This window comes from Phyllopteryx taeniolatus, chromosome 10, assembly GCF_024500385.1.
Source record: "Phyllopteryx taeniolatus isolate TA_2022b chromosome 10, UOR_Ptae_1.2, whole genome shotgun sequence".
NCBI lineage: Eukaryota > Metazoa > Chordata > Actinopteri > Syngnathiformes > Syngnathidae > Phyllopteryx > Phyllopteryx taeniolatus.
Window position 1 is genome coordinate 13755307 of NC_084511.1, and position 288358 is coordinate 14043664.

General features: G+C 40.8%; 10 protein-coding genes and 2 long non-coding RNA genes across 21 annotated transcripts in view; 4 read left to right on the forward strand and 8 right to left on the reverse strand.

The window, feature by feature from the left end:
- kctd12b (potassium channel tetramerisation domain containing 12b) overlaps positions 1 to 7327 on the reverse strand; it is a 21724-nt gene extending 14397 nt beyond the window's left edge. Inside the window, exon 1 of the mRNA XM_061788260.1 lies at positions 5962 to 7327. Coding sequence (XP_061644244.1) covers positions 5962 to 6802 — 841 coding nt within the window. The 5' untranslated portion in view covers positions 6803 to 7327. The remainder of the gene's footprint in view (positions 1 to 5961) is intronic.
- Positions 7328 to 16889: 9562 nt separating this feature from the next.
- znf711 (zinc finger protein 711) lies at positions 16890 to 34209 on the reverse strand. 4 transcript variants are annotated; one of them, XM_061788254.1, is made up of 9 exons: positions 33979 to 34206; positions 32899 to 32977; positions 32697 to 32808; positions 22139 to 22567; positions 20230 to 21033; positions 20004 to 20150; positions 19764 to 19931; positions 19499 to 19633; positions 16890 to 19412 (listed from the first exon to the last, which is right to left on the reverse strand). In XM_061788254.1, the coding sequence occupies exons 3-9, from the start codon at positions 32773 to 32775 to the stop codon at positions 18232 to 18234; spliced, it is 2943 nt and encodes a 980-aa protein (XP_061644238.1). In that variant the 5' UTR covers positions 32776 to 32808; positions 32899 to 32977; positions 33979 to 34206; the 3' UTR covers positions 16890 to 18231. The 4 variants fall into 4 exon arrangements, with proteins under 4 accessions (XP_061644238.1, XP_061644237.1, XP_061644240.1 ...); XM_061788253.1 differs by having other exon boundaries at positions 19764 to 20150; positions 33979 to 34209; XM_061788256.1 differs by lacking the exon at positions 22139 to 22567 and having other exon boundaries at positions 33979 to 34189.
- A 295-nt stretch (positions 34210 to 34504) lies between these two features.
- Positions 34505 to 53157, reverse strand: zgc:66447 (SLAIN motif-containing protein-like). 2 transcript variants are annotated; one of them, XM_061788258.1, is made up of 9 exons: positions 52878 to 53157; positions 51835 to 52468; positions 47773 to 47909; positions 42756 to 42878; positions 40308 to 40448; positions 39011 to 39340; positions 38720 to 38860; positions 36468 to 36753; positions 34505 to 35319 (listed from the first exon to the last, which is right to left on the reverse strand). In XM_061788258.1, exons 2-9 carry the CDS (start codon positions 52461 to 52463, stop codon positions 35265 to 35267), a joined length of 1842 nt encoding a protein of 613 aa, XP_061644242.1. In that variant the 5' UTR covers positions 52464 to 52468; positions 52878 to 53157; the 3' UTR covers positions 34505 to 35264. The 2 variants fall into 2 exon arrangements, with proteins under 2 accessions (XP_061644242.1, XP_061644241.1); XM_061788257.1 differs by having other exon boundaries at positions 38720 to 38863; positions 52878 to 53154.
- A 1976-nt stretch (positions 53158 to 55133) lies between these two features.
- Positions 55134 to 63315, reverse strand: tmsb1 (thymosin beta 1). The gene is made up of 7 exons (XM_061786996.1): positions 63162 to 63315; positions 62465 to 62565; positions 58814 to 58846; positions 58561 to 58668; positions 56424 to 56456; positions 56171 to 56278; positions 55134 to 55703 (listed from the first exon to the last, which is right to left on the reverse strand). The coding sequence occupies exons 2-7, from the start codon at positions 62562 to 62564 to the stop codon at positions 55672 to 55674; spliced, it is 414 nt and encodes a 137-aa protein (XP_061642980.1). The 5' UTR covers position 62565; positions 63162 to 63315; the 3' UTR covers positions 55134 to 55671.
- Positions 63316 to 63622: 307 nt separating this feature from the next.
- LOC133484444 (solute carrier family 25 member 53-like) lies at positions 63623 to 67129 on the reverse strand. The gene is made up of 2 exons (XM_061786994.1): positions 66743 to 67129; positions 63623 to 66581 (listed from the first exon to the last, which is right to left on the reverse strand). Exon 2 carries the CDS (start codon positions 66572 to 66574, stop codon positions 65702 to 65704), a length of 873 nt encoding a protein of 290 aa, XP_061642978.1. The 5' UTR covers positions 66575 to 66581; positions 66743 to 67129; the 3' UTR covers positions 63623 to 65701.
- A 167-nt stretch (positions 67130 to 67296) lies between these two features.
- Positions 67297 to 82043, reverse strand: LOC133484443 (ribose-phosphate pyrophosphokinase 1). 2 transcript variants are annotated; one of them, XM_061786992.1, is made up of 8 exons: positions 81889 to 82043; positions 81650 to 81819; positions 80215 to 80404; positions 77548 to 77646; positions 74696 to 74820; positions 73259 to 73432; positions 72752 to 72911; positions 67297 to 70144 (listed from the first exon to the last, which is right to left on the reverse strand). In XM_061786992.1, exons 2-8 carry the CDS (start codon positions 81769 to 81771, stop codon positions 70052 to 70054), a joined length of 963 nt encoding a protein of 320 aa, XP_061642976.1. In that variant the 5' UTR covers positions 81772 to 81819; positions 81889 to 82043; the 3' UTR covers positions 67297 to 70051. The 2 variants fall into 2 exon arrangements, with proteins under 2 accessions (XP_061642976.1, XP_061642977.1); XM_061786993.1 differs by having other exon boundaries at positions 80221 to 80404; positions 81650 to 81993.
- A 6788-nt stretch (positions 82044 to 88831) lies between these two features.
- frmpd3 (FERM and PDZ domain containing 3) lies at positions 88832 to 193377 on the reverse strand. Of its 3 annotated transcripts, none has more exons than XM_061788283.1 (15): positions 192894 to 193377; positions 155373 to 155456; positions 116002 to 116113; positions 114369 to 114414; positions 110063 to 110167; positions 105220 to 105327; positions 103617 to 103748; positions 101340 to 101459; positions 100582 to 100718; positions 98107 to 98233; positions 96455 to 96544; positions 96144 to 96323; positions 95905 to 96040; positions 94442 to 95326; positions 88832 to 93858 (listed from the first exon to the last, which is right to left on the reverse strand). In XM_061788283.1, the coding sequence occupies exons 3-15, from the start codon at positions 116040 to 116042 to the stop codon at positions 91061 to 91063; spliced, it is 4905 nt and encodes a 1634-aa protein (XP_061644267.1). In that variant the 5' UTR covers positions 116043 to 116113; positions 155373 to 155456; positions 192894 to 193377; the 3' UTR covers positions 88832 to 91060. The 3 variants fall into 3 exon arrangements, with proteins under 3 accessions (XP_061644267.1, XP_061644268.1, XP_061644269.1); XM_061788284.1 differs by having other exon boundaries at positions 155373 to 155459; XM_061788285.1 differs by lacking the exon at positions 94442 to 95326.
- Positions 99344 to 134819, forward strand: LOC133485001 (uncharacterized). Its single transcript, XR_009790574.1, has 4 exons — positions 99344 to 99414; positions 99579 to 99605; positions 117251 to 117435; positions 134019 to 134819. It is a non-coding gene; the product is annotated as an uncharacterized LOC133485001 (long non-coding RNA).
- LOC133485002 (uncharacterized) lies at positions 160339 to 229127 on the forward strand. Its single transcript, XR_009790575.1, has 3 exons — positions 160339 to 160477; positions 221519 to 221624; positions 229044 to 229127. It is a non-coding gene; the product is annotated as an uncharacterized LOC133485002 (long non-coding RNA).
- A 34569-nt stretch (positions 229128 to 263696) lies between these two features.
- Positions 263697 to 273698, forward strand: si:ch211-153b23.7 (uncharacterized). Of its 2 annotated transcripts, none has more exons than XM_061788432.1 (7): positions 263697 to 263924; positions 266674 to 266815; positions 267584 to 267727; positions 271189 to 271302; positions 271371 to 271544; positions 271738 to 271863; positions 272369 to 273698. In XM_061788432.1, exons 1-7 carry the CDS (start codon positions 263797 to 263799, stop codon positions 272585 to 272587), a joined length of 1047 nt encoding a protein of 348 aa, XP_061644416.1. In that variant the 5' UTR covers positions 263697 to 263796; the 3' UTR covers positions 272588 to 273698. The 2 variants fall into 2 exon arrangements, with proteins under 2 accessions (XP_061644416.1, XP_061644418.1); XM_061788434.1 differs by having other exon boundaries at positions 271374 to 271544; positions 272369 to 273697.
- Positions 273699 to 275892: 2194 nt separating this feature from the next.
- Positions 275893 to 280534, reverse strand: si:ch211-153b23.5 (uncharacterized protein LOC321177 homolog). Of its 2 annotated transcripts, none has more exons than XM_061788496.1 (5): positions 280398 to 280534; positions 279519 to 279633; positions 276940 to 277111; positions 276242 to 276443; positions 275893 to 276162 (listed from the first exon to the last, which is right to left on the reverse strand). In XM_061788496.1, the coding sequence occupies exons 2-5, from the start codon at positions 279624 to 279626 to the stop codon at positions 275970 to 275972; spliced, it is 675 nt and encodes a 224-aa protein (XP_061644480.1). In that variant the 5' UTR covers positions 279627 to 279633; positions 280398 to 280534; the 3' UTR covers positions 275893 to 275969. The 2 variants fall into 2 exon arrangements, with proteins under 2 accessions (XP_061644480.1, XP_061644481.1); XM_061788497.1 differs by having other exon boundaries at positions 279519 to 279630; positions 280398 to 280453.
- Positions 280535 to 281121: 587 nt separating this feature from the next.
- Positions 281122 to 288358, forward strand: part of si:ch211-153b23.4 (uncharacterized protein LOC335392 homolog) — a 7691-nt gene continuing 454 nt past the window's right edge. The window contains exons 1-8 of the mRNA XM_061788495.1: positions 281122 to 281189; positions 282320 to 282433; positions 282522 to 284198; positions 284717 to 284816; positions 286217 to 286365; positions 286865 to 286977; positions 288112 to 288201; positions 288291 to 288358. The exon at positions 288291 to 288358 is cut by the window's right edge and continues 55 nt beyond it. Of these exons, the coding sequence (XP_061644479.1) occupies positions 281144 to 281189; positions 282320 to 282433; positions 282522 to 284198; positions 284717 to 284816; positions 286217 to 286365; positions 286865 to 286977; positions 288112 to 288201; positions 288291 to 288358 (2357 nt within the window). The 5' untranslated portion in view covers positions 281122 to 281143. The remainder of the gene's footprint in view (positions 281190 to 282319; positions 282434 to 282521; positions 284199 to 284716; positions 284817 to 286216; positions 286366 to 286864; positions 286978 to 288111; positions 288202 to 288290) is intronic.

The following is a 288358-nucleotide window of genomic DNA, read 5'->3' on the forward strand; positions in this document are numbered from 1 at the left end:
CTATTCATAATCACATTCACGCCTATGGACAACTCAGTCTTCGTTGAACCTACCATGCATGTTTTCGGACTGTGGGAGGAAACTGGAGTACCCAGAGAAAATCCACACAGCATGAGGAGAACATGCAAATTCCACACAGAAAGGCAGAAGCCTGGATTTGAACCCCCAACCCCAGAACTATTAGGTGGGTGTGCTGACCAATATACAACCGTGCCGGCTGCTTGAATTTACTTTACATAAATTTCTATGGGATTTCTTTCTTTTTTTTTTTTCAAACAAAGTTTAATAACAAGCAGGGTTTAGTCCATAGGTGAGAATGTCAATGTGAGCGGAATGGTTGTTTGTCTGTGTGTGCCCTGTGATTTGTTGGTGACTAGTCCAGGTTGTACCCCAACTCTTACCTAAAGTCAGTCAGGATCAACTCCTGCTCGCCCACAAACGCTGCAGAACATGCATATACTGTATGGTAAGAAGAATCAGTGTCACGGGATATATTGTGTTCAGCTGTGAAGTTCCTGTCTGTCATTTCGTCGAATAAGCGGCATCAGTATATGCAGGCTAATCTCATCAATCAATGTCTGTTTGGTGTAACACAATCACGGGGTAGTCAGTTTGAGTCCACTTCCTCTCTGAAGAACATCCAGTCGTGCTTCATCTAGACATAGCTCAGGGAGAGAAGAGACAGAAGCACCAAATTCTTTGCAAAACGCTCCCCCATCCCTAGCTCGCTTTTCTTTTTTATCTCCTTCCACCTCCTCCTCCTCCTCCTCCTCGCCCCACTTTGCAGCCCCCTTTTCCCTTTTGATGTACATCCCTTCCTGGTCTCTCCTCTTCTATCCAAATAGGGAAAGCGCTGACCCAGCTGGCTGAGAGACAAGGCGATCGTACGAAAGGCGCGCTGCCATGTGGATGACAATGACAGCAGGGGGAACATGACGAGGGGCAAATCGCCGCTGGGAGTTAGCGAGAACAGACTGGCGCTCTGAGGGCGCTCCGCTTTTTTTTCTTTTTTTTTTTTGCCTAGCAGTTTTACAGCTGAATCATGAAGTGCGATGCCTCCCCGTGATGCCGTTTTAATGGAACATGCAAATGTAGCTGTTATGCAGTCGGCAATCAGTGAATCTGTGGGGTGGGCCCAGGTTGAAATGTTGCCAGGCGTCGACGCCGTTGAATGTCGAGTCCCGCCACGACTCGAGATGGAGGGGGGCTAAGACGCCAGTGGCTAAAATTTCACACCTTAGACATGACTCAGCATATTTGTGCTAATGACTTACTCAAAGTAGCTTCACACATATTTAGTAGGAAATCGTACAAAAAGGTCAGCACTGTGCTATGCTCAGGCTGCACTGCAAATACATGGCAGACATCCATGCATCTATCCATTTTGTATAGCGCTTGTTCTCATTCGGTTTACGGGTGTGCTGGAGCCTATACCAGCCGACTTTGGGCAAAAGGTAGGATACCCCTGGGACAGCTAGCCACAGGGCACAAATTGACAAACAACCATTCACACTCACATTCACATCAAGGGGACAATTTAGAGTCTTCGATCAACCTACCATACATGTTTTTGGGATGTGGGAGGAAACCCATGCGGGCACAGGGAGAACATGCAAAGCCCACACAGGCGAGGCCGGGATTTGAACACCGCTCCTCAGAACTGTGAGGCAGATGTGCTAACCAATTTTCACCGTGCCGCCTGCAATCTACAACCCCAATTCCAATGAAGTTGGGACGTCGTAATAAACTGCATTTCCAAATCATGTTCAACCAATATTTAATTGAATACACTACAAAGACAAGATACTTAATGTTCAAACTGATAAAAATCGATTATTTGGATAAAATATATTTTTGCTTGGTTAAAGAGCAATTATGTATACAGAAACAGGGCTCTACACTAATTTTTACACTAATAGCACTGGTGTGACCAACTTTTTCAGTTTTCATGATTTGGTCGCACCCTTTTATGAGGAGCATGACCATGGCATACCACTGTTTTCGTATGAAGTGAAGATTGTCAGTGAAAACAACAACCATTTGCACTCAGATTCACACCTACGTGCAAGTTAGAGTCTGCAATTAACCTCCCATGCATGTTTTTGGGATGTGGGAGGAAACTGGAGCACACGGGTAAAACCCGTGCAGGCACGGGGAGAACATGCAAACTCCACACAAATAAAACGAAAAACAAAACAAAACAAAGGCTTCACTTATATTTGATCATTTGTTCGACTCAGAGGCCAGCAGTCAGGTCTTATACGTACCAATGGATCTAAAATCAATCAAAGAACAAAATGGTCACCAGGCAGACATGCTAACCACTCTTTCACCATGCTCTTGGCTAATGCTATATTGTACCACAAATTCACCACTGTGGGATTTTAGGGGGAAAATGAACAAAACCCTCGACAGGACGTCAGCATACATCGCGATAGCATCAAAAGGATTGAATTTATCCATTTAACTTTTTCTTCAACGTTTGTTTCAAAAAAATGGCCCGCTCTCTCATTGTCATGCAAGATCTCAGCATTGTGCACGAGACTTCAGAACTCAGTTCAATGAGGAGCAGTTGGTTGTTTTTTTTTGGGGGGGGGGGGGGGGGGGGGGGCAGGTCAATAGAATGAGCAGCCTCAATAAGGGGTAATAAGAGTACAATCGTTCGACTCGTCACTTATTAATGTTCAAATTTAGTTTTTACATCTTACATCTTATCATACTTGTATGACAGTTGAGGATGTTAGAAATGTGTCATATCTCAACTTTGCATTACCCCTTGCTTGTTATATTGTTTTTATATTTTACTGTTAGTGGTTAGCTTAGTTCTACACTTCTATGATTGTTACTTAAAATACTGCTGTTAAATAATAATAATAATAATAATAATGACTTACATATAAGGTCATTCAAGGGACCCAAGGATCCTATAAATTTAAAAACGTATTTTATATAATAATAATAATAATTTACATTCATATATGGCCATTCAAGGCACCCAATGATGCTTTTAATTCAAAAACGTATTTGAATTTGAACGTTCTGTACCACTGACTTGGGACTTGCAGAGCAGTGTCTTGCCTCTGGTCAGCAGTGAGCTGGGGCCTATCCCAGCTGACTTTGGGGGTACACCCTGGGGACTGGTTTCCAGTCAATTGCAGGGCATATATAGACAAACAACCATTCACACTCACATTCACAACAGCACAATGTAGAGTCTTCAATGAACCTAATATGCACGCTTTTGGAATGTGGGAGGAAGCCGGAGTACCTGGAGAAAATCAATAATATTATTACATACACAAACGAATTAATAATAAAACTCAATAGGGCTTTTATAACGGCAACAGTTTGACCCTGGGACATATTTTTCCCCTCATGATTTTATTTTTTCTAAATCACACCTTTGACCGTAGACATCGCACCGTTTAATTTACAATCAAAGCTGTTCGGGTCCTTCATAAAAATCAATAATAATTAAAACAAAAATTTTTTTTTTTTGCTAGTAATTCTACTATTTATGATGTTAATATTGGTATGAAACACTCCTCCTAAATTGTGGTGCAGCATGCTGCTAAACCAGGTTTTCCCCATTGCAGTGTGCGCCCGAGCAGAATGACAGAGGAATGCTGCCTGTTTGCTTTAGGCTTTGGAGACACTGCAGGCATAATATAATCTCATTCCCGGAGGAATCTTAGTTTTCCAGGAAGGGAGCCATATGAATTTTGCAGCCGTTTTTTTGTTTTGTTTTCTCATTTGTTTGTTTGCGGAGCTGATGAACGTTTTCATCTCAGCCATAGAGGATCAGACTTAGTGTGGAGAACTGCTCATGCGTGATAATCGTGTGTTACATGAGTCAGAGGTTACGAAAGGATTTGTCGCACCTCATACACGACCACGTAACTTGTTGTTCAAATGGAATATAATAGCCACTGTTTCACCTGCTGCCGTGTTTATTGACAGCAGACCACATCTGCACATACTTAGGAATTATATGAATGGAATTTATCCGACCAACAACTGATTAAATTAGGGTTATATAATCTGTTTTTAACCCACGGCTTCTCTGTACTTATTATATCTCTGTTGACCAGTAATTGACAATCTGTTGGAAGTTTTATTGCACCCTGCCGACATTTTTATGCATTTATTTCTGTGTCATTAAACATTTGATGCATGCTGTAATTATCCTGTATATCCTTCTGTGATAATTGTTTATGGAAAGTGCTGTACAGTATCAGGAAACCATACTTTGCTTCGTATGAAATAGCTTTTTATATAAATGTTTCCAAATTTGGATCATAGACTAGATGAGACAAACAAATAAGATGGCATCCAAAGGCATGTTAGGTTAGTTCAAGACTTTAACTTGTCTGGAGGCGTGAAACTGAGCAAGATTGGTTGTTTGTCTAAAAGTGCTCTGCATTTAGCTGTCGACCAGTCCAGGGTGCACCCCGCCTGTCGCCCAAAGTCACACGGGATCAGCCCCAGGACAAGCAGTCAAGAAAATGGATGGATTTCATGGCTATTTGAATTGGTTTACTTTGCGACTAAGTTGGACTGATAACCAAAACACGAAATGTCCTCCCGCTTGAGCTGGATGTAGGTCAGTGCTGACTACAAGAGAACGCGTAGGATCCAAAGTACAGATGAAATAGAAAGAACATCCTTTATTGGACAAATATTAGATAAACACTTCATTTCAGCAGCGTCTTTGCCGGCGGGTGTAACATTTCGACGCGGATGTTTCGTCACACATTTCACAACAAATGTCAGACAAAAACCCTGAAGACTCCCAGTTAAAAAGTTCTCATACCAAATGTTAATGTTATACCAGCATATGTGCTTGAACTATTTTCCGAATTGTGTGTTTTCAAATGTTGCTGCAGCTACTCTATCATAGTCTGAGGTATGTTTTCGATGTGCAGACCTTTCTTGAGCAGTGGTGTAGCTACAGCGGAGAGAAATCATCAGATGTGGGTCGACTATACAGCTTAATTTAACTGTTTCGGTTTGGCTATTCACTTTAACTGTGAAACAGCTTCAAACAATACTGACATGAAACCACAACGACATTCACTGAGATGAGGGCCAAACACGCAGTCTAGGTTGTTATCGAGCGCCAGAATGTCAACAAAACAGCAAATATTAAGCAGCGCAACGTAAGTGGCGCAACACCCCTTTCCCCCTCGTGTCCGGTGGCCGCCCAGCGCGGGTGATTAAACTACTAAAAGCTTCGTTGCACAATCAATGCACACCACAGCGAGACCTTTTTGTTTTGTCCAAAAGGTCTCTTGGTGTTGTGCCTTTCATTACTTTCTCGCGGTGAAAAGGAAACCCCAACAATCCTTCTCATGTGACTACAATGTCTCTGAAAGTAACGACTGACAGGGCCGCAAAGGCACGATCCCAGTCGTGCGATACAGGACATAAAATCGCAGGACACGTTGCTTCTTTTAGCGCTCACGTCCCCCTGGAGGCTCATAACAAAGTCCAATTACGGCGGTGATTTATTTCGGAGGAGCGGGACCTATATTGAGCCAGGAGAAGGAAAGCTACACAGTACATAATGGCCACTCTTTTAAAGCCCTTTTTCTTAGCGCCCCTACAAGGCTTGCGGTTGAACAAAGTCAGATCATAGAAACAGTTGTGCTTCACTGAGGGAGATGAAATATGAAAAGAGGTTGGATACAGAAGGTCAATTTCCTGCAGTGAAAGCTGTGGTTTGGTGGACACAACAACTAGATGAGACGGGGACGGGGACGGGGACGGGGGGGGTAGTAAAGCTGGTGGTCGGGGGGGTGGGTGGGGGGGGGGGGGGTGCAAAGAGTCACTAGTGGGTTCTGTTCATGGAAGGAATTGCGTGGAGCCTGGGGCTGATCATCTACAGGACATCTACTAGAGAGAAGGCTTGAGGCTGGTAGGGGACAAGGTGGTGGGGGGGAGATCGATAGCGTCACTCACGGTGGAACACATATTCAGTGTAGCTGGTCCAGATCTTGTCGTCCGTCTGCTCGTGGGCAAAGGCGCAGGTTCCCGTGGAGTTACAGGCCACCATGTGGAAGCCGGCGTCGGCCAGCTTGTCGAAGGCCTGCTCCAGGAAGGTGAACTTGAGATAGTAGCGGGACGTGTAGCGCTCCGGCGGGCGATCGGGGTCGCGGCTCTCGTTCAGGGTCTCCCCGAAGACCTCTTTGGCCAGGGACGTCTTCCCGCAGACCATGATCCGGGCCACCCGACGGAATTTGGCATCGGTGTGGCTGTCGCGGCCAAGGGTGTACGAGCCGCGGTAGCCAATGGTGACGAAGCCGGATTTCTTCCCATCCATCGAGTGGGGTGCGAGGCCGGCGCAGGCCGCCGCCGCGCCGAGCGACCCCAGATTCCGGGCGGCGTCCGCCCCGGGCGAGGAGTCCTCCGGGTCGCTCTGACACCCGTCGTCTCCCAACGAGTTCTGCTTGCTTATTTTGGGCGCCAGTTGCTTGACGAGCTCGGGCAGATTGAAGAACTCGGCCTCCCGCTGCAGACGCCCGCGCTCGGGAAAGTGGTCGGGAAGGACCAGATGCTGGTCCCGCATGTAGTCCAGGATGTAGCGGAAAAGGAAGCCATCCCGGTCCACGAAGAAACGCCCTTTGGTGTCCCTGGCCAGTCCTTTGGCCGACTTGCGGCTGAACATCTCGTACAAAAGGGAGTCTGGCACACTTGTGAGCGTGGAGTAGCGGGTTATGTACACCTGACCGCCGACATTCAGCTCTACGATCTCCGGGAAGGGAACTTCCTCTGCGGATATGCCGCTGTCTGGTAAAGCCATGGCGGACTTGTGCGCAAAGTTCACTTGGCAAGACTGGACCTTATCGATTGACTACCGAGTCCCAAAAAAGTAAGCATGCGCAAGCAAAAAAATAAATAAATAAATAAAAATAATAATAATAATAATAATAATGCGTTTACGCACGCACTATTCAAACAAAACCTTCCGCCGTGATTACCAAAACTTGATGCATTTCAGGCTCGAGCGTTATGTGAAATAGATATCCTGCGGAAATCCTGCTTGGGCTCGCAGAAGAGGAAGCGCAGGAATTTCACAAGAGTCCATAACGATTCGGACGCGAGTCTCCGCGCTCGTGCTCGCCAACTTCAATGAGGTAAGCCATAGTTGCTGAGCTCCGTGGGCGTCCCGCTCACGGAGAGCCACAAGATGAAGACGACGCTCCACAAGTAGTGAGACACGAGGAAGGTGTACAGGAAGAGGTGAATGCTTTCCATCGTCTGCTTGGCTCTCTTCAGTCCCCCTTGCGCGTGTCACACTGGAGCTCTTGTGCGGCTTAGCGGCGCATTATTACACCCGCTAAGCCACGCCCACACGTGACGCGCCAGCATCCCCAACCCCCACGATCACTTTCTTTCAAATAAGGTTTTTTTTTATTTTATTATTATTATTATTATTTTACAGGTGCATCTCAATACATTTATTTTAGTAGTCCAGTTGAAAAAGTGAAATTCATGTCCTGCATTATGATTGCAGGCGTTCAGTACCTGCATTGGGCCTACGGTGGCGACTTGCCAACTAATTAATCGATCTCCTAATCGCCACTGTAACCTCGCGATTATAGGAACCCCTCCCCCCGACCACCCACAAAAAAAATAAAATAAATAAATACATACCTTATTCAACAGCATTCAGCTGTACCACCTAAACATGTCACCCAGACCAGTTGAGGAACCACATTTTTTTTCCTGATAACACGACAAAAACCTAAAATCCATCATTCTCACCAGAGATGCTGATGTGTGCCGATCGCTACAGGTGTGTTTTGCTTCTTGAAGTTGGCTATAACTGACCAACCAATCACAGGGCAGAAAATTGGAACTATGATTGGCTAAATAAGCAGTACCGTTGTTTATAGTTACATTGGCCAGCATGAGGCCTCTGGATGATTAGATATACAAAAAAAAATGTAATGGAAGTAGTGCAGCCAAGAGAAATGCCGGGAAATGAAGAGACTAGACGGGTTGGAATCAAGCAATACAATTTCATGGACCAAATATTTGAATTTTGGTTGTAAATAGAGCTTCGGGTACTGTTTAGACATCATTTTGATGATTTTATCTTATTGCTAACAAAAATAAAATAAAATAGGCCATCTGAGGAAGCAATCAAAATATCAATCAAAATAATAAATACATAAATAATACTGAAATAAATGACATTTTCTATGATATTCCAATTTATTGAAGTGCACCCGGATATTTGGCTTTAGTTAAATGAAATACAGTTCAATCAAACATAAATTATGGCACCGCTGACAACAACCCATCACTAGACTTTCCTCATGTACAGTATACAGTTTCATCTTCATTATTTAACTACCAAAAAAACCCAATGTATATTACCCGAAATCTCTTTAAAATAATCCTTAAAATCTATACTTTTATTACGGCTCAGTAGATAATTATGGTACATCGTTATCATTACATTGCACCGAGGCTACCAATATAAAACTAGTAAACATTCTTTATAAAGAAACTTAATTGTCAACAAAAATCCAATTGTAATGAATAAATTCAATTCAAAAGGAGTTGATGACGTGCGGCTTAAACATGGGTGTGTATTTGTTACGAGCAAGATGTGATTACAGTGACATCTAGCGAACATTATGCAGTGTTGTCCCCATGTGTTGTTGAATTTGTGACCATAAAATGGCTCATTGTTGTTGTATTACTATAACATAAGTTCTCTGCAAAAAAATATAACACATGATTTATTTACTAAACAATATTTTACACTAAATACACAATAAAACATATTTAGCAATGAATTAACTTTTTCCATGATAAAGATATAGATAACATAACATATATACAAATTCAAATGTTTGTTTTGGAATGCCTTAATTGACAAACCTTTGGTGAATTATCACAATAACATTATTTGTGTAGTGAATATATATATAGACTTTAAGGACACAAAACCTAAAAATGTGGCGTGAAAAGATGCAATTAAAGCCACCATAAGTGTCACACAGGCAGACCGATGCCCTCCCAGTCAATAGTTGTCTTTTGCGAGTAATCAGCAGCTCATTTTTTTGCTGACTCTGTCACCGGCTCCAAGCGTTTGTTAGCATTGTGATTTCCCACAGGGCTCATCGATCGCCGACTACTTGAAAGTAGTGTGGCCTTGTCTGAGAAAATCTGGTTAGGCCCGCGCTTGCTAAGTGGGCCAGCACATGCAGGGTATGGAATGTGTCAAGATCGTCTGCCAAAAAAAGGATTTGATGGCTAAAGTCCCAGCTCCCTGCTATTCACAGTAATATGCAAAAACATATGCTGCTCCATGACCCTGAATCACATGCAGGCTTAACTAATCCAAATAGTTCGGTTTAGGGACGGTTGTTTGTGGATTTAAAATGATTAAATTACTCTTTGATTTGACAATGGCTGATCACTTCTCCTTGCACGCCAGCCCGTGTTCCTGGATTTTCTCCTGGCAGGTGCATCATTATAATCGACACCACTGATACGTGTAAAATGCATCAAGCAAATGGCAACGACCTTTCGCATACACGTGGATTATCTCCGTACGGCCTCATCGGTGATGGCCTTCTGAGGCAGTGGTGTCTAACTGACGGCAATTTTTGGGGGGGCCTGCGGCATATACAGTACTAAAGATAACATTTAAATAGGTGTGCGGGGAGACAAAATGAAAAGTGTGGGTGTTGAAACAGTGGGAGAGTTGTGACACCCACATCCTACATGAGTGCGACACCCCTGACAACTACTACCAGTACAGTGGTGCCTTGAGATAGGAGTGAACCAACTTATGAGGTTTTTTTTTTTTTTAGATATGAGCAGTCATTCAGTTGTTGTTTTTTTTTTTTTTTTGCTTTGACTGGCGAACAAAAGCTTGAGATATGTATGGTGGTAGTGAACTCAAGTCATCTCACTTCACAAAAAGCAGCAGTTTGGCAGATAGTAAGCAATTCTTCAAAAAAGGCTTCAAGCCGTTTATTGCCACTCCCAGTTGAAGTTTAACTATACATAAATAAAACCGAATTACAAAATGTCTTGATAGCAACCGCATGACTTTGCCTTAAAATCGTAGTAGCTTAATGCTAACACATAATAAACACACAAACGCCTTAGCTGAGGTAACAAATAGCATTGCTGTTGTAGTGTAATAACCCTTTAAGCAACGGATATTTCAACACAAACAGTGGCACAATACGTAACAGATAATACAAACCCCAATTCCAATGAATTTTGGACGTTGGCTCGGTGGACACGACGTACATTAGTTCCCAAAACAATATGAAATGTGCACTCGTCATACCACAGCCCCACTTTTCCACTTTGAGTCCGTTAATCTCAGATGAGCCGAGAGAACCTGGCGCCATATCTGGGTGTTGTTGATATATGGCTTTTGCTTTACATGGGAGAGTTTTAACTTGCATTTTGTACAGTAGATGTAGGGAAGAACCGTGTTGACTGACAATGGTTTTCTGAAGTGTTCCTGAGCTCACATAACAATATCCTTTACACAACGACGGTTTTTAATGCAGTGCCACCTGAGGGATCGAAGGTCACAGGTATTCAATGTTGGTTGTCCGCCTTGCCGCTTACGTGGAGAGATTTCTCCAGATTCTCTGATCCAGACCTGTCTCCCACTGAAAATGTGTGGCGCATTATTAAGTGCAAAATATGAAAATGGAGACCCCGTACTGTCGAGCAACTGAAATTGTTTATCAAGCAAGAACCACCTACAAAACTTCAACATTGAGTGTCCTGAAGTTCCCATCCCCTATTTGAGTTGTTAAAAGGAAATGTGATGTAACACAGTCGTAAACATGCCTGTCCCAGATGTTTTTGGGAATGCGTTGCAGGCATCAAATTCAAAATGAGTTAATACTTGCAAAATCAATAAAGTTGATCAGTTTGAACATTAAATATATTGCCTTTGTAGTGTATTCAATTGAACATTGGTTGTAAATGATTTGCATATCATTGTATTCTGTTCCCAACTTCACTGGAATTGGGGTTTGTATTTGCTTTGTCAACAGTAATAGAAAGTTGTGATGGAGCAGTTAAAGCAAAACTATAATATGTAAACAATATGTAATTGCTTGATGGATTGATTTTAGCATCTTAGTGAGGATAAACGGAACGTAAGATAAATGAATGAATAATAAGTTAAAGTCAAAGAATTTAAAAGCCGCCCTTGTATCCTTTGATTTTTCTGTATGCGGCTCTCCGCAGAAAATATTGGAGGTGGGCGCGTGTTTGGTGCTCTGCTGACTCCAAACAAGCAGATAATTGAGTTGCGACGGCCGCTCATCACACGGAGTTGTGCTTCCTTACAAGACAGCCTCTCATGCTTAACTCTGAGATAATGCTGTGAAATAAAGGGAAGATTTATGACTGGCATTTTGACCAGTGCAACATTGGCGGTTGCCAATGGCAACCGTGTCAGAATGCAAGAGATGTTCTCAGAAAGTAAACAGGCAGTTACATCTCTGCGCGCGGTGCTGGAGTGAACACATTTGTCTCCGGGTACTTTGCATTACACATTACAGCTTTTAAGACCTTTGTACATGCATCTGTCCATTTTCCCGTAAAGCTTATCCTTTCAGATTCACAGGGAGCTGGAGTCTATCCTAGCGGATTTCAGGCAAAAGGCAGACTGTACTGTACTGTAGATTTTTCAAGCGTCTGTACTTTGAGTATTTATTTTTTGGACGACGTTTTACTTTTACGCTAATCCTTTTAACTGTGAAAAGGACCTTAGAGTTTGAACTATCCCAAACAGCTGTGATGGCCGATGGGCAGCAGAGCCAGAGGTCATCACAAAGGTGGAGCTACTGTGAGGCTGACTATAGATCGATTTGCTGCTCAAGGCGGTTGATGTCTTTTTTGAAGAAGAGGTTTTATTATAAACGCAAGCCTCATTTGGTAAAGAAAAAGAGGCTATCACAGGCTTTGTAAGCAATAGCTGGTTTGTTCAACTACAGTTACACCCTGGCCTAAAGCTCTCTCAAACCGTTGCATCGTTTGTTCCTGATACTTGCTAGCAGAGGTGAGACCAAGTCACTGCTTTGCAAGTCACAAGCAAGTCTCAAGTCTTTGCCCTTAAGTGCAGAGGCGAGTCCCAAGTCGAGACAGGCTTGACTCGGGACTTGCCTGTCTCGACTTGGGACTCAACTCGGGACTTGAGGGCACAGACTTGAGACTGACTTGTGACTTGCAAAGACTTGGTCCCACCTCTGCTTGCTAGCTGTCAATAAACATCTTTATTCAGCAAAGCTGGAAACAGCAAATCTTTCTTCAGCATTACAGGCGTATTCCTTTCATGACTCGGGAAGGGAGATAATTCTGATACACCACACAGATATCTGTACTAACCACTCCTTACTTTGCCAAAACAAACCTCCGCAGAGACAGGTAAAGTCAACTGCAGATGACATTTTGATTGATATAAGGTGGAAGGTGAACCAGGGAGCATTAACAATTGCACAAAAGAGTCAAAAAAGCAAACTATTCTCCTCGTCTTATTTAAGAGAATGGTTTGATGTTGAATAATTGGTGGTGAATTGCGTTGTGTTTTCTCTGTCTAGACTGGAAATAAACAAATACAGGTATCGTATTTTTTAATGCCATCATTAGCTAATTTAGCATTGTTTGGGGGGTTACGCAGTTCTCAGTGTTAGCAATGTCATACAAGTGTAAAAAGAACTTAGGCATGAATAATAAGTAAAAGTAAAAGCTGTAGTGACAATAATAAAAAGAAATGACTCCACACCCTTTGAAAATGCCCAGAGACATGAACTGGAGTGGGAACAGGAAGTTTGAAAAGCAATACTGGCACCTAGTGACGTTTTATAGGTATTATATTACTTGAATTATGACTTTTGGCATGTAGTATACAAACACATCTTCAGCTTTGTTAGCATGTGAAAATATCGGTTGCAATTTCCAGGTTGTGTGGTTTACATCACACTTACATCACTAGTACCCATCTGCAGTGGCATAATAAAAAAACAAAAAAGGTGGTAATGCTTTCCAGCAATGTTTCTCAACCAGAGGTCTAAGGACACTTCGTGGTCCGTTGCGTAATTGCAAGGGGTCCGTGAAAATAAAATTTTCCCAACCGCTTATCCTCACTCGGGTCACGGGCGAGCTGGACCCTATCCTAGCTGACTGTGGGCGGGAGGCAGGGTATACCCTGAACTGGTCACCAGCCAATCGCCGGGCACATAAACAAACAACCATTTGCGCTCACATTCACACCCATGGGCAATTGGGAGTTTTCAATTAACCTACTATGCTACGACATTTATTGAAATAGGATTATTTTACTCAAATGTCAGACCTTTATCTACCTTAACTACAAAGGGCAACAGGACTTTTTTCACCCTCTAATATTATTTTTTTCACAAGTTTAATTCATTGTATTTTAGAGATCTCGCTTCCATTCGCATTAAGTTACTTAATACAATCTTAACTTGATCTGTATGCTTGTGAAATTATGTGGACATACACCATTTATTGTGAAACATCTGTAAGAAAGTGTTGTAGGAACGTCATTAATTTTAAAGGTTCAGGTTAAAGGTTCAAGTTAAAAAAATAAATATAAATTCTGTTTTGTATCACATTTTGGAAATCTACTGCATAACAATTCTGTTTTTTTACACATTTCTGAAAGCTACTGCATAAAATCCTTTTTGTGACATAGTTCTGGAAACATTGCAAAAATATGCTGTTGAGTTATGCCAAGAAGCTACTGCTTAAGTATGCTGTTTTGTTCTGGAAGTTACAACTGAACGTTCACATTTGCCCCAAAGAGTAATTAAAGCCAAAAATGCAATTTAAAGAGCAGTTTCTGCTGTTTCTATCAAATTGCACCCCTACTGGGGAGTGGGGGGTCCTCAGGGTCAATCAGAAATATGCAGGGTGTCCTGGGCCCCAAAAAGGTTAAGAACCACTGCTTTACAGTACATGATACCTGAGCGTATGCTAATGGTTTGAACTCCCATGTTTTGTTAGACTTTTGAGGCATTTTCCGGCAAAATGTGATTTGAACTCCAAATTGTAGTATAGTCACAGTAAAGAACATGACTTCCAGTTGTTGTGGAAGCCTCCATTGGTAATTCTAATTGGGGATTAACCAATCACATTACACAGATGGACGAAATTGTTGATACACCTGTGTTAATTTAAAAAAAAAATAAAAAAGTGGTCACAGAAATAACTCAAATCTGATAAACGTAATATCAAATAAAAGTGTTATCAAAAAAATATTAAAATTAACCAATGAAAATCAGGCATTGCTTTTGAATTGTGGTTCAACAGAATTATTTTAAAAACAAACTCATGAAACAGACCAGGACCAAAAGGATGGTACCCTTAAGTTAATATTTGGTTGCACAAACCTTTGACGTAATCACTGCAAACTAATTTTGTAACTTTCATTGAGACTTCTTCACCTCTCAGGAGGTATTTTGGTCTACTCTTTATAAGCAAACTGCTCCAGTTGTCTCAGGTTTGAAGGATGCTTTCTCCAGATGCCATGTTTCGAGTCCTTATGCAGATGTTCAATAGGATTTAGATCAGGACTCATAGAAGGCCACTTCAGAATAGTCCAATGTTTTGCTCTTAGCCATTCATGTGTTTTTAACTGTTTGTTTTGTCTCGTTATCCTGTTGCAAGACTCATGACTGAGAACAAGCTTTCTGACACTGGGCAGCACATTTCTCTCTAGAATACCTTGATATTCTTGCGAGATCATTGTATCCCGCACAGATTCAAGACACCCTGTGCCAGATGTAACAAAGCAGCCTCAGAACATAACAGAGCCTCCTCCATGTTTCACAGTAGGGACAGTGTTCTTTTCTTGGTATGCTTCACTTTTGCATCTGTGAACATAGAGCTGATGTGCCTTGCCAAAAAGTTCCAGTTTTGTTTCGTCCGTCTATAGGACATTCTCCCAGAAGCTTTGTGGCTTGTCAACACGCAGTGTGGCAAATTCCAGTCTCGCTTTTGTATGATTTATTTTCAAGAGTGGTGTACTCCTTGGTCGACTCCCATGAAGCCCACTTTGGCTAAAACAACGACAGATGGTGAGATCTGACACTGATGTATCTTGACCTTGGAGCTCACCTTTAAATTCTTTGGAGATTGTTCTGGGCACTTTTGTTACCATTCGTATTATCTGTCTCCTCAATTTTTCATCAATTTTCCTCCTGCGGCCATGTCCGGGGAGGTTGGCTCGTCCCATATATCTTAAATTTCTGAATATGCGCAACTGTAGTCACAGGAACATCAAGCTGCTTGGAGATGGTCTTATAGCCTTTACCTTTAACGTGCTTGTCTATAATTTTCTCTCTCCTGAGACAACTCTCTCTTTTGCTTCTTCTGGTCTGTGTTTAGTGTGGTACACACCATGTCACCAGACAGCACAGTGGTTACTTGTCACTAGTGATGTTACAGATGTGCCGAGTCTTCAAGGCGTGTGTCGGGTAATGGAAGGGGCGTTTCCGCAAAGCGCGTGTCGAGACTTGCTTCATTTAGGGGAGGAGCCGAAAGCGATGACGTTAGAAGCCTCGCTGCACCACGTAACCGATTCAGTTTTTTTTCCATAAATATTGTCGCGGTCAGCTCAAAGTTTGGATAAAGATTGTGTAGTTTGTACAGGCTACTGGAGTTTGGATAGTGTTTAGAGTATAGAGTTTGGACATAGCTTGGACAGGAGCGAGCGAGCGCTTACGTCACTCCTTGGAACCAGACTTGTGGCCACTCAGCCAGCACAATAGCCCAGCGGTTGGTTCACTCCACTCTCAACTTGGGGTGTCGTTGTCGCCTCAATTTCAACCTCAAGCAGGATCGCGCCGCATAACTAACTATCATTGAGGTTTATCAATTACGCTTGTTTATCAAAAAATGCATTTTCCACCGTTTCTTATTTTTTTCCAAAGGGAGGGCATTTATTTTGTTCCAAGAAAGTAAGGTACATTAAAACCTCACGAGGAGAGGAAATATACTGTCCCGCAATTTACATAATCTTGCGCTTGAATGAATCACTTAAAAAAAAAAAAAGGTATAAACTGTTATTTATAATCACTTTCAAAGTCCTTTCCATTTTCTGAAAGAGACAGAAAAACATTATACAACCTGCCATACCAGTGATGAGGAACATTTTAGGCACAGATTACGTTAAAAAATAATACATTTGACACTTTTATGTCGGGAAATTACTTGGTGAAACATTGTTCTGTAATAGTCAGCCATAGTCCTTCACAAGAGCCAAAAAGACGCAAAAATGCACCGCATCACGTGTGGTTAAGATACAGCTGCCTGGGATTATGCACATGGCCACAAAGTGGTTTCGCGTGTACGTGAAGCATCAAGAAATGAACCATTACTCGAACCTACGAAGTGTTACGATGAAGCTTCATCTCGCCATCACTACTTGCCATCATCACCTGTTAATAGGCCGACTGATTACTACTTTTAAGACACCTGTGAGGCTAATGAGAGGACACACCTTGTTTGAACAAGTCCCTATGGTCATATCTTTTCTAGGGGTACCATTTTTGTCCAGACCTGTTTCATGACTTTTTTTTTTTTTAAATAACTCTGTTGAATCAATGCCTGGTTTTCATTGTTAATAAAAAAATGTTGGTACTTTTGTCAGGTTAAAGTTATTTCTGTGATCACTGTGTGGTTTTCTTTCATTAAAAGAATTTTACCCACGTGTCCATGTTAATACAAAACTTCAGACTGATTAAAGTTGAGCTGTCATATCAGAAAAAAACAAGGCAAAAAAAAAAAAAAGTTTTCTTTTTGGTTTGTTCCCCACCAGTAGTTTATCCACAATCAGGCTGAAAGGAAATATAGACTAAGATATATGAAATGCAGGGATTTTAATATATACCACAATTTTATGGAGACAGCATATGTGCATACTTTATAGACTAATGCCAATATGATGACAACCGACAAGAGTATAATCCCAAGTGTGGGATTTGGGCTAGGTTTACGTATAGGACTGCAGGATGAGGGTTGGGAAACTTGTAAGCACAAACCAAACACAAAACCCAAACATTTTGCCATGGACCAGAACAATAAATGGTTTAACCCACCACTTTCCACAACAACTGTATTGTGCCCACTTGGTATAGATAACATTTACCCACTCACAAGGCTGTGTAATCATTTTATCCAGGGTTTATATTTTATGTATATACATCCATATACATATATAAACCCCATACATGTAGTTAAAATACAAAAAATACAAGTTATTAAAGTGCCTTCTACTGACTCAAACACAATCTCTGAGAGAATGGTATTGATACAGTATGTTTGAGGGAAAAAAAAGATAAGATTTGCTGAGTTAATCAGTGCTTAAGGGAGAAAGACCAGCAGATGTAAGGCATGATTGCAACTGTACTGTTAGGTGAGCACATCTCTGTCATAGGTAACGGCATGCATGATGTAACTTAGTCGCATGTAACCACCAAGTGGTTAGCGAACACAAAGCCAACCACTTATCCAATTCTTAAAAACCCATCTCAATGTAGCACCAACTAAATCAGATTTCTGTTAGACCTGACTGATCTGATCAGTCTCAAAACCCTGACTTAACTTTTCATAGATTTTTAGCGGATTGTGGTCATATCACAGATTATCAATTTAAGGGAAATTCAAAAGGTGGGAATAAAATTGTGTGCTAAGGTGCGTCATGAACGTCAACATCACTAAAACGCCTTAATGGAGCTTGAGAACGGTGCAACACATGGCTGTGAAAACAAAAATCAAGCTAAAAACTGGTTAATAAAGGTACTAGTTGGTAGTATGGAAGAAAACTAACATGATGCTCATGAACCGCCGTTTTCCATTTTCCAGGACACAGTAATTCTCCTGCAGCATTTCAGCTGAGTGGGTATAAAAATATAGACATTTGAAACCCTGAATATGTTCTTACGTGATTTTCTGCAACAAAAAACCCAACACAATTTACGCTTGTCCCACTCAGTACGCACTGTTATTATTATTTTTTTTTAAAGATTTCACCCATCTAAAATGTGTCCAGGCATTAGGAGTTTTACACCCATTACAATACAGTAACAGCAAATATAATGTTGTTGCCTTCAACAGCCTATACCATTTAATTTTTGATACACTAAAATGACCTCCGAGTGTGTGACACAGATTTACCGGGGAGGATTGAGCGCAAGTGTGATGACGTTACATAAGCATGTCTTTGTGGTGTCTGGCTATGTGCTGGCTCTTCTCCGAAGGCCTCCTGAAGCCCTTGGTGCAGTAGTCGCAGCGGTGGGGGTAGTCCTTGGTGTGAATGGAGATGACATGGCGCTTGAAGCCAGAAGCGTCCGTACTGTTGTACTCACAATACTGGCACTGATAAACTTTCCTACCACTGTGCGTCTTCATGTGCTTCTTCAGCTCCGCCGGTTGTCGGAAGCCTCGCCGGCAGCGCTTGCACTTAAATGGAAGTTCCTTGGTGTGAAGGGATAGAATATGGCGACTCAGGGTGAACGTGTCAGGAGCGTTGAAGTTACAGTGTCGGCACTGGTGCAGCTTGCTGCCCTTGTGCGTCTCGGCGTGCTTCTTCAACTCCGAGGGCCTGTGAAAGCCTTTCTCGCACACGTCACACTGGTGAGGAAAATCCTTGGTGTGCACTGAGATGATGTGTCGTTTTAGGTCACTGGAGTTGGTGCTCTTGTGCTCACAGTGTGGACACTGGTGCGTCTTGTGGCCTTGCACCATCTCTATGTGACGCTGGAGTTCCCGCGCGTCGGCGTACGCTTGTGGGCAGTGGCTGCACTTGAAGGGCAGATCTGCGCCATGCTTGCTTTTGATGTGAGTCTTTAAGTTGGACTGATCCGCGCAGCGGAACTCGCAGTGCGGACAGTGATAGGGTTTCTCACCTGTGTGGGTCCGCATATGCTTCTTCAGCTCGGACGGGTGGCGAAAGCCTTTGGCGCACTCGACGCACACGTGTGCAAAGTTCTTACTGTGCACGGCCAGCAGGTGACGATTGAGCAGGCCTTGCTCTGCAGTCTCGTAGTCGCAGTACTTGCAGTGATGCAGCTTGGGCTCGCGGTCCTTGACGATGAGTTTATCAGAACCCAGGGGGCTGGACTCATGATAGCGCCGTGTGTACTCTGTGTATTCTGGGGAGCGCTCGCTGTTGTGGCTCAGCAGCTTGTGACTCTCCAAATGGTTGTGGAAGCTGATCTTCTTGTTTGTGGTGAAGTCACAGTCTGTACACTGGTACTTCTTCTTTAGGAGGTGGTCCGGGTGGTTTTTCATATGGCATTTGAGGAAGCCTCGTGAGCGGAACTTCTTTCCACAAATGTGGCACGGGTAGACTGTCAGGGGCATGCCATCAGGCCCAATGATGACAGCTGCAAGAGGAAGTTGAGTAACAGCTGATTTATCTAGCCCGTCATCAAAGTGTTATCATACCAAAAGAATTGTATACAGCTCCTACCAGTTTGACATTGCCGAATGTCCCCTTTCTTCTTTTTCTTGGCTTTGGGTTTGAGGACACGGTTTGTGGCCAAACCTTCTCGGATTTGAAGAAAGGGTGTCGCTGAGCCATTTTTCACCTGATTTATAGAATTACCTGCATAAAACCAGTGTAGCCTATCATTAACACAGTCATACTATGTCTGCAACTATTTGATGTTTACAGCCCTCCAACCAAATTCATGAAAATGCACAAAAGCTTTTGAGACAGTGACGCAAAAACATACTGATGTCATCATCACTGTCATCCTCATCGTCCTCTTCTATTTTGGGCTGCTTCTTGACTGCCATGTAGACCATCTTGTCACGCCCAACTCCGAGTCTTCCTGATGATGCAGCTTCACGGTCAGGGTGGCCATTTTGGTAATCATCCTCAGTTATCACCTCTGTCCCACCTAGAGAAAAGAGAGGGGGTTCATTCCAAATACACACATACAACAATCCATAATACTGATTTAGCAACTTGCCCAAATCATCATCTGCCTCAGCTTTGAAAATGTAGACTTTGATGACATCTGCGCCGTCCTCCTCCTTGCACTCCTTGTCTTCCATCACCTCAGTGCTAATCTCTAGAGGAGTGTCTCCTATGTCCAGCTTCTCTCCAACCTCATCCACTAAATAGCAAAAAGACTGAACCTCAAAAAACAGACAGGCACAATTAGAAAGAGTACCGTAGATGGAAGCCTATCTTACAGGAGATCATGAGGTAATCTTCAGAGCTGCTTCTCCCGTCATCATCCTCATCCATCTGCAGAGGAACAGCCTCAGATGGAAGTTGTTGGTGGATGATGGTCTCCGCATTACCCTCTGTCACCATCAAGCCCTCTGCGACAAGTTGGTGGTCGAGAGTGTTATCCTGGTGGTCCGAAAGAAGCTCTGCTACAAACACCTGGTCTGACATGTCATCATGGTGGTTGGCATCCTGGATAAGGTCCGAGGTTAGCACATGGTGGTGTTCCAAAGCTTCCTCTATTGCAACCTCTGTTCCCAGGATGTTTTCCGGCATGATCACACTGTGTTCTGAATGCACCATGTCCTCCCCACCTATTTCATGGCCATCTACATCCTGAGACTGCAGGCTTTCTACGTCCACCTCCAGACCCTCCACAACCTCTGCTTCCAAGCCCTCCACTTCCACTTCCTCCTCAAGGCCCTCAACAACATGAGCTTCCAGGTCCTCCACATCAACTTCAGTTTCCAGACCCTCCACCTCGACTTCTCCTTCTAGGCCTTCCACAACCTGAGCCTCCAGCTCTACCACATGTGTCTGTAGCCCTTCAACCACCTCCGCCTCCAGTCCCTCGACATCTGCGTGTAAACCTTCGACTACTTCGGTTTCCAGGCCTTCGACGACGTGAGTTTCCAGGCCCTCCACCTCAAGCTCGTGCTCCAGGAGGATGCCCTCGTCAGTCATCACGTCAGAGAGGAGCATGCCCTCGGGCACAGACACCACAATGTGATCTCCGTCAATGTGTGCCAAGCCACCCATCCCTGCAACTGTGAAATTAAGAGTCATTACTTGAAAAACAGGTCACACTTAAGACAGAGCAAATACAGGGGCACCGCAACTCTTAAACTAACGGACGTCAACATGTCATTTTGTATTTGTGTGACAGGTAATGTTAAAAATAGTGTATTGTGAAGTGCAGCAACGACACAATGATTATTACCTGTCGTAATCCATAGTTAAAGTGTTTTAAGAGTTTTTAACATAATAGAATGGTTAACTTCAGTTTACAGTTGTATGGCAATTATCAAGCTAACCATTGTCCTCATTAGGGTCATTAATAAGATGGAGCCTATCCCAGTTGACTTTGGGCGAGAGGCAGGTTACACCCTGGACTGGTCGCCAACCAATTGCAGGGCACACATACAGTCCCCTCCAAATGTATTGGAACGGCAAGGTCAAGTCTTTTATTTTTGTTGAATACTGAAGACATTTGGGGTTCAGATCAAAAGATGAAAATGAGACAAAGGTTCAGAATTCTAGCTTTCATTTCATGGTATTTACATCTAGATGTTTTAACTTAGGAAAGAGCACTTTTTTGTTTGAAGCCACCCAATTTTCAAATGAGCAGAAGTATTGGAACAGACATTAAATTATTGTAAATTGAATAACATTTAATATTTGGTGGCATAACCCTTACTTGCAATAACTGCATAAAGCCTGCGACCCACTGACTTCACAAGACTGTTGCATTCTTCATTTGAAATGCTTTTCCAGGCTTTTACTGCAGCCTCTTTAAGTTATTGTTTGTTTCTGGGGGTTTCTCCTTTCAGTGTCCTCTTCAGGAGGTAAAATGCATGCTCTATTTGGCTTGACTTGGCCAGTCTAAAACCTTCCACTTTTTCCCTTGATGAAGTCCTTTGTTGTGTTGGCAGCAGGGTTGGGCATCGAGAATCGATTGGAAACGGGACTAACATGCCGATTCTCCCGGAATTCTTCAAATTAAAAAAATTTGGTTCCCAGTTTTGATGCCTACAATCCGCCGACCACGAAGAAGCGGCGAAAATCAACATGCATTCGTGTTAGCTTGAGGAGGAATGTAAACACCGGCGAGAATGAAAGATGCAAACTCATGCGGTGAGTAGAATGGCTTACTGTTCAAAAACAGCGACTCCAAGTCCGGGCTGCAGTGTGTGCTGAGCTCAGTGACGTCGGTACACCATTTTTCGTTGATATAGAAGCATATTCTGCCACCTTTTGTTTTCTCCGATAACTCCGTGACGCGGGCTGGACGCAGTTGGAAGCCCGGAAGCATTACGACACCATCGGGGACGCGTTCACAAAGCCATGTCTCCATAAAGCACAGGGCGGCGGAACGTCCGAAGTCTTTACTGGTCTTTGTCAGACGATGAAGCTCTTCCATTTTGTTGGTTAGGGAGCGTAGATTCGCCAGGTGGATCGACGGGAGCGGCAACCTGTATCCTCTCTTGCGGAGCTTTACTTGGATGCCAGTGGACTTCCCCCTTCGTCGCCCTTCGCCTCCTTGCGGCAGCCACCCAACCGGTGAGTAACTCGGTGAAAAAACTGAGCGGATTTGCGAAGGTTTGTGAAAGAAAGTCTGGGGTAGACTCCCTAATGTCTAGCAAGTCTTCCCTTGTGTAAGTGAGTCATGTAATGTCTCCAAAGAACGAAAAACACAAAAACACAGACAATACTAGAGAGTACGTAACCGAGGCGGGAACACGGCTAGGCGCCATCTTTACTCACGCTCACCGAGAGAGTGCTGTCTCGATCATTGTTAGAAATTTCATTTGAGTTGAAAGCGACCCGCTGCAATATGATTGGCTGCCTGATGCAACATAATTGACTGCTTCTTCCAGGTAGGACACACCCTATTACCCACAGCACCGTTGCATACATGCGGCCCACATACAGTGGGTATCGAAAGTATTCAGCTCCCCAAGTTTTCACTTGCAGCCATTTGCTAAAATCATTTAAGTTCTTTTTTTGCTCATTAATGTACACACAGCACCCCATATTGACAGAAAACAGAATTGTTGAAATTTTTGCAGCTTTATTAAAAAAGAAAAACTGAAATATCACACAGCCATAAGTATTCAGACCCTTTCCTCAATATTTAGTAGAAGCACCCTTTTGAGCTAATACAGCCATGAGTCTTTTTGGGAATGATGCAACAGCTTTTTCACACCTGGATTTGGGGATCCTCTGCCATTCCTCTTTGCAGATCCTCTCCAGTTCTGTCAGGTTGGATGGTGAACGTTGGTGGAATGCCATTTTCAGGTTTCTCCAGAGATGCTCAATTGGGTTTAAGTCAGGGCTCTGGGTGGGCCATTCAAGAACAGTCACAGAGTTGTTATTTTAGCTATGTGCTTACGGTCATTATCTTGTTGGAAGGTGAACCTTCGGCCCAGTCTGAGATCCTGAGCACTCTGGAGAAGGTTTTCGTCCATTATATCCCTGTACTTCGCCACATTCATCTTCCCTTCGATTGCAACCAGTTGTCCTGTCCCTGTAGCTGAAACACACACCCACAGCATGATGCTGCCACCACGCTTAACTGTTGGGACTGTCTTGGACAGGTGATGAGCAGTGTCTGGTTTTCTCCACACATACCACTTAGAATTAAGGCCCAAAAGTTCTATCTTTGTCTCATCAGGCCAGAGAATCGGAGTCCTTCAGGTGTTCTTTTTTTTTTTTTGCAAACTCCATGGGGGCTTTTATGTGTCTTGCACTGAGGAGAGGCTTCCGTCGGGCCCTGACTGGTGGAGGGCTGCAGTGATGGTTGACTTTCTAGAACTGTCTCCCATCTCCCGACTGCATCTGTGGAGCTCAGCCACAGTGATTATTGGGTTCTTCTTTACCTCTCGCAACAAGGCTCTTATCCCGATTGCTCAGTTTGGCTGAACGGACAGCTCTAGGAAGGATTTTGGTCGTTCCAAACGTCTTCCATTTAAGGATTATGGAGGGCACTGTGCTCTTAGGAACCTTAAGTGCAGCAGAAATGTTTTTTCTAACGTTGGCCAGATCTGTGCCTTGCCACAATTCTGTCTCTGAGCTCTTCAGGCAGATCATTTGACCTCATGATTCTCATTTGCTCTGACATGCACTACGTTGTAAGGGCTTATATAGACAGGTGTGTGGCTTTCCTAATCAAGTCCAAACAGTATAATCAAACACAGCTTAACTCCAATGAAGGTATAGAACCATCTCAAGGATGATCAGAAGAAATGGACAGGACCCGAGTTAAATATATGAGTGTCACAGCAAAGGGTCTGAATACTTATGGCTGTGTGATATTTCACTTATTTTTTAATAGATCTGCAAAAATTTCAATAATTCTGTTTTTTCTGTCAATATGGGGTGCTGTGTCTACAGTAATGAGGAAAGAAATTAACAATGATTTTAGCAAATGGCTGCAATATAATAAAGAGTGAAAAATTTAAGGGGGTCTGAATACTTTCCGTAGCCACTGTATGTGCGTCACAGACAGGCCAGTACGCTGTTGCGTCTGGCCAGTGGCCACCATGCACTTACATTGACACTGGCCCGACCGCTACTTATTCATTATAAATGAAAAGTGTGAGCTATCTACGCATCTGGACTGCTGGTGACAAGCTAGCTACCCCACACCTACCTTGTAAAGTCCAGAAACCCGGTAAACACCTGCCGCCACCAGTCACCCACAGCTTTTCTTTTTACACGTATTATCAATCCTGCTACATTTGTAAAGCAAACCAAAGTTGTTTCCCCCAGTGACGTCACAGATGATCGTCTCAAAATTATGACGGTGTGTGCATGTGTATTGTGGGGCTTTACCGCTATCTGCAACCACTGCCTGCTTAATTTGTCTCTCGTTTTAATTGCACTTGTTATAACACAGTCACGTGCAAATGTTAGCGAGCAAATCTACCTATCTTTAAAGTAACACTCACAACCCTGTTTAGAGCATAGACATATAAATATATGTGCTTACTTAAAAAGCCCAGACTCCTTTAAAGACGTTTGTATCGGAGAAAAAAACTATCACGAAAAAGTGCAATAATTGCAGTAATACTGATTTATCAATGCTCTGTTTGGGACTATTAAAGGTAAATTGTTTTGCTAGTACATACATTGCAAAATAGTGTGAATAATCATAAAAAATACTTTTATATGGTGATGGTACACTTATGTAATCGTTTTTTTAAATGTATGTCAATCATATAGTTGTGGTAATGCTCAAAATGAAGTGGTTTCCCAGGGGAAGAGGGTTAGGAGCCCTCATTACACCCCAATTCCAATCTAGTTGGGACGTTGTGTTAAACATAAATAAAAACAGAATACAATGATTTGCAAATCATGTTCAACCCATATTTAATTGAATACACAACAAAGACAAAATATTTCATGTTCAAACTGATAAACTTTATTGCTTTTAGCCAATAATCTGAGTTTTATGGCTGCAGCACGTTCCAAAAAAAGCTGGGACAGGGTCATGTTTACCACTGTGTTACATCATCTTTTCTTTTAACAACATTCAATAAATGTTTGGTAACACTAAGGACACTAATTGTTGAAGCTTTGTTGGTGGAATTCTTTCCCATTCTTGCTTGATGTAAAGCTTCAGCTGTTCAACAGTCCGGGGTCGCCGCTGTCGTATTTTACGCTTCATAATGCGCCACACATTTTCAATGGGAGACAGGTCTGGACTGCCAGCAGGCCATCCTAGTACCCGCACTCTTTTACTACAAAGCCACGTTGTAACACGTGGCTTGGCATTGTCGTTCTGAAATAAGCAGGGACGTCCATGAAAAATAAGTTGCTTGGATGGCAGCATATGTTTCTCCAAAACCTGCATGTACCTTTCAGCATTAATGGTGCCTTCACAAATGTGTAAGTTACCCATGCCATTGGCACTAACACAGCCCCATACCATCACAGATGCTGGCTTTTGAACTTTACGTCCATTAGAGTCCGGATGGTTCTTGAAATGTGGACTCGTCGGACCACAGAACACTTTTCCACTTTGCATCAGTCCATCTTAGATGAGCTCGGGCCCAAAGAAGCCGGCGGCGTTTCTGGGTGTTGTTGATAAATGGCTTTTGCTTTTCATAGTAGTTTCAAGTTGCACTTACGGATGTAGCGCCGAACTGTATTTACTGACATTGGTTTTCTGAAATGTTCCTGAGCACATGTGGTGATATCCTTTACACATTGATGTTGGTTTTTGATGCAGTGCCGCCTGAGGGATCGAAGGTCATGGGCATTCAATGTTGGTTTTTGGCCTTGCCGCTTACATGCAGTGATTTCTCCAGATTCTCTGAACCTTTTGATGATATTATGGACCGTAGATGATGAAATTTATAAATTCCTTGCAATTGTACGTTGAGGAACATTGTCCTTAAAGTGTTCGACTATTTTCTCACACACTTGTTCAAAAAAAGAGGTGAGCCTCGCTACAGCTTTGCTTGTGAATGACTGAGCAATTCAGGGTATCTCCTTTTATACTCAATCATGGCACCCACCTGTTCTCAATTAGCCTGTTCACCTTTGGGATGTTTGATGAGCATTCCTTTCTCAGTCTTTTTTGCCACCTGTTCCAGCTTTTTTGGAACGTGTTGCAGCCATAAAATTCTAAGTTCATGATTATTTGCTAAAAACAATCAAGTTTATCAGTTTGAACATTAAATATCTTGTCTTTGTAGTGTATTAAATTAAATAAAGGGTGAACATGATTTGCAAATCATTGTATTCTGTTTTATTTATGTTTAACACAATGTCCTAACTTCATTGGAATTGGGGTTGCATAAGAGCTGGCTGCTGGCCTCTGAGTTGAACAAATGATCAAATATAAGTGAAGCCTTTGTTTTTTTTTTTTATTTGTGTGAAGTTTGCATGTTATCCCCATGGCTGCATGGGTTTTACCCGGGTGCTCCAGTTTCCTCCCACATCCCTAAAACATGCATGGGAGGTTAATTAAAGACTCTAACTTGCCCGTAGGTGTAAATCTGAGTGCAAATGGTTGTTGTTTCACTGAGAATCTTCACGTCATACGAAACTGTGGTATGCCATGGTCATGCTCCTCATAAAAGGGTGCGACCAAATCATGTGCTGGTGTGACCAACCTTTTCAGTTGGTCGCACCAGTGCTACTAGTGTAAAAAGTTAGTGGAGCCCTGTTTGTGTATACATAATTGCTCTTTAACCAAGCAAAATATATTTTATCTGAATACTCGATTTTTCAATAGAATTCTCAGTAGGATACTCGATTACTAAAATATTTCATAGCTGCAGCCAGTCATTGCAGCACTACTGGATGCATTTCTCATTTGTCACAGGTCTGTTTGTCACTTCCAAAGTGAGAAAAATTAAGTCATAGTATGTTGTACAATTTTTCAGAGAATAGCTCAAAATGTACTATATCGTGGTACATCGTTATCATGATACGAAATGGCCCATATCGTGATGGAAGATTTTTTTACCATATTGCCCAGCAGTACTAAAAAGACACTATATTGCCAAAAGTATTCACTCACCTGCCTTGACTCAGATATGAATTTAAGTGACATGCCATTGTTAAACCTTAGGGTTAATATGACATCGGTAACCTGCTGCAGTTATAACAGCTTGAACTCTTTTGGAAAGGTTTACCACAAGGTTTAGGAGTGCGTTTATGGGAATTTGTGACAATATTTCCATAAGTGCATTCGTGAGTTAGCCCAGTGATTGATGGTGGACAACAGACGTACAAACAGCAAAGGCATGAAAAAGGTGACCCCCCCCCCCCCCAAAAAAAACCTTGTAGGGGGGGATCCCCCGGGCTCCCGCAAAGATTTTTGCTTCAAGCTGTGCCACATGAATAGCATCCTCCTCTTTAAACACTCTCATTCTAGAAAAGAATTGACTAAAATCATTGTCTGTTTCACTTCATTTTTCACTATTACCAACTTCAAAGGCTAATCCCAAATGAATCTTCCAGGAAAATATTATGTACAATATTTTTCTGTTTTTATTGTCCATTTCTGAATTTGAAGTTAGTTCATTCTGTGTTGTAACATAATATCTAACATCGCGTAATGCATTTAACATTAATATCCGTGAACTAATTAAATAATTGTAGCTGCGTTTCCTAATACAAGATGAACGAGTTAATCAACTCTTGTCGCCAATGTTACGTGTGCTTCGCTGTTCCGCTGGGACCACAACCAAGGCCATGAGCTGCAGCACCTCAACGCAAAAATACAAAAGACCAGTGCAATAAATACAACACTGCCTGATCTGATGTGAAAATGTTTTGCTTTAACGTAACAGTAACAAGAGAGGATATCCGCTGCAGAGGTAGGTAGAGTAGCCAAACATTGTAATCAAGTAAGAGTAGTGTTACTTGACAATAATGTGACTCAAGTAAAAAGTAGTCCGCAAAAAATTACTTGAGTAAGAGTAAAATGTACACAGTGAAATAATTACTCAAAGTACTGAGTAAATAGTAATTTCAGATTTTTTTAACCACAGCATGAACATCAATAAAAAAAAGAATTACAAAATAAAATGTGAATGTGCAATTTCTGATATTGCTACGTGTGTGTGTGTGTATACACAGTCATAACTACAACAAAACCTCTGCAATTTATTGCACGGTTTTTTCTCAAGTTAGAAGTGTGCCGTAATATCCACGTTTGGGCAGAAAGTGCCAGACAAATACTACAATACATGAAAGCTGTTGTTTTTGTTCGTCTAAATGTAAACAAGAGTAGCTCGCTGTTGCCTTCATAGTAACCCCAAACTTCCCAACATGCCCGCCACGTATGCATGACAATCAGCCGGGCTGGCTTATCTAGTGTTAATACCTATGGCTGGGAAGCCCAATGGAAGACGTTGTGTGAGGTCATGTGACTTTCTTGTGTCGTTTGATTGGTGAACTAGACTTAAAATCTCACTAGCGCTTAAATTGGATTGATGTAAACAGCGGCCATTGCGGAAGTTGTAGTCTTGCGCACGAAATAGTTGAGAAATAAGCAATAATTGATCAATCAAAGTAGCGAGCGATATTTAGACCATTGTAGCGGAGTAAAAGTACTGTTACTTCTTAACAGCAGCAGCTCCTTTTATACCCAATCATGGCACCTACCTGTGCCCAGTTAGCCTGTTCACCTGTGGGATGTTCCAAACAGGTGTTTGATGAGCATTCCTCAAATTTCTTTTTTGCTGCCTGTCCCAGCTTTTTTAAAACCTATTGCAGCCATAAAATTCTAAGTTAATGATTATTTGCTAAAAACAATAAAGGTTTGTCAGTTTTAACATTAAATATCTTGTCTTTGTAGTGTATTCAATTAAATATAGGTTGAACATGATTTTAAAATCATCGTATTCTGTTTTATTTATGTTTAACACAACGTCCCAACTTAATTGGAATTGGGGTTATATTTCGTGCGCCAGACTATGACTTTGACTTCTTCATTGGGCGCTGTTTGCTCCAATCCAATTTAAGCGGTAGTGACGTTTCAGTCTAGTTCACCAATCAAACGACACAAGAAAGTCACATGACCTCACACGTCTTCTATTGGGCTTCCCGGGCATAAGTATTAACACTAGATAAGCCAGCCCGGCTGATCGTCGTGCCTGCGTGGCCACCATGTTGGGAAGGTTGTCGTTACCATGAAGGCAACGGTGCACTACTCGTGTGTGCATTTAGATGAACAAAAACAACACCTTTCATGTATTGTATTTGCTGATGTTTTGTTGTTTTGGCTGTGCACACGCACAGCAATATCAGAATTTGGACGTTCACATTTTTTTTGTTTTTATTGATCATGCAGAGGTTAAAAAATTTGAAGTTACTCACTATTTACTCAGTACTTGAGTAATTATTACAGTGTACTTTTTACTCTTAAGTAATTTTTTGGAGGACTACTTTTTACTTGAGTCACAGTGGAACCGCGAAGCACACATAACCATACATGCAAATGGCGAAATTCGCCATTTTGAACTGAAAATAGGCCATTTATGTGAATCGTATAGATCCGATGAGTTTTTCTTGGGGGGGGTCGCCGTCACTGATGTCATAGGCTGTTTTGTACTCCTGGAACGCTGGCAGCGAGCTCCAGTCCACACATCCACCAGCCACACAGATGTAATTTCTGAATATTACTCCGTGGCGGACTACTATGCACGCGCATCAGCCTGAGGTTCCTCCTGTGCACTCGGGACCTGTTTTGTTTGGATAAGTCACAGGAGTTGACGAGACCAGAAAAAACATCACTAAAATCTCACTAGCGCTTAAATTGGATTGATGTAAACAGCGGCCATTGCGGAAGTTGTAGTCTTGCGCACGAAATAGTTGATAAATAAGCAATAATTGATCAATCAAAGTAGCGAGCGATATTTAGACCATTGTAGCGGAGTAAAAGTACTGTTACTTCTTAACAGCAGCAGCTGTTTTTTCTGGTCTCGTCAACTCCTGTGACTTATCCAAACAAAATGTTAAAACTGACAAACCTTTATTGTTTTTAGCAAATAATCATTACCTTAGAATTTTATGGCTGCAATAGGTTTTAAAAAAGCTGGGACAGGCAGCAAAAAAGAAATTTGAGGAATGCTCATCAAACACCTGTTTGGAACATCCCACAGGTGAACAGGCTAACTGGGCACAGGTAGGTGCCATGATTGAGTATAAAAGGAGCTTCCCTGAATTGCTCAGTCATTCACAAGCAAAGATGGAGCGAGGTTCACCTCTTTGTGAACAAGTGCGTGAGAAATTAGTCGAACAGTTTAAGGACAGTGTTCCTCAACGTACAATTGCAAGGAATTTAGGGATTTCATCATCTACGGTCCATAATATCATCAAAAGGTTCAGAGAATCTGGAGAAATCACTGCATGTAAGCGGCAAGGCCGAAAACCAACATTGCATGCCCGTGACTTACAAGCCCTCAGGTGGCACTGCATCAAAAAACGACATCAATGTGTAAAGGATATCACCACATGGGCCCAGGAACACTTCAGAAAACCAATGTCAGTAAATACAGTTCGGCGCTACATCCGTAAGTACAACCTAAAACTCTACTATGCAAAGCAAAAGCCATTTATCAACAACACCCAGAAACGCCGCCGGCTTCTTTGGGCCCGAGCTCATCTAAGATGGACTGATGCAAAGTGGAAAAGTGTTCTGTGGTCCGACGAGTCCACATTTTAAATAGTTTTTGGAAATTGTGGACGTCGTGTCCTACGGGCTAAAGAGGAAAACAACTACAAGAAGAAAATAACCATCCGGACTGTTATGGACACAAAGTTCAAAAGCCAGCATCTGTGATGGTATGGGGCTGTGTTCGGGCATGGGTAACTTACACATCTGTGAAGGCACCATTAATGCTGAAAGGTACATACAGGTTTTGGAGAAACATATGCTGCCATCCAAACAACATCTTTTTCATGGACGCCCCTGCTTATTTCAGCAAGACAATGCCAAAACATGTTCTGCACGTGTTACAACAGCGTGGCTTTGTAGTAAAAGAGTGCGGGTACTAGACTGGCCTGCCTGCAGTCCAGACCGGCCTCCCATTGAAAATGTGTGGCACATTATGAAGCGTAAAATACGACAACGGAGACTCCGGACTGTTGAACAGCTGAAGCTCAATATCAAGCAAGAATGGGGAAGAATTCCACCTATAAAACTTCAACAATTAGTGTCCTCATTTCACAAACGTTTATTGAATGTTGTTAAAAGAAAAGGTGATGTAACACAGTAGTAAACATGACCCTGTCCCATCTTTTTTGGAACGTGTTGCAGCCATAAAATGCAAAGTTAATGATTATTTGCTAAAAACAATAAAGTTGATCAGTTTGAACATTACATATATTGTCTTTGTAGTGTATTCAATTAAATATAGGTTGACCATGATTTGCAAATCATTGTATTGTTTTTATTTATGTTTAACACAACCTCCCAACTTCATTGGAATCAGTGTTGTAGTTGATCAATAAGCAATAATTGATAAATAAAAGTTGCAAACGACATTTAGATCCCTGTAACGGAGCAAAAGTACCGTTACATCTTAACAGCAGAAGCGACAGAAGTGTTTTTTCTGATCTCGTCAACTCCTGTGACTTATCCAAAGCAGCTCCCGAGCGCATCGGCCTGAGGTTCCACCTGTGCGCTCGGGACCTGCATATTAGTCCGCCGCGGAGTAACCTTCAGAAATGAGATCTGCGTGTAGATAGTGGATGTGTGGAATGGATCTAGCTGCCAGCGTTCAAGGAGTACGAAACAGCCTATGACGACAGCGAAAGTGACGAGATAGGGATATCACTTAAAATCATATGTGATTCAAAGCAGGTGAGCAAATACATTTGGCAGTATTGTGTACTTTGAAGGCAAGGTACCGTGGTGCATCGCAGGAAATGCGATGTGACTATTGCGCACATGTACATTGCAATGACGTTGCTCAAACGATAGATTGTGCAGCTGAAGTATCTGGCGAAAACTGAGGAGAACATGCAAATGCCAAAAAGGAAGGCCAAAGTCGAGATTTGAACCCAAAACCTCATAACTGTGAGACAGATGTTTGAGACACTCATCCAAAATTGATAATTAATAAGGTTAAGATGTTACTTAATACATTAGCTAGACAGTCAATAAAGGTTTTATGCCAATTTTCACACCACAATTATTTGTTAGAAATTTAACTCACACTTCAAAAAATGCTCACTAACCACCCACCAAAGTCTTGCATGATCATAGCATGGGGCATCTTCAGCTCCTGTGTGTGTAACTCCAACACACCGCCTCCTTGATCCATGTTTAACCCCGGCAGAACGAAATAGCCCCAAAACTATAAGGATACACATCATGAACAGTATAAGAGTGTGTATACAATAAGTACCAGTGTCGTGCATACAAATAAAAATACTATTAAAAATACCTTCACATTTGATGTGCAGACCCTTAAAATAAAAACAGCTTATTCGTCGTTGTTCTTCCCATCAATGTGATTGATCCCTCTGGTAAAAAAAAAGAAAAGAAAAAAAAAGAAAGAAAAAAAAAAAAAGAAAAGCCCAGCCATTAGTTTCCATAATAACAGTACAACGTGTTGAGATCAATATTAATAATACTGTCTTTTCAAATTCGGTATCAGTGAAAGACCATGTCTGCTGCAGTGTTGATAACTGTAAATGAAGCACACTGAAGTACATTAGGAAGGGGAATGACATGTTGTTGAAAACTGGCTCCGTCCTCTGCCAACCAATAGTACTACAGGCGCCTTTAACCTGGGTCCATTTAACCGTACACCTGGAGCTAGTTGAGCCTGATGGCGAGCTCTCAGTTGGGAGAAGCGAGCTGTCCTGCTAAGTGGGCAGGACAAGCCCGCCAGTCTTGCAACTGTGGAGTCCTGCATGTTAACAGTGGGAGGAAATGCACTGTCGTCACGTCACTGCTCAATGCAAAAAGTACGCTTTATCTGAAGTGCATTTAATGGACATACTTTCCGTTGCTATTCATTTAACTGTGTAGCCACATTTCTATTACTGCCTGTAGATGTTGCAGTAGATCGGCCACGCGTAATGTACTACAGATGTTCTGCAACGTTTTTCTTAAGGCTGGCTACCGCAATCCATCCACCGGTTTGCTAATTAGCAACAAGCTACAACTGATCCGCCCAGCGCCATTTTGTTTTAGCATAACGGCTAGACGTATACGCTTGTTAGTCGCTTTAAAACCACATAGTACGACATTTATCACTCACAGCGGTATAAGGATAACAGCGGCACCGGAAGGCGACGAACTAACGTGTCCCAAATGTAGCAATTCGATGTTTGCTCGAACCAAGGCGCCCAACACCGTTCGTACGTGTGGCTAGCTAGCCTGCTAAGCTAGGTGGAGCCGCCTGAGCCGCATTATGTCCAGGTTGTTTTTCGACAAGGCTCAAAGAGGCCCGCTGCGGCCGACTGGGCCCTTGCGAATTAAACCACATCCCATTCGTATTGGTCCAAAGCAAAGTTACCTGATAACGTCGTCTTCGGACTCTTTTGGTGTTTCCTCCCCCTCCTCCGTTTTGTCTATTATTGTTTGTGGTTTATTTTTGACGGTAAGCTAAGTGCGGCCTGCAGTTTTGGATCCCCGGGCACTCTTTGCTAGGCCTCGGCCAATCAGCTTGCTTCCTGACAAGCCGAGGGAGGGCGGGGGGCAGACAATGCGTGGCCTCGTTTACCGCTGATCCCTTACTATTTGCGTCATGCATAAGAGAGCAGTTACACTAACAGGCATTCTATTAATGGGAACACATTATGCGCACTATGCTTGCGAACGAAACGTAGGTATTACCACACGAACGATTCGGAATATTTTCCTCAAAATTTGAGTTTACACAGATGAGGCCTGTAGGCCATTTTGTGACGATGGGTGGGGTAGCAATTTTGGTCACCCATCCAGGAAACGACAACATCCTGCTGCCGCAGCTACTCCAGAATGGAACTTAAGTTTGATGCAAATAGACAAGGACTCACAAACACACATTGTTTTAGTCCAAGTATAGTTATATATTTTTATTCTCATTTCTTTTCAGAAGTTCTCAACAAGAGAGTGAAAGCTGACCTAAGGCAGGAGGCCTGAATTGCATAAACATACTTTTTATTTCAATAGATTCCAAAACACAAACATCCCAATCTGCCAATGGATATGCAATAATGCATCCGAATAATGGTAACTTTGATAATTAGGTATCATTTATAAAAAGTGTTGCAGTTCAAATGCACCTTGGCACAAACCATATTTTTTTTAAATCTTAAATATCCATGAGGGCAGTGTGATACAATGCTGCAGTTTACAATGTAAACAAAATTCTGACCATGATTTCAATGTGAACAATGCCAGCATTCTGAAACTCTCACAGATTGTGCAACAGACACAGAATTGTCATATTAAAGTTACATACCAATGGGAGAGGAAAACAACAAAAAAATATCAAGCATGCAGTACTTCATTTAAATCTTAACATCACAAAGCAATTACAACTAATGAATATGACAGCAGTTTCTCACAATTAACATTTCAACTTAAAATGGACCCAAACAAATCTTATGGAAGCTCTTGAGAGTGTCCAGATAACATTTGTTGGAGTGTGCCTCTGTGTTTGCCAATGCATCCATGCTGGGTATTGTTGACAATGCTTCATGCAAGATAAAGAGATGAGTCTCGACTAAATCTAGTCCACACTTGCTTGGCAAGATGCCACTGAGAAAAGTAAAGCAAGGATTGCAGCAGTGAACACCCACTGTCGGGCATCCAACGTCAGTAGCAGCCATCTTTCCAGGATTCATCTGAGATTTTAGCCATGCCCAACGACCTGTTAATAAAATCCAGTCTTTATTCCCTTTGCTCACAGTATTTGGAGGGTCAGCAAACTACATTTTATGATAACTGTCAACAATATGATGAAATCATAGGCAAAATATTAAACTTTGCAATTGAATTTAAACACTAAGTAGAGTTGAATGCTTGTTTAGAAGTATGGTAATTACTTTATTACATTCATATACGTATGTTACCGACCAACACCCAAAACAAAGAGGCGGAACTTTTAAAATCAAACACCACACAAGTTGTACAAGACGGAGTTCAACCAAAACATTCTGGAATTGGCACAGAAGTCAAACGGTCATCATGTAACAAGAATTCATCGAGAAACTTCAGCTCATGGAGCAACAGGTGTGTTTTGCGTTCTCTTTGGCTTTTTTGTTTTAATGCCACCTCAGAAGTTTACCAGTAATGACAAAGTTAATCAGTGTGATGACTACAGAACAAGAACAGATTTACTATAGCGTAATATGAGCAACGGTAATTAAATGTCAATTTTAATTAATTATTCATTAATTTTACCAAGCAGATGGCATGTTGAATATACAACTTAATAGATCAGAATCATCTTTATTTGCCAAGTATGTCCAAAAAACACACAAGGAATTTGTCTCCGGTAGTTGGAGCCGCTCTAGTACGACAACAGACAGTCAATTGACAGAGAACACTTTTGAGACATAAAGACATTGACAGAAAGAACAGTCACTGAGCAATAAAGGGTTGCTAGTTGTCTGGTAATGCCGGTACATTTTGGTACATGCCGGTAGATAAAACAATAGCTCAACCTCTATCGAAATGTGAAACAATTCCAGCAATGTCTGTAGAGTAGAATATAGGTGACAATATTACTCAAACACATTCCTGTTCTCTTACATGTCTGTCAGCTGCATTCAAAGGTTGTGTAGTTTTACTTTATTTGACTTTTATTTTACTATACAGAGGACAGCTTCTCTATATGTATGGCAGTTGGGGATGGTAAAATGTTACTTAAAACATTTTAGTGTCACAAAGGTTTTATGATGGCAACAGTTAGAGTCTGGAACAAATATATTTTAAAAAACTGGGAAACACTGTTTTGAAATTAGAGTATCATTATGAAACAGATTATATTGAATTTAAGTATTTCATAGCGCTTACCTCCTGGCCGGCTGTGATAGTTTACTTCTGGTAGGTGCAGACTGTCCTCGGTCTACAGCAGTCCGCCCAGCGCCAGTGGAGGCTCTCCCTGGTATGTAGGGTCCGCCACTAGCAGAGCCAATGGGCTGGACCCGGCGAGCCCCTGAAGCAGGAGGTGCTTGGATAACAGGCAGACCTCTGGAAGGCTGACGAGATGCCATGGACCCCACAGGGGTGACCGCTTTCACCGGAGCACGCAGAGAAAGAGGTGACTGGCCATTGCTGCGCAGTCGACTACTCACTATACCTTTTAGTAAACAAGAGACAGTGCTTGTCAGTGGTGTGTTTATGACACCTTGTAGAAGTGAATACTTAAGATCGAAAAAAACCTGACTGTGGCACATAAGAGTTTCTACATTGGGACAAGCAGGTTTGATGAGCAAGGAAGTGACATTGTTGGGTAAGGAATGTTACCAAAGGCATGTCACAGAAGAGGCAACATTACCTACACCTACAATACCTAATAAGTTTCAGTATAAGAGCTGGATCAAAGTTACACAGACAATGAGAGTCTGTTAGTCTGTCTTTTCTTTTTCTGACACCATCTATTGTGGTTGTACTTTGCGATGGCATTGAAATACTAAGAAGTTTCTATTATTTTATTTTTCTAAATTTGTTACTGGGCTAACAATAATAAATTTACTCTTAATTTAGTACCACCCTGACAGTTTTGAAAAAGGCAGAATATTGAAATTTAGTTGCTCTTGAAGTGTCCTGGATGATGAAGTGTATCAGAGATGGGCAAACTTGTGTGCTGAAGGGCCACATTTGATTTAAAAAAATGGCGGCACGGTGAACGACTGGTTAGGCCATCTGCCTCACAGTTCTGGGGACCGAGGTTGAAATCCGGCTTCACCCGTGTGGAGTTTGCATGTTCGCCCCGTGCCTGTGTGGGTTTTCTCCGGTTTACTCCCACATCCCAAAAACATGCGTGGTAGGTTAATTGAGGATTCTAAAGTGCCCGTAGGTGTGAATGTGTGTGCGAATGGTTGTTTGTTTATATGTGCCCTGCGATTGGCTGGCAACCAGTTCAGGGTATACCCCCTGCAAGCAGTTAGCTGGGATATGCTCCAGCATACCTGCGACCCTTGTGAGGATAAGCGGTGTAGAAAATGGACAGACGGGCCAGGTCATTTGTAGATGAGGCAAGAAGAGTTATGTAAAATATTTTGAATAATAAAATAATTCACTCACATTTTTAATGTTATTGAAAATGAAATTAGGAAGCAGGGTGGCCAACTGGTTAGCACATCCGCCTCACAGTTTCGGGCTTCGGTCTTCATGTGTGGAGTATTCGTGGGTTTTCTCCAGGGAACTCCAGTTTCCAGCCACATTCCAAAAACACACATGAAGACTCTTTGTCCTTAGGTGTGAATGCGAGTGCGAATGGTTGTTTGTTTATGTTTGTTTAGGTGTGCCCTACAATTGGTTGGCGACCAGTTCAGGGTGCACTCTGTCTTTCCCCAGAAGTCAGCTGGGATCGGCTCCAGGCCCCAAAGGAGGATAAGCGGGATAGAAAATGATTATTATTTAATGAAGTGACTACTCTTGTTATATGTATATGTAAGTTTATGTTATACTACTTCTAACTAAATCAATTAACCAATTATTTAACGAAGAATTTGTAAAAATAAATACAAAATGAATGAATGTATTAAGTAATTTTTGGAAGAAGAATAGCTAAATCAATGCAACAAATACCGTTTTTTCACGACCATAAGTCGCACTTAAAAGTCTTAAATTTTCTCCAAATTGGACGGGGCGCTTTATAATGCGGCGCACCATATGTGTGCACCAAGTTCCAAAATCTGTAAATGTTGTGTGACTTTAATGAGCGTTCCGCTTGAATGACTGGCAGCATTCAAGCAGAAATAATTTGCCCACCGCTCGTGTATATTCTTTAGATTAATGGATAACCTGACAGAACAATACCATTGTGAGGGAAGTGTGCTATCTAAGATGACCAAAGCAAACACACACTAAAGTCCAACATACTGCTTTCGCTTTCACAGATCACAGACATATTGCTTATCAATTTTTTTCCTGATAACAAAACACACGCATTGATGGAGTCGTCATTCTAATAATTGAAACAGAGCTGTAAGTGGCAGCATGGTGTTGAAACGGAAGAGGCATTGCCTAGGGAAACAGTATCCAACAGGTAGCTGTTGTTCTGTTAGAGGAGAGGCCCAGGGAAAGGAGGGTGGGGTTACCTGAGGAAGAGGAGGGAGTCAAGTGGGACATGCGGTTGCCAGAGCTCTGGAGGTTAGCCTCCATGCTGCGGCTGTTTCTGATTGCCTCCAGGGAACGGAGGCTGGTGCGGGGGGCCAGATTTGGCATGCTATGCCTCAACTCTTCTGGAACCACAGGTTAGACAAGACATTAAGCAACAAGGTTTGGATGTGATCACCTTAACTAAAATACTATCACAGTTTTGGTCATGCTTTGAGTTGGACCAATTACCCAAATTTAACATGCCAGAAACCGTAAAGCTTCTTGCATACCCTCACTCTTGGCAAATTTGAGAAGCTCGGCACTGGGACCTTGTAGAGATCGTCTGGGTGTTCTTGTGCGAGGGGCCCCAAATCTGCTACCATGCTCCTGACCGTGGTTGGAAGTGGAGGGTGACAGACACCGAGGTGAGCCCAAGGGCGAGGGAGTGAAGCGATGGTGTTGTTGGGGCACAGGGCTGAATTCATCATCTTCATCTTCCAGGCTGTAATTGTCAAATTCCTGGTCGCTGTAGGTGCCGCCACGACGAAGCGATTGCAGGGATGTTGTAGAGCTGCGGCGAGATGCAGACGCTGAACTGGAAGCGTAATCCTGCCTCAGACCTGACATTAAAAAGATTAATTAGAGAATAATCACACATTCATGACAATTTTCTTTATTTTCCATTTAGACAAATCCCACCTATAGAGCTGGAATTTTTTCGCCCTACTTTTATTTAGTAAATGAGAAAACACACAGTTGTGCTCATATGTTTGATTACCCAGGCAGAATTTGTAAGATGGGTACAATTCTTTAAAGAAAACATGAAGGGCCAGGCGAAAGACATTTAATTTTATTCAAATTGGGATTCAAATTAAACTGTCAAGCATTTCAGAAAAGCATTATGATTAAATAAAACACAACCATTAAGAAATTAATGATGGTTGTTCTTCAGTCAGTTGTATTTAAAAAAAAAATAATAATTTTCACAAATTCTGCCAGTGTATGTACATTTATGAGCACAACTGTACATACATGCAGTCATATATACCCCCGTCATATTGGAATGAAAGTGTAGGTTACACATTTTTCATAACCTCTAGGTGGCGGTGGCACATTAGAATGAACGTGTCCACCTCTCTCATAACCTCTAGATGGCGGCATACATTTATAAAATGTGGACGTTTTTTTCCCATTTTCCCCTATACCTATGTATAATGCGCACTATTGACTTTTGATAATTTTTGGGGGAAACAAATGCCCATTATACACGGGAAATTACGGTAGGTAAGTAGCGACGAAACAGTGTGTGTGTTGTCAAGTGTGCGCAAGTGAATTCCGCAATGCTGGGGGGCATGAGGTCTGAAGCTTAACACCTGACACTTCTGCTGTTGTGTGTTAAAAGCAATGTCACTGCATGTTGTTTCATATGACAGACGAAAGCGCACACTGTAGTGCCAGGGTGTTGAAAAAGTGTCAGTCTTTTTACACTTGTGCCCTATAAATGCCAGGTCTTCTGTTCTAGCTGATGTCGCAATTTTTTGCCATCTTTACATAAAAGTAGCATCGTCAGCTCAAGTCTCTACTTACTCTCTTCTTGTAGACGAGCCATTATCTGGACATCAGTGAGATCCTGTAGCTTATAACCCATCGAGACAGAGTCATCCGAAGTACTGAGCTCACTGTCTATAGAAGACTGAGAGCTCAGTGCTGAGGGTACACCTGAGACACCTGTCAGGAGGGATGATGTATTAAAATGTGTTAGATTTAGTCATGGAAATACATAGTAAAGTGCCCCAAGGTTGTATCAAATTCAGAAGAAAAATGCCACCATGAGTGGCTTCATATAATGCTGATATTATTTGGTGGTTTATTTTTGTTTTTCGACCCGGGAAATACCCCAGGGATAGCAAAGATAAGAACTGTGACAACAGTCATAAACGCATGAACGGAACTTACTGCAGCATAGAGGGAGCGTAGTGAAGTGGTACGCACATCTCTGTCCTATCTACTCAGTCCACAATGATAATAAAATATATAAACGCACACTAGAAATGGAGCTGTGTGTGACCTTTATGCAGAGTGATTTACATCTTGCCATCATACGTCGAAACCTTCAGTAAAATGCATTGGTGAGTATTTTATTGTTTTCAATTAATGGTGGATTTATAATCGCAACAGTATGACCCTGTCAATTTTCTTTTAGGACAAACGGATTCTAAACCCGAACAAAAAAAAGAGTTTGACAAGCTTACCGGAACAGAATGTGGATGACCTCAGGGATTCATGTCAATACAGTAATTCATACTAAGACAAAGTGCACATTTCAGCCATTAACGCCTTAATGCTCTCACTGATGGAATCGTTTCACACAGTAACAGGACAATGATGAATGTTAGATCACCAGCCTTGTGCTTGTGAATTGATCACAAAAGATTACGTGCCTTTAGAATTTGTCAGACTACTGTGCTCATGACAGAGACTGATTGATGAGGTTCATTTTACCATTCATAATTAAATACTGCTAAAACAAATCAGAATGTGCTGGAAGCCTGTGTTATAGTTAAAACAAACCAGAAAAAAACACTGATTTGATGCCTGTACCCTGATTAGCAAGAATCTAGGATGTTTAGATATATTTGTATACAAAACTATAGGTGTCCTATTTGACAGAAAGGACAAACCAGGAACAACAGGCTGTGTCACAAGTCTGGGATTATATTGTTTTACCACACCAAAAGCCATGCAAAAACTGTTACTTAAAGGCTTTGACGTCATTAGCAATGTGAGAAATGCCAGGAAAACCAGGAGAGCAAATGTAACACCCATCAAGTAAAGTCAGTTATGCACATTTCATTGATGTTAGCACTGCTTAAATACCACTGTTTACCCACCAAAGTACAAATCACACATACTTTAAACAATTACTAACCATCTTCCATAGCATCCTAGCTTTACATAAAACACAGATCATCATAGTGACATGTAAACCTACACTCTAGCTAAATTTACACTGTAGAGTGGAATTTTAAAAACTCTGCCAGCCACAAATATTGCTTCACTAAGTTATTGTACGTGTGAGTAAACACTGTTCTTACTTCAGTTTTTCTAGGTTTATTTCTTCAGATATTACTTTATTATGTTAACTTGTCTACTTCCTGTTTTCTTTGTTCCCCTTCCTGACAGAGTTGTTTGAGTACTCTCACCCAGTAGTCACTTTTTTTGGGGGGGCCAGTTTAAGGACTTTGTGTTTGATTGTTGTGCATTTTAATTTCATGTTTTTGTTGTTTGTCATGAAAGTGTGTGAGTGAAGATGTCAACTAATATTATGTGCTCTATGTGCTGTCACTTATCAGTATTTCATTTCTTTTAGCATTTTAGCTTTGGTTTTTGAGTATTTTATACATGTGGCAATTGTATGAGTTGCACCAGAGATATAATTTGTATTACCCAATGTTATTAAAGAGGGTTTAAAGTGTCTTTCACTGTATAATAGTGATTTACTTATACTAAGCTTAACAATGTTAAAATGTTACTTTAGAAACTGCCTGGATAGCTATAAACGATTTGTGATGGCAGCGGTTTTGCACCCCCCTACCTTTTTTTTTTTTTAAAATAAAAACAATTAGAACAAATTTGAATTCAATCAGCATTCAAACAGACTGACATCTGAGGTCCCACTCAGGACAACTTAATTTGCCAATTCCCTAACGTTATTAACATGAAACATTTTCTGTAAATGTTCTTCCATTAATTTTTTTCTGGGTTTACTTTGACAGAGTAATAAAAAGAGTAAAGTAACCACTGATTGACTGGACATTGTGACATTGACAAGGATGAGCAATAATTTCAAGTATATGTGATCTATATTTGAACCAGTAAAACATGCAAAAAGCTCTCAAGTGGACCAATTGTTGAGTGTTTGACACGTTAGTGCATACATGACAACTGACCTACATCCCAGAAAAAATGTATGTCCGTCCCGCTGTAGTGTTGTGTAGAACATGAAGAGCACAGCGTGTTAATGTCATGCCATACCTGAGCTGCCACAGGTTAGTAGAGATTTGTTAGTTGATTTGTGGTACCCAGGAGAGATCAGGCCTGAGCCTGCCGAGCCTGCCTCTGCCGACGGGCTGCTGTACATGTTCCTCCACCGGGATGCTGTTGGGAAACAGGAAGTGATAGATAGGATGACATTGTGGAGGACATAAACAATAGAAAAGTTAAGGTGGGACAGGTGTAATGGACAACCTGAGGTTACAGGAGGGTTTAAAGTAACAAAAGAAGCGGAATGAAAACAGTGTAGCGCTCCAATTTAACCACAGGGGAAGAGCTTCTGCAGTATGATACATTCTTACAATTTTGCAGTTTCAAACAACACTATGTAATTATATATGCTCATTCCAGGATTGGGGGCAGGTGGAAGGTATTTATTGCGGGCCATGGGCTTTATTTGTACGAATAAATACAGTCCCCTCCAAAATCATTAGAACGGCAAGGTCAATTCATTGTTTTTGTTGTATACGCAAGATCAAAAGATGAATATGAGACAAAAGTTCAGATTTCCAGCTTCTATTTCATGGTATTTATATCTAGATGTGTTAAACAACTTAGGACAGAGTACCATTTGTTTGAAGTCACCCACTTTTCAAGTGACCAAATTTATTGGAACAGACATTAAATTAACTTAAAGTGAATAACATTTAGTATTTGGTGGCATAACCCTTACTTGCAATAACTGCATCAAGCCTGCGATCCATTTACGACACCAGACTGTTGCATTCTTCATTTGAAATGCTTTTCCAGGCCTTTACTGCAGCCTCTTTCAGTTTGTGTTTGTTTCTGGGGGTTTCTCCCTTCAGTCTCTTCTTCAGGAGGTAAAATGCATGCTCTATAGGGTTAAGGTCCGGTGATTGACATGGCCAGTCTAAGACCTTCCACTTTTCCCCCCTGATGAAGTCCTTTGTTGTCTTGGCAGTGTGTTTTGAGTCATTGTCTTGTTGCATGCTTCTCTTGCTTAGTTTGGATGCATTTGATTGTAAATTGCCAGAAAAAAAGGTTTTGTAGACTTCAGAATTCATTCTGCTGCTACCATCATGAGTTACATCATCAATAAAGACTTGTGAGCCCGTTCCTGTAGCAGCCATCCAAGCCATGATATTACCTCCACCATGCTTCACAGATGAGCTTGTGTGTTTTGGATCATAAGCAGATCCTTTCTCCATACTTTGGCCTTTCCATCACTTTGGCAGAGGTTTATCTTGGTCTCATCAGTTCATTAAACTTTGTTCCAAAACCCTTTGGCTCATCTCTGTACGTCTTTGCAAAATACAATCTTGACTTCCTCAGATATGAAAACACCAAAGGCATGAAAAATAGGGGGAATCTCCCGAGCCCCCGCAGATAATTTCTTTGATTTTAACATAAATTAAGCAATCTGGAAGACTCCGAAGAGTACAAGGCAAAATAAACATTTTCTTCAAGCAGAAAAACAAAAAAAAGCGGACGTGGCTGAGGACAGTATGCGGCCGTTAAAGGGGGAAGGGTGCGCGTAAATGAGGACGCTAAAGGCACGCCCCCAGTAGGTATATAGCGATCGTATGTGCATTGTGCAAAACAACATCGGTTTGGCTAAGGACCCCTGAAAATGGCACCTACGAAGAGACACGCTTACGAAGCACAGTTTAAACTGTAAGCTATTAGTTACACGGAGGAACATGGGACTCGAGCAGCCGCGAGAGAATTCAAGATCAACGAATCCATGGTTTGCAAGTGGATGAAACAGGAAAACGAGCTTCGCCAAGTCAAGAAGACGAAGCTGAGTTTGCGCGGAAACAAGGCGAGGTGCCCCGAGTTGGAAGAGCAACTCGAGCAATGGATTAATGATCAAAGAACAGCCGGGAGAAGAGTCTCTACAGTCACCATTCGACTGAGTGCAATAACTCAGAGCTTGCCATCATTCCAGGAGGCTTGACGAAGGAACTCCAACTGCTGGACATTGGTGTAAACAGGACGTTCAAAGTGAAGTTGCGAGCGGCGTGGGAGCGATGGATGACAGATGGCGAACACAGCTTTACTAAGACTAGGAGGCAGCGCCGGGCAAGTTACGCCACAATTTGTGAATGGATTGTGGATGCTTGGGCTAACGTCTCTGCTTGCACTGTTGTTCGAGCTTTCGTAAAAGCCGGCATAATTTCTGAGGAGCCGCATGGCAACGAGACTGACTCTGACAATGACGAGAGGGAACCTGGCGTGTTGGATGCAGAACTTGCCCAGCTGTTGATTTCGGATACAGAAGATGAGCACTTTGATGGATTTGTGGATGAGGATTGACCAAAAAATAACATGAGTACATTGTTAAATACTTCAATAAAGTACAACCGAACTCAGTTTTGCTCCCGCTGCCTTTTTAAAAACATTGTTTTAGCGTGCATGCATGCTACCGTATGTTTTAAGATAGCGTATGTTTTACCATGCCTGCGCCCAATAATACGGTGCACCTTATGTATGTATTAAATACAGAAATTGACCCCGTAACTGAGACTGCGCCTTTTTATACGGTGCGCCTTATGGTCGTGAAAATATGGTAATCCCAAATGTATCCTCCAGGGAAATTAAGTACAATATTTTCTGATTTTATTGGCAATTTCTGAATTTGAAGTTAGTTCAGTCTGTGTTGTGACATAATCCTTAACATCGCTCCGTCGCTGAATACATTTAACATTTACATCCGTAAACTAATTAGATAATTGTAGCCGTGTTTCCTAATTAATACAAAATGTACTAGCGGATCAACTCTTGTCGCCGGTGTTACGTGTGCTTCGCGGTTCCGCTGGGACCACAACCCGCAGCACCTCAATGCGAAAATACAAAAGACCAGTACAACAAATACGGCACGGGCTGATCTGATGAGCAAAAATGTAAGAGTAAACGTAAGAGTAGCAATAGAGGATGTCCGCTCCAGAAGTGGGTAGAGAAGCCAAACATTGTCCTCAAGTAAGAGTACTGTTACTTGACAATGTGACTCAAGTAAAAAGTAGTCCTCCAAAAAAATTACTTCAGTAAGAGTAAAAAGTACACAGTGAAATTATTTCTCAAGTACTGAGTAAATAGTAACTTCTGATTTTTTTTTTTTACCACTGCATGATCAATTAAACATTTTTTATGTGCAAATTCTGATGTTGCTGTGTGTGTGTATGCACAGTCAAAACATCTGCAATTTACTGCAGTGTTTTATCAAGTTACAACCTCAATTCCAATGAAGTTGGAACGTTGTGTTAAACAAATAAAAACAGAATACTATGATTTGCAAATCATGTTCAAACTATATTTAATTGAATACACTGCAAAGATATTTAATGTTCAAACTGATAAACTTTGTTTTTACCAAATAATCATTAACTTAGAATTTTATGGCTGCAACACATTCCAAAAAGCTGGGACAAGGTCATGTTTACCACTGTGTTAAATCACCTTTTCTTTTCACAACATTCAATAAACGTTTGGGGAACTGAGGACACTAATTGTTGAAGCTTTGTTGGTGGAATTCTTTCCCATTCTTGCTTGATGTACAGCTTCAGCTGTTCAACAATCCAGGGTCTCCGTTGTCGTATTTTAAGTTTCATAATGCGCAACACATTTTCAATGGGAGACAGGTCTGGACTGCAGGCGACCCAGTCTAGTACCCGCACTCTTTTACTACGAAGCCACGCTGTTGTAACACGTGCAGAATGTGGTTTGGCATTGTCTTGCTGAAATAAGCAGGGGCGTCCATGAAAAAAACATTGCTTGGATGCCAGCATGTTTCTCCAAAACCTGTATGTACCTTTCAGGATTAATAGTCCCTTCACAGATGTTTAAATTACCCATGCCATTGACGCGAACACAGCCCCCATTACCATCACAGATGCTGGCTTTGCGTCCATAACAGTCCGGATGGTTCTTTTCCTCTTTGGCCCGGAGGACACGACGTCCCCAATTTCCAAAAACAATTTGAAATGTGCACTCGTCGGACCACAGAACACTTTTCCACTTATACACACACATATATACACACACACACATAAAGCATACGTAATGTATCATAGAATAGTATAATAGACTTTCCGATATGAAGCTGTTGAAAAAAACTTTTTTAAACACGCGAGAAAAAAAATGTAAAAATTGTCAAAGTTTTTGGACATCAGCCAGCTAATATATTGATATTTGATGCTCATGTATCCAGGTTTCAAGTTACGTGGGAGCCAATGAGCCAAGCTCAAACAAAACAATACAGGAAGTCCTCGAGTTACAACGCACTCGACCTACGACGTTTCGACTTTACGTCGCCCGTGCCTCGTCCGCCATTTTGTCCCAGCACCATAGTGTTTCTGCTTAGCTAGTGCATGTCTGTGTTTGTGCGCCGGGAGTATCTTTGCCTTTTTTGCCCTCCTTTTTTCACACTCTCAGCAGTAATGGTAAGTACAGCATCTTATTTTTTTATTTTAATGTATTTTAGTTCCTTTATACGAAGTGTTAACCTTTCCTGCTACGGTCACCTGACCGTGGTCGGGAGACGCAGGGGTTAACTCCCTTCTCTCGTTGCACAGCTGAGGTGGGTGGCGGCAACAATAAAGGCATGAAGCACCGATTTGCTGTTTTAATGGCTTAATTCGCTCCTCTGCACATTCAACGTCAACGTGTCCTCTGCTAATCGCTACTCTTCCCCGGTTGCCATCACTACACTTGCTAATGTACACACTCGAACCGGCGCGCAGTCCTTCCTCCTTCACAGTCCCGCCGGACGACGCCTGCGCAGTCCCGTCTCACTCACACATTGACGCACACGCCCACACACACACCGAGCTTGCTGTCACAATCACATGGGACAATACCCGTAACAGAAGTATTTCGCCGTAAATTTAACTTTAACGTTGAAATCCGACTTACGCGGAAATTCGTGTTACGTCGCCACCGTAGGAACGGAACTCGTTCGTAAATCAAGGACTTCCTGTATCAATATTTTGTTCCACCTCTAATAAATGGTATGTTAAAATGTATCGCGTGAAACACATACTCTGGTCCAAACGGTTGATTAGGGTCCGACATGCCTTCTCTGTCTCTGGGCTGCGGTGGTCCAAAACCTGCCGACACCACTTCAGGGGCGACTCGGGGCCTGCCTTTGATACTTCTTTTTTAGGCGACACATACAACCTGCAAAGAAAACCCATTTTTCAAACAAGTGCAAAAAGGGTGAAAGTGAGATGGATAATACCTAGAGCAACATTAGTGTGTAGGGCATTAAACTAAATGGATCTCTGTGGCTAGTGGCTTCTTAGGCACAAAACTGATACTATACCACACAGATTTTCATAGCTTGAGGAAAATGTCAGGGAGGAAAAAACGTTCAGAAAAATTAACATGTTCACGTTTCATCTGAATTACACTAGATAAGGCTGTCTAATTGAGGCCTGGGTATTAATTCAAGAAATCTGCTCAATCAAAAAGAAAAAGCCACAGTGTTGTTTTTTTTTCATTGCTGTCACAAGTGTGCAGTTTTTTCACAGTGAAGGAAAATAGCCAGGAGCTTGGAACTGACGGGTCACATGGGCTGAACGTTTGAGGTGTGTACACAAAAGACGCGGAACAACTGGTTCAGAACCAGAATCAACCACAAATTATCTTCCCACTGGACAAACACAAAGGCAAAAATATTCCTGGTAGAATGAGCAGCAACAGAAATATTCAGGTCGCACATCCCGCTGCTTCTCTCTGTAGTGATCTCTACATGCACACAGAGCAAGGTTTAAGTACCCTGCATCATGCTTGCAATTGATTCTGCTCACCATATTAACTGCATATAGTCACATCCCCTATGGCCTCATAAATATTTTAAATAAATAGTTTAGCTCTGGTTTTAGTTGTGGTTGAGTGACCACAACTCATAGTGAAATGTCACTCATCTGAGTGACATTTCACTATGAGCTAATGTTCAGTTTTGATTGACACTGTCAAAACGGTAATAATTTAACTATAGAATAACTAGGGTTGTAGTTTGCAATGGTGCAATAATACATCACAATCATTCAAACGTGCAGTTGAACCTTCAAAGCACCTGCATTGTAGTACATCTTGGAGGTCAACCAAAATTTTAAAGAAATATACACTTCAAAAGTCACACAAAAGCATCATCATTACAGAACATCCCAGCAAATGAGACTTCAGCTCACTGAGAAATTTGAGATTTTGATTAGAATTTAGAAGTCTACCAGGATCAACACATTGTGTTCAAAATCAGCACTTCCACAGGATTGTCCTATTAATACCTATGGGAGACTGTCAATCAAAAATTAGCATTACTATATTTGTCAAGGCATATACAGTATTTTGATACAGTTATTGGATCTCGGATTGTTCATGTATCTAATTTAATCACAATGTAATCCAACTCTAGTCTCTGCGCGAGCATATTGGTTTGCTTGGGAAGTACACGGTACATAAAGAACATGTAGCAATATTATCCATTATTTGAAAATAATAATATTGTTCTGCACTGCCAACCATGAGTTCAAGTACCTCGGTGTAATGATTGCCCCCCCGCATTCCCCAGAGCTTGGACGGCCTCCTTTCGCGCCAATGTTTCTGTCCCAGTTGCAGTCTGGTCACAGTAGGGGCTCTGCGTCACATGCTGCGCAATCCCACCCAAAGCAGTTTATCCATGCGGCAGCAGCCAGGCCAGCTCAGATTATGTTCCTACCAGGATTACTGGGTATTTTGGCTATGATGCACCTCTAAAGCACATATGGTATGGCTAATGATGAAATAAGAAATGAATGGACTGACTGGCTGGCTGTTAAGGAGCTAAACTGGCAGCTTTTAGCGGGTTTTTTTTTCCTTTCCCATTGCTACTTTGGGAAATATGATGTACGTTCAAACTGAACACCAGAAATTATCAAATAAAAATCTGACCTACAGTCAAAACAAAGTAAAGCACAAAGCCAAGCATTGGAAGTAATTAATATTGCATTAAGATATGATGCTTTAAAGGTCTCTTTCAAATACCTAACTTTTATTGAACCCTACAAATTTAATTTACAGTCGTATTTTACAAGATTCCTACTTTTATAAATGTTTTATTTTTCAAACTATACCTCAATATATCGTCACTGTTCAACAAAAAGCATAAATATTTTCAAAAACTATACCCATGGCTTTGAGAAAAACGTTTTCTCATATAATTTTTTTATGTGTGGGTGGGTGTGTGTGTGTCTATACCTGTATATAGGGTTGGGCATCGATAATAGAGAACAGATTGGAACCGGGACAAACATTCCGGTTCTCCCAGAATCATTCAAATTTTAAAATGTTGGTTCCCAGTTTCGATGCCTACAGTCCGCTGACCCCGAAGAAGAAAGTGGCGAAAGCCAACGAAGAAGAACGCACACAAAGACGTGCGTGTGCCCAATGGCGGTGGCGAACAAAAGTGTTTCTTAACTTTGTTAAAATAAATGACCAGGAATTGGAATTAGATTATATTGTGCAAAGGGGCCTTTCGCGAAGTGTAGAAGTCTGACGTGCTCCCTCCCGCTCCGAGCCTCAGCCGACACCGCGCAGAACTTTAGTGAGGTCGGATGGGTGAGCGTGAAACAATAAAATACTGTCTATGCCAACATTGAGGCCGCTAACAAGTTAAACGGCGGCGGTGCACTCTTGCACTAATTGTTTTTAAGCAACGTAAGAGCTGATGATAGACACAAAAATAAAATATTAATTATTTTACCATACTGGAAAGAAAGTAGAAACAGTTACATTACAAGCTTAACATTGAGCTAAAACTTCACCAAAGGCCAAATTTTACATCACAATGAATTGGGACAAAATTCACATCCACTAACCTTGTGCCTCATCAGTGGGTAGGTAAAGGAATCAACATTTTTGCATATCCTTCAAAATAAAAGGCTACATGCTTAAAACAGGAGGTTAAGTTAACACTTGCACATATAAACCATTTGACGTGATAAAACGGTCTTAAAAATAACTGATTTAACAATGCTGTATTTAACTTTTAGCTGAAATAATTAATGAATATTAAGTCAATTGGTTAAGTTACACACACATTGCCTTTTCGTTCATATGTTTGCTATTGACACTGGTTATAAAGAACCCTGAGTCAAATGTTCATTTTAGACTATGCTGTGGGCTGCTTAGCAAATTTGGACACCCCTTATTTAAACCACGCAAACTTTTTTGATGCAGCCCCCTAAAATAATCGAAATCGAGGATCGTTTGGAACCGGAATCAAAATGAGGAGCCAGAATTGGGACCGGAATCGCTCAAATTAAAACGAGATATATATCTATATATATATCTATATATCGATATATATATAGATATATAGATATACACACACACACACACACAGAGTACCTTGCCATTCAATTTCTACACAACTTGTTTTCATTGGGGTCACAGGTCACAGCACACCATATAGACAAACAAGTGGAGATTCAAATCCGGATGTTCTGGCTGAGAGAAATCCCAGTTCTACTGCCCTATAGTTAGGTGGTGTCTTATTTTGTCTTAGTTACCAAATATGGTCCCTGGCCTAAAAAGGGCAACATATAAATAATCCACTATTAATTTTTCATTCCTTTTAACTATGGGCTTAAAAACTCCATCAAAACCTGTCAGACAAGTACTAAGTCAGGGTATATCTGTTACATGTTTTCGTTATTGAGAGTTAAATTAAGTGACAGCTAACACAACAGCCTCTCGTATTTACATCTACTCAACTTACTGCTTCTGAAATCTCTCCCACCAGCTGGCTACATTTCCTTTGCTGATAAACGCCAAAGATGACTTGTGGTGTTGCTCAGCCTTATATATATATATATATATATATATATATATAACAAAGATGTTTATGTCTCAGAATTATGTAAAATACTAAATTGCCAATTTAAACATAGGTCACTTGCCCTATGGGGAGAAACTCAGTTGCAAGAGTTCAACTAAAAATGTTCATGTGACTCATCTTACTTGGATTAAGACAAACGATGAAATGTGACATTTAAGGTACTGTTTTATGTGTATGTTGAAAACATTGCTGCGATGTTGTAGTGCAGTTAATGAAACATACCAACTGTCCTCATCTTCGATTTCACCACACTCATCTTCCAAATCGAGAAGGTCCACCTCTTCCAGAGCAGATGGCTCCATCCCTGAATCGCTCTCTGCTAGTGTCTCTGACTCATAACTCCCTTGCGATGGGCTGTCCGGCGTCTGGCTTTGGCCCTGTATTGGCCCACCACTACAGGTCAATCTAAGAAAGCCGCTGCATGGACCGACATCCTCGGCTGCATCTTCGTCCTCATCCCCCTCCAACCTGTTGGTCCCCGGGAGTGGGGACATGTCGTCACTGCTGCTGAAGCTTTCCAGTGGGGGTGACAGCTCCAAGTCTCTGCTCCCCAGGTTGCCTGCTGTGCAATTTAGCCTCTTGTTGATACTGACTGCCAATGTGAGGTTGCTCTTGCTGCTGGCTCCTCGGCTGATGATGTTTTTGCTACCCCTGTTGCGCAGAGTCTCATTCTGCACCTCCAGTCGATGAACGAGTTCCTGCAACTTTCGGACCTCCTCCAGCTCCACCCCCGCTAGGTCTTGAGCTCCCTCCACTTCCTCCTCGCACCCAAGCTTGGAGCCCTCAATGAGGTCAGGGGGACTACCATTGTCAGGCCGGGGGACCAGGCTGGCGCTTTCTGGAACCACCATTTCCTCTGTTGGGAGTTACACTCTCATTAGCATTGCTACAATGAAGTCATGGTGGATTATTAACAAAACAAAGGAAACGTAAACTCGCTTTCACCTTTCTCTTGTCTGTCCCACACACAACAAATTAATCAGAACATAAATGTGTGACGAACCATCCCCAAACGAGCGACAAGTAACAAGCCAATTTCAGCGAAACGACGTTCATATTCACAAGCACGCTTACACCACATTTTGCTCGTTCAGACACTCGCAACCAAACGCGTAAAAATATAACTCTTAAAAATAATATAGCCGCATAAACCAGTATTATTGCTTTCGTCAATTAACAGAGTAGTGCAACACTAGGTGCTTAAACGTGCAAGTACTCTGGTTGATGTGAGGCAGGCTAGCATGCTATGAGCAAAACAAACGTACCGGTCAACGCTCCGTGTTGTCCTCGCGAGCCGTGACGACTGAACGTGGCCGCCACTCCGAGCTCAAACAACTCCCCCGAACAACACCAGCAGCGACCCCGTGAATCCTAACCCGGTAAATGTCCTCTTTAATGGCCGCGTAAACGCCTCGCTTGCTTTCAGTTCGTGTCCATGTTGTCGTAATGATCCCAATGGGAGTGCACCGTTTGCATTCATGTCGCTCGCGTATAACTAGCTTGTTGATGGACTTTAGTTAGCATACTGAGCAAGACCCGCAGAGCCCCTCCCCCCGAGGGTTCTCTCGCTGTTCCTGGGCGCCCCCTATTGGAGAGAAGCAATATTGGTGAATGGACAGTTATTGTGTTTTACAGCCACTTAGTGTCGCTGTTTGCTTACAGGCTTGGACCTTCCTGGAACAAGATCACAAAGAGAAATCGTGTATTGTACAGTGGTACCCTGCCTCACGTGACCACGAGCGAAATTTTACTCGTATATTAAATCAATATACCCCATTGAAATCATTTGGAATGCCATTCATTTGTTCCAGCCCCCCCCCTAAAAAAAACACCATATTATTTTTGTTCCGTGTTTAATTAAAGAAAAATAGCACTATGTTGTGTAAAAACATAAAATAAGAAAATGCAATCAAATAAATAGTTTTTTAAAGTGTACTTCCTGTACTTGGGGACAAGCTGAGTCACAACTACAACAACAACAGCAGCAGCAGCAGCAACTGTAGTGTTGTACGAGGTGTGTCAGGAAAATTGGAGGACTTGTATCTAAAGTTCCCATCAAAGGAATCCCCCTAGAGTCTATCACACTATCACAAGGAGTTTGTCATACCAATACACGTTTACATATGATATAGCACGAAATTTCATACCCAAGGTCCCAGATTAGCCCAATAAATCTCAAGACTTGTGAAATACATAATAGATTAAGAAAATAAGATACAATAAGACAAGATTTAAATAAAGATTTTTTTTAAATTTGCAGTTGTGAATGTGTGCAAAGGGGAGAAATTGCAGCAAAAAATTGGATGCAGCAAAAATACAAATGCCAGGACTTGAATTGCACATAATATTACATGTTGTCATGGTGAATGAAGCATGTAATCACTAGTCTTCCTGCCACAGCGCTTGCTGGCTCTTCTTGTGCAGCAAACACCACAGCACAGGTTGATCGTTTGGCCGACACTGAAGGGGAGAACTCATCATCTTGAATGTTTTATATCATACTGTATATTTCAAATTGGCAGCACGGTGGACGACTGGTTAGCACATCTGCCTCACAGTTCTGAGGACCTGGGTTCAAATCTGGCCTCGCCTGTCTGGAGTTTACATGTTCTACCTGTGCCTGCGTGTTTTTTTCCCCAGGTACTCCGGTTTCCTCCCACGTCCCGAAAACATGCATGGTAGGTTAATTGAAAACTCTAAATTGCCCGTAGGTGTGAATGTGAGTGTGACTGATTGTTTGTTTATATGTGCCCTGTGATTGGCTGGCGACCAGTTCATGGTGTACCCCACCTCTTGCCCGAACATAGCTGGGATAGGGTCCAGCATGCCCGCGGCTCTAGTGAGGATAAGCGGTACAGAAAATGGATGGATGGATGTTAATTTTTTTTAATTCAATAAGTAGTTGCTGCCCTGTGAACGTTTCACCAAGCTTGTTTTGGAAAATAACAGCTGGCACTATCTTAAGGGACTCGAGTTACATGAAACAAAACACGCTCAACCAGTTCATGCAATTTCCCTGACTGGCTCATCAGCCTTTTCAAAATGTGTTCACATTGCTTTGATCTTGCTGTTTCACTTAGGTGCATCTACTCTTGTTGTAAAAGAACACTGATTTCATCAATGCATTGATGGATGACACTCGTAGTAAATCCACCCTCTATGGCAGGCTTGGATCTGTTGTAAATCTGATAGTTGACTTCCAAACCTTATTCCATAACTCAACACACACTGATTGAAGTTAGCACATCGGTCTCAGTTCTGAAGTTTAGGGTTCAAATCTCAGCCACAGCGTTCATGCGTGGTGTTTGCATGTTCTCCACGTGCTTGCCCAACATGCATTTTAGGTTGATTGAAGACTCAAAATTGCCTATAGGCTACTGTAGGTGTGAATGTGAGTGATTGTTTGTTTCACCATTGTGTAGATGCCTGATTGGCTGGTGGCTCATCCAGGGTGTACTCTGCCTCTCTCCCAAAGTCAACTGGGATAAGGTGGTGTAGAAAATGGATGGATGGATGATATATTGAACTGTCATACATCTTTATTGTGTAATTAGGTGCATTGACAAACAAATATTTTTGCACAATTAGTCCTATAGAAATAAAGAAGGCTTGTTCTCAAAGGATAATTTCACAATTTCATTATTTTGCACTTTTTTCCTGTTGCTACATCTAAAATATAAGACTTTTCGTTACATTGTGGCAAATTAAATTCAAAACAAGTGTGCAAGTGTTGACATTGAGCTGGATTGTTATATAAAAAAAGCCACTCTCTGGACTATTTTCCACAGTAGTTTCTAAATGGCACTACTCAGAAAAAAAAGGTACATTTTCAGAGTTTCATTATTATTAATGTCAAAATCTTTCTTAAAAAGCAAACCAAAACTTCATTCTGTTCATTTCTAAATTACATTTAAAAAAGAGAGAAATATAAGATATGGCATGACTTTAAGGCAGTAATACATATTTTTTGATCAACTCATGTTGGCACATGGAGGCAGGAGATGGGACGGGATCATATGGAAGAAGGCGAGACGAAGCCATGCTTGAGCAAGGGGTGAGTCATTCTTTCATTTTCTTTTCAGCATCAATGTCTACAAAAATATCAAAAGGAAGACCAACAGAAAAAAAGAATTGATGATACAATACTGACAGGAGTAAAAAAAAAAGTCATGTATCTAAACTACAGTATTCTGTATAAACAGTATTCTCATGCAAGAGACAAAACCAGTGGTTCAAAATTATCATCCATAAAGAGTCAAGTCATTAATAATTACCAATGCATTTGATACAATTGTGAAAATGCTTATCTGTATGTTCATGTTATTTCTAAGCATTATGCAAATCAATGATAATTGTTGAGTATAATGAGGTTTTTGTTAAGGCACATCCTGTACTAAACTGCTTCACAATAATAAGTGAACTAGGAGTTATTCTTTTATTGGGTGTGTATTTACAGATGACCCTTGATCCAAAGTCTTCAGGTGCTATTGGCCGGGAGGTGTTGCACTGCCAAAGACTGGTGAATGGGATTGAATTGTCCTCAAAAGTTACCACCTACCGCTTTGAGTCGGAAGTTTGTTCTTCTCTTGTGTTGACGTCCTCCGCAGCGTTTTCATGTTAAAGGTCGTCACTTCGTCTTTGATGGGATTGTCGCTCATTCTGCAAGCTGTTTAAAAAGCAAATTATCATCTTATTGTGTAAATTGGTGCGTCGACAAAAAAGTGTTTTTGCGCAATTATAACAATAACAATAAAATATCCTTGTTCTCAAAGGATCATTTCACAACGCATTTATTTTCATTACATACTTACGTTCTTCCATCATTTTCTTTTCCTCATCAATCTCTAAAAAAATATCAAAAGGGAGAGAAATAGGAATAAAGAATTGATGATACAATACTGATGGGAGAAAAAGGTCATATACAGCTCATTCGGAAAGAATTCACAGTGCTTCACTTTTTCCACATCTTATGATAAAGCCTTATTTCAAAATAGAATTAAAAAAACAAAATTCCCCTCAAAATTCTACACAAAAACAACAACTAAAAAGCTAAGAAATCACAAATATTCATAGCCTTTCCCATAAAACTTAAAATTGAACTGAGGTGCATCCTGTGTCCATTGATCATCCTTGGCTGAGATGTTTCAACAGCTCTTTTGTGATACGCCCTGGACTGTTTGTCAGCCAATCAAGGACACATACAGTATAGACAAACAACCCTTCACGCTCAAATTCACACATGGCAATTTAGAGTCTTCTTTTGGAACCCATCCATCCATCCATTCTCTGTACCGCTTATCCTCACTAGGGTCGCAGGTGTCCTGGCGCCTATCCCGGCTGTGGTAAATTCAGTTGCTTGGGCATGATTTGGAAAGGGACAGACCTGTCTTATAAGGTTCCACAGTTGACAGTGCCTGTCAGAGCACAAACTAAGCATGAACTCAAAAGAATTGTCAGTAGACCTATAAGACAGAATGGTCTCGAGGCCAAGATCTGGAGAAGGACACTGAAAAATTTCTCCTGTATGAAGTTCTCACAGTGGCATCCATCATCCTTAAAATGTAAAAAGTTCTAAATCACCAGGAGCCTTCCTAGGGAGGCCGCCGATCTAAACTGGGAAATCAGGGGAGAAGGGCCTGAGTCAAGGAGATGGCCGAGAACCCGATAGTCACTCTGTCAGAGATACAGCATTCCTTTGTTTTAAAGAGTGTCCAGATAGAAGCCACTCCTTGGTAAAAAGGCACATGGCAGCCCGCCTGCAGTTTCCTCAACAACACTTGAAGGACTTTCAGACCATGAGAGGAAAAACTATCAGGTTGGATGAACCAAAGATAGAATTCCTAATCGGTGTGAATGCCAGACAACACGATGAGACAAAAACAAGCACCGCTCATCACCTGGCCATTTGCATTCCAAATTATTCCTCTTCAAAATGAAATCCCTACAGTGAAGCATGGTGGTTGCTTCATCATGTTGTGGAGATGTTTTCTCAGAAGCAGGAACTGTCAGGAGTCAGGAAATTATGAGTGCAGAAATGCACAGACATCCTGGATGAAAACCTCCTCCAGAGTCCTATTGACCTCACACTGACACAAGGGTAAATCTTCCATCAGAACAGACCCTACACAGCCAGGACAACTTTGTGACTGCACTATGTACTGTGGCTCAGTTAGTAGAGCCAGTCATCCAGTGATTGAAGGGTCGACAGTTTGAATCTCGGCTCTGAATGGGCGCTGTCGAAGTGTCCTTGGGCAAGCTACTGAACCACAAATTGCTCCCATTTTTCCTGGCACCGCATGGCAGTAGCTGTTCATTGATGTGTAAATGTGTGTGTCTGTGAATGGGGGAATATACAGTATGAGCATCTGTAAAGACTGTTAATACCAATGTACTTGTGATTTCTTATTTTTTATGTTTTTAATAAAGTTGCAAACATTTCATTGGGGTGATATGAGTAGAATTTTGAATTATTATTTTTTTTTTAATTATATGTTAAAATGATGTGGAAAAAGTGAATACTTTCCAGATGCACTTTTTTTTAATGTAAACTATTCAAGCTTGTGTTGAACTGTACTTTCATAGATTTATTTGCACTTATACACACAAGAGACAAAACCATTGGTTCAAAATGAACATCCATAAAGAGTCAAGTTATTAATAATTAAATGCATTTGATGCAATTGTGAAAATGCTTATCTGTATTATCATGTTTTTATAAGCATTATGCAAATCAGTGATAATTGTTGCGTATAATGAGGTTTTTATGAAGGCACATACTGAACTATACTTCTACACAATAGTAAGCGAACTAGGGGAGTTATTCTCTTTTTGGGTGTGTATTTACAGATGACCCTTGATCCAAAGTCTTCAGGTGCTATTGGCCGGGAGGTGTTGCACTGCCGAAGACTGGTGAATGGGATTGAATTGTCCTCAAAAGTTACCACCTACCCCTTTGAGTCGGAAGTTTGTTCTTCTCTTGTGTTGACGTCCTCCGCAGCTTTTTCATGTTAAAGGTCGTCACTTCGTCTTTGATGGGATTGTCGCCCATTTTACAAGCTGTTTGAAAAGCAAATTATCATCTTATTGTGTAAACTGGTGCATCGACAAAAAAGTGCTTTTGCGCAATTAGTCCTATAACAATAAAATATCCTTGTTCTCAAAGGATCACTTCACAACGCATTTATTTTCATTACATACTTACGTTCTTTCATCATTTTCTTTTCCTCATCAATCTCTAAAAAAAATTATCAAAAGGGAGAGAAACAGGAATAAAGAATTAATGATACAATAGTGACGGTAGAAAAACGTCATATACAGCTCATTGCGGCTTTTGATATGGTAGATCATAATATACTGCGGAACAGGTTGGAAATGTGGGTAGGGCTAAATGGAACAGTCCTTAAATGGTTCAGGTCCTACCTGAGGAAAGGAGTTATTTTGAAACCATTGGAAGTGTTCAGTCTCATCGAATGGCAATGACCTATGGGGTCCCTCAAGGGTCAGTTCTTCGACCCCTCCTGTTCAGCCTGTATATGCTACTCTTGTGTCAAATTCTTCATAACTTTAATTTTGACTATCATAGCTATGCAGATGACACACAGTTATACCAAGCAGATGACTACAGTTCAATTGAGGTTTTGTGTCACAGTCTAAAACAGATAAATATCTGAATGAGCCAAAATCGTCTTCAATTAAACCACAACAAAACTCAGATAATTGTTTTTGGCAATAAAGAAAAGAGAATTGGTGTTAGTAAATACCTGGAGTCACTCTCTCTAAAAACCAAAGCCCAAGTCCGAAACCTTGGTGTTCAGATTCCGACCTGACTTTCAACAGTCATATCAAATCAATTACTAAAACTGCCTTTTACAATCTGAAGAACATATCCAGAGTGAAGGTTTGCATGTCTCAAGCAGACCAGGAGAAGCTCATCCATGGTTTTATCTCAAGTAGACTTAGACTTGACTATTGTAATGGTCTTCTGACTGGACTCCCTAAAAAGAACAATAAACAGCTGCAGCTCAAACGGTTTAAATCCCAAATACATGAATGAAATGCTAATGGAATATAAACCCAGTAGGGCTCTGAGATCGACAGACTCAGGTCAAATAGTGGAGCACAGAGTCCAAAGCAAACGTGGTGCAGCAGCATTTAGCTATTATGCTGCACACAAATGGAATAAGTTGCCAACAGAAGTGACGTCAGCCCCAAGTGGGCATGATTTTAAGTCCAGGTTAACAACTCTTCTTTTCTCACGCACTTGTTCACAAAGAGGTGAGCCTCGCCCCATCTTTGCTTGTGAATGACTGAGCAATTCAGGGAAGCTCCTTTTGTACCCAATCATGGCACCCACCTGTACCCAATTAGCCTGTTCACCTGTGGGATGTTCATCCATCCATCCATTTTCTGAGCCGCTTCTCCTCACTAGGGTCGCGGGCGTGCTGGAGCCTATCCCAGCTGTCATCGGGCAGGAGGCGGGGTACACCCTGAACTGGTTGCCAGCCAATCGCAGGGCACATAGAAACTAACAACCATTCGCACTCCCAGTCATGCCTACGGGCAATTTAGAGTCTCCAATTAATGCATGTTTTTGGGATGTGGGAGGAAACCGGAGTGCCCGGAGAAAACCCACGCAGGCACGGGGAGAACATGCAAACTCCACACAGGCGGGGACGGGGATTGAACCCCGCACCTCAGAACTGTGCGGCTGACGCTCTAACCAGTCGGCCACCGTGCCCTGTGGGATGTTCCAAACAGGTATTTGATGAGCATTCCTCAACTTTCTCAGTCTTTTTTGCCACCTGTCCCATCTTTTTTGAAACGTGTTGCAGCCATAAAATTCTAAGTTAATGATTATTTGCTAAAAACAATAAAGTTTATCAGTTTGAACATTAAATATCTTGTCTTTGTAGTGTATTCAGTTAAATATAGGTTGAACATGATTTACAAATCATTGTATTCTGTTTTTATTTATGTTTAACACAAAGTCCCAACTTCATTGGAATTGGGGTTTTAGCTCATTCGGAAATATCTCACAGTGCTTCACCTTTTCCACATTTTGTTATCCATTCCATCCATTTTCTCTACCGCTTATCTTCACTAGGGTCGCGGGTTGCTGGAGCCTGTCCCAGTCATGGTCTGTGTTTTGGTTTGGGTTGTGTTTAGTTTTGTTCCATGTTTTCCTGTGTTCCATGCTTGTCGTGTGCTCATTTGGTTGTTGTGTCCACCTGTTCTCGTCTACCTTGTGTCAACCAATCAGCGCTCTCCAGCCACTCGTGTCTTGTCCAGGTGTTCCTCGTCTCGTCAATCTGTTTGTATTTAGTTCCCTGGTTTCTTTCAGTTCTTGTCGGTTCATTGTCGTTGTCATTGTCTCTGTCTGTGCCGTGTCATAGTTGCCAGTTGTCGCTCAGTCATGTCTTGTTTCTTGTTTTGGGTTTACTCAAGTGTTTGTGACTTTGTGTTTAGATTTTGGACTCTGTTAATTTAGTATTTAGACTTTTTCATGATCCTTGTTTTCCTTTGGGTTTTTTTCCCCTGCACTTGGGTCCTCCATGTTTTTGCCTTGCCTTCCTCGCCTTCGACCAAACGTGACAATCCCAGCTATCTTTGGGCGGGAGGCGTAGTACACCCTGAACCGTTCGCCAGCCAATCGCAGGGCACATTGAGACAAACAACCATTCGCACTCACATTCACACCTATGGGCAATTTAGAGTCTTCAATCAACCTAGCACACATGTTTTCGGGATGTGGGAGGAAACCGGAGTGCCTGGAGAAAACCCCCCCCAAGCACAGGGAGAACACCCAAACTCCACACAGGTGGGATTTGAACCCCAGTCCCCAGAACTGTGAGGCAGATGTGGTAACCAGTCGCCCACCGTGCCGGCACATTTTGTTATCATAAAGCCTTAGTTCAAAACGGAATAACTTAGTTTTTCCCCAAATTTCTACACACAACACCACATAATGACTTTTTCATTTTATTTTTGCTATTTAGTAGTAGCTGCCATTAAAACTTTTCTAAAAAATAGAACGCTGGACACTTCCATGTTAGCAAGCTAAAGACTCCTCTCAAATATCCCTTTCATAACCCAGATTGTTAAGAAAGTTATTTTCATTCAACTCAGCAATTTCTTGAACTTAAATGGACTTTTTGACAAATTTCAATCAGGTTTCCGAACTCATCACAGTACAGAATCTGGTCTTATCAAATTGCTAAATAATATACGATTGAATACTGACTTGGGAAAGGTGTCAATTCTGGTCTTGTTGGATCTCAGTGCGCCTTTTGATACGGTCGATCATAATATACTGTTGAACAGGTTGGAAACGTGGGTAGCATTAAATGGAACAGTCCTTAAATGGTTCAGGTCCTAAAGGAATTTATTCCATGTTGAAATAAGGCTGTAAAAACTTAATGTGGAAAAAGTGAATACTTTCCAGTTGCACCGTTTTTTTTTTGGGTTTAATGTAAACTATTCAAGTTTGTGTTGAACTATCATTTCATGGATTTATTTGCACTTACACACACGAGACAAATCCAGTGGTTCAAAGTGAACATTCATAGTCACATTATTAATATTTAAATGCAGTTGGAGAAGTTATCATTTTCTACTTCATAAACATCTTACAAATCAATGATCATTGCGGAGGACAATGAGGCTCTCGTTGAGTCACATACTGTACTACACTGCATCAAGTGAACTGAAAGAGTTATTGTTTGTCATTGGGTGTGTATCCACAGTTCACACCTGATCCAAAGTCGTGCAAGTGCGATTCACCGTTGGCCAGGAGGTGTTGCACAGCCGAAGGCCGTTGAATGGCATTTTATTGTCCTCAAAAGTTATTACCTACCGTTTTGAGATGGAAGTCTGCTTCTATCTGTTGTTGGCGTCTTCCGCAGATTTTCTTTATTGAATTTCGTTACTTCGTCATTGACGGCATTGTTGTCCATTCTGCAAGTTATTTATTTTATTTTTTTAAAGCAAAGATAATCAAAATCACAATTTTCAAGTGAAGTGTTGCTCAATCATAACTAAACACAACCTAATTATGTGTTCACCACTAAGGGCGCGGTCCGTGTTGCATGCCCCTACAGGTAGCCTACACAAGCCAAGCCCATTCAAATGCCTGTGCGTGGTTGAACCCTGAAGTTACGTAACTCTCCCGGGCACGAGAAACAATACACATTTCATAACACGCACTGTATTCATGTTCAAATGTTATATCATGGCATATTTAATGTCGGTCATTGTGATTCACTGAGACAAATAAAGCGACAAGAGAGCCAATGGTGCACGCAGGAGACATGTTTAGAAGAGGATTAAAGCATAACAAGCATATGTACAAAGTAAAGTGTGCACTGTTTAAATTAGAAATGGAGGTGCCCAAAGACAATGCATTGTGTCCCGCGAAAACACCAGTTCATTCAAAAAGTAATTTCAAGTTAGAATTCAATTATGGCAGAATGTGCTGCTACAACACATTACATACGCGTTTGCGCACCAACGTCGGATGCACATGCAGCTAAACATACAGCCAATAATTTTACCTGTTGTAGAGCTGTGTAGTGTTATAAAGGATCGGCAGGTAAGAGGAGTCTGACGGGAATCGAGCTAAACAAACAGCTTATTAACTCGACGCAACACGCCCAATGTGCTGTATGCCAACATCATACCTATGCCATTGGCTCTCAGCGTTCACAGGCACTTCGGTTGGACACAATTTAAATATTAAAGGCGGCCCCTTTGGCAACGGCCATGGTTATCCATTCCCGCATTGCAACAGCAAGGTACAATTCTTGGCTCCTGCCAGGGCATGCAAGTTATAGAGTGAACTGTCTTGAGTATTGCCAGGAAACTCAGTGCACTTCAATGGTTGCGGGGGGTTTGGGGTAAAGAGCTTGGTGGTTATTTGTGATATACCACCATCTAGAGGACTAAAAAGGGCATGGCATACTGATATGTAAAAAAAACAAAAAACAAACAAACAAACAAACAGAAACCACTAAAGTGCATGACAAATATTTGCTTTAATAGAAAAATAAGGCAAAACCATGACTAGTGTAACGTTAATTGCTTTTTTCTACAGCTATCTATTTACACTTCACAGGCTACAATTGCACAATCTAATACAATTAAATATGAGAACGTATGCAAAATTGTGGCTTCACAAACATATTAATGCTCAATTCTGATTGACACTGTCAAGAAAGACATTCTTTAAACAATACATTGTTGCAGTAACAACTTTTAGTATGATGCACTGCAGTTCTACACAACTGTCATCAATCACATTAACATGTATTTTTGTATTCTTACTTTAATACCACCTCTGACAGTTTCAATCAAAACTGAACATTATTGTTTTTGTAAAGGACACATATTTCCAACACAGGTCTTATATTATACAGTATAGAAGGAAATTGTGCAGGTGTGCCTAATGTTGTGAACGGTGAGAGTCCACGTGCACTTTGATAAATTAAAATGTTTCAAATTTCAATTCAAAAAGTGAAACCCGTTAAGTAAGTTAACCTTTACTAGACACAAAATAAAATATGTGATGGTAATAGTTTTATGATTTGATGATTATGGCTTACAGCTAACAAAAACCCACAACTCACAATCTCAACCTATTAGAATATTACACAAGAAACAACCAAACTGAATTTTAATAAAAATTAGGTAGAAATTGGCCTTCTGAAAAGCATTTTTCTGTGTATTTAATGAAGCTGTCCAATATAAGAGTTAAACTTTTTGAGCTAAGCTATTTATAAGATATTCTAATTGACTAAACTGTACTGTACTTGTATATATTGAGGTTTTTTTTGCGTGTTTTGAATTTGTTGAGTGATTTTATCTACATTCAAAGAATAATAGTGCTTGGTGGATTCACTTACCACTCTTTGAATCCATTAAAACATCCGCATTCCACCTCTAGACCCTTAACGTTACATATTGAACACAAATCCATCCCTTTTTAAATATTTCTCTCCAAAATACACAAAGGATATTATTCAGCTTCTTGAGTACTTTTATACAGTAGAAATGCAAGGCACATGAGAGTCACCAGCACCTTTATTTTTCAGTGCATTAATTCTTACCTGCAACATGGAAGTCGAAACAGGGAGTGAATGACTTTTTTTTTTCTAAATGAAGATGGCTTCTTGTTTTGTTATTTAAACAATTTCTTTTTATAGTCATGATTTATGGTTACATTATTGTATACACTACTCTCAAAAACTTCGGGATATTCAGCTTTTGGGTGAAATTTCAGGATGAACCTAAAATGCACTAAAACCTTTACAGATGAACTTAATTTGACCTTTAAACTTTTCAATGCACTTCCAACTGTGACATTTTCCGTACTTTTCAGACAACTTGCTGTTCTCTAACAAGTAGCTGAAGGGCACACAACAGGTGTTTAATCCAGCAATTGACCAACAACTTTCCCTGTTCAATTAAAATTGGTATTTAAACAGTCCTCTTCATTCTGTTCACATTTCGACATCATAAGACCAAGACGACACCCAACATTTGATCAACAGTATTTTACCATTGCGAGGTTTCAAACAGGATGTTTTCAACGGAAGTGGCCACTAAGCTTAGAGCGTCAGTGTCATCAGCTCAACAGGTTATAACAGAGATAGAGTATAGAGGGACTGGAAGAGTCACAGAATGGCATAGAAGCGGACATCCCTTTTTTTTTTTTAAACACATTCAAATCCTTGAGAATGGCAAGTTGTTGAAACATTGGACAGCTGGACATGTGTTTGCAAAAGTTTAGAGAAGGCCAACTAAAGTTCATCTTCATACTAAAATTTCATCTGAAAGTTGAGTATCCCTAACTGCTTGTGATTAGTGTTTGTTGAAATACCTTAACTAAAGGAGTCATACTACATTGATATAGAGTGGAGACTTTGTCTACATTAGCTATACACTTCTTTGAGCTTGTCAAATGTACTACTTTTTCTGTCAAAGGGTTGATGAAGCAGCAATTTACCAATTCTATTTTGCTTAAAGTTGAGAAAATCCAATAGATGCACAGTGGGATGTATTGAATTTCTGTTCGATTATTTCTAGAAACAGCTGCTCAGCTTGAGTGTTTTTGCTGCCTGTCATAGATGGCTGTGGTTATTCCCCAGGTGATACATGATCTCAGAATAACCAAGGCACCCCCGCGGTACAGTAATAGGACACTCCTCTGCCGGGAGTTCCACAGCATCCTCCAACAGGCCATCACGCCTTTCACCTCTGTCTGCACCTCCACCTGCATGTTGGCCACAAGCACAGACAGAGGGAACAGGGTCAGGCTGATCGCCATGGAAGCCACAGTCCCAGAAATGAAGGAGGACGCTAATGGGGAGAGCCCCTGCCCGGCCACAGCAGCACTCAAGGGTCCTTTCAAGCCAAAGTAAAGGGAGCTGCCCAAGGCATTACGAGCCACAATGGGCAGGAAGGCGCGGTAGTATCCAGAGGCCAGCTTTTGGGCTTTCAGCTTAACAAGAACACTCTTTAGTGTTGGTAAGCGGCGGTCGTTGTGTCCGCTCTGCAACACATTCTGAACACGCTCAAAAGGTGTAAATAGCACCGCTTCGATCATTCCTACACCGAGCCCCGCCGCAGCAGGAAGCACAGAGGACGGGATGACACTGAAGGAGGCCAGGGAGAGCAGGCGGAGGAAGGTATCTTGAAGTCCAAAGAGCAGTGTACCACTGAGTGTCCTCATCAGTAACGGTGGGGTCACCCCCCTGTAGAGCTTCACAAGACCTTCTTTGTGGAGCTGCGCTACTGCCCGGTAAACCTGAATGTTGTGGATTTGCTGGCGGAAAACAGTCTTGTAGACTGGGAAGACAATAAGTGTGGAGAACAAGCTTGAAGTCCCACCATGGAGGTAGCTATGGAAACGTGTCTTTGAGTGCCTCAGGACCTCTTCATCTTGTGTAGGCTTGGCACTTCCTGCCATCCTTGAGCTGAAAAATGACATCACTAATCAATTTCAACTGCCTCACCCTCATTCCAGACTGCCATACACATATAAATAACAAATAATCCTTGCAACAAAACAAAAAAACTTCCAACCATAAAAATCTAATTTTAACAAACATAAAAATGAAGCAAAATATGTACTTACTCTTTCAAATGTCACGATACAACAAAAGCCACAGCAGCAGCACCATTGACTTCTCGATGTCAACTCGAAAAGGGAGGACATCAACATTAATTAGCATGCCCCACGTGATGATAGCATGTTCTTCTATTTTACTCCACAATAAGAATTTACAAAAAAAAAGCGGTCAACCTTCATCAGTTCTAGCTGTAAGTAGCCGCGCACACATAACAGAATGCGGTGCGTTAAACAATTATAGTCCCGCCCCCTTTAGAATAACTATTGGTCAAGATTGTGACGTCATGTTGTCAGGGATTGGTCGTTTTTTTCTATCAATCAAACATCTTACATGGGCGTGCCGTACCTATTTATAAATGATCCAGGAAATTACAACTTGTCGTCCTGTGAGTTGGGGACTTTGACACGCGTTGTTTCAATAATACATCTTATAAAAGAAAATAATTGGTAGTTAGATTCCTGTCAGTAGTTTACTACAATTCTTTTACCAAAATTCAAGAGTTGTGACAGTTGTTTGGTATTTGAAGAGGTTTAATAAAAAATAAAACAAAATAGGATGCTCTACAAAGACAAATACCCATTATTGTTTCTCTTTAAAATGTAAATAAACATGTGGACATCAATTAATGCAGTAACGAACACGTTTTGTTACTGAAAATAAAACAAGGGGTGCAGAAAATCCCTTGGGGGGAAATAAGTTGGACTGCACTTAGTGTAACATTACAAAACGTTTAGTACAGGTATTAGAACACCAAAACAAAGAATGGCCAAATTGGACTATCTCCTTAGGTATTCTCTGTTGGTTTTATGTCCATTTGGCACAAATCTGTGCGCCATTAATTGGGGGGGGCGGAATAAAAATAATAATCATTCCAGTTTTATTATAAATCACCTGGGAAAATGGCACCTACTCAAAAAGTAAACTGTATAGTTTGGAATAGGGACTACGGGCAACCAACTTCTGCATACAGCAAAACAGGACGAAGCACTTCCCTTTGGTTCAGGTCACTGGCAGAGCCATATGGCAGAAGAGCGGGACAAAGCTCCCGTAGGAATATTAAATGTCTAAAGTGTCTTTTGTTTTACACAAGATGTCTTCAAGATGACCATAGCCGATGTTTAGGCTTCAATGGTGTTTACAAACATCATACATGTAGAAATAAATTATATACATGTGTCTAACTTCTGTTCAACAACACCAGTGATAAAGAAAACAATAATGTAGTAAGTTCAGGTCCAAACCATCATTTCTTTAGCCCATAGTTGTCGCTGTCCACACAGGAAGTCCACTAACCTGTTTTCCGGGTTTGGTCATGTGACGTTCCGCATTAAGTCCTGGTACACACAAAGATAATCTGTCTTTTTTTTGTCCTGATTTTTCCCTTTCCCTACCAAAGACAACAAATGCCATTTTATATCTTCTAAGATTCTTCTGTGGTTTGAGGTGTGTTAAGAGTGAATTTGTCCCAATAACAGGGTCCGACAATCTTTGATATTAAACGTGCAATGTTTACGATCAAAAATCTTCGTGTGTGTGGGAAAATCAGACTCATCGGGAGTGTCTTTCTGTGTGCACCAGGTGTGGTGCACGCAAGGATTCTTCAAATCTTAAAAGATTTTTTATCTGTTACCTACACCACACGAAGATTTAACAAAAAAAATTAAAAATCAGTTTTGGTTGTACTGTGGCTGGCACGGTGCTTGACTGGTTAGCACATCTGCCTCACATTTCTGGGGACCGGGGTCTTGGGAACCCACTTATACAAAATATGATTTTGAGTAGGACGTTTGTTTTTATTTAAGTCAGCTTATTCCTCAATCAGGTTGCTTCTTGATCGGCATTCTACATTGTTTTATGGCAGAAATCAGTGTCATGGGTCGGGAGTAGTCGGCTTTCCCCACACACATGGAGATTCTCGGTTGTAAATATTGAACATGTTTAATATTTTAGATTGTTGGACCCTATTATTGTGACAAATCCACTCTCGACACACCTCAGACTAAAATAATCTTATAAATCAAAAAATCTTCCGTTTGTCATCCTTTGTCGGGAAAGGGCAAAATCTGGTCAAAAACAGGCCGACCATCTTTATGTGTGTACCAGGTGGATTAAGATACAAAATCCCCAAAAAAGGAAGAGGGGAGAAAAAATAGGAGTACTTACTGTACAAGTATATTTCAATGAACAAGAATATCATAAATTCTCATTTATATAGTTCAATTCAAAAAGTGAAATACAGACTGATTTAACATTTTATAAGGGTAATTACCATCTATGTTATATATTTAAATCACTTGCAGACAGCGTGATGCAGAGGGTAAGTGCCTCTTCATTTATTTAAACTCCGCAACCAGAGGGGGTACGCATCCCCGCCCAAGCACAAATGTTTGTCGTATCCTTGGGCAAGACACTTAACCCACATTGCCTACGAATGAATGTGGTTGGATGTTTGGTGGTGGTCGGAGGTGGTGTAGGCGCAGAATGGCAGCCACACTTCCGTCTGTCACAAGTAGCTTACCATCACTGATGAGTGACTGTGGAGTAAATGAATAATTTGTGCAATTGTAAAGCATCTTTTGAGTACCTTGAAAACCGTTATATTATTATTATTATTATTATTATTATAGTATGGATTTTGTTGTTGTATAACCAAAATTTTAAATTAATTTGGGTTTTTCGGTCGCTATAATAAATATATATATATATATATATATATATATATTAATTGAAGTATTTCACTGTGTGGATTGAAACTATAGACAAATTTCATTTTTTTGAATTGAACTAAAATAAACTTCCAACAATATTGTAATATATTGATATGCACCTGTATACGTACCATCGCATGTGTGTGTACCTGCAAATCCCCAAGCTAGCGTAACATCTTAAAAATACAACCTCAGTGGGCAAACCCCATTCAATTGGTGTACCTCAAAAGATGAAAAGAAAAACACATAGCCCATACAGCCGGCTAAAGGCTTTGTTCTTCATTAAAACAAATTTAAAAATAAATTCCTTACCACCAAAAATTTAAGTTACAGAGGAAAGAAGGGGATGGATGGTCTTCTCTGTTCAACTGTTGAGGCACTCCAAATTAACCTGTGGTACAGCTGCACAATTCCCTGGTATATTTAAACTCAACTCAATAAATATGGCCTATTTGGTGTTCCATCTGTGAGAGACAATGTAGAAATGAGAGGGACGGATGTAACAGGCATGATAGTTCTTTTCATCCGCAGTTGAAGGGAACTCCTCTAATGGTTGTGTTTGGGGAATATGCCTCTTCATTTATTTTAGCCGGACAGTAGACTCAGTTACAAGGGTACGTGGCTAAATAGGTATGACACCGACTCGCCATTGTGGGTTCTCCGGATGGCCTCCGCAAGGATCATGGAGATGTCGATAACCTGGAAGATGAAAACATTTAATCTTTGTGAGAAGACTTTTTGGATAGATCTAATAATAGAAAATGAACAAGGAGTGGATCAGGAACAAATTAAATGTCATTACGCTAAAAACAAACAGGATTGCCTTCCATTAGATCAGTTGTTCTCAAACCGTGGGTGCACATTGTTCTCAATTTTTTTCCATCTTTTTTTTTGTAAGAAAACCTAGTGCACGAAGATAGTGTATGAGAAAACGTGTTTCTGGAGGAGCGTTTGAATAAAACTCTTTCACCAAGTCTGAAATAAAACAATCTCCAGGAGCGTTTGAATAAACCTCTTGCAAAAGTTTGAAATAAAACAATCTCACAGCAGCTACTACTACTACTGCTGCTGCTACTCCAGTGTCACTTGAGGCAGCACGGTGGGGTGCTGGTTAGCACATCTGCCTCATAGTCGAGATGTTCGGGGTTTGTTCCTATTGAAGGCTAAATTGTCCACAAGTGGGAATGTGAGTCTGAATGATTGTTAGTCAATATGTTCCCTGCAATTAACTGGCGACCAGTCAAAGTGTGCCCTGCCTCTCCCCAAAGTCAGCTGGCATTGGCTTCAGCTCCCCTGTGAATCTACCATAATTTCTCGTGTATAATGCGCACCCATGTATAATACACACCACCAAAGTTGACCTAAAAATTCTGGAAAACCCTTCTACCTATGTGTAATGTATTTTTACAATGCATGATTTTGCTTCTACGCATACGATCAAAACATGAAGCATTATCTGTATTTTGTTAGTTTTTTCAAAGAATTATTCTGAAGTTAAGCACTTTATTTGAACACAATACTTTATTTTTATTTACTTGCTCTTATTTTGAAATTCACAGCCCTACTTTTATTTGGTAAATGAGAAAACACAGTTGTGCTCATATATTTGATTACCCAGGCAGAATTTGTAAGATCGGTACAATTTGAAGAAAACATGAAGGGCCAGGCAAAAACGTTTCAATTTTATTTTAATGGGATTCAAATTAAACTACCAAGCATTTCAGAGAGGCATTAACATTAAACAAAACATAACCATAAAGAAATTAATGATGGTTGTTGTTCAGTCATCAGTCGTATTTAAAAAATAAAGAGAGGATGTCTGCTCCAGAGTTGGGTAGAGTAGCCAAACATTGTCCTCAAGTTAGAGTACTGTTACTTGACAATAATGTGACTCAGGTAAAAATAAATAGTAGTCCTACAAAAAAAGTACACAGTGAAATTATTACTCAAGTACTGAGTACTTCAGTTTTTTTTTTTTTTACTAGCGCATCAACATAAAAAAAAAAAAAAGTGAATGTACAAATTCTGATGTTGCTGTGTGTGTGTGTATGCAGTCAAAACTACAAAAAAAAATCTAAAATTTACTGCACTGTGGTTTCTCAAGTTATAAGTGAGCTGAAATATCCACGTCTGGGCAGACAGTGCCAGAAAAATACTACAATACATGCAAGCTGTTGTTTTTGTTCGTGAAAATGTAAACAAGAGTAACGCGCCGTTGCCTTCATGGTAACTACGACCTTCCCAACATGGCCGGCACATACACACGACAATCAGCAGGGTAGGCTTATCTAGTGTGAATACCTATGTCCGGGAAACACAATGGACGTTATGTGAGGTCACGTGACTTTCTTGTGTCATTTGATTGGTGAACTAGACTCAAACGTCACTAGCGCTTAAATTGGATTGGCGCAAACAGCGCCCGATGCGGAAGTCGGAGTCTCGCGCACCATATAGTTGATAAATAAGCAATAATTGAAAAATAAAAGTAGCGAGCGACATTTAGATCATTGCAACGGAGTAAAAGGTACTGTGACTTATTAACAGCAGAAGCGGCGTTTTTTTTTCTGGTCTCGTCAACTCCTGTGACATTGAGCGCACAGGTGGAACCTCAGGCCGCATATTAGTCCACCACAGAGTAATATTCACAATTACATCTGTGTGTTGATGGTGGATCTGTGGAATGGATCTAGCTGCCAGCGTTCAAGGAGTACGAAACACCGTATGACGTCAGCAACGGCGACCCCCTCCCCCCCCCCCGCCTCCAGGAAAAACTCATTGGATCTATACGATTTACGTAAATGGCCTATTTTGAGTTCAAAACAGCGAATTTCGATGAAAAGCCACTGATTTGCAAGTACGAGTCATACGTACCCCTGTCATATTAGAATAAAAGTTTAGGCTACACCTTTTTCATAACCACTAGGTGGCGGCGGCATACTAGAATGAAAGTGTACACCTTTCCGATAACCTCTAGGTGGCGGTGGCATATTGGAATGAAACTGTACAGCTTTTTCATATCCTTTTGATGGCGGCATACATTTATAAAATATGAAAGTGTTTTTTATTTTCCCCTATACCTATGTATAATGTATAGAATTTTTTAGGGGGGAAAATGCGTATTATACACGAGAAATTATGGTAATTAGGACAAGCACTATAGAAAATGGATGAACATCTGCACTTGCATTTTTGTGTCTAACTGTTTGCTTGGCTTTGTTTGGGGAAATTATTCCTCCAAAGGGTACATGACAGAAAAATTTGGACAACCACTGCATTAGACAGACCACAAGACAGAATAATGTTTACCTGTATTTTGGGACAATGCCTCATTTTCTCCTCCTGGGGAATCGTATTTGTGACTACAACTGCTTCAAAGCAGGCATTATTGATGCGAGAGATCGCAGGCCCAGAGAAGATGCCGTGGGTCAGGATGGCGTACACTTTTGTGGCACCGGCAGAAATCAGCCTAAAAAAAAATAAAAAAATAAAAAACAGACAGTTATCGAAAGCCAATTTGTGACTCAAGTCTCCCACCTCTGGCTTGTGGTCCTCACTAGTAAGACAACTCAGCACACCAATAGAACAACAAGGGTGTAATCGTAGAATTACTGTGTCTTACTTGTAAAGTATTTTGCCACTAATAGTACCCTAGTTGTTTGAACAACGCATTGAATTGTCTTACTAGTGAGGAGACAGAGCATACTAGTACATGGACTTCAAACTGAATATCACGGCTATCGAATAAATGCTCAAATGGCTTTTCACAGACGGTCAGACACTATCAGATGAATAGCTATCATGGATGGTGCTTACTTGTCGGCAGCGTGGCAGATGGTACCACAGGTGTCTGCCATGTCATCGACTAGGATAGCAACACGAGCAGTCACGTCCCCGACAAGAACCATGCGGTCAACCTCGTTTGCCTTTTTCCGCTCTTTATGAATGAGAGCAAAGTCCACATTTAACCTGTCAGCGATCGAGGTGACCCTGTAAAGAGATTAGAAAGTAGATGAAATACAGCTAATGTGCAGGGTAGGCCTGTCACGATAAATTTTTCAAGATATATTTTCCCAAAAACTATCATATTTGATGTATGTATTGTTGTTTTTAATGTCACTAATATGACATTAGAGCATAACACCAAAGCATAATAATTCAAGATAAATAAAAATATAAATAAAACTGACTCTGTTCACAAAAATTGCACATGAACAAATATAAAAAATTTGGCACAGAGGTATAGAGAGAAAGAGAGAGTCTTTAATACCCTAACAGGCAATATACTCACAATCAAGTTTCCAGTTGGTTAAGAAAATGCCAGGCAAAAACATTAATAACAGCACCACAAGCAAATCAAAGCAACCTGTTTTACATCAAGACTCGTACTGCCAATCAAAGGTCTGCAGGATTTCTTTACAAGCTGGTTTCTCAACATGTTGAATGGCTGCATCTCTTTCGCAAAAAGCGAGTAACTCTATACTGTATATGTGAGCGTGCGCCATATACGCTGTCACGTTTATATGTATGCGTTTGTTGGCAAAGCCTTCCTTAATTGCAAGCTGACGAAAAATGGAAAATGTCCGACTGTGTTTTTGTTCCGAGCTGAAGAAACTGGATCGAATGGTTGTTTTAAATTTATTTTGTCACTGTGAGATTTATGTTGTGTTGATGTTGTTGCGACTTCATACAAATTCAACATACCAGCTCGTTCTCGTTGATGTTAGCGGGATCGCCATTCGTCGCGTTCATCTGGCTTGAATCCAAAATGTTCCCACAACATCGCTGTGGCATTAGACTTTGGAAGTAATTGGATTTACATTGCTCAACTTTCTGTAATTGTGCAGTAACCGGCTAGCCATTGGAAAACTTAGCGTCAAGTAAGCCAATTCTTTCTTTCACTCTACTTCAACGGCGCCACACACCCGCCTGTGTGTGTGTGTGTGTGTCACCTTCCACAGCAGTGAGCATCTTAAATGACAGGAGAGGTGAACAAGTAGCGCGACTGAATGTCGATAACGTAAGTAAACAGACGCACATGTAAATGCCTATTTATCGAGTCCGGAAAAACCATCGTGTCCATTTTATTTATCGAACGACAAGGCGATAGAGTTATTAACCTGACAGGCCTAGTGCAGAGCAAAGAGAATATTATTGCTCAAATAAATTTGACCATCTCAGACAAAGTTTTAACTGAAGTAGAAATTATAGAGGTTAAATGACAAGATTGTAGTGCTAATGGCCTCAGTTGACCTCTTTGCTCCTCCAGCATCCGGTGAGACAATGGTACAGTTCTTCCACTCAGGTATGTTTTCTTTAATCCATTTTAACACAGCGGGCTCTGCGTAGAGGTTGTCAACTGGGATGTCAAAGAATCCCTGAAAAGACAATGGCAGTTCATTATCATACTGGGAATAGGTGAAAATTCTGTCTGGGGAACATTGATGTAAATCTTAGAGCCGGTAAGCACATGCAGACAATTGGCCTGTTTAGGTGTCGATTTTGCTCCTTCCCAACCAAGCACGCCAAATACCAGACAATCTTAAGTCTGATAAGATGATCCTAGAAGATTGTCCTCAGGTCTAATGTGTGTTAAGAGTGGATTCGTCCTGATTTTAAGGTCCATAACAGGTCGGGGCCGACAATCTTAAAAAATGAACGTGTTCAATATTTACTAGGCTTTACATGATCAGGATTTTTGGGGCCGATCACCGAGTGAAAAAAAATAACGACAACCAATCACCGATCCGATGACAAGATGGAGCAATGTGTCTATTTAAATGACTTGTTCATTAATGTATATACTTGTGTACTACGCATCTTCAAAAATATCTTGTCAGGTCATGTACTCTAATCAGTCAGGTCAAACCAACATTACAACATGACAGAAATAATGGGTGCTAACTTACTTTAATTAAATTACTTTATTGTAATTAAAGTACTTCACACGCACCGAAACTCTAGAGCATGATTCGACAGAACGCCGGTACAACCGTTAGTGTTAGCACTAGCTTGCTAGGCTACATTACGTTTTGTTGCCTGCTTGCGAGCCGTATCGTATTAAAAGTACATGAACATACCTCAAGCAAGCCTTGAATTAAAGTCCTCTCCCGAGCACCGGTGACCACTAGCACACATTTTTCCCTATTTTGTTCTTACAATACACACGACGCGATCGATTGTTGTTGTTGTGGCCCTGGTCATGAGTGTATCTGGTTGCGTTTGAGTTGACAAGATAAAGCCCAGTGATGGTAAAAGACGGGATGCGGTGGTATCGGAATACAAGATTTTATTGCAGTAGTCTGACATAGTGCAATCGTGAAAGACCAAATTTGTCTTGTATTCTGATCCATGCATTACGTGTTGTCTGTCTCACAATGCCGACATGATTTTTTTTTTTTTTTTTTTTTTTACAAATAAAAAATATTGGCTGTCAAATGTTTACAGTACTACATCAAAAGACACACGATAAGGCTAAAAATAAACTAGCCTTTGGATTCAAATATGCTGTATATGATGGCGACGCGGAGTAAATGTCTTTTGCAGAGCCGATCAACGATCGGCGAATTATGACAAAGCCGATCAGCAAAAAATGCTAATTATCAGCCGATATCGATCAGGCCGATCAGATCGGTGTAAAGTCTAATATTTACGACAAAAGTCTTCATGTGTGTGGGGAACGCCGACTTCTCCAGAGTCATGACGCATGAATTATGACGTGGAACGGAATATAGCCAATCAAGCAGCACCCTGACTCAACAAAAGGAAACGACTTTAAAATAAAAAAATAAGCATCTCTTAGCCGATGTCGTTTTGTTGTATAAATGTGGGTTCCCCAGAGAGCAAGAAGTATTTTCCAAAGCAAGCCATTTTTTGAGGACAACGCCATTTTATAAGGCTCCCGGATCCGACAACCTTCGGGAACGTTTGGGAAACATCAGCGCAAAGCCGGAAGTGTTTCGTCTTCTTCAGTCTTGTGAGATCATATGCGATCACGCGATATTTCGAGTTTAATGTTTGAACAGAATCTTTGTGTGTGGTGTTCTGTATTGACATTAGCAGAGAACACTAGACACAATATGACCAAAACTGTTAAATGCCATATTTTGTATCGTTATGTGTGAAGTCTGTCAAAGATAAAAAATCTTTTAAGATTTGAAAGGTCTTTGTGCTTATCTGGCCTACGAGGGCACTTACAATGGGAAGTCTGTATTGTGGTCAAGCAATGGTTGAAACCGAAAATCTGGATTGTTTGACTAGGATAGGGGTTTCTAAACCTTTTTTTCCAAGTGCCGCTTTGAGGAAAAACTGAAGGATACAAGGGCCACTTTCACATTCTTCACTTTAATTTAACACACTAAAACCAATCCATCAGTTTACGTAAAAATATTTTGTCCATTTTGTTTCAGATATCATTCAGATTCGTAACTCAAGTCTCCCACCTCTGGCTTGTTGTCCTCACTATCTGAATTTATCTGAATTTAATTGCTTAGGCTATATGTACTTTTTTTTCACCATATCATACCCTTGACCACGGCTCTCCAATTGACACTGGAGCAGCGTTGCAAAATTGCTGGCTTGCAAGAACCTTTTCTGTTCTTGACTGCAGTTCTGCTGCAGTTTGAGAAATTTCATGGCCATCACACAGCTCTGACGCATAGTTCAATTTATGCTATTCACCCAAGTTTCTCAAAACAGTATCTGTTTTTGAAAAACCACGCAACGGAAGGCCTGCTACTACCACCACTGAGGAATACTCCAAACTTCTAGAGCAGGCATTCATACAAAGCCAGGGAAAATCTATTTGGAGGGCTGCACAGGAAATCAGCTTTAAAAAAAGCTTGATTCGACAGATGCTTTGGAGAGTGATAAAGTTTTACCCGTAACGACTTTAGTTTGTTGAGCATCATAATATTGCGCTCCCGCCATTTGAAGCCCAGGTTGCTATAATTGGCCCAGTGTAAACGCGCCTGACAAAAGTCGGATATTTAACTATCAAGACTGTAATTCCACCTGTATTCTGAAGTGATTAAACCTAGAACGATGCACTCACTGGCATGATCATGGAAAGCTCCAAACCCTCATTGTGTTGTGCAAATGTTCACCTGTATTTGCGAGGCGTGCAAGTCCATAGTGATGATGTGGTCAGCACCTGACACGGACAGCATATTGGCAACCAACTTGGCAGAGATGGGAGCACGACTCTGCAATGAAAAGGGATCTGTTAAATCACGAGGAAAATGACAACTCCCAAGCATGACTTTAGGCTAAAAATAGCACTGAACTGAGAAGTTAGCATCTCGTTCTAAAAATTACAATTCCCCTTCCTAATAATGTGTGATACTTGTATTACATCGATTGAATAATCCAAAAGAAAAATTGGAAGCCACCATTAACATCAGTTAGGTGCAAACATTATGAGCATGTCAAATACGAGCAATCATAGCTTGTAAAACAAGAGAACCACAGGGCGTTCCAAAAAATCTGACAGCATTTGAAATATGAATATCTGAGTGACTACGCTGTAAGAATTAAATAGGCTCCCAGTTCAAAAATGAAATATATCTATCACAATTCCAATAACGGCGGCCGACTGGTTAGAGCGTCAGCCTCACAGTTCTGAGGACCCGGGTTCAATCCCCGGCCCCGCCTGTGTGGAGTTTGCATGTTCTCCCCGTGCCTGCGTGGGTTTTCTCCGGGCACTCCGGTTTCCTCCCACATCCCAAAAACATGCATTAATTGGAGACTCTAAATTGCCCGTAGGCATGACTGTGAGTGCGAATGGTTGTTGGTTTGTATGTGCCCTGCGATTGGCTGGCAACCAGTTCAGGGTGTACCCCGCCTCCTGCCCGATGACAGCTGGGATAGGCTCCAGCACGCCCGCGACCCTAGTGAGGAGAAGCGGCTCAGAAAATGGATGGATGGACAATTCCAATAACATTCAAACGGATATGGATTTAATAACCGATTTTGCAAAGCTTCACAAATGTTAAATATGCACACTGCCTGGGACAGACATTTTGCATTCTTCTCTGATTTTGTTTATGCCATATCAAAATCCTCCTTCCAGTCAGTGTATATTTCTTGAATTTCATCAAAAATACATGCTGCACACTTTTGTTTGACTTAGTTCAAGCATATTCCGATGCACAAAATGTCTTTTCATAGTTTCATAGCTAGTGAATGTCATTTACCACCCTGAAAAAAAACAAAAAACGTGACGTAAACCCACATAATTTTTTATTGCAAAAATACATTCTACTGTATGTGCCACCACGGATCAAAACACAGTATTCCAGTTAATATTGCCGTTCGTGGAATAAGAATTAAACAGAATAATTCCTCAATCTCTAGCAAACTCAGGGCGTGGCCATTTTAGGCAATATCACCCTCGGTCGGTGACCAAAATTTAACGTTGTGCCAACCTCTGCGAGGGTTACATACGTCATGTGAACAAAAAGTGAATATGCTACGGGTTCCTGACATGATCGTTTGAACCTGAACTTACTAAAATGTTGTTCAAACGATCATGTCAGCAACCACAACATACAAAGGGAGTCTGCTAACAACAGGTTTTCACACTCCCTGCGTATGCTTCAGGGTTTGGTCACATGAGGGGGTTGGTGTGACGTTAATTTCCCCGTGATGGTTGCGTATGTCATGTGACCAAACCCGTAAGCATAAGCGAGGAGTCTGCAAACCTCCCTGTGTATGTTGCGGTTCCTAACATGATCGTATGAACAACATTTAGCAAATTCAGGTTCAAATATCATGTCAGCAACCACAACATACACAGAGAGCCTAAAAATCTATTTTCTGGATTTGGTCATTTGAGGTACAGTCTTGGAAAAAATGATTAGACCACCCTTGTTTCTTCAATTTCTTATTTTAATTCATGACACTGGTAAAGGAATATTGAAGAATACAATGAACATGACAAAAATGCAGCTGATTCCATAATACTTGATGTTTTATTTGAGATGCTTAATTGTATTCCCAGTGATTTTGGATATTATCAAGAAAACCATAGAAAATAGCTAGATATCAGCTCTTATGAGCTGTTTTTGTTTTCATCATTATACTTTTCCAAACAAATGTATCTTTAGTTGTACCAAATGAACAAGAAACAAGGGCGGTCGAATAATTTTTTTTCATGACTGTACGTAACCATCGCGGGAGTAGGTGTGACGTTAATTTTGGTTGCCAGCAGAGGGTGATATTGCCTAAAATGGCCACGTCCTGCGCTTGCTGGAGATGAATGAATTATATTCTGTTCAATTCCTTTTCCACGAATGCAATATTAATCAGAATACAGTGTTCTGATTTGTGGTACAACGTATTCTTGGGGAGGGGGTAAAATAAATAAATACATAATTAAAAGTAAAATCTGTGGGTTTACGTCCCCTTAACTAGTTTTACACATCTCAATCAAATTTGAGTTAATTTGTGCGAGAATTGGCTGGATGTAATTAGACTTTGAAAAAAAATCTATGTTGTCAATTTTTTGGGGGACACCCTGTATGATGCTCATGTTGTTTATCATAATCAACATATAAAAACAGATCTTTAAACATGAAACTTGCAAGATCACTAGCAACGGGTTATGCAATATGGAATGGACTCACAACAAAAAAAGATGAGCGAGAAGATAGCACCAAAAAAAAAAAAAAAAAAAAAAGCAGAGTTGAGTGCATGGACATGGCCAGAGGCTTCTCGTCATGACGTCAGAGTGCAAACAGCATGACAGAGAAAATTAGACAGTTGTCCCTCACCCCCACCTTGTCCTTCTTGTCCTGGCGGGCGTATGGAAAGCAAGGGATGACGGCAGTAACTCTGGAGGCAGACGCAATCTTGCAGGCGTTGATCATGATGAGCAGCTCCATCAAGTTATCGTTGATCTCCCCACAGCCACTCTGGACGATGTACACATCCTCTCCTCGAACACTCTCTCCTATCTCCACGCTGTGGGTGGATTCACAGAGGTGACAAGACAAACATCACTTAGCAGCAGAGCACTAAGCAAACAGGAGACAGAATAAACAATAGGCAAATGTCACATGTACTGGGTTAAACTGGAGGGAGCCCAATTACCTTTATGGAAAGTCATTTGAGCATTTATTCAATAACCTTCCATATACTTTCTGCACACTAGCAGGACAACTTTGACATGCTAGTAGGGCAACTACATGCTACTAGTGAGGCAAAACTGTCAACTGGTTGACATCTGCATGGTACTATTATTACTAGTGCAGTGCTAGATATTAAATAGTCAAATTTTTAGGGTGGCAACTAACAATTATTTTAATAATCGATTATTCTGTTGATTTTTTTTCAATCAATCAGATAAAAACATTTAAATTTCCATCCCTTTGTTAAAAAACAGGACATTATTTCAAATTGACGGGGCAGAAAATGCACAAACAAATTGATTATGATTTACTGGTCTGGTCCGTAACATGTCACAAAATACACAAAAATGCTGACCATTGTTTTCCAAAGTAAAAGCAGATGTTTATAAAGGTCTCATTTTGCTTAAGCACAAAGATAATCAGTCTGCACTGTAGGAGGAGTAAAGAAATCTGATATTATTTACTGTTGAGAGGCTAAAATTCTGAGGATTCTGACCATTTTAAATTAAACAAGGTCTCTAAATGATTAATCGATCATCAAAATAGTTGCTGATTAATTTCTTAATCGAACAATTGTTGTACTAGTAGTAGCAGTAGGGCACAGTTGTCAACAAGTGCAGTTTTGCTTCACTTAAGTAGTAACATGTTGTTGTAGTTTGTAGTTGTATGACAAAGCTACCCTACTAGTGAGGACTAAAAGCGTACTCGTACATGGACCTCAAGATGTGTATCGAATCAGTTCAAGCATTCATTCATCCAGCTTAATGCCGTACTCGTAGGCCAAAAGTGGCCCTGGTTGTGGAAAACGGTTACTAGTAAGACACAATCGTTCTACTAGTTCACCCTAATGGTTCTATTGTTGCTGTGAATTATCTTACTTGTGAGGCCAAAACAGTGCAGTTGTACGTGGACCTAAAGCTAGGTATCAAGGATATCGAATACATGCTCAAACATACGCCGTTGCAGGAGACAGAATAAACAAAGCTCCTATCATCACGTTAGCAAGGCTACATTAGCGCAGTTAACGAGCAAGTAAATTTTATTTAATAAAATAAAAGAGCAGCGACGATAAACTCACCATGTTTCTTGGTTGCTAAATTTCTTGGTAACAACCTTCCCCAGCTCCAGACCGAGGCGGTCTGCGATCTTTTGAGACAGGTCTGGGTGTGAGCTACCGCTGAATATTTTGATATTTGGCATTTTGCTGCGGTCCAGTGCGTCGAGTGGTCAAGCAGGCGACGGCAACAGCTTGTATTAGTAATGGAAAAAAACAAGTCAGCGAAAGAAAATTATCAACAGCTGTCTGCCTACTCTTACCGAAGCACAATATCGACCACCTAGCCACCTCTACTCCGACACATCACGCGTGCGACCTTTTCCTCTCCGTGCCTCGCGCACGCTTTCACTTACGGCTGGTAGTGATGACGTCACACCGCACAGAGCGTCAACAATGCAATGCTGCATTCATGTATTATTGGAATTATGAGAGTTCCAGATACTTAAAGTCGTGCGGTACTGTATTTCCGATGTCAAAATTGTTAAATGACGCATTTATACGTATCAGTGGCGTCGCTAGGCCTATTTTTGGTGGGCTTAATTATTATTATTATCCATCCATCCATTTTCTGTACCGCTTTTCCTCACTAGGGTCGCCGACGTGCTGGAGCCTATCCCAGCTATTTTTGGTCGAGAGGCGGGGTACACCCTGAACTATACACATTATAATCTGAAACAGATCACGTTATAATGTGAAATTTATTATATTGTAGTGTGAAACTTATCATGTTATAACGTGAAACTTATTATGTTATAACGTGAAACTTATCACGTTAAAAGGTGATAGTGAAATTTTTTTTGTGTGTGTGGCAGCAATACGCTTCCGTAGCACCTGGCTGATTTCTTTTTAAAAAGTAGCGTGTGTCCATCTATTGAAAAGCAGACATTTGCAAACAATGTTTCATTGGGTGTCCTGTCGTAAACGAGCATTTAACTAGATTTAGCACATGTAGTCATGGGAATGAAAGCAACCTGATACGGCCAGCGAGAAAGACTCATCACCTTGTTTTCACTTGTTTAAATGTTTTTATTTTTACTTGAAATAAGTAGACAAAAGGTTTTCCAGGGGAGTAAGTTATTATATATATATATATATATATATATATATATATATATATAAAACGTAATTTTAATTAGTTTTGACTAGAGATAAAATACTCTTGGTAAGATTTCGAGTTTCTGCAGGGCATATAAAAATTTTTCTGCCCCATACTCTTAAAAACAAACAAACAACAACAACAATAACACGTATGAACACGCCATATCTTGTCTATTTACGGAGACATTTCATATCGTATCAGATACACTGGGCAAAAACTCTTTGCTATTCAATTAGCTAGCGATAGCTCCAAGTGCCTCATTAGCTTATTAGCTAATAGCTACAGAGAAGGCACCATTTCATTTTCCTATCTGTCAGTGGAAACACATAACATAGAGCATTTCAAAAGGAGGCATTGAAGTCAACTGTAATTTCATAGATTTTGTCACGGTTGTAAATCAAGCATTAACTGGTGATTAACATTAACACAGATGAAAATGTGTGTAGCGGTTCTGACCATACATATGAAGACTATACGCTAGCACTGTAGTAGCCCGGCGAACCGACATGGCTATGTTGGGAAGGTCGATGTTCCTTCAAGGGCAATGCATGGACATTAAAATTATAAGTCATAAAATGCTCATTTCTCAACCGATTTTCACGAGGTTTACTTTTTTTGTCATTGTCAAAACGTGTGCTGTGCTATCACCAACTATTTTTTTTTTCTAAAAAACAAAAATATATATCCATCCATCCATTTTCTGAGCCGCTTCTCCTCACTAGGGTCATGGGCGCGCTGGAGCCTATCCCAGCTATCATCGGGCAGGAGGCGGGGTACACCCTGAACTGGTTGCCAGCCAATCGCAGGGCACATAGAAACAAACAACCATTCACACTCACATTTACACCTACGGGCAATTTAGAGTTGTCAATCAACCTACCATGCATGTATTTGGGATGTGGGAGGAAACCGGAGTGCCCAGAGAAAACCCACGCAGGCGGGGCCGGTGATTGAACCCCGCCCCTCAGGACTGTGAGGCAGACGCTCGACCCAGTCGTCCACCGTGCCGCTGAAAATATATATATTTTTTCAAATTAATTTGAGGACGAATTCATAGGGTGGGCTAAGACAATGTTGGGTGGCCTCGCCACTTTCTTTATGGTTATGTTTTGTTTAATGATAATGCTTTTCGGAAATGTTTGACAGTTTAGTTTGAATCCCATTAAAATAAAATTAAATGTGTTTCGCCTGGTCCTCCATGTTTTCTTCAAAGAATTCTACACGTTTTAAAAATTCTGCCTGGGTAATCAAACATGAGCACAACTGTGTGTTTTCTCATTTACTAAATAAAAGTAGGGCTGTGAATTTAAAAATAAAAGCAAGTAAATGAAAAGAAAGTATTATGTGTTCAAATAAAGTGCGTAACTTCAGTATAATTCTTTGAAAAAACTAACAAAATACAGATAATACTTCATGTTTTGATCATATGGGTAGAATAAAAATCCATCCATCTGTTCATCCATCTGTCCATTTTCCTCACTAAGGCCGCGGGCGTGCTGGACCCTATCCCAGCTATCTTCAGGCGAGACGGGGTACGGGTTTCATGTAACTCGATTCCCTTAAGATAGTGCCAGCTGTTATTTTCCACAACAGGCTTGGTGAAACGTTCACAGGGCAGCAACTACTTATTGAATTTAAAAAAATTAACATCCATCCATCCATTTTCTGTACCGCTTATCCTCACTAGGGCCGCGGGGATGCTGGAGCCTATCCCAGCTCGGTTCGGCCAAGAGGCGGGGTACACCCTGAACTGGTCGCCAGCCAATTGCACGGCACATATAGACAAACAAACATTCGCACTCGCATTCACACCTACGGGCAATTTAGAGTCTTCAATTAACTTACCACGCATGTTTTTGGGACGTGGGAGGAAACCGGAGTACCCGGAGAAAACCCACGGATGCACGGGGCGAAAATGCAAACTCCACACAGGCGAAATCATGCATTGTAAAAATGCATTATACATAGGTTGAAGGGTTTTCCAGAATTTTGAGGTCAACTTTGGGGCTGCGTATTATACATGGGTGCGCATTATACACAAGAAATTACAGGTATATTCAGTTGAATACACTACAAATATAAGATACTTAATGCGCAAACAAATATTCACTCATTTAGAATTTCATGCAACACATTCCAAAAAAGCTGGGTTAGGGGGATGTTTACAACTGTTTTACATCACCTTTCCTTTTCAATAGACACAAGAAGTGTTTGGGAACTGAGGACACTAACTGTTGAAGCTTTGTAGGTGGAATTATCTTCCATTCTTGCTTGATGTACAACTTCAGTTGCTCAACTGTCTGGGGTCTCTGTTGTCGTATGTTGCGCTTCATAACGTGCCACACATTCTCAATGGGAGACAGGAAAGTCTAGTACTCCCACTCTTTTACTACAAAGCCATGCTGTTGTAACACGTGCAGAATGTGGCTTGGCATTGTCTTGCTGAAATAAGCAGGGACGTCCCTGAAAAAGACATTGGTTGGATGGCAGCATATGTTGCTCGAAAAACTGTGTGGACCTTTCAGCATTGTGGTGCTTTCACAGATGTGCAAGTTACCTCTGCCATGGGCACTAACACAGCCCCATACCATCACAGATGCTGGCTTTTGAACTTTGCGCTGATAACATTCCTTTTCCTCTTAGTCCCAGAGGACACCACCTCCATGATATTCAAAAATAATTTAAAATGTGGACTTGCCAGAACACAGTACACTTTTCCATTTTACATCAGTCCATCTCAAAGGAGCTTGGGCCAAGAGAAGCCAGCAGCATTTCTGGGTGTTGTTCATATATGGCTTTTGCTTTGCATGGTAGAGTTTCAACTTGATTTTCTAGATGTAGTGACAAACTGTGATTAATGACAATGATTTTCTGAAGTGTTCCTGAGACCACGTGGCAATATCCTTTACACAGTGATGCCGTTTTTTAATGCAGTGCCACCTGAGGCATCGAAGGTCACAGGCATTCAATGTTGGTGTTCGGTGTTATCGCTTACATGCAGAGATTTCTCCAGATTCTCTGAATCTTTTGATGATATTATGGACCATAGATAATGAATTCCCCAAATTCCTTGCAATTGTACATTGAGAAACGTTTTTATTCAACTGTTGGACTATTTGCTCAGGCAGTTGTTCACAAAGTGGTGAACCTCGCCCCATCCTTGCTTTTGAACAACTGAGCCTTGCTCCCTTTCTACCCAATCATGACACTTATCTGTTTCCAATTAACCTGTTCCCCTGTGGAATGTTCCAAACAGGTGTTTTTTGAGCATTCCTCAACTTTCCCAGTCTTTTGTTGCCCTTGTCCCAGCTTTTTTGGAATGCGTTGCAGGCATCAAATTCAAAATGAGAGAATATTTGCCAAAAAACAATAACTTTCATTAGTTTGAACAAATGAAATGTCTTGTCTTGATACTGTATTCAATTGAATATAGGCTGAAAAGGATTTGCAAATCATTGTACTGTATTTTGAATTGGGGTTTGTACATGCTGCTCTGAAAGTGCCCAAAAATATCTTTTGCAGTTTGACACAAGCCAGACTGCAAATATGTTGGTTAACCTACCCCTCACAAAGTCGATTTTGTTTCTTGAAAAGTCCACTTTGAAAATGAATTTTTTACCATGTCCGACATCGTCCTTCCCAGTAAATCAATGTTAGGTGAGCATATTCAGATCAATCAATCAGGGCCCGGTTGTTCAAAACTCGGTTATTTTTTAACTACTGGTTAAGTAGACTTAACTGACCGTTAACTTTAACAGCACCATTATCTTGTTGTCCAAAACCCGGTTAACTTTAACGGGCTGTTAACTTGACGTTAAAGTTAACACACCTCAGAACCGCCGCTTACATTTTAACAGTGTGGTTAACTCTCGAGATGCCGTTTGCGGCTAATGATTCGCTTCAAACTTGGTGTGTATCATCTCAAGACATGGGACATTAAAGGTTAGGAAAATAACATATATTTCATCGATTTATTCAATAAATAAGACATTTGAACGATCTTACATAATGAAGTCAAAATCAAATATTGGAAATAGATAAACATTGCGTCTGTATGAAGCACCCGTAAAATGTCTATATTTTCCTTGACCACGGTAACTTGAATAACAGTCTAAAATTGCATTCAATTAAATATAATAATATAGGTTAAAATAGATATAACAAGCCAAAAGAATTAGCTCACGGATTTATTAAGAATAGTTGATTATGTCCGCGGCACGGTGGCCGACTGGTTAGAGCGTCAGCCTCACAGTTCTGAGGTGCGGGGTTCAATCCCTGTCGCCTCCTGTGTGGAGTTTGCATGTTCTCCCCGTGCCTGCGTGGGTTTTCTCCGGGCACTCCGGTTTCCTCCCACATCCCAAAAACATGCATTAATTGGAGACTCTAAATTGCCCGTGGGCATGACTGTGAGTGCGAATGGTTGTTTGTTTCTATGTGCCCTGCGATTGGCTGGCAACCAGTTCAGGGTGTACCCCGCCTCCTGCCCGATGACAGCTGGGATAGGCTCCAGCACGCCCGCGACCCTAGTGAGGAGAAGCGGCTCAGAAAATGGATGGATGGATGATTATGTCCCACAATGAAGTCAGTTTTTCAGTAAGGTATATTGACAGAATCATATTACATCCATGTGAAGCACCTGGACAATATCTGCTGTAAAGTTTTGACTGATTTTCTCTGTTCACTGGATCATTGAATACCATTTAAAGATAGTTCAAAGTGACATTGCAATGATGATGCATTTAATTTAAATATATGTAAAAGTCATTGGTGTTTATATTGATTATTATATTTCAAAATATTATAAATAAATTAAAAAAAACAATAGAAAGTACAATGAAACCTAAACTGGCATTCATTATAATAATAATAAAAAAAATTAGTTAATTTTGTTTTCAAACCATTCAATGAATCATCTACAAAATCTCTAGTAATTGTAGGTGATTTCCCTTCTCTGTATCCAATCTTAAGTACAAAACAGAGAGCTGTACGTGTTTGGAACATTAATATTAACAATAAATAATTAATAAATTCAGTGAATTTCATTTCAATATGATACCTATTATCACGATAGACACGCCATAATTGTTCCTGTAGACTGTTACAGTTCCTGTAGAGTGTTACAGTGTACAAAGTTTATGGTTGTTTAATCTTACAGGAAAGTTCGCCAACATTTGTGCGAAATGGCCCGGGTCTGCTCATGACAGTTTATTCGCTAAACCGGAAGTCAACAAAATGAGGAATTGTGGGATATATTGGCGCTGACCAGTGACGTCAACCACACGGTTCACTTTAAATGTGCCGTTAACTAACGACGTGACTAACCATGTTTTGAACAACGCATATTTAACTGTCTGTTAGCTAACGGCGGGTTAAGAATTTAACCGGTGGTTAGGGGTTAACCAATGGTTAAAATAACCAAGTTTTGAACAACCAGGCCCAGAGCGTTAAACATAGCAGACCGATCGTCAACAGTAGGGATTGCCCCTGGAGAATGCCCTGGTCGCCCATATCAAAAATCGCAAGTTCTTGGGGGTAGTCAATAATAGGTTGTTTTTGTTGCCCAGTATACAGTAGTTGGTGGCTCCATACTAATCGCTCACATGCCTTGTTTCAAAAAATCTTGTTAGGGCCACTTTACCCGTTGAATGAGGTGACCTTTTCGTGTGACATCCCTTACGTCTGACTTCCTGAGATCTCTCCTTCCAGAGGTCACCTCATTCAATGGGAAGAGTGGCACATGTTTATTCACTTTGTGCAGGCTTAGCGATTGTTGCATTTATTATTATGATATCTGTTACTTAGACATTTGTACAGCTGGACTACATTGGGAAGTGATGAATCGGCACAGATTAAGAGGCGGGGGAATGTACCTTAGTAAGTATTAATACCGTATTGTATTTTTTGGGTGCATTTTTGTTCATATACTAATTATACCATTCCTACTACAACACACAAAACTGTTAATTATCATGGCATCATATTAGTTTAAGTGTGACATATGTTAAGCACTTTGTGGGTCAAAGTTTTGTGTTTGAACTGTGACACATCTTTGCCATGAAATGTAATTTCCAAATATCTGAAGGAGTTTATTGGATGTCCTTTATTTCTCTTAAAACATAACATGAGTTAACACAGACAGAAGACCACAGTGACTATCACGGATCGTAAACTAAGACAGGAATGAATAGGTGCATATAAAAACAACAACAAAGCAATGAATTTCACCACGGGGGCCTTTTTGAGTGAATGACAGTGACACACAGCAAAACAATGATGTTCATCATATTGCCAAGATCATTGACAGGTATGTTTGTATTTATAAAAATAAATGATTGAAAGTTTCATGCTTTTTAATTGACTATACTCTTTTAAATGTGGCTTTCTATTTTGACAGTATGGTACATTATTATTTGAAATTGGTACAAAATCTAAAAGCTAAATCTTATCCAGTGTTTGTCAAGCATTTCTTATCACTGTCTTAATATTTACATTTAGAATGTTGAGCAGTTCATCTCTATACAGAATCAAATTTTTACATATTGCCACAGTCTTTGTTGTTTTCCACTGTAGAATGCAAAAACCTCTAATAAAAAACAGTTCCCAAGGGGAAGAGAACTGACGAAGAGCAATGAAACAGGACAGTATATGTTTATGAAAAAATCCGCAACAACAATAATAGACACGCTGTGAAAAGAGCGCATGTCCAACATGATTTTGTCAAATTCTCAGTATATGCATTGTGAGCAATGGGTACATAGAAAAAAATATGCGGATATTTGGAGGCTGTTGAGTTTATAAAATAAATTTCTACGGTTACTGTAGTAATTTTCTGAACACTGTCATGAAAATAAAGGGAACACATAACACAAGTACAGATTGTAATTCTTTAAATTTTAATTTAATTAATTAATCTTTTAATTTTTTTTGTGTTTTTAATTTTTAATTTTTATATTTATGTATTTTTGTACCGATTAGAATTCGGAAGCGTGGCTGTCACAGTTCTGTTACACAGACCTTTGAACATTGTCCAATAAGTCAGCACAGCTTGTAAGAGTTTCTTTGATTCATTTGTGATAACAAGAGGGTGAGACACAAAGAAGATTTCAGACACTGGGGGGATGTGTTAGTTTTATTAAAATACATAGAAAACTACTTTGTGTGTTTCTTATATACTTCCTAGATTGCACAATGTAAAACAGCACACAGAAAGCAAGTTTATACGGCGCCTGACAACGTAACGTGACAAGGGATTCTATGAAAGCGCTAGATTTGAAAATAATGGAAAACTTGTGTAGATTCAAATGAATATTTAAGCAGAAGATGGGATAAAAAACAATGAATTACACAATAGTTCATCTTGAGTTCTAAATTCAGAAGCTGTGCAAAGTTATTGTATTCATCTTATTCCATTGCTTGTGGATGGGATTGTTTCAAACTATATAATATTTTACAGTATACAGTGATTTTGCACAATCTCTAAAAAGGTTGTATCCTTTAATTAAGCCTGGATAGCCATTTACATTGAACCGGCTTATTTTAGAAGTGAGTAGTAAGATGCAGGTAGCATATGAAGCAGAATGGTGTTAAATACACGTGTATTAAGTATCGTGAGGGTACCCCTTCTCAATAGGATGTTATTGTCCAGAGGAGATGTGTTTCCTGGATCTCTGCTACATATACCCATTGCAGGTGTGTGCATACCAACAAGGCCGGCATGACTAAGTGTTATATGTTGCGTTTGGCTCTGAGTGTTTTTCATTGTCCAGCAGTGTCACTTATGTCCTAACTACAGCATGTCCAACATAGCCAACAGCAATGTCAAATTTTCATTACAACATTTAGCTCCATACCGACATAGTACCATTTAACCAAACACTGCTTTAAACTATGCACTCTACAGCAGTCGCTACTTGACAAAATCTCAAATACTTTTGTCCAGAGCATATATATTTTTAAATTATATTTAGTTCTGTAAAATTATTACTTTTTAAATATATCCATCATCTTTTTTTCCACAAAATGTTATATTACGTACTTTCTAAGTAGACGCAACTCAAATTTACACTACATATAAAATATTATACTATATTGACTCATTTGTTTTGATAATATACTGATGGGGTGATTAGCCCTGTTTCACTATTCTATTCATTTGTGCATTAGTTTGGTGTATCTTTACATTTCAGAGCAATATCCACAAGGCTACCTTGGGGCCTGTAAACATGGGATGGAACAGCTGCATCCACAGTATCCATTGCACATTCAGTTAAAATGTAAACAATGAATATATAATGATCTTGTATTAGATTTGATCATAATCCCACCAGTTATCTTTACTTGGCAGGAAGAACTTTGATGGGTCGAGTGAGTGAGCTCATCTTATTGGTGTCGGAGGACACTTGAGGGTAAATTGTTTTTGTTGGCAGGCTGCTTGAATGTCCCATCGATTCTTCTGCTGCGCGAAGGAGCAAAGTATAGTTAATAGCTACTTCCTCAACTTTTCTCAACAGCTGCTGTCTTTGAGTCTCTGTGCGAACCCCTCTGACCAGTTTGATGAAGGTCTGGGTTAAATCGCACAGCACTTGAAAGCTGGATGTGACAACAGCAAGCATACAAGTTGGGCTTTTTTCCACGCTTGCCACTCGCCGACATGATGCTCGGAATTCTTTGAAGCGCACTGCCAGTTCCTGCTTGTACTCTGTAATCCGTGAGGGCTGAAGATGAACCTCACCCTCGGCTTTCGGGCTGTTAGCACACTGTCGCAGGATGGCCAGTAATTCATTAGCATCCAACTGGGCGTTTAGGAAGCCATCAGGTAAGCTGAAGGATTTCCCCTGTAGAGCCTTAACCCGCGCCAGGCTTCCCTCCAGTGTACCGCAAGCTCTTAAGTCAATCTCTTGTGCCTGTGACTCTTTCTCTGTGTCTTCCTCTCCATTGAAGTCTTCTGCATTAAGAACCTGCAGGGTTTTGCTGACAACAGGAAATGTACTCGAGTCCAGCTCCATGCCTGGAAGAACCTGAAGGGGTACTGAATATGAGAGCTCATCCTTCTCACTGCTCTCCTCTGTTGCCTCACATTTCCGGTAGCAGAAACAGAATGAACAGCATTTATCCTTGTCATCGCTGTCTTCACTGGGCAAGGTCAGCAGCACCTCCCCGCTCTCTTCTTTACTTTCACATAGTAACTCATTGCTCTGAATATAAAACACACCTTTTTTCCCCTTTCCGTCTGCCTGAAGAGACTGTGTATGAACTGGCTCCACCGGAGTCGGCAGTCTTAATCCTGTGGCTCTGACTCGCTCCATCTCTTTCTCAAGACTCTTGGTTTTGGGCTTTACCTCTGCATAAACGGGTGTGTTAGTACTGTTATCGAGCTCTCCAATGCTATATCGCCTCTGGAGCTTCTTGTTTTGTGGTGTTTCCACATAGTTTGTTTGTGAGGTACAGGTGGGCAAGCAGGTGCCATGCTCTGCCCTTGGCTCCCTCGACTCCAGGCTGATGGAACGTATCCGTGCGGTCTTGACCTCTAAGTTCTGAGATTGCCTTGTAGCACCTTCACTGTGAGGTGCTTTGGAGACTGTTGGAGGGGTATTTGCAGTAGTTATCTCCCTGCCTCTATTTTGTGTTTCTGCCGCAGAGCCAACTGGTGTATCAGGCAGTCTAATACCCCTACACATCCTCTTACAGTCACAGCTGCGTCGCTGTTCCCTGGAGATACCTGGTGCTTTTAGGACAGGGCTGGTACGTAGCTGACAGGCACAAGGAGTCCCTGAGGGTACAGGTGAGGATCCTTGGGGCAAAAATTCTCCCTTCGAGGACTTGGGTTTCAGAAGCTCTTCTAAGAACTCCAACTCATACTGACGAACCTTTTGCAGTTGAGCCCTTCGCTCATCTGTTTCCCTTCTCATTCTCGCTGGGAACGTCGCTGAAAGTAAATTTCTAATGCTCAAAAAAGGGGCACCGCGCTGGGATTTCCCCTTTACACTGCCCAATTTTTTTGATTCTTTAGTTGGTAGAGTAGATAATCTCTCTAAAGAGGGGCTCTGTGTTTTGTCTTCTAAATTAGGTAATGACTTTGTGGCGCATATCTGTGATTCAGAATGAGATTTGCCAAAGGCACCATCTAACTTTCTTTCAGCTCCTTCTTTTCTTTCTGATGTTAGAGGCAAATGAGGGGAGTACTTGGTTTGTACTGTAGGACTAGGTTTTGCCAAACTACATTCTATCCCCACTCTAACTGTATTTTCTTTGCTGTTAGCCATGAAGAGGCCTTTTGCTCGAAGACGCTCATCATCTGTAGGAGATGAGGTTTGAAACACCACTACTTTCTGAACCTGTGGATCTTTAATTCTTAACTGGGACCCAGGTTCCTGTTGCACTGGGCATGTGCAGAATAGATCATCGACTGGCAGAAATTCTGTCGAGCTTGAAGGCTTCATGGTCTCGCTAGAGGCAGTCTCGGCATCTTGGCACATATCATTGGTCTGGGGAATCTTGGCTGAGGCATTTCTGTCTACGGGTAAAAGAACAGATAAGGCTTTGTCTATATGAAGAGGTGGTGTTGACTTCTCCTTTACGCCATTGAGAAGATTTAGCCTCTCTGTCTCCCCTGAAGCACTGGATAACTTTGGATCTTTAGTGACTGGAACTGAAGGTGAAACATCAGACACTTTAAGTTCTTCAGGTGATTTAGATGGCGTATCAGGGATATTTGCTTTAGTAGAAGCAAAGTTTGCTTTCATTTCTAGTTTCTGTTCAATGGGAACGGTATCTTGATTGCCTCTCTGCTCTGTCACAACACCGACAATTCCAGACTCTTGACTGGGGCTGACTTTAAAGGGAACAGTCTTACTGAGGATTACTTGCTTGGGTGAACATCCAGCACGGATCTGACCCACAGAAAATGCCCCTGTCCCTATTGTCTTTGCTGTACAGCCAGGGATAGCCAAGGGGAAATCACGGCGGGAGAGGCGACTTTCCTTGCTAATATGGTGTGCTAGCAGGTAGGCTTGGTTTTGGTTTTGCTTCATTGCTGAGACCATCTCAGAAACATCTGTCAGTTCAGAGGAATTGGTCTCATGGCCCGAATCCAACGATGATTCTGGTGTAATGGCAGCCAGGACAATAAGCCCTGAGGAATAATACATAAAAGCACATTAGCAGGATGATCATCAAACATTGAAGAACATATATACTTAGATTAAGTAACTATTTAAAATACTATTACTAAAACATAAATTTGACAAACAACTTTTCCACAAAATCCCTCAAGGATTCAGTTTTTGCCCCTCTGAGTGATCACTGCATTATGGGAGTTTCTTGGCCCAGAGAGAGAATTGTACATTTGTCACGCAATGCATGTGTTTGTGTGATAGATGTGCCAAGATAAGCCAGTATCATATTCTTAGTAGAAAGTAATAATCGGTTGAATTTTGCATGGAGTTGTATTATCAGCTGTTGTGGCTTTTTAAGACTTTTGTCTCTTGTCTCACATTTGATCTAATTTTGATGAATTCTTGTAATTCACAAATTGGTCAAAGTACCAAGCTAAATTCGGTATTTCACATTTTGTGTGTTTTTGCTGCTTAAAGGAGATTTGTTTGCCATTACAGTGTAGCAAAAAAGAGGGGATTCTACACCGCAAATGTTTAGTAGTATGATAATCAGATTACTATTACTGAGGTGTGGACCATAGCATGACTGAGGTTGTTGACCTGCAGTCTGTGTTGGCTGGTGGTGGTGATGAGGGTAGTCCTCAGAAGCTGCCAAAGCCTCTAGAGCTTGTAAGGTGGATACCAAAGCATCGTCAAGTTCCTGTGCATGATCTCGGACTGTTCTCGTGGCCACGTTATCAATAAGTGTCACAGGTACATCCTCTTTTATATGGTGTTGTTTCATAGTAGTGACATCTGTCCTGACACCGGCTGGAGCCTTCCTCCCTCTCTTTGAGTCATCTTCATCTGAGCTGTTGTCTCTGAAGCCAGGTGGTGGGGCGGCAATCGCTGGTTGTGGTAGTTGCAGCTTTCCGCCTCCACTGGGCGGCTCCTCCTCATCGTCCTCTTCATTCCCGGGGGGCAGCAGGGCCATGAGATCAACGCCACCCCCTTTTCTGGAAGCGCAACCACTCGAGCAAGATTTTCCTGTGTTTCGACCACTGCTTACTGCTGTTGACAAATCCTCCATCCTGTGCCTATCTTTGCAGGAGTCACAGAAGTACTGTGGTGTTTTCTGAGTTTGGGCCATTGTTTGGGCACGGATTCTGAATCCGGCATTCTCCACTGGTGGGCTCACTGACACCACAGCTACATCCTCTGTACTTTGCTGCGTAGGGTCTGACTTGGTGCGGGGCCGCTCAGGGGCCTCCTGGGAAATAAAGTTCTCATTGATGTCAAGCTCAGCTTCAGGGTGTGTTTGGAGCTCCTGAAACTGCTCTTGAAGGTGGAAATGGCACAGACCTAGATGCTGAGACTCTGCAGGTGCTATGGCCCTTGAAGACCCTGACTCCCTGTGCAAGCTTTCTCTCTCGTCCCCTCTCCGCCCTCCACTTGGAAAGCCAGTTGTCCCAGAACGTGGGTGTGAATGGTGGGAGCTTCTGTAATCTGGGGATAGAATTGTCAGAGCAGTGAAGAGTTTGAGGCATTTACAAATGAGTTTGATTTAAGAAGATCCAGATGGGAAAGCAGAGGCGGACAGCTGGTGGTCTCATGGGGAATATTTGTTATTTCAGAGATGGATGTTAAAAGTTAGTTTTTTTTTTTTTCAGCTTTAGATGTGGGTGGAATGTAATGGTATGACAATCCTTCTTCTATGCAGACTACAGGTAGACACAGCATATGGCAGGGGATTTGTTCATGCTCCAACAAATGTTTGTGATCAAAGTGAAAGGTTGCACACTAGAATTCTGTAATATCATGGTTGGCTTGCAGTAAAAGGAATGAGTATATCATTCTGATGAGCCAAGATGATGACAGACAGAGTATGGTGCCATGGGATGTTAATTCAACTGTTGCCTGTTATTTCAATCCATCAAAATCCAAGCCAACAAATGTCATATTCATTTACTGTATTGTGACTTGTGCTTTACAATACTATGAATGTTTTAGACAATTACATATGTTCTGCGGTCAAATTTTAGTTTGCAATGAACTGCTATAAATCCAGAAGCCTTCCAACATACCTGTCTTGGTCAGATGAGACTGACCAGAGATCCTGAAGTAGATGTTCCTTTTGGGGTCGACAAACAGTTTGTAGTAGCCCGAAATGAGGCATGCAAAATTACTGGCATCTGGCCATTCCATGAGTAGCACCAGGGGCTGCAGAGGGTTGCAGGCAAAGAAATGTCAACCATTGACAAGGAGTGTGTCATGGTATTTAATATATTCTTGAACCGAAACTTGTATGAATGTGTCATAATACCTTGCCCTCGTGTATTGACACCTCCACACGAGCCACCCCTTGGCTTTCTCGATGAAGCTGGATCTTCGATATCCTACTAAACTCAGTCAAAACTGTTGTGAGGTTGTTTTTCAGGTCAATCACATGACTGATGCCATGTCGAGGACCCACCAGTAGTGTTGTGGCTGATTGTTTCTCATCCTGTAGATAAATCCAGGGTATTTACTATAGTCAGATATTTTAATTTACAAAATTCCAGTAGGTTGCAAATACTTCTGACTTAAATACTGCAGTTCTTCTGTTATTGTAGAAATAGACTCAAAATGTACTACCAGTCCAACCGTGTTGAACAGTATTCCTCCAAAAGGTGGGAGATCATTGAGGACACGTAAGTACTGCAGCTTTCCTTGTAGAGGAGGCACCTGCCAAGTGGTAAAAACACGATAGAACTTCATCCATCGACATGTCCTCATGGTGCCACTGTTGCGCCACACATGTTGTAATAAATGCTTATGCAACAATTCCATCCCAAACTACTTAGGCTTTTCAAAGCTGCAGGGCTGGCTTTTATGCAGACTTAGCAGGCAGGCCATAAACAACAATAGCTTTTTTTTTCTCCCTCTGTGGTGATTTGTTGTTACAGTGCTATATGCTTAGAAAATCGGCAAGACTTAGCAGTAAGAAAAATGGCCATAAAGTAACAGAACTGCCAAATATACAAATTACATTTAAAGGCTTATCGATTTTCCAAGCTTAATTAATCAACTATTTTTTTCCATTTTAAAAGCTACACAGTGCTCACATTTTTTGGTTCATTGCGTCTTAAAAATCATGCAATCGAGCAATATATACTATATATATAATATATATGATACTTTTCCAATCACTGAAAAATATTTCTGTAATTCTATAAGACCACACAGAGTTAAACATTTCCTTTTAAATTCCTCTAATGTATGACACAGGGGAGTCAAACTCATTTTGTTGTGTACCACATTATAGTTATGGTTTTCCTCAGAGTGCCATTATAACTGTGAAACCACAATTGTTTAATCACTTCATCATATGATTACATATACACTGTACACAACAAATGGATGGATAGCTAGTTTTCAAATCAGAAGTCAAGGTTGGATAATAGGTTGTTTGACTATTGTTCTACAGTTAGTTACTATAAAAAGGGATTTGGTAACCAAAACAAAAAAATGCTTGAAATATCCCAACATAATTATTTACTGTATGACAATTTGCAATTTTGGTAAATGTCAAGAATCATGGAAGTTGACGCAGATGATTTTCTTTCACAGGCCACATAAAATGATGAAACATTTGCACAATCAACATTGTCCCAGATTATCGCACTTGTCACTTTAAATTGCATACACTCCTTGAAGTCTCAGCGCCCTTTGCACAATGGTTATTGCACCGGACTATTGCAATATTAGTCATTCGAACTGCTCTAAGTGCTAGAGGACTCTGCATTTTTTTGCACAATTGTCAAAAAAATAATAATAATGTACCGGCATTACCAGATAACTAGCAACCCTTTACTGCTCAGCGACTGTTTTTTTTTGTCAATGTCTTTATGTCTCAAAAGTGTTCTCTGTCAATTGACTGTCTGTTGTCGTACTAGAGCGGCTCCAACTACCGGAGACAAATTCCTTGTGTGTTTTTTGGACTTGGCAAATAAAGATGATTCTGATTCTGATTCTGATTCTGATTCTGATCAGGCCCCCGGCCCTTGAGTTTGACACGTGTGCTAGGATGACACTTTGACGTGTCCATATGTCATTGTGTAGCCAAAGATTGATGTTCTTAACAAATACCACAGTTGTCAAGTCATTATTAAGGCCTCACTTACGGCATATACAGTATGTAGGAGAAAGTTTATGATTATTTATACAACATGGGTGTGGAGTGAGAACATAAATAAAGCCTTTAGTTGACTTAGGTGTAACAGGCTTAGTGTTATCAGTCGTAGTACCTTGCTGCCTGATGGTGGCGGATGCTGGTAGGTCTTCAACAACTGTGACAGAATCTTGCAAACATTCTTCTCCTTGACCGTTGGGAGCAGAGTGAGAGGAAGAAAAGGCTCGAGACCCCATTCCTTTCTGTGACAGAGAAAAAGTGTTAGTGGAATACAAGATAAATAACACAAATATTTAGTGAGGTTGAGGTTTTAAAGATAGTGATGGGTTTCTCAGCAAAATGAATGCAATCTGTTCTTTTATGCAGGTTGGCCTACAATTCCAATTTGAAATTACATATACATAATTTGGTCTCATGTCAAATTGTCGTCAGCATGAAACATTTATTAATGGTACAATAGGCTACATTTTTAGTAACATTTTAACATGCTGTAGTCATGCTACATTCAATGTGAGTTTGCTTACTAAATGAGTAAATTATTGTTTTTCATTCCTTTAATAAGGATGTTCCTACTTTAGATAGCTAGCTAGCTAGCTAGACTGATCGATAGATAGATATACTTTATCCCATGAAGAAAATCAAATAATTTTGGGATCAATCTAAAATATAAATGCACTTGCAGAATTACAATTCCTTTCTGAGTTGTTTTCCATGTGTTTCCTTGTGACTTTGAATTAAGATTTGTGTGTCTCTTTAGTGTGCGACTCCCACATTGCTGCTATGGTTTGTGTTTTTGTTTAATTACATTTAGTTTTTTTAAAAAATTCCATTCCATGTTTTTCCCTTGTCAATGTTTTACACCTGTTCTTGTCAGTCCTCCACCTTGTGTCACCCAATCAGCTCCCTCCAGCCACGCGTATCTTGTCCAGTTGTTCTTCGTTGTCTCGTCAATTTGTATTTATTCCCTGGTTTCTTTCAGTCCTTGTTGCTGCATTGTCTGTCTTCATAGCCCATGTTACTTAGTGCTCATTTTTTTGTTTCCATTTGTATGGGCTGAAATATGTGCCAGCAGGAACTGAATTTGAATCATTTATATTTGAAGTGGAATTTATACACTTGAATAATTGCATTCAAAAACTGGATTTGAAAAAACATAATTTTGGAATTGTATTGTTTAATTTGAAACAATGCATTGAAAAACTGAATCTGAATTTGAAATTGAATTTATTAGTTTAAGATTAGTTAAGATTATTTTTTTTTACCCGCAATGAAAATTCAAATTATATATTTTCACATTCAGTTTGATCATTTCAGATTTAGTTCGACAAATTACATTTCAAATTAGCTGTGACGGACATCCGGGGACTGTAAGGAATAGCAATCGATCATCATTTTAACATGCTGTAGTCATGCTACATTCAATGTGAGTTTGCTTAGTAAATGAGTAAATTACTGTTCTTCATTCCTTTAATAAGGATGTTCCTACTTTAGATAGCTAGCTAGCAAGCTAGATTGATCGATAGATAGATATACTTTGATTTCCTCTTCGGCTAATCAGCACCTTCTTTTTTTCATCACGTGATATAGGGACTCCGGAAAGTCGACTCAGCTACAGTATGTTAACCTTTTTCCACCTATCCTTAACCTTTGTTGAATACATCATATGGTCAGAAAGAGATAAAAATGTGCTGCCTTTTGAACATAGGAAAGAACATATCACACCGACGTGACTAAGTCGTCTTTCCGTTTTTTTTCCCCAGCATAACGTCACCCAGGCATTGAACTCCATGCCTTAGGTTATACTGACACCTTGGGGTAGAAACAGCACATAGCACTGACAGCAGACAGTGCCGTTTCAAATGAATTGAGGGAGTTTACATGAATTAATTGTAGTCCAGCCCTAATGCATCCGTTGTCCATTTTTTGGGGGGACATTTTTTTGGACTTTGATGTTTTCCACCAAAGACAAAACTGTTAAAGTCAAAGGTCAGAGGGCTGAAATTTGGCCATAGAATCAATGGTGCCATAGAATGGGATAATAGAGTATAGTCAATGTTTATCTCAGAAATTCAAATATAAATGATTCAAATTCAGTTCCTGCTGGCACATATTTCAGCCCATACACATTTTTCTTTGTTACTTTGAATTTATATAATTTTTTTGGGAGGGGGGGGGGGGGGGGGGGGGGGGGCTTCGTCTATTTAGTGTTTGATTCCATGAGGCTTGTTTGCATTTTTTTTTTTTTTTGGTTTTGAAATTAAATACATTTTTGAGAATCCCACACTCCTGCCTTGCCTCGCTGCTCCCCTGCACTTTGATCTTCTACGTTTTGCTTTGCCTCTAACACCACGAAAACCAGACAAATGTTTTGGCTCATAGTACGATGGTGGTTATAGCTCTGAGGTTTTGTGCGACTAGAGGCAAATTTTGTACAAATTCCAAACTGTACAACTTAACGGGTGTGCAACATAAGAGGTTTTATTGTATCAGTCAGCAGTTTCTCATGCCTGAATAGTTAGTGGGATTAAAAAAAAAAGATAATTCACATTTTGCTTATTTAATCATTTTTAAAAAAAATTCGTGGACTTACTCTACGTGCTTGAGGGAGATCTTCTGATTGGGCCTTGCTGAGGACACAGTGATGTAGATATGGAGAGCAGCCAATCGTAATGTGATGTCAGATTTCCAGTCCATGCCAAAGCGCTCCTTGATTACATCATTGCGATTCTGTGAGGACATGATATGTGATTCTTTGAACACTACTAATTGCAACCAGTGCTATTAAACACTGGGACCTTTGTCTAAGTCATGCCATTAGTTTAAATGCTACTGCTAATTGCTAAGACTTCCAAACTGCTAATCATGTTAGATATGTTGCGGTAAATGTGATTGTGATTGAATGAGGTTTCCTAGGTCTGACTCGTCAGTATCATTTTTAACGTGCATTTGGAATTAAAATCAGCCAAGATGACAAATCATTTAATGGAACAAGAAAATGTCAAAGATGACTGTGTAATGTCTGTGAATTGATGAGCACCAAGCACAATTTGTTCTGAACTAGAGCAATATTCCTACAACATTTGAGGAAGATCATCTGAAAAAGAGTCATCTTGTTTCAGAAATCATTCAAAATGAATAGCCCTCGCGTCAATCCCTCAAAATATGCGGAAAAAGATGCAGTTGACTGAAGATGAACCCTTTAAAACCATCCCTTCCTGGGTAACATAGCTGTCCAGGATATCATTTAACAGCCTGTGGTATAGCCTGCTCTTGGTAGGGACAGATTTCAAACAGTAGCATGATATTGAATGGCTGACTGTTTGATCCCTCTTTAATCCAATTCTTTACCTGAATGTAGAGGTATTCAAATGCAGCAGGGTCCCGTCTCAGCAGGTCTGCTGGATCCTTGGGGAAGAAGCAGATGCGAAACAGACACTTCATTCCTTGGAAATATGTTCTATGCACCACCTGTGGAAAGAGAGAACACATCTCTCACAATATTATTTTCATAATTGAACAGTGTTGAAAACATTTAAAATGCATCTTATGTAGTCTTTGTAGTCCTATAGTGGAACCTCTAAAGTTTAACACTCCAAAAGTATTAAAATTTGAAGTTCAAACCAAATATTTTGAGTCAAATATCCCTAAATAATCAAACAGCACAAACCATCATCGTGTGTGATGCCACATAAGATGTTCGCAAATCTTGTGAGACTTCTGCTCAGTGAGCATTTCAAGCAGAGGTGACGAACTTGTTTTCATCCTTGTTATGGTTTCCCTCAGTGGGCTCGTTTTAATGGCGAACCAACACCAATGTATAATTGCTAGGGTTATAACGGTGTGCCCAAAATCACTGTTCAGTACGAACTTAGATTTTTACTTCACGGTTAGGTTCACATTTGGTACAGTCAGGAAACAAAATGCAGCAACAGCTGAAATCTTTCCTTTTTAGGAAAGTGTGACAGACAAGTGGAACAGTAACATTTTGAACAGCTTGAATTATTATGCTATAAAAACACTAATCAGTAAAAAGCCGTAGAAAGTTGCGTTTGTACCACTCTAATTTTTGTAATCAACAAGCCAGAAGTTGAGCTGTTATGTCATTGTTGACAGACTAAATGTGTAGCTAGAGTGCACATGCTATGGACTGCTTTTCTTCATCTGGAACTAGGGCCTTGGTCAAGGTGGATGGAATTATAAATCATTCAACATTTAGTGTTGGCACAAAACCTTCAGGCTTCTTCTAAAACCCCCCCAAAAATGTCATGAAAAGCCCATTAGATAGCCCAACATTATTTGGAGTGCTTTAAATGGTGGCAGTTGTGTGCTGACTTTCATTTAACATGAGTTTGACTGTGATCGGTTCATTCTGAACGCAGCATCATCCCCAGCTACTGACAAACGCAATCCTGGGAGTGCCGAGTTAGTAGATTATCTTCCACATCTGTTTGCATTAACAATCAAGTTTGCTCCTGTTTTTGCATCCACAAACCTTTAGTAAATCAGACCCTATGGGTCTTATCAGCCATTGTCAAAGGGTGAGTCGTTTTACTTTGTTTTCGATGTATTTTACAGTATTTAACGGCTCTTGCCAAACAACTGGTGCTGTTGAATATTACCGTAATTTCCCGTGTACAATGCGCACCCATGTATAATACGCACCCCCAAAATTGACCTCAAAATTCTGGAAAACCCTTCTATCTATGTATAATGCATTTTTACAATGCATGATTTTGCTTCTACCCCTATGATCAAAACATGAAGTATTATCTATATTTTGTTAGGTTTTTTTTCAAAGAATTATTCTGAAGTTAAGCACTTTATTGAAAACGTAATACTTTTTTATAATTTATTTGTTCTCATTTTGAAATTCACAGCCCTGCTTTTATTTAGTAAATTAGAAAACACACAGTTGTGCTTATATATTTGATTACCCAGGCAGAATTTGTAAGATGGGTACAATTCTTTAAAGAAAACATGAAGGACCAGACGAAACACAGTTTATTTTATTTTAATGGGATTCAAATTAAACGGTAAAGCATTTAAGAAAAGCATTATCATTAAACAAAACATAAGAAATAAATGAATGATGGTTGCTGTTCAGTCAGTCAGTCATATTTAAAAAAAAACATACGATTGGAATGAAAGTGTAGGCTACACCTTTTTTATAACCACTAGGTGGCGGTGGAATATTAGAATGAAAGTGTACACCATTCTCATAACCTCTAGGTGGCAGTGGCATTTTGGAATGAAAGTGTACAACTTCTTCATAACCACTAGATGGCGGCATACATTTATAAAATGTGAAAGTTTTTTCCGTTTGCCCCTATACCTATGTATAATGCGTACAATTGACTTTGGACAATTTCTTTTGGGGAAAAAATGTGCATTATATTCATTATATTTATGTTCATGACAATAAAGATGATTCTTCTTCTGATTATACACGAGAAATTACAGTACTTTAAACATTGCCTGCGCAGTTAAGAAGTTTTATAAGAATTTCCTTTGCATGACCTTCGAAAGGAAAATTTGTTTCGGAACAACTTGGAAGTCAACGAACATCACGGACAAGTTTGTTTGACTTTAAAGGTTCCACTGTATTTTTACACATGTTGTATTTACGTGCGTCAGGGGTTGGTTTTCCTGCAGCAGAAGTAACTTTTGACTCTGTTCAAGACCGCCTGCCTCTAGCACCAAGGCAAAGTGCTCAATGTAGCGCAGTGAGAGGCGGTCCTGCAGGGAGGAGATCACATCCTGGATGGAGAGTGGTGGGAACCGATTAAACAGAAAAAAATATTCACCGTAGGAATACCGCAACAAATACTTTGATGTAAAGAGGCAATTTTCACCCTGGATTAACTGTATTTTTATTCAGACCACTTTGTCATAGTCATATCATAGTGATGGGTGCTTCCTTAACCTATACTTCAATGTCATATTTGTCATTTTGAGCAATGGAGACCTTCCTTTTATATTCTCCATGCTGCACAGTTAGTGCATGCTAAATATTTGAGGGTTGCAGTCAAACTTTTGCTCTTGGCCAGATGAGTTTCATTGGACAATGTTTAGTTTTATTAGACATGTGAGATATCTTGTAGCACTGACATGTTAATGGGGTTTGGCTCTTGCTTTTAGTTTGAGACGCTCTAATTGTGAGGAATTGTTATTTCTTAAAAGCAAGAGCAAGCAGTTTTACTGTAGAGGCTTCTAGGGTTTGCCGTGAATAGCGTAAAAGTTGTCCAATCAACTGGGCCACAAAAGTGTATGAACTGTAGCCAAGAATGCTACAGAAAAGCTTTGCTTGACAGACATGCTAATGTCTGTGCACTGTGCATTCTGATGCGCCATTGATTTAATCCGCAGTATTCTTGATTGATCCTCGCCTTCCTATTGTGATGAAATTCCATTTAGTGTAATTATGCTGACAAGGGACAGTTTCCATCTCTCCTTTAATGTAAATGCAGTTTCTCTTTTCTCCCTTTCTATAGGAGCTTATTCATGAAATCTAATAGAGTCGATTTAATGACTCAGTTAAGAGATGTCAGATTCTCTTGGCAAATTAAAAAGACTCTGACTGAATTCATTTGTTGCTTTAGGTTCTTAATCACATTTGTGAAAGTTTCAGTTATGGGAAACAAAGAAGACTCCAAACCAGAGAGTTTCCAAAGAGCCTGTCAGGTGGTCAGCACCTTAATGAGTCTAAATATACAAAATACTGTTAATTGAGTCTGTCCTGTTGTATAACTATTCAGTCACATTGCTGAAGTTTGTTACACTGTAGTAACACCAGAAGACTCGGACATACTTACAAGGGGATGGGTGCCCAATAGATGCCATTGCATCCTATGGACAAGTGCTTCAAGTAATTATTAAAATTTATGAATCTGTGGAGATCCAATCTCGTAAAGGATATTTGTGGCTTTTCTAACAATGAAACCCTGTGGATTAGATTTGCAGTCTAAATTATGTTCCATAGCTGTAGTGGTGCTTGAGGACTCTGCATCATTTGTACAACTGTCATTGTATCAGCATTACCATGTTACTGGAAACCCTTCATTGCAAAGTGACTCTCCGTAGTGTGTTCTTATGTCCAAAAAGTATGTTTTGTCACAATGTCTTTCTGTTGTCTTACTAGAGTGGCTCCAACTAAAGGAGACAAATTCCTTGTATATTTCTGACACACTTGCCAAATAAAGATTATTCCGATTCTGATTATGGTACTTACCCTCACAGTTGTACGGCTATCAAAGGTAAAGGACTTAATCTGTCCATTCTCTAAAAACACCTTCAGCACATTGGGTATGAGTAGCAAGGAGTCGTCCTTCAGCATTGTCTGAAAGCGATGGAAGGGGACAATGTTTGTTGTTGATGTTGTACTCACTTGCAATCTCTGTCAGTAAGGAATTCAGCATCTGTTATGGTCAGGATGTCTACCATGCAAAGAAAATTTTATGATAAGGTAGAAGACATTCACTGCATACTTGTGTGAGTGCCGCACAGAGGGGGAGTCAATTTTTCAGTTTTTACTCAAAGCACTTGTTTGAAAAGTGTGAATATAGATTATGAAACACAGTGCAGTTTAGTACATTGTTCCTGAAGATGATTGGCATCCTCTCTGGGTCTCTTTTTTTAATTTTTATTTTTTTATCTCGCTCGAGGTTTTCTAGGTATGACTCAGTTGTGGTTATTATGGGCAAATAACAGACATGCAAACACCAAAGGCATGAAAAAGGTAATGAAAAAAAAACATTGTTGGAGAGGTCTGGGGTTGTTCCCCGGTCCCCTGTAGAGATTTTTCATTTTTATTTTAACATAAATTCGGCAATCTGGAAAACTCTGAAGACTACAATAAGGCCAAAAAATTAAAATAAAAGAATTATTCATGCAGAAAACCTTATTTACTCAGCTCAAGTACAAGTTTAATTGAATTTTATATTAAAATAAAATTTTCCTAATTTCTTTGCTTTTTTGTTTTGGCCTCCAACTTGAGCCAGGCCCATCTCCACCCGCACCTGATGTCTGCTTCAAGCTGTGCCACATGAATGGCATCATCCTCTAAGCACTCATTCTGGAAAAGAATTGACTAAAATCATTGTCTGTTTCACTACGTTTTTCACTATTACCAACTTCAAATGCTAATCCAAAATGCATCCTCTAGGAAAATATTAAGTATAATATTGAGTCCGAGTGGACCATGTTCTGCGCCTCTATTGCCGAGGCGGCCGACCAGAGCTGTGGGCGTAAGGTTGTCGGTGCCTGTCATGGCGGCAATCCCCGAACCCATTGGTGGACGACTTCCGGACGGCTTCAAGGAAATTCTGGTCCACATCCGGCGTCTCGGGAGGGGGAAGCAGTGCGCCATCAACACTGTGTATAGTTGGGATGGGGCGCTGCTGACCTCGACTCGGGACGTTGTGAGTCGATGGGGAGAATACTTCGAAGACCTCCTCACTTCCACCGACACGCCTTCCCATGAGGAAGCAGAGTCTGGGTTCTCTGAGCCGGGCTCTCCTATCTCTGGGGTTGAGGTCACCGAGGTGGTTAAAAAGCTCCTCGGTGGCAAGGCCCCGGGGGTGGATGAGATTCGCCCGGAGTTCCTCAAGACTCTGGATGTTGTAGGGCTATCCTGGTTGACACGCCTATGCAACATCGCATGGACATCGGGGACAGTGCCTCTCGATTGGCAGACTGGGGTGGTAGTCCCTCTTTTTAAGGAGGGGCACCGGAGGGTGTGTTCCAACTACAGGGGGATCACACACCTCAGCCTCTCTGGTAAGGTCTATTCAGGCTAAACAGCCTTTGACGTCAGCGACGGTGACCACCCTCCAGGAAAAACTCATCGGATCTATACGATTCACGTAAATGACCTATTTTGAGTTAAAAACGGCGAATTTTGACGAAAGGCGACTGATTTGCATGTATGAGATAAAGTTTTTTAATGTGCGACAGACCTTGGGGTTTTTTAATGAGAGGAAACACTTATCTGGCGAAAGAAATCTCCTTAAATGTACATCAAAACAAGCCTTTTTTACATCTCATATTTTGGTTTGTTAGAACAAAATTCAAACTTAATGCATAACAGTTTTTAGATTTAATGCAACAATGCATCTGACAGGGAAATCTGTGTCCACAAAACATGCCCAACAGTCTGTTTGTTGGTAAATGTAATCATTCAGTTGGCTTTTACCAGCTCTTGTTCTGGGTATATTCTGTACAATTTTCTCAATTATTCAGCTCAGAGAATTGGGTGAAGAGTCCGTTTACAAACCTTTTCATAAGATTTCATGCTGGGGTTATTGAAAAGGATTAGCCAAACATGAATGGCATTTGGGCCAGGGAGTTCAATTTTAGTGCACATTTGGGATCTTTTTTTCCCCTTCTTTTTATACATTTCACTAGTTTCTCTGTGAATAATGAAGTATCATTCCAGTTCGTGATAAATTGGAGTTTGGCCTCATCTCTCCTTACTTGACAACACTGAGCTTTTAACCTGTCAATAGCAGCTTGTGTTTACATCAGTGGAGGCAGAGATTAATCTGCAAATGTCTTGTCTTAAATTGTTGCAATTATCATCGAAAGCTCCTTTCAAGGTTGTGTAGCTTCGAATCAAACCGGGTCGATTCCTAAGAGCAGCAGAAAATTAGTTTAAGTCAGACAAGAGATCCAGCAAATTTATTTTTTATCGACAATAATGATCTCAAGGTGTAATTAGGGAAACTGTGACATTTGCATGATGCTATCAGGCCGAACAAGCTTCTAAAAATCAGCTATAATTAAAGTTCAAGTCGCCTGTCCAACAAGCTTAGGAGAAATCTGTTGGGTCCAAGTGATGAGAAACTTAACGCTCTGTCCCCTATTTATAAAGTGTAACCAAGAAAGACATGCTGTGGATTTATTTCCTTTTTTTTTGGAAACATGGCAAGATAAGAATCATCCATGCTGTTTTCTGCAGTTACAAAAACTCAAACTTACACTTCCCTCAATGAATTAGTGTGAATGCTGTCAATTGAGTTACAATTAATTGAGGACTATATTGCTGGGTCGTTACAACATCCAAAACATTTGAATATCATGGAAAAATGTATTTATTTCCATAATTCCATTAAAAAAGTTAAACTTTCATAGATTATAGATTCAGGGCCCACAATTTAAACAATTTCAAGTATTTATTTGTTTATTTTTACATAATTTGGGTTTCCAGCTCATAAAACCCACGAAATTAGGAATTCAAAACTTGGTTGGGAATCCCTTTGCTTTGATCACTGCCTCGATGCGCTCTGGCATTGAGGCAATCAGCCTGCGGCATTGCCTGGGAGTTATGGAAGCCCAGATTTCCTTGATGCTTGCTGTCAGTTCTTTGTTTTTGGGTCTGGTGCCCTTCATTTTCCTCTTGATAATAATACCCCATAGATTCTCAATGGGGTTTAGATCCGGCGAGTGGGCTGGCCAGTCAAGCACTGTGATGGCATGGGCATCAAACAAGGTTTTGGTGCTTCTGGTAGTATGGGCAGGCAGCAGGTCCTGCAGATCCTCAGCAGAAGGAATCATGAAGTCCTCTAAAACATTCTGGTAGACTGTTGCGGTGACCTTGGATTTAAGAAAGCAGAGTTTACCAACACCTTCAGTGGACATTACACCCCAAATCATGACTGACTGAATATTTCACACTGGACCTCAAGCAGTTTGGGTTCTGTTCTTCACCCGTCTTCCTCCAAACCCTTGGACCTTGCATCCCGAATGAAAGGGAAAAGAGGACCTTGGACCACTGACCAACAGTCCAGTCTTTCTTCTCCTTGGCCCAGTTGAGACGCTTCCTACAGTGGCTTAGGCTCAGAAGTGGCTTGACCCGAGGAACCCGACAGTTATAGCCCGGATACGTCTGAATGTGGTGGTTTTTGAAACTGTGACTCCCACCTCATTCCACTCTTTCTGGATCTCTGCTCGATTCTTGAATCTTCTCTTTTTTGATAATCCGCTGAAGCCCACGGTCATCTCTTTTGCTGATGCATCTTCTCCGGCCACATTTGTCCTTCCACTAGACTTTCCATTGATATGCTTGGACACAGCACTCTGTGAACAGCCAGCCTCCTTAGCTATGAACGTTTGTGGCTTACCCATCCTATGGAGGGTATCAATGATGGTCTTCTCGCCAGGTGTCAAGTCTGCAGTCTTCCCCATATTGAACTCAACAGAGACAATTGAACCAAACTGAAGCAATGTAATGACACCTGGGGAAGCCTGTGCAGGTGCTTTGAGTTTAGGAGATGATTAGTGTGTGACACTCAGTTTAAAACATTTATGGCCTGCAAAATTTGGGCTGATTTCTTCACAATATTCACATTTTTTGAATTCCTGACTTTGTGGGTTTTAGGAGCTGGAAGCCCAAATTATGTAAAAATAAACAAAGAAATACTGTGCCCTGAATCTATAATCTATTAAAGTTGAACTTTTTGAATGGAATTATGGAAATAAATAAACCTTTTCATGGGTTTGTATAATAGCAATCCATAAATAACACCCAAATATGACCGCTGAATACATAAGTGCTTTCAAACGAAACTAGAACCAATAAGTCCTTCAAGTAATAGTAATAGTGCACCATCATTTTGGTATTTATGTTTAAATCTGTTGAGCGATTATGTGGTCATCAAGCACTGAACCAGCAAGGGAATAATCATAATAAGTTTTTATACACAATAGCATCAGTGTGAGAATGGTTGTCTCCCAGCATTCACACTGTGACAAATGACTACCAGGAGAAGTGAGGTCGAGTGACTTTGTGAAGTTCTGGTTGCTCATCCATCCATCCATCCATCCATTCTCTGTACCGCTTATCATCTGAGAATTTTGAACTGTCTGAAAAGCAGTTTATTCAAGGCTAAACTTCTCACCCAAAAGCTTTCTCTTTGATACACAGACATGTATGCACGCACACACTCACACATTTTGTGAAGAGTGGCTTGAGAGAGGATATTTGCAGATCAAACAAAATAAATGAGCTGTGGGAGATTGAGGAAAAGGGTAACAATAGGTGCTGGCATGCACAAGTCAGAGATGCAAAAACTTACTGAGTCTGGATCACTGATGGACACTTGCTCTGAAAAGCGCACTTTAGGTGGGTTAGTTCGTAGACGGGCCTTTTTGGCTGCACTTATGAAGGCAGATTTAGGTGACTGTGGATCAGTAAAGAGAGAAATCACAGTTACCCTAGCCATTAAAGGGATGAGAAAGTTATAGTGAAGGTCGCAGACAAAAAGGTTTGGCAAATTGTTGCTGACATACGAAAACTACAATTCCCATCAGGGTTTAAATTTTAAACTCTTAAAGGACCTCTCTAATGCTGTGAACATTTGCACTTATTCCACTTATTCACACAAATCGATAGTATTGGTCATTCCCCCCTTCATGTGTTATTTTTATGTTATTTTTACACAATATTATGGTAACCAATTTAAAGTGGTGAAAATAGCTTAAGATCAATTCTATAAACGCTCTTGAACTCTACACGTCTGAGGAAACTGTCACCTATGTTGAAGGCGTGGATGTTTTTTTTAGACAATAACGAGTGAACAAAGCAGAGTTTGGAAACGCAAACAAAATGTCGTTATGTTTTAAATTATTTTTAATTTCCTGAAAAATTGTTTTTGTGGAGGTGGGGGGATTCTGCCCCGACGATATATAAAATATGACTGAATACTGCTACTTTATAGGATAATACATTCCTTTGTCCACACCAGCTATGCAGCAAATTTGGTTTCTAGCTCCGTCGCTGACGTCACAACAAGACATGGCGGCATATTGATTTGGGCGATGAAAAAGGAACGTTCCCAATTAATTATTTACCCATTGCTCCAAAACAGATTGATATTATTGGAAATGACTGCGAGTTTCATTTTCTTTAGCGAAACATACATAAAAATAACTTATTAGTGAAATATAGGCTATCTGGATGCTATACCTGTAGGTCCTTTAGGATGGTTGGGCTGAGTACAAAAATGATGTAAGCCCTTTGAGCAACTAACACCAGTAGTGACTGCATTTTATGAAATACTACTAGAAAAAAAGGTTGTAACTAAAAGAACTCAGATAAATTTACAACAAAGTTTGATGTAATTGTAAAAAATATTTTCTATTATTTTGTTGGGTTTGTTCGATCATCAATCAGATTATATATTTAAACACATTCTACAAATAATAATAGACAATTAATATAAAAGGTCTCTAAAAGGAGACATTAGCTGCTGTTGAGTTTGTTTGTATGTTAATTTTGACATTCACTGATTTGAATTAATACTTTTTACAATATTATTTTGATATTTAGGAGAAAACAAATTCTTTTGGTAGGAGAATAAAGGTGCACTAGGTGTGTCAGAAATGTTCCAGGACTAGTCTCACAAAAGATATATTTCCAACCCTAACTACAAACTACAAGTTTTCTACTTCAACTCGCGGCATCCTCGCCATGACAAAGCGCTGAGCATCTGACTGTTCCTGGCCTAGAAAAACACACTGCGCGATGCTGTCGAACCCGATTGGACTGGACCATCGCATAAAAATGAGAGTTGTGACTGACCCTGCAAATTGAGTGATTGGATATATGACCGACCTGAACAGCGAGCCTGTATAGGCGTTTGATGCTGTATATACGGTATATTGTACTTTATCAGCGGCATGGTGGATGACTGGTGAGAGCGACTGCCTCACAGTTCTGAGGACCGGGCATCAATCCCCGGCCCCGCCTGTGTGGAGTTTGCATGTTCTCCCCGTGCCTGTGTGGGTTTTCTCCGGGCACTCTGGTTTCCTCCCACATTCCAAAAACATGCATGGTAGGTTAATTGAAGACTCTAAATTGCCCGTAGGTGTGAATGTGAGTGCAAATGGTTGTTTGTTTGTATGTGCCCTGCGATTGGCTGGCAACCAGTTCAGGGTGTACCCCGCCTCCTGCCCGATGATAGCTGGGATAGGCACCAGCACTCCCGCGACCCTTGTGAGGATGAGCGGCTCTGAAAATGGATGGATGGATGGATGTACTTTATTTATTTATTTATTTATTAAACTATATATATAAAAAAAGATAAATAGTTAAGGAAGAAGCGGGTTGCTAAAGAGAGTGGACATGGGTGAGAATAAAAGCGAGTCTGTGGATATTTTAAAGGAGTCTCGTTCATTTGTTTGAACTACCCAGCGCCGTACATTTGTCACTTTTTCGTCCACAGGCACATAAGAAATTACAAATATTGTTAAATATTGATGTAAAACAAAATTTGATGCTTTATAGCCTTTCAGTGTCTCGCTTGGCTTAAAATCCCCAAATTTGTTTTTAGCATGAGTGAAAGCTTATGTGCATTTTGATTGGCTGTAAGCTGCAATGGTGATTACAATTTTGAATCGTGGCAAAACAAGTGGCAGACTGATTGGCCATTCATGAAAACAATTACCAATCTACGCACTGTGTGACAATTCAGGCGAGTTGGGCCGCATCGCTCGGCGTGTGACAGCCTTTAGCCTCCAGGGTGATTACTTTGAAGGTTAAAATGAGAAGTTTACATTTTGGATTTGAAATATATCTTTCGTGACAATGCTCCTGGAACCTTCCTGACACACTTCGTATTGGTCCAAATGCTTTTATTCTTGTAGCATTACAAATTATTTTCCCTGAATTCATCAATCCATCCATTTTCTTTGGCTTATCCGGTGTCAGGTCGCAGGGGCAGCAGCTTAAGCAGTAATGCCCTGACTTCCCTGTCCTGGCCCATCTCTAGGCTGGATGTGCCTGAAACAGCTCACCAGAGAGACGTCCAGGAGGCATTCTAACGATGTCCGAGCAACTTCATCTGGCTCCTCTCAATGTGGAGGAGCAGCAGCTCGACTCTGAGCCCAATCTGGGATGACCAAGCTTCTCACCCTATCTCTAAGGGAGAGCCCAGACATACTGCGGAGGAAACTCATTTCAGCTACTTTTATCCACATTCTTGTTCTTTCGGTCACGACCCACAACTCATGACCATAGGTGAGGGTAGGACCGTAGGTCGACCCGTAAATCGAGAGCTTTGCCTTTTGGCTCAGCTCCTTCACTACCACAGACTGATACATAGTCCGGATTGCTGCAGACGCTGCACTGATCTGCCTGTCGATGTCCCGCTCCATTCTTCCTTCAATTGTGAACAAGACCCCAAGATAGTTGAACTCCTCCACTTGGGGCAGGATCTCATTCCTGACCTACAGAGGGCACTTCACCCTTTTCCAACTGAGTACCATGGTCTCAGATTTGGAGATGCTGATTTTCATCCCACCCGCTTCACACTCAGGTGAGTATCGCTCCACTGAGAGTTTGAGATGGCGGCTTGATGAAGCCAACAGAACCACATCATCTGCAGAGATGTAATATTGAGGAAACAAAACCGAGGCCACTCAAAGTCTTGACTGCGCCTAGAAATTCTGTCCACAAAGGTTATGAACAAAATCGGTGACAAAGGGCAGCCTTGGCAGAGTCCAGCCCTCATTTGAAAAAAATGTGACTTACTGTCGTCAATGCAAACCCATCTGATACGATTGTATAGGGACCAAACAGCCCATATTAGGGGGCCCGGTACCCCGTATTCCCGGAGCACCGCCCCACAGGACACCCGAGGTTACACGGTCTCTGAATTGTACTCTACATTTTCTCTTCTACAAAAGTTGGGCCTCCTTGTGTTAATGGAAGAACGCCACCAGACCCAGTAGTCGTGGCTGTGAGATTTGAACAACTAACCTCACAACTGTGAGACAGACATGCTACTTGTCCTCTGTGCTACCCGTTTTCCTTGTATGTATGTCATATTTTATACAGAGAAGTGATGTTTGAGTTGAGTTCATCCTCAAATTTGCCATTCGAGTAATGCGACCAGTCTAGGGTGTACGCCCTAAGTAAGATGGGATATGCTCCAGCCCATCTGCAACCCTAATGAGGTTAAGCGCTACAGAAAATGGATGGATGGGATTATGATTCTTTGTGACTGTGAAAAAGCACATTCGACAGTAAGGGAGCACTGTATAGTTTCCTTTGCAGTTTACCTACAGTACGTGGTAAACCATATTTCCACATATACTGTAAATGCAACAGTTTCCTGACATACTGTACAATAGCATGACACATTCTGCTTTAAAATGCAAACACACCCATCTGCATTTTGACCTCATCATTTTATGAGCTGAAAATGTGAAGTTTATTTAGTCAATTAAATTACGGATGGATGCTCTTAATGAATGACCTGGAGCTTTTCTGAGAGGTTTACAAGAAGATAAATTACTCTAATAACTAAGCACCTAATGTGTGGGTTTGCCCGTTAAGACATGCATGGAAAGAAATGATGAGAGCAAGCTACTTCTACGCACCTGATGAGGCTGCAGCACAGTGAGAACAATAGTGTCTTTGCAGCGTCTATGGGGAGCACAGCAGAGTGGAGTGGGTTAGGTAATGCCATGTGGAGCACAGTGTTTGGACAGCTTTGCCACTTTCTATCTGCCATTTCCTCTCTGTACTTCAGCGATGAAAGGATTGACTCAACCACCATTTTGTGGTCATGTATCAATCACGGAAAAGAACATTACGTTCCTTTCAAGCCACCCTCTATTTTTTTGTTTTTTTGTTTTATCTATGCTCTTTTTTACTTTTCACTTGGCCTGACAGTTGGTCCCCTGGCCCTAAACACCCCCACCCTCCCTCCTGGGACAGTAAAGGATGCTACCTTACAAGGTCTATGACTCTCTCTCGGGGAGCGTCGCTCACCGTCTCCTCGTTAATGGCCAAGATCTGATCTCCGGGGAGAAGCTTACCAAAGGAAGGTCCGTCTGCAGATAGATGGCAGCACACAACCAACATACAAAGTCATATACTTTAACTATATAACCGTCACTCCTTTTATTTCTGGCTTTAGTTTTCGCCCATTGGCACTGACTAACCAGCAGAGACAGAGCGTACAATGACGGGCCTTTGGCTGCCTGCAATGAAGCCGAAGCCTTGAGTAGGGTGCCGCTTGATGGTGACTTGTCTAGGTGTGGCAGGACTTAGGGTACCACTGTCCATACCATCTTGGCTCTCCTCTAACATTGCAGAGCTAAACACACATAACACATACAAAAATTACTTAGGGGAATACGACATTTTAAAGAATCTCTGCTAAATAATTTTAATGGTGTTGTCCAATCTTTACATTAGATATTCTTAAAAATTTATAGTGTTTGCTGTGAAGAATAACAAGTAGTTGTACATTGTCACAATTACAATGCTAGAAAGTACAAAGGAGTATTAAAGCCATATTGAAAAGTAAAAAAGGTATTACGAGAAAAAATGTTGTGTGAAAATGTCAATATATGTCTCGTAATAATATTTCGAGAATAAAGTTATGTTATGAGCCTACACGAAGATTACATCTGAGGTGATATTTGGATCTTGTCAAGTTGCACTTTAGTTTCACAAACAATGAAACCATCATCAATATTATCAATTTAATGCAAATATGCAAACGCTTGTGTCGGTTTGTTAGAAAGAGCTACAGACTAAAATGATAATACTTTATTCTCATGGCATTAGACTTTTTAGGTAGCATGACAACTTTGTTCTCATATATCATGGACTGAGTCAAACTCAGGCATCTTGTTTTAGTTTTCTTTGGGGCCCTCCTATCAGGGGTCACCACAAAGAGTCGCTCGCATGATTTATTTGGCCTTGGGGTTAGGGCTAACTGGGGTTAGGACCAGCACTGAGGTGCTCGAGCAGCCGGGTTTTGGGGCACTGACTGGAAATCGAAACTGCGCTAGCTGCAAGAAAGGCAGCAGCCTGTATCACTACGCTACCACTGACACCGTCTTGTGTTAATAATCACTAAAACGGAATGAGTTTTCATTTCTTGTCATTTAAAGAAGTTCTATTGATTAGTGGGCCTTCAAGAAATCCCTAGAGGCTTTACCATGCATTATGTTGTGGTTTTGCAGGGATAACAATAACAACTGAAGCAAACCTGAATACCTGTCAAATGTGTATGTGTGTCCATCCTGGACCTCGGCCATCCCCTGAGAGTAGGGAGCAGCATAGGACAGGTTTGCACTGCAAAGGCCACGCTCTTTTCAAAGTCATTCACCTGCACAATAGATGTAAGAGAACATAAAGACATGAAAAATTGCATTCCATCTCGTTCTTAAATTGAGGATTCCTCCTGTTTGTTAAATCTGCAGCTTATTGCATGATGAATACATCTAGTTAGAAAAATAAAAAAGATAAATGTGAACATGTGGTATGCAAATATATCTGTTAATCAGGATCTGCAAGACTGCACGAGGTTAGAGTAAAAATGTACAGTATAGATTTTCCTTTGATATACTTGATAAAACCATCGGACACGAGACCTGCCATAAAAACAGCTTTTATCAAGGACATAAGACGAGCGAATGCAAAGAAGTATTTAACACAGACTCAACCAATATCTGTACCACTATTGTGAACCACGCATTCTCTCTTAAAGATACCTGTGTGGGAGTAAGTAAGAGCGAGATTAGTTAGACAGGTGGGAGTGTGTACGCTGGCACATGGGTTGTCTATGGCAGGAAAATGTCACAAACAAAGTGACGGAAATGAGATGGAAATATATGAACATTTTAGCATCTGACCTGGTTAGACTTGAAACCGACTGTGACATTAAGGCTTTAAAATGGGGAGAACGAGAGGAGAAAAACCATGTCAAGACTGCTCAGTTATTATTATGCATGAATACAAGAGTAAATGCCACAGGCAGACAACAAACTGTCGGTAACTGGGGGCTGAGTCCTTCGGTCAATAGTTTATTGATTTAAATTCTTGTCACTTGTAGTTTGTGCTCACAGTGGCTTACAAGGGATATGGCTCATCTACTATTCCAGTGGTGCATGACTGATCTCTACCTTGTGTCGGATGAGAGACCATTTATCTTTGATTACTTTATTTTTAATCCATTACCCATTGTAGGATTTGCAAAAAAAAAAAAAGTGTAATTAGATAATAAACTATTCGACATTCATCTGTCAGTATCAGAGGTTAAGAGCAATGACAAATGACAAATCAGCTGGTACTGCTGCTGAAAAATTACAATTTAGTTTCACAATGATTACTGTCTCCTCATCTATTATCCATCATCTATTATCTTGTCCATAGGTACTTGACAGTCCAAGTCTACCTACATTTCTTTGCCCTTTTCTTTCTGCCCCTCTAATGACTTTTAATTGCCATCTGCTTCCCTCTCCAGGTGCTGGGAGGACACCCATCTGGCGGGTCTTCAAGGTGCCGAGGATGGCTCACTCATTAGCTGTATGTGATAAGTTAACTGCGTGTCACTCTGAACGTCAGTTGCATCCCGACTTGACTCTTGGAGAGAGAAGACTCAGGCTTCATCCATCCGTCCATTTTCTAGACCGGTTATTAGGGTCGCAGGTGAGCTGCAGCCTATTCCGGCTTACTTTGATTAAAAAGAGATACCTTGTATTAAATAATTGACATAATAGACACAATTGTTTATTAGTTATGTTTTAACTAATGTTAGCCAATAATGTACAGTAATGTTTTCTGATGTATTGTGGGAATGGGACAAACTGGCATCACTGTTTTTCTCATATAACAGATTCACATTCCCACTAACAACTACCACATTTTTGTTTTCATCCTCCTGCTTTTTTTCTTTTGGCATGTCCTGAGTGATGAATTCACTTAATTTTGTTGTCTCTGTGTTTGACAAGAATGCTAATAAGGGGCCCCATTAGGGACACTCCCAAATCTCGACGTGTCATTGCAGTGTCTATGGGGTTTCCAGCTTTGTCTTGATATGATATCGGCCCCTTACTAGCCACCAGCCAGCAACAGCTAGTAAGGGGCCCTATTCAGGGAGTTTCCTGACATGATGTTGTTTCAGTTTCTAAAGCAGTACCATTGTTTTGTCATTGATATGGGCCAATGCCAGTCGTCTCTTGGGGCCCCCCTTCAGCTCCTGGCCTTAGCAGATTGCCTGGGTTGCCTGCCCTGTTGCTGGATTTCTAGACGGGATACACCCTGGACTGGTCGCCAATCAATTGTAGGGCAGGCAACCATACACAACCATTAACGCTTACTTTCACACCTGTGGACATTTTAAAGTCAGTGACGGTAACATGCATGTTTTGGGGCTGTGCGAGAAAGTTGGAGTACCCAGAGGAACCCACATGGGAAGAAGAAGAATCATCTTTTATTGTCATGAACATGCATGCATGCACACGAAATTTGTTCTCTGCATTTAACCCATCACAGTGAACACATACGCATGTTAGTGGAACACACTGGAGCAGGGGGCAGCTGAAGCGCCCGGGCAGCATTTCGGGGTATCAGTGTATCAGCTCAAGGACATCACAGCTGTGAGTCCGGGGGATGTTGGCGCATGGTCCAGTCGGGGTCTTGAACCTAGGTCCCCCCAGTGGTATGCGATGATCTTAACCATTGCAAACTCCACACAGGAATTCCAGAGCTAAAATATTAATCCAAAACCTCAGAACAGTGAGGCAGATCTGCTAACCAATACGCTACCATGCTGCTGCTTCCAAATGATAGAAAATACAACGCCAGTTTTACATTTCAGTATGGTACAATGAGAAACTGCCAAAAAAAGGCTGCATTGAATGCATCAGTTGGAATGAGACAATAGAGGTAGAATGAGAGTCTTTCTATTGGCCACAGTGATAAGACTATTGGTGAGGAGACTAAGGGCAGCAATAAAATGGAGCGCTGCAGTGAACTGGAGACTGGAATAAAATGCTAAGGCACAGAGACAGTGTAAGATAGCGTGTTTTTTGTTGTTTCTGTCTGTGTATTCTAAAATGTTACAATGTTGCAGCAAATCTGCTCCCCCAATGAGCAATCAGCAGTGGTTTACAAGGTTACAAGGTACTTTTACATCATATTCTAGAAAATTGTACATGGTAGTGCAGTGTTGTCCCACATATTTGCGATTCGCTACATGCGGATTCACCTATTTCCAGAGTTTTTTTTGGGAACCTATCTTCCGTATTGATTGAAAAACACACCTATAGGCTATTTTTGTGCTAAGCCCAAAGACCTGTCTAATATAAAAGTATTGTTTTCATGCCATCTTGGAGAATCTTGGTGCCAAGGAACTATGTCGAACTGAGGGGTGATGGTTTATTTAGACAGGCCATCAACCTAGTGAAGAGAAAACTAGTGCTTTACTGACATCTTTTGGCATCTATAGGCAATTACAAACCTTTAGACGGTGGTGTCTCAATTACTTGCGGAGTTTCACTATTTCACTGTTCCTCACAAATAGTGGTGGAAAACTGTACATGGTTTTGCCAGTGGAAATATAGCAATATCGAGTAGAGCCATGCTGAGCCAATTAAGTATGGTGCTGTGGAAAAGAGGCATAAAGTGAGGATGATGTTTTGCTCAGCATCTAGACACCAGGATATAGAGCAAGTACCTTTGTAAATATAGTTTGCTGGGGGTATTTTTACAGAAGCAGAACTTAAGGACATTGCTTTGTGACTTTGTAAACATCTCACATGCATTAAAATTCCTGACTGACTTTTGAGAAGAATTGAGAGCGCAATGAAGGTTGCCAGGGGACACTGAAGCAAACACATCTACCTGGCGATAGCAGCATTGTGAAAATGCCAAGAGGGAGGACACCAAGGAACTCTGTCAAGAAATGATGCCCAAGGGCATTAGCAAATCTGCCCGTTGCTATGACTACAGCTCTCAATGTAGCTTGTTGAAGCCCGTGGGTGGATGAGAATAGCGATGTGGACCCTGCATCTTAGAGAGCGCTCGCCAGCTGCTCTGTGTTCCCACGTAGCAGCTGTGGCCAGATTTCAGCATCCTCTTGGGCGCAGAGGTCAGGGCACCTGTTACACACCTGTTTCCCCCTAGTGTGCCAGGCTGCAACTGCTCTCCATGGCCTCTGGGTAGGTGCAATAAATGACCCTCACTCACATTCCTTTAAGGACTGGTAGTTTTATCATAATTAGCTTGAGGGGGCATTGCATCACAAAAAACAACAGCAGTGCTGAATATGTGATCAGTGGTGACCATGACAAGGTGACTCTGGAGGCAAAACACACATTAATCAGTCTCTAATTTTGCGAATCCGTTAATCGATCTGTTTTACAAGGCAACAATAAACACATTAAGTGGTACATTATACTTTATTGGATTTTATGGTGAAGTTATTGGCTAAAAATAACATCCATCCATTCCTATAGCGCTTGACCTAATCAGGGTCGTGGGTGAGCTGAAGCCTATTGCCAGAGATGGGTAGGAACATGCTACATTTACATTTAATCACGTAACCATCCATCCATTTTCAATACTGCTTATCCCGTTCAGGGTCACGGGGCGCTGGAGCCTATGCCAGCAGACATCGGGCGAAAGGCGGACTATACCCTGAACTGGTCGCCAGTCAGTCGCAGGGCACATATAGACACAGACAACCATTCGCACTCACACCGTCACTGAGTGGGAACCGAACCCACGCTGCCTGCACCATAGTCAGGCGAGTGTACCACTACACCACCAGTACCTAATCAAGTAACACTGCTGCCTAACAGCAAAATCCCCACCCACCACGACCCACCGCCCACCAGAGATGGGTGTATGTGGTGCATTAAAACATGGGGAGTGTGTGTGATGCAGGGTGGAGGAGCAGGGCGCACTGACCGGGAAACAGCACAGACGTGCTGAAACCCGGTCCGACACCCACACCCTCCCGATGGTCAGTGATGACTTGCTCACAGAATCATTCACACACGTCATTTTAATAGAAAATGTGCACCTGAATTGAAGTGATATGACATTAATCATGTCAAATGTATTAAGGTGTAATTTGTGTCATTACAAACTGTAACCAATTATGGCAACAAGATTTTCCTTGATGTTGGTGAGGACAGGGTCAAGGTCTACAGATTTAATTTCCTGATCTGGAATACATCCAGTCAGACAGTAGCCTCAATTACGTTGGTAGACTGAGCTGCAATGGGGATATGCACAAACAATTCACAGTGGAGAGGCAATACTAAGGGGATTGTAATTTCCCCCAGGAGTGCGCTGAATTACATAACAAATGACGCAAATGTAAATGTGACAAAACAAATGAGATACAAAGTAATTGAATATATATCAGTTTGGAAATGGTTAAAAAGCCAGTTCCAAGACTGGGACTCCAGCGAACCACCAATGGTGAGGCAGACGCGTTAACCATTAGCACACTGTGCTGCACAATTTGAACTAAACAACAATAGTAACATAACGTAAATAATAACCATAATCTTGTAATGATTGAGCAATATAAATTCTATAATATTTTAGTATTGCGACTGGCAAATAAAATACAGTACTGTGCTTGATGAGTGTGTCTCATCAGGCAAACTGTCTTATGACACCCGTGTTGCATATCAATGTGTTCTATCCATTCACAGAAAAGTCCTCTGCAGGCAATGATGAAATGTTGCCAACATTTTGCATCATTGAGAAAATCCCTGAATCTGCTAAAATCCTTTCAACATGATGAAAGAGGAGACACGCTGATCCCCCTGATAAAATGAGCCTTTTTGGACTAAGACAATGCCTTTCACACATCAGGTCTCTTGGACCGCAACAGCGGGTATGTCACTCTGGCAAAATAATAACTATGGGCTTCAGTTTTCAATTTGCTGTAAACAAACCTTTGCGAATTGCACTTTTTTCACTTCTCTTTGCAAGGATTTGAGTTTTTGAGGTGATAGACTAAGAGAGGCGTTCAATAGAAACCATCTTGTCTAATCCTCTATTCCAGGCACGGCTGCCCGGCACACATTAGCATAAATTCTGTAGGGCAGTACAACCACTTCACTCTGTTGGGAACATGACAGCTATACATACTTACATATGTGTAAGGCTATGACATGTTGGCTACTTGTAGAATAGACACACGTCTCTTTTTTCATGGGAAGTAAACATTCAAACAGGAAGATTTGTGCGGATTTGTGTTCTTCTGTGTGACTCTGTGTTTATCTGCTGGATAACCTGTTGCCAAACATGCCTCTCTTGACACAAACGGCCTCCCCCACAAGGCCACATGGTATTTTGTTATGAGCTGCCTGCAACCTGACTGCTTTCTCTCATTCTTTTCGTCTTTATTTCTCGGATCCATCTTTTTCTCTCACCCCTGGTCAATCAGTTTGCCTCTGTCAAAGCAAAACTTACTGCCAAGAAGCAAATTGTGACAGTACTACAGAATTAGTCTGCGATGTAATGGGTAAATGTTTAGAGGGTTGATGAGCATCTATATCTCTCATGACATGTCAAACAATTAAGAGTTTATTTTTCCATTTTCCGGTCATAGTGTTGTTGTTGTGTACAAACAAGTTTCTGTATAAGATCACATTACCTGTGATCTGACAACATGCAAATGGTGAATAATTTTGTTTCCAAAGACACTCCGATTATGAGTTTGAATTTAAACAATACACTGTCATGTAAACAGTGTTTTGCTTTTATCAAAATGCAAATAATGGTGAGTCTATAAAAAGTTGACTTTGAGGCTATGTAACCCAAACACAGGGAAAAGACAATGAATATCTTTGGAATTTATTGTGCCAAAATAAGGTCTGGATTATGTGGTAAAAACATGTATGTGTTTTGCTTTCTGTTTTAAATTTTGTGCATCTATTAGGTGTTTTTTGTCTTGTATCAGTAGAGGATAAAAAGTTAAGAAGGATTTGAGAAAGCTAATAGGTTTTGGAGTTGATAGGAATTCTGCAGAATGGAGTTTACAAACTAGGGGAAAACACCAGCAATGGCATACAATTTCTTTTTTCTTGATTCCATTTGTTGTCCAATGCAAACAATGAAAACAATGCCCCTGTAATTCACTGGACGGTGAAGCTTTATTAACGCGCCGCTTCCTCTCGCCTTGACCTCAACTGACTTTCTTACAAAACCCCTTTTCCGTTTCTCTAAGTCGACTTGTTTTGTTAGTAATTTTACCAAGATGAATAAATAGGGGTGATAGTGGGCAGATTTTCTCATGCCACATTCTTAAGTAAAAATTGAAGCGTGAACAGATATAGATTATAGAGACAAAATTATGCACACCGACAGAATCGATTCATTTCTTTCATGTCCCCTTCCTGTAGGCGCAATGATCCCCTTGTCAAATAATTTTGTCAATATTATGTTTATTGTACTTATATGAAAACATTTATGGGACAACCATTCAGGCAGAATCCATACAAGAAATTCTGTTGTACTCTCTTACTCTCCAATGAGGTTTGGTTTCCCAGCCAACTGATTTAAATCCGACATACAACAAACATCTGAGTAAATTTAGCTAGTAGGTGCAGCAACACAGATTGCCAGAATTGTTTGGATTCTTTTTATTCTGCTTATGTCATGTTTGCTTGACAAAATTCAGAAGCGGGTATTTTTCACCCAAGCTACACTTCCCCGAATGGAAAGGAAAGGACGAGTCATACACACACTATGGAAATTGCTGCAGAAATGCACATGTGAACAGAAAATGTGTGGGCTGTACTGTAAAGAGCAAGCGTTTTCACCATAGTACCATGGATCTCGCAGGCTACCACCCATCTTGCCCCAGTTTCAGTATCACCACTTGAGATACATCTCACCTTGATGAGGTGCAAGTGATATAATCATATTTCTGATTGATCTAAAAGGAAGGTGATGGCACCATCTGCTTCTCGGCTATGACGAAAGGCCGGTCTACCTGACCAAAATGTCAATATGTTGCACTTGACTCAATGTCCCAGGTCTTTTCTTCCCTGCATTATTAATGTAAGCATTACATTACATGATCTTCAGCACAATACTAAGTGATTATCTGTCCCTCTATAGCAGCTTAACCTCACCAATAGAAGTGTGGTATCTTGGCACAAATCAAGTGGTAATTGTGGCAAGGGCAAAGATTTAGAGTGCCCCCTCCCTGCTCGGCCATTTCTCTCCACATATTGCGGCAATCTTGACATTAAATAACTGAATATGTTGTACACTCACTTGAATAATTGGATTAAAAAGCTAAATTTTAATTACCTACTTTGAATTTGTATTGTTTAATTAGAATCATTGCATTGAAAAACAGAATCTGAATAGTATAATTTGAAATTTAATTTATTAGGTTGGAGCTGAAGTCCAATAAACTTGAAACTGAAAGTAAGATTATTTGCTCCTCAATGAAAATTCCACACTGTAGGTTTTCACATTGTTTTCTCAATTCATATTCAGTACATTGCAAATGAGCTGTGACAGACATCCAGGTACTTTAGGAATAGCAATGGATCGCAGATACACAGATCTCTTCGGCCAATCAATACTTTTGTTTTTTAATGTGTAACATAGGGCCTCTCCGGAAAGTTAAAACTCCTAACCTCCTCTTAATCTTTTTCCCACCTTTTCTTAACCTTTGTTGAATACGTCATCGGGTCAGGGAGGCATGAAAAGGTGCAAAGGACAGTCAACAATGAATTGTTAGGAACCTTTCACACCAAAGTCATGTATTAGTATGTCTTGATTTCTGGGGTTTTCTCCAACATAATATCATCCAGGCATTGAACTCCATGCCCTACTGACACCTAGGGGTAGAAACAGCAAATTGCACACATTCTGCACTTTTGGTCATGTAACGGACACGCTACTAAAGATGACAACCAGCAACCCCCAGTCTCGTGCTGTTCCACATACCTGCCTCGGCTGCCTGCTGAATTAGTCTACGTACACAAGACATCTAAGGAAAACCTTGTCTGTTTATCAAAGCAGAAGCACGGGAGGTTTAAACTTGGCACACGGACACTGAATGAATTACAAGCCAGTCCCAAGTAGCTCCTCAAAACTGAGACATAGAAATCTGGTTTCTCACCCGGACACTAAATTAATTAACTTCGACCCCCTTGCCAGCCTTCTTTTTCCCGCTGTTTTCAGTGACATTTGTTCCTTCTGTCTGGGACAATGGATGGAGCACTAGCGACACCCACAGGTAGTCGAAAGCTACTGCAACCCCGGATTAAGTAATCATAATCTTCACTGGACTTGAATGGTATATAATATTTTTAAGAACTTTGCATGGACGCCACCAGTGGTACCATCGCAATAGCACCACGAGTGATTATATTTCTGCAAATTTGAATGTCTGATGTCAAATCTGTTTGTCAACTGAACCCCACACAACACAAATGCCACATTGCAAATATTACAGTGTTCTCAACAACCACATACAATTGAAACATTAGTTACAGGGATTAAAGAGGATGTGTGCGTGACAATGCAAGGCTGGAAAATGGTCTCGTTATCTTAAATCCATCCATCCATCCATCCATGAGCCGTTTATCCTCACAAGGGTCGCGGGAGTGCTGGAGCCTATCCCAGCTATCCTCTGGCAGGAGGCGGGGTACACCCTGGTTGCCAGCCAATCGCATGGCACATATAAACAAACAACCATTCGCACTCACATTCACACCTACGGGAAATTTAGAGTCAATTAACCTACCATGTATGTTTTTGGGATGTGGGAGGAAACTGGAGTGCCCGGAGAAAACCCACGCAGGCACAGGGAGAACATGGTTTTAAACAACAAAATAATCCTAAAATGGAAAAGTAACATTCAGAGGCGGTCCATCTTCCCTTTTGGTCCCGGAGGCGGGGGGAAAAGGGGGAGAACCACCCCCTTGGCGGCTGGCCATAAAGGGCGGAGCCTCTTTTGTTGCTCTCGTTTCGACCAACTTGGCGAAGACTGGCTCTGCCAGGACGCCCCACCTTGCACCACGAGGTGACGAGGACACATCAGACCCTTCCCTGCCGCAGGGCCTCATGCCAACGCTCCGAGCTACCCTTTTTGGGTGCCTGGCCAAACTCCTTGGGAAACGAAGCGGGCAGCACACGTCCGCTCTGACCATCTTGCGAACAGCGATGTACAGGCTTCAAACCTTCAAATTACGAGACTGATAAAACATTTGTCGTCACATTGTCCTGAAGTTTCATACATCTAAAAAGTGACGTGGTCCCCCTTTTACGAGACAAATTAGTTTGATTTTCACGTTAAAGCGTAAATCGGATTAACCCGTGTTTGACACACCTGGCATAGGCATGGAGTTCAATGCCAGGATGATGTTATGTTTGAAATTTTTTTTTCAGAAATCAAAATGTACTAGCGGCACGGTGGCCGACTGGTTAGAGCGTCAGCCTCACAGTTCTGAGGACCCGGGTTCAATCCCCGGCCCCGACTGTGTGGAGTTTGCATATTCTCCCCGTGCCTGCATGGGTTTTCTCCGGGCACTCCGGTTTCCTTCCACATCCCAAAAACATGCATAAATTGGAGACTCTAAATTGCCCGTAGGTGTGACTGTGAGTGCGAATGGTTGTCTGTTTGTATGTGCCCTGTGATTGGCTGGCAACCAGTTCAGGGTGTACCCCGCCTCCTGCCCGATGACAGCTGAGATAGGCTCCAGCACGCCCGCGACCCTAGTGAGGATAAGCGGCTCAGAAAATGGATGGATGGATCAAAATGTACTACTACGTGATATGTGACTAAGTTATAACACACTGTCCTTTCCTATATTCGAAAGAAAGCACGTTTTCATGTCTCCCTCACCATATGACGTATTCCACAAAGGTTAAGGAACGTTAGCAGTAAAGGTTAAGAGCTGGTAGGAGATTTGACTTTCCGGAGAGGCCGTATGCTACATGCTCGAAAATGCAGGTGCTGATTGGCCGAAGATCAGATCTGTGTATCTGTGATCAATTGCTATTCCTAAAGTATTTCAGCCCATAGATTAGCCAGAAAATAATAGTAGAGATTGTTTTGATCACTGTTTAATTTTATCATCAAGAAAATGCATTTTGTGTACCCTATTGATGTTCTCTGCAGTTTCATGCTTTACTGTTAAAGTGTGCTACAGTATATACAGATACAGCACGCTCCCTCAAACAAACGCATTCCTTTTTTAATCACGTATCTGGTATTAACAATGATAATAATTGATTCATGTGTAAATTACTCTCTTTTTACAGGAATCCTGGTGATTTATCACCAGATAAAAAAATGGGTGGTGACTTTAATATTATCAAGACTTAGTGATCTTTAATTATCAGTCATAAAGCAATCTGCAAAGTCAGCATATTTCTTAATCAAAAAAATGCATGCAGGGCAAAAATTTCAATAGCATATGTGCATCCTGCAACATTAGTCAAAAGTTTTGTCAGCGACTGTAATCTCTGCTGGTATTTTATTTACCATATTTAATTTAGTAAGTCTTGTGTTGAGTTGAGACCAGGGCAGCATGGAGGTCCAGTTGTTAGCACTGTTGCCTCAAGCAAAGAAATTCTGGGATCAATTTGTGTTGGCTCAGGCCTCTCTGGCTATGTCAAAAAAACAAGGATATAAAAATAAATCAATGAATGGATGGAGTTTATCCCACATATGCATTCATGAATTGTGATTTTTTTGTTTGTGTGTAGTCGAGTAGCATTAAGCACAGCCCGCATGCTGCACCATAAACATTCACAGAGTCCCCCATAGAGCTCCACTGACAAAATATTCTGAAAGTGCCGTTGAGATGCCCTAACATGCTGCTTTATCGCCAGTTTGTCAAGCAGCAAACGAAATTAATAAATAAGTTAAGACAAACACATGTTCAGCTCTGACACTGTCTTGCAGGTAATGAGTAGGATCTTTGTTGATGAGGTGTCTTGGGTGATGAAATGCAGCTCATCCATGTCATATAGAGTTCCCACTCATACAGAGCTATAAAGAAAACATTTATAGTGAGTCCAGGCTGTCCAGAGTTTGTGATACAATGCCTTCGAGGACATAAATACCACAAGTATAATGTGAGTGAGGAATGGTGCTCACATTTATTTGAATCTCATTTATCAACTTAATTTACAATATCATACAAAATGAAATGTTTAATCTGTGGTACACTTTGGGCGAAAGGTGAACTACGCCCTGAACTGGTCACCAGCCAGTCGCAGGGCACATATAGACACAGACAACCATCCGCACTCACATTCACACCACCACTGAGTGGGAACTGAACCCATGCTGCCCGCACCAAAGACAGGCAAGTGCACCACTACATCATCAGTGACTTGGATTAAATTAAATCACTTTATTGAACAGTTCAGTATTGAACTCCACTTTTTACCTTAGAAGAGACATATTATGCCATTTTTTTAATCCATTCATTCATCCGTTTCCATACCGCTTATCCTCAACAATTTTAAATAGTTCCCACGTCTTACTGAAAGGTCTCTGACATTCCTTGGTGAAAATAAAAAAAACAAAAAACAAACCATAAAATGAAAATAAACAAAGGATAACAAAAGAATAAAAGCACACTTAACATTAACTTAACATTGACTTAGTACACTGGTTAACATTGGGGGGCGGTGAGGTTCTCCTTGCAAATATTCAACTGCTGTTCTATAGGGCCAATGAGCTTTCGTTACCATGATGACCGGGGTAGGAGCTAGAGTGTCATGACTAGGCAAGCGGCCACAGAAGAAGAGAAAAGCCAGCCACTATAAACACAAATTAACTCGAAGGGGACCGGAGTACCAGGAGAAAACCCATGCAGGCACGGGGAGAACATGAAAACTCCACACAGGCGGGGCCAGGATTTGAACCCCATCCTCAGAACTGTGAGGCAGATTTGCTAACCTTGGAGCAACATGATTTCTGAAATGTCTATGGCAGAAGGCAGAGTAAAACTGGACGGGTAGGAGAGTGAGGTGGTGATGATGGACTAAGGCAGGAGGAAGGACAAAGTTGCTGGTGGATCCATTTGATTCATGCATTGAAAAATGACAAGAGAATTATAGAAAACAGATGAGTACAAGTGGGAGGGATGGAATCTGGTGGGGGTGAAATATTACCAAGCAGGGAGGATAGTACCTTGGAGTTCCCTTCCTTTTTATAGATTAAGGTTGTGTAGTAGGTAGATTTGTCTTGAAATAAACAGTCTTTGTTGTGGTTAAGATGATGACTGTACATGTCCTTGTGTATAGTGAGTCCGGTGTCACGATACGACACTGGACCCAGAAGCAAGCGGAGGCTGAGAGGTCTGTGGTGAAAGGTTTATTGAAGGGGATATGGAGATGGATCCTTGAGGCGTACTGGCAGGTTGTCGAGACAGGGAACGTGCGGCAGGCGGTGGCGTGAGCAGGTGGATGGCTTGGCGGCATGGTGGAAGAGGTCAACACGGTGTGCAAAATGGAAGGGGCACTGAGGACAAGAAAAACACGGATGTCAGAAGGATAGCGAGGACTGGCGTAGCTTACATGTTGGTTAGAGAGCCGGTGTACCACGGAAGAACGTTAATACTCTGGCGAGAGTTTCCGGGATCTGGCAGGCTTTTATGCAGGTGATGGTGAAGGCTGATTGATGAAAGGGTGGCCGAGGTGATTACTGGGAAGAGAGAAAGGGAGGGAGAGAGAGAGGGCGAGAGGGGCGCAAAGCGCCACCCAAGCTCCAACAAAAGAACTGCGGAGCACAGCTCATGACATCCGGTTTTCTAATGGAGACATTAGAGTACACGACCTTTGGATTTTAATTGTCACATACTTTAGCAGGGGTGAACCAGGGTGCAGAGGTGAAAACTACAGTTCTGGTTCTAAATGCAGCTAGAGTGTTGAGGAGATGATGGAGATTATTATTGTAGTGAATAACCAGTTCATGGGGGGTGGAGAGAGAGTCTGCGCTGGGGAGGCTGTTGATAAGAGTACAGAGAGTGTCTGGGCTAATGTTCTTGATTTGGCGAAAAGAGATGGCATGGGGAAGTTTGATTTTGGAAAAGGTTAGGTTAGTAAAAAAAATATTAGCATGTGTGCTGAAAAGGCAGCACGCCGACTGACTGGTTCGCACATCTGCCTCACAGTTCTGAGGACCGGAGTTCAAATCCAGGCCTCGCCTGTGTGGATTGCATGTTCTCCCTGTGCCTGCGTGGGTTTTTTCCAGTTTCCTCCCACATCCCAAAAACATGCGTGGTAGGTTGATTGAAGACTCTAAATTGCCCATAGGTGTGAATGTGAGTGCGAATGGTTGTTTGTTTCTATGTGCCCTGCGATTGTCTGGCAACGAGTTAAGGGTGTACCCTGCCGCTCGCCCACAGATAGCTGGGATAGGCTCCAGCACGCCCGCGACTCTCGTGAGGATAAGCGGTACAGAAAATGGATGGATGGGTGGATGGAAAGGGAAGTGAGTTGGAATTGAAGTCGCTTGTAATGAACAGGAACGGCGAAGCAGATCCAGGATGTGTTCTTTGCAGTTAGTGGGAAAGTTAATTAATTGTTGTAGACCAAAGTTATTGAGCTAAGATGAGAACTGCCTGGAAATTGTGTTATTGGAGATGTCCATGGAAGTATTGAAATCGCCAAGTAGTATAATGTTAGGAGATAGGGAAGACGACATAGGCAGCAGGTACTTAAGTCATTTGAGTACTGTGTCAGTTTTTTGTTTAATGACGCACAGTGAGATTTTTTTTTTATTTAAAAATGGTGCCTTAGCTCACTAAAGTATAGAAATCATTGTATTGTACTTTAGTATGCAAAGTCTCTCGGAAATTCTCTTTCTTCAGCTAAATGTACAAACCCAATTCTAGTGTATGAAACATAAATAGAACCAGAAAACAATGATTTGCAAATCATTTTCAACCTGCTGTATGTTCAATTGGAAACAATACAAAGACAAGATATTTAATGTTGAAACTGATAAACATTTTTTGAATATTCACTCCTTTTGAATTTGATGCCTGCAACACATTCCAAAAAGCTGGGACAGGCATGTTTGCCACTGTGTTACATCACCTTTCCTTTTAACAACACTCAATAAGCATTTGAAAACTGAAGACACTAATTGTTGAAGCTTTGTAGGTGGATTTTTTTTCATTCTTCCTTGATGTAGAACTTCAGATGCACGAGTCACCTCATCTGGCTCCTCTCGATGTGGTGGAGCAGCGGGTCGACTCTGAGCCCCTCCCGGATGACTGAGCTTCTCACCCTATCTCTAAGGGAGAGCCCTGACACCCTGCGGAGGAAACTCATTTCAACAGCTTGTATCCGCGATCTGGTTGTTTTGCTCACGACCATAGGTCGATCTCACGCTCCATTCATCCCTCACTCGTGAACTCCTCCACTTGCGGCAGGATCTCTTCCCTGATCTGGAGAAGGCACTCCACCCTTTCCGACTGAGGACCATGGCCTCAGATTTGGAGGGGCTGTTTTTGATCCCAATCGCTTCACACTCAGCTGCGAACCGCTTCAGCAAGAGTTGAAGATTACGGCTTGATGAAGCCATCAGAACCACATCATCTTCAAAAAGCAGACACGTAATAGTGACGTCACCAAACTGCACCCCCTCAACACCTCAGCTGTGCCAAGAAATTCTGTCCATAAAAGTTATGAAGAAAATCGGTGACAAAGGGCCACCTTGGCGGAGTCCAACTCTCACTGGAAACAAATCTGACTTACTGCCAGCAATGCGGACCAAACTCTGACACTGGTTGTACAGGGACTGAAAAGCCCATATCAGGGGTCTGGTATCCCATACTACCGGAATACCTCCCACAGGACTCCCCGAGGGACACGGTTGAACGCCTTCTCCAAGTCCACAAAACTCTTGTAGACTGGTTTGGCGAAAGGTAGTTAAGCTTTTTGGACTATTTGCTCATCCAGTTGTTCACAAAGGGGTGAAACTTGCACCATCCTTGCTTGTGAACAACTGAGCCTTTCGGGAACTTTTTATACACAATCACGACACTCACTTATTTCCACTTAACCTGTTCACCTGTGGAATGTTCGAAACAGGTTTTTATTTTTTTAAACAATCCTCTATCCCAACTTTTTTGGAATATTTGTGAAAAAGAACAATAATTTTCATCAATTTGACCTTTAAAAATATTGTCTTTGTATTGTATTCAACTGAATATAGGTGGAAAAATATTTACAAATCAATGTACGGTATTTTGTTTGTATTTATGTTTTACACAACATCCCACACATGTTGTAATGTACCTGAAAGGAGAAGCTTGTGTGGACTTTTATTTCTTATCTACTTGCCACATCTTCCAAACGTGTGTAACAAAAACCGAACCCCTGAAAAACCTAAAAATGTTTCTTGGTGCAAAATAGGAGCTTAAGTGGCACAAACGTAGCCAAGAGGTCTTGAACAGCTGCGCTCCTCAGACACACCATCCATATGTCAAAAAACCAGGAGAGGCAGAGTGTCCATGACAGCAGCAGAGTGGCTCTGTCTCTGTGCTGTCACCCTCCAGTGAAGCAGCTTCTCTCGTGACAGTCTAACGCCAGAGTGAAACTCATTCTTCACGCAACACTGCCCTTCCAAACAGCCCAAGCCCCAACTCTCCGCCGCCACCCACGAGACCCTCCCACTGAAGCACTCTAGTGACACCAAATAAAGTGGTCTTCTCCCTCCACATTTATACTGATGTATAAATTGGAATACCATGAAAAACCCAGGCGGCACGGTGGCTGACTGGTTAGAGCGTCAGCCTCACAGTTCTGAGGTGCGGGGTTGAATCCCGTGAGTGCGAATGGTTGTTTGTTTCTATGTGCCCTGCAATTGACTGGCAACCAGTTCAGGGTGTACCCCGCCTCCTGCCCGATGACAGCTGGGATAGGCTCCACCACACCCGCGACCCTAGTGAGGAGAAGCGGCTCAGAAAATGGATGGATGGATGGATAGATTTTTTTATACAGTGTATATTCTTTTATGATTACTGTATAGCTGACGGACACTGATGGTGTAGTGGTACATTCGCCTGACTTTGGTGCGGGCAGCGTGGGTTCAGTTCCCACTCAGTGACGGTGTGAATGTGAGTGCGAATGGTTGTCCGTGTCTATATGTGCCCTGTGACTGACTGGCGACCAGTTCAGGGTGTAGTCCGCCTTTCGCCCGAAGTCAGCTGGGATAGGCTCCAGCGTCCCGCGACCCTAACCAGGATAAGCGGTGTTGAAAATGGATGGATGGATGGATGGATGGAAATGGATGTATAGCTGACAGCTAACGAAAAAGAAAACTTTTTGTCCATCCATCCATCCATTTTCTGAGCCGCTTATCCTCACAAGGGTCACGACGGGAGTGCTGGAGCCTATCCCAGCTACCATCGGGCAGGAGCCGGGGTACACCCTGAACTGGTTGCTAGCCAATCGCAGGGCACATAGAAACAAACAACCACTCGCACTCACATTCACACCTATGGGCAAATTAGAGTCTTCAATTAACCTACCACGCATTTTTTTGGGATGTGGGAGGAAACCGGAGTGCCCGGAGAAAACCCACACAGGCACGGGGAGAACATGCAAACTCCACACAGGCGGGGCCGGGGATTGAATCCCGGTCCTCAGAACTGTGAGGCAGACGCTCTAACCAGTCGTCCACGTGTCCATATTTGGCTAAGTCCACCCCCTTTTGCTCTGATTGGTTGCCTCCGTGTAGAAGACCTACTTGTGAGCGCACACGTGTTTGTTATTGTGACAGCGCTGGCTCGGGAGCCGAGAGGTAGGCGGAGATCTTCGCTAGTGATGTGGATAAACTCGAGAAATTTGAATGACCTGATGTCACGCCTCTGGGCAGAAAAATGTCTGGAACTCAGGAATGGATGATTTTTAATTCATATTTCACATTTTTACTGAGGCACTGTAGAGACTATATTACTTCGCAAATGCTAATAAAAGTTGGTTTGGTAAAATATGGCACCTTTAATGTAGTTATAGTGTACACAAGAAATTAGGTTGTAATTGGCCTTCTGAATTTAATTGAGTTGAATTAATCTATATACCGTATTTTCACGACCATAAGGTGCACTTAAAAGTCTTAAATTTTCTCCAAAATGGATGGGGCGCCTTAAAATGTGGCACGCCTTATGTGTGCACCGAATTCCAACATCTATAAATGTTGTTGTGTGATGAGCGCTCCACTTGACTTTAAAACAAACAAACAAAAAAAAAATTCTTTTTTTTTTTTTTAGCATTTCCTGCCAACACGCAGCTTACACAGAGGAAAAGCGGACGTGGCTGAGGACAGGGGAAGGGTGCATGAAGTAGGACGCTAAAGCCACGCCCCCAGTAGGTAAATAGCGCCAGAGTGTTTTTTTTTTTTTTTTTTTTTTTACCGCTTGACTGACTGGGAGCATTTCCGGGGTGTGCATTGTGCAAAACAACATCGGTTTGGCTAAGGACTCCCGAAAATGTCACCTACGAAGAGACACGCTTACGAAGTGGTATTAATTTAAATGGTAAATGGAGTGCACTTATATAGCGCTTTATCTACACATCACAGTTCCCAAATCACTTTACATTCACACACACATTAATACAACAATGGGCCGCTGCCGCCATGCAAGGCACTGCCAGGCCCACTGGGAGCAATTTAGGGTTCAGTGTCTTGCCCTAGGACACTTTGACAGCAGACAGTATTCGAACCGGAGACCCTTAAGTCACTTGATGATCTGCTCTACTGAGCCACAACCGCACAACGGCAGACTATGTTTGTTTATTCTTGTGATTTAGATGAAGATCAGACCACATTATGTGACCAATTTATGCAAAAATTTAAGACATTCTAAAGGATTCACTTACTTTTTCCTCCATTGTACATGGAACTTGAATTGGATCAAGGATAGTGAATAAATGCTCAAATGGCTTTCCATAAATTTACATGGCATTAGTGTGGTAAATACAGTATGTATTTACCACTTACCACACACAGTATGTATTTACCACACATTATGTACAGCCATATTTGTGGAATGCATGTTTTCTCAATTGCTCACATGGTCCACAGTTACTGTAAATATTGATGGCAATGTGTGAACAAACCAGAAAAAAAACATCAATGTGCATTTATGCCTCTGTGGTTGGCAATGGTATCACCACAGATGGACATTGTGTCCTATTTTTTTTTTTTACTCATTTCTCTCTCGCTTGTCTTTTCTTCCCCAGCATTAATGTAGCTTTCTGGATGCCTTGCTTCCATTTAACTATAGGTCCTGGCGATTCCACTCCATCTAAAAACGACTTGTAACAGAGCAGTACACACTAAAAAAATGTTGGGTCAAACTTGTAACTCAACTGTTGGTTTGGCATAGTTGTGTCAGAGGTTTGGTCAATTTGATCCAACATTGGATCAGAATTAGAGCAAATTATTAACCCATCTGTTGGGTAAGAGATGCCCTGACCACAAAAAAAACAAAATGCATTGATTTCACAACCCAGCTATTGGTATAAACTGATCTTTTTGTTTTTTTGTCCTGTTCGGTTGTTAGGTCAAGCAGAAAGGAGGATCTGTATCCCTTATATGCCGGAACAGTTTTACTGTGTCACAGTAGACTTTTTAAGCTGCCGCTGTGGCTTCTTAGTACTTTGATGGATATTTATTGAGAATCAGAGTCGATTACTAGAACAGACAAAGGTGAGAAAAGAAGACGAAAAAGACAAAGCAAGATGAGGAAAGTAAATCATGAGATACCTAGAACAATGACACATTAAATAGGAGTGTTGTAACGCTAACCCGGTTCTGAGATTGATCAACTACATTAGGTTACAGGTACAGCACCATTGGTTTGAGAAAACCCGCCTACTTGAAGTCGCCATTTTTGTTTGATTCCACGTATTTCATTCAGCTGCAACTTGGAGCCACCTGCTTATTGCTTCCTATATGGTGAAGTGGTACAGTTAGTACAAGAGCCTAGTTACTCCATCCTTTACTATAATATAAGACATTTATTATTTGTGGAAAAGTTCAATGCGCATGTCTGACTACCAATTCAGGGTGTATTCTGCCTCTCGCCCAAAGTCAGCTGGGGTAGGCTCCAGCACCCCTGCAACCCTAGTGAGGATAAGCGGTTCAGAAGATGGATGGATGGCTGGATGTTAGTAATGCTAACTAGAAAATACTTTTCCAGAACAAACAGTTTAGGCTGGTTTGTATGATGCAGCAACATCAAACTGGGGCCAAAAAACAGTGGGATTAATTCTTTATTTTGTTATTATTATGTTTTAGACCACTTTTGTTTCACATTTGACCAATACAACAGTAAGATCACATTCAACCAATCCAACGGCAGGGTCACAGACGACCCAACAGCCCCAACCCAACACGTAGGGTCAAACCCCCTTACCCAGACCTGGTGGTCTAAAATAACCACTTGTTGGGTCGGTCCAACTTCAGGAATGCATTGGGTTACCCATATAACCCATTTTGGGTTGGTTTTGACCCAGCCGTTTTCAGAGTGTACTATCAGCTCAGATTATTTAGTACAGGGGTCCCCAATGTTTTTTTGCAGCAAGGACAGGTTTCACATAAAGCAATATTTTGATGGTCCCACGTAGAAACAAATAAAACACATGATTAAAAATACAACTCACCATTATGCTGAAAGTAGTTGTGGTAATTTGTGGGACTCCTGCACTTGTTTCTCTTCAATGAGCCGGTCTCATCTTGGGGTAATGGGAGACAGTAAAACCCGAAGTGTGTTACGCGTGTCCAGCCAACTCCATCATTTATTTTGGTAACCATCATTGCAGAAAGTCCTACTTCACAAATATTGTTGGAATTTAAGCAAGGTATTCAGTGCTCTTTTGGCAGCTTCTGAGACTTGACTGCCTCATTTGCATCCTGTCGCCGCATGTTAAGCCTGCCGCACACTGCGCGATGTGGTCGAACCCAACTGGAGCGGACCATTGCATAAAAATAAGAGTTACCGACGCGAGCGATTCGATATATGGACGCCCTGAATAGCGAGCCTAAGTAGGCGTTTGATGCTGCATCAACTATATTTTACTTTATTACTTTTCTTAAACCATAAAAAGATAGAATAATAGTTAAGGAAGAGGCAGGTTGCTAAAGATAGTGGACGAGGGTGGAAATAAAAGTGGGAGTGTGGATATTTTAAAGGAGTCTCCCTGACATTCATTTGACCGTACCCAGCAAGATACGCGCCATTCGCGTACATTTTGGTCACAAGCTTCGTTTTTTCATCCACAAGCAGATTATACACTATGAATATAGTTAAATATTGATGAAAACACAATATTTGATGCTTTGTATACGGCAATTATTTGGCTTGGGGTAGCGTTCGGTGTATCGCTTGCGTAAAAACCTGAAAATGTATTTTCAGCATGAGTGAAAGCTGATGTGCATTTTGATTGGCTGTAAAGTATGACGTTGCACCAGTGTGTGCCGTCGATTAAAATTTGAAATTGCGGCAAAAACATTGGCCGACTGGTTGGCTACTCATGAAAACCGTGCACACTGCGCGACATTTCAGTCGGGTTCATCCTCGTCGCTCGGTATGCGGTGCATAAGAATCAACTGTACCGATAAACCGTTTCTCGCCTGAAATCCTGACTATAGTGAGAGGGGAATTTTTCTGACTAACTAGATGGTGGCGCTGGAGCAGCATTTTCACCCTTTTTCTCTTCCTATTTTCCTTTGTTTCCACAAACTGATCTGCTCCTGGTATGCTTTAGCAGCTCTGTGGAGAATACAAAGTGGCTTCTCCATTCACGTGTAATCTGGTACGCTCAGCTATTAGGTTGCTGCTGCTGCATGTCTGCCTAGACCCAAGTGTAGTCTATAGTAGAGTTTCCCAACCTTTATTAAGACAAGGGACTCATTCCAGATAAGAAAAGTCTCACAGGACAAAACAAAAAGTATGAATATTGAAATAATAACAATATCATCTGAATTTAATCACAAAGTGACTAACTCAGTTTGAAATCTGGGCCTGTTTAATTGAACACATAGGTAACTGATATACTCACAGGAAGCCAAGACTTTTATGAGGTGAATACACAGGTTTATTGCACTGTCTGCAATCTAATGGAAGATAATTTAGTTGTTCTGCCTGTCACTATATGTCACTGGCATAGAGCGATAAACAAAGATTTATTTGTAATTCATGAATAATAATTTTGGGACATATTATATGTGATTGGCTAATTTACACCCCAGGGGCATCATTAATCAAGTTTGCGTATGCGCAGAAGTGTGCGTACGAACATTACCTTGCAAAGTATGGGAGTTATCAACTTGGACGTGCGTAGAAACGTGTGTAAATTTACGTAGAGCTCTGACCATGTTTACACACAAAACCTTGAGGTAGAACAGTGAAACTACAAATTCAATGGTTAGTGCAACAGGTTATAAAATGCAGCTGTGACAGGACAACCTGAAAAAAAAACTTGAAAAGCACATGACATGGCTCATCTTGCTCTATTGTAGGATTTGGAGAACCGTTTTCAAAGAGTATGCTGATGTGTTCAGTCAGAGCGCAGAGTGGCTTCTCAGCATGCAGGTACTGCTTTCCCCAAAATATATTGACAAATCCATGCTCTGATTTGGAACCCGTTGGAGTGGGAGACAAAATGCACCAGAGATCCAATGCACGTCCGGCTCCTGTCTACCCTGGGATTTAAAATTTTATATATATATATAACAAGCTTTTCACACCTGGATTTGGTGACTCAATTGGGTTTAAGTCAGGGCTCTGACTGGGCCATTCAAGAACAGTCACTGAGTTGTTCCGAAGCCACTCCTTATTCCGTTATTTTAGCTGTGTGCTTAGGGTCATCGTCATGTTGGAAGGTGAACCTTCGGCCCAGTCTGATATCCTGAGCACTCTGGAGAAGGTTTTCGTCCAGGATATCCCTGTACTTGGCCGCATTCATCTTTCCTTCGATTGCAACCAGTCTCCCTGCAGCTGAAAAACACCCCCACTGCATGATGCTGCCACCACCATGCTTCACTGTTGGGACTGTATTGGACTGGTGATGAGCAGTGCCTGGTTTTCTACATACATACCGCTTAGAATTAAGGCCAAAAAGTTCTCTCTTGGTCTTATCAGACCAGAGAATCTTATTCATCACCATCTTGGAGTGCTTCAGGTGATTTTTAGCAAACTCCATGCGGGCTTTCATGTGTCTTGCACTGAGGAAAGGCTTCCGTCGGGCCACTCTGCCATAAAGCCCCGACTGGTGGAGGGCTGCAGTGATTGTTGACTTTCTAGAACTTTCTCCCATCTCCCGACTGCATCTCTGGAGCTCAGCCACAGTGATCTTTGGGTTGTTCTTTACCTCTCTCACTTAGGCTCTTCTCCCCCGAATGCTCAGTTTGGCCGGACGGCCAGCTCTCGGAAGGGTTCTGGTCATCCCAAATATCTTCCATTTAAGGATTATAGAGGCCACTGTGTGTGTATATATATGCATACCATGTATATAAGTGCCAAAAATACATTATAAATATTAATATATCCAAGTATACATGCCCATTCATGTTTTTGTGGGTGATAAGTGCAGTGTAGATAAATGACTATGCAATTAATCCACAATGAATAAAAGAGAATGGTTATCATGTATAGTTCGTTTTATCCTCTGCACATCATTTATTCTTGGAAAATGCATTAAAGCAGAACATTCTATTTCCTTAATAAAGAATATTGTCTATCTGTCTTTGGTGGCATATTTCCAGCGTGTGTGTGTGACTCTGAAGTACAATATATCATCTGCTGAATTCTCCGTCAGTGTGTAGGAATTGAATATATGCTTGGCTGCTTGTTCAGCTTTAATCCATTCAGTCCTTGGGTGAAGGAGAGGGACAAGCAAGATGCATTCTGTTACTCTGTGCAGATCTAAGAAAATGTGACTGTTACAGTGAAGGAGATACCCAATTTGCATTGGTTCAGAGATCTCGTTTGATGTCCACCCTGCGTCTGAGATGTACATAAATGAGCAGGGTGCATGGTGAATCTGCATCCACAGATGCACAGCATTGCTTACCTACGTACAATACGTGCGTGTGTTGCTGAAGTGCTTCAGCAAATCATTATCAACTCAAAGTACGAGTCCTGTTTTGGTGCTACCCAGTACCCAATCAGAGGTAGAATAGGGCAGGTTATCTTTCCATAAATACAATGGCCAGCTAGGTTGCCGCTCAATGCCAAAACAAAGTATAAAACCGCGAGGGATGTTTGAAGTGTAGTGCAGCTAGCGGGCTAGCCTGCTGGCTAGCTGCCTTTTAAATTAAAGCACAAGCAAGTGATGCACCATGCTGTCACTGTTTGTGGGCTGGTCCGTTGCTGGCTCAGCACAGTGACGTGGCCCAAGGCAAACCCAGTCAAAGCGGGGTTGGGCATCTACAATCACTAGGGTTGGGCATCTACAATCGAGAACCGATTGGAACCAGGACTAACGTTACGGTTCTCCCAGAATCGTTCAAATAAAAAAATTTCGGTTCCCAGTTTTGATGCCTAGTTTGCTGAGCCCGAAGAAGAAGTGTCGAAAATCAATGAAGAAGCGTCAAAAACCAACAAAGAAGAATGAAGACGTGCTTGTACCCGACGGCGGCGGCGGACAAAAGTGTGTCTCAACTTTGTTAATGACCAGTCGCCTCAGTGAAACACTTGGAATAAGATTATATTCTGCAAAGGAGGCTTTTACGATGTGTAGAATTCTGACAGGTTCCGAGCCTCAGCCTATACCCTGCGGAGCTTCAGTGAAGTCAAATCTCAGTCAATTGAGTGAGTGAAACAATAAAATACATCTATGCCAGCATTGAGACAGCTAACAAGGTTAAACGGTTGCTTGCACTTTTGCACTGATGGTTTTTAGCATTTTATTTTAGTCCAAACCAACGTAAGAGCAGATAACAGAAAAAACTTAACACTTAGCTTAACATTGAGCTAAAATTTCACTGTAGCAACTTTAAATCACAATGTATTGGGACAAAATTCACATAAACGTTGTCTCACAGTGTCAAGAATACTAACCTTGTGCCTCATCGGTGGGTAAGGAAATGAATCAACATTTTATAGCATTTGGTTAAAGCCATTTAAAAAAAAAAAAAAAAACGGTGAAGTGACTTTTTGTGCCAAAATGTTGAGTTCTGGTGCGTACCCTTCAAAATAAAACACTACATGCTTAAAACAGGAAGTCAAGTTTAAATCTGCACATATAAACCATTTTACGCGATGAAACAGTTGCAAATAACAATTTTAACAATGCTATATTTAACTTTTAGCTGAAACATTAATGCATATTAAGTCAATTGTGTTAGTTCCACACACATTGCCTTTTAGTTCAGAGGTTTGATATTGAGTTATAAAGAATCTCAAGTCAAATGTTCATTTTAGTCTATGCTGCAGGCTGCTAAGAAAATGGATGTTCATAATTTGGACACCCTTTATTTAAACCATCCAAACTTTCTTGACCCAGCCCCCTACAATAATGGGAATCGAGAATCGTTTGGTACTGGAATCGAAATAAGGAACCGGAATCGCTCGAATTCAAACAATGCCCAACCCTACCTTACACATCCACATGAACTCAAGAATTGTACATCAATTCAGTTTTGACAAACAACTGGAATGTCATCCAGCCCAAATTTTTCCTGCTTTTTAAATCTGTTACAATTATCTGACAGCTTAAGTGACTGTACATAACCGTTTTTATATTCTCCCCCTGTCCAGTAAATACTTACCGCCCAAAATTTTCAATATTAATGTTGACTGTCAACTAAAAAGTGTGAATTTGAGAAAATTATTCTTTAATGTCCTTTTGTGTAAAAGTATAACTAACTAGGTCGTTTTTTCATCAGCTGGTTATCTGTTCAAAAAGTAGTTATTTATATAATAAAATTAATTATCAATTAATTAATTATCCATTCATAAACTGATTATCTGTATGCAGTAATCCCCTCCTCCATCAGATGAGGAGGGGGGTTTAATTTCAGTCCACCTCCGTAATAATTGAAATTCTTGATATAGAAATACCCTATTTAAATACACTCCAGGCATGTTTTTGTTGCAATTACAGCACTTAAATTTTATTGAAAGGCCTATAAAGACACCTAAAACAACACAAACACATTTAAACACATCATATATTGAGAGAGAGCAAGATCAATGTATAACACAAAAATAGTGTACAAACTATAAAAAATAGAGTAACAACTGTAATCAAAATCTGCAATATAGTGGGACCGCGAAGCAATAACTGTGGTATAGCGGAGGCTTATTGTATCTGTGTTCCGCGATGATTAGCTGCAGGGACTCATTGTTCCAGGGCTGGGACTCATTGTTTACATGACATGTGCATGACTCACGTTGTCTCAAGTGTAAAATGATCTACGTTTGTTACTGTTGTATGCAATTGTGAAATTTGCTCGCTGGCATTGGCCAAAGTCTTTTATACCTCGGAAAAAGGATCCTTTGTATCTTACAATGTGCTCACTCATTTGAAGGGATCAACTTGCTCTGCGGTATTGATTTGGTTGGAATTTTTAAATAGTTCACTGCTCTTGGCTGTGATGAATTGCTCAACAGAGGTACAGTACAATGGTCCAGTAAATCAATGCATTCAACCTTGATCCCTGCTTGGAGTAAATCGGAGCCTGCACTTTTATTTCACACATAACGGCTGTTACATTCTGTGCACCTGTGGTGAGATGCTTATTCCTCTTGCAAGTGGTGTTCCACTGAGCAATAGCTCAGTTAACAGTTGTGATGAATTATATTGCAACAGTGCACTTTTGTCCCAGTTAATGGGATGCAATCAATAACATTAGCAGCTTATCAGCAACCACTGCGTGATAACCCAGTATGAGGGCCCTAGGAAAACACATGATAATCAATGTGAATGCAGGGATAATAAAAAAAAAAAGATTCTCGGTAAGATTCTGGGAGACGTGATACCGAACAGTTTGCACATTGATTTGAAGCAATCATTGAGCAAAATTGTTTCAAGTGGACAAAAGCGGTGTGCCATTACTGCACTGGGGAATGTTTGAGACAGTGAAGACAGGAATAGGCTATTTATTTTTCTTTACTTTTATACATCTCTGTGTTTGGTTAGCTCATCCACTTTTGAAAAAAAGCAATGTGTGGAAAGATTCCTAATGAGCTAGGCAGAATTTTGGGGCAAGTGCTAGTAATTATGTTTAAAAACTATACAGTAATTGGCTCTGAGTACTGTACATGACACACATTAGCCTCACAGAACTGGCTGGCATGACCAGCGTCTTCTTATTTTATGAACTTTACAGTACTCAGTGTTGGGGCTGTGGCGATTGACGCATTTGCCAAAGAACTCGCACTTGTGTCCGCACAAAAAGCAGAAAGTGAAAGTGACTGGTGAACGACAACGACGAAAAGACAGCTGATGGACTTCTCATTTGTTCAGAGGAAAATGACGTATACAGGAATACTTTTCATATTCTTATGGGGTGAGTTTTCGTTAACGCTATCTACGTTATGTTAGTGTTTATTCAAACTTTTGATAAAGATGAAAGATGTTCCTTGTGGTTGTTACAACGCAAATCTGACTGCAAAAAGCGTTTTCGGCATTAAAAATCACACATGTATAGGATTCGGACACAATAGAAAAATATATGGACGTGATTCAACGTTATTGTTATTCTTTTCTGTGAAGTTTGAAGTAAATCTGACAATGCACTTGCTCTCAGTGTGACCCAGAAAATAAGATGGCTCGAGTGAACCCTGCCATTGTTTGTTGTTTAAAGCTAACTAGTTTAGTTAGCTCAGCTGCAACCGTCAAAGTTACGAACTCAAAATCGCTGGGTAACCGCAATTTCAGCAAGTGCTGGCCATCATATGCTAAATTAATTTGTATATCGACTTTTTTGGTGTTGTAAGCAAAGTATTTTGGTTAAAATATCAATGACTGTCTCAAGCAGCAGCCGCTGCCGACATCCCCGTTAGCTTGTCCCGTAGCAGTTGGCTAATCTTCCTGGGGTCCAAATATAATAAACAGTACAAATAATAGATTAGTACAACACGTAGTACATCAATACAGTAGTTACGCATGATTCATTGATACAGTAGTTACTCAAAATATATGATACAGATTAGAACAAATAAACCACATTAACACAAAAGACACCAATTAATAATTCAATAAGAAATTAAATCGAATACTGTTACAACAAAAACAAAATCCGAAAGCAACACCTCTCAGATGAAATAAGTATATATAATAAATATTTACTATAAGACATAATATAACAAAATAGCAGGCATGTCAAACTTGTAGGCCGGGGGCCACATTCACAGATCATTTTATGTGGCTGCCGAAAGCAAATAATTTGCATCAACTTCCATGATTCTTGCTAAAGTCTGTACCAAAATTTCAAATCATAACATGCCGATTTAGCATTTTTTAAATTGTATTTTATTTTATTTATTTATTTAAGTTACCAAACCAGCGGCACGGTGGACGACTGGTTAGCACATCTGCCTCACAGTTCAGAGGACCGGGGTTCAAATCCCGGGCTCACCTGTGTGAAGTTTGCATGTTCTCCCCGTGCCTGCGTGCGTTTTCTCCAGGCACTCCGGTTTCCTCCCACATCCCAAAAACATGCGTGGTAGGTTGATTGAAGACTCTAAATTGCCTGTAGGTGTGAATGTGAGTGTGAATGGTTGTTTGTTTCTATGTGCCCTGCAATTGGCTGGCGACCAGTTCAGGGTGTACCCTGTCTCTTGCCCGAAGATAGCTGGGATAGGATCCAGCAAGCCCGCGACCCTAGTGAGGAAAAGCGGTACAGAAAATGGAGGTATGGATATTACCAAACCCCTTTTTACATGCAGTAACTTCAACAATAGTTCAACTATTATCATTGACTTCTGATTTGAAAACTAGCTATGTATCATTTATATTTTGTTGTGTATATATAATACTATGATCAGGCGATGGAACATTTACTGTATATGTTTTCACAGTCATAACAGTCCTCTGAGGGAAACCGTACCAACAATGTGGCCCGTGACAAAATTGAGTTTAACACCTCTAGTGTATACAGTACAGTATTTACAGCACTCATCAAATGTGTGCTGTCTTAGCACTAATGCATTAATGTGTTTGCTGCTCTGCGTCTAATGTTAATGTTACTACAGTAAAAACTAAACAAGATGCAGTAAAAATGAACTTGAAAGTAACATTGAATGTTACTATTTCAATGTTAAATACCATAATGTTAGCCTTGGATCATATTAATGCTTGTTAACAATTTAATCAACTAGCTCTTCAAAGAATTACAGTATATCAATATTATTGTATGTAACGTAATTAGTACTGCACAATAATTAAGAAGAAGAAGAAGAATCACCTTTTATTGTCACATGCACACGAAATTTGTTCTCTGCATTTAACCCATCACAGTGAACACATACACATGTTAGTGGAACACACTGGAGCAGGGGGCAGCTGAAGCGCCCGGGGAATGTGAGGTTGATGTACTACACTGTAATTCTTAATGAGACTGTGCAAAATATATATTATCTTTCTTTCTGCTCTACTTCGAAGCCGCAAAGGCAAACAACCAATGAACAAAAAGTCTTGAAAGACACATGATGAGCTCATAAAACATTGGTGATAAAACACAGGGTGATAAAATTCAGGTGTAACTGAACAGACCCACCATACTTCCAGTGTCCCAGTAAATGGAGGATATTATCAGAGCTGAAGGAGGCATTGTAGTGCAACTAAACAGGGTAAAACTGAACTGACAGAACTTAAGCTGTCAGCAAAAAATACTGCAGCTTCTTGTTACACTGCATAAAAGCACTGCTTCATCTTCAAGTTCATCTCGCTCGTGTTGATTGTAAATCAACAAGTAATAATTACTACTTCAAACTACAGTGTATGATGGCTCTCAGTAGACCTGAAGACCTCCGCCAAGGCAGAGCAATCCAAATTTGGATCAGCACCAAATTGTACATCTTCATAGATACATACCACCTTTAGATGGCAGAATTTTATCATTAACATTCATGCATTATTCACTGAAATTTTTTTCTCAAAGTAAAAAGTCAAATATTGCCATATAAAACTGTAGAAAACCCAAGATCAGCACATTTAGCTACAGTATAGCTGCATCAAAATTGTAATTAATTTAGTGTGTTCTTTTTTGGCGCATTCACCACCCTTCTACAAAGTTTTGTTGAAATTGGATAATTACATAGCTAACAAATGAACACACAAGCCAAAATGTAATGGCTTGTTCTGGTGGTCTATAACACATGCACATAGAATTAACACACACACAATTGAAACCAGTACAGTGTAGCAGACATGCTCCCGCAACCTGAGGTGCCACAGTAACTCCCCCACAACTTGATAAGCTGCATTCCTCCCTGCTGTGTGAGACGGTCACTAAAAGGACTCCTGGTGTATGTCAAGTGGACCCTAAATTAATTAGCAGGTCCCATCGAAATCTTGGTTTACAGTCATCAAAAAGTCCTTTTCTTCGTTTGAACTGACAGCAACCAAAGGTGGGGAGATCCTCCCCCCTATAGGAACAATTGCTGGGACACAGGCGCCACCCTCTGGCGTTTGAGTGTTACTACAAGGTGGACTGAATGGTTTCATTAAACTGAAGATAAAATGTCTGTTGTGATATTTCACGAACTCTGCAGAAATATTCAAAATGTATGTCTTCATGTATGTGGCATGGTGTCAACCTACAGGTCCAGCTGGAGATTTTGAGAACTGTTTGTCTCGATTTGAAGCCAAACAGCATGAAGTGTTGCATTGAACCATAAGTAGTTGATTTGCCAAGACTAAAGTTTAAACAATCATTCTATATGCTTGATCTATGAGTAAGAGTACAAAGTTGGGAGTATATTATATTAAGATATGATTTTTACACCACTTTTATGGCTAAATTGCAGACTGAAATTCAAGTCGATGGGCGTGGGCTTCTCCATTTTCCTCCGTCCTCTTGGGCACGCCCCCTGGGTATTTAACCTTTGGCTCCCACCTCTTCTGTCTCTTTTTTTTTCTCATTTGTTCTGCTTCTCTGCTGCCCCTTCCGTTGTCCTCCGGTGCCCCCAGGTGCCACCACGTGCGTGAGCGCCCGCCTCAACCAAGCCAGTGGCGCTTTCGATCGAGGAAGCCGGCCATGCAGCTTCGATTGCTTTTCCTAGCCGCGATCGATTGACTGAGCCTCACGCGCGCATCTGAGAGCAAGAGCTGGGCCGGCCACCAGTTCAATCGACAGGAAAGTTACGAGCGCACCTAAACCTGCTTCGTTTTCCTCTTGAGGAGAAAAGACCATCCCCAAAGACCAACGAACCTACGGTCATGAGTACCACAACAAGCGTTTCTAGGATGCACAATATTAGTGCCGATTAATTTGGGGGAAATTACTAGCTTCACACAAAATCACAACTTTGCTCTCTCTCTCTCTCTCGCTCTGACTGAACGCATTTTGAACATTGGTCCAGCAACACACGGTCCTATTTTTCCTTTTCGTTACCCTTAGTGTTATTTTATTTCTATAGTTAGAGCCTTCTGTGTGTTTCCCTATAGATCCCTCATATATTGCATTCAATATTCTATAAAATCCCACTCTTTGTAGTGTTTTGTGTGTGTTTTGGAGTTTAACAAATGGACCTCTCTAATCTAGAACTCATATATTTTAAGTGTAGGAACCTTTAGATTATGAGTCCTTTTCATTTTACACATCAAACATCTACCATCAATAAATTCTCCACTTCAAATCCTCATTTTGTGTATTTTTTGACAGTAAGAGAAAGTCCGGATGCAATTTCTAAGTGTGGTCTGTAAGTGTGGAGGCCAATAGATGCTGAGCGCTAGTGAGTTAAAGCAGGCCCCTCTCGGCTCATTAGAGTCTAGTGCATAACACGTGCACACATAGAATAAAATGAGAAAATTAGCATTTTCCTTGTTTGGACCAGCCAAAATGTCAACACAAAGACAGAAAGACAACAGTATGCACACATACGTGCACATACACGCTATATACTGTAGAGCAGGGGTGTCAAACTCATTTTTGTCATGGGCCACATCGTAGTTATGACTTCCCTCGGAGGGCCGCTACAACTGTGAACCCATATAAATGAAAGATTACCTCATATACTGTAATTACATACGGTATACACGACACATTGATGAATAACCAGTTTTGAAATCAGAAGCCTATAATAACATTTTTCGACTATTACATTTCTTTTCAAAGTGGGAATATCTCAATGGTATTACACTAGAAGACAATGAGCAATTTTGATTTGCTTTCGCGGGCCACATAAAATGATGTGGCGGGCCGCATCTGGTCCCCGGGCCATCAGTTTGACACCTGTGCTGTAGCGCAACATGGGGGAAAGGAAAAGGTGAGGAAGGAGCTGATTTCAAGAAAATTCTCTGTGTTTTCACAGTCAATTGCCTAACACGGTGACCTTCACTCTCAAAGGCTGATTAAGATGGCAGCAGAGTGCTGCATTACAGCTCCCAAACGTTTTACTTGACCAGCTCGAGCCAGAACCAAGAGGAGAGACGAGAACGGTAGTTAGGCGCCCGGAGGTGACATTTACAATTTGAAGATGAGAGCCACGTACTTAATTAAGAAATGGCAGGGGATGTCAACTACTTTACCCGTCACAGTTTCCCAGGAAAGCTTATTTCATGCTCCAAAAAGCATTTGTGTTTCAAAGACAGACACACATACACAGTTTGTGTTTGTCTGTGCTACGAAACAAAGTGTCGGACAAAGATTAATAGATTAATCCCAGACAACAAAAAATATTCAAGTTCACAGAAGCGAACAAGAACAACATGTGTTCGAAGTGTAGCTGCACAACGTGTTGCTGTATGTGCACGTTTATACACAGACAGGTTGCGCAAGTAAGGCTGAGAGCAGGGGCGCAATTACAGGTTATTCTTATACAGTGATATTAAGTATAACTACAGCATAAAATATTCACCTTCTTTTTCCCAGAGAATTCTTAATTTACATATGCCTCAGGACAGGTGTCGCCATGGTAACATGTAGAGAGAGGAACACTGGTTTGTGTGTACAATGCAGCAGCTGCGGCCCTGAGGGCTGAAAGATGAGCACAGGTTATGAGTAAGCGGTTGCAATGTACAAATCCCTCGACAATGTCTACAAGTAGCTCGACAAAAAGCTCTTTGTTTGCGCTTTGTCTTTAAGCAAGGTTACACGCATATTTGTCACTGTGATTTAGGATTGCTCCAAAGCCTTTTTTTATTGTGCTCAAAAATTGGTCCTGGAAACAACGTGTGGTGATATAATTATGCTGTACTTGTCGGGTAGAAAGAGAGTTAAATGGAAGCTAGTCCATGTGTCTGTCAGAGTCACATTAAAATGCAAACTGTAGGCTTTTTGTTTTCTGGACAACGATAACTGGTGGATAAAATACAAAATGTATGAAGAAGAGCTAAAAGTAAATGAGCAGACATATAGACTGTTACTGTCCTGGATCTGGTGTCTCGCTTCAATAGTTTCAACTAATGGGTTCAACCATTCAGTCATTAAAATTCTACATCAAGAAGGACATCTGATCTACGATGTTAGAAATAGCGGGGATCGTGGTCAAAGTACTGACTTTTGGCAATAAACTCAGTATTTTCACTGCAACCTATAGACAATTTCACCATGGTGTCACATATACTTCCAGGTGGCAAAAGCACAACTGTCACCACTAGTAAACAAACCCTTCCATGTGATTTCAGAAAAGAGGGTGAAAGCGCTTAAATCTGAATTTTAGTCTTCTTCTCTCGTATTTCAAAAGGATTGACTATTTGCCAAAAACAACGTTCAGTTCAAACATTAAATATCTATCTATAGCTTTGTTGTGTATTCAATTGAATATACGTTAAAAATGATTTTTAAATCATGTTATTCGGTTTTTATTTAGGTTTTACACAACGTGCCAACTTAATTGCAATTGGGGTTTGCAAACGTAGTGGAAATTAAGACACAGTGCAGTTAACGTGATCGTTGAGGGACTGGCTAATTAATTATTATAATTAATTATTAATTAGATCATGTTAATAAGAATGCACTTTCCCTTAAGAAGTGAATACGACGATACCAGGTAGTTTCACAGTCTTCTTAGCACAACTACAGTACATACAGTATAATATTAACTCGATTGATCCTGCTCACCCACAGGTTCTGCTGTATTAATTTTGATTATCTATTTATTTTTTAAGAAGAGAGAAAAAAAACTAAAACATTTGGGGAGGGTTTGGCAGTGCAAGATCAAACATTTAAGAATGAAAATGTCTGTACAGCTTGGACCATGACCATGATGATACGTACAAGTGTTACGAGGATTTACAGTATCTGCCATTATTAACTGTTACGATTTTCACTGCTAATCAGGAATTTCTTCATCGGAACAAGGCACTTTTCATGCAGTTGACTTTTATTTAGCTCATTTTTTTGTGCAACCACATGCTCCTGGCTGCCTTATATTACCTTCAAATCCCCTCACGAGCCACATACTGTGTTGAATTACATCGCCTGATTATATTAAAGATGCCACATTTAAGACGGCGAGAGCATTGAAGGAACAGTAAGTAAACAGATGTTTATGTACGTATGTTTAATGATGCTCACCTGCATTTCCATGACACATGGGTGCTCGCTTAGTGTGTGAACTACTCTGCCTTTGTGCTGGGCCTCTGAATAAATCTATTTTTACAGTGCTGTCATAAATACAAAATACATTTTCATTATTTGAAAACTATGCTATTTAGAAAATGCATATTTGCATGTCTGAACATGGTCTAATACTCTGTAGTCACAACGAAATGCAGCTTAGGTCACCAAGCTTCGACCTGTGGATATTTTTTTCTTCTCAGACTAACTTTATATATATATTTATATTGAGAGTATGTGCCTGTATGTGGACAAACTACACAAGTCCACGTTCCTGGAGTTATGGTGCCCCCTCAGGGTAAAAAAACATCAATACTTAGGCCTGCACCACACAGTGTGACACAGCCAAAAGCAACTGAACTGGACAATCGCAGAAAAAAAAAAACCTCCCCGTCGCACGTCAGCCGACTGTCCCTCGCACATATAAACCAACTTGCTTGCAATGGAAAAACTGCAACCACTACTGTTCTAATCCAGAAGCAACATTTGGGGCGCCACATACAGTGGACTCAACTGTATCTTTTTTTTAGACTTTACACCAATTTTATTGGGCTGATCGGTATCGGCCGATATTTTGCATTTTATGCTGATCGGCTTTAATGTCATAATTCGCCGATCCGATCAATGATCGCAAAAGACATTTACTCCGCGTCCCCATCGTGGACAGTATATTTGAATCCAAAAGCTAGTTTATTTTTAGCCTTGTCACGTTTCTTTTGATGTAGTATTGGAAATATCTGACGGCCAATAAAGTTATTTAAAACAAACAAACAAACAAACAAAAAACGTCGGTGGTGTGGAACAGACAACACGTCTGAGACAGACAACACGTAATGCCTGGATCAGTCTACAAGACAAATTTGCTCTTTCACGATTACACTGTCAAGACTACTGCAAAAAAAATCTTGTATTCCGATACCACCGCATCCCGTTTTTTACGAACATTGGGCTTTATCTTGTCAACTCAAATGTGACCGGATGCACTCGTTATTGTGGCGACGACAACAGTGGATCGCGCCGACTGTATTCTAAGGACAAAATAGGGAAAAACGTGTGTTGGTGGTCACCGGTGCTCAGGACAGGAGAGGACGTTCGTTTAAGGCTCACGTACTTTTAATACGATACGGCTCGCAAGCAGGCAACAAAACGTTATGTAGCCTAGCAAGCTAGTGGTAGCACAAACGGTTGTACGTAAACATGCCGCCGTTCTCTCGAATCATGCTCTAAAGTTTCGGTGTGGGTGAAGTAATTTAATTAAAGATAAAGTAATTTAATTACAGTAAGTTAGCACCCATTATTTCTGTCATGTTGTAATGTTGGTTTGACCTGACTGATTAGAATACACGATCTGACTAGAGCTGTGATTTCTAACCTTTATGGAGCCAAGGAACATATTTTCCAATTGAAAAATCTCACGGCACACCAACAAACAAAATTGTCACAAAAAGTGAATAGATTAATTACTGTATTTACTTCCTGCCATCTAATAGAAGACCATTCATTTGTTCTGTCTGTCACTATGCCTCACTCGCATAAATAGAGGAACAAAGATACATTATATATTGTAAGTATGATTTTTGGAGCAATTAAGTACACAAGTATATACAGTAAATGAACAGGTCATTTAAATAGACACATTCCTCCATCTTGTGATCAGATCGTTTTTTTCAACTCGCTGATCGGTGATCGGCCCCAAAAATCCTGATCGTGCATGCAGCATGCAGTATTTTCAATACATTTTATGCTTGCAATTTTCTCTTCTGTGTTTTAATAAGTTTAGATGTGTTTAATGCATGTGGGGGTGGGGTGAGGGTGGGGGGGGGGGGGTAAAACTATCCATCCATTCCTCCATTTTTTGTAGCGCTTATCCTCACTAGGGTCGCGGGCGTGCTGGAGTCTAACCCACTTAACTTCAGGCACCAATAGCAGAGCACATATACTCAAACGACCATTCACACTCACATTCACACCTACGGGTAATTTAGAGTCTTCAGTCAACCTACCACGTATGTTTTTAGGATGAGGGAGGAAACCGGAGTACCCGGGGAAAACCCACACAGGCACGGGGAGAACATGCAAACGGTTAAAACTACTATATATAAAAAATATTTTTATATGAGCGCTATGATATATTTTCATCTTTAGTAGGTCCGGAAAATATCCCCCGCCATAAATGGGGCTGTATGTCAAAATGAATACTATGAAAAGAATAAAGTTAGTATTTTGCACATACTGTAACTGTAGATGCATGTTTTGTAAGCACTCTGCAGGTAGTGTTTCTTTTTGATCAGCAATCATGGAGTTCTTGTGAGGATGACACAGGATTATCTGAGTTTTGTAGTTTCTAAAAACAATAGCCTGCTGCTGTACAGCCGTGTTTCATCACTCAAAGTCAATTTTCTTTAAAATCCATTACAAATCTGCCTTGAAGCTCTTTATATGATTCTTTTTCTGGGAGGAAAATGGATGTCAAGATGAAATTCATAGAATTGCTAAATACTTTATTAGCGACCCTTCTCAGTGATTAACTGCAGTGCTACGTCACCTAGTGTGAACGTGCCGCTAATTGGGAGACAGTGTTGTGACTGCAGACAAGGACCATTTCGATGAGTCTGGAAATTATCACACCGACTGATGTGCACTTGTAAGACTCCACATGCATCCTAAATTCAGATTGAGGACCGTGAATTGATTTCAATTCAAAATGGAGAGGCTTGCATTCAGAGACTGATTTCTGTGTCAGACTTTTACAAGAGCACATTTGTACATGAAATGTCTGCCACATTGTTTACCACAGTGTTGGATACTACAATTACATGGTAGCAGAAGCTGGGCTGTGTTAGTGTCCATAGAGAGCTGTCATCTCTATCTGAACAGGAAGAAGAAAAGGCAGCCTTAGTGTGCCTGTGCCTGTCAGCTCAAGGGATGTGAGATAACAAAATCCACTGTGTACGGTGACTGCTGCAAGCTAATCGTCATCACCATCTTCACATTGCAACTGAACAAAATGGTTTCAGCCACTGATGGATGGGGGCGTCATTGAAGACAGCAAGGGTAAATGCATATTGCAGGAGATGCACAGAAGTGTCACGGTATTGACAAAAGTAGTACTCCAAAGCACTAGTTCTTAACCTTGTTGGAGGTACTGAACCATGCAAGTTTCATACGCGAATTCACGGAACACTTCGTAATTGGAAAAAATAAGATATGGTTTATTTCATATTCAAAACAGTCACTTTTTTTGTGCACAAAATGAACCACACACCAGTTGCACACAAAATACAAACTGTGTTGAAAGAGCCAAATCAACAAAAAAATGTATTTCACACACACACACACTCACGCGCATCCGTGCACGCACACGCACACACAAAATTCAATTAAATGAAAATTTACTGAACTGTAAATGAATGTGAATTTTGCTGTTGCCTTTTTCACCTTAGAAAGGGCCACTCATATCATTTTCACAACAAAGTCTGTTCTTTTTGTTTTTCTGTCTAATCCTCAAAAAATATATTTTGCTAAAGAAGCATGGATGCTTTTCCCACTGCAGTTTAATTTATTTTTTCTTCACTGCAGCTGTAAGTTTGATCCCAGATCCTCTGTGGCTATTTGTATTCACCCACTGTTTGTTCAAATCTCCACAAAGTGGAAGGAGACACATATCAATTCGCATTGCAGCAGAAATGCAGTTTCCACTAGGATCTCTGACTTAACAGTTTCAGTCACTCCAAAACATCACTTTCACAGCATTAATCAAGTCAGCATGGTGTGTTTTCAGTTAACACTGCTTTCTGATATTGACCCACATGCATGTGATAAAATACATGGCTCTGCGTCAGCATAAAGGGGTTCTAACAAGACTAACAAGCTGCTTCCTGAGACAGAAAAGTATACCCATTAGTTGATTATAATCCTGAAACGCTGCAGGGATAAACAGCATGTTTTTTAACACAGTGTTTCATATGCTAATTAAGATTTTGTTATTGCCAAACACTGTTTAGTTTGCTACACTGTGTTAGGACAACAAGGGATTCATCTCTCAAATTTGTCTTAAACTTAAATTTTTAATATTTAATGGAAAGAAAACAATAAAACTGTCTGTATTACGATAACTACATTGCTTTATCAATCACATGCAGGCAGTGTGTGTATATGCACACAATGGATGCTGACTGCAGCACAATGTGATTGCTGTACGGACTGCAATCATTCACAGTTATGGACATGGCCACTGGGTGATGGAACTGACCAACACACAACCCAAAAGTCTGCATCAGCTTTGTGCTCACTCACTGGCTGTCTGGCATGGGATCAATGCAGAAATGCAGATGTGAGCAAAAGCTGCAGAAGACACACAAACACGCACATACTGTACATTCCCCTTTGCTGAAATGTTGCTGTATTGTCAATATCACGACACTAGAGAGAGTTCGTAACCTTTCACGGGTTATGAGTTGCTTAATGGCCGTAAGTAGAATGAGAGACAGAGAAAGGGGGAATAGTCATGGGAATAATTAAGAGTGACTCATTTTAAATGAGAAAGCTGCAAAAGCTTATACATTCATGCAAAACCGAGCCACTGTATATGATGCCTGCGGCTCACATTTGATAATGAATTTAAAATTGTAATCCTCATAATATGAATGTGAATGTGCTTTAGTCACATGACATGGGAACAGTTTTGCCTCAAATGATTCATACTTTGAATAAAACTCTAATGAGCTCAGAAATCAATTGACCTTTTTAACTGTATAAACTGTCTCGTGGTGTGATGTTTATTCTTCTGTACTTGTAGCACTTAGGATTGGTCCTATCCTCTGTTCGGTTCATGACAAGGATAATATAAGGCAAAAGACGGTAAAAGGATGAAATGTATACTTACAGTGTTTGAGTGTTGACTGAAGGTCTTTTTGTCAACAGGGATCACCCATAAATGTTCTCCCACACAATTCAGTTATATGAGAACCTGCTGGGGCACAGAAAGGGAAAAAGGGAATTGAACTAATAAGTGTTTAAGAATCATCACACAATAATCATTTACGTGATTGCGTAAGAATAGTATTGCTTCTTAAGTTGATATTTGTGTTGATTTAATTACCTCCATTAATCACTGACAAAGAAAAACAAAAACATCTTTTACATAGAGACCCTGCAAAATTGCCACATCAGACTTGAATTATTCATTCATTTTCCGCACCGCTTCTCCTCACTAGGGTCGCAGGCGTGCTGGAGCCTATCCCAGCTATTTTTGGGTGAGAGGCGGGGTACACCCTGAACTGGACGCCAGCCAATCCCAGGGCACATATAAACAAACAACCATTTGCACTCACATTCACACCTTAGGGCAATTTAGAGTCTTCAATTAACCTACCATGCATGTTTTTTGGGATGTGGGAGGAAAGCGGAGTACCTGGAGAAAACCCCCGCAGGCACGGGGAGAACATGCAAACTCCACACAGGCGGGGGCGGGATTGGAACCCCGGTCTTCAGAACTGTCAACTGAGATTAATCACACAATTTTTTTTTTACCTCACACACTCCTTTACCTTAACGTGGAAGGATATCCAAAATGCGGTGCAGGTTGCTATAAGGCCAATGATCTGGTCAGTGCTTTTACCAGTGCAAAGTGAGGAGACTGACTAATGGGCTCCGTGGCAAATTTTGCATCAAAAGTCACCTTGATGAGACTTTTGGAGAAAAAAAACAAAGGTAATTTCCATACAATGCAGGGCTGAACTCTCTTTTTATCGAAGCACAACAAGTTTAAAACACTATCTCAGAGCAAAATGTCGTACTATGTGTGGTATATTTGTCGACTGTGATTAATTGCGATTAATCACAATTTAAAACTGTGATTAAGCTGATTAAAAAAGTTAATCGATTGACAGACCTAGTATGTATGTATGTGTGTATGTTTGTATTTATTTATTTAATTATTATTATTAATTTGACATTATTAGAGAATACACAGGCGACTTTGTAGTAATGTAGTAATTATTATGGGCACACCGAAAAAAAAAAATAATTAACTAAGAGAATAAAGTTGATACAATGATACAAAAGTACTAATAGAGTAGTCTAAAGAGACTAATATTATGTGAGTGTTCCTTTGTAACCTTGTGTTCCACAAGAATGAGAACCACTGGTCCACGATTCGTTCAGTTTCACGTACTATTCTCTTTGGGAATCTTGCCTATTAATACAGTGGTGCCTTGAGATACGTATTTTGTGTAACCACGCTCATAACTCTAAACACTCATATTTTAAATGATCATTCCCCATTGAACTGATTTGAAATGCCGTTAATCTGTTTAAGCTTCCTCCCTCCTCCCCAAAAACAAATACATATTATATACATGTTTTATAATATATATAAAATATATATAGGTGTTACGGTGGGTGACTGGTTAGCACATCCGCCTCACAGTTCTGAGGACCTGGGTTCAAATCCGGCCTCGCCTGTGTGGAGTGTGCATGTTCTCCCTGTGCCTGCGTGGGTTTTCTCCAGGTATTCTGGTTTCCTCCCACAAAAACATGCATGGTAGGTTAATTGACGACTCTAAATTGTCCGTAGGGATGAATGTCAGTGTGAATGGTTATTTGTTTAAGTGTGCCCTGTGATTAGCTGGCAACCAGTTTGGGGTGTACCCCGCATATATATACACACACACACATACATACATATATATATACTGTCTGTATATATATTAGTGATAAAGAGCCAGAGGGGATTTATGCCTCCATGTGACTGCATATATTTTGTCAGCTCAGTAAAATATCTCTGAAAACCTCTCTGTGAAAAATTCATTTCCTCTGTATACTGTCAGTCTGGGCTTTTCTCTAAAATTGGTTTTAAGGGTAAGGAAGTCAGATTTCAAGAGCATTGTATATGAAGGAGACACAATTCCTTTGGCATTTAAAGCAGTGATGTGGAACTGACGGGCTGGGGCATAGCCATCCTATTAAAAGTGTGGGGAGATTGTTCCGGAGTAAGACAAATTTTATGAGCAAATGATCATCCTTACACATTTAACTGCTCCTGTCCATACTGGGCAAAGAACTAAATAACCAAACTGTCAAACGTTGGTTGATGTCAAACACAATTACAATAAAGAATAGATATACAGGTAAATGCCCAACGTCAACACTGAACACAACATTCTGTAAAATATAGTTCTTGCCAGCAAGCCCATTGCACAAAAAATGAAAAAGTCAACATGGTGTTTTAAGCAAAACAAAGCATTCATTCAAATTAAAGTTGCCCACAAAGATCATGTAAAATATTTGTAAATTGGTGGAATCTGATGAATGTCAGAGTCAGAATCTTTGATACACTTGTTTTGGTATTGTTATATTGAGCCCTCCTTTTGGAGGAACATTGAGAAAATGTATGCAGTAAGCGGCACGGTGGCCGACTGGTTAGAGCGTCAGCCTCACAGTTCTGAGGACCCGGGTTCAATCCCTGCCTCCGCCTGTGTGGATTTTGCATGTTCTCCCCGTGCCTGCGTGGGTTTTCTCCGGGCACTCCGGTTTCCTCCCACATCCCAAAAACATGCATTAATTGTAGACTCTAAATTGCCCGTAGGTGTGAATGTGAGTGTGAATGGTTGTTTGTTTGTATGTGCCCTGCGATTACTGGCAACCAGTTCAGGGTGTACCCCGCCTCCTGCCCGATGACAGCTGGGATAGGCTCCAGCACGCCCGCGACCCTTGTCAGGAGAAGCGGCTCAGAAAATGGATGGATGGATGTATACAGTAACCTCTGTGATGCTTGAGGACTTTATAAACTGCAGTGGTGCTATAAATTTTACTCGGAAGACAATTTATTTTTAAAGCTTCAAATAGATATTCACTTAACATATCAAACTTTAAAACTCATATGAGGTGATAGAGAATTGTGAAGGGGTACATGGTTGAAACAAACATTCATTCATTCATTCATTTTCTGTACCGCGTATCCTCACAAGGTTCGCAGGTGTGCTGGAGCCTATGCCAGCTATCTTCGGGCGCGAGGCGGGGTACACCCTTAACTGGTCACCAGCCAATCGCAGGGCACATAGAAACATACAACCATTCACACCCACATTCACACCTACGGGCAATTTAGAGTCTTCAATCAACCTAACATACATGTTTTGGGGATGTGGGAGGAAGCCGGAGCACCCGGAGAAAACCCACGCAGGCGTGGGGAGAACATGAAAACTCCACACAGGCGAGGCCTGATTTGAAGTCCTCAGAACTGTGAGTCAGATGTGCTAACCAGTCGCCCACCGTGCCGCCTTGAAACAAACAATGAAGTCAACATTTATCAGAGAAGATGTAAAGTTCTTAATGAATATTTAGGTCCTGACTAAGAGTAACATGAACATCCTGTGTTTTGGTTTAGATTTTTGATTAATTGTATTTGCAAAATGCAAAATTTGTTTTGTGCTGCGATTGGTTTTGTGTATTTTTTATGCTGATTGTGTCATATACTGCCCTGCAGTCCCATTATAGTAGCCTGGAGGGCTCTTTGCGTCCTCCACCCCCCCTTCTGTTTTCAGCACCTGTCTCCAATCAGCCTCATTACCACCGGTATTTAAGCCTGCCTGTTCCAGGAAATCCTCGGCAAAGTATTGAAGCCTCTCCTAGCGTGCTCCCCTGTGTTCCTGACCCATGTCATTCCTGCCACCTGTCCACGCTGCCGCCTGCCAACACATCCAGGACCTCCTCCGTAACCTTTGCTCAATAAACTGTTCATCATTTTACATCTGCCTCCGCCTCCTCTTGGGTCCAGCTACTCCCCACACTTGACAGATTGTCTGTTGTTATTTGCAGTTACTTTTGTTTGCAAATATTTCTTATGTTGCAATGTGTTAATGTGTGTAGTAATTAATTCATAAAAAAGGACAACAAAAACAAAACAAGACATCAGCTTGGATTTAGGAAAAATGATCAATATTTTTGCTTATTTTCTTCCATGTTTTGAATCAAACACTAACCCATGCATCCCTTAACTTAGAGACCGCTGGGGCCTATTGGAAACCTCAAAGCCCACCAAAACCTCAACACTTTGAGACTAGCATTAATAATAACAGAATACAGATTTCATAACAAAATAAGCAGATAACACTTTTTACTTTATGACGCATAATGTATTATTAATGCTTATAGCTTTTGATATGAAAGTGCTGTGGATGATAATAACACTATTTCTATGTTTTTAATTTGTCATAAATTATCTACATTATCAACAGGTAACATTTTTCCTGAACTTACATTCCTTGTTTGCAGGCTGGTTTGCTCAATATTTAGTTTTAGCTCTGCCATGACCAGCAGGCAGCATACATCGGGTTCATTTTCTCTTTGTGTGACTGGGGTCACCAACCTTTTCGAAATTGATAGCTACTTCTTGGGTAATGATCAATGCGAAAGGCTACCAAAACATTTGAAAAAAACTATTTGCTCAAATTACCTTTAATAATATTTTATTAATTATCAGAGGTGGGAAGGAACACGCTATATTTACTCAGTTACATTTACTCAAGTAGCATTTTGGATAAATTGTACTTGTCAGAGTAGTTTTAATGCACCATACGTTTTACTTGAGTATTTATGTTAAGAAGAAACGGTACTTTTACTCAGTTACAAGGATCTACATGCCGCTCGCTACTTTTATTTTTCAATTATTGTGTGCGTAATCTATTTTTAAACTTCGCCTTCGACTTCCGCATTGGGCACTTTTTGCACCAATCTAACGCAAACACTTGTGTCATTCGAATCCAGTTCACCAATCAAACGGCACAAGGCAGCCACATGACCGCACAGAAAGCCTTCGTGGGCCAATTAAAGTGACTCATATTGGGGAAGAAGAAAAAAATCAGCCGAGTGACTTGTGTTAACGTTACAGACTCCGAAAAAAAACCCAGCTCTGTCATGCATGGTAGTCTTAAATTGTGAGCTCCCAAACTTGGATATTTCAGCCCACACTTGAGAAAACACCTTGCGGTAAGTTGCAGCTTTTTCTATTGTTGTTTTGGCTGTGCAACATTGGCTTTATTTCATAAGTAGCTGGAAAACATGCATCTTTCAGGTACGCTCTGCAATCTCGCTCTCTCTCGCTCGCTTGGACACACACACACACACAAACACACACAAACACACACACTATCCATCAGTCTGATTCAGCAAACAGCTTAATTCAGTCATTTAAGTGAATAAAGCAAAAAATTTTTCTGTAGGGCCCAGTGGTGTTGGTTTTTGGGCACTTAACAATTGAAATGGTGGCAAGTGTGTGTGCGTGCGTGCGTGTGTGTGTGTGTGTGTGTGTGTGTGTGTGGACTCCCATATATGATTTATTTTTTATTTGATGTTCATGCTCTGACTTTTAAAAAAAAAACAATTTTTAAATCAGAAGTTACTCACCAGTTACTTTTTACTTGAGTAGTTTATTCACTGAGTACTTTCTTACTCTTATTCAGGTAAATATTTGGAGGACTACTTTTTTTATTCTAAAGTAACAATACTCTTACTTTAGTCCAATATTTGGCTACTCTAATCACCTCTGATTATGCGTTTGTTTGTATGTGCCCTGCGATTGGCTGGCAACCAGTTCAGGGTGTACCCCGCCTCCTGCCCGATGATAGCTGGGACAGGCTCCAGCACGCCCAGCTATGGATGGATGGATTTATATGTATTTATTACAATTCCATTTGTTAAACAATGTATGATCTCATAGATGCTCAAAATGTCCTTCTTCTTAATTGGAACATTCCTCAAACCTTTCCAGAACATTGCGACACACAGCACGACACAAATTCCAATCTGCATCAATTTAAATAAAAGCTTCCAAAATAAACTCCACTTAAGTGTCAAGAAAATTTTGGGTTTCAAACAGTCTTAGGGTCTCAAGCCTAGTTAGTCGACTTTCGGCTTGTCCCTTCAGGGGTTGCCACACCAAGTCACTTGCATGACTCGAGTCACTGCTCTTCCTGACACAAACCACCAATTTGGACCCTAACCCTTTGGACCGGCAGTGGCTGACTAATGGGACACAAGGCCAGCAGGCACGTGCACACACAGCCACGAGGTGGTGTTAATCACTTGCCCTTTTGCCCTCAACCAATTAAAAAAAACATTTACCCCCTCTGTCATCAATTTTACCGAGACTGTTTTGAAATCTGAAGGGCATTTATTTGATTCCTTGGGAGAATGGTACATATGCTCCCGCCTTGCCCCCAGCCTCCCTCCTCCTCCTTCCAAAAACGTGTCATTTGAACTGGGGTGTGTTGACTTTTTATATCCACTGTATATCCACTCCCTTCACCTCCTTTGATAATAGTTATATTATTGACTGTGTTGATTGTGTTAACAAAAAATAAATACACAAGTTAAATACATATTTCTTTCTTAATTGTATGAGTAGTTTTGGCGATAGGGTGCCCCCTTTTTTTTTTTTTTTTTTTTTTTTGGCTAGAGCCCCCAAAAACGTCTGTGCACGTGCCTGCTGACCAGGTAATCAAATCCACACCATCTGCATGAAAGGCAGCAGCATACCCCTGTGCAATATAGACAACATTTTATATCCTGATGAGAGATCCCAAAAGTGTCAGTGAACCCCTTCTTCTTTCTTTTGGTAACATCTGATGCTAATTCTGTCTTGTATTTTCCATATTTAGGAACATTGTGAAATATATGATTGTGAGTGTTACATTTTTTAGTCACATGGAATGTTTGATTACAATTAATAAATAGCTGCATTTGTAATCTGTAGCTGATTCATCCTAAAGTTTAATAATTAAAGTACAATTTATTCTAGGATATGAAACCCCCAATGTGCCAGCTTTCATTCAGGAGTTATTCATTATCTACTGAATTCCTTTAAATCTCTTGAATTGTTATTCACTCCATCTCCTCACTGATGGAGGCCTGAAAAGGACTATAAGGGAAGAAAATTATGGTTAAACAACTGAAATGTATTTAACAAAGCCGGTTGAGATAGCCTCCATTAGCAGCGAGGTTTTTGGCGGTGAAGGCTTAGAAGAGTTGAGGTGTCAGCTAAAAGCTCATAATGGAGGGGGGTGTTTGTCAGGCAGCAAGATAAAGTGTGCAATTGGTCACAGTTCTTTAGTGTCAATATTTAACTTGGTGCCTTCAAATGCTCGCTGCTACAGGTGCTTTTGGCAGCACTGCACGTCTTCGTCACACTAACTCATGGATGTGGCTTATGAAACTGTTGGATGCACGTGAACTTCAAATGAATTCAGTGGAGTAAAGTGACTTTGGAGCCCTATAACTTCTGAGTTCTCCGTACACTCCTGTATCGCAACAACCCAGCTGTTATTCCAATTTAATATCACGCTTTGACATCCTGTGTGTGGCTTCTATGCCCACATGCACCCACGTGTGCGCTGTAAAATACTCCACTCCAAAAATGAACACTTGCTAATGAAGATGGTTCATCCCTCGGCAGTTTGTTTTGCTCGCTGTGTGGGTGCGGGGTTGACAGTTGTGCAAAAACAGTTCCATTAAATTACCTTCTAAGAACAAGACAATCTGGACCTTAGATTTAAATTAGTTTTTGAGCAGAGATCCCAGTGAGTGACAGACACACTGCCATGTTTGGAACATTAATCAAAGTGCTTAATAACAAATGAGTTATCAGTAGCCCTGAAAGCAGCTTGTGTCACAGAATTAAAATTTAATATTTTAGATGTAGCACCTGCAAGTGTAACAAATGCAATACAGCCGGGCTAGATTAGAATCTTGGGAGTCTGTGATATCATCAGTACAGTATGTCATTTTATGTAGACAAATGTACTGTATATACAGTATCATGTGGCATTCATATGGAAACACAAGCATAGCCAACAAATTATTTCCACATGCCACAAAAATGGTACATTTTGGCACAATTTTAAAGGGGTATGTGTGTTTCTTTTTCTTTCTTTTTTCAACATATAAACTGTGCTGTTTTTAATCCCCGAGCAGCAGCTGAACAGACCTTGAAAAGCTCATCATGATTTACCCTGCGTCTTAATGTTTACACCCCAGGACAGCATACATGATTACCTAACTGGGTATGGGGTCCTGTATGGTGGAGCTGTGATAAGGAAGACAAGAAACTAATTAAAAGCTTTCTGTTTACATAATAACTACGTGTCTGTGGAGTCGGTGTCGGTCCTCATTTATTTAACTGGCAAGGCCCCTGCCAGTGTTTGGATTCAAAGTCGAGCTAGTTTATATCAAAGCAAAACATCTCAAGATTAATCTAAATAACAATGAGATTTAATATGCATAAAGAGATTTTATGAAAAGTAGTTTAAACTGAAAACACATTTCACAGTGCGACGAAAGCCTCTGTTACACACAGATCCTGCCAAATGGAGGCATCAAAGCCGTAACAGTACTAGAGCTGGCAATATGCAGCCTTTGTCTTTTACACAGCTTTCTGCAGAGGAGGGATATGAAGGCTATAAGGATACAAGCATACAAGCTTCTGCCCATCATGGACAATTCACAGGATCCGCTGCATAGCACCATCTCCAGGCAGAGGAGCAGTTTCAGTGACAGGCTGCTGCCACTTCCCTGCTCTAATGAAAGACTGAGGAAATCCTTCCTCCCCATGCCATGCGGCTTTGAAATTCAACCCTGTGTGAGAAACCCACGGCACATTCCCTCAACTCTGTACTGTACTGTCAACCTCTTCAGGCAGTACTGAAATTGTGCCGAACTAACTAACTGACTATCCGTCCATCTATCTACCTACCGCCACAATCAGTGATGTTTTTATACAACGAAACAGCATACCGCAATATGGTTATTTACAACATCTGTTGGAGCATCTGGTTGGACAGCAACAATTGCTTTCAACAACAACCAGGCAAGAGATGTGAGTGTCCTCTCTTCCAGCATGATAGCATTCTCGTTTACACAGAAACCATCCTGCCACTGATACGATATTCATACCATCTCCTGAAATGGAATATTTATATTTATTTATTATTATTTTGTATTATTTGTATTTTATTGGGCGGCACGCGGACGACTGGTTAGCACATCTGCCTCACAGTTTTGAGGACTGGGCTTCAAATCCCGGAAAAGCGGTACAGAAAATGGATAGATGGATGTATTTTATTGACATTTCGCAATACAGGATACAATTCGCACAGTAGTCATTAGCAAAATCAAAGCTTAAATCCTAATTGACCATCTCAGTCACTGTATCCATTTTACATTTATATATTTTTATAATAGCCTTAAGAACATAGAACAATGTAGCGTTGAAACAAGGTGCAGTGGTGAAAATTCTTAAATGTCACATATTTTCAGTATTTGGATACACGTATTTATGCACAGCAATCCACACTAATACCAAATAAAAAAAATAAAAGACTGTTCATACATTTGCAACAAAAGCTCCACAAAGTCCCTTCTAAATTGTCTTATGTACTGAAGCCATCCTTTCCGGATATTACTAAATTTGGCCACCTCTAGCCTAACAGATGCAGTAACTTTCTCCATACTGTATATATTTAGCATAACCTCCACCCATTCGTCCTCTTTGGGGATCAGAGCCATTCGCCATCTCCTGGTGATTGGCTTTTCGCGAGCCAAAAGCATTATTTTTAGAATTTTATCATCACTTTGTCAAAAATTTAGTATTTCAATATTTCCGAAACAGAATAGTTCAAAACTTAAAGGTATTTTAACTTCCAACTACTTTATGTAGTTTGAATCCAATATTGATTTATTAAGGGGCAGTCCCAGAAGGTGTGGAAGTGATCCGCTTTATCTGCACCACATGACCTCCTGCATTTTGTATCTTCATATTTTCTCTGGCAGCATAGTGTATCACTGATTAGCACATCTGCCTCACAGTTCTGAGGACCCGGGTTCAAATCCAGCCTCGCCTGTTTGGACTTTGCATGTTCTCCCTGTGCCTGCGTGGGTTTTCTCCGGGTACTCTGGTTTCCTCCCACATCATCACCAAAAATATGTATGGCAGGTTAATGAAAGACACTAAACTGCCTGTAGGTGTGAATGTGAGAGCGAATGGTTGTTTATTTATATGTGCCCTGCGATTGGCTGGCGACCTGTTCTCGCCCGAAGATAGCTGGGATAGGCTCCAGCACGCCCCGACCCTAGTGAGGATAAGCGGTACGGAAAATGGATGGATGGATATTTTCTGAACGCTGGAGTTGTAAAAAAATCTCATGAGATTTTTCCATCAATATTCCCTCCAGAACATCCAGTTGGTGGATTTCCACTGATGTGCACATAGTCCTTTATTGAAATTACAATATTTGCTTCCTTTTCCCATCTTTTTTTCCACATATTCTGTAGTGTCCATTTTCAGATCCTCCAGGGCTGTATACAATTTTGTGATAATTTTTTTGTTTTTAATTCTGGAGCTCAGTAATTGCTTAGCTGCAGGTATCTGCGAAGGTCCCTGTTGTCCAAACCACACAAATCCTTAATTTGCTGAAAGCTCATTACCGCATCTAATTAATTCCAGTGCATTTTTGGACAATTTTTCCATGCTTTAAAGTTTATTTGGTGCAAAATCTGTATTATATGCAATTCATCTTAAGAATCTGCACTGTTTTGTTAAATTATACTTTTTCATGATCTCAGACAATGGCTGGCCACCAGTTCAGGGTGGATAAGCGGAACGGAAGATGAATGAATGAATGATCTCAGACCAAACCGTCAAAAATACCCACACCCAAGGATTAACACTTTGTTCACAATTTTTCTGTAAATTCACATCACACATCAGAGTTTGTATCGGTGGTACACTTTTTCTCTCGATCTCTTTCCATTTTGCATTGTATTCTGGATCCTCCGAACTCAACAAGACCTTCAATTGTGTCAAGATGGAATATTAGTGGGATTCATCATGGTATTTCGTGTCAGTGTAGCAGAACAGCGGTCTGAAGGCGAAATGCTCATCATTTGGCTCAAGTCACCAAAGGTTTCCCCTTTAACAATGAAATACCCCTCCTCATATAGCCTAAACCTGCGCACTATTTTGACAGTGAAATTACTTTTTTTCCCCCCTACCACTTCAGAAACATTGGTGAGTTAATTCATTCTTCATGCATGTGAGTATGCACTTTGACATGACTTAATGCTGCCTCAACTTTGTTGCAGACTCTTCATGGCAACTTTTTTGCAGGCGGTAGTTCAGAAATGTACACTTGACGCTTGTCCAGGAATAAAGTAGAGCACCTAGACACAGTTCAAGGGCCTGAGTAGGCCTTCATATTCCCTGAGATCTAATTTGTGAGGAAAACGAGTCAAATCATTGTGGGATCGACCTTGTAACTGAGTTGATGGATCTGCTGTACCCTGTCAGAAAACATAGGACTCTGTCTGAAGCCTCATAAAAAAAGATAGGCTTCTCCATAATACAACCCTATTCAAGATAATATTTCATATTATGATATAGTATGCCGGCACGGTGGAGACTGGTTAGCACATCTGCCTCACAGTTCTGGTGACCGGGGTTCAAATCCCAGCCTAGCCTCTGTGGAGTTTGCCTGGTTTGGTTTTCTCCGGGCACTCCGGTTTCCTCCACAAAAACATGCGTGCTAGGTTGATTGAAGACTCTAAATTGCCTGTAGGTGTGAATGTGAGTGCGAATGGTTCTTTGTTTCTATGTGCCCTGCGACTGGCTGACGACCGGTTCAGGGTGTACCCCGCCTCCCGCCCGAAGATAGCTGGGATAGGCTCCAGCAGCCCGCGACCCTAGTGAGGAGAAGCGGTAAAGAAAATGGATGGATGATGCAGTATATTTAGTCTGGACATAGCACTTAAATGGAGTGTCTGTCCAAAAGCAAAAGCAGTATGATAAATTATACAATTTATAGTTTCCTTTTTATGGTCACAGATAAACGGTTTCTTTTTTAAACATTTAGAATGTACTTTTAGGTCACTAACTATCTCCTACTGCAAACAAGTAAACTAGTGTTGAGTGTAATACTTGCGGAATAATTAATTAATAACATTAAAGATGTAAAAGACAATTTCATCCTAACTGGTCGCATAGCAGCTGTCAAAGTGAAAATCTTATCACGTTAACCACCCATTTTCAATTCATACCAGCTCAATTTTATTGGAAATAAAAGCCAATTGCAAATTATAAAATGCCTTTGTGGCCTTGAAGTACCAAATTTCCTCCATTTTATTTAATTGTATTTATTTATTAAGATGGGGCAGGAATAGGTCACCACACGCACACGCACAAAAACTAAAACTTGTCTAACCACCTTAGGAATAAAACACTGAAGAATGCAGACCAAAAAAAAAAAAGAAATACATTTAAAAAAATCTCTGACATTGCGACTGACTAATACATTCATGAAGTGGCATCATAACCAGTCACTGGTGCTGCACATAACAATTGGTACCTTGGATGGAAGTTAGGCGAGTAAACCACTACGCTGTCGATGACTGTGGTCAAGTTCCATTCATTTCATTCAGGTTGTGCCCTGTCTGTAAACTATGTACAAAGTCAATAAGGCAATATTGTTTAAGTTATATATATGCACACGATAAGGTAAATACAGTATCAAGTTATAACCAAAGCGTACACACATAGCAGGGAACAGATGACACTTGAGACATTTGTGAAATACTGTATCTGCAATTGCATTGGGGTGGAAGCAGTTCACACATGAGGACTTGGCCTTTGCAACTGGAAGTTTGAGTCCCATTGTGAACAAAGGTAATTGCATCTAGTTGTTGGAGGGATACTAGTCTGCATCCTGACTACTGTCGAGTCGCTCTTGTGCAAGGCACCGGACCCCCCTGGACTTAGCTGTCACCATTTGCATGCCCCATTACTCTGACATCCACTCCTTGAAGGCCTGCATGCGGGTTGTCTGGTTCTCTGCGTTGTGTGCAATTAAAATATTCAGCAGAGCAGAAATTGAATTTCCCTTTTTGGGGTTGAACAAACAAATGAAAATTACACTTTGCAATGGCTATACATTTATATTCTCTGTTAATCAAAATGACACATTTATTAAATACCTGCAGTTGTTTTCCCCAGGGATTACTATGGTAAACGTGCACATCTTCACACAATAGCAGCACAGCAAAGGTCATTGATTAATCAAATCTCCTAAAATGCCAAATTGCACATGCTGTAAGGTCAGACATCAAAGTTCAATGCAGGAATTGGACATGGTCCAATTCGCACTAGAAAACAAAAACAACGTGACATTTTAACTACCCTAAAACCACTGAGAAACACGTCTACTACCCAAACTTTTTCTTTTCTTTTCAGAGCCACAAAAGGACATCAAGCAGTTTCTACAGAATGTAATACTAATTTACCAAAGACAAGTAAACAGTGCCCTTAACAAATTATCCAAACAAATATGTTGCCCCTTTTGTATGTATCAATGATCTTGTATAGCACATCTAATTCACGGAAAAAGAACCAGAATAAAATAATATAGCAGTCTTAAGAATCCATTTACCGTAAGTGCTTTCTGTCTGATTTATTTATTTTTAAACTTTTATTTCCCACTCTTATCCCAGTGACTAGCTCATTGTGTTTGACAGCCCACTCACCCGTTTCTCTCCTGAATGTACTCTGTGACCACTTTTAACAGTGCACGTCAGCAGCCACCTGTGAATAATGGGTGCACTCGCCCCTTTTTTCTCATATTATGTCAAACTAGCCAACATGCGCCCCCGCAGCAGCACCGTCACTTACTGCATTCAATGCTGTAATGAAGATTTTTGTTCATGCTGTTTTACTGAGCCACTCGACGAGGGACAGTGACATTCGTACAGTGATGAATAATTCATAGCATAAATGCTGAGACATACAAATTCACACTAACGTTATTGTGTGGCAAAAATCTATATTAAAAAAATGATGAAGGCTGCTGTGCTTTGAAAACATTTTCATAATTTGATAAATATCGCTCACATTTGTTCATTATGTTGATTGTAGAGCCGCATCGCCCATTCGCCAATGTAGGCAAATGCTAAGGGCGCTGTGGCCTCCAAGGGGGTGCCCTAAAATGAGAGAAAAAAATTCACTTTCGAAATAATTATAGTAAAACTAGTTATTAGTATTAATTCTTAAAATGGTAAAGCTAACATACGTAGATTCTACTAAGCAATGCTTATGTTAGATAGAACACACTGTTTACATTCTTGTTGCAATTGTATTTAATTCATTGATGGCATTTTTTATGTCTCAATGAGATGTCCCATTTGGCAGGCTGTCCTTGAATGCACCTCATGCAAAGGCAAAACCTGAAAGTACAGTAAATGTTTTGTTTTGCTTCTCTCCCGGTGCAACTACCGACAGCTTGTGCAATCAGTCTTTGCCACTACAATTTGCCTGTTGTCCCTCCTGTTGAGTGTTGTGTGTAAATGCCAAAAGGTGAGCTTAATGTGTGAAGAGTGTATTGTATAGCATAGCAATTACTCGTGTGATGTCACGTCAGTTTGTGGTTGTGACTTACTCAAGCCAATATGCTAGCTGAGTGTTTCCCAACCCGTATTGAGCCAAGTCACCCATTTAACATATGGAAAATCTCGTGGCACACCACCAAACCGAATGTCACAAAAAGTATGAATACTGAAATAACGATGATCTTGTCTTAATTCACTCACAAATTGACTTCGGCTATCCAGTGTAAAATATGGGCCATTTACACACAAAGCTCATGGACTGACAGCAAGCAAGACTTTTTCTGTTGTATAAATGGCAATAGGTTTATTGTAGCTTCTACCATCTAATGGAAGTGCATTTAATTGTCCTGCCTGTCACTATACATTACTGGCATTGATAGATGAAGAAAGATATATCTTGGTGAGGCACCAAAATGAAAATTCTTGGCCAAAACCGAAAACCGAAAATGAAGAAACCAAGGCTGAAAACAGAAACATGGAAATAAATTATTATGCCAATTAATTGTAAAATTGCATTTGTGGCTATGACTTTGTAATAACCTGACTCAAAGCATTGCATTTGCCTAAATTAATATTAATGTTTCAAAGAAAAAAAAATTACAAAATAAACATTCCAACTGCACAAGGCTGGGCGATATGGAAAAAGATTGTTTTTATGTCAGTCGATATTAATATATCACAATATGAAACAAATAACCTTTTTTTTTTATTTTAGGTGCCCTGTTACTCTCAACCTTTTGATTTAAATATTTGTTTTCCGTCAAAAATTGAATCTGACAAGGAACATCATACAACTGTGTAAGACAAATAAAACGTATAAAGTCATAATCCTGTATAATCTGACCATGTAAATGCTTTCATTTTCCACTTCCAATTTACGCACACAGAAGTGTTAATGAGGGTCCATTAATATTGATCATCCACTTGAATCCCTTATGTCCAACTGTGCTTACTGGTAGCATATCTTTTGCAATACAATTTGTTTGTTGTTTTCGGATTGGGGGTGCTCACTGCTGTTTCTTGTCAGACTTTGTAAAAACAAAATAAAAACACACTGCCGAACTTTTTGGGCCTTTCTTGTCAACGATGTCATCCCTTGAGGTTTGGGCTCATTTCTTCCAAGGGAAAACACATTTTCTTTTTCTAACAATGATCTCCCATGGCTGCAACAGTAGGCTACACACATTAGCACCTGTTGTGCGTCAACCTAACTGGCATCGTTCTATTGATGCCACATGGCTGGTTTAGCGTGGAGGAACACGCATTATTATTATTGGCTATTCGTATTGTCTGTCAAAACATGGATGAATGCAATCTATTGAAGTCCACATCTCAAATGTTTATCAAGGAAAAGTTATTTTGAGACATGTATCTTTATCCTTTTATTATCGCCCACCCCTAATGAAGACATATTTTGAACAACGAGACGGACACACCCACAAAGTACACCTACTCGCTGGTGGCACCTTGGAGTTTTATACAGAGAAGCGCGCGCTAGCCACAGTTTTTGCTTGTCATCACAACATCCTCTTTCGGCCAGTTTGTTTTGCCAACAAAAGTGTTTTGGCAGAAAATTAAAAATGCACTTTTGGTGGTGGAAAATTTGTTGCATAACTAATATATCTGTAATTCATTGGTGCCGATGAATTTCAAACCTGGGCCTTCAGTGAGGACTCAAGTTACCTAAACACCCCCTTAAAACCACAACTATCGCATCACAATTTTACAAAATGAGAAACAAAAATTCAATATATCAGTGTGTGGCATTAGGGACAGAGGCATTTTTTTATTTATGTTTTTTTTTGGGACTAATACTACTATTTCTAAAGCAATAAACAAATGTAATCCTTTATCTTTCTAGAAACAACTCCAAACCTCTACCCTACAAGTCATTTAGAGCAATTCACAATCAGCATTTATCTAATAACATGACATGAAAAAAAATAAAATACATAATATATACATAATAAATAATGATTATGTATATATCATTAAAATCAATACTCTTTTCTTTGCTCCTCAGAGCTAGTTAGTTAACTGTATAGTCAGCGCTAGTTTGCGCTTATATGTGCCACGCCAGCAACGGTGTTGGCCGACCTATCAACAGTGTCAAGTTTTTTGTTGAGAAGTCCACCTTGAAAATGAAGTTTTAATAATTTCCCACATTTGTTCTCCTCTGTGACCCATTGAGCACAATCAGAGGATGGAGAAAAGACATCGCTCTAAGCCTGCAACAAGGCCAAGAGGGGTGAATCTGAAAAAAAAAAAATTATAATGAAAACAGCCATTGCTAATAGTGTGTATGTGTCATGGGCCAGCACTTATGGCATTGAAGGCCCTGGGCAGATTACATCACAACACATAGAAGCTGGAGTCTGATTGAACAAAAAAATAAAATAAAATAAATAAACATAACATCCACACAACTGGAAGCTGGGGAGCCAAGAGAATGGCTATGAAATGAGGATAATAGAATGTTGAAAATAGATTTAGACAATTTTATTTAATTTGTAATTGTAGGTCAGTGCTATCAATAGTCTTTAGGCCATCAGAGAAGGCTATGAGGGGGCCACTAGGGACATAATTCAGGATTAGCTCTCACACTTACTATTGAAACACGAACAGACTACTGAAATGCTCTTAGAAACACAGCTTAAATTTGTTTGCTCACAAACATTTGTGGAATGGTCTCACAAACACTACTGAAATGCAATCATACACACTAGTGAAATGCTCTTATAAACACTGCAGATTTTTTTTGGGCTCATAAACACAACTGAAAGGCATTCATACGTCACACACTAGTGAAACGCTTTCATACACACCAGTGAAACACTCTTATACTAGTTTTTATGAAAGCGTTTCAGTATTGTTTATTCGAGCCTTCCAATAGTCATAGTCATAGAAGCCCTTGCAGGTGATCACAATTAATCATGATTATTGGACAAACTAAGTGGAATTGGATAATTTCCTGTGGCAACCCTGAATGGTATTTCACTGCACACTTGTGTGCCACGGCACCCTGGTTGGAAATCATCAATTGTGTTTCGTTTCAGTGATTTATGTGACTTCAATTCACAATTTGTGTACTTTAGATGCATGATGTTGATGCCTTGCTAATTCTTCTTTGTCGGTGGTGTTGCAGACCACATTAAATAATCCAGTCAAAACGGAATACCGGCCTGTGTTCTTTAACTTGAGCATATCACTCAGTACCTTATCACTCCGAGCTTTGAACTCGATGGAGACATCATACTTGGAGGGGTCTTAAGGTTTAGAAATCATTTGTAGACATTAAAACCTCTCAGAAGGTGTCTTCATTGGCCTCATCTAAGCTTTTATTTTTGTTGTATTTCATCTGGATAGCTAACCAGCTAACTAACAGTATTCCTTCTTTGAATAGTCAATCAAAATGCTATTCCCTTTTTACCGCTTTATAAATCTAATTTTCAATAAGTTGTTTATTGTGTTACAGTTCAAATTGTCTTAACACACTGTATTAATTATTTTAAATTAAACTTTATTATTAATACTACGTAACTTAGAATTCCCACATGCCATATTAAATTGCAGTTCACTGCTTCTTTGCATCTGCTCATCAATATTTCACTGTAATGACAATAAATTTGTGCAGTCTAATATACGTAACAAAAAAAAATACCTTTGATACTATCCACACATAGTTTGGATTTGTTTGTAAAGCATATATAAATGGGCGATGGATGGGTGCGCCCCATAAAATCTCGCCTGTGTCGCCAAATTGGGTAGGGCTGGCTCTGCTTTATGGCTAAGCCACAGGTGCACTAATTTTAAGTTAAGTTAATATTGGACTATGTAGTATCCTGGCACTTAAATACAAACTTTCTGAATGGGTCTATCCCACTTAATTCTCTGGGATGAACTCTTTGAATGTCACATCCAGAGGGAGGCTTGTTAAAGTGTTGATTTTGAGATCACTGAGTTGTCCAGAAAAGGTCGTTGGAATGCGGGACATTGGGTGTGGCTGTTTCCAGACACTGTCCGAGGGACTGCACATTGTGTGCAGTAATGAAACGAATTGTGCATTTTTGACAGGTGTTTCTGACTCAAACATTATAGGAAGTTTTTTTGTTTGTTTCACTTTCAGCCGCTTTTCTAAATATTTTCCTTCATCCTAGGTGTTTCTGTTCAAATGTTCCCTTTAGTTACTAAAAAATACAAATCAATTAAAATGTCTTTTTCCACATCTTGCTTCTTTTGGTTAATGATATTTCATAAAATCTTTCATTTTCTTATCATCAAGTTTCCTCTCAGTAAGGTGAAACAGATTGCCGTGTAGAACCTGTGCAGAGGAGCTATTGCAACAGTGGAATAAAAACAAGAAGACTTTGCTGTCTATTTCAGGAAATTGCGCTCAATCCAACAGCGTGACATCTCCCCATAGATCATTGTGAAGAGATCTCCATAGGCTGATGTGCTGAGGACACATTACGATTACGGAGTGCTACACTCATCTAAGATGAAGCTGTTTGAGCTTCGAAAGCCCACCCATTAGAACTGAAGGAGCCTGTATGTAAAGTCATATTTTAACAGACTGTCCTCACTTTGCAGGAACTTTCTGTAATTGCAACATTTTCTGCACCACTTTGTACAAAGTGGGTGCCTTTGGCGTTTCGTATCATTTGATACACAGTTTATACATTTATGTGTACAGATTAGTCAAGGTGCCACTGTTGCTCGCATAAAACAAAGATTCAAGACTGTGTTTCATATCATATAAACAGTCAGGAAAAATGTTGCCACAGGATTCATACTGTAAACACACAAGTTCATTCAAATAATTTTGAAAAAGTTCCAACAAAAGTATTTAGTTGAAATTTTATACACAGTACTGCATAGTTTGAAAACAGTTACAAAAAAAATCAAGTTCCGGTTGGTTGCAAAAAAATGTTTTCTATAGGCGGCACAGTGAGGGACTGGTTAGCACATCTGCCTCACAGTTCTGAGGACCGGGGTTCAAATCCTGTGTGGAGTTTGCATGTTCTCCCCGTGCCTGTGTGGGTTTTTTTCCGGCTACTCCGGTTTCCTCCCACATCACAAAAACATGCGTGGTAGGTTAATTGAAGACTCTAAATTGTCCGTAGGTGTGAATGTGAGTGCGAATGCTTGTTTGTTTATATGTGCCCTGCGATTGGCTGGCGGCCAGTGCAAGGTGTACCCCGCCTCTCGGCCCGAAGATAGCTGGGATAGGCTCCAGCACGCCCGCGACCTTAGTGAGGATAAGCGGAACGGAAGATGAATGAATGTTTTCTATACAGTTTTTTTTCATAGTGTACATGACTTACACACACTCTGGAATGAAATTACTGATTGTTGTGGTTGCTGATGATCCCATGTTTAAGAATGGGGCATGTACAAAGAAATAAATTATTTATTTTGAAAACGGACTAACAGGTGATAGTCAGTCGTAACAGCCTGGGAAAATGGGTGGGACATTGACACCTGGCCGTAATCTGATTGGCTCAGCATAGACAATAGTAGGCGAAAACAAGAAATGGGCCCACGAGTCACGACATCCCCCACCCCCGCTAGCGGACAACAAAGCTGTTGGCCGACGGCCGTAGCGCTAGACCCCTTTTTTCCTTTTTTTAATCGGATGCCAATAGATTTTTGTTCCCCCCTTTTCTTAAACATTATGAGTGTCTCTATGTCCTTGACAACAGAAAATGTGTGAAATCAGCATCTAAATACAATAAATGAATTTGTGCTGTGGCAGAATTTGTTTATTTTAATGTCAGTTTAAATACAAAACATTTCCAATAGAGTTTCCATTTGCAAAATAGTTCAGGTTAAAATGCTGACTTGTCCTCTTTATAACCTGCATAGTTCATCAAGTTACAAACCAATGAACAGAACTCTGAGGGATCGCACTTTCCCTGGGCGGTGATAGGTAATGTGCAAAACAGCTCTGCCTGCAATCAGCATGAGCCATAAATTTGCGGTGAGATGTGCGGAAAAGCGCGGGGTTCATGGTGGCCTTGAATCGCTGCACCGTGTCCTTTTGTCTCCTCAGCACTCCTGTTGGGAGTCTTTACGTCGTTCTTAATGGAACGTCATAAACCTGAGATCATTAAAGTCACCTGGACTGCTAAACTTGAACTGGAGAGATTGCACTTATCTTGAATGAAGTAGGAGAACAGGAGGAATGTAATGTTAAAGGCTGAGGTCAACAATGATTGGGGGCATGAGCGGGGGTCACGCCCCTGCTCTGCGTCACTATATCCACATGGCCATTTTCCTTGTGAACATTGCTGCTTCGACTGCAAATCTCTGGGTGCCAAATCTGTTTTCCAGGAGAAGAAACCTGGGCTTGAAAATATGATGTCACAGGTGACAAACCAATAGATCATGAAGATTGCCAGCACACCACTCATATAATATATGATATAGCATCACAACATCAGGGTCAGACTGTGAACAACATTTTCATCAAGACATGCCCACCCCTCTTCCACCTGGCAGTGCAGCCAAAAGCAGAACAACTCTGTTTACTGCTGAAGTGAGGACAACACACGCTAAGGGCTGTATGTATTGCAAATCTAGCATTGCACTTGGTGTAATTCTGCGGACAAGGCGGGCTAGACCTGGTTTTGGTCATTCTGTAACCCCTAGCAAATTTAAAAGTGGGACGTCTGCGCTGGTCTGGGCGACTTCAAACCTGTCCAGTCAAAGTGGTTCTTTCATTTTTTATTTTTTTAGAGACATCTGAGATAATGAACTGAGGGTCTGCTATTGGTTTGCCATTCAACCAACATAAAGGCGTGTCTGTGGTGTATATATATATATATATATAATTATAATTATACATGGAGGCAACTCTACCTAGCAAAGGTGATTGCAAACATTCTGGTTCACAATCCTTTCTGGACCTGCAAGATGGGTTCACTTTTTTCATTTGTAAAGTTCTATGATGAATCATAACATATCTTAGGGTTCTGCTCGATTCCACTGGTGGAAGACAAATTTGTCATTTTCCTGATATGTGGCCTACCTCAGTAGTTAGCGCAGTAGTTTTGTTTTTATCTTTCTTTTTTGGGGTGGTGACGGGGGTGGTATAAATTTACCACTACAAATGTGAAATTCTCATAACAAGGTTATTCTCCCAGCCATGCCGCATTATGTTGTGATCAGAGCAACAGCCTACCCATGAAAGTCCAAATCTTAGTCCATAATTCTACTTCCCTCCATGCTTCACTGTGTTGAAGGTGTCTTGTCACCTTGAACATGGAAACCGTCACCATGTCTAGCTATCACGCTATCAAATAAGTAGCCCTCTGTTAAAGGTCCTGAAGCTGTTAAGTAAAAGAGGATCTTGGCGTGTGTGTGCGTGTGTGTATGTGTGTGTGTTGTTGTGTGTGTGTGTGTGTGTGTGAGAGAGAGAGAGAGATGCTTTGCTGGTACCATTTGAGTAACTGGGCTTCATCTCTCATCTGCCTTGGTAATCACCCGCTCAGGTCCTCCTCTCCCAGCTGCTGGGAACCATTTAGGTAAGGAGCTGGTGATTAAACATGGCTCTGAAGTTTCTCCCTCTCAAAAACAAACCTCCACTCTGCCAGCTGCTGCACCCTCCTCTCATTTGTCTCAAAAGGGTTTCTTGACATGTCACCACCAAAAAAAAACAAACAGAGGAAACAAGTTGACAAGCGACTGATGATTCTCAACTTCTAGCACCCAGAAATGGTTTAATAATAACAACCCAGAAATGCAATCAGCATTTAAATCTGTGGGACTGCATGTCATTTGTAACGAGCAGAAAATGATTCCCTATGTTCAAGCTGGAGATGGCCCTTTTTTTTATGCAGAGATCCCTTTCTGAAAAGGAACATTTCCCTATATAACGTCCTCTGCTTTTGTTCTCGCAGCCTCTCGCATCTGGTTCTAGAAAGCCATCCAGTCAACGCAGGATGGCACAAAACTGCCCGCACGGTTACAAAGTGATAACAAATACACATCAGGGTTCAAGCAACAGTTCAGTTAAAAATAGGCCCCGAGCATTTTCACAACCACTGAGTGTCCTCTTTCGGATAAAAGCTTTGCTTGATGATGTTCAAATCTTCATGCGTCATGAATGAACAACACAATATTTTTGATCTTCAAAATAAAAAGAGCTGTTGGAGCAGATCTTTTTTTCTAAATCTACCCAGCTGTCATCATCCGTGCATTCATGTTCACAAAGGAAGTAAATCCTTGACAATGTGTAGCCCACAAAGACTTGGTGACATAAAGTGCTGTTCTGATGGTGCTGCTGCAGGCCCCGATGCTGATTTTAAAGTCAGACACACTGCTCATGGAAGCTGGTGTGAGTCAATTTAACTGGGATTCGCCCATGTCAGAAATAGAGGTGAACCATGATAATTTTGGACTCAAAGGTAACAGTTTGTTCCCATGCTTTACAAGTGTCAAATGAACATGAGACAGTTTTCTGTAATAGACTTAACCTTTAAAGTGCTAAATTTATGAAAATACAGATTTTTTTTTCTTCTTCTCCACATGTGCACATGCAGATTAATATATCCAGCGTACAATTAAAGAGGTCAGATGAAGCGCAAAGATGACTAATTCTGTGATGACTCATAACAAAATATAACCCATAGCAATGGACAAATAGTGCCAGAAAAACAATGGAAGCTTATCCATGCATAGCAATTCAATTGGTTATGAATTGAAACTAATCCCAAACGGGTAACCTTGACATTTAACTTGGAATTTAGCTTTTGCAACCAAGAAGACTTTCACATTAAACAGTTGAAATGCATGATGCAGTAGGCTTTTTGAACGAGTGAGTTAGAAAAAAAATAGACCAGTATTGGCCTCGTATTCATTTAAATGTTTTTTTTTTTTTTTTACCCTTTACAGCCACTTTACTTCAATTTATGTTAGCTATTGCAATAATAGAGAGTAGAAGAGTACAGATTATTTATGACATGATGTGCATAACACTGTATATTTGTATACCCACTAGACAAAAAAAAAAAAAAAAAGAGGTAGAGACCATTCAGTGAGGAGCTGGGTGCTTGAGATGTAGCCAACCCTGTCATGGCACTTGTTGACATTTCAATTAGTCTTGGTGATTCTGAAATTATGATTTTACTAATCAAATGACATTATTTTACAGATAAACAGTACATTATCTTCCTTTAAAAAATGTTCAATGACCTCCACCCCACCCAAAATATAGTTCCTTTGGTGCTTGCCCCTCCCCCCACACAACACGAGTGCTTACCAGTGCATGGTGGCGCGATACATCTTGATTTGAAGACACACAATACCCTCATTTGATGTTTTAAACCTCATATGGCAACATTTCCAGAGCTGTTCAAGGTTATGTTCACATTTTGTGCATTAAGGATTCAGGTCAGAAGCAAGGTACCCTTCGCACAATAATAGTACGTGTTGATAATGTGAGAAATGCTTGGTGAAGGGAACAAGAAACAAACAGGTATGACAGTAAAATATTCTCTTACCAAATAAACAGCAAGTCAGTATGTTCAGATAGGAGTTGAACTACAGACTAAGACAACAGGATGAGGCTTTGCACACTGTTTGACATGTCAGCAAGCTGTACTGTAGTGAATATTTAAATGACTAAAATGTGGAGAGACTCAGTTTAATCATCAGCCATCCGTTGCATTCACATAAATGTAAATATGGTTTCAAAGGCCTATTCATGAATAATATTCATTGCTGGTGAGACTCACAGACTAATTTGGCTTCATGCTCCAGCAAAATCCAATATCTACTCAATATCAATTCTACTGTGTGGAAAAAAGGGACCGAAATCCACGTCTCAGCAGCTGTGATTGTACAACACTGCAGGATCAAACCACTTATGCTGAAACTGTTAATGTGTTACTTCATCAAACTCCCAAAACTGATTACAGTTTATTGTTTCAAATCGAAACTTGGTGTGCATAAAATCCCAACTGGCACTTGCATGGAAATATTCTGAATTTCATCAGCAAATGTATTATTCATGTTCCATATACTGTGTATTTAGTTGTTTTGTCAGCCTAAGTCCATGACTCCATTACACACTGTTCCTTTCCAAAGATAACTGCTCAGTTTTTACTAAATGACCCAATGAAGGGCACTTTACACACTAATATACATGTATGTATGTAATGTAATGTAAGTAAATAAGGTACTCAAAATGTCATAAACAAAATATTAGAAACAGCTTTCATGCAATGTAGTTCCACATCACTGCAAACTTCCTCCACAATTATAAGCATATTATGAAATTAATACCTCTGACCATGTCAATCAAAACAGAGCATTATGAGAAGGGTTTATATTAGATTTTATGGCAAAATGCATCAATAATTGAACATTAATAATGCATTTACTCGCTAAATATCAACTCAAAATAAACTTTTAATATTCTCGGCTGCAGCGAGTTGCCTGCATGATTTTGTTTGGCAGTTTTTTACGCCTCAGTGTAAATTTGAAATGCATTAATACAATTTTGGTATATGCAAATAAAATGAGGTTTCCTCTTTGTGTTATTTTACCAAGACTAATGACAGTTTATTGTTCCAAATCAAAGCTGGAGGTGCACAAATCCCAGCAGGCTCGCTCTCTCGTCTTATTCGGACTTGACTTTCACGAGTAAGTGCATTATTCATGTTTCCTGTTTGTTGAGCTGTGTGCTGCTGTCAGTGTATTTTGTCAGGAAGTTATACATGCTGATAGAATTTACATAGCCAGAGTTCACTACGTTCCCACAGGGAATGACTGGCCATTAGCTAAGGATTTTTCTGAATCCAGATTTTTTTTTTTTTTTCCGCGCCTTTGAGACCAGACATTGAAACCAAGTATGCACAATTTATCACCTCAGATGAGAAATGAGAATTTATTTTGATCCTCGTTGTTGAGATTACAAGCAAACATGCAATTTACAGATCCAGGTATTGTGTTCCAGATAGATGTTTAAATGGGGGTTTTGTTATATCCTTGCTCAATCAGCTAGCCTACATATTGTATCTCTGTGAGGAAGCTTCTGAAATCAGAAGAACCCCTTGGTGACTTTTAATCATGGCTGCACTCTTGTTGCGGGTGGTCTAAGTGCACTTCATTACGGTCCTTCTCCAGAAAATTCACTCCACAGCCACTGGAGACCGGGCGGCCCACATTATGGGTGCACACCATTAATTAACCACTGGGGAGCGTCATCTCATCAGTTAGACCTTGAAAAGTGAAATTATAGATTTGTTTCTAAATACATTATTCATGTTTGAAGATACAGTAGTCGCCGTTCCCCCCACTATATAAAAACTTGAACACATTCGTTCGCATCAATTCTTCCATCCATCCATTTTCTGTACCTCTTATCCTCAGTGTTGCGTGCGTGCTGGAATCTATCCCAGCTAACTTTGGGCGAGAGGCGAGGTACACCTTGAACTGGTCGCCAGCCAATCGCAAGGCACAAACAACCATTCACACTCACAAGCAATTATGAGTCTTCAATTAACCAACCATGCATGTTTTGGGGACGTGAGAGAGAACATGCAAACTCCACACTGGCAAGGCCGTATTTGAACCCTGGTCCTCAGAACTATGAGGCAGATGTGCTAACCAGTCGTGCACCGTGCAGCCCCGCATCAATTTTTATCCGGCGTAATTGCAAATTGCTTAGGCCCGTTTCTACCACTAGACCATGGCGTTAGCTAGCTAACTATGCCTACGCCCTGAAAATGCATCGGCTCTGAATGCCACAATTTACAGAACGGCTCGCTTTCGTTATTTAAACTCCCAAGCGAGGAGGTGATGTGGACAAACCCACTCGCGGGCTGGCTGGTGACTAGCACCTCTCGACCCAGTGGGATATATTCCAGCCACCGGTGGGTGGCTTTAAGCAGATACATATTATCAAACAAGTAAGGATGAGTAAGTTGCTTATGAAGAAGTATACATTTTTCAACTGGGCGAGGTCTCACTCATTCGGTGGACATGCTTACAGCGTTCGAAGGTGGAGGCAATAGCTTGTTTTTTTGTTTTTGTTTTTTTTCATGATTTTTGAGACCTCATTTTATGTACATTTTTATGGTCATTAAAACACTTCTCTGTGATGTGTCAAATTTAGAACACATTTTCAGGGGCTTTACAGGGAATTTAATATATAAAAATACTTTGCGCTTGCAATCAATTACATTGTTTCAAATTATACTTACAGTATATAGTATAGTAGCTGGGTCCTCATGCACATATGTTATAGGACATGACTAGGCCATGATATAGACATTTTTCAGCCTTTCGGACTCAGAAGCCATGTTTGGAATTGATAAGGTTTTATAATATTTGCACACCTAGCATTAGCTGTTGCATCTATAATTTCCATCGGCAAGTTTCTTGTGTTGTGTTTGATGTACCATCCTAGATGACCTCAAGGGGTCAGTGAAGCCTGTATTTATTTATTCAGTATACCAATTAGAAGTCCTGCATGATGCCTTTCTTGTACATCAGCTGTACATTCATGACAGCTTGTGGTTCTTTGCGCACCTTCTGAGGGATCACAGATCTCTATTGATGAGCTTATACTTCTGCCCTCAATGCATTGAAATCCCTCCAGGGTCCTTTAATCTTTTAATTATGTCATGCACTATGGAGGGTGAAATATGTAAGTCCCTTTCTGTCTGCCTTTTTCTCATTTCCATTACTTGAAATTGTAGGTTTCTTGGCTTGAAGCATATGAGCGACAGTAAATATAAATTATTCCCTTGCAATGAAATTAAAATGACATTTAGCATGTCCTACCCAACGTTGTTTGTATTCTTCAGGCTTTGCTATTGCATCAAATGCTTTTCTTACCCACGAGAGAGTACTATGCTGTGTAAATGAACCCTGCATTGTTTACATCCGCATCTCTATCTTCCCTGCCTTTTCTTGCATGTCAATACATTTCTTGACTCATCTCATAGACCATAGATCGCTGGAAGTATGAGACACTATAGGCAGCATCCCTATTGTATATTTAGCTCGCACCAACACATGCACCCGTTTGTGAGTCAAGCCAAATGGATCTGCTACAAATGCAAATATACTGTAAGTGTGTGGCAATGACATCATACTATATGAGGACAGAGTAGAAAAAGGCATGTCGGGATGGAAAAAAAAAAAAAAAGGACGAGTATTTTCAGTATGTGTATGAACAAGAGGCTGCAAACAATTCATTAGATTTTGGACTGATACAGTATAGTACCGTGCAATTCTATGCCACTGCTAACTATATTCACATATTGTTAAATTCCTACATCTCAGAATGTAATACCTGGTCAGTTTATGCAGTGTGTTATGCCGGTCGTCATATCAGCGTCAGCAGTCGTAATCTATTCATTTATGTAAATATAGGGTTATGTATTCATATCAGTTACCAGTTCATTCAGTAAAACTACTATATCAAAACTAAAATGGCTACATGTCAAATCTTCCGTGGTTCAATCGAACCTTTACATCAAGTCTGACAGGAAACAATACAAATGTATGTTAGTGTGATTTGGCACGTAATACGTAAGAACATGACAGGATATGTGACAGTGACGCTTTCACATACTGTAGGGATCATCTCCGCTGCGTAATTTAGTGCAATTGCATTCTCACAGTGCATCACTGGCATTGTGTATAATGATACTGTTCAGTTTTTATTCTTTTACAAACTTTGTCACACTATGGTCAGACTTTTTATTTCCCAAAATGATTTCAAGACAATGCCAACTTTTGATGATGACATTCACTAATTGGACTCTGCACATTTGCTGTTGTCATTATCATAGTCACTGAAAGAGTAAATTTCACTTCACAATTGAGGTTTCTTTCATGAAAGTACATGGTAAAATTATCTTTGTCAGTAACATGGATTTTCACTTTAATAAAGTTTAACCTAATGCATATGGTTTCCTTAAAAACAAATTTTGTATTTTGTCGTTTTCTTTGTGAGCACAATGAATTTGTTAAGGGTGTGGTTTATCAAATTACAGTAAGGTTGCAAAATTTCAGTTTGGGGTCTCGGAAAAAGAGGCGGAGGTGACTGCCAAGGTACCACCAACTGCTTTGGGGCTTTAAAATGGAGTGTAGAGTACTATACTTGTATAAGTATGCACGTTGATTGTGAGCGTGTATTTATGGGCTACATTTGTGTGTAAAAACAAAAAACTATGGCAACGTGTACATTGAATGACCCCTCAAAGGACAATAAAGAATTGCTCATAATAGACTTGAAGGTTGTATAGATTGTGTTCGTTACAAATCATGCATACCAAGAGTAACAACAGCAGAAGACTCTTGTGACCTTGCATTCCCAAACCTCATCTCACTTGATGATGATGATGATGATTACAGGGAGAGACAGAGGAATGCATAATATATGCACACTGATGTAGATAGAAGGTGGAGGCAATAACAACGATTATGTTGACGATGCGGACGATGATGGATGCAAAGTTAAGAGCACAGGTGGTAGTTTGTTTAAAAGGTATGGACAAATATAAGGCACCCCTTTATCACTTTGCATAACACTAAAATTACATGTTCTATATTCACTTCTGGCTTTAACATTAGTATTTTTTCAAAGGTACAATGTTTGATATTGTAATGGATATCTTTGCTTTTCTTCTTTTCTTTGTTTCCCTTTGTCTCGGCTTCAGTACATCAGTTAAATGCTAATGTGGACAAGGTATGATTACTGCAGTTGCTGTGCTGTAGTTTTTGCAAACAATGATTAGTATTGTTACAAAAACAAGACTAATATTTTTTTGCAAATAACATATTTATCTATTAGATTGTCCATATTGACATACAACAAATGTAAGGCTGCAAAAGAGATTTAATTGAGATCTGAACACTACAGTATATAATGTACTGTAAATGTAAATGAAAATGTAAATGTAGTGGACACCAAATAAGATGCTGCATTAAAAGATAATGCTGGTTTACGGTCTTATATCCAGCTTCATCTTGGCTTGAAACTGGAAACAATTGCATATTTTTTTAGCATCTATGTATTAACTGTCATAGCCACATGGTTGATTGCAGTTTGATGTGATGCCAAACTGTAGGTTTTAAAAAAAAAAATGTTTTGTATTTTTTAACAGACGCTACAGAAGCTGGCTCTGGGAATTTGGAACGTCATTGCTCTGACAGGGAAGGAGCCCTAGCCGGTGTGCGAGGTTGACAGGTTATGACTGGATAAAATCGAGCTCGCCATAACACATAGCTTGGGCTCTGGTAGCAGTCCTCTTGACAGGGTTTGGACTCTCCTCCCGCTCTGGAGTTGCCCACGGTGAAAGGCGCTGAGCAGGTGTGGGCATACCGATTGCCCCTTGGCTTGTTGATGGCACGTTGGGGTTCACGCAGGAGGACGAGAGGGTAACCTCCCTCTACCTTTGGGTGGGTCGGACAGGTTATGATTGTTGTTTGTGCTCTTGCTATCTCTACCCTTACATTCTTCTGAAGTAATGTCATACGAGTGTCCAGAAAAGGCCCCTCTGACAGCTACTGACCCAGGTTTGATCCGCTTTGTCCATATTTGGCTAAGACCGCCCCCTCATCTGATTGGTTGCCTCCGTATAGAAGCTAGTGATCGCCTCGAGAAATTCTAATGACTGATTTCAGGCTTCTTGGCAGAAAAACGTCTGAAACTCAGAATGCGTGGACGATTTTAATTCATTTTTCACGTTTACTGAGGCACCATAGAGACAATATTACATCCCAAATACTAGGACAAGTTGGTTTGGTAAAATATGGCATTTTTAATCTGAGCCTAAAAATTTCATTCTGAAATGCTCCTTTTTTACTTTTTGTTTTGTGTTAGATTTAAAACAAATAGCAGAATAATAGGTCACTTTTTAATTTTTTGATTTTCATCTGCTTATTGAAAATGGAAAGAAGGAACGATGCACAGATTTGGATTAGCATTCTTTTGATAATGATTTTGGCAGTTAAGAAAGGCATATCATTAATTACCAATGTGTGAAGGCTGCATCTTCAAACATGACTAAGAGTTAGAAATAACACACACAGAAAGGTGGTGGAAAATGGAAAGGGCATGAAAGTAAGTGAATTCCATTAAATTATTTTAAAATGCAGTATTAAGTAAACGTGAGAAAATGCTTCTGAATACTGCCCTCATTTCGAATTAACCCCTGGACTGAAAGATTTGGTTCGTTCTTGATTTCTGCATGTGCAATGCAGTCTGTCAGACCTCTTTGATGTTTCAGCACTGTCTACCTGACTTAGCTACTCATTTATCTTCCTGCACCAGCGACTCCTCCTTGAGCTGTTTTTTTCCAAGTGTCCTTTCTTGAAAAATGTGTGTTTTCTCTTTATTGCACACAAACCTATGGTACGTTCGAAGTCCTTGTTTTCTTCTGTTGACAAATGAAACGGGCTGCCAAGCGAGGCTAATGTCATAAGAGAGCAAGAGAGCCTGCAGAAAACACTGCAGTCATCTGTTTCCCACATGGTTGCAGACACATAGGTGGGCTTTTTATGATGTTCTAAAATACGGTGCTTGTGGTGCTTATTATACTACAGTGACAGAGAAGACAACACGAACCCACCACCATGGAAGTAATGCATTTCCTGGATCTTTTGGCATCTTCAGTCTGCAAATAGTACATGCACATTTGTAGGCATCTTTAATTGCCATTTGCCAATGTTACCTTGTCGTGTATTAGTGTCAGCAGATTATGCCACAGAGCAGCAGTCTTACTATATGCCTGACTGCATGGAAACAGAAGTGACACAGTTTTGTTTCCTTCCCTTGTTGTTTAGCAATACGGTAACATCATCTGTACAAACAAGCAAGGCAGCATGATGTTAAAGATTCTGTGTGTTCCTCGATAGGTGTAAAAAGGGGCCAGTGAGGCAGCAAGTGTGTCATAGTTAAATGTGTCTTGCAGGGTTGTGTAATAAGCAATGTTTTATTTTTGTTTCAAGTGTTTTTCTCCTCTCATTCCCAGCTGATAGTTTGGGATGCTGGCCAAGTTAGGTAAGGGCTCCAACACTACGCTGCAGAGAACAAGTGTGAATATGTGCTGGCAAAAGAGACAGATTAATATGCATATTTATAAACCTAGTAAAGCAGACCCTTTTCTGTACTGTCATATAGTATTGTGGGGTGGCACCACAATGGCTGCAGCAGTAAAGCCAATCTCCCTCTTCATTGAGGACTCTACTCACTATTGACACTTTTCTATTGCCAAACGCAGGTGCTACTTCTTGTACCTGGTTCGTCAGGATGTGTCAGAAAAAGGTTCCAGGACTAACCCCACAAAATATATTTCAAATGCAAACTAGTCCCTCCTCTGCCAAACTTTCATGCACTCCTGGAAGGATTCTTTTTCAACAGACCCCTTGAGCTTGGGAAAGAGGGGGAAAAAAATCACACAGTGCCATGTCGAGTGAGTGGAGAGGTTGCTCCAGCACATCGAGAGTCTTCTCAGTCAGGAAGTGTCAGATGCTCAGGGCATTGTGAGCAGGCACGTCATCATGATGAAGCAGCCGCGAGTTGTCTCTTCTTGCCCACTGAACAAAGCAAATGCCGCACGGTCTCTTTCTAGATGTGCTGGTTGATCGTCTGGCCCACATTGAACGGCATAAGTTGTAGTTTTTAGTTTGGGTTTGAAATACTGTATATCTTCTGTGACACCAGTCCTGGAGCTATTCTCATACTCCAGAGTCCCCCCCTTCGCTGCAGATGTCTGCTTTCTTGCTGATCTCTGTCTCCTCTTAAGTAAACTGTGTCTCATTACTATGGCTAATAGCCACATGTCAACAAGAAATAAATGACATTTGTTTGCCACCATTGTTCTTGTGTGTTAGCAGTGTTGAGCAAGTTTATTTTCAACACAAACGAGTTCAAAGTTCAGTTCACCGTTCCAAAAATGAACTAGTTCAGTTCATAGTTCATAATTCAGCCATCCATCGCTTATCCTGTCCAGGGTCACATGGTGCTGGAGCCCATTCCAGCTGACTTCGGGCAAAAGGCAGACTACACCCTGGACGGGTCACCAGCCACTTGCAGGGCACGTAGAGACAGACGACCATTCAAACTCACATTCACACCATGACTGAGGAGAAATGAACCCACGCCGCCCACACCAAAGCCACGTAAATGTAACGATACGCAGTCCGTGACCTAGTTAAAAATTCTGAGTTATGAACTAAGTTCATAGTTATTTATTTATTTATTTATTTATTTATTTTTTAAATCCCCCCCCCTGTCCCGTCCCCCATCTCAAAAACATGAGGAAAAACGTGTTTCTTCAATGGTATTTTTCAAAATGAGTAATTAAAGACTTTTGTCCTTAATGTGAAAAGAAAAAGTCACGCAACAAAGTATGACAGGAACGATGATAAATCGGTTGCCAAATACAGCGTTTCTGCCCGACATTTGAAGCCTCGTTTATAATGTCTTTTTTCTGGAAGTCCCTGAGAAAACCTGGCACTCTTGAATGAAAATGAACTTTCATTCAAAACTGTTCTTTGACGCCAGAATGAGCACATTCTCAATTACATTCATCAGGCAGAAATGAACTAAGTTCAGTTCACAATGACACAAAATATGAACTAGTTCATTAACTTTCATTCAGGTACAACACTGTGTTAGTGTCTTGATCAGACTGTTCAATGTGATGTTTTTTTTCATTGCACTACTTTGTAGTTGATAATCGACCAACCCAACAGATGCGAGTTGAGGCGAGCCGATACTCTGCAGTGCAAATGTCACTAGACGTCAAAACTGATCAATCCATCCATCCATCAAACAAACTGCTTTTGTATTTATTGTAACCATGAGAGTACATATCTAGTGAGGTATGCTGAGATCTTTTAAAATGATTGCGATGAGTGACTACCAGTAATGTTCAATCCAATAGCACATGGTAGCTGAGGTAAATAAATAAATAGAACAGCATTCTGCTGATTGCTATTTTCCACCTACTTTGATGTAAGGCCATCATTGACTGGCATGGTGTTTTCTAGTTTTTGGTGTCAATTTTTTCCATTTTGTGACGTGATGAAATGCTGCTACTGACAGCAATTAAAGATGAGTGACAGAACGAAAGTGAAGCAGAGACTGTGTGTAACTGTGTTATTTTGAAGAGGAGAAGAATAAACAATGAATGAAAAATCATCGTGACAGGGAAACCGAGACATACTGTCCAGTAAAGAAACAGACTTGAACCAAACCTGTTAAGTGTCATGTTAGCAGGGATGGTTAGACGCAGCTTCTGCACTAATAGGGGACAAAATATTTTTTATGAAAGAAAAACCTGCTGTGTGACCTCTTGCTGACAAGGGGGAGGTAATATCATGAGCTAAACTTATTGTGTCGACTTGCTATCATTACACACATCAGGAATGGATGAGACACAATAAGAACAGTCACCTTGTAAGCCAGTAGTATGCGAAAAGTCATAAATCTGGGAGGACTACGAAATATGGTTCCTGTCAGTATTTTTCCCAAATGCCACATGTAATGTAGTAATCACTTGCTTGGAAAGTTGCCCTTTGGATTCATTTCTCAGTTCAACTATTATGCTGTACAGTACTGTGCCACCATCTGATTTGTTTTAGGAGTACAGCACAGACCACTGCCAGGGCCAAACTCTTAACAAAAGTTAAAATACATTTGTGTTTTGTCATTAGCCATAGTCATTCAAACAAAAAGCTAGTGGTGGCTGAAGACTTTTTCACAATACTATACAGTATTTAAACTCAGAAAACACTTCTTTTTTTTTTTTTTTTTTTAAATTGAGTCAGCCTAACTGCCTCCATTGAGCTGCTCCCAATGGCCATAATTTCAGTGGTGGGACTGGGTCTGTCTTACTTACTGTTCATCAATTATCATAACAGAAGGTATGCACCATTTAGCTTCCAGGTCGCCGCTCTCTACCACATTATATTTAGACATCGAATGGCATGCCAATCATGAAAATGAAATGCCTTTTCCTCCCCAAATTTGACATTAAGCATTGTTTTGAAAACTGGATGAACATTTGTAGCAAGGCTGGAGATAAAGATCTTTGCGTAGTTTAAAAACCTTTTGAGCATTTGTATGCACCCTGAGACTCATACTTAAGAATTACGTAACACTTTTATTTGTGAGAGTAAAATAATATGTGCTGTTTCTCATTTAAATGCCCTCTTGTGAATGTTTAATTGTTATTGAAGGCCAAGAGGCCGTAGACTGTTTCATAATGTGTTTCTCGATGCTTCTACAGTCCATCACACCGTTACATGTCCAAGCTTTTTACATGGCTCTGCAGTGGCTCTGTTCATTGATTCCTTCATTTTCATTTGCAACCATATAAAAGTTGATACTGATATATTGAGCATTTGATCCATGCCTCTGTAGCAGTGATCCCCAACCACCGGTCTGCGGACCGGTACCAGGCCGTGAGGCATTCTGCAGAGAAAGAATGACCAATTTATATAATTTCTGTTGTATTGCAATTCGCGTGTCAATGTGTTTTATTTTGAAAATGGGCCGGATCTTCTGCGCCGCAACAGCTGCGTCTCAATTGACACGTCAAGACTGCACAGAACGCTTCCGTTTCCGGTCCCAGCCGGCGCGAACGCTTCTGTTTCCGTCCGAGCGTGCTGGCTAACGGCGGCAGAGCTCAAATGAATATATGGGTGAATGGCGAAGGAGGCTGTGACAAAGGAACCGTAGGAACTTTAAACATCTACAATGTTTTTTTTGTTTTGTTAACACATGATGTCATCACAGAGCCACCAGAGATTATAATATTCAATGTTTAGGCTTTGTTTCTGTTTACATCTATCATATCATATTTGCATAAATAAATGATATACATGCATTTAACTTTTGTCCTGGCATAAAGAACGCAACATTTTAGTTCGGCTTCAAACATTCACGTAATCAAACCGTAGTCATCCTCGTTAGCGTAGCATACACAGGAAGTCAGCTATCTTGTTTTCCGGGTTTGGTCGCATGATGTTCCGCATATGGCGGATTGCCAGTTGTTACATGAAGAGGTAGTTGTTTTATTGTTTCACAGTGATTTATGACTTATTACACTTAATGTTAAAATATTACATGAGCATTAAGGCAACCCTGCAATGCAAGTTTTGTGATACCATCCTAATTCATCAAGTTGAGAGAGTTTTATTCAATATCGACTCATCGTTATTGCTCTGCACAATGCTTAGATCAACTCCAGTTGATCAGTTCGGTCTTTCAATGATGGCAAAAGATGACTTCATATACTGCTCAGTTCTTTTTGTTGTTGTTTTATGTTTAACTTTTAACCACCTGCCCTCAACATAACATCAACACGTGTTCTCAACACATTTTGATGTTAAGCCGTCTCATTAAATGAACGGTTCCTGTTTGGGCATTTTGGCACGTTTGGCTATCGCTCCATATTGTACTGCAAAGCTGGCAAACCATAACAGCGGTTTGTGTTTCTCTAATGTACACTAACAAAGCATAGACTTGTCTGTGATCCATCGTCCCTTCATCTTTTGAAGTTCGTTTTAACTGCTCAGTCACGAGCAGAAAACGATTCATTGACTGACTGGTTGTGACTGCATCTGCCTATGTCCAGTGTCTGCATAACCCGCTCCAGCATATGATGAGATCAGAGGAGCCTGGTCATCTAAGTAATGGCTTTCCTTCGGTTGATTCCTCCTGGGTCCACGGCCCTGCATGCAGTGATGTATGCTCCACGCAACACCACTGGACAGCTCATCTCTCTCAGCCACAGGCACCACTGAATAAGCACATCCACCCCGAGCCAATCTCTGAAATGCACTTTGGGTCTGTTGTTGCTGCCTCTGTCTTCCTCTACATCTACTGAAAATGAAAAGCACAGTAACCATTTTACCCTCATGTAATGAGCCTAAGTTGATTAGAGGAGAATTTGGTGGTAAGGCCTCTGGCCTTTTCTTTATCTTGCGGCAAGAGTCACATATAAGTTACTTTATTAATATGACCACTCTTGCATTGGCAGTAATAAATACTGTCTATGTGACAATTCACCACTCACACCTACGGACACCTTTTTGAAGCACTCCATACTTTCATTTAAAACCTGGCCAAATAGTGAGTGTTGATCACATTACTTAACTATTGACACTATCCGACTAATCGCAATAAATATTAAACTATTGTGTGCAATACAGGACAGTGGGCAAGTTTTTCTTTTTAGCACTGTGAACTTGGCTTGGGCTGTTGTTGTATAATAGACTACTTATCGCTTATAGCTTACCGTGTTGGTTAGCTGTCCATTAGTTTCTAAGGATTTTATTTTATTTTTTGTCAGAGTTGTCTTTAGTGTAATCTGTTATGCTTAGTAAGAGTTTCTATTTTATTTTAGTATATTAGTTAGATTGTCTATTTGGGTAATCTGTTGTGTTTCGCTAGATATCTGTATTTTTACTATCGGATCACAATCCTAGTTATTTTATTTTATACATAGGCCTCTTTTTGGTCTAAATCATATGTGCTGGTATGACAATAAAGTTCCTTGAATTCTTGAGTCATTAATACTGGACTAAAATTCAAAATGAAACTCACCAAAGCCAAAAGCTCCCCCACCGCGACCCCCAAACAGTAGTATCCCAGAGGATATGACTCACATAAATTACATGAAATGCCAGAGACATTCACTTTCCCTTTTCTCGCTCCCCGTTGCACCTCCCTCATGCAACCCTTCTATCCCCACTGGCTATCCTCAGACGTGTGATGGATATCGGACCACGTCCTCCAGGAGACATCTTCTATTAGCATGCTGCCACAGTGCTCACACGCACACATTTGCTCTCTAATCAGTGACAGCGCAACAATATGGTAGCAGAACAGGACACACAGGCAGATAACGGCAAAAACCTTCAGCAAATATTGAAAGATCGCACAGATTAATTTTAATTAAGTAAGCTGAGTTGTCGCAGATGAATATGCATGAGGTTGTTATCTCACCTGTGTGTCTCTCTGTAGAGGTCCTTTGGTCCAGTGTGGTTACTGTCAACCGTCGCTCTATACAGCCATGCCCTCCTACATGGGCATGTATGCGCCACACAGGTCAGCGATGTGCTGTCCAGCAGAACTCGGGTGAAGGATCAGGCTGTCCTCCTAGGTGGCTGCCCGGCAGAACACATCATCTTGTGCTTCCTGCTCTCCAGGGTCATTCCAGCCAGCCCTTCAGCAGCCGCAACACCAGGCAGCGCTCAAGGTGGGTGGAGGGGTGAGCAATGGGAGGCGCTTAGAGGACTGAAACGGATGTGGAGCTGCGAGTGGAACACCTCCTCTTACTACAGCTCAGCAAGCAGCTGCTGGACATGATGCCTCTTTCCGTTGTCCATCTATCCTCCTTCCCGGTGCGTGTGTGTTGCGTGTCAGTCCACTTGTGTGTGGGGAAAAAAAGTCCCTCCTCTTCAGTGATGATGCTGCTGCTGCTGGTGGCTCCGGGATGCTGAGGCAATTTGAATGAGAAAAAGACACAGACATAGCGAGAGAGTGAGAGAGCACCAGAAAGAGAGAGAGCAGGAGCGTAGAGGTAAAGCGGAAGGAGGGAGCAAGGGTTTAAGAGCATAGAGGCAGGATAAATAAGGTATAGAGAAAAGAGAATGATCCGTCCCACCCCGGTCTACCTATCTATATCAATCAGTCAGAGTTAATGGATGACCAATTCCCATGACAGTGAGTGTGGCACATAACAGCACCATGTGCAGTCACAGTGCACGTTACATATTTGTACGTTGAATGCAATTCCTTCCATGAGCAATGCATGTGGACGCGAATACACTTCTGCATTCATACAGTATGTCCTTGTCGCTAAATCACCAGGGGAATGATGTATTTACAGTAACATTAAACCAAAAAGATAAAAGATGATACAGTTAAAGTAGGTCCATCTATTTAGACAATGACTGGTTTTATGATTGCCTTACAGTCGTACCTTGACTCACAAGTTTATTTCTTTTCTTGGAAAAGCAAATCCATTGGCTCATATTTTCGAGTAGAATAGAAAGTACTTTATTGTTGTTGTATGGTGCAGGGTAAGAATAATAAAATAATAATAATGTATACTGGCAGGATCAGGATCATTGGTCATTGCCCATGGCTCGAGAGTTTCTCGATTCTCATGATGGGAGCTTCCCGATGAAAGCAGCTGGCCGGCCGGAGCCAAGCAGCGCAGAGCGGGAAGGAAGACGGAGCTTCGACCACTGCAAACACTTTAGTCGTGATGGTGAAATTGTCTCGGCAGAAATTAACTTTCGATCTCCTTTGTAGTTTTCCACATACGTAGCTTTGACCATAGTGAGCAGCACGCCACAGTGTTGGCTGGAGGAGCTATCTCTTCGTCTTTAAAAAGTAAAAACATCTGATGCCATTTCTGTGTCAAAAGGTACCAGCACCAATCTATTGAATACAGTTTACCTATTACAAAATCCCTGGTTATCACACATTTAATGACAGAGATAATTTTTCTGTCAGGTGGTGCCCCAGTAGCTTGGAACATATTGACGGTGGAACCTGTTACACCAACCTGACCTTTCCACCGGAAACGTTTAGTATTGCATCTGGTTCCTTTGAATCCCTGAAAATGTAAGAACTCTTGATACAATGGCTGTAAATCGTCATATTTGTGTGACAATGAAGGTCTACAATTTTATTTCAAATCGGTTGTGGTACTGTATGAAAGCAGAATCACAAAAACTCTGTCATTGTCCAAATCCTTCACACCTAACCGTGTGTTGAAGCTAATACAGACTTCTTTGAGTATTCTGTCTATTCTGCTTATGATCGCATCGATTAAAAAGCGTTGAATGATAGAACTGAAAGGAATGCAGATAAGGCTTCTGAAATGAGAGCTGAGTATGCAGCCACTAATCTCCATCGGATAAAAAGCAAGGACATTTTCAAAGAACAGGAGGAGCATAGAGTACTAAACAACCACTTCATCTTCCTGTTTTGAGGCAAAAGGATAAATAAAGATAAGGCTTCTCCTTGGATTTTCATTGCACTTGGTACTACCCCTTCAGCAAAATCCCTCCCTGACGGACTCTGTCCCATCCAAAATTAAAAGAGCCTTTGGTTTAGTTTCAATTTGGGATTTATGTAGGAAGAGCAGTTCAAGCAGCCGTTAGCTCTGTCAATATGACAGAGAAGCCCATCAACAGATTCTCAGTCTGTCAACTCTAGACATGCTTTACTTGCAGGGAGCTTGGGCCTACAGGCACATTTTCTTGCAACATTTATTGAAGAGACTTACAGTAGCTTGTGTTCAAGTTCACACCAATTTTGATGCTAAACAACCTGAGTATTCTACCACCTGCTGTTTTACTCAAACGTCCTCTGAAGGATAAAAGCATGATCTTTTGAACCAGTTAATTCCTATCAGGTAAAAGATGCACACTTTTTGGGGAGGAATAAATAAATAGAGGGTCAGGTACTGAATAAGAATAATTCCAAACTCCCAATGTGTCAAGTCTTAATTGTGTGTTGTAGCCACACTCATTCCAAAAGAGGAACAGGCCTGTGCTGACCTGGTGTCTGCTTTAGATGCTCTGATGTGTTCACCTCGCTGTAATCTGCTGCTCAATCAGGCTTTAGGTGTGAATCAAGGCTGGGACCGATCCCACGGCGCATGACTGTGCAAGGGTAATTATGCATGAGGAAGAAGGTTAGTACAGTGTTGGATGAAGGAATAGACCTGAATTCACCCTGCCTCACCTCTGGGACTGAAAAGCACTTGTACCAATAGTGGCGTAGCATCGGGAGATGGGTTGACTGATGGCCCCGGACGTAAAAAGATTTGGAGAATACAACATTTTGGAAAATAAAATAAATAGTGTCATAGTGGAAGAAGCTGTAATGATCATAATTCAGCTTTATATCAGTCACCTTGAGACATTTGCCTTGCAGCCCTTTCCTACTGTCTGTCTTGTGTCACCTGTGGTCCTGGACCAACCCGTGATGGCCTCCCCTCAGAATGACAATCATGAATGATTATGTGAGTTTGTGAATCGAGAGACAGATAAGTGATGAGCTAAATAATGTGAAGTAGTCATACACCTTGTCATATATCCATGATGGAAATAAAAGGTCTGCTGGAAGTGTTTACAGAAAATGGATGGCATGTCTTAGAAACGAGAAAAAGTCACTTAAAAGTCTTTACTTCAACTGTATGGTGTGGGGGGGATTCTTATGTAGGATATATATTTAAGCTTTTTTTTAATAACAAACTACCCCTGTTGTTGCTGAAAATATCTGATGATCAAGAAATTAGTCTGCTGAAAAAAACAACAGTGGATTAACTGAGACTAGATAAAGTGCATATTTGTGAAAAGCGTGTTGGATTTTGCCATGCTGGTGCATCCACCTAAAATACATTTGGGCTGAGTAAATTTCAGGAATTCATTAAATTACAATCCCCAATTCCAATAAAATTGGGATGTTGTGTAAAATGTAAATAAAAACAGAATATAATGATTTGCCAATGCTTTTCAACCTATATTCAATTTAATACACTACAAAGACAAGATATTTAATGTTCGAACTGATGAACGTTATTGTTATGATTCGTATTATTGTTATTGTTATTCTCTCATTTTGAATTTGATGCCTGCAACACGTTCCCAAAAAATGAGACGGGTAACAAAAGACTGGGAATGTTGAGGAATGCTGGAAACAAAAAACCCTGTTTGGAAAATTCCACAGGTGAACACGTTAATTGGAAACAGGTGAGTGTCTACAGCATCAAAATCATTTGGGTGTTACACCGGCATGTAAGTGTATGAGTTGCAGAATTGTGCATAGTGCTTTTATATTCTTTTCTACAAACTAAATAATAGTACGTTAGTGTTCAGAATCCACATTCCTCAACTCAGCTTCTTTATTATCTGACAATGCCTTTGGTGGTTGACAACATACAGTAGTAAACAAAGGATAACAATGTAGGACATCCAGCATTTTTCTTTTTTGTTGTCTTGGCATGTGGCTATTTGTTTGAAATAATATATTCCCATTCACATACAGAACTGATGATTCTCTGTCGAATAATAAAATGCTGAGCTCTGCCAGCTCCATCATTTAGGTAGCACTGGTAGTGGTGTGTAGCACTCAGTATGATATATATCAATTCATTTGGAAACCTTTGAAACATTTGACAACACAGGGTGGGGGAAGGGGGTTGGAGGCAAGCCCAGTGTTAGGGGGGCATTGGCCTATCCCCCCTGAACCACCACTGGTGGAAATGTGGCTTCCGTGATCTTTAGCTTCAGGAATATCGTCTATTTTGAAATGCTCACCACTTTGCTGTAAAGCTGGTCAAGAAACTTGGTTCAACAACACATTTACATTTACATTAACAATATAATGACAGCGTTTGTTATTTGGTGAGCAGTATTTCCTGAAGGTTAAATGCCAAGTGGGATCAAGGAGGTGTATACGTGATGATAAAGGAATGTTGTTATAAATTTCATCTTGTCCCATCCCAGGGTGCTATAGGGAGTCACTCCCATTATTTGTTTAGCAGTTTTTATGCCTGGTGTCAATCCTGATGCAACACACCCATTTTAGGACAGCAATGGCTGTGTATTGGGACACTAGAAAAAGGGATGTGCACCTTGTCTGTGAAAATAGAAGAAAGCTTTGGATTTAAGATCAGCGCCGCTTTTGAGTGGATGATAAAGATTAGGCAGTGAATCTCAGCTTGTCACGTCGATTATGAGGGAGAAAAATGCCAAGGTACTTGACACTTGACCAGATAATGTATATCCATCCATCGATTTTCACCACCGCTTATCCTGGTTAGGGTCGCAGGGCGCTGGAGCCTATTCCACCTGACTTCGGACGAAGGGTGGACTATACCCAGAACTGGTCGCCAGTCAGGGCACAGATAGACATGGACGACCACTCATACTCACATTCACACCGTCACTGAGTGGGAACTGAACCCATTCTGTCTGCACCAAAGTCAGGTGAAAGTACCACTACACCATCAGTGAAGAGATCCAGATGTGTCAAGCTCATTTTTGTCGCTGGCCTCATCATACTTATGGAGGCCCATTGTGACTTTGCACCCCTGTAATTGAATTAATGCCTCATTTCACATATACACAATACATTCATGGATAACTACTTTTGAACTCAAATGCCAGTATTAAAAAAAAAGTTAAGCTTTTTCTTTTCAATTTATTTTAAAAGTGGGATTGGTAAAAAAAAAATGTAAAAAAATGCGTGCGATATCTCAACATTATTAAAAGTGAATAATATTTGGATTTTAGCAAGAAATATGAAGTCAACGCACATGATTTGCCTTTGTGGACCACATAAAATGATGTGGCGGGCCGGATCTGAACCCGGGGCCTTTAGTTTGACACCTGAGGTATACACAGAGTATTTATTGCGGGAGGTATTGGAATATGTATGTCGTGATTGTGACATGATACAGATCATGGAGTGAATGAGAAATACCTCAGAAAAAACACCTTAACTCAAGCCATACGGTGAGTCAGTGTCGCTCATGGCGCGTTTCTTGGTTGCATATTTGTAAATGAATTATTATTTTGTCATCCAAAGCCCTTTCTCAGTCTTGATTTTTGTTATTCTATAGTTTGAGGTGCCACAGCAAAAAAAATAAATATAGCATCAAAGTCACTGTTCTGCTTGTTTCGTTTCACCAAAAGCTAATTCTTTTCACTTTTTGGTCAGAAACTGCTGTTTTTTTCTTGAAACCAACCCATGTTACCCATACATGCTGCTGATTACTAAAGAACTGAAAAAGCTAGAAACAAAAGATTTTTTCCGGTGAAAGAAGAAAGTCTGCCCTTTCTTTTGGTAGGTTATGTGTTTATATTGTCACAGAACACTATATTCTGTGCATCTTGAAAGATCAGTCAAAATGCTCTAAAACTTCTGGCAATATGAAGAACTCTGCTATGAAAACAGCTGGCAGTGAATGACTTAATGAGATAAGAATACCAGCCAAAAATTACAGAGCACTGACAACAACGAATATATCTGATTTTTACTAACTATTTAGGTGTTTTGGCGTTTCTTGCTGCTTTAAACATGCAAATGATGTTTGTATTTGATTTGTCTGATTAAGACAAGCATACATACATATCAATTGTATCAGCAGTAACCTTGCCAGACAGCACGTAGCAGCAGCTTGAAGGCACTGATTGCGATCATGCCACTTCGAAAGTCTTTGATTCTCAACAGCATGTGGGCTTAACGGCTCGATTAACCCTTGGATCCCTGTGGTTTACAGTATCGTGGAGCGCCTCTAATACGGCACATAACGCACATGCACAAAGACGCCTAACGGCAAGATAGCACAGCTTTGACATGGCCGTATTTGCACTGCAGATTTATGCATGCACACATGGCAACATCACTCAAATTCTTTGTCACTTGAGGGGGGGTCAAGTGTTCCAGGGCATTAAGTTTCATGAGCGGATGCACAGTGAAAATTCAATGACAAATTAGACGGTCAATATCCACACTGACCTTAACTTGAAGGGACATCACAGCAGCTATTTAAAGACATAGAGACCAACTGTTGTTATTGGTACCAGAAAACTACCATTTATCTGCTTCAAGCCCTTTTAAAGTAACTAAACTCGTGTTAAAATGATGCAAAATGAAGTGCACTAATTGAGTGTGGCCAGCAGAGGCACTGTTGAGGTTAGCTGGGTGAAGTTGAGCTACATCCACACCATGGTAATCCCCCTGAGCAGCATTAGTCTCCCTTCTTATGAAAAATATGTTTTCAAACTAACCATTGAAGAGTTGATTATACATTTTCCCTATCATCAACCTACCGGGGACACAAGTCAGGGTGAGGGAAAATGAGGTTAACAACAAATTAAAACAAAATAGAGTAATAATGCAATAAACAAGACGCTAGATGGCGCCTACCAGCGTGGTCGCCTCGGTTACGCGCTCTCTAGTGTTTTTGTCTTTTTCGTTCGTCTTAGAAGACATTACACGACTCACTTACACAAGGGAAGACTTGCTAACCATCAAGGAGGCTACTCCGGACTTTCTTTCAGCAACTTTCGCAAATCCGCCCAGCTTTTCCCCCCCGAGTTACTCACCGGAGCGGCGTCCGCGGTTTTCGGCGCATGGAGGCGGAGGCGACGCCACAGAGTGAAGCGAGCCGGCATCCAGGTGAAACTCCGCAAGAGAGGATACAGATTGGCGTTCCCGTTGATCCACCTCGCGAATGTACGCTCCCTACCCAACAAAATGGACGAGCTTCATCTTCTGATAAAGACCAGTAAAGACTTCGGACGTTCCGCCGCCATGTGCTTTACGGAGACCTGGCTTTGAGAGGCTGTACCCGACGGCGCCGTCATGCTTCCTGGCTTTCATCTTCACTGAGCGGACCGCATCGCGAAGTTATCGGGGTAAACAAAAGGCGGCGGTATATGCTTCTATATCAACGAAAAATGGTGTACGGACGTCACGGAGCTCAGCAGACACTGCAGCCCGCATTTGGAGTCACTGTTTTTGAACTGTAAGCCATTCCACTCGCCGCTTGAGTTCACATCATTCATTCTCGCTGGAGCATACATCCCGCCTCAAGCTAACACGAACGCCGCACTGCTAACGCTCGCCGAACAAGTCAACGAAATTGAAAAAAAAACACCCAAACTTACCCCTCATTATTCTCGGGGACTTTAACAAAGCTAAACTCAACCACGAACTCCCTAAATACAAGCAGCACATCGACTGTCCTACCAGGGAAAATAACATTTTAGAACACTGCTATACTACGCTAAAAAACGCATACCGTGCTCTACCTCGTGCAGCCTTGGGCTCATCTGATCACTGCTTAATTCACTTAATACCGACGTACAGGCAAGAACTTAAATGCGCGAAGCCTACAGTGAAAACAGTGAAAAAGTGGACCAATGAAGCAAAGATGGAACTTCAAAGCTGTTTAGACTGCACAGACTGGAGTGTCTTTGAAAATTTCTCAGGTAGGGGCTACCGATCAATGCAAACTAGAACTATCAGACATTCCAACAGCTTCTTCCCTCTTGCGATCAACTTCTTAAACAGCTAACCTACAATTCCATTACAACATGCTGGCAATTTTTTTACTTGAGTTCGTTGTCACATTTCTGTGGGGCCAATTATATATTACTCGTGCACTCACTGTAGTAGTCTCGCCACACTGCACTATTTGCATATCGGTTGTTGACCAATACTGGCCACTCATGCCAGAGTAGCATCTGCTCCATTTGCACACTGATTGAGGAGTATCTGCAACATTTGCACAATCAACATTGTCCCAGATTATTGCACTACTCGCTTGAAGTCTCGGCGCCCTTTGCACAATGGTCATTGCACCGGACTATTGCAATATTAGTAATTCGAACTGCTCTAAGTGTTAGAGGACTCTGCATCTTTTGCACAATTGTCAAAAAAAAATAAAAAAAATACCGGCATTACCAGATAACTATTAACCCTTTATTGCTCAGTGACTGGTTTTTGTCAATGTCTTTGTCTCAAAAGTGTTCTCTGTCAATTGACTGTCTGTTGTCGTACTAGAGCAGCTCCAACTACCGGAGACAAATTCCTTGTGTATTTTTTGGACATACTTGGCAAATAAAGATGACTCTGATTCTGATAATGTTGCCTTATTTTAAATTTTCAAGACTATATTGCGGTTTCATTTTCTTCTCTGCTGTGCTGGTGCACTCATCCATCAGTTTTACTTGAGTGGTTTTCTGCTTTAATAGGTTTAGCTCAGTTATATTCAGATTATGAATGTATGCACTGTAAAATCAGAACAGCATTACCCATAAAGAAGGTACCATTTCTGTAAAAACTAGCTTGAATAACAAGGATTAAACATGGCAAATTAACATGTCAGGCTCTGTCACCTCAATTACTGTGACTGCAGTCATCCATGACTGACATTATACTGCGACCAGATGTCACAAAACGCTGTTTTTTTTGTTTTTTGTTTTGTTTAGGGCCGACATTGAATACACACAGAAATGACCAGTTTGTTCTTTCTAATCCTTCAAATGTATCCAGGAGATCAAAGACAGCAAACTAAATTGTGCTGCCCAAAAAGCATGTCGCTAAAAGCATTGTCCTTTGAAAAACAAGAAAGCTAACTCGTGTTGTCCAAGTTTAGAGATGTTCCAAGATAGTCGTTACAGATCTCTGTCCAGGCATATAAAGGACCTGGCTGTAATCGCCATGGGAATGAGACTGAACATAGCCTCTGGGACTCCATGCAGTCAAAGAGCATTACATTACACAGACAGACAGAGCACAACCATGTTAGTACAGAGCCTTGAGCTCCGGGGAGTCCCGCATTGATTTGTGGCTTTTTGAACCAACAGAAAACAACCCTGCATCCTATCTCACTTCTGTGTGACAGCTACAGGAGGTCCAGTTACTGATTATAATTGGCATAGCATAATTCCAAATGTGCACTCTGATTCACACTATCATTGGAGCAGTGGGAGACTGTCTACAGCGGTTTCATCTTTAAATGTGTAAACACTCCAAAGTGTAGTTTTAGGTTTTGAGCAGGAGTACGCTCAAGTCTATCCATTTCCCATACCGCTTATCGTCACTGGTTTCAAGGGCGTGGCAGAGCCTATCCCAGCTGACTCTGAACGAGAGGTGGGGTACACCCTGAACTGATCGACAGCCAATCGCAGGGCACATATAAACAAAGAACCAACTGGTATTCTGCTAATAAAATAATTTGTTGTTCAATAATATGATTTTATTTAGAATAAATCAATTAACCAATTTATTTAGATAAATGAATAAAAGGCACGGTGGGCGACTGGTTAGCACGTCTGCCTCACAGTTCTGTGGACCCGGGTTCAAATCTGGCCCCACCTGTGTGGAGTTTGCATGTTCTCCCTGTGCCTGCGTAGGTTTTCTCCGGGCACTCCGGTTTCCTCCCACATCCCAAAAACATGCATTGTAGGTTGATTGAAGACTCTAAATTGTCCGTAGGTGTGAATGTGAGTGTTACCGTTGTTTGTTTCCATGTGCCCTGTGATTGGCTTGCAACCAGTTCAGGGTGTACCCCGCCTCACGCCCAGAGTCGGCCGGGAATTATTAATACAAATAATTATTGTATTTAGAATAAAATGAGAACTAATTAACCATTTATTGAAATAAACAAAACATTGTTTAATGTATATGGTATTTATGTATTTAATTTTATTAATATTCAACCAATCAACAAATTATCTAATGAGAGAAATGAATCCAAAAAAGAAAAACAAAATGAAAAGAGCCCTGTGATTGGCTGCGACCGGTTCAGGGTGTACACCCCCTCCCGCCCGATGATAGCTAGGATAGGCTCCAGAAGCCCATGACCCTAGTGAGGATAAGCGGTGAAGAAAATGGAAAATGAAAAATAACCCATTAGGAAAATCGGCTAAATTAATTCAACAAATATTTGTGACTCTTAATAATGGCAATTCTCATTGGAGTGGCTTAAACTGGACTGGTCCCATTCTGAGCAGCATGTTTATCATAATTTAATAAAACATAAAATACGAGTTAAGTTCATATGATTTCACATCAAACACTTGCAATCCTGTGGAATTATTTTTCTTACACCATTAGAGTTAAAAGGCATTTAACTGTGAGGGTGACTGACTTTTTCCTGTTGTTTCCAGTCTTCAAATTTCCCATCACTTTATTTGTTGTTTTCCTATCTATGAGCTGGAAAGCTTGCATGTTGCAATTGTCTTTCTCTTAATTTTAACAAAAACCTAATCCTTGAATCTAATTGCATCTATCTTTGAAGAGCCCTCTGTGATATTTGCTTCATGAGATGACATCTGCTCCGTCTTGTAGTGTAGCTGTGGCTTCCGGGCACATGATCTTGAAAAGTCAGATTTGCTAATGTAAAAAGGACTTATCAAGTCATGCATGGAATTCAGGTCCAGTCCCATGAATACAAAGTCAAAGTCAAGTCAAGTCTTTCATTAGTTTTACCAAGCAAGTTGCAAGTCCTAAAATGGACGATTCGAATCGGACTCAAGTCTGCCATTGACTCTGGCCAGCTGACATTGAACAAGAGATTGGATACACCCTGAGCTGAACTAGTCGCCAGTCAATCGCGTGGCACAGACAACCATTCACAGTCACAGTCACAGTCACACCTTCTAGAGTCTTCAGTACACCTAACATGTATTTTTTGGGACTGTGGGAGGAAACGGAAGTACTTGCAGAAAACCCACTGAAACACAGGGATAACATACTGTAGAAACTCCACACAGGAAGGCAAGAACTGAAATTCAAACCTAGAAACTCAGAACTATCAGGCAGATGTGCGAATCACTGTCCCGTTTATGTCATTATTTTATAAAATTTTCTTATTACTTGAAAATAAAAGAAGAAGAAGAAGAGCATGAACTGTGGGAATTACAGTACTGAAAGTAAGAAAAAATTAAGAATCAAAAAAGATAGTCAAGGAAGAGGAGGCCTCAGGGTATGTTCCCCCGCACCCTGCCCGAACAAATTAACAATACAAGCTCATTGGGAGGTTTTTTTTATCTTCGAATCACATTATTTTTGCCGTCAAGCACTTTAAGAGTCAGTTACATACCTGTCATTTCATTTTGTAAACTGATGGTACATTGTTTTCTTTATTGAGAGTTTGTAATTAAATGTGCAGTGGAACCATTTAAGCCCTTAAGGTCTTACAACTTTTAGGGAGAATACATCTCGAAAGTCTGAACTAGAGTCTTGCCTATTGCATGAGACATCACAAGACTTCAGTTAGGCGAGTATCAAAATGAACTCTAGCTTGTTTTGTTTTTCATTGCCTTTGAGTGTACAGCAGCACAATATATGCAGTCACGTGTTGTCAAAGTTAAGGAAGAGTGTTATATTGTTTTTGCGTTTTGCTATTGACAGTAGTCAATTGTTTTTCTCCAGGCGTGTGACCAATAATTGGTATACTTGGACACTATTCTGCAATACAATTCACACTGGTAATATGCCTTCATCATTAAGGTTAAGAAATTGTTTTCTAATGATTTAAAGGGGACATGTATACCGCTAAAATTGGAAATGCATTTGAATTGCTTGTAGACACATGGTTGGGTCTGTGGAGTGTATGCTCAACCAATCAAAAGTGATGCTATAGAACCAAGTAAATCTTTTCCTAGCTCCCTATTTGTGAAAATATGCCTGAAAGCTTCAGAATTTTGGGAATCTAATGTACATAATACCCTCCCCTATCATTTTTCTCCACCCATGACTCCTCGGCATTGGTCCCATACTTAACAGGGGCGGTGGGAGCAGTGGCTCATTTGCATGAGACAGAACTGCCACCACAAACCACTCGGATCATTTCTACCAAAATGTTTCTATGTGCCCTGCGATTGGCTGGCGACCAGTTCAGGGTATACCCCGCCTCTCGCCTGAAGATTGCTGGGATAGGCTCCAGCATGCCCTCCCGCGGCCCTAGTGAGGATAAGCGGAACGGAAGATGAATAAATGAAAATTCTAAATGTGCTGTAGATCTTTATCCTTTGTGTATTTTGACCAAAGACTGTCAGATACATTTATTAAGACATCACCGTGCACGATATGTCCCTTTTGATATACCCTAGTTTTGCAAACATCTGACAGTTAAAGAATGTTAAAATATTACTTCAAAGGTGCCTATACAGTTAATAAAAAGTTTTATGATGTCAAAAGTAAAAGAAATTAGAGGTTTCAACATCATGGAATTAATGTTGCTTAGCTTTTTATGAAAATGATCCAATCCAACTTTATTAAAGAAGTTGTTCTTTCTACAAAAATATTTAAATGTATCTTTTTGTTTGGCCGAAGAGTCAGAGTTGTCTGGCGGGTAAATGAACGCCCTTGAGTGGTGAAAGCTGTGCCGTATTGATTTGCTTTGAGTCAATTCTGGGATTAGAAACCTGTTGCTCCTGATGCAGAATGTGATTGATGTGCATGTACTCATAATAAGTTAACACGTGAAACCATCTAGCTGGCTCAGAGGCAAGTCCTCTGACTTGAGGCCACCACTGGCCCACCAACTGGGACGTGCTGTGCTTACCTCAAGAGTACCTGTGGCATCCTACAGCGATTTTACATGACCTTTATTACTGTATTTAATACCTCAGACTAGTTGGCACTCCTGTGGATTATCTGTGACCATTAATTCGAGGTCGCTGGACTTTCCCGAGATGCAAATCTAGTTATCTATGAATAAATCAGTGGGGCAAGATAGAGAGAAGCTTGTCACAACAATGGCCGGGAATGAGAGAACATTAAAGTGACATAGAAGGCCTGTGAAATGACTGATAAATGGGGTAATTAAATTTTCTAAAATTGATGAAACCGCTGAGATGAGACCAGAGCTCAGTTCAGAGGAAGAGGTGTGTTTGTCAATGTCAAAGATCTTTCCCGCATGGGAGGAGTTCATCCAAGTCAGGTCCATCTTCCATTAATATTAAATGTTACTCCTTCGACTTAACAACTTGTGTGAGGTCACTGATGCTTACAAGCTCTGTTCTAGTTCACCCTGAAAGTGATTTGATGGCTTTTAGGTCTGGGTATCGAAAATAATTCCACAGCTAATTCATCCAAACATGCCCTTGTGGACCTTGCTTTGTTCACTAGGAACAGAGAGGACTTCCTTAAACTTGTTGCCAAGTTGAAATTGTACAATTGTCCAGAATATCTTGTTAAGATAAGCAATCAAGATTCAGGACAGACTATGACGTCTGGTCAAATAATGAATGTTCTACACAGCAAATCCTCCTCCTCCTCCTCCTCCTCCTCCAGGGGCATATTCTAAACATTGGCATAAAAAGTAAGAAATAACTACCATCAACGGGGGGAAAAAAACACAGCATAATGATTGCTTTAATATGTTCATGTAAATGTAAAATTGTGTGTTTCACACTCAATATTTCAGATCTTTATGGAATAATTATTGAACAGTCATTTGCAGGAACAACTTAATTGCTTCATGTTAACATTCTTTTTAATTTAACATTTAGCACAGGTGTCACCAACGTTGCCCCCAGGACCACATGAGTCGCCCGCGGGCCTGTTCTAAAAGTAGCTTACCAGTGACGGGACATCGTGATTTCCTAGGAATGTTGTAAAAGTCATCAATTGAAAATTTAACACTGGAAGAGATTTTTAGATAAATTGTTGTGGATTTATATTTAGGTTTCCTACCTTGTTAAATCATTGTTGATAATAACTGTGAGAAAATATTAACATGGTCAGTGTCTTCACAGCAATGAATGTAATTATGAACAATAGCCTACTTAGGGGTAATTTGAGCTATTTTGTTTTTTTAGAAGTGTCTCACAATGTTATTCCTTGTCATGGCAGTGTTTAAGCATCCATCTATCCATCCATCCATTTTCTCTACCGCTTATCCTCACTAGGATTGCGGGCGTGCTGGAGCCTATCCCAGCGATCTTCGGGCGGGAGGCGAGGTGCAACCTGAACTGGTTGCCAGCCAATCGCAGGGCACATAGAAACAAACAACCATTCGCACTCACATTCACACCTACGGGCAATTTAGAGTCTTCAACCAACCTACCACGCATCTTTTTGGGTTGTGGTAGGAAACCAGAGTACACGGAGAAAACCCACGCAGGCACGGGGAGAACATGCAAACTCCACACAGGCAAAGCCGGGATTTGAACCCCGGTCCTGAGAACTGTGAGGGAGATGTGATAACCAGTCGTCCACCGCATGTCTAAGCAGTGCTTTGTTAATGATATGAGCCAATGTCAGCCATCTTTTGGGGCTGCTCCGGTTGTCTGCCCTGTTGCAGCGTCCCTCTTTGCTCTTAATTTGTTGTTTGTTTGTATATCATTAATGCAATGGTATAAGTGTGAATATTGCTGCTGTGAAGTTCTTGTCAATAACAACAGGTGAATTGAAACTAATTGTTGTCCTTCATACATTTCCTAAATGGAAGTTTGATATTTTTACTTACAATGAGTTTACATGTTTAATACAAAACTAGTTTAATAGAAAACCTGCTAATCAACAATAGCTTTCACTATCTAGCTTTCTCTTTTGGGCTAAAAATAAAAAACATTTCCTAGAAACAAAACTTTTTCCCTTTCTTAGAAATCTTTTTTTTTTTGTAGTGAGCTGACTTTGAGTGAGAGGCACGCTACATGACCCTAGACTGGTCGCAAACCAATCGCAGGACACATAAGATGATCAATCATCCTCACATTCACATCAAGGGATAATTTATAATTTAAATGTCTCCAGTGAAGCAGATATGCATCCTTTGGGAATGTGGGAGAAAGCCGGCGTACCTGGAAAAAAAAGAACTACACAAGCATGGGGAACATGAAGGAATTGTTAGCACTAAAGCTTTCTGACATATAAATCAATGACGTAATCAACACTTTGGCGAGGTGGGCTTGGGTGTATGTGCATATTTAGGAAATGTTTGTTTATGTTTTGTTTACTTGCTCCATCATTAACATCCCTCAGCAAGTAATAAGTAACAGTAATAATGAGTAATACAGTATATGAGGGAGATTTTTGAGTGCATCATTTGGGAGCGTGCACGCAGGACTGTATTTTCATCTATTCCAAACCACAGCTGCCATTACCCTCATTTTACACTCTTTGGCTTTTGTGCCGGAAACTATTTTCCTTCCCTTCAAACTATCATGCCCCTCCCTCCTTACACGCGGCACATTTTTTTTTTCTCCTCTCATTAGCTGACAACAGTATTAGCTTGGCGTGTTTGTGCGCATGTGTGTGTGTACTGTATGTTTGTGCACACTTGCTCATATGTGTCTTTCTCCCTGGAGTCATTCCGTTGACAGAGCAGTCTTTAAAAGCAACTCATTAGTGAGCCCATTCAGACCCCAGCAGCTCCTTCTTCTCCCTTTCTTGCAGTTTCATATATGGATACATTAGGCCAATGATGGTCTCTCCCTCTAATGGAGCAGAACAAGGGCATCAGCATTGACCTGCTCTTGTTTGCTCTTCTATTAATTATACAGTAACTCCCTTGCCAACTTAAACTGCTCCAGTGTCGTGCTTTCTTTAACGTTCACCTTGGTGCAACACAAAGCTCTGATCATCAGAATACGCTGACTGCAGGAGTTTTTTGTTTTTAGGTGGAGCGCTTTTTAACTCTGTGTTGCAAAATGTACTGCTCACTTGCCTCAGTGTACTTTGTGAGGCGTGTCGCATGGCTTCTAAGTGTGTGTGTTGGCAAAGGTCTATTTTTTTGTGTGCACAGAACACAGGCCGCAGTTTTATTTACATCCCATCCAGGTTTTGTGTGGTAGTCACAGTGCCAAAAATAATATTTCTTCCTTTGTTGACATTATATAACCATGCTCAAACACATACTGTTGTTGATGTTACTCTTTGAAGGGTTGTTACATGTTATGTAATTTATTATTATTATTGTAATTTATGTATTTCATGTAGTTATGCTACTGATAAGCAACATGTGCTCAGATAGACACCACCAAGTCCAATAAACAATGTGTGTGAAAATATATGTGAAAAAAAGGAGCAAAGGGGCCCATCAAAGGCGAGCCAAAAAGTGGGCACGTGCCCCCCTGGTTCTGCCCCCTCTGGGAACAAAGGTAGGGTTAAAAGCATCAACATACAAACATTCCTCTTCTTTACCAGTGAAGTTTCAGTTAAAATTTTAAAGGGCTGCCAAATAGATAAATAATGAACTAAATACTTATAAAAAAGGAGGCAACATAAGCACCTGAAACTCACGTGTCAAACTCAAGACCAACGAGCCAAATCTGGCTCGCCACATCATTTAATGTGGACCGCAAGATCTTAAGAGATCTGATTGCCTTAAAATAAATGAGTCTGAAGCAGGCATTGACCAAGAACTACGTTTCCCACAATGCATGCAGATTATGTTACCCATCAAGTGACGGCATCCTGCCGCTAGATTGCAGTGTTTGTATGCACGTCAGTGCAATTTCCCAACAAGTGGAATTGGAATTAGAAAGATTTCATACGAGATGTGGGACATTCCTCCAAGTTGGAGCATAAATAGCTGAGTTTTGACAAAAAACACTGGCTAGTGCGTCCTAACTAAACCTTGTTGCATGAACTGACGAAGGCTCCTCGGATGAGAGGCAAAACGTCTTCTAAGACAAACAAAACCGTGCAGTTGCAATCGATTCAATTCCCTGAGAATGAAATGACCTGGATGAATGAGAATATTCACAGGCAAGTGGAAGTGAGAAATATAAATAATGATCCAAAATGTCTAGTCAGAGTGAAATTGATGCAGATGGAAGCAGTTTCAAGAAAGATGGGAAAGCGTCTACTGTGTTATGAGGCGGTGTTGGTTCAATCTGTCGGCATTTTGATCCCAAACATGACGCTACTTTAAATAAGTATGCCAAAATAAACCTTCAATTAAAACAACAAATAGTCCATCAATTAAAAGGCAAACTACGATCGCAACAGAATGTGTTCACGAAAGCCTCAGTCCAAAACAATGCGCCAGTGAAAGCAAGCTTTCTTGGGGCTGAAGTGTTTGAAGAAATCGACCGAGCTTCCAAGTCTTTTTCAGAGGGTGCTTTAAGCAGTGGGTGGTGAAGGGCAATGACCAGGTATGCACCAACCAGTTTCGTTTGTGCATCCATTTGTTTTTGTAAAATGCCACAGTTCATCTGTCACATATGCTCTTCGCAGCTCACAATTGTTGGTTGTATCTTTGTGATACTGCCCCTCTCAATTGTGACTAAAAACAGTTTGAGCAAATTTACATTGTCATAACTCGTGTATTAGATTTATCTTTATTCACTTGGATAGCTTGATTTTGATAATGTGGTTTTCTTAACAGCAAACATTTTTTTACATCTTTGCAAATGCATATGTACCAGTAATATTTGTAACTTGAACAAGTAATACATTGAGTTATTTTACAATAAGAAGTAATAAAAAAAAATTGCATTACATTTGGTTACATTTAGTTAAATTTATAGGGCTCCATTTTCATGACCAGCCTAAATCTGCACAGAGGCTGGTTAGACTGTGTTTTTGTAATTTCACAGACACGTGCAGCCGATGTATTTAAAAACGGGGCTTTCTGCGCCGTTGTGTGAGTGAACACAGTGTCATGATTCGATTTTGACTGGACGCAGAAGCAGCCGGAGGCTGACAGGTTTGTGACGAACGGTTTATTAAAAGATGGTATGGAGATGATCCTTGAGACGTACTGGTGGGTTGTCGAGGCAGGGAACCTGTGGCAGGCGGTGGCGTGAACAGGCGGATGGCTTGTCAATCGGCGGGGAACATGGAAGGAGCACTGAGGACAAGGAAAAACAGAGGTCAGAAGGATGGCGAGGACCACCGTAATTTACGTGTAGGATTGAGAGCGGTTGTACCACAGGAGAACGTTAATAATCTGGCAGAGTAGACTGCTGATTGGCAACAGGTGTGTGGCCGAGGTGGTGCTGATTACTAGGAAAAGAGAGAGGGGGAGAGAGAGAGTGCGAGAGGGGCGCAAAGCGCCACCCAAGCTCCAACAACGGAACTGCAGGGACAGACCACAGACTTTATTTGCCACCAATTAAAGCGGGTTCTTTCATTCCCTTCAATTTGCAATGGTGGCCTTGCATGGCGACGTCGCTGTGTGGAAGACTGATCCGTGACCAATACTGGACCATCGTCACTGCTCTTGGCGGGTGTGGCAAACGCCGTTGTGATTAAATGCATTATGAGCTGGTGATAATGGTGACTTAAATATGTCCGCGGACCTCATCCTCACCAATGCATTCATGTGCCTTCCCACCCAAATAGCTGCGTGCCGGCCAGTGGTATTATTTAAAAAATTAAAATAATGATAATAATAATACTAATGTGTTCAATGACTTGCTTTCTACAATGTTTCAGAGGGTTTGATTCACATATTTATGAATGGAATACATCTGACATTCACCACACATGTCCATGGAGCTCGCATATCTGTCTGCAAGTACCTTAATCAAATTCACCAAAATCACGTTAGACCACATCTACCTTGGACCAAAAGTTAGACATGGTCTGAGCAGGCGAAAGTTTAGACCGACTTCCAGTCACCAAATGCGCACGGTGGATGTCAAAGGACACACCCTCGTTGCATCGGTACGCCCATCCTGGTGTAGACCGCTCTGCCAAATTGGCACACATCCCAGCGAGGCTTGCGCTTGCATGAAAATCAAAATACGGCTCCATTTGTGCTCCGGCGCTCTGGAGCTTGTATGAAGTGGTTGGGAACAAAAATAAGCTGTACTACTGTATAGGTCATAGGCTGTGTTCACACTATTCATTAGATTTTCTATTCTGGATAGAAGCAGAAAACGTAAGAAAATCAATCAGTCAAACATAAATCGGTTGCTGGCCGTCGTATTCAAACCTGGTTATTTTGTTGAACATCTTTTATGTTGTGTTCTGTATAGAGCAGGGATCTTCTACTGAAATTCGGAGGGGTCTGGTTGCAAAGGATTTCTAAGGTCAAAGGTCCGGACCTCAATGTTTCCATTTCCTTGTTGACCCACCCATCCATCCATCCATTTTCTTTACCGCTTATCCTCACTAGGGTCGCGAGTGTATTGGAGCCTCTCCCAGCTGACTTTGGGCAAGAGGCAGTGTACCCTGAACTGGTCACCAGCCAATCGAAGGGCACATTTAATCAAACAAGCATTCACATCACACTCACATCCACACCTACGGAGAATTTTGGGTTTTCAATGAACCTACCATGCATGGTTTTTGCAAAAAGCAAAAGCAAAGCAGACACAGTGATAACATGCAAACTCCACACAGGAATTTGAAGATGCCTAGTAGACAGGATCATGTCTGGTGGGGTACAATGCGGTCGTCGAGGATGATGCATTTCCAGTTTTTTATACTCCATATCTTCATTAGGCTCACGGCTGAACTGGAAGCCTGTCCCAGCTGACTTTGGTGAGAGGCAAGGACCAGCTTGTTCTGGTCACCAGCCAATCGCATGGCATATATAGACATACAACCATTCACCTCTACGGACAATTTATAACCCTCATAACACAGGGAGAATATACAAATGACGCAAAGAACCTCTTGACTGTGAGGCAGATATGCTTAGGAATAATCCGTGTGTAACTTTCTAGTTTGGATAGTGTTTGACAAAAATGACTACCACTATAATTATTTAATGTCTAATCTGAATACAGACCAAAGTTAAAAAAAAAAAAAAAAAAAAAAAGTCACTTACTTTTGGTTAAGACTGTGATAAAACTTAAACAAAAATGTATGAGTTCTCAGGTTTGGTTGTGCAAAACAAGGTGAGCATGATGGTGCTTGTCCCCAGTGTTCTTGTTTCATATAAATTTTTAGAATGTTTGACTGATATTAATAATTTGTATGTGTATCTGTTGAGTACTGAGAATTGGACTTTCAGCACTTAACTTGAGGAAAATAAACAAGCCCGCTAGCATGGGACACCCCCTTAATTACGCTGGGTAATTGTTTGTTTTTAATGGAAGCCCTCGGCTGTGAGCTAAAATTAATGATTGTCTCTAACTTTTAAAGGTTAAATAAAGGAGGCACTTTTAGGCAAGTGCACATGATTTAATGACACGTGAAAGCTCTCACTCAGCTCTATTTTTAGTGGAGACAGACAAAAGATTCATTTTTTATGGCTCTCTTTGATTTGCCCATTTGGCTTTCAAGGATCCTCAGTGACGTGAAAAGTCAGTGTTTATCTGAGAACTCAACATGAATAAATCAACAGTGTCATAATGTTTGTTTATTCATTTATGAACATCTCCTCACTGATGCTACTCGGTCCGCTTGGAAAGCAACATACTGTATCCTCTTTTTTAAAGTTCATACATATTAAACGGTAGGTGGTCATGGTATCTGTCTCATGTGACTTGCTAGTCTAGTATTTCACAAAGCTTTTCCCAACTCTCATTGTTTTGTATATATTTGTGTGGGGAAATAAACAGTAAAATTGAATTATGTACTACTGATTCCTTTTGCCTTTTACTATCTTAAAATGATCAATGTCAGTTCTGAGTAGAATGCATTTATTTTGTAAATTCGGTTGTTATGGCAACAGCACAGTGGACTAATTATTAGCACGTATGCTGCACAGTTCTGAGGTTTGGGGTTCGAATATCAGCTCTTGAATCCCTGTGCAGATTTTGCATGTTCTCCCTGAGCTTGCGTGGTTGTTCTTCGGTTATTCTGGCTTCCTCCCACATTCGGAAAACCATCCATGTTAGGTTAATCAAAGACTAAATCGCCCTTAGATGGGAATGAGAGTATAGGAGTAAAATTACGGGTTTTGTTTTGATAATAATTAATGCAGTCTGTATTTTACATGTTATGAGAATGTGGATAAAGTTAATTAAAACATATCTGTTATAGTTATAGTAATTAGTGAAAAGTTTGGTAAACATTTGTTTGACAGGGTTTCATGTATGTGTAACTCACCGTTACTGGTGCATGTTACTGTCCCTTTAAGAGAATTGGGGACAAACACTATACTACAGAAAAATGCATTAAAACTAATCGGGAGAAGCTTCATTATGCTACAAGACAATGACCCAAAACACACTCCCAACACAACAAAGGACTTAATCAGCGGGAAAAAGTGGAAGGTCTTAAACTGGCCAAGTCGATCACCGGACCTTAATCCAATAGAGCATGCATTTTACCTCCTGAAGAGGAGACTGAAGGGAGAAACTCCCAGAAACAAACAAGAACTGAACGAGGCTGCAGTAAAGGCCTGGAAAAGCATTTCAAATGAAGAATGCAACAGTCTGGTGAAGTCAGTGGGTCGCAGGCTTTATGCAGTTATTGCAAGTCAGGGTTATGCCACCAAATATTAAATGTTATTCACTTTAAGTTAATTTATTGTCTGTTCCAATACTTTTGCTCACTTGAAAAGTGGGTGGCTTCAAACAAAAGGTGCTCTGTCCTGGGTTGTTTAACACATCTAGATGTAAATACCATGAAATGAAAGCTGGAATTCTGAACTTTTGTCTCATTCATCTTTTGATCTGAAACCCGAATATCTTCAGTATACAACAAAACAAAGCAATTGACCTTGCCGTTCCCATACTTTTGGAGGAGACTGTATAAGTCCACTCTATTTACCATTTAAATAAGGTGATCTACACAACTTTTACACCTGTTGCCAATTGTGCAACAATCTTAGTAGCTCACGTACAAGCAATCCAAGTAAATCAGGCACCAGTCCGTCTTGCCTCGCTTGAATGCACAGAGATGTTCTTGAGCTCAGTATGGTTGATAAAGTACAATTACATACAGAACTGTACATCATAAAAACAAATAAATAAGTAAGTAAATAAACAAATAAACGAACAAATAAATAAATAACCGTAGATCCTTTGCCTGACTAGTCAGTAGAGGAATGATGTTCAAGGCGTCATTTTAACACTATGGCCTGGTCGAGTCTAGTGTGCAGGCCAGCTGGGCACTGGGTACTGTGCTTGACTGTACTTCAGCAAGGTACTGAGCATCTGGGCCAAGTGTACACCTTTAATGTCTTACAAATGCTTCAACTTGTCACCTCAGTGTAGTAAGCTTTTCATCAGTTTTGTAATTGGACTGGTTTGTTTCCTTACTGCTGCTTATGCAGGTTGGTTGCCTGGAATTTAAAAAATGCTTTTAAAAGAAGTGGTGTGCTGAATGAGAAATAAAGGACAGCACATTAAGTCGGGGAAATAGTGGTGGAAATACACCTAGCTTGCAGGTCAGCACTTTTTGCAAAGCAATATACTTGATTCAGACAATGAATTATATTGCAGCAAAAATCCATTATTCATTCTCATATGGAGCTGCCTGAGGAAAGGCCAGCTGACATAATTTATGTGAATGGAGAAAAGGAAAAAACAACATTAAAATTGACAGATACTCATGTGTGAATAAAGCCATCTGTGTGTCCTTAAAGAGAAAAATAATCAGACAGCTAAGAAATGCAGTACGTGAAGTGTCCATTAGCATAAAACATTACAAACAAGGACAAAAAAAGCAATTAAATCCCAATCACTTGCCAGATGTTACACTGAATTTTACCACTATTCACTATTCAGCATCAAAATCCCCCACTACCATAAATATATATATATACATACAGTGGGTTCGGAAAGTATTCGGAACCCCTTCAATTTTGCACTCTTTTTTATATTGCAGCCATTTGCTAAAAACATTTAAGTTCATTGTTTTACACATTAATGTACACACAGACCCTTTGCTCAGCATTTAGTAGAAGCACCCTTTTGAACTAATACAGCCATGAGTCTTTTGGGGAATGATGCAACAAGTTTTTAACACCTGGATTTGTGGATCCTCTGCTATTTCTCCTTGCAGATCCTCTCCAGTTCTGTCAGGTTGGATGGTAAACGTAGGTGGGCAGCCATTTTAAGGTCTCTCCCGAAATGCTCAATTGGGTTTAGTCAGGGCTCTAGCTGGGCCATTCAAGAACAGTCACAGAGTTGTTCTGAACCCACTCCTTTGGTATTTTAGCTGTATGCTTAGGGCCATTGTCTTGTTTGAAGGTGAACCTTCGGCCCAGTCTGAGGTTCTGAGCACTCTGGAGAAGGTTTTCATCCAGGATATCCCTGTACTTAGCCGCATTCGTCTTTCCTTCGATTCCAACCAGTCTCCCTGTCCCTGCAGCTGAAAAACACACCCACAGCATGATGCTGCCACCACCATGCTTCACTGTTGGGTCAGTATTGGACAGGTGATGAGCAGTGCCTGGTTTTCTCCACACATACCGCTTAGAATTAAAGCCAACAATTGGATATATTTTACCAAAAATGAAACTGGTAGCGCGGTCACTACCATGTCATATGCTACCATGTGTATATATATAATATATATATATATATATACTTATAACATGAAAACCAGATCGGTGAAGCGAAACGTGCATGTCTCCCACGAATTAAAACTGCTACAGTACATTTAGCATTATGGTGAGTTGTATTTTCAATCATTTGTTTTCATTTATTTCTATGCCAGTCTGTCAAAATATCTTTACGTGACACAAAAAACATTGGGCACCTCTGTACTGTACTGAAAAAAGATCAAGGACGTCATCGACTTTCATTTGACTTTCATCACTTTAGGGTTGACTAAAAAAAATCCTTAATTGTTCAACGGCTAGAGTGAAGACATACATCATTTTATACCTGCACAGAGTTTTGAAACAAGATAAATGAAAAGGTTGAACACCACAGGGAATAAAAACTACCACATTAACTCTGGTGGGTTTCCTCAGAAGGCATTAACCGATAGCACAGCTCCTGTCATGGCAGCTTTACCAAAGACTTGTCTCAATAGTGAGTTTAGCAATGTGCAGGTGTGAACACACAGTACAGGCTTCTCTGTTGTCATTTGACATTGGAAAATAAAATCGTCAGACCTATGAGTCCGGGGGAAAAGATGCTATTAACTAAAGTAAGTTCACAACAAACACCTTTATGAAGCATCACATTTCATAAAAGTAAGCATAGTCTGAACTATAGGGTGAAACAAAAAAATACAAAATCCTTATTGAACAACATTAATCCAATAGTCAAATTCCAAAGAGAGTGGTAACTATAAAAGCAATCAGTGGAAGTGAAAACATTGTGGTCTGCATATCAGCACAAAGAATTCCTTACAAAGAACAGTTTAAAGCTTTTTTATTCAAATTGTTACATGCATATAAGTGTATTCATTAAGAAAAATGATATGAAGGCACCCTGCCAGGTCTTGCACAGGGTTATGAAACCTGGAACAAATGTGAGGTGCTGTTGACTCTCTGCACAGTTTATGGCCCATGCAGCAACACCATTAGGTGTTGCAGTGACTGTAGACGTTACTGTGTGCTCAATATGGACTAGTCTATATTGGACTGTACGACCTAATGGCTATGTAGTGAAAATGTGACTCAAAAAAGAAACCCCACTAAAATGTAATAATGATGAATCTGTCCATGTTACAGATCCACAAATTTACAGTACCAAACATGATGTTGTGGTTGCTGGTTTGTGTGGTAGTGTGGGACTGAGACCGCAACATTTGCATTTTGGGGCAGGGGAGTTGCTGGTTCCATTGAGAGCAAACGAGAAAAAATTAATTCCTCTGTCCGTTTTTCATTAAAAATGTAATGGCGTCTTGCTCTGCACATGCACCACAAAACCACAAAATTGCATAATCCTGCTAACTAACTAAGGCATAAATCAACCTGAAAAATACCTCTCGGCATAGCTATCCATTCATCCATTTTCTGTATCGCTTATCCTCACTTTTTTTTTTATTTTATTTTTTTAATCCAAAGGCAATTTCAGCATGGATGTTTTACGGCAGGAGAAGTGCGACTGCTCTCATGCCAGTCAAACCTGATGACAATGTGGCCGACCCTGATTATGTCCCAGCCACCCACCCACCCACAACAAGGGCATTCCAGGCCCAAGTGACAATGGCCCCTCTGCCAATAAGAAATGCATCCAGCCTGCAGTGGAGGTGCTCCTGGATAGTCACAGTGAGGACGATGATGATGATGTGCAGGTCGTATCACAAGCCCAGAGGCAAAGCCGAACCAGTAAGTCATCAACCAGGCCAACCACCTGGCAACAAAACAAACAACTGAACAAGAAGAATTGGGTGCCACCAGCCAGATTGTCGCTGTCCTGGCCAGTACCATGTCTGGCCCCTCAGCCATCTTTTTTCGGTAAACTATTTCACCAGCCTTGAATTTATGCAGAACCTCAATGACCAGAACTGCAGGTACATGGGGACAGCAGAACCAAAAATCCTCCACTCAAGTCCAGCAAGTTGATGGAGAAAAAGGCTGGCCCTCGTGGTACTTGTGACTATGTTACTATGATGGCAGACCGGTCGTCAGGTGGAAAGACAACAAAGCGGTCACTGCGCTGTCAACAGACATGGGGGTCGGGCCGAAGTCTGAAGTCAGTGAGACCAAGAAGAACGAGCTTGTGACCTGTCCAGCTGTCATCAGGAGTTATAATGCCAACATGGGGAGCATTGATAAGAGTGACATGCTGGTACACCTCTACCACACCCCCAAGAAGTCTAAAAGGTGGTACCTGCATCTGTTTGCGTATGCAATTGATGTCTCTATCACAAATGCCTGCGTAGTGTACAAGCGCGACTGTAAAGCCCTTGGGCCAAGAGGCCAGGCGCTGAAGGATTTCCGAATCCAGGTGTTCAAGGGTGCCAGCGGTCAGATCCCTGCCACATCGAGCTCCAGAAGAAGCTCATCTTCATCACTTGAAAGCCTGACCACCAGTTTGGTTGTCCCTCAGCCTGTCCAGTCACACACCAAATGAGGCTGGCCCTCTTCCATGCTCCTGTACATGCCAAGAGCCAGACCTGCAAGTACTGCAGCAGCAAAGACCACATTATTAGATCAAATGTGACCTGCAGAGTCTGCAAGGTCCACCTTTGCATGAACAATGAGCGTAACTGCTTCATTAGGTACCATGAAAAAATGGCCTTGAGGTGTTAAATGTGACACTGAATATGTTGTACTGCATAAGCACTTATATTGCAATGTTCTTTCTACCTGTTGGATTTATCTTACCCAACATTATAAAAAATAGACACAAAAGGAATGAAGACGCTGGTTTCTTTTTCTCATGAGGAGGGCGTATGGGAGATTGTTCAGATCACAGCCTCTCAACACGCTCTAAACAATCTCTCCCGTCGCTCCTGCATTTATTTGAAAATAGGGAGGTTTCTAAGTTTACAAGACATAACGTACTAAGCTACAAGACACAACACACTAAGGATATTTGAAAATAGGAGGGTTTTTTCCCAGACATAATGTTCTAAGCAATAAGACACAACACAAAACATTGGACCAACACCTGTCACGTCCCCGACCACATCCGATCACGTCCTTTGTCCAGGCGCCCTTCCATCGGATGATGCTGAGTCATCTTTTTGAAGGCGAGACATTTAAAATCGTCCATAATACTAATGCAAGCTAAGCAAATAAATGATAACTTCTACAATATATTTAACACTACCTAAAAGGTGTTTTCTTGTATTTTGTCTAGATATACTTTTTCGATTTTGTTTTTACCACTAACGGGCAAGGAACCAAATATGGTAACTTCGTTAAGGTTGATTTCCTGGATGGCCCTGATTTATTTATTTTTGATTTCAGCAGAAATAAAGGTTTGTTATAACCCCCAACAACACTTTTAATTAGAATTTTTGAATTTCAAAGTATTTCAATGAGTGCCCTGTAAGGGTTAATTGCAGGCCTCTTTTGTTCTCCTCTGAGATTTTATGAGGATTTCACTCCATTATCTTGTAAAAGTTTAATATTCTGTTGTTTTACTACTTGTATGCTCAGCCATTTTATTGTCTTCCACCCTCACTATAGTGGAGCTATTATTGCGGCAAATATTAATTTCTATTACGATTAGAAGGAAAGCTGACATGCTGCAAACAACTTGGAACATGACTATGTGCATAATTAAAACTGCTCGCAAAGCTACAATTTTACACTCAAGACTGATGATGCACACACGAATACACAACACTACACTCTAAAGCACCATTCTCCCACTGCCTAATTGGCCTTCTTCAGACAGAGTTGAAAGAAGGACAAAAAAAACAGCAGACTTTTGTTCATACCATTTCGTAATATGGTATATCTAAAAAATAAAAATATGCAACCTCCAGGGATGATCCATTGCGATGGGTTGAAAGAGACTTTTGTCAAAGTTGGGGGTGGACGAGGAAGAGAGAAAACTCTAGAGAAAAGTACAAAGTAGAAAAAAAAATAGAGATTAAAAGAGCCTTCACTGCTTTAATCATGAAAGAGCAGGGAAAAGCAAAGTCCCATGGCCCCTTGCTTAGCACCACACAAACATAGACACAAACACACACACACGCGCACGCACACAAATATATCAACATCAGCACGTGATATAAAATGTCGCTGTCCATGGGAAATGTATTCTTTTATTTTCCCTACCGCTTATTAAGATGAGAAATTTAAAAATCAGTTTTAAATGTATATGTAGTAATAATAATAATAATTATTATTATTATATAAATTTTGTTCCATCACATACAAATATGCATGCAAAGACATGTATTCTTCATACCATGCTTGGGCCGAGATATAAGATCATAATTTCTTACTGGGAAATTTGTGTCTGTAGGGGTATTATTTTCCTCTACCTTAGTTCAGGATAAGTGTGGCTGTGTTTTCGTCAGTGTGCTTATCAAACACCACCTGAAGCCAGACTGAGAGGAGGAATAATGATAAAATCACTGAAGCAGATTTGTGACGTTTACTTCAATTATTGAGTATGGTTGTGTGTGTCTGTGGATGTGTATTTTATTTGGGGGGAGGGGGGGGGCAACGTCACGTTGGAATTTCAAAATAATACAACTTTGAACTGAAATTGCAATACTGCGATACCATAAGGCTGCAATATTTTTGCTCATAGTTATCATACTTTCAGAATCTGACACTGGCCCATGCCGACTGTTTAAGTTTCAAATTGTCTATAGGTGTTAATATGAGTGGTAATGGTTGTTTGTCTATGTGTGCCCTGCAGTTGGCTGTTCACCTGTACCCTGTACCCTGCCTCTCGCCCCCAAGCCATCTGGGAGGGACTCCAGCTCACCTGTGACCCTAATGAGGACAACCGCTATAGAAAAAAGGTTGGAAAAGTTGGATAAATTGTTCATTTCCCCCATGTTCGATCAAGTAACTGTACATCCCATGTTTGCAATGAAGATGTTTGCATGCAAAGAACTGAAAGCCTTCATTCTTTCGCCTAGGATTGTTTTGGGACAATATAATAAAGTGTCCCTTTGACCTTCCTTGTAAATGACAAAATTTGGTTTGGTGGCATCCAAAACGTGTACATCTGTTAGCAGAATGTCAACAATATGTTCAAGCTTTCCACATACACCCTGTGAATTGTGGAAATGCAGAGATTGTTTCAACAATGCTATTGCCTTTTACGGGGCCCAGCTGGAGTGGACGATAACAGAGATAACATAGTTCATTTCTCTAGAGGGCCTGCATCTGTTTATTGTTCTGCAGTGTCAGGAGGTAATGGTGAAATGTGTTAACCAAATACAGCTCCAAGTTTAAATGTTTGCATTCCAGTGTGTGCTCTGCAGCCTCACACTTGAGAACACAAGATTTCCTGCACCTTGCAATTGGCGGGGGAGTGGAGGAGCTTACAGAATTGGCTTCACCTTACCTGAAAACGGTCTGTCATTTGAACAGGAGACCTTCAGCGTTGTCTGCTCCATATTTTCTTTTATTAGAGATTCTTTCAGTATCTCGGGTTTCTCAGCCCCCTTCGATTTCTTCACCCACTTTCAGACTGAAAGCTGCCGGCTTCTATGGTCCCTTTTCTTTTTGATGCATTGTGCGAGACAAAATTATACACTGGGTGAGCTTATTAGGTGGGCGTTGAATATTAAAATACTATCTGAACAACATTATCAGAGCGAGGAGCTCAGCCTGTACCATGTACAGACTGTAGATGCACACCAGGGGTGAAAGGAAGAACAAAAAAGCTCTCACAACCTTTTGAGCATTTCATAATGTGCCGCCTGAATCAGGAGTGGAAGAATACAGGAAGAGAGTTAGCAAAACACAGGAGAACCAGATCCTACACAAACTCCCTCCATCATGCAAGGACAGCTCACTAATAGAGTTATTTACATGCATGCAGTGACTCTATCTGTCTTTCTCATCTTCAACACACACACTCACACATTTGCATGATTTTGCTCCAGGATGTCACCGATATAAATGGCTGAATGCCCACTCCACCCACTGAGATTTATCAAAAACAAACCTAATACATGGGTGCACTCATGCATGTGTATGAGCAGTGTGAGATTCCGTAGGGTCAGCGTTTTGTGGATGCAATGGTGTATCTTTTTGTGTTTAATTGACAGCGGGAGAAGTAGGCCTGTCCATGTAGACTTACTTGTTCCCTGCATTCAGTTTACAGCTGATATTAGTAACTTTTCAATTCAAGTGTGTGTCTCATTTACAAAAAGCCAGACTGATGCTATTAACCAAGTTTGATTATGTTTTAACACCGCAGGTTAGCATGGAAATTGCCATTATTTAGATCTGCCAAAGTCAAAAGCATGAAATTGAGATGCATTGTTTTGATGGTGTGTTGGGTTGACTTGTTAATTAGCAAGACTGCATCAAAACTACTGACTGGTTTTTGCACAAAGTACAGGGATTCCACCTGAGCCAAAGAAGAAGCCATTAAAGTTTGGCTATAGTTGTCACATACCCATACATATTTGTTACTACCACATTTTGTCTCAGTAGCGCATGAGCAAAGGAAGAACATATTGGTAAGGATGTGGTTAAATGTGTGGACGAAAGAATTTCGTTTCACTCCCTGACTGGACAAAACTCTGTGGCGAGATTTGAGATGGAAAGAAGAGCCTGCAACATCTTTTTGAAATATCCATGTGGATGCAGCCAATGAAAAATCTCACAACTTATCTATTTGCAACATCTAGTGTTAAACTGTGGGTGGTGTGGTACACAGGGTAAGTGTATTCCCTGCAACCAGAGGGTTGCCGGTTCATATCCCTGTCTGAGTGCATGTTGTTGTTGTTTCCTTTGGCAGGACACTTTGATTTCTGTCTATTTAGTGTTTTTATTTCCATGAAGGTGTGTGCTTTTCTCACGTTTTGTTGTAACCTGTTTTTGTAATTTCTGTGTTCTTAACTTGTACAGTATCTTTGAGAACCTTCTAAAAGTGCTCTACAAATAAAATCTAATATTTATTATTAATATTTATTGTTTGTGACGTTTAAGTTAAGGTTATTTAAGGTTACACATTTCTATGCTAAGGAGCAGGAGGAACACAACGTTGTATCAAAGACTGGAATCTAGCTGCTGAGTAAGATAGGGATTACTCAGTACCAAGGGCAAATTTTTGGCAGTAGCTATTTTTAAAACGGATAACCATGGTTGTCAACATCTCTCATTGGAGAGGCTTAGGAGAAACTCTTATCTTCATCTTGTTGAGGGAGGCTTGCAATTGCGGCAGCACTGGAGCTGTTTTTTAAAAAAAATGTATAATTAGAAAAGACCACTGAAAGAAAAAACAATCAATGTTCATGATGAATGCATGAATCAGGGTTCAGTTAAGGCACAGGTGTCAAACTGGTGGACTGGGGGACGCAGCCAACCCACCCCAGGATTTTATGTGGCCCAAGAAGGAAAATTATGTTCCTCGACTTCATGTTTCTTGATAAAATATCAAAATTGTATATTGTCTTCACTTGTAGTAACATTAAGAAACAGTAAGCATTTTGTTGTTGCAATCCCCCTTTCAAAAAAAATGTATAATAGTTGGAAAAACATGTTTTTATAGGCTTCCGATTTCAAAACTATTTATCAATCAATTTGTCGTGCATATGTAATCATATGAGGTGATAATTCGTTTATATGGATTCACAGTCATAACGGCCCTCTGAGGAAAGTCATAACTACGATTTGGCCTGTGACAAAAATGAGTTTGACACCCCTGAGGGGTTAACATGGCTGTGTAAAAATATGCTGTATCATGCCCTGGTGATCACAACTTTGGAACAAGGTGGCAAGAAGAAAAGATGTGGATTTGAAAGAGGGTTTATTGACGGGGCATGGATGACAGGGGCTTTGGTCATAAAAGGCAGTTTGTCTTGCAAGCACTGACTGAACTGAACGTATTGGATTTTGTGTGATTTCTGAGGTGACTGAGAATGACGGTGCAAGACGTGATCCGACTGTCTCAGCAGGATACATAAGTACAAATCGCAGTTGATTGAGGATGATTGCACTTTTTACATCGAGTGAATAATGGGGAATGTCTCACAGCAAGGAGGTCTTCGGTTCGATTCTGGGCTCGGTCCTTTCCGTACAGGGGGTCCTATGCGGTAGTAAAGTCATAATGATAATAAATATTTGTATGAAAACTCTTCTAGGCCCGAAATATAAAACAATCAAATGAACAGCAATACTTTAAGTATGGCAGTAACTGAGGATGCCTTCTTGTGCATATTCCTGTGCCACTGCGTAGACTAGTGCATTGCGGGCCGTTCGTTACGATAGTGCATTGAGTTTACGTTATCACCTTTCTTCTTTCTGTAGAGTTCTCACTGAATTCTGAGAACACATTCACTGTTGCAATACAGTATGTCAGCACAATTATTTTTCTGTAACGAGCATTAATAGCTATGATGATGATAAAATGATCAGTGATCATTTCCAGGTCCTTTTGTTTGTACCTTAAGAGCTCTTCTTAAGCAAACCATCCAATTGCTAACAAGTGTTAGTCATGTACAATTGGACATACTGTATGATCAACACAAAATTTTTGTTAAAGTTTTTGTCAATGCATATGGCTGGCGCATGGCAGCAATGTGACCTCTAACAACACCACGCTCAGAGCCTAAAATTCAGATGTTGTATCATGTTAATCTGGATATTGTGCTATTCAAACATATATTTTAACAAAAGTTGTCATCGTGAGAATACCAGAGTGTTTTGGAACAGTTTTGCTAAGCAAACCCTGCAGCACATGCTTGATTAATTTGGGCAAGGCGACAGGAGATAGTCTTGAATAATGATCGTTTGTCGTGTTTCAATGTTTCTGTTGCTGTTTTTTGTTTCATGCATGCACATTTGGACACACAATTTGAGTAGTTTATCCCGGAGGCACACATCAAGGGCTGCATGGTGCAAAATGATAAAAAAGACATTATATGTGATTAATACGCTTGTCCTCCAGCTTGTGGTAAGCTTATGTCTACACTCAATCATCTCCTGAATCTATTAGAAATGATTGATTTTGTAGAAAAGACAACAAGAGTTGAAAAGGGAGACAAAAAGTGAGAGGGAAGGTGAATGATAGAGGATGAAGATGGATGAAGACCAACATGGACTGAGACGATAACACTAAATATCTGTAGCATATCATTGGCAATGTATGGGACACAAATGAATGGTCCTGTATTTATCATAACACAGACAACTTGGCATGCAAAGCATCTGGTCTCTGTAGTGAACCATCCATTCATCCATCCATCCATCCATTGTGTGTACCACTTATCCACACTAGGTTCGTGGGTGAGTGGGAACCTATCATAGCTGACTTTTTGGTGCAAAAGGCGGTGTGCGTCCTGAACTGTGGGCCAATCACGGGGCATATCGACAAACAACCACTCACATTCAAGCTGAAGTACCTGGAGAAAATCCATGGAAGCACCGAGGGGAATGTAAACGCCACACAGGAAGGCCAGAGCCTGGATTTGAACCCCCAAACACAGAACTGTTCACAGAGGCGCCCTTCTGTGGTGGACTTTTAGTTTTAATGTCTAATATCATCTTTGTAACTGTGGGAGGGTTTAGAACCACTTTCAAGGCAGAGCAATGTCTAGTAAAGTAAAGTAAACAACAGAAACACTATGGGGACGGATGAGGACACCTGCAGTTCGCAATCACCACTAGAGTCGATTTACTTTCACTCACAAACCCACAAGTCAGCTGAGTGTTCCCTTACCAATTAAATATAATGGCTGAGTCACTTTGAGTAACCTTGCAAAACATACCGTGACCTTGCATGAAGATGATGCATTTCAATTTTTTCACTGTCATAGAAGAGTCTACATAAGTAAACCAGAGTAGTAAAAGGTTTAAACAACAAATTGTGTACTAATCATTGGAAGGCGCATCTTATAAAGACTAAAGGCAGCTCACTTTATGGTGTAAAATGGATGTTAATTTATTGCTGCTGTTGCCATGCCGTTCTGAGCAGGCAGGACAGAACTGTGTAGCTGGCAGTTTCTTGAATGTACAATATGTGCAGCCACACAGGGTGCCGTTTTTGGGAAGGTGGCATCGCACCCCCTAACAAAATGCCACGTCAAATGGTGTTCTATTGGCATCATGACATGTAATTCATTGGCTTTTGTATCAGGAATTTGCGGCCCCTTCTGAAGACAAAATGGCTCTTCAAGAATTTTGCAAATAAACATTGAAGTAAGAAGTTACCTATGCTAAGACAGTATGAGGTCTTCGTTTTTCTAAGAGTTCTGTACTTGGAGGAGGAGCTAAGGTTAGCTCGCTTTTGAAAGAAAGTTACCGCGGGTGTCATGGCCAAGAGATTAATTAAAAACTCACCAGCAACGGAGGGCTCGTTACGGCTTGACAATTTACAATTGCAAGTTGCGATATTCTCCGCTTTTTTGGGGGGGTTCAAATGAATTGACAATACATCAAAGTGAGAGTTAGAATTCTCCGATAATGTCAGTGGTAACAGTAAAAGGAATCAGTGTGCATTTAAATGGGACCTCAGTTTTACTGTTTATTGATACTAGTCCTGTCTTGTAATTTGAATTAATAACATAACAATATGTTAATATTCATGCTCAATCCAGGCATGTTTCATATCAAAATGTGGTTGTATATGTATGCAGTTTTGAACTCTAAGTTTTAGTGTGACTTTACAGGCAATTTTCAGTCAAATTACAAATTGCACCAACTTTAAAAACTAATCTTAATGAAAAAAAATGTAAGCATCTTTGTAATGCCTTAATATAATGTAATTGGGAGGAAGTAAATGGAATGGCCTTTCTCTATCTTTAAAAGAAACGCATATCAACAAGTGGGTGATGAACAAATACATGTGAGATAGTTGTAGTTCCTGACTATAAACTACAAAATAGAAACAGATTGGAGATGTTTTTCTTTCCATTTGTTTCCCTGCCTCATCATTTGAGCATTTAAAGTGACTCCATCCATCATAGCAAGTGTTTACTGCATATCCTACCCTTGTACTGCTATGCCCATGAGTTGAAAGCTTAGACCGTTCATAGTCCCTGAGCAAAAAAAGCTCACCATATGTTTTGTTCCACTTTATATCTTGTTGGGCAGAGGAACTCATCCAACATCATCGTTTCCCTCTGCAGTTCCACTATGTCATCTCGAATTTATGAGCTTGCCATCCTCAATATATTCCAATGAGATTTTCAGCCACAAATTCAAAGCAATGACTCCTGCTGACGTTGTCTCCTCGACTTCTACTTCAGCTGTCCATCAAACCTCTGAAGTAACAATCACTGTGTAAATGGATGGGACTGAACATGCATACAGTAGATGTGGTGCTGCCACCCTGGCGACCACCACTGACTTTTAAAAAAAGTTAGTGAAACTCATCCTGGAATATAAAGAATAAAGGTTTATGCTCCAAATTAAATTCCTAATACCGTAGCTGAAAGTCAAGTAAACTATTCTTCACTTATTATGTACTTTTAGACATTCACTTCCAGACATGTTGCTTAATGATGAATGGACAATAAATGTGTCTGTTGTTAACAATGCCACATTGCAAATTATTCAACTGTGACGAGTCAAAGCTGAGCTGCATGCATAGTTATATGAACTCAAAATTCAATCAAAATTCAATCTGGCCAGCATGTTGCTGGGTGCAATCAGTCGAAAGGTCAGCTTTCACATTCCTCTCCATAATCAAAACACTTGTCTAAAGGAATACTTCATTTTGGAGGCAGGTATGCTGTATGTGAGTTGAACTACAAATTGGATTTTAAGCCATTTTAAGGTCATGCCCCTGGTGTGGATTTCAATCTTTACACAGCCTACCTGGCTCCTAAAGGAGTCATGGCCTTGAACAAGTTACTTTTAAAGTGAGGTAAACATTATATTTTACTAGTTCCTTTCATTTGAAAGGACATTTTTTTTGCAATACCTTTTACTAGTTCGGCTTTGTACTTTTTAGACATGACATTTCGACAGAAGTCGTCCCACCAATTTTCTGCCTCCAGACGTTATGTGAGCTGTAATCGAGGCGGGGCAGCACCTGTTTAGAAGGGAGTGCTGAAAGGCTTGGGCAAGAGTAGGAAGTTTTACATTTTACGCAGAAGATAAACAATGCTGAAGTTGTTCTTTTATGCCATCCATGGAGATTGTTGAGTGACCCACAATTACTGGACACCCAAACAAAAATTGAATTGCACCAAAAATGCAGATTGGTGTCATTTTTAGGTCAGGCCCTGGGTTTCAACCTTTTCCTGACATTCTAGGGTGAAAACGGGATGTTCCAGTCTTGGCTTGGGAAAGTAAAATCACGACAACCCCGAAGGACCTGAAGAAATGGCTGGAAATTTGGATCAAGCTCAAACCATTTTAAGGTAATTTTAGTGCAGGCCATGGTACAATAGCTTCTTAGTTTGAGCACTATTTTTCCATTGTTATGTTCTGATGAGGCGACACGGTAGCCGACTGGTTAGAGCGTCTGCCTCACAGTTCTGAGGACCTGGGTTCAATCCCCGTGCCTGCGTGGGTTTTCTCCGGGCACTCCGATTTCCTCCCACATCCCAAAAACATGCTTGGTAGGTTAATTGACGACTCTAAATTGCCCCTAGGTGTGACTGTGACAGCGAATAGTTGTTTGTTTGTATGTGCCCTGCGATTGGCTGGCAACCAGTTCAGGGTGTACCCCACCTCCTGCCCGATGATAGCCGGGATAGACTCCAGCACGCCCGCGACCCTAGTGAGGAGAAGCGGCTCAGAAAATGGATGGATGGATGTTCTGATGATCTGTGCTTACGGGCTAACAGTGAAAAACAATAATAATGCTGCATAGGGTGGCAGGCTGAACAATACTAAACATGCCCGACTCATTTACTCATTTGACTCATCAAGACAGTACTGTTTCACTCCAGACCTGAAGGCGGCATTAATGCACATTACAAAGTGGGTGCCACTGGGGGGGTGGCGGGGCATGGGGTTGGGTGGGGTGGTGTTGGCTGGGAGGGTGGCATTGGGTCCCTGCGGCCCCCACCGGGTGGCCAGTAATCGAGGCCCCTCGGTGGGGCCGGCGGACCGCCCTGGGTCCCTTGTTGTGGGATGTGTCCCGTCCACCGGGCTGGTCTGGGGTGGACCCCTGGGGCCGATCCCGCCCCTCGTTTGATTGGGTGGGGTCCTCAGCCTCCGCGGTGCGGGCACAGCAATTACAGGACACCTCTGTCAGTCTTTGTGCATGTGAAATTCACTTTGCATGTGTCTGCAGGCACACACCCATGGGACTCTTTTCACTGGGTGTGGGGCCACTCACTTATTGCGACAAATAACTCACGAATATGTGAATTGCTTGTGTATCCCCTCACTCATACTCTCGTCCTATAAACTTTTATCATTTACATAGTCAATCCCACCACACTTCAGTTGTACAGCCGGGTTCACGACCCTTGTCCTGCATGCTTCTTCTCCTGTCCTTGTCCTGTCCAGGGTGTAGCACTACAGCCCCATGCATCACTCATATCTAATGTTTTATTGTTGTAGACAATGTAATGACTTGCTTTTCTCATCCTGTTTACAGTTAATGCTTTGTCTTTTGTCTTCGTTTCTCTCTTCCCTCTAGAAACTTTGTTCTGTTCGACTATGATTCTCAATAAACGTCAATTATAATGCTAAGAAACCACTGCGGAAGCTTAAAAACTCACTGTGACACAATAAAACTGTTCCGGCATAAAAGGGATACACATCTTCCCTTCTGCTTAACCTAACAGCCGAACAGGACAAGAAAATATAAGTGGGTGCCACCGTGACGCACACCAATCGTTATTTATTTATTTATTTATTAAACCACAGCTCTATCTGCTATATCTGGTTACCCAGCTGTCCCCATTGCAAGCACGCTAAATATTTTCACAGAATTTCAAGGGGTTCTCTCTATTTAAGTAAACTTTGTGGGGAAATGATAGAATAAAATAGCAAAACATGTCATAGCATAGAATAGAATAATAATAATAATAATAATAAAAGTGGAGAGCAGCAGCAAAAAGTAGCAGCTTGTGAAAGAATCAAAAATCCCCCAAATATTGATGTACTTACATTTACATCAGGCAATGAGATTAAGCAGAATAAGAGCAGCAGTCGTTGAATCACCTGTCCATAAATAATAAATATAACATATGCAAATGTGAATGTCAACTGTACATGAATAAATAGTATATACAGTGAATGTGAACAGCAGCAAGATTAGTCAGCATTGTATGTAGCAGGAACAACTACGCATGTACGAATAAACAGTCAATGTGTAAGCAGTTCAGAATGAAATAAACGCTATCAGTAGTATCAGCAGTGGAGTGACAATCGGGAGTTGAGAGACTATACTGTACATTGTATGTGATGACTATACATGGATCAATAACAATATACCTACACAGTATATGCAATGGGGAAGAAAGCATCAAATTAACCATCAGCAATGAAGTGACAACGACACACGCGTAAATAATATAAAAACATGCTATTGAGAGCAGTATTGGTACTTATAAAGTCTTACAGCAGCAGGTATGAATGACCTACAGTACCTTTGCTTCACATATTCGGGGTGAAGAAGGTAGCCAATCAATGTGCTGCTGAGTGCTTTGATGGTTTCCTGCATTGGGTAGGACTCAATGTACAGATATACCTTTTGTACCATTCTCTTCTCCACCTCCTGTAGTGATTGCAGGACAGATCTGGCCTTCCTTATGAGCCTGTCCAGTTTTCCCTTGTCAGCAGCTGAGATGCTGCAGCAGACCACTGCCTGAATAATGTCGGTTGCCAATATTGAGTCATAGTATGTCCTCAGGGAGGCCCCCTATACCTCTACGACAAAGGACCAGAACCTATTTAGCAGATAGTGTGCTCTGGCCATTTTGTGTCGGGCTTTTGTAGACCAGTCCACTTTATTCTTCAGGTGACCACGAAGGATACACACTCTATTTTCTTTCCCTGGGTGTTTTCACTAGCGTTGAATGTGTGGCTGCCCTGGCAGAAATTAACACCCAGGTCCATCCACTTCTCCACATTGATGGGGAAGTAGTTCTGATAGCACAAGTCTACAAAGTCTAAAGTCAGTTCCCTCTACTCCCATGTCATCACCATCCTTGTTGAGGCAAACGATGGCAGAGTCATTGGAGAACTTCTGCAGGTGGTTGTGAGTGGAGCTGGTCTAGAAGTCTGCAGTGCACATGGTGAAGATGAGTAGTGCCAGAACTGTTCCCTGCGGGGCTCTCATGCTGGTGCTAGTCCACACCTGTGTGCTCCAACGTGTCACTCACAAGTCCAGGCTCGATGCCGTTGAAAGCACTGATGTAGTTTTCATGTTGCTTTTTCACAATCCAGTTAGCTACCTAACTATCTAACTAACTATTGCGATAGTTGATAATACGTCAACCTCACAATCAGGAGGTTCTGCAATAGTTGTGTCTGTTTGGGGGAAAATATTCACTTCACCTCAGTACATACTGTATGCCTTTAGTTGCTCAATACATTGCTCAATAGTTGTATATGAATATGCATTTAAACAGACAAGAATTCTTGTAGCTCTTGCTGCTGTCTGTTTTCCTGGTGTAAATAGCAGCATCGGAAGACCCGGTATGTCTCTGTCACATCATCTATCATACAGCCCGCCATGATCGAAATTTAGTGACAAGATGAATGTGCCCGATGTAGCGAGTGTGCTTGCCTGTGAAACAAACTAGTGAGAACTGCTTAATTTGTTACGCCTCTCAGGATGGGCACTAATTACTGTCAAGTTATACCCTAAAATCAACTTGTAAGTGCCAAGCATAAGCAAGAGGGTTATATTTTGTAAACCTTGGCACTGGTTTCTTGTAATTTATAGCAGTTACTCTAACCAAAAACATTTTTGGCTTTTGACCACTGTTTGTTGGTTTAGCCGGTTGGTCAGCAGAATTATGAAAAAACTACAGAACCCGTTACCTGGAAAGATCTTGGAGGCATGGAACAAATGCTGGGAAAAAAAATAAACAATTTAATAAAAAAAATAATCATCCAAATAAAAATGGAGATTGATACAACAAATATGTTTGGTTGTTTTGTTACAATGGAATTGCTGCAGAATGCAAATGGTACAGTCAGGTACTTCGCTCATAACATAATTGTGTTTGTCAGATGTACGAGCTTTTCACTTTTGTCACACAAATTTGTCTTTTTTGTCTTTTCGGTCAGAAACATCTCCCTACCCTAGGATCAGAAGTGGCCCCATTCGTAAGGTCTGACATTATTCCTTGAACCAAGAATCTCATGTACAGACAGACTTATAGCGCTGAGAGGAATCTTTCATTTTTGCTGTTCCTGTCCCTATAGAAAAAATTACCCTGCCCCACAATGCAAATGAGTCCCACCATCTATCCTTTCATAAAGTCTTGTGCTATCCTTCATGAACCACAAAGTGCCCTGGTGACATTCAAACAGACAATCAACGCCACTCCATGTTTATATTTCACTTTTTATAACAGCGCAACCTTGACATAGGTCTGCACTTTGCTGAGTGCAATTCTAGTTGTGTATACTTTGATAGCTAACGTTTTTCATGGGACATCCTGTATATTTTCAGCCCGATGGTTTGTTTCTATACCTCAAGAGGAAAAAACATTGTTCTTTTTTGCCCAAATGTAATAAATTAGAGAAATAAATGTTTTACGACGAGACTGGAAGGCTGCAGCCAGAACCGGCCCTGAGGGCAATTGTAAGAATCACAGTGTAATCAAAAAATGAGCGCAGTACATGTGGCGCTCAGCGCACGTATCCTGAAGTCATGCCCTGCCCTTTCCTGAAGCCTGCCTATTGCCATTACAAGACTCTTGGCTCTTCTCCTCACAAGTTCTGCCTGGTCCTCACGTGGTCATTCTCTTCCCTCTTGGTACCCAGCTGACCTTCTACTTAAGTCAAAAGTGCAGCGTCACCCACCTTCTTTCATTAAAAGTTAGAGTTAATGCAAAATGGTCACCAGGAGGCACCAGGATACACATCCCAGTGGGGCTCATTGCATGTGTCCTTACAGTATACACACTTAGTGGCTATGTTTACATTGATAGCAATAACACAGTACATTGCCTTCATTCCAACTAAGACTGTAATTACAATATACTCTTTAAATTGTTTGATTGAGTATTTCATCTAATCTCAATGATATTTGGCATGCATATTGATATATGGAGTCACACCTACTTTACATACATACATTTTCTACATCATGTTCGGAGTCACAGGGAAGATGGAACATATCGAATCGCATTTATGGTACGTTAAGGACTACATCTTGACTGAATACTAGTCAATCACAGCCCTAACACGTATGGAGATGAGCCCCTCTGTCTAAAAGAGGCCACAGACAATTACTCACACACCTATAGATTTAGAGTAGAGGCTGACACGGAAGTGGATGTTAATTCCCGCCCCCTCCCTCATCCACAAAATCCTGCTCCCTCCCAATAACGAGTGTTTAAAAAAAATCCCACCCAATCGAGAATTAAAAAAAAAAAATCCTACCCAATCTCGAGTTACTGTAAAACATCCCACTCCCACAGAGATTGATCTCAATCCTGAGACAACATTATACAGAAACCCACTCCTCTACTCTGTCCACCCTTTTTTTTTTTTTCTTACTCCCGGTCAATTCTGCTCCATTTTTCTTCCTCTGTATAAAATATGCAGTACGTCCAGAGCTCCGTGCTAGCCGTTACGAACGATCCAAGTGTCAACTCCATTCAAATAAATGGAGTTTCTACCAGGTGCCATTTGTTGGGGAAGTACCCAATCTGCCTTAGTCACCGTAATAAATACATGGAATTACCGGAATGATCACGAAACAAAGCAAAAGTTTATTAACAAAAACTGTATTTGTCCCTTAGTTTAGCAAAGTATAGCTTGATGCTGAGGGGAAATCAATGAATCAAATATCGATTTGATTAAAAATAAAACAGAATAGTTTGTGGCCCCCACAAACATGTTTTCATCATCATCATCATCCTTTCCAAGATCAGACGATATTGGTCATCCTTGTAGTAGTATGCCGCCAAGCTACACTTCACTTGCACAGCTCAATGTGGAGGACCGACCGGCCCTTTCTTTGGGCTCTATTTTCGTGACTGATGTAAATCTGTGTTGTGCTTCTTCTCGCGCTGCGTAACTATCATTGGCTCCATTAATAACGCATTTCAGTGGAAGAAAAAAAGCTGTTGCGCATGTAGGCGGAGGTTCCGCCTCCATGTCCTCAACCATCGAAAAACAAATATAATAGCCTCCGCAGTACAATTATGATTGATGTGGTTAAAAAAAAAAAGTCATTTTATTTTCATCAAAAAGTAAACTACATATGTAATGTATCGAATTGCAGCATCTCTTTAATTAAAACAGCGAATGGTTAATGTCAGCGTGATCACATCAAAATAGCTGTCCATGCATGTTGTCGCTAGGCGGACGTTCTACGGAGGTTCCACCTGCACCAAATTTTTTATAATGAACACGGAAGTAGGCGCGATGTCGACGTGCAGAGCTTTTGCTAAACAAGTAAACAAAAGGATAGACACTCAGAATCGCTCATAAGAAAAGGGAAACTGCTAAAGATAAAGGAAGCCCTTGTCATAGATGAGCGGAACGATCTGTGCTCTGCTTTTTCTCGCATTGTGTAACCATCAATGGCTCTGTGCGTCACACAACGCAAGTAAGGTAGGCTAATATATCTCTGTTGTTGACGTTTTTTGTTCTTCATTAGACTGACACATGACAAAGCGTTTGCTGGTGATAGCATGAGCGAGACAATCAAGAAATTATAAAAATGCTCAAAAGAAACCTGCAGAAAATTGGCAAACAGAGCAATAAATGACAATGTGACGCCCCACTTTCAGAATTTTCCCATATTATGGAAGAAGACTCTTCTTCAATGGAGGAGTTGTCATCGTCCTCCCCGTTCTTCTCCTTACGTAAAGTTTCCGAGCAATAAACAGTTATCATTTATTTAGTGTGTTAGTTGTTTATAATAATGTGTGTTTACTTATTTCAATATTGTACTATATTTATTTTTAACCACACACTAATAAAAATGTTAAGTTTAACGTGGTTTTTAGGACTGAGAGATTGATTGCATTTCCATTCATATTAATGTGAAACACCTCAGTTTATGAATATATATATATATATACATATATATATATATATATATACATATATATATATACATATGTATATATACATATATATATATATATATATATATGTATATATACATATATATATATATATATATATATATATATATATATGTATATATAAATATATATATATATATACGTATATATATATATATATATACGTATATATATATATATATATATATATATATATATATATATATATATATATATATATATATATATATATATATACATATATATACATATATATATATATATATATATATATACATATATATACATATATATATATATATATATATATATATATATATATATATATATATATACATATATATATATACATCCTTTTGCCAAGGAGAGAGAGATGGAAGGTGGTGCGCTGTCTCACATCTAGACCTTGATCGACTAAAGCATCACAAACTTCAGGAGATGGATTTCTGAAATATCCTGAAAGCCTGTAATTAAAGCCTACAGGTAGACTAGTCTTGACAAATGCAACACCCATTATCGTCTTTTTGTTATTTCTTGCTACTTTCCATTTGAACCACTTTCGTTAACACCCCTTTTTCATTGAGTGATAGGCCTACCTACATTTACAATATACCAATGGAAAAAGCAGGTACAGATTTCTACAAGGTAGCCTACTATTTCTAGATAGTCAGCAAGGATTCCAACATTGGAGGATACACATTTGGAAATGAAAAAAAAAAAAAAAACCGTCAAAAGTCACTCCAAAGTCTCATCTTTGCTGCAGTGGTCCAGACCCCTGTTCTCCTCCATTACTGTTGTTTGTTAGGTTCAGAATCAGGATCATTCATTGAGCATCAGTCATGCGGTAATGCTGATACAATGACAATTGTTCAAATGATCAAGCACTTTTAAGTGTTCAGTAGTGTGGAATATTGTACTGATCAACATGTATTCAAATAACACAGAGTGCCGAAGCCACAACAATAAATATGGTGAAACTGTCACAACAGATATATGAAAAATTGGCGAGAATTTGCAAAGTGGAGTTATGGAAGTATAAGTCAAGTGTTTAAGAAGTTAATGGCAAGATGGAAGAAGCTGCCCGTTCATTGCAACATCGGCGTCACAATTTCTCATGGTCCTAATTTGAAGTGAAACCCCCCCCCCCCCCCCAAAAAAAATGAAAAATGGAAACTGGAGGAAACTGGGGTACTCGGAGGAACGTCATGCTAGCATCGTGAGAACATGCAAACACCACACAAAAAGATTTGAACCCAGAACCTCTGACTGTAAGGCAAAAGAAATACACACTTGATTCATGGTGCCGCATGTGACATTGTCGTGGCAACAACCATAGTTACATAGTGGTGTGTAGTAGGAAATTATTAGCTGACTTATCGATTGTGTTTTGTGAAGGGTTTATCAGATCAGCAACAGAATTACCAAGTTTACCCAAAAGATCAGTATACAGCAACATTTACAGATTGAAAATAACCTGACCCTGTTAATCCTCCTGAAGGGTGGATTTATTTCAGGGCTGTTGCATTATATTGCATTAGTTGTATCATGGTGTATTTGGAATATTGGAAGATAACAGTTCTCACAGTAAGGTGAGAAAATAGTTGTTCAGCTTTGAAACTTTGCAATTATACAATTCTTTTTTTGAGAAAAATATAACCAGGTGCACGAAGAGAATAATTCATAGCTCATGACGCATAGATCAGGCAGTAAGGGCGGTAGAAGTGCACACCTACTGTACTTCTTTCAAAAATGTCTAGTATGTCTACACACACCTTTTCACATGATTGAATAACTTCCCTCTCCTGCTGTTTATTGATTCAGTTTCACGGCGTCTCCTGCCTAGAAAGTGACTTTGCCCCTGTCACATCTGCATCTGTCCCATTTCATGATGGTGTCTGCCATAGCACCTTTCCCGTTTGCACACACACACACAAGGGTTAGTGAGCTACTCTGACTTTTCCACTATCACACATACACAATGAGGATGAGCAGAACCCTCTTTCTATTGACACTTTACTTCTTGCAGTATGCATGGCCAAACGTAACACTGTCAAAATCAGTCACTGTGGTGAGATTGGAGTAATGATGTTGAGATCTGACCAAGAAAGCTGTATGATTTATGGGAGTTCAGAAGTTTCAGAAGTTTTTTTTTTTTTTTTTTTTTAATCCAAGTTTTATGATAAGTCATATTATATCTGCTAATGATCTCATCAGATGCAGTTTTATTCAACTGCTTTTGGGATTTACAACACAAAAGCCTAGATAACTGTGGAACGCTGTGAGTTTTACAATGACCTGCCTCCCTCTCACAGGAACTCATCAACCACTCTCTTGTGCTTGCGCAGGAAGTTGAAGAAGTTCATTGCACAGTCATACGGTCTGTTATATGCTTTCTTTATCTCAAACTGTGCCACACAAAAATATTAGAATTTCCTCCGAAGAAAATCTTCCTTCAGACATGAAGATTAAAACTGGTATATTCAATGGAAACTCAGGATTATTAAATGGTTTACTCACTTTACTGGTTCTCCCAAAAATTATACCCTGGCTGAATTTAGTCAGTTTCTTTCTAGCTCGTGTTTTACCATTTTAAAAATGGAACTGGAAACTGACAAGTCCGGTCATACACACTCGCATCTACACGCAATTATTGATTTTTTACTGTCGGAGTACCAGAGCCAAGATTTTGACCCAATATCTTTTGGTGGCGAGGCAAACATGCTAAGTATTCTGCTTTTAATCAATAAAAATTACAGCTTTCATTAAGACCCAAATAAATGATGTAAACCAAATAAAGATGCAAGGTAATGCTTACAAAGCAAAGATGAATGACCACTGGGTGGGTCTCCATTTATTTTCGCAATCATATTTAACATCTAAAGGCAAAATGCCTTGCACATTTAGCATAATAGGCCATAAAGATATGATGTCTTTGCTGTTCCCAGCAAGCTCTACTTTATACAGTAGGCGACACATACTGTATACACAGTTGGCTCCCTAACACATCATTTATTGCACTTACAGGATGCTACCAAAAGTAGCAATAATTCAACCGTACATGATGAAAAATGACATCACTTTAAGAATATAACACAATAAAAAGGGATGATAACACTCAAACATGATAATTGTAACTACTGCAAAACATACTAGGAAACACATCCTCCTCCGATTCCCTATACCAGCAGCCAAGTCATTTATCATTTATCAAACAATCTTGTGTGTTTGACGTACCCCCACCCCCCTCCAAAAAAAAAAGAAAAGGAAACATCCCTCATGGTGTCATAGTCACCGACATGGCCGCTTTTCTTTTCGGTTTGCTTTCTTGTGTATATTTCTTCCGCTTGCCGTGATCCCCTTCTCCCACTGCCACAAGATTGCTGTTTGCTCAGCTCACGTGCGCCACCTGCATACCTGCCAGCGATCCATGCATCCCCTCCCCAAGCTATCATTACTTTTTCACATACCCGTCGGTGGTTTATAAAAAGAAACACTTGCAGGGGTATTCAGAGTTCAGCTGCAGTTTTAATCTAATCTTTTTCTCCCTGAAACTGAAAATTAATGCATGACCTAAAAAAAAAAAAAATAAAAAAAAAAATAAAAAAAAGATTTATTGATCTGACTTCTCTGTTTCAAGTACTTTGTGCTCCCATTTGCATGATAAGATGCTAAAGAGTTGACACGATATTGTTATACTTTGTGTTTTAGTTTAGATTATCTTTAGTTTTGTTTCATGTTGTCCTGCGGCCCATGTTGTTCATGTCCTATGTGCTCGTTTGGTTATTGTCGCCACCTGTTCTCGTCAGCCCTCTAACTTGTCAACCAATCAGCTCCCTCCAGCCATTCGTGTCCTGTCCAGGTGTTCCTCGTTGTCTCGTCAGTTTGCTTGTATTTAGCTCTTAGTTTCTTTCAGTCCTTGTTAGTTCGTTGTCGATGTCGATTGTAGTCTGTTGTCCCATGTCATGTTTCCTGGTCTTGTAGTGGTGAGTTCTTTGTCCCCTAGTGTTCCTTTGTTACATTGTATTTAGATTTTGGGTGGGCTTTGTAAATACATAATTTCCCTCCATGATCCTTGTTTGCCTTTTGTTTTGGAAATTAAAATGTATTTTTTTGAGACTCCTGCCATGCCTCCCTGCTTCCCTGCACTTGGGTCCTCCATGTTTTGCCTTGTCTCCAACACCACCAAAAAACCCGAGCCCAAGTATCATCCCGACAACAAAAATGATATAAAACAATGACAGCGTGACAACAATGACACTACTTTGAAATTGGCTTTTATCTAAATGTGGACTGTGAAGGCAGTGATTCACCCTTTGAGGCAGGGATGCAACGCAACAAATAGGACAGGATGGGACACCGGTGGTGAGCCAGACAGTAGCTACACTAACCGACTCAACTTTCAAGTGGCAATCTTTAGGTAATGAGACTTGAACTAATTTTCCCGGTCTTCTAGGTGGTGCCCAGAGTTCAGTTTAAACAAGCCTACTGTTTTGTTTAAATAATTTTATCTAAAGTTACACTTCATAGATCAAAAGTATAGTGCTGGCAATTTGTCCTTAAACAATGACTTAACAACTACATCGTTTAGTCATCAGAGGTGTCGGTACTTGCTATATAGGCACAATGAGGATAGGGGGATCCGCCCACCCGAGGAGTCCCATGCTGCCCATCTTGGGAGGATCCCGTCGAGAAGACAGCGTCCACCATGGATCCTGGGTAGTCCGCCAGCCCTACAGCCAGACAGGCCCCCAAAAGGAGAGCAAAGAGCCCGGCACCTCTGAACATGCTTGTTAATCTAATGAAGTATTAATCATGAGTTGGAATACAACTCGTATTACCCCCTGAATCGTAATTCTTTATGTCACCAAGACATTTTGGACAATTCTGTTCTTCAAAGTTTGTGGGAACAGTTTGAGGAAATCCTTTTTGTGTTCTGTGCATACAAACTAAGGTCCTTAAATGGTTGCATGAGTTTGGTATGGAATTACTGGCACAGAACCCTTAGCTCAATTATATATTCTTCCTTTTTCACTCCAGATAGATGGAGTGATCACATTGCCCAATACTTTGTTTTTTATAGTGTACTGCCATCTTCATGTGAGCATTCTGGCAGGTACCTTAGCTTCATCTGAAGTCACTCTCTGAAAAAAACACTCCTATTGCATTGCATTCACCTTGAGACTGAAGTCAAAGCATATCTACAACTTGTACAAATTCCTTTCCTATTCAATTTAACAATGGAAAAAAAATAGCTGGAGCTCTAAAACGTTTTTCTGACCTTATAATCCAGAGAGGTTTTTTTTTTACATCACATATTATTCATAGAACACATTTTAATAATAATGCTTACTGAGGTGCCCCTTATTCTCAGTGCAAGTAAGAGGTCAAATACAGATAGAAAACTGATTTAATCATGAAGCTTCACCAATTAAAACATTACAGCTCAATATGTACAGTATATTGTAGTTCCTTTTTGTCTTAATCAGCCCCTTATGTCGTATTTCTGTGATAATCCGATAGTGGACTCTCACTTCCTTGCCTACCTGGTCAAGCCAGGAAGTTTTCACAACAGTGTATACTCACTAGCTGTAGAACTTTTGCTTTGACAATCAGAAAGATTCCAGTTGCTTTGCATGGATTAAATCTTTAAAACTCAGATTTTTGGGCTGCACTACAGTGACACCCGATGACACGTATTGTTTCATGATCTCCAAAATCTCCAATTTTTCAACTTTGTTTGGTGGCTAAATGTGCAGTAAAAGCCTGCAGGATGTGCTGTTAATCTGTTAATCAGGCTGTTGTCGGTGTTCAAATTTGCTTTCAACTCTAAAGCTACTTCTTATGTTTAATTGTATGAAATTTGCAATTGATTGCTGTAAATGTCTGGATTGTGTCCTGAATAAACTACTAATGGGTTGCTCCCTTTTTTGCCTAACTACAAAAACTGGCAACCAGTTCAGGGTGTACCCCGCCTCCTGCCCGATGACAGCCGGGATAGGCTCCAGCACGCCCGCGACCCTAGTGAGGAGAAGCGGCTCAGAAAATGGATGGATGCATGGATATTACAATTGATAAGCAAATATTTGGCACAGTAAATCGGCTAACAAGCGAGCCCCAAGAAAATAAAAATCAAGTGTTGAGTGCATCATTGTTTTATATATCTATATCTTCTCTGTCTGTTCAACTGCGTGAGAAAAGATGAGCAATGCCTATAAGCAGCACTGCCCGCTCTCTAATAAGCAACCTCTAACAGCCAGTAATTCTCCCTCAAATGGAAAGGAAAGTGTCTGACACTGGGCGCCATTATCAGAGAAACCATTTTCTTTCAGTGGCAAAATGAAAGCCGCACAAGAGTGGCAGCTTGCCAGAAGAGGATAAGGTGCATTCTTCACTTCTGTCCAATTTAAAGGCCTTGAAGCACTTCGTTAGCGTTTTAACATAGAAGACCTTGGGTTTGTTTTTTTTCCCTCTCAAGACTTATTGGAATTTTATCTGCTGTTGAGTCATTTTGTGGTTCAACAAGTTTGAGTAGGCATCTTTACTTTTCCCACAATAAGTAATCTGAGAATATGAACACAGTGGTAGCTGTCTGTGTGTATGGAAAAAAGTAATTCTTCTTTGTGTTGCCACATAACGAGACTTCGAGACCCCCATTACCTTTGGGGTAGAAGGAAATGGAAGATATAATTGTGTGAGAGAGGCTGTTATAAAGATGCCTGGCGGTCAGGCTTAAAATGATGCTGTCTGCAGGGTTAGTATGAGCTGCCATGCTTCTATTGATCTATTCTATTGAAATTGGAGATAAGTGGGACATGACTGAACTTTACGTGATTAGACACTTAAATTGTGACTGATGGACGAAATCCCATCTGGGCCCCGATCTTCTCTTGTAAAGTCCTTTTTTACTCTGGAGCGATTGTCAAGAAATCCAAAAAGTGACATCGTAAGTGAGAACCACTGTAGGCTTTAATAGCGATGCCCTACATCTCCATGCCGATAGGTCCACCAAATGTGGCTGAGTCAGCTCGTCACACAAACCGCCAATTAAGTGCACAAAGAAAAATGCTGTCAATGAAAGGAGGGAAGAAAATTGTTTCTTTGTCATCCTGTGCGAAGGCGTTGCACTGTGTTCCAGCCATTTTCTTCACTTCCCCTGTTGTATCGTTACTGCTGATACCACCCACAGGTGAGGAGTGTCTATTGTAGAAGGATGATGTTTTTGAGCAATGGCCAGGTCAACATACACGGTACATATTCTATTGTCACAAAATGTCAGTATGCCCTGACAGTAGTGCAAAGGTAAGACGATCTGTTGCATCCAATTGGATTTGCGAGACACCGCCATGTCCGAGAAAAAAAATAACCAATCGGAGACAGAAGGTGTGACTGACAAGGTGTCAATCATTTCTTGTGCATTCATAGAGGGAACACCCCCGTGGCCAAACACTGACCTGTTAGCTTGTTACACCAGAGAAGCAAGTTATTCTTAATAATGTTAAGATAACTCTGAATGTCTGCGATTGGCTGGCGACTAGTTCAGGGTGTACCCCAACTCCCGCCCGAAGATACCTAGTGAGGATAAACGGTACAGAAAATGGATGGGTGGCTGCATGGATAACTCTGAATGTTATCGGTCTGACAGTTTTAATAAATATTAGGCTTTAGACCATCACGATTTTTGGGGCCGATCACCGAGTTTAAAAAAACAATCACCGATCCGATCACAAGATGGAGCAATGTGTCGATTTAAATGACTTGTTCATTTACTGTATATACTTGTGTACTGTATACCAAGTATCTTCAAAAGTAATCTCTATTCATGTATTCTAATCAGTCAGGTCAAACCAACATCACAATATGACAGAAATAATGGGTGCTAACTTACTGTAATTAAATTACTTTATTGTAACTAAATTACATCACACACACCAAAGGTTTAGAAGATGGTTCGACAGAATGGCGGCATGTTTATGTACAACCGTTAGTGCTAGCACTGGCTTGCTAGGCTAAATAACGTTTTGTTGCCTGCTTGCGAGCCGTATCGTATTAAAAATAAGTGAACATACCTCCACCAATCCTTGATTTAAATTCCTCTCCCAAGCACCAGTGACCACCAGCAGACGTTTTTCCCCATTTTGTTCTTATAATACATGCGGCGCGATCAATTGTTGTTGTCGTCGTCATGGTAACGAGTTTATCCGGTCATGTTTGAGTTGACAAGAAAAAGCCCAGTGTTGGTAAAAGACGGGATGCGGTGGTATCGGAATACAAGATTTTATTGCAGTAGTCTGACACAGTGAAATCGTGAAAGACCAAATTTGTCTTGTAGTCTGATCCACGCATTACGTGTCGTCTGTCTCAGATGTGTTGTCAGAATCAGAATCAGAATCATCTTTATTTGCCAAGTATGTCCAAAACACACAAGGAATTTGTCTCCGGTAGTTGGAGCCGCTCTAGTACAACAGACAGTCAATTTACAGAACACTTTGGAGACATAAAGACATTGACAAAAAACAACAACAAACAACAATTGTGCAAAAAGATGCAGAGTCCTCAGTTCGAATGGCTAATATCGCAATAGTCCGGTGCAATGACCATTGTGCAAAGGAGTGTATGCGGTTTAAAGTGACGAGTACTGCGATAATCTGGGACAATGGTTGTGCAAATGTTACAGATACTCCTCAATCAGTGTGCAAATGGAGCAGATGCTACTCTGGCATGAGTGGCCACTATATGCAAATAGTGCAGCACGGCGAGACAACTACAGTGAGTGCACGAGTAATACATAATACAGAAATGTGACAACGAACTCAAGTCAAAAAATTGCCAGCTTGTTGTAATGGAATTGTAAGTTAGCTGTTCAAGAAGTTGATTGCAAGAGGGAAGAAGCTGTTGGAATGTCTACTAGTTCTAGTTTGCATTGATCGGTAGCGCCTACCTGAGGGAAGGAGCTGGAAGAGCTGGTGACCAGGGTGGGGAGGGTCCGAGAGGATTTTGCACGCCCTTGTCTTAGTTCTGGCAGCGTGCAAGTCCTCAAGGGTGGGTAGGGGGGGTACCGACAATCCTTTCAGCAGTTTTGATTGTCCGTTGCAGTCGGAGTTTGTCCTTTTTTGTAGCAGCACCAAACCAGACTGTGATGGAAGAACACAGGACTGATTCGATGACCGCTGTGTAGAACTGTCTCAGCAGCTCCGGTGGCAGGCCATGCTTTCTCAGAAGCCGCAGGAAGTACATCCTCTGCTGGGCCTTTTTGAGGACGGAGTTGATGTTGGTCGCCCACTTCAGGTCCTGGGAGATTGTAATTCCCAGGAACTTGAAGGTCTCGACGGTTGACACAAGGCAGCTGGACAGCGTGAGGGGCAGCTGTGGCGAAGGATGCCTCCTGAAGTCCATGATCATCTCTACAGTCTTGAGCGTGTTCAGCTCCAGGTTGTGTCGGCCGCACCACAGCTCCAGCCGCTTCCTGTCGATATGCAGACTCGTCACCGTCCTTGATGAGGCCGATGACAGTGGTGTCATCTGCAAACTTCAGGAGTTTGACAGTCGGGTTCGCTCAGATGCAGTCGTTCGTGTAGCGAGAGAAGAGCAGCGGAGAGAGGACACAACCTTGGGGCGCCCCAGTGCTGATGCTGCGTGTGGATGAGGTGGCCTCCCCCAGCCTGACCTGCTGTGTCCTGCCCGTCAGAAAGCTGTAAATCCACTGGCAGATGGCAGGTGAGACGCTGAGCTGGAGAAGCTTGGATGAAAGGAGTTCAGGGATGATGGTGTTGAACGCTGAGCTGAAGTCCACGAACAGGATCCTCGCGTAGGTCCCTGCACTGTCGAGGTGTTCTAGGATGAAGTGCAGTCCCATGTTGACTGCATCATCCGCAGATCTGTTCGCTTGGTAGGCAAACTGCAGGGGGTCCAGCAGGGGACCTGTGACACTCTTGAGGTGGTCCAGCACAAGACGTTCAAAGGACTTCATGACCACAGATGTCAAAGCGACAGGCCTGTAGTCATTCAGACCCGAGATTGCAGGTTTCTTGGGGACTGGGATGATGGTGGAACGTTTGAAGCAGGATGGAACTTCGCACATTTCCCGTGATCTGTTGAAGATCTGAGTGAAGACTGGCGCGAGCTGGTCCGCGCAGACTTTGAGGCAGGATGGAGACACGTGGTCCGGGCCTGCCGCTTTGTTAATCTTTTGTTGTTTGAAGATGCGTCTCACATCCTGTTCATGGATGGTTAACGCAGAGGTCAGAGGTGTGATTGTGGTCGCGGGTGCGGCCGGGTTGGTGTGTGGTGTGAAACTGTCCTTTTCAAATCTGCAGTAGAAGGTATTCAAGTCGTTGGCTAGTGTGCTATTGTTCTCAGCCTGTTGTTGTTGTCTGTCCCACACTGCCGGCATGTTTTTTTTTCTAGAAATAACTTTATTGGTTGTCAGATATTTACAGTACTACGTCAAAAGACACGCGACAAGCCTAAAAATAAACTCGTTTTTGGATTCAAATATACTGTACTCGATGGCGACGCGGAGTAAATGTCTTTTGCCGAGCCGATTAATGACATCATTGATCAGATCGGCGAATTATGTATTATTAAAGCCGATCAGCATAAAATGCTAATTATCGGCTGATACAGATCAAGCGGATCAGGTCGGTGTAAAGTCTAAGAAATATGACAAAAAGTGATTTATTTTTTATTTTTTTCATTGCATAACTCACCTTTGCTTTGGACATTGTTGGGGTTAGGCTGCTTGTGTCAAGACATTGTGTTGAGTTGGAGGACGAGTATGACGATGATGAGGATAAATATTGGTCCTAAATACAGTAAATTTTTCTGTCATAATGTTACCATGAAATCCCATTCATAAATGTTTGTAAACCTTGGCATATTATTTCATTAGTATCACTTATCATACAACACTGTTAAACTGATTTGGCAAAATATTTCCAACTTGGAAGATCATGATCTCTATTTCTGTAACTAGCGCAAATCCAGCGCTGTGCTTGATGTAAACCTGCAAGGAGTGTTGGTCATTTTTCAAACAGGCGCAACCGACGTATTTAACAAAAGAAAAAAAGTTTTCTGCGCCCTCGTGGGAGTGAACATAGCTGCCTCCAATCAAAGCGGCTTCATCCATTCATTCCCTTTAGAGGCGCAATGACAGTCTCACATGGAGACATCGGTGCGGAAGAGCGATCCGGGCACTCCGGTTTCCTCCCACATCTCAAAAACATGCGTGGTAGGTTGATTGAAGACTCTAAATTGCCTGTAGGTGTGAATGTGAGAGCGAATGGTTGTTTGTTTCTATGTGCCCTGCGATTGGCTGGCAACCAGTTCAGGGTGTACCCCGCTTCTCGCCCGAAGATAGCTGGGATAGGCTCCAGCACGCCCGCGACCCAGAAAATGGAAGGATGGATAATAATAATAATAATAATAATAGTGCATTGAATGAATTGATTTCGACAATGATTAAGAGGTTTGGATGCGCACTCCTGAAATAAATCTGTCATCCACCACCCATGTCTGAGTAGCTCGTTCACTGTCTGTCTGCCCCGATCACATTCACCAAAATCATGTTAAGTCCCCTGTGCCACTAGACGTGGTAGCTGTAATTTTAGATGGACTTTCTGATGCCGAAATCTCACTCCGTCAAGCGCATCTCCAAGGGCACAGCTTCACTGCGCCTGCATGCCAGCTTGCCGCAGCAAGAACCGAAATCACGATGCGCCACCATTTGCGCACAGGCGCACGATGCACAGTCTACAAAATCAGAGCCCGAAGTGTCACTTATGTCAATTTTCTAATTTGTCTGTATCAGTGTATGGATGAAAGTACCAATCAGTTGTTGTTCTTCTGTCATTGCCTTTAACAATAGATATTGTTTTTATTTGTTTTTTTCCTTATTGACCGCTGCATTTTGGATATTTGATGTTGGTTTAATGCTTCAACATTTGTTATAGTTAAGATCTCGAAACTTATTTGTTAAATTTTGCTAAATACAGGTATTTCTAGTTCCACCCACAGGGTTTATCTTCTCCAGCATCCCGTTGAGCGGTGACAATGATTTATAAGTAGCCCGCAGATCTGCAATAGTTTGAAAGTATCCCACTGGGAAGGAAATAGTCTCTTTCCAATGGTTCCTGATGCCTCTTCGTCCTATCAGATATCAACACAAGACAGTAGTGTTAACATTTATTGCATTATTTTAACAAGTGTGACCATTTTTCCTACATTTAGTTCATACCTCTGACCAGAAGCCTACCCACAGTTGCCCATTCAACCAAGGGTTTCTGCAAAATTGGCACATCTGAGTCATAACAATATAGCCAGCATTTATCCGCCTGTCCTTTTCAGACAGAGCAGGAGGAGCACTGCAAAACATTATAAAATGTGTGTTGTGTGTCTGTGACATGGTCTGGTCTGATACAGTATATTCAATACTTGAGCAATTGACATCACAACATTTTTGCATTCTTCTTTTTTGATGCTTTTCCAGGCTTAAACCACAGCCTCTTTCAATAGTTGTTTGGGAGGTTACTCCTTTTAGTCTCCTTTTTAGCTGGTAAAATGCATGCACTTTAGGGTTTAAGTGCGGGGATTGACCTTTGTTTAAATGTTTGGTGAGGTCAATGGGTCACAGGCATGATGCAGTTATTAAAAGCAAAGGATTTGTAAATAAATATTAAGTCTTATTTGATCTTCGCATAGAAAGAGCGACGCTAGAAGGCATTATTACTCTTGTTTTTAAGGGCTTATGGAATACATGCTGGCATTATTCTTCACTCACCAACAACCTGCCTGGAGTGAGGGGACATTATTATTATTATATATTTTTTCTTTGATTGCCATTGGTCATTACAAAGTCCCATGTACAGTCAACTCGACCTGCGTTAACACAGCAAGGCAGTTGTGATAAAGGAACAGTTGTCATGACCTGCCACAATTCACACATCATTACCACACAGCTTCTGCTCACATAAGCACCTGTCAATCATCCATCTGCTTGAGGAAGGTGAAGGTAGAGCAGGCAAGGAAGGACCAAGACTGACACTCTTATCCTATGTTAATCTCAAAAGACATGAATGATCTGTATTCATCTCTTTATCAATTAATTGGTCAGATGAATCTTAAAGGAGACAATATGATTTTTCTGCGATTTAAAAAAACTGTTGCTAGGTGTCTTAATGAAGAGTCTCTGACATTTAGTCAAAATGCACTAAGTATAAATAATTACATTGCACTTTGTGTCCACTTGACTTGTAATGAGTTACTACTCATCCGCTCCCATGCACTATGGAGTTAATGGGCTTTCGTTACCATGACAACCTCAGGTTGAGTAAGGGTGTTACGACAGGCGGGTGGCTACTTGCTCTGCAGAAGCCCAGTATCTGAAAAGAAACGCAAGCCCCATAAAGACAAACATTTGCGCTTGTGGAGGCAGCAAGTTATCACCAAGTTGCCTAATTACACATAATTAGTGTGCAGATCCGTGCATGTGGCACATGCAATGAACACATTAGCAAAGACAAATACCCCCTGCCCCCTTGTCGTCAACAAAGACAAAAAACAGACAAAGAGCCACACGACAAGTTGATGCCACATTACCATAGCAAGAGTAACTAATTTACAATGTCAGTATGTTAACAATGGTCTAACATGCATACCCTACGCTGTGAATAGTTGTATTCGACTCTTCTTTTTGCATTGAATGTTAGATTTATTTGGGCAGGGGGTGAAACTCAAACTCATGACTTTTGGACCATCACCTGTCAACGTCCTGACATTTCTTTCCAAAGATTGTCTCATTTTACCAGAAGAATTACCACTAAGGGGCTGTTTTGCCACTCGGTAGATGAATGATAGTTTGGTGAGCACGACAGTTGTTCACCAGCCAGGCCTGGCAACAATAACAACAACCCTATTGTGACCACCCCCAGGGGACACACCCACCAGAGACTTATTAGGGAGATTTTACACATAAAAAAAATGGAACTGAAGCCTTTTGGATTAAAGGTGAAGCCTCTTTAACAAACAAGAAGAGTCCAGTTGCCTCGATTCAACCTTTCCAGATTACCATGATCGGGATGACTGAGAATCTTCACAGACAGAGTGAAACTCTTGCATGTCACATTGATAATCAAGACTTTGAGGCTGATTTTACTCCCACCTTCTGTTTGATAGAAAATTTGGAAATGTGAAAATCAAGCTAGAGCTTGTCCACCCCTGCTGTAGATATAATAACTCAAATACCTCAAACATCTTTCTAATCAGGCATAATTTAGACATCATATCAAGTGCTGGGTCCAACCATTCCTGTTTCAATTATTTTAATCAGTCCCATCCACACAGAAAAACTATCATTTGTACTCCATGATCCATGACAGGCTGTTCTATATGATTAGGCTGCAGTGTTGCGGGTCCTCCTCTCTCAACTTGACAGCAATTGCGACACAGCTGGAATCGTGCCACATCATTTGGTTTGTAAATGAACTACATATTGAATATCATTTAGATGACACCTCTAAAACGCCAGTTTATCGTTCATTATTCAAATTTTTTGAACTAAGTTCAGTTCCAAAAATGAACTTGTTCTTAGTTATTATTACTTTTTTCAATACTGTATGTTGCTGACCCTCAAAATGTTGGCATTTGCCACTCTTTCAGTCCACACTCATAGGCAGCTGTCGCTTTCACCTTATAATCTCAAAAACATGAGGAAAAAATTGTTGCTTGAATGGCCTTTTTTTTAATGAGGAATTATAACAAAAAGAGGACTGTTGTCCTTAATGTGCAAGCATAAGCACGCAACACAGTATGACAGGAACGATTGTCGTGGCCCTGTGTTTCCAATTGTTTTTCTTTGTGTTGCAGTGTCTAGGTGAACGAAGGTGGGCGTTGACATCGGTGACGCACCTGTCATGAATTGTAATCATCAGCCTTTTTAGGGGGCACCGTGACAGTGTGTGGGCGTCGGAATATTCACTCGTTTTTGCCCCATGTTTGCCGCCGACGTCTGTCCTCTGTCCCAATTTAGGTTCTCTACGATTATACCACACGGACCTTTTGTCGTGTCTTCCTGCGTTATCTGTTTTTTTTATTCTCTCTGGTTATGAGTCCCTTTAGCTTAGTATGTCTCGCCATCACATGCTCTGTCGTTGAATTAAAAATTTTCGGACTTCTTACCTAGAGTCAATTTTTTGGAATCTGCCCTTACGGCATTGCTGTCCATGACAGCGATGGTGGAATGACATTGATAACTTTGCATTCCTTTCAGCTCTGGCTGACTATGTTAACAAAATATTATATATATCTATCTCGTCTTATATTGCAAAACAAAATGAATTCCATATTATGACAGTGTGATTGTACAGTGTTTTACCTAAATTATTCTGATACAAATAAAACATTTCCTAACAAAGAAGACATTCTCTCCCATTACGCGAGTGTCTCTGAACACACCTCGCACATGGAAACATGAATGACGGCCGCACTGGATCGGTTGCCATACAGTATATAGGCCTATTCCCCTGACATATGAAGGCTCGTATATACTGTGTTCAGACAGGTTTTGTCCTGGAAGTCCCTAACAAAGCCTGGCACCATTGAATGAAAATGAACACCAGAGTGAGCGCGTTCTCAGTCACGTTCATCAGGCAGAAATGATTTAAGCTTAGTTCACGTTCGACCAAAATATGAACTAGTTCATGAACTTTTGTTCATTGAATTTGTTCAGGTACATTTTTTTTTTCCAAGAGTTAATGTTAGATATACTGTCAGATCATACAAACATGCATGGAGTGGTACATCGAGTTTAGTTAGATGCCCCATCCGGTTGCCAGTTAATCTCAGGGCACATACTGTGTAGACAAACAACCATTCATACTCACATTCACACCTATGGCCGGAAGTCTTCAATTAACCTAACATGATGAAGTCAAAGGGGGTCTGAGCTGAGATGTGAACCTAAAACCTTTGACTGTGAGGCAGACTGGCGAGCTAAGTATCACCGTGCCACGAGTTAGATGCACTTGAAATTTGTATTTAATGTGTAAATATTATCTCTTGTGTCCAACCTGCTATCAGTAACCATCCAATTGGCAGTGAATTTATTTGGTTTTACATTTGAAAAGCTCTCATTCATTGCATACATTTGATGAAACACCATGATGAATGCGAACAGTTTGAAAGGGAACTTGCTCGTAAAAGTTTAAAATGTGAAACTAAATCCAGGGCCGAGGTTGTCCTCCTCGGCCTTAACTCCCTTCCCTCATTGCACAGCTGAGCTGGGTGGCGGCAACAATAAAGGCACGAAGCACCGATTTGCTGCTTTAATGGCTTTATTAGCTCCTCTGCACATTCAACGCAACGTGTCCTCCGCTAATCGCTACTCTTCCCCGGTCGCCGTCACTACACTTGCCACTGTACACACTCGCACCGGCGCGCACTCCTTCCTCCTTCACAGTCCCGCCGGACGACGCCTGCACAGTCCCGTCTCACTCGCACATCGACGCACACGCCCACACACACTGAGCTTGCTGTCACAATCACGTGGGACAATACCCGTAACAGAAGTATTTCGACGTAAATTTCGACTTTAACGGTGAAATCTGACTTATGCGGAAATTCGGGTTACGTCACCAGCGTAGGAACGGAACTCGTTTGTAAATCGAGGACTTCCTGTATTCCCTAAATACACACAATTGAAAAACTTACACTTTGAATGATCCCATTATTTTTTGCCCACAGAATACATTATAGAGAGGCCAAAACCAAGCCAATGCTATGACTTGCAATTTTGCTCTGTTTTTCTCTTAGCCTACTATACTGTATATGCAAGGTGCAATGTTTATTGATGAGCTGTCAGTCATTGTGAAGCGGTGCCCCTGCATGAGCCCTGACAGTAAACACACGCTACCTAAGCACACACAAGCAAACATAGAAAGATTCACTAAAGATTTGAAGGTCATTTGGCTCCTGCATGTGGTCATCAGCTGGTTGCTGTCTGGTGGGCGCGTGCTATTTCATCAGCTAATCCTGCGAGAACCACACACACTATCCCACTTTAACTCAAGCTTCACTTCTTCTAAATTGTCTCTCTCGTTTTCTTCCTCTCACATTCATTCTCATTCCACTCACAAATCCCTTGTTAGAGCTAGCCATGGCTGATCACACTCGCTGCCAGTCACATTTGGTTATCATACAACGTAATTCCACAAGCTCCCGTCCAGAAATATAAACGTTAATGCAACTTTATCCTGAATGACACAAACATCCATCCATCCATCCATTTTCTATACCGCTTATCTTCATTAAGGTTACCGATGTGCTGGAGCCTATCCCAGCTGACTTTGGGCGAGATGCAGGGCACACTCTGGACTAGTCACCAGTCAGTCACAGAGCACATACAGTATATTGGACAGAGAAACATTCACACCTCTGGACAATTAGAGTCTTCAATTAACATAGCATGCATGTTTTTAGAAAGTGGGGGGAAACCGGAGTGACCAGAGAAAATCCACGCAAGCGTGGGGAGAACATGGAAACGTCACACTGGAGGGCCAGAGGCTGGATGCATACCCATGACCTCTGAACTGTGAGGCTGATGTGCTAACCAGTTTTTCACCGTGCTGCCGGCCACAAATATACTTTCAGATATTTAGCCACACACACATCCATCCATTTAATGTGCTGCTCAACATTGGTGAGCAGAAGCCTATGCAAAACGTATTGAAAATTGATTCTACAGAATATTCTTGATCTTCATCTTAATGTCCATGTATTATATATAGACACATATGTGTGTGTGTGTGTGTGTGTGTGTCTATATATATATATATAGACACACACACACACACACACATAAACAAACAACCATTCACACTCACATTCACACCTACGGGCAATTTAGAGTCTCCAATTAACCTACCACGCATGTTTTTGGGATGTGGGAGGAAACTGGAGTACCCGGAGAAAACCCACGCAGACACGGGAAGAACATGCAAACTCTACACAAGTGGGGCCGGGATTTGAACCCCCGTCCCCAGAACTGAAGAGACAACAGGAAGCAGAGCTCAAGGTGGCGGAAATGAAGATGTTGAGGTTCTCTTTAGGAGTGACCAGTTTTGATAGGATCAGAAATTAGCTCATCAGAGGGAGAGCCAAGGTTAGATGTTTTGGAGATAAAGTTAGAGAGAGCAGACTTAAATGGTTTGGACACATCCAGAGGAGAGAGAGTAAGTTTATTGAGTAGAAGAAGTATGAGGATGGAGCTGCCAGGCAAGAGCGCTAGAGGAAGACCAAAGAGAAGGTTGATAGATATAGTGAGCGAAGTCATGAGCGCTGTTGGAGAGGAGGATGCATGAGATAGGCTTACATTGAAAAGGATGACACGCTGTGGCGACCCCTAATGGGACAAGCCTAAAGGAAATGAAGAAGAAGATACACAAACCCAAATTCCAATGAAGTTGGGATGTGTAAAGCATAAATAAAAATACCATACAATGATTTCCAGATCCTTTTCAACCTGTATTCAGTTGAATAAACTGCAAAGATGTTGTTCATGTTTAATGTTCAAAGTGATAAACATTGTTTTTTGTGTTTAAATATTCTTTCATTTTAAATTTGATGCCTGCAACACGTTCCAAAAAAGATGGGATAGGTACAACAAAACACGAGGAAAGTTGAGGAAAGCTCAAAACACACCTGTTTGGAATATTCCACAGGTGAACAGATTAAATGGAAATACATAAGTGTCATGAGTGGGTATAAAAGGAGCACGCCCGAAAGGTTAGTTGTTCGCAAGCAAGGGTGGGGTGAGGTTCACCACTTTGTGAACAACGGCACGAGCAAATACTCCAACAGTTTAAAAACGTTTCTCAATGTACAGTTCAGTCCGGTCCCTCCTCCGCCCACGCTCTTCTTTTGAACGAAACGTTCGCGAACGAAACAACACTACAGTAAACCACAACACGCCTGCCTCTTGAATCACACATAACTGTAAAAACAAGAAAAATGCTTACCACTGGACCTATCTGCTGAAATCATGAGAAAGAGAACACCATTGAATGAAAGAGTTTGGGTTCTGTCCATCCATCCATAAAATCAATTTTCTTAGGCGCTTCTCCTCACAAGGGTCGCGAGTGTGCTGGAGCCCGTGCGAGCCATCATCGGGCAGGAGGCGGGGTACACCCTGAACTGGTCGCCAGCCAATCGCATGGCACATACAAACAAACAACCATTCGCACTCACATTTACACCTACGGGCAATTTAGAGTTGTCAATTAACCTACCAGGCATGTTTTTGGGATGTGGGAGGAAACCGGAGTGCCTGGAGAAAACCCACGCTGGCACGGAGAGAACATGCAAACTCCACACAGGCGGGGCCGGGGATTGAACCCCAGGCCTCAGAACTATGAGGTTCCGTCTGGAAAAAAAATTCCATGTCCTTCTGTTGCAGATGGTCCTGCATGCAGACAATTTAGCCCTATTCTTGAAGGGCAGTTAGCAGCGTGCACGCAGACAGATGGAGACGAGGAGAGGTTAAGATCTGGGGTGAATCTATCAGCGTCTCCCCATGTGAGCCGTGACAGCATGGCAGACAGCGAGAGATAGATGCCTTGAGGTGCCCTCACTGTGGAGTACAGCAGCTGTTCACTCGTTCCTTTGTTCGACTCAACTGGTGACGCTGAGACAGCACTAAACAGATCTCACCCATCTTTTCCCTCACTCAACACTGCAAATAATGCAACGAAAAGAGTCAGAAAACAGATGGACCGAGCAGACAAAACCAATAGATTGTTAAAAATGTATATGAGTTTGTGCATAACTGGCTGAGCATCACTGGTTACTGAGGATGGGAGAGAAAGAGGAAGGAAGTCAAATGCTGGAGAGCTGCAAGCCAATATCTGTCACAGTGGCATTAATGATATTCTCTATTCATTAGAGCACACCCTGGGGACCTCAGTTATAAGACACATCCCAATTAGGGCCTGCGGTGAGCTAATGCTTCTGGCCCGGGTCAAGGAGCAATAAGACAAATAAGGAAACCTGGCGGGTTGCATTAGTGACTCCATCGACTCCCTTTTTGGGGAAGGCAGGACACAGCAGATGGAAGACAGGACACTCAAGGAAGCTCGGGACAAGCCAGCGATTGCTACAAGGTATGATGTAGCACTAACAGTGGAACCACATTCCGTTAAGGTAAAAATATTTGCGAAATTGCAAATGTCTACCTTCGCACATGCACCAAACAAAACGAAAGTGGAAAATGCTTGCCTTGCTCTGTGCACATGGGTAACATGATTTTGGTGAATCTGATCGGTGTACATGCAGGCAGCTCCTCGGACGTGTGTGATGAATGACAGATTTATTTCCACAGTAAGCATGCAACCGTCCGCATGGCCCAACTTTTCCGCATTGTGCACCTACAAAAATTTCTGACTACGCAGACGGTCAATTTCATCTTCATTTTAGTTTATTTAGTCTGGTCTAAGCTCATAAACGCACAACCACAAACCTACTGTATTATTATGTCACATCCTAAAATGCTAGCTGCTAAAGTGAAGTTGCTCCATATGCCTTTTTAATTAATGCCTTATGTTGTTTTATACTTACAAGTAATGCTAAGAATGCTAAGAAGAAAAAAATTATATATTTTTATTTGTTTTAAATTGCCTCACTGAAAATATTTCTAGACAAGAAAATATAGTTTGCTGCTCAATGTCAATTTAAGAAATAAAACCAATTGATTATCTAAAAAAAGAAAAACAATTTGAAGTGAAATGGCTTATTTTTTTCTTGTGTATTCATAATTGCACTTTAACCAGGCAAAAATATAATATATCCAAATACTCAATTATTCCATAAAAGGTTTAGGAGGATACTCTAATAATAAAATATTCCATAGCTGCACCCCTAGTATAAATGCTCCAAAAGTTGTCAGCCTGATTATGCGCATCTCACTTCCGCGCAGTCACGTATGGATCGCAACTTGGGGTAAAGTATCTTGCTCAAGGACACCGACATGCAGGTCGCAAGGGCTATGGCTTGAACCCCCAAACCATCGGGTTGGGATACGACCACTCTACCACTTGAGTCATGCCGCCCCATTTTTGGAATGTGGGAGAAAACCACATGCATGATGTGAACATGCAAACCACACACAGCTCAAATTTCAAATCCATAACCTCTAATTTTGTCAAACATTTTTGTTGAACATGAAAAGGAGTTCAATGTACTGCTCTATTGGCCTCCACATTCACAAGAGCTCAATCCTGTCAACAGGCTATTTGCGACAATTGTAGATGGTTTCCAGCAACAACAACAAAATCAAGGCATGCGCTCAAAAGGCAAAATGGGATTGAACCCAGATTGCTAACCTTCAACATAAGTGAAACATTCAACACTAAGTGAAAAGGTTTCAAAATGTTCTTTGGTGTTTAAATCCTCAAGTCGGTTTGTATTATTCTTTCCTTGAGAATTTTTTTCCAGCATATCTGCACATTTCACTAACAATCTTTTAAGCTCTCAGTTGGCACAGAGCGAGAGTGCTAAAAAATGAAATATTTCCGAGGCAGCCTTGTGTGTTATTGAAAAGAAATGCTGCTGTCACTCCTACACACCCTTTTCCCCCAACAGATATTTATTAAACATAGCTGTGGTGCGATAGACAGGCCTACTTTTTGGCTCATTTCACGTTCTTATTCAATGAAAAACATACACAAAGAACATTTTGCTCCTTGTTTTTGTTACTTCGTATGTCTTCCACTCATACATACAGGTCACAACTAACAAGCAGATAGCATAACCTGATTTGACAATTTGTTTATTGTTCTGACGGATTGGAAATGGAGGGAAGTACAAACCCCAATTTCAATGTAGTTGGTGCGTTGTGTAAAATATAAATAAAAACAGCATAACATTTTTTGCAAATCTTTCTCAACCTATATTCGATTGAATACACAACAAAGACAAGAAATGTAATGTTCAAACTGATGAACGTTATATTTATTTTTGCAAATATTTTCTCATTTTGAATTTGATTCCTGCATAGAAATAGTACAAGTCTACAGTCTAAGGTCCATAATATCATAAAAAATGTAATAAAGGTATTCGTTAAGGCTGAAAACCAACCCGTGAATGCCCTTGACCTTCCATCCCTCAGGCAGCACTGAATTTAAAACCGGCATCATTGTGTAAAGGATATTGGCTGAGGAACACTTCAGAAAACCATTGTCAGTTAACACTGTTTGCCGCAACATCTACAAATGCAAGTTAAAACTCTACCATGTAAAGCGAAAGCCATTTGTCAACAACACCCAGAAATGCCGGCGGGTTCTCTGGGCCTGAGCTCATCTGAGATGGACTGATGCAAAGTGAAAAAGTGTGCTGTGGTCTGACGAGTCCACATTTGAAATTGGTTTTGGAAATAGTGGACGTCAGGTCTTCTGGGCCAAAGAGGAAAAGGACCATCCAGATTTTTATCAGCGAAAAGTTAAAAAACGAGCATCTGTGATGGCATGGGTGGTTTTTTGTACCCACGACATGGGTAACTTGCACATCTTGTAACTTGCAATGGTGAAGGCACCATTAATGCCGAAAGGTACATCCAAATTTTAAATTTGACACAGCACAGAGAAGAGTGTTGTTAACAAACCTGCCAAATTTTAATGATAACCCCAAAATAAAATCAAGTGCTGTACATAAATTGAGGCTTCATAATTATGAAAAACAATGCAGTTCTCTGCCGCTGAATGTGCTGCCCCCCTCAACTGTCTACTGTCACACCACTACAAACTGGAAAAGTAGGTGCTACGTTGCCTAATACTGTACCCATAACTACCTTTGAGCCGTGAAAATATATCCGCTTAAAGCCTCCAGTGACTTGAAAATTTTCACACTAGAACAGCGAGGTGCTCTAAAACGGCTAAGCTTGCACGAGGCTCCTGCCCACACATTGGCTGTCACTTTTGACTTTTTTCCCCCCCTTGCTCTTATGTCTTCCCTCCAAGAGGTGCACACACTCACAGCCAAAAACAAGGCAGTCTAAAGTGGCCATACAAGCCTTAAGCCCTGGTCCACACGCCGGGTCTCAAGTTGGACATTTAAAAAAATAATAATAGTCGCTCTTCCTCCTTTCTCCGCGTGACGTGCATGCACTCACGTCCTACAACAAGGCGCTTAAAGGTCCCTCACATTAGCTATTTAAAAAGTGTCAATTTCATTTTAAAAAAACCTTGGTTTTGACATACGAGTCTGAACACTCGGCCCCTCTGACAGCTACTTTTGTTTGACCCAGTTTTGTTTCCGCTTTGTCCATATTTGTTTAAGACCGCCCCCTTTCCTCTGATTGGTAAAAGACCCTCTTTTGATAGCAGACGTGTGTGTCATGACGACAGCGCCAGCTCGTGTTCGGAGAGGTAGTCGGAGATCTTCGCTAGTGACGTAGATAAGCTCGAGAAATTCAAATGACCTGTTTTCAGGCCTCTCGACAGAAAACGTCAAACTCTGGAATGTGTGGATGATTTTAATTCATATTTCACATGTTTATGTTGAGCCAATGTAACATCAGAAAGACCAGAAAAAGTTGGTGTGGTAAAATATGGGACCTTTAAAGCGGCCACGGCAGAGGGAAGGAAAGATTTATTTTTAGGGTGGTCGGCATAGCTAGTTAGCTAACAGCATGTTGCAAATGTACCGGATAACCGCTGATCCAAAGAGAGGCACTCAAGTTCTTATTAGTGAGGGAGGGACAACTCATGCCGAGGGCGGAGGGGCATACCCGGACCCCATTTTAGCAACACTAAAAAAATCAGGAAAACAAAAATAGTGAAGAACAGTTTAACGCTATAGCTCCACAATTGATTACTACATAGTTCTTAGTCTTTGCACTTGTTTTAAGGAAATGTCTTCAAACGTGTATAATGTATTTAGAACCAAATCTTTGAATTCACTTTACAAGGTCTTTTAAGTTACCCTGCCAACATGAGCAGCTAATAGTTCCCAAATCGCCAATCCAATTGAGTGGACACAACTATATTCAGGACACATAGCGAATATATTGGGCAATACGTAGAGTATGACAAATCTGTGGAGCCTAGTCGCTATTAATCAGAATGCATAACTTGGACCACCAAAAATGGTCTCCTTTGCACATGCATTCTATGAAGCAAAATACATACAGTATATATATACACTGTAACAGTTACAGCAAACACGGATAACGTGTAATGGTGAAATTAACATTGTCTTAACTTGTTACACTACCAATATTTATCCTTGGAGGACCTACATAATTTATGAATCATCTCTTTTTTTGTAATTGCTGTTTGTTTGACTGTATGTTGCATGTAGACCATCAATAAGTGCACTTTAACATGATGCCATGCCAAGAAATATTTTAGCAGCTTCATAAAGCTGATCCCGAAAGGCTGAGTTGTTAGCGTGCATGTCTTCAAGCAATGTGTTGTTGAGATTTGACAGAAATTGTCCAAGTCAGACATGGCGCCACAGCTGACTTGTTTGAATAGATGCTGGTTTGGGATTTCGGAACAGATGCACTCTGTCAGCTTCTATAACAGCTCACTGTCACCTTCAATCACTGAGCTGATCAAACAACTGGCGCCAAGGACAAAATACGTGATTTACATGTTACCAAAGCAGATTGGCTGCTGTCAGTCCGCATTTGTCCCAGTGTAAAAACACCAAACCCTGACTTAAATGTCCTTTTAACTGTTACTGAAGTTCAAGTTGATAAATGAACTATCCATCTCTACGTTATGCTCCTTTTCTTAATCCCCTTGGTAGCAGCGGCCCATTTGTCCTTGACTGTGACGGAGTCTTGGGTCAATGAAGGCACTGCAGTGCTGTTGTGGGGCCGCCCAGCAAAGCCTCTGCTTGGCACAGCGATACTCTGACTGGCGTCCAAGATAGATTGAAGAGACATGTAAACGGAATCACCTGAGCAAGTCTGGCCAAGCTAGTGGACAGCATTAATGCATATTGTTGAGTCCTCTGCTCCTGCCTCACAATGGAGTGTCGGATACTTAAAGGGGAGTAAAAAGATACAATGGTTTTAGCGGTTCAACTCGGCATTAATTCAGTGGACGACATATTAAATCACATTGTGTAGTAGGGGGTGTATAGTCTGCATTGTCACAATTTCGCCAAATGGACAGCATGGTGGAATATTGACTAGCAAGTCGACCGCACATTCAGAGGTTCTGGTCCAAATCTCAATTGCTTCTGTGAAATAAATGAGTGAAAATGAATTTGTATTCTCAGACAATATACACACATGAACAGCCTTGTGCTTTCTTTGTGTGTTGTCCACTTTTGAAAATATTTCTTTGTCTTTTCTTACAGTTTTTACTGATCAGAATGAAAGCAATTCCTTGTATAATCATAATTTTTCCTGTATACTTGATGAACTCCTGCCGCAATCTAAAATTCACCAAATAATCATGTTATTTGGTAATAATGTCATTTTTAGGCCAGCTCTTTAGCACGCAAGTGGCCTTGGATCGATTGGACTCTTGACACAGGAGAATAAGACACAATTAAGATCAGCATATAAATTCAGCTCGTCCTCATAAAGGACAGCTTGGCGTGATGAGGGAAAAATAATTAAGAAAAATCTTTTAATTTGCTTTGTTGTCCTTTGGATGAGCATGTGATTTTCTAATTAACCTATCGCAGCGAGGACACTGGTGAATACAATCAGTCTGACCCATTCATTATTTGTCATGAATATATGTATGACACCGTTATCATCAGTTGCAGTCAGGTCTCGTATTATTATGAAGCACAACGGTTTCACACCAGCTCATAGTCGACTACCTGAAGACGAATTAAGCATTATGGGCTCTATTTTCATTGGCGGTGCATCTGCCGTGGAGTCCATAAACTGGCATATCTTGACTTTCGTTCTCGCTACGCGTTTGCCAATTTGGCAGACCGATCTGCGACAAAGTCACTGATGGTGTAGTGGTACACTCGCCTGACTTTGGTGCAGGCAGCGTGGGTTCAATTCCCCCTCAGTGACGTGTGAATGTGAATGCGAATGGTTGTCCGTGTCTATATGTGCCCTGCGACTGACTGGCGACCAGTTCAGGGTGTAGTCCGCCTTTCGTCCGAAGTCAGCTGGGATAGGCTCCAGCGTCCCGCGACCCTAACCAGGATAAGCGGTGTTGAAAATGGATGGATGGAAAAATGGATCTGCGACAAGCTGGGCATACAATAGGTACGCGGACATCTTGAAGTTGCCATTCTGTATTTAATAAGGGTACCCGCTCACGTTGTCTGTTGCCACACAGGCCAAGAGCAGTGACAATGCTCCAGTCATGAGATTTTCACACCTGTGAGTATGTGTGTGTGCGTGTGTGTGTTTATGTATATATATATATATATATATATATATATATATATATATATATATATATATATATATATATATATTTGTGTCACATATCTGTTCCTTCAAGAGCTAAAACAACACCACATAGGTGCTATTCGTTAGCCATGGCGTTTCCTATTATTTGAATTGAAGTAAAAATAAATAAAAACATTTTGTGAAAAAGTCAAACGTGTAATTCTCTCTGTTTTATGTTTAGCTTGACAGTAAACTGTCACTGAAAGTCGTAATAATAGTTTGAAGGCTCTTTTTGAAAGATTTGTTTACTATTTGTACAATGAGTGAAGTGCATTTCTCAAGGCACCACTGTATTTTTTAAATGTATTTACTATAAGTCATTGGACTATCTATTAAATGAGATTCATTAAAAATAGATCAATACATTTCAACATACTTATGTATGTATTGTAACATGTGAGTAAACAGGTGTTTTTTGAGCTTTCTGTAACTTTCCCAGTCTTTTTATTTCCCTGTCCCAACTTTTTTGGAATGAGTTGCAGGCATCAAATTCATCCATCCATCCATCCATCCATCCATCAATTTTCCGTACTGCTTATCCTCACTAGGGTCACAGGCATGGTCATTGCACCGGACTATTGCAATATTAGTCATTCGAACTGCTCTAAGTGCTAGAGGACTCTGCATCTTTTTGCACAATTGTCAAAAATAAAATAAAATGTACCGGCATTACCAGAATAACTATCAACCCTTTACTGCTCAGTGACTGTTTTTTGTGTCAATGTCTTTATGTCTCAAAAGTGTTCTCTGTCAATTGACTGTCTGTTGTCGTACTAGAGTTGCTCCAACTACCGGAGACAAATTCCTTGTCAAATAAACATGATTCTGATTCTGATCGTGCCGCTCTTTGCTAACTCTTTGCCGCTCTTTGCTAACTCTTCCTTTAAAATAACCCCTACATGGCCTGCACAGAGTTCTTTCCCTCAAACTGATAGAACTCATTTTGGTTGATTTCGAGTGCACAGTGAGCTAGGCCTTCTCGTCCAACATCAGTGTGAGACCTCACAAAAATGCTCCTGGTAGAATGGTCAGAATTTCTCATAAACTCACACCTGAACCTTGTTGAAAGCCTTCCTACAAGAGTTGAAGCTTTTAAAGCTGCAAAGCGTAGACCAACATCATATTAAACCATATGGTCTTAGAATGGGATATCATTTAAAATCATATGTGAGTCAAGGCAGGTGAACAAACACTTTTGGCTATATAGTGTATTTGCAAAATGAACTGCAATGGTTGAAGCCAAAAGAGCTTGTCATTGTCAGAGTGTCATTTCCTCTTCTCAAAACTTTAAATCACGTGCCCCGTACCGGTGCGACTTCCTGTTTTGTTACGCAGCAATACTGACACTTGGTATTTAATTTGCCTCTTCTGGGCTGTGTGTGAGAAGCGAAATTACACTCTTCATTTTTAGGAATGACAAGTTTATCTGCTATAGATCAAGATCAAGAGAAGCTACCTTTGAGATCTTCAGCTTCATCAGAAAACCACATGGATTCATCAGTGACAAGTGAAATCAACCTAAAAAAATCTGAAGCACCATGGTATGTGCATATTGCTAATTATTTCTCTTAGCAGGTAAAATATGACAGATGTCAAACCATGGGGCTGAATAAGATATTGACAAGACATTATATGATTTCCTGATAATGTTCTGGTGATGTCATCTGTTGAACAATTTTCTATCCTGTTCATGTTAAGTTTATTTGTATGGTGAATACTGGCAATTTGTTAGATTTTGGAGTCTCCATAGATTCCTTACTGATTACATTTTTGTTATTTTTGGGGAAAATAATTTTATGTTGCCAAATGAAGAGGTGGAACAAAAAAGTGACCACTGAGTTTCCAATGAGGTCATCACAAGTGATATTATCTAACTTCCTCCCCACAATCTCATGTGTAGTTATCCAATTGAGGTCACATGTTTTCCATGCAATATTGTAATCTCATCATGGCTACACAAATGTTGACAATATTCAGTCAGTTGTCCTTAGATAGGAGCAGGCTCGACAGATTTGTTATCACCCTCTTTATCATAGAACATGACAGGGTTATTAACATATTGCTTGGCATGCAGTGGCATTTCAGTGCCCTTCCAAGATAACTTTTGACAGGAAACTTTGTGAAACTGATTCACAATGTTTATTAGCTGCCAGACACGCAAACATGTGGACCAGGACCGTGGGCTGGTGTGCCTGCTTAAAAAAAAAAAAAATCCTGGTTGTGAAAGTACCTTGCATTGACAATGGCAATAAAATTGATTCGAATTCTGATGATCCAGTGGGATATATTACAGCCACCGGAGGCTTTAAACTGATATATTTTCACATCTGAAACATGTAGTTACGGTATGTGTAGACATAAGAAAGATCCAAGATGAAGTAGCATCCATTTTTCCCGTTTGTCATGTATTGTGTCTCCCTGACAGTTGACAGATGGGCGGGGCGTGGTCTTTATTCTCCCTGTGGTGTTGGTGTGTGTGGCAGTTACTCTGAGCGATTAACAAACCGTATTTGTTCTATTTAAAGTCATTATGCGCAGGTGCCATATTGTTACCAGCTTGTCAGTGTCCAGACCTTTCTTTATATGACTTTGATGTGAATGGTTTTTTGTTTATATGTGCCCTGTGCTTGGCTGGCAACCAGTCCAAGGTGTACCCTACCTCTTCCCTGAATTCAGCTGGGCTAAGGTCCAGCCCGTAACCCTAATGATGACACGTACATGATTGAGAAAATGGATGCATGAAAATGTTTTCATCTCGGCAATACAATTCTTTCATTCTTGCAAATATTAATGCCCAGTAATGTTCTTTTCCAAACCTTCAATTAATCTATGACCTGAAAATAAATAAGAATTTCAGATGTTCAGAATCGGTAGCGTGGCAATCTTCTCTTTGTGAGTCCTGCAGTATGCACATGTGAGAACGCCCAAGGCACTACATGCAAAGCTGCGTGTGTTCTTCCAGGAGGATGTAGTCTCTATTCCCTCTCCACCAACTATTCCTCTGAGACGAGACCTCACAACACGACCACTGAGCAAGCTGCTCTGACTAATTAATGCCAGCTAATATTTTTACTTTGCTGTCACCCAAAATGATTCAACATTGATTAATGGTTTCCAGGGTAATGCAAATTCATATAATGGTAAACATTTTTTGGGCTGTCTTGAGTGCCTAATGTGACTACACATATATATATGCGTGCGTGGGCAAACATAATGGCTCAGGTTTTATTCTCCGAAAGTGCACTCACTCTATGCGAGTGGGTGTTAAAAGTATCCTGAAGTTCTTTTGTGCATATACAGTATGTGTTTGCTTTTTATTAATGGAAAGCTTCTGCTACAACTTTCCTACTGCTAGTTTGTCTTTTTTACTTTTTTTTTTTTTTTTTTACACACAAATACAATGATGCCTTGAGATTTGAGTTTAATTTATTCCGCTGGTAACTCAAAACAGTTGTTTATTAAAGCATCTTTCCCCTTTTAATTGGATGAAAATACAGGAATATAGGAATTGTGTAATGTTTTTTTAAGAAGATAAAAATAGCACTGTTTAATATTGTACCTTATTAAAAAAAAATACAGGAAAGACAATTAAATAGACTGTAAATAAATAAACCATTTTTGCCACATTTTTGCTTCAATTCAATGGACATTGTGCTGCTCTTGATTGGGGGCAGTATGATATAATAGGTATACGGCTATACTGTACATGGAGACTGTCACTCCTCAGTAAGCCGAAGAAATATTAGTCTTTCTTCTCAGAGGATAAAACAATATATGCCTGTGGGTATTGTTATATTATCTCCCTTCGTGTGTTGTTCACCATGTGTGCAAGTATCCGTTGTTTAAAGTGTTATAACGCTACGACACCGATGTTATTCGTTAGCATGTCTATGGCATTTTTAGTACACTATTAAACTAAATAGGCTTGTTAGCTGAAGCTACATGGATGTTTTGAATACACAACATTTAATTTTCTTTGTTTCATGTTTCGTTTGACAATAAACTTCAACTAGGAATGGCAATAAACAGCTTGTAGACTTTTTCTGCTAAACTGCTGCTTGTTCTGATTAAGTTGTGTTGAGTTTACTGCCACCATACAGCGCTCGTAAGTCACCAGTCAAAGCAAAAAAAAAAATTATTCGAACAACGGCTCGTAACCCGAAAAACTTGTACATTGTGTAACTCGTATCTCAAGACTCCACTGTGTCTATACTTCCACTTAAGTACAGTGTGTGAGTACTTTGGCCACCATTACTTTTTGGCGGTCATCTTTACTGTATGTGCGTGCAGGCAAAAGAGTGTGTGTTCGGTGTCTGACGGGTCACCCTCTATGGAGCAGCATATCACTGAAAGTATGAGCGTCACCTCAGCTGACCAGGACAAGGTGCAGCTCCTCAACAACAACACGGAGCTCCGCAAAGTCAACAAAAAGGTACAACTTCACCTTCGCAGGCTCTGTGCACCGATTGTACTGCTGATGTTGGAAATGACACAGTTCTCTGTTAAAATCAGAGGATGTGGGCGGTGTGTGAAAAATTGCAGCTGAGGTGTAGAAATTACTTCCTTTTTCCCCCACATATCATACAACCTTGGCCTACTTCCTGATTTTTAAAAAATAGGACAAATTATTTTCTCTCCTGATACAGCTATTATTTTTTTTCCATTTGATATGAATTCACCCTCTGATGAATCCCACATCATTGTGACATCAGTATTAATGTGAGTGGAGTGGCTAAAAGTGTTCAGTTACATTTTTACAGAAAGTAGGTTACACAACAAGAGAACTACAATATAGTACTCTCTTTTACAGTCTCTCATCAAATAAAAAAAGGCATAAAGACACACAAAAAAAACAATGCTTTGCATGTTCACTGAATTCCCACGAGATTTGCCAATTTGTTTTGTTGGAGTCATGCAATATCTGCCCCAAGTTGCATGCAGGAACAGTGAGAGCTGGCAGGAACTGGAATTGAGACACAGGAAATCATACCAAAAACAACACTGATTTGTATCAATTTCACAATGGAATCACTACTCTGTATTGAATAGAAAATACACAGAACGACAAGCTTTTTTCACCACCATGCCATGTGGGTATTGTAAGCCACTCTTGTACTTGGCCCCATGCAACATCCAGCAGAAAGGCTATGATGATATTGATGCTAATGATGGTAGCGGTGATGAAATCTTTGGGTTTCAGCTGATGAAACTGAATGAGGACTGGGACCAGATGTATCGCAATACCACCCTGGGGTTGCAGCACATGCTGGACGGTTTGGAGGTGGAAAATGCCACCCTCAAAGAGCTGAACAGCAAACTACTCCTAAAGGTCGAGAACCAGCAGGTGAACACACTCACCAATGCGTAAATGAAAAGGAAAGACTGAATACATCAGGACAAAAGTATCCATCCATTTTTTGTCCGAGTTGCAGGTGACCTGGACCCTATCCCAGCTGACGTTACACTCTGGACTGGTCGCCCATCAATCATAGGGCACATGTGGACAAACAATCATTTACATTCACAACTATGGACAATTGCGCGGAGATTAAGAGCCAGAACCCTTTGACTGTAAGGCAGACCCGCTGCAACAAGTCCTGCAACTGTAGACAAGGATTGCCGACTGCTGGGTTGTGTAGGGCATAAAAAGGTTCCCTCCAATATCTTCTACAGAGGGCCATTCCACAACGGGGCGCAATTACCTATACAAATGCCAATGAGTGAATGAGTCACATGTCATGCATTACACAATTGAAAACCAATTCACGTAGCAATTTATTTATTTGTGTGTGTGTGTGCGGGGGGGGGTGCCACATTCCAAAAACATGCATGTACAAATGCATAACTGAAGACTCTAAATTCTCCAAAGCGACACTGTGAATGTGCGTGTCAATGGTTGTTTTTCTTTCTATTGCCCTGCAATTGGCTGGCGACCAGTCCAGTGCAGGTACGGCCAAAAAAAAAATTTCGGGGCAGGTGCTCAAGTGGAAAAATGGCCACCCATCAACAAAATTATTCATACAAGTGACAAAAAAACACAAGTATATATATTTAACATCTGTATTTATTTTATTTTTTCATTTAACTTCTGTATTGCTGTTAACACAATCAACACGGTCAATAATACATTTATGAACAATTGTCAGGTTTTTGTGATATGCTGTTAAAGAATGAGACCATGATAAGTAATTTTAAGCTTTTTTGATGATTAGGTAATCTATGACTTGGTACAACTCAATTAAATAAAAATTCAATTATACCAGCAGAATTAGTGAAATATTGTTTTTTTTTTGTTGATTTTTTTAATACGACGGCTGACTGAACAACAACCACCATTAATTTCTTCATGGTTATGTTTTGTTTAATGATAATGCTTTTCTTGACAGTTTAATTTGAATCCCACGAAAATAAAATTCAATGTGTTTCGCCTCGTCCGTTATGTTTTCTTAAAAGAATTGTTATACATCTTCTGCCTGGGTAATCAAACATTGAGCACAACTGTGTGTTTTCTCATTTGCTAAATAAAAGTATGGCTGTGAATTTCAAAATAAGAGCAAGCAAAATACAGATAATACTTAATGTTTTGATCATATGGGTCGAAGCAAAATCATGCATTGTAAAAATTTATTATACATAGGTAGAAGGATTTTCCAGAATTTTGAGGTCAAGTTTATTTATTTCCATAATTCCATTCAAAAAGTTAAACTTTCACAGACTATAGATACAGGGCCCAAAATTTAAACAATTTCACGTATTTCTTTGTTTATTATTACATAATTTGGGCTTCCAGCTCATAAAACCCATGAAATCAGGAATTCAAAAACATAGTATACTGTGAAGAAATCACCATTTACGTCTCACTTTTTGTAGAAAAAAGAAAAAAATTGGGGTCCCATTAAATGAATCAAAATATGATACTTTCAAAACGATATGTTTATCTTCAATACTTGGTTGCGAATCCCTCTGCTTGAATGACTGCCTCGATGCGCCGTGGCATTGAGGCAATCAGCCTGTGGCATTGCCTGGGAGTTATGGAAGCCCAGATTTCCTTGATGCTGTCAGTTCTTTGTTTTTGGGTCTGATGCCCCTCATTTTCCTCTTGATATTACCCCATAGATTCTCAATGGGGTTTAGATCCGACGGGTTGACTGGCCACTCAAGCACTGTGATGGCATGGGCATCAAACCAGGTTTTGTTCCTTCTGGTGGTATGGGCAAGGACCAGGTCCTGCTGGAAGATTAAATCTGCATCTCCATACAGATCCTCAGCAGAAGGAATCATCAAGTCCTCTAAAACATTCTGGTAGACTGTTGCGGTGACCTTGGATTTAAGAAAGCAGTTTACCAACACCTGCATTGGACATTGCACCCCAAATCATGGCTGACTGGATATTTCACACTGGACCTCAAGAAGCTTGGGTTCTGTTCTTCACCTGTCTTCCTCCAAACCCTTGGACCTTGATTCCGGAATGAAAGGCACACTTTGCTTTCATTGGAAAAAAGGACCTTGGACCACTGGCTGAAAGTCCAGTCCTTCTTCTCCTTGGCCCAGTTGAGACGTTTCCTACATTGGCTCAGGCTCAGAAGTGACTTGAACCGAGGAAGCTGACAGTTGTAGCCCTTCTCCCGGATACGTCTGAATGTGGTGGTTTTTGAAGCTCTGACTCAATCCTCATTCCTCATTCCACTCTTTCTGGATCTCTGCTAGATTCTTGATTGTTCTCTGTTTGATAATCCGCCGAAGCCCACGGTCATCTGTTTTGCTTCTCCTGCCACATTTTGTCCTTCCACTAGACTTTCAATTGATATGCTTGGACACAGCACTGTGTGAACAGCCAGCTTCCTTAGCTATGAACATTTGTGGCTTCCCCATCCTATAGAGGGTATCAATGATGGTCTTCTGGCCAGTTGTCAAATCTGCAGTCTTCCTTATATTCAACCCAGCTGAGACACTTGAACCAAACTGAAGCAATTTAATGAGACCTGCGGAAACCTGTGACCGTGCTTTGAGTGTAGGAGGTGATTAGTGTGTGACACTCAGTTTAAAACATTTATGGCCTGCAAAATTTGGGCTGATTTCTTCACAGTATTCAAATTTTTTAAATTCATGATTCCGTGGGTTTTATGAGCTGGAAGCCCAAATAATAAATAATAAAAATAAATACTTGAAATTGTTTAAATTGTGGGCCCTGAATCTATAATCTATGAAAGTTTAACTTTTTGAATGGAATTATTGAAAGGAAAGGGTCTGGATCTTTATATATATATATATATATATATATATATATATATATATATATATATATATATATATATATATATACACACACACACACACACACACACACACACACACACACATTGTTGAATAACAAAACGAAAGAAAATTTGGCTGCAGCAATAAGGACACTTTTTTCATCCAGGGCAAAAGGGCTTGTGCTTGAGCACCACTGGGGTCTCTGTGTGCACGTGCCTGGTCCAGGGAGTACCCTGCCTCTCATTCAAAGTCAGTTGGGACAGACTCCAGCTTACTCACAACCTTAATAAGGACAATCACTACAGAAACTTGATAGACAGATGTAGAATTGTATAAAACCCGATGGTGGTGCCAGGCCATTTTGTACGACATCAGAAATATTCTTCTAGATGAATGGACAAAACTGAAATCTCGTAGAAAATTTTCCCAGAAGAGCGGGTGAACAATTCCATATTAATTCCTAGAACGGGAAGTTCACTTCATGGGGAAATTAGCTATTTAACTATTTGAGATTGTGACTGTATATACTGTATGTCTCTGTGGGCGCAGAGTGCAAAGGACTATTACGAGCAGGCATTCACGCTGGAGCTGAAGAAGAATCAAGAACTACAAGAATATGTCAGGCTACTAGAGGGCCGAAAGTACCTGCCACCTGTCCAAAAGGTATTTTCACCTGTATGATATGTCCGGCGATAGTCGGTGAGTACTGATGCGGATTTTGTTTCCCATAGCAGGACAGGGTCTGTGCGACCATCCCCGGCCTCTCATCTTCAAGCTCCCCTCCATCATGCGTCACCCCTGCCTCTTCTAGTCTGGATGCGCAGCCGCAACCCAAACCCCCGGGCTGTGACTCCCACCGAGAGATTCTGGACCTACAGGAGCAGCTAGAAGCAATGAGGTGTCAGGTGGGATCTTCATTTCATCACTGAATCCAAATGCTCTCAATTAACTGTTGCTATGGAGAAAGAGTGTGGGATTAGATGGACAAAAGCACCACCAAGTGGCTGCTGGGTTCTAGCTGTTCTTCAATTTGCTTGGTAGCACAGGAGACAATTATACTTATTGACCCGGTGCCATGATGATGTCTTGCGTCCACAGACAGAGATCTATGAAGCAGAATATCGGACGGCGCACAACAATCACAAAAGCACATTGCAGGACAACCAAAGGCTGAGAAGGAAGAGGGAAGAGATGCGACAACAGCTGGCCCTATTGCAAGAGCAGGTAATCTTCAAATTTGTAGGGCACCTTCACTTTGATAGGCTTCACAAGGAAAAGTACCGTCCTCTTGCTTACTGTGGACGGGAGGTTTTCACTGCAAATGAAGTTTTCCTCCTTGAGAAAAATTATAAATCACACAAACGACACTAATAAGTTGTGATTGCTCATAAAACTTAGATGATGCAGTTAAAGATAATTAGAATTGTCCAGATTCACGTTGCCGCTTGTTGCTATGCATAATTTGTGGCGCACACTCAGAGGCAGCAGGAACAGGAAGTTAAACAGACACAGCTGTGTATTTTTTATTTTTTTTTTGTCGTTTTTCTTCACTGTTCTGAATTGCATACAAAATACATATTAGAAAGTAAGAACATGGAAGAAAAATATAAAGGCCCCCTTGTATATTTCATTTTGACTTTGTATTTTTGTTATGTATTTTTTAAAATATAATTGTTTATTTGTTGATGAGCAACCAAGTTTCATTGTACATTTCCATAATTGGTCACAGCTCAAAGTATACGAGGATGACTTTCGACGGGAGCAATCGGACAAACAGATGCTGCAGAGGCTGCTGCTGAAAAAAACAGCACCCAACAAGGACCCAGTGCTGGTGCATCGCTGCAATAACGGATCCCAGCCACAGGGAGGAGACACGTGGACACAGACTGCAGCCGGAAAGCAACACCACCCACTCTGTCCCAAGCATCCAAAAAGGGGCAACGACTGAGGAAGAAGGAAACCTGAACCATACACTCCATAAATTATTCATAATGTTTCAGAAACCCTCATAATATACTGCAAATAATTATGATACCACACAGTATCATACCAATCTTTTGGGGGGATAGAGCTGCATTATTATTATTATTATTATTATTTGTTATGCTCCATTTGTCCCCTTACCCTAATGAGGGTGACGATAGACAATGTTGAAAATATATGCAGTATCAAAAAAAAAAAAGCAGTATAGAAAATACGGATGAATGGATGGACGGACGGCCGACCGACCCATGGGTATACCCCAAACATGATTATCTCTCATATCTCATTTGGCCTGCGAACACCTGAATGTCACCCAGGAAGTGTAAGATTACATTGTTTGAGAGAGAGATGCATCACAGCAACCTGATTCTAGATCAGCAGCAGGAAAAACATTAAAATAGATGTTTTAAAGACTGAAATCTAAACAAAACTGTACAAAGAAATGTAGTCCTGAACATGCAGGGAGGCAGATTAAGAATTGAAATCATCATCAATATATAGAGGTACAGATATACAGTATAAAGATAGAAGCCTTGTTTCAGTACACAAGACTGACTGTTATGATTTTTATCGTGAGTCTTTATGTGAATATTATGGCAATACATAATGGTAGGTTAGGGTCCTAGAAAGGAAAGAGATTTTTCAAGCATTCTAATCAATTATACATTTAGAACATTGACTATGTATGTAATCAGATAGTTGGAATCGTTTTGGACTTGTAAAGATGATTCTTTCTTTATTTTTTAATTCTTTAACAATGAGTCTTTTGCGCGGCACGGTGGACGACTGGTTGTTTGTTTGTATGTGCCCTGCGATTGGCTGGCAATCAGTTCATGGTGTACCCCGCCTCCTGCCCGATGATAGCTGGGATGGGCTCAGAAAATGGATGGACGGATGAGTCTTTTACCACTGTCAATTTTCAACAGTATACTCATTTACCCAATAAAAATGCACAATGTGGTGATGGTATTAATAATTGTAAGACATACTTCTTTATATACTGTACATACATACACAAAATGAACGTGGATGTGTGCCATGTGATAGGTTGCCATTGCGACACCAACATTTTAAACAGGAATACAACAACGTGTTATCAGTTTTCATCATTGCATACAGTATAAGGTTGTGATGACGTGAAAGAACCGCGTGTATCAAACAAATGAGTTGGTCCAGGGTAGCTCAAGTGCAGTAAAACAAGACAATTTAACAAAAAGAGCCTCCCTTTGAGTAGAGATCAAACAGACCAGGTGTAAGGTGTGTGAAAGGAGAGCTTTCTCTGGAATCCACAGTGTGCGTCACAGTATCATGGATGTCATGGAGTTTCCTCTTACAAGTCATTTGTTCTGTCAGAATAGGGGGAATGAATAGCTCATCAGATAGAGTTTCATCTTATAGATCGTAGGTGTCAAACTCAAGGCCCGGGGGCCAGATGCGGCCCGCCACATCATTTTATGTGGCCCGCAAAAGCAAATCATGCTCGTCATCTTCTGTGATTTTTGCTAAAATTTTTACCCAAATTCCAAATTGTCATAATAATAAACAATAATGTTGAGATATTGCATTTTTCTGTTACCAGACCCTTCTTCGACAGTAACTTAAACAATACTTGAACAAACTATTATCCTTGTCTTCTGATTTCAAAACTAGTTATCCCTCAATTTGTTGTGTAATAGTAATAATATGTTGTGTAATAGTAATAATATGATTTTCCCTCTGAGGGAAATCATAACTACAATAATGAGTTTGACACCCCTGTTATATATGATAGATCCATTTCCATCCGTTTCACACTACATTATAAAATGCCCTGACATGGAGTTCCACTTAAAAGCACTACCCGAGAGCCTGCAAAGAAGACTGGACATTAAGCAGGTATTTGTGGATTTCAATTGCTATGCTCTAAATGTTGCCTGCTCCACTAAAGTACAAAGTACATGGAGTTAAATTGGACATTGCATGTTGACATGGGTCAGAAAAGAAAAGGTAGTGTGTAGGGATCTTTCCCTTCAGTGTAGATGGGCCATGTGTAATCATACATACATAAACTAGTTCATGGAACAGTCTTTATTTTTGCTGCAAATGGAACACGAGCAGACGTGACATCATCAACAAGCAAGCTTCAGGAAACCTACGGGAAGCAGGGCTTCCTCTCGGGCGTGCCTGTGTTGACCGACGTCGAGCTAACGGCTTGCTTTTTCTGAGCAAGAGAGAGAATTTGGTAAAATAAATAAATAAGACTTACTCGTAGTTCTGTACATAATAGTTGAATATTGTGATTGTCTTTGTGTTTTTGTCACCAGGTGAAGAATACACTCAGTACAACCTCCATAATGTTCACCTTCAGTATCCTTGGGTGATGGCCCTGACAAAACACCCTCGCATCTTGCAAGTGCTAAAAAACTTTAGTTGTTTTTGTTTTTTTTCTTCAACCTACCTAACCCTAATTTTATTGCAGTTCACGGTAGGTTACTTGAAGACTCTAAATTCATCGCAGATTTGTACCTGATAGTGGTGGTTCTGATGTCTGTAAATGGTGTCCACAGGTATTGGGGTATTGCTGGTGGACCCGTTCTGTCTGTGTGGCTGGATCTAGATGTTTCGCTGAAAGAGAACGGGGCCCGTCAGGTCATCCCAGGTGGCTGAATGGCTCTCATCACAGTGACAGACTGGTTAGCACATCTGCCTCGGGTTGATTGAAGACTCGAAATTGCCCATTGGTGTGAATGTGAGTGCAAATGTTTGTTTGTTTATATGTGCCCTGCGATTGGCTGGCGACCAGTTCAGGGTGTACCCCGCCTCTCGCCCCGAGTCAGCTGAGATAGGCTCCAGCACACCCGCGACCCGAATGAGGATAAGCTGTACGGAAATTGGATGGATGGAAGCATCATTGTTCTTAAAATCACTGTGACAGTATAAAGACTTTTATCAATGCCATGGTGACAGTGGATTTCCTATTTTAGAGTTGTTTGTGAGCGTTAAGCACAGGATGTATAATCTTTGCCATGGGTTATCAGGTTTATGACATGACAACTACTGTGTACTAAAAAAAATTACAGGTGCATTTTTTTCTGTAAAAGTACTTGTACTTTTTATATTAGCATTTATTCCAATTGATGTGTTTATATGGAGCATTTTCATTTGGTTTAGGCTTCTAAACCAATTATAATCGGAACACAAGGCTCTATGTAAACCCCCTAATAATAATTAAATAAAATCAATGGTTTGGTTAGCAACATGTATGTTGAAAATTCCCATGCATCTCAAATGTTTCAGTAACAGGTTGTATTTATTTTGGAGATAGTCAGAGTCAAAGCAGTACACACACAAATGAATGTGGAGACTTCTTAAGCAAGTTTCAGTGTTTCTTTAACCATGACGCCGATTCCATCAAAGATCTTGTGAATGGGAGCATTGCACATGAAAGCCGGAGTGGTGACGAGTTTGTGTTTGACGTCGACATGCGCTTGCTCCGCTTCTTTATTCACATGCTTGCAGCCCATCTCCTGTAAGGCGCCGGCCGTCTGGGCGTACGGCCACCTGAGAAGGACGAGAGCAAACTTTTTCAAACTTGCACGATGCCGCATTTACTGTGATGATGTCGAATATAGTCACTCACACGTCACTCTCTTTGTCTTGGCCCACTGTGAGCTCACAACCAGGCAGGATTTTGGCAGCAAGGACTGGAGCGATGCAGCACATGGCCAACGGCTTTCCCGCTTTGTGGAAATCCTTGAGGGTCTTCTCCACCTCTGGCTTGATGGTGAAGTCCTTATTCTTCATTCCCCAATCACTGAGGTTTTTTGCCACACCAAAACCACCTGAACAAGAGCACCAGAATATAGAATTTCTTCATTATTTCATCAAATTTCATCAAAAGTGTTAACCCACTTGACCATCCCAAAATGAATTCAAGAGGGACACAGAAGAAAACACAGGCAGCCTACTCTGCCAATTCTATTTATTATATTGATCAAGTCTATATATTATAAATATAACAAATGCAATATTTTCTTGAATAAATTAATATAATACATATAATATATTATACATTTAAAATACTATTATATGCATGAATTTCTACAATGGTGTTTTTAAATTGATGTCTCAAGAATCTATCCGTATATCGCACTGTGAGTCAGAAATCGAGATACGAATTGAGTCTTAACTTTGGTGTATTGTTACAGTCCTAAATTGGACTGGTTTTCTATTTAATCACAAGGCACATATAGAGACAAACAACCTTTCACATGGTCACTGACCAGCAGATGAGATACTGTATGTATAAAATGCAGAATGCAAATGATGAAATCTCACCAGGGATGATGACAGCATCAAACGCTAAAACATCTAACTTGGCCAAATCCACGATGTCACCCCTGGCAATTCGGGCGCTCTCCTGCAGGACGTTTCTTTTGCCATCTGAAGGCTTCCCCTCACAATGATTGATAACATGCATCTGATCTTGGTTTGGTGCAAACATCTGTGCCTGGAGGAGGGATTTCACCCATTAATGCATGGCTACAAAAAAAAAAAAAATGTTTTCAAAGCAGCGGTGGAAAGTAACAAAGTCCGAAACCCATTGTTTCCCTTTGTTCACATGACCACATTTTTTTCTTTGTGCTAAGCAGGGCTGTCTTTCTTTCATGCATTGCAATAACATGGTCTGCCAACAAATTACAGTACAAATAGTCAGGCACAAGCACAGACATTTTGGGGGGCAGGTGCTCTAAAAAAGAAAAAAAGGGACCCCATCGCAAAAATTACAAAAGTACAATTAAGAAAAAAACAGCAGTATGTATTTGTGTTTACACAATCAACACAGTCCATAATACAACTATTGACAAAGGAGCTAAAAGGAGTTCTACAGTAGATATAAAAAAGTCAAGACATCCCTGTTCACAGGTTTTTGGAAGGAGAAGGAGGGGGGCTGCGGGCAAGGTGGGAGCATATGTACAATTCTCTAATAAATGTTCGTCAGATTTCAAAACACTTTGGGGGAAATTGATGATAGAGAGGGTAATTATTCTTTTAAATATTTGTAAATGAAGAAAAAAATAGGCCGCAGCAAAAAGGACACTTTTTTCGGTTCAGGGAAAAGGGGACGTGCTTGAGCATCATCTATTTGCTATGTGTGCACGTGCAAGTGTAAATGAGAATCTTGTCCAGTCTCTTGCAATCAATTGCTCATATACACTAACTTACATTTTAAAATAATTGTTATCAAATGTTTTCATCAGAACATCGCCCCAGAGAACACAGTATTGACAACAGCAATTTGACTTATCTGAACACAATGACAGACAGACTTGACATTTTGATGGCACTGAGATGTTCATTGACATAGATATTTACTTCTGAGAGATGAACAAAGGATTTTGAGTAAGAGACTGACTTTTGCTTGGTGTGTTGTTCTTTGTACAAATTGTTTGGAGAAAGGCGGCACGGTGGACGGCTGGTTAGAGTGCCTACCTCACAGTTCTGAGGACCGGGGTTCAATCCCCGGCCCCGCCTGTGTGGAGTTCTCCATGTTCTCACCAATGTTGAGCAGCACATTAAATGGATGGATGTGTGCGTGGCTAAATATCTGAAAGTATATTTGTGGCCGGCAGCACGGTGAAAAACTGGTTAGCACATCAGCCTCACAGTTCAGAGGTCATGGGTATGCATCCGGCCTCTGGCCCTCCAGTGTGACGTTTCCATGTTCTCCCCACGCTTGCGTGGATTTTCTCCGGTCACTCCGGTTTCCTCCAACATCCCAAAAGCATGCATGGTAGGTTGATTGAAGACTCTAAATTTCCCGTAGGTGTGAATGTGAATGTGAGTGCGAATGGTTGTGCCCTGCGATTGGCTGGCAACCAGTTCAGGGTGTACCCCGCCTCCTGCCCGATGATGGCTGGGATAGGCTCCAGCACGCCCACGACCCTCGTGAGGAGAAGCGGCTTAGAAAATGGATGGATGTATATTTTTCTCAACCTCTGACACCACGTAAAAAAGACATAAATAGTGAGAGAGATCATGTCAACCATGGTTGAGATTTTTATTTATTGACCGACCGAACGATCGATGACCAACCAGCATCAATAATTAATGACAATGGCGGAATTGGCGAAGCAAGATATTCCCCATTCATAGCCTTATTTATTATTTGCAATAAATATTTGTGTTTGGTGTTGTCAGCTACAATAGTTATTTGTAGTGAATGCGTTGTCTTGTGATAGCCTAATACCACCAACTTTTGGTGTTCAAAAGTTTTCTGTCTTCTGAAAAGTTATCATTTGCTAATTTAGCATTAAAATACTCATTTAGTGTTAGCAATTTTTTTTTTACTTTTTTCTCAGAAGGAGTTGAATAGAGGGAAACTACTTATTGTGCAGAGATGGATGGATTCATATTGTGACTCTTTGCAGAGGCTAAAGAATACAGTATATGACTGTGAGTACGATTATATTGTCTTTCTATGTCTGTTCCTGTACCATTTGTTTTCAAATATCCTTTGCTCAAAGGGTTATAACACAGACAAATAGATGCTAATCATTAACTATATTAGCATTGGCAAGCAGACTAAAGGATATGTGGCTGTTTTAAATGCATGAGTAACTTTGTTTTATGTTTAGTTTGACAGTAAACTTCAACTAAGAGTGGCAATAAACAGCTTGAAAATCTTATTTCTTTATTTTTTTAATAATCTGGTAAGAATCTGGCGCTGCCACCACACAGCACTTTTACCTCAAATTCGCGCTCGCAAGTCAAAGCAAAGAAATCATCCGAATGACTGCCAGGTCACTCATATCTCAAGGCCCCACTGTATACGCACTTCTATTTTAGTACAGTGTGTGAGTACTTTCGCCACGTCGGTGTGAAAGTCGATATGAATAGTCTTTTGAGTGTCTTACTTGGGCTCCAGCGCGACTCAGATGAACGAGGACAGCGGAGGCCTCGTGGATCTCTGTGCCATCGTAGACTCCGCAGCCCGAGAGAATAATTGCTACTCGCTTTGCCATGGCGCTCCTAAGAACACACACACACACACGCGCGCGCATCGCTTCAGGTCAATAACAATTCCATAACACATTGCACTTTTCAAAATGTTATTGGTGTTTTTTCACCTGCCTTAACTTGGATGGTAAAGTACACTTGCACCAAGTCAAATCAAGAAGCTTCTCTAGATTTTCCTCATTAATTTGCAGTTTAATCATTTTTAGGAGTTTTGTCATGTGGATAGAGATAGAGAAAACTATCAACAATCCTACACTGTTAAATGGATAGATGAGTAGGCAAACAAATGAGAGCAAGAGAGATACTGTTTTGTATTGTTTTAGTATTGGATTGTTTGCAGTACTGTTAAACTGTTTCTTAAAACAGTGTTGGTACAGTTTACAAAGTTTTTTTTCGTGGTGATGTTTTAAATTCAAAATGTCCTGTGGGGAGTTTTTTTACACTCCAATTTAACAGAACATTTAGTGGTTATGATGTAAAACATATGCACTATTTATTGTACATTAAAAAATGCATCAGACTGGCGGACTGCCACAAGTGAAGCTAGGTTTGGAGTCATGTGTGCAAAGGCAAGATGATTAAGATGAGCAAGTACTGTATAAAACCAAACTCAGATTACCCTTTTTCGTTAAGAAGAAAACAAAAAAACAATGAAATTGATATTTTTAGACACAGTTAAAACTCCAGAAAAATATACTAACTCAATAATAACCATTTGTGGCTTCTAATCTGCTAAATGTTACAAAGCTAAAGAGATTACATCAAAGCAGTCTCACCTTGCACAGGTCTGCACGATGTGTGTAATCAGTCCACTCCCCAAGAGGAGATGTGACACTTGTGAGGTGCACACTCTCTTTTATTTCCTTCTCCAGTCTCCACCCACCTGGATGACCTCATGCCATTCACAGGAGCCCACATTTACTACCTGGCCCTGCATGAATGTGCTGAATCATCCCTCATAGTTTCTTGTGGCCAATGGACAATGCAACTGTTGTGTAATGATTTCAGCATTCTGTGTGTTTTGCTCTTGTTTCATGCTCACTTTTCCTATTGCTTCCTCTTGTTGCTTCAGTATTATAAATTCAGTAAATACAGTAAATACATGGGTGTGTAGAAACATAACCATTAACCTAAATTTTGACTTTCATTATGATTATTATTATTATTATTTAGTAGTAGTGGTAGCAATAGTATTCCTACCCTAGCAATATTATGATGTTATTATTATTATTTTATTGTTATTGCTTATAATGATTGAAAACAGTGAAATAAAGTAGCACAAAAATAATTGCATTGGAATACGAAAAATGTAAAAGAAAAAAAAAACATCGTTAATTTAATAAGGTTAACGAGGCTGAATGTGACATCTATTTTACAAGCTCGTGTTTCCATTTAAGAGCTGTACATTATTTAAGGTTTTTTCCCAGTAATATGATATTTGTGGGTGTGATGTCTGCATGATGTCACTCAGGTCCGTATAAAGTGCAGCCGGGTGGAACGTCTTTCCACATCTCTCTCTGCAATGCCTCAACTGCATGTGTCCGTTGGCATACTGGGCATCTCTGGTGGTAAGCCATTTTTATACACTTCAAAGAAAATGTTTCCGATCCATTTGAATTAAATGGTAATATTTAATAGAAGGTTAAAGAGCTGGAGCACATTGCAAAACAGCTCTCTGAAAAAATCTTTACATATTAATGAATTTGGAGCTTGGAAGTCACTCTATTGAACTCTTTTCACACTATTGCAGTTTATGGTAAAACATATTTCATACATTTATTTTATTTATATTTATCTAAAATCTCCGCGACCCTTGTGAGGATGAAACGGTACAGACAATGGATGGATGGATATATTTATCTAAAATCATATTTTTCAGATCATTGTATGAATGTTGAGAATCAAACATTTGACATATTTGTTTCTACCAAGAATATGCTGTGCCCTTTAAAATGCAACATTTACACTATCATACTAATGCTGTTTTTTGCCAAAATATTTTATATATTACTTTATTTGAATTCAGAATTTGTGTATTATGAGAAAGCAAAGAACCAGTTATTTACCTTATTAGAAATATGTTCATATAAAATCTGAATGCTTTGAATGACACATCCACGCTAGCAAACTAATACAAATATTTTTTGTCAGATTATCATACGAAAGCTGAGAATCAAACCTTATTATAAAATATGTGGTTATTTACGATTAATTCAACATATGCTTGTACTCAATCAACATGGTCACACTAATGTTGTCTTATCCTCACTATCCTCGGCCTATCCCAGCTATCTTCGGGCGAGAGGCGGGGTACACCCTGAACCGGTCGCCAGCCAATCGCAGGGCACATAGAAACAAACAAGCATTCGCACTCACATTCACACCTACGGGCAATTTAGAGTCTTCAGTTAACCTACCGTGCATGTTTTTGAGATGTGGAAGGAAACCGGAGTATCCGGAGAAAACCCACGCAAGCACGGGGAGAGCATGCAAACTCCACACAGGTGAGACCGGACTTGAACCCGGGTCCTCACAAATGGGAGACAGATGTGCTAAGCCGCCTACTTTATATACATCGCGTTCCTCTTTTTATTGAGATTTACATGAATCATTTTTTAAAAATCTTCTTTTATTGTTGTGTGAATGCTGTCAGACTGCGTGTGTGTTGAATCAAAATGCTTTATCTTGTTGTCTTTAGGTTCCCTCCTACTTTTGCTACACAACTATGGCAGCTCTCCGAAAAGAGACTTCATCCCCCAAACTGCATTGGGGGTTCTGCTGCTCATCGCTGCTGCCATCATAGCTTACGCAGGTTTGTTCTAAATTGTATCTAACTATTGATTCTCTCTATTAAAGTCTAAACTATTGCATAATAAATTGTGATGTGTTTCTTGTTAAAGGTGTGTGTCGGATCCTGTCCAGAGTGCAGTTGTTCTCAACCCTGTGTCTGACGGTCTCGGCCCTGTGGTGTGCCTCCAGTGTGGTCTACATCCTGACAGGACAGGGGGTGCTTGAGCCCAAAGACCTAAGATCCTCTTTAGTCCCTGGCTTGGCCGCATTTGCCTTGGCCCTGTGTGTCATCGCTGGCGTTGCTCTACTAGTCAGAAATGTGCTTTTTTTTCTGATCGCCATCAGCATCAGCTTAGCTTGTGCCCATCAAATCGCCAGCCTGTCGGCTGAAGGTTTCGGCCAGACTGCCACGGCTGCAAACTACCTTCTTGTCTGTCTGGTGGGTGGTTACTTTTGTTTAGGGCATTTGTTGGCTACTATTACTCACAGGAAAGTGGAACTTCCATGGACTGGCACGAAGTCAAACATCAAGCTGAAGACTGAGACACGGCACGGGTGTGATGACGCAGTGTCAGTGGGCGTGGTGATGAACTTGCTGTCGGCCTCAGTGTCAGCCTGCCCTCTGTTTGGCGTGGTCCCTCGAGTGTCCGTCGGCCACGTCCCCTGGCTGTGGACAGCTGGCGTGTTCCAGCTCGGTATGTGCGTGGTCTTCTATCGAGCCATGGACCCACTCTCTGCTACTTTTTACGGATTCACAGCAGTGCTGAAGCTTGCTGAGGGCTACAGTGGTCTCCTATCATTCTACTCCATCGAACCCCTCTCACCCATTCCCTTCCCAGTCGTCTTCTCTGTGCTTTTCTTTGTCCTCTCTCTGTTCAGCTGTCAGAAGAACTTGCTGAAAGCCCTCTACCATCTATTATTTGTGGCTTATTGTATAGCCATTGCCTCACAACCTCAAGGTTTCTTCCAGAAAGGAAGTCAGGGTGTACAAGCGGTTATATTTATCAGCTCTGCTTGTATGCTTTTAATAACAACATATAACATGGTCTCCACTCAAAGGATCCCTCAGGGCCAGAACCTTTTTAAAGCCATAGTAACCAGGATGAGAGGCCTCACTCTCCGAGCCCATGGCAAGGACCTCTGTGCACCTCATTTGGGGTACTCTAAATATGCAGACGCAGAAGTATTAGGTCACGCATGCAGTGTGTTGGCTACTTTCGCTATGACAGCCACAGTCGGGGAGGGGGCGCCGTTGTCTGTGATGGTGATCCCCTGGGTGGTGGTTACTGGCGGGCCGCTGCAGCTGCTCTGCGGCTCGGTCGCTTTCTCCCAAGGAAAAACCTTCGAGAGCACCGTTTTCATCCTGTACGGCGTGATGTGGATGGTGTGGGGCTTGACACGATATGGAGGGCTGTATGCAGACGTTAGAGGTTTTAACGTGGCAGTCGGCATTATCGGTTTCCTGATGTTTAACCTTTTGGTGACGGCCGCAGCGCTGTTTGTCAATGTCGCCTGGTTTCTCTATGCGCTCACCTTCCAGCTCATCATCATCAGCTTCCTGCTGGATGCGCTTGACATGCTGCCTTATGGTTATGACATGGGAGTCACCATTATCTTTGGCCTTGTCAGTTTTTATTGTTTTTCAGCTCACATTTTCAACAGCACCTTCCAATCCCCTCAGATCCCCCTTGGGAAACCTTTGATAAGACTGAGCGGTGTTGGGGGTGGTGCACATATCTGCCCACATCTGCCAGCTCAAAAGGCCACATCTGTTCAACAAATTGCAGGTACGATTATACAATAGAATTTGATGTATTTTTGTAGGTTTTTTATTTGTACAGTGATACCTTGACTCGGGATTTTTTTTTAGTCGCTTGGTAGATTTTTTGCTTTGTGTTTGCCAGCTATAATGTGCGTCACGAGACAGCTTCAGGTACGGGGCCGCTCGAGTGAAGTGAAAAGAAATGGGGGTGCAACAGTCCAGGCGCCGATGCACTTTCAGCCATTCATTGAACAGTACAAACAGTCAAAGCCAAAAATAATTGAATAAATGGGGATAAATCGGCAATAACCCCGTTTTTGGTTACCCTACCCCCCCACCCTCCCCCCAATAAAAGAAAATGCAAAAAAATAAAAAGAAAACCATTGGGGAAAAAATCCACGTATAGGTGAATCTGCAGGTACCGCGAGTATGCGGGGGTCCACTGTATGAATAAATTGAGTCACCCAGCAAATTTAACTCATAAGTCAAAGTACCACTGTAAAACCAACTTAATAATACAGCACTCTCACGTCTCTTCCGCAGACATCATGAAGAATGGTGGAATATGCGGCATGCCAACTGACACTGTCTACGTGCTGGTGGCAGCCTGCAACAGGCCCGATGCAGTTGTCAAAGCATACAAGTGAGTTTGTCCTCACTCAGAGAGTGCCAGGCGTTTATTGGGAATGGAATGCACAAGTGCCTCCCATTAGCAGTTTCTATTGTCGTGATTCTTCATTACCAGCAGTAATGAAGTTCACTTGGAGGCAGAAAGAATTCCCTGCTTAAGTTTCCAAATGTCACGTGTCATAGACAAACATAGATCAAGTCTTATCCTTCAAGTTTCAAGCAGGTCCCAAGTCACTGTGGCAAAAATCAATCCAGTCAAGTCTCCACTAAATTTCAAGCAAGTCAAGGCAATTACTTGGGTTAAGCAAGTAGTTAGAAGTCGTCATACAATCTTGCTCAGTGACAACATAATGTATTTTAGCTACTTTGCTCAGTATCTGTACAAAAACAATATCTGTATTGTCTATTACTTTATTGTTTTCTCAGTTAAATGCATAACCGACATGGAAGTTTAGTTCATGTTTGACCAGCTATTGGTTAGCTAAACCTGTGTTTCCCAACTAGAAAAAATAAATATTCTCGGTGATTTTATAAGCCCGTCAATAAAATGGGATATGTGCGCTACAACTCCTTGCCCGGGAAGACAATAGCCTGTGGCACAGCCTTGCCAAAATCAAAACAGCCGCCTACCTGCAGGCAAATATGGATAAATGGCTGAAACATCAACATGAGGCTCATGCTACACAAAAATATAGCTTTCCTTTCAATAACAATACAAACACTACCAATTTTCAAATGTAAACAGACGAGACCAAGCAAGGCCCTCCATCCATCCATCCATTTTCTGAGCCGCTTCTTCTCACAAGGGTCGCGGGCGTGCCGCAGCCTATCCCAGCTATCATCGGGAAGGAGGCGGGGTACACCCTGAACTGGTTGCCAGCCAATCGCAGGGCACATACAAACAAACAACCATTCACACTCACATTCACACCTACGGGCAATTTAGAGTTCTCAATTAACCTACCATACATGTTTTTGGGATGTGGGAGGAAACCGGAGTGCCCGGAGAAAACCCGCGCAGGCACGGGGAGAACATGCGAACTCCATACAGGCGGGTCCGGGGATTGAACCCCGGTCCTCAGAACTGTGAGGCAGACGCTCTAACCAGTCAGCCCACCGTGCCCCTCCAAGCAAGACCCAAGTCCTAAAATTGATGACTCGAGTCAAGTCATGTGACTCAATTCCCCTACCTCTGTACACACATGCTGGAAAGGGCATTCAAATCAGAGTGTATCATACTAAATTGTACACATGCACCAGAAGAACTGGCCCATTTGAAGCCAACGTGGCTCCATCTGTTCGATTTTTCCTGAGGGGAACACAAATTGAGGCACCAAGTCTTTAGAGGCTACTATTTGAGTTTATGTGGTATATTTGGAATCGCTGCTCTCTAACAGCTGTGCTTTGCCATAGGGTGAAGAAGGAGGCACAGGACCGACCCATGTCCATGTGGCTGTCCTCCCTCAAGCAGCTTGACCCAGTCCGACACCTGCTGAGCCCCTTGCTCCTGGACTTCATGGAGGCCGCGTGGCCGTCATCTATAAGCATGGTTATACCTAGAGGTGTGTATGAGCATGTTCTTTCTACTCTCTGGGTACTTTCCTCTTACATCCTCAAAACATGCATCTTAGGTTAACTGAAGCCTCTAAATTGTCAATTGGAATGAATGCGAGCCCATTGATTGACTTGTGACCAGTCCACGTTGTACCCTGCCTCTCACCCAAAGTCATCTGGGATATGTTCAAGCTCAGCTGGGACCTTAATGAGGTGGTATAGAAAATGCATGGCTAGATGATATTTAATTAGGAATTAATGTGTATAAATATAAATAAACAATTTATAATCCATATGGTGTTGCAATTCTTGCGTTCCTTTGTTGTGTCTGCAAGATCATTTGAATTTTATTTCAGTTGTGAAGTCTATATAATAAATTACAAAGGAATTGTACTTAACTATATAATAAATTACAAAGGAATGGTACTTAACTATCCAAAGTGTTTGATGCCCACCATTTCTTTTTCCTATATATAAACCGCCTGTCTGGTGTTCTCTCTCACACAGGCACATGGATGGACACCTTTGGTTTAGGAGATGCTGCCAAACACATCGGGACTCCCCAAAGTATTGCAATCAGGAACCCAGACTGTTCTGTGGCCACCCACCTCATAGATCTAGTAAGGGCAAATGGAAATGAATCAGTGAATGTAGATCTTAGAAAGCCTGCATTCACATACATCCACCCAAAACAGAGATAATGGGGTAACAACACAAGCTCTGTATTAAAATGGCCTTGGTTTTTGAAATGTTTATTTTTGTAAATTTGGAAATCACCGTAAACATTACAAACATTAACAGAACCACATCATCGGCAAACAGCGGGAATGCAATCCTAAGGCCACTAAACCGGACCCCGTCTACGCCTCGGCTGCACCTAGAAATTCTGTCAATGAAGGTTATGAACAGAATCGTGACAAAGTACAGCCTTGGCGGAGTCCAACCCTCACTGGAATAGAATCCAACTTACTGCCAGCAATGCGGACCAAACTCTGACACTGGTCGTACAGGGACCGAACAGCCCATATCAGGGGGTTCGGTACCCCATACTCCCGAAGCACTCCCCAAAGGACTCCCAGAGAGACACGGTCGAACGCCTTCTCCAAGTCCACAAAACAAATGTAGACTGGTTGGGCAAACTCCCATGCACTCTCGAGGACCCTGCTGAGGGTGTATAGCTAGTCCACTGTAGCCAGGCAATAGTGACTGTGGCTCATACTTTATATTGCAAAATGTATTGTTGGGCAAATACGTGCGCCCTTCTGGAATCTGGTGTTCTTTGCAGTGTATACACCACCTTATGTGCAGCCCTGTGTATTTTAGTCTCTGCAATATCGAGACTTGGTGGAGACTTGTATAAGTCTACAAAAGGTCGCCAATAAAATCGAACAGATTCAAATTCACCGCGACTCCCTGGCGACCCAGCTATTCTCAAGGAGATGTTGCGGAGACATCTCTGCTGGTTCGCCATCAGGTCATAGACTAGTCTCCAGGCCAGTGAGATCGGCCCTTTACCTAGTCTGTTATGTGTGGGAATCAGAAGAATCATCCCATCACATTATTGCCCTTGGATTTGATCAAATTTGTATGATGGATAACTAGTTGTGAACAGAAAAAAAGGAAGGAAAAATTGTGTCAACCCTTCGCAGGCCACATAAAATGACGTGGAGGGCCAGATTTGGCTAATTTGATAACTGTGGCATAGATTGTACCTAATATTGGGGCCAACAAGGGTAAATAAGTGTTAATTTCAGGTGGGGCCTGTTGCTGTGACCTCAGCCAACCCTACAGGAGAAGCAGACACGACCCATCACAACCAGGTCTATGCCAAGCTCGGAGATGAGGTGGCTTTAATTGATTGGCTGTTTCAGCTTTATTTGTTGTTACTTTTAGTGCCATGCTTGTAAATTACATGTACATTTTACATTGTTAGGTGGATGCTGTTTTATGTGATGGACCATCACCAGAGAACATTGCATCCACTGTGGTAGACTGCACTAA

Excerpts from the sequence above, each read along its gene's own strand:
- znf711 (XM_061788253.1), bottom strand. The coding sequence starts at position 32,775 with ATGGATCAAGGAGGCGGTGTGTTGGAGTTACACACACAGGAGCTGAAG. Across the intron at positions 22,568-32,696 it reads TATGATCATGCAAGACTTTG|TTTTTTCACCGAGTTACTCA; the intron begins GTGGGTGGTTAG and ends AAATCCGCTCAG. Across the intron at positions 19,413-19,498 it reads CATTCGGCAATGTCAAACTG|CTGTCATCATTGGGCCTGAT; the intron begins GTAGGAGCTGTA and ends TTCCTCTTGCAG.
- zgc:66447 (XM_061788257.1), bottom strand. The coding sequence starts at position 52,463 with ATGGTGGTTCCAGAAAGCGCCAGCCTGGTCCCCCGGCCTGACAATGGT. Across the intron at positions 40,449-42,755 it reads ACTAACCTGTGGCAGCTCAG|GTGTCTCAGGTGTACCCTCA; the intron begins GTATGGCATGAC and ends CCCTCCTGACAG. Across the intron at positions 39,341-40,307 it reads GGCTCGTCTACAAGAAGAGA|GTCTGAGGCAGGATTACGCT; the intron begins GTAAGTAGAGAC and ends TTTTAATGTCAG.
- tmsb1 (XM_061786996.1), bottom strand. The coding sequence starts at position 62,564 with ATGGACAACAATGCCGTCAATGACGAAGTAACGAAATTCAATAAAGAA. Across the intron at positions 58,847-62,464 it reads CAGACTTCCATCTCAAAACG|AGATTGATGAGGAAAAGAAA; the intron begins GTAGGTAATAAC and ends AATTTTTTTTAG. Across the intron at positions 58,669-58,813 it reads AAAGAAAATGATGAAAGAAC|CTTGTAAAATGGGCGACAAT; the intron begins GTAAGTATGTAA and ends CTTTTCAAACAG.
- LOC133484444 (XM_061786994.1), bottom strand. The coding sequence starts at position 66,574 with ATGGCAGGAAGTGCCAAGCCTACACAAGATGAAGAGGTCCTGAGGCAC.
- LOC133484443 (XM_061786992.1), bottom strand. The coding sequence starts at position 81,771 with ATGCCAAATATCAAAATATTCAGCGGTAGCTCACACCCAGACCTGTCT. Across the intron at positions 80,405-81,649 it reads TTTAGCAACCAAGAAACATG|CGTGGAGATAGGAGAGAGTG; the intron begins GTGAGTTTATCG and ends ATCCACCCACAG. Across the intron at positions 77,647-80,214 it reads ACAAGAAGGACAAGGTGGGG|AGTCGTGCTCCCATCTCTGC; the intron begins GTGAGGGACAAC and ends TTTTCATTGCAG.
- frmpd3 (XM_061788283.1), bottom strand. The coding sequence starts at position 116,042 with ATGGCCGAGGTCCAGGATGGACACACATACACATTTGACAG. Across the intron at positions 105,328-110,062 it reads CCATCAGTGATCCAGACTCA|ACAATGCTGAAGGACGACTC; the intron begins GTAAGTTTTTGC and ends CATCGCTTTCAG. Across the intron at positions 96,324-96,454 it reads TGTTCAACACGGTTGGACTG|GATGAGAAACAATCAGCCAC; the intron begins GTAGTACATTTT and ends ATTTATCTACAG.
- si:ch211-153b23.7 (XM_061788432.1), top strand. The coding sequence starts at position 263,797 with ATGACAAGTTTATCTGCTATAGATCAAGATCAAGAGAAGCTACCTTTG. Across the intron at positions 267,728-271,188 it reads TAAAGGTCGAGAACCAGCAG|AGTGCAAAGGACTATTACGA; the intron begins GTGAACACACTC and ends CTGTGGGCGCAG. Across the intron at positions 271,864-272,368 it reads TGGCCCTATTGCAAGAGCAG|CTCAAAGTATACGAGGATGA; the intron begins GTAATCTTCAAA and ends AATTGGTCACAG.
- si:ch211-153b23.5 (XM_061788496.1), bottom strand. The coding sequence starts at position 279,626 with ATGGCAAAGCGAGTAGCAATTATTCTCTCGGGCTGCGGAGTCTACGAT. Across the intron at positions 277,112-279,518 it reads TGAGTCGCGCTGGAGCCCAA|GCACAGATGTTTGCACCAAA; the intron begins GTAAGACACTCA and ends TCCCTCCTCCAG. Across the intron at positions 276,444-276,939 it reads TGATGCTGTCATCATCCCTG|GTGGTTTTGGTGTGGCAAAA; the intron begins GTGAGATTTCAT and ends GCTCTTGTTCAG.